Source organism: Artibeus jamaicensis, unplaced genomic scaffold (genome assembly GCF_021234435.1).
Source record: "Artibeus jamaicensis isolate MK-2021 breed Jamaican fruit bat unplaced genomic scaffold, CSHL_Jam_final contig_332, whole genome shotgun sequence".
In the NCBI taxonomy this organism is placed as follows: Eukaryota; Metazoa; Chordata; class Mammalia; order Chiroptera; family Phyllostomidae; genus Artibeus; species Artibeus jamaicensis.
This window is the reverse complement of record NW_026521788.1, coordinates 5,463,872-5,752,229: the sequence shown is the minus strand read 5'-3', so window position 1 is coordinate 5,752,229 and position 288,358 is coordinate 5,463,872. Positions and strand designations below refer to the sequence as shown.

Here is a 288,358-nt window from a genome sequence, read left to right as displayed (position 1 = left end):
AGAATCTTCACTTCGAGGTTTTTCTGTTCAACTTCATGTTTACATTGAGAAGCATTGGGGTCAATGTTTTCACCCAGTGATGCTGATGACGTTGCTGGTACAAGGCCAGCTGCCACATTTAGACACTGAGTGGCTTTCAGTAGCTTCAGCAATTTGTGCTTCATTGCTACACTTTTGCCTCTCAGAATCTTCATTTCAAGGTTTTGCTCTTCAAGTTTTTGTTTGTATTCAGAAGCTTTGTGGTTGATATTTTCAGCCAGGGAAGTTGAAGCAGGTGTAGCTGGTACCAGGCCAGCTTCCACATTTAGACATTGATTGGCTTTCTGTAAGTTGAGCAACTTATGCTTCATTGCTATATTTCTACCTCTCAGAATCTTCACTTCAAGATTTTTCTGTTCTAGTTCACGTTCATGTTCCTGTTCAGAAGCACTGGGATCGATGTTTTCACCCAGTGATGTTGATGAAGTTGCTGGTAGGAGGCCAGCTGCCACATTTAGACATTCAGTAGCTTTCTGTAGCTTGAGCAACTTGTGCTTCATTGCTACATTTCTTTCCCTCAGAATCTTCATTTCGAGGTTTTGTTGTTCGAGCTGATGTTCATATTCAGAAGCATTGTGGTTGACTTTATCACCCAGGGAAATTGAAGCAGGCATGGGTGATTCGAGGCTACTTGTCACCTTTATAGACACTGTAGCTTTCTGTAGCTTGAGAAACTTACGGTTCATTGCTTTGTGTCTTTCTCTCAGAATCATCATTTCAAGGTTTTTCTGTTCAAGTTCATGTTTATATTCAGAAGCCTTGGGGTCAATATTTTCACCCACTGATGTTAAAGACGTTGCTGGAATGAAGCTTGCTGCTGCATTTACTGATTGAGTATCTTCCTGCAGGTGTTGTACTTTTTGCTGTTCAAGTATCTCTTTTCCTATGAACAGTTTGATGTCTAAGTCCCCTTTTATTAGTAGATCATGGTAAGCTGCAGTTTCCTGCTTATTTTCAAGATCTAGATCACTATAACAAGTCATAAATCTTTCAACCTTTGGTGTCATAGATTGGTTAGTAGTCTCCACCTCCTTCCTTCTTAATTCATTTGACTCCTCTGTTTCATATTCCATCAACCACACATCTTTAGTGCACCTAGAGATGTGTCTAGTGAAGGACACCACACTATGGCTCATCTGCCCCAGGCAAGAGCCTAAGCTAGAGCTAAGGCCACCAAACCAGGAGGCCATCACTGAGGGTTTTAGGACTGACCTGGTCTGCTCTGCTGAAAGCATCCAATGCCATTGAACAATTCTGCCAATTGTCCCAGAGGCAACTGTGCCTCTCTAACATAGCTAAGAATTAAATCACAGTGACCTGTTGCTAGGCAACTCCGGATTGCTGGGCATTCCATGTGGTGGCAGTTGGGAAGAGGAGACTTGCCTTGGGCCTGAGAACAGGCCCTTCTCCAGTGATATTTCCCCCGTGGGCCTCCTCTGTTTCCTGAGGAGGAAATACATTGCCTGATATTGATGTCACACAGCTCATGTTGTCTTGCAGCTTGTGATTTCCATGCCACCACTTTTTTCACATTTGAGGTAGAATTGACACAGTGACACTCATCCATCTTAAGGGCACAGTTGGGATCATTTGGCAAATGTCATGCCTGTGCATCAGCACCTAGGCTGGTAATCTTTCAGTTGCCATTCATAATGCCCACTATTCCAGAGCTGTCATTAGAGCTGTTTCAGTGTCACCCCACATGATGGCCTTGTGAGCCTGGCTTTGATCACTGATGTAGGAATTGACAAAGAAAATATTTGCTATGTTTGTATGTGATACCAGTTTGGAAGATGTTTGTATGTGATACTGGTTAGAACTGGGGAAAAAGTTAAATGAATATCTTAAAAAATAAACAGAATACACAGTGATAAGTGTGTTAAGTTAGAAGTACATTTAGATTTTTAACTAATGAAATCTAAGGTCAAAATAGTGTTATTTCTGAGAAGAGTACTCAAGAAAATACTTTATACAATGACAAAGAACTATTATAAATCACAGTGGAAAATTGTCTACTGTATTATAGTTATAATAAAGGTTAATATTATAAAATTGCAAATGTTTTCACTTAGATAGCTGATACATAGCATTAAGACTTTCTTTTCTCATTGGAAGTTTTGTGATGTTGTTTAAGACCCCAGCATCTAGAGTCATACTTTCTATATTTAATCAGGGTCCTGTACAAATTACTATTTCCTGATCTATAAAAGGAGTAAAAGATAGAACCTGGTTTACACAGTGTTCTGCAGATGAAGTTATAATAAAGTGCTTAGCTCAGGAATTCATTTATAAGAAGTGTTCAAATACTATTATTATTAATTTTTAAATTAGAGTTCTGTATTATGGGTATCCCAATATTTATTATCCTTAAACTGGAAGTCTTTAAAGTTAAAAATTCTGAGCTATCACTTAAGTAGCTTTTGAGATCTTTATCTTTTTGACAGCAGAGTTTTCAAGTGACATTACTAACCTGGCTATAACTATCATTAGGGAAAACTGAATAACTGTAAATGGAAGTTTTGTAACAGTATTATCTTTATTCTAACTTAAAACAGTTCATGCTATCTTTCTCTATTTTAGCCCTTAATTATACAGTCAGTAGGAGGCAGAACACAGAGCATGGAGATAACAAAGACAGGCACTGAAGGCAAAATTAAAGGTAAGATTTTGAATAAAATGTTCATAGTAGGAATGAAATATGCTCAAATATGTTGTTATAATTGTTAAAGACACCTGTCAACAACGTACAACTTAATAGGGTGTTACATGCTGCTACACAGAAGCACCATGAAGGTAAGGATCTTAGTATGCTTGTTCTCTGATGTTACCCGCCCCCACCCCACCCCCTCACTGGTTAGAACTGTGCCTGGAGCATAGTAAGCACTTAGCAGCTATTTGAATGATTAATGAAATTGTTACTTAATTCAATATACAGTATTGGCCAAAATTATTAACTTCATTTTAATAGCTCCTAGTGTACATTTCTTTGCATGAGATAGACAAGTATTTGTTGAATCAATTTACTTAAGCTACATTATTTGCTACATTATTGTAGCTACGGAAGATTAAAGGATGTTATTTGCCTACAAACTCCTAACAAAGATGAACTTAATTTTAAAGAGGAAGAAATAATCCATTTGATAAGTAAGGTATTTCTCAGTTTTTCACTGAATCATGTAATTTATTCATAGAAAGATTTCTTAATATTCTAACATTTTCCCTAGAATGTAAGCTCTATAAGAACTAAGACTTTGTCTAGTTTGTTTCTGTGCCCTGAGAACCTGGCATGTAGTGGGTGCTCAGAAAGTTCTTTTTGTTTTCTGTTTTGAGAAAATGTTGATTGCCTATCTTTGTTATGACTGAGACATTGGGAATTATTTTTACCATCATGCAGTGTTTTTTCTCTAACCCTAACCCTTTGCCAGGTTTCTGGCCTCACTTCTTCCACCTCATTCCTTTTTTCCCACCTAATGTTTTTTATATTGTTTGTAATAAAAGAACAAAGAAAAAATAAACAATTTCAATGTCCCTCAACATGTAAATGGTTATGAAACTTCATACTATAAATCATGGTGCTGCAATTTAAAAGAATGAGGTAGTTTTACAACTCAAAATGAATTAAGGCAAAAGAAAAAGAAAACCCTGTAGTGTTGGGATATGGGTAGAATCCTATAATTACTGTTTGCAATAGAGCAAAATTATTAATATTTAGTTTCTGGTATAATCTCATAAAATAGTTTTTCAAATTTCTTCCCACTCTTTTAAATTAATGATCAGATGAATCAATGTATGTAATTTTTAATATGCACATAGTTTGCAGAATTTCTCATAGGGGATGGCACTTGGAAGGAATTGAAAAAGATCCTGTTAATTTCTAAAACAAATAAATACTGTGATTAATTTTTAGTATATAATGTGTTGAGAAAAATGTTACTTAAGACACAGTTTGTAAATTTCTATTCTCTCTGCATCCTCCTCTCCCATTTCCTTTCCTTTTCCCTTGTTCTCTCGAAACTTTTCGTCCTTGTAAATTAAATTTCAAAATCCATTTATTTAAAATGAATTAAACCCAGTTTATAACTACTGCTAGAAGCAGTATGTGAGGAATATTTTCTGTTAGGATGACCTCATGATTTGTTTAGGGTTTTTTTTTCTTGTAAAAATAAGGAAATACAATAGTTTCCTAGTTTGTAATATTTTTCCTTATTTAAAGATAATAACTATTGTCTTAATTATTCTGCACTGTGCATTTCAGGAGACTAGAAAAGCTGGGTGGTGGGAGGGTAAGACACAGTCTTTGCCTTCTTATAGAATTTAATATATCTACATCACTCCCACAGTGAATAAAGTGAGGCTGAGTCATGCATCAGTGATCTTTTGCTTTTCCACAACTTGATCCCTTCTATCCTCATGGAGAAATAGATCTCATTTAGTTTTTAAAAAATGGAGAGACAAAGAGAGTTAGAGAGCAGACACACAGAGCAAGACAGTCTACCATATGTGATTAAAGCCAATGCAGAAATTGCTAACCTTTCCAGTCTTTTGTTTAGTTAGGTAAATCACTAGAGGTAACTCTGTGGAGGCTTACACTGTCTGAGGACCTTCCTTTGCTAAATCTCATTCACTACTGATTCAGCATTCAGTGTGATTTATGTTTCTATACTTTCCTTTTCTTTTTCTTTTTTAATATATTTTATTAATTATGCTATTACACTTGTCCCATTTTTCCCCATTTGACCCCTTCTACCTGGTGCCCTTCATTCCTCCAGCAATACACACCCCTTGGTTCATGTCCATGGGTCATGCATAGAAGTGCTTTGGCTTCTCCATCTCCTATAGCTCTCTTAATATCCTCCTCTCTATTTTGTACCTACCAATTTGTACTTCTTATTCCCTGCACCTTTTCCCCCATTCTCCCTCTTCCCCATCCAAACTGATGACCCTCCACATGATCTCCATATCTATGATTCTGTTCCTCTTCTGCTTGTTTGCCTGGTTTGTTTTTTAGATTCAGTTGCGGATAGTTGTGAATTTATTGCCATTTTAATGTTTTAGTTTTGATCTTCTTCTTTTTCTTAAATAAGTCTCTTTAACATTTCATATAATAATGACTTGCTGATAATGAACCCCTTTAGCTTTACCTTGTTTGGGAATCATTTTATCTGTCCTTCCATTCTAAATAGCTAAATTACCAACCAAAAAGTAATTTTGGTTGTAGGTCCCTGCTTTTCATCACTTTGAATACATCTTGCCAGTTCCTTCCTGCCTGAAAATTTTCTTTTGAGAAATCAGCTGACAGTCTTATGGGAACTCTCTTGTAGGTAACAAACTTCTTTTCTCTTGCTGCTTTTAAGATTCTTTATCTTTAACCTTTGGCATTTTAATTATGATGTGTCTGGGTGTGGTCCCCTTTGTGTCCATCTTTGAAATTCTCTGTGCTTTGTAGACTTGCATGTCTGTTTCCTTCATCGAATTAGGGAAGTTTTCTTTCACTATTTTTTCAAATAAGTTTTCAACTTCCTGCTCTTTCACTTTTTCTTCTGTCACCCCTATGGTTAGAATGTTGGTATGTTTGAAGTTGTCCCAGAGGCTGTTTGGCCTATCCTTGTTTTTTTGGATCCTATTTTCTTCTTGCTGTTCAGATTAATGTTTTTTTCTTCCTTACATTCCAAATCATTGATTTGATTCTTGGCTTCATCCACTCCATTGTTGATTCCCTATAAATTTTTCTTTATTTTACTTAATGGAAACTTCATTTCTAATTGGGTCTTTTTTATAGTACCTATTGAGTTCCCTGAGCATCCTAATTAATATCCAGAGTTTTGAACTGTGCATCTGATAGATTGCTTATCTCCATTTTGTTTAGTTCTTTTTCTGGAGTTTTGTTCTATTCTTTGAGCCATATTTCTAATCTCTTCATTTTGGCAGCCTCCCTATGTTTGTTTCTGTGTATTAGGCAGAGCTGCTTTGACTCCCTGTCTTAGTAGCATGGTATCTTGTTCAAAAGCACACTGGTAGGTTGGATGCAGTGGAGCCTTAGGTAATCACCAGGGCAGGGTAACCTGTGTGAACCAAGTTGGTAGAATCTCTGATATAGTTTCAACCCTTTGTGGCTCTGAGTGGGTAAGGCTCCAAAAGGGGACAAAGCCACTGCGTGACCTCTGGAGTTTTTTCTGGGAGGAAGCTGTCCCTGGCACTCACCCTGATGCCGGGTGCTTCCATTTTTTCCCATATGCCACTGGTGCCCTTCCAACTGCTGCTCCAGTGCTGGAGCCCAGAGAGGGTCTTTGTAAGTTCTAAGTCTGTTGCAGACCCTTTAAGGGGAGAGTCCTGAGAATTCTGTGGTTTCTCCTGCTGCCCATATCCCTACCGGTTTCATAGCCGAAAGTTATGGAGACTTATCTTCCTAGGACTAAAAGCCTTGGCTGTGTGGTCTGGTGTAGGCCTGGGATTCCTGACTCCCAAGGTATGTTACCAATTTGTATCCACCACACATGGGTGTGGGACTGTCCATTCCACATCTCTGTGCCCTCTCTGCCTGTCCATGCATTTCTGCCTCTCCTCTCCTCCTACCCATCTCGATGAATGTGACTTCTTTAATTCTTTGGTTGTTGGGCTTCCATATAGCTCAATTTTCTGATGATTCTGGGTGATAGTTGTTTTGTAGTCCAATTGTAATTTTTGCTGTGGTTGTACAAGGAGGTGAGCCATGTTTACCTAGGCCTCCACCCTGACCCTTATTTTTCTTAGTAAATACATTGTCTTTTGCCTTTTGTTATATGTTTTTATAGCATTAATTATCAGTTACTTTTAATTTGGAAAACCCAAATTCACATACTGATAATTAATAATTATTAATTATCACAATCTATTTTAACTATATTTAACATGTAAGTATTCAATTGTTTTCACCATTGTTATTTTAGCAACACAGATTAAATTGTACATTGTACTGTCAACTCAGGAAATGATTATTTATGTTCTTGTTATTAATATTAAAATGTGGCATGTTATAACTTATTAAGTGACCTAAATATTTTGTGAACTTAAAATATGATATCAGCAAACTGAATATCATGTTTTCTTTCTTACCTGGATTCATACCTGGATCCTTAGGAAGGGGGGTGGTTTTTTTGTTTTTTAAAGTACTTCAGTATATTTTTATTCTACTCTGTCTCAATATATACACACACACAAAATGTTATTCAATTTGCTGATTTCATATTTTTAAGTTCTAAAATGGTGAAATCAGTTCAGTTTCTAGAAATAAACTATCTTTATTAGCAAAAACTCCCCAAATATATGTGCTACATAAAATTTTTAGAAATATGCAAAAATTGATATTCATATGCATTAATACCTGTCAACATTTTTTAAAGTACAAGCTATACAAAATAGATTTCTATGTCACTTAGAGTTAAGAAAATCAACCAATTTTACATCTCCTGAGAAAACTTAAAATATTGATCTGACAAATTATTCTACCTTTTCATATAAATGCATTTGTTACTCTCTCAAAAAAAAAATACTGATTACTTATGTACTCTATCTTGAGAAAGTGTGTAGGGATTAAACAAACTAGAATTTATTTTTTAAACAGTTGACTTAAACAAACCTAGAAGAGTTTTCCAGAGTGGTTTTAAAATCTACCTCTTTATCTATTGCTATGAGTTCCAGCCTCTGATTTCAATTTTTACAAATGCAGTACAATTATTTCAAAGGTTTGCTGTTTTTTAGAATAATGGAAGTCTTTCCCTCTTCCATGGTTTCAGCTTTGTATTTGCTGACCTAATCCCAGAGCAAGAAAAGCGTAAGTTAAAGGTACTTTTTATAGAAGATAATGTTGAAGGTTTTTTAGACACTGTTAAATGTGGCTTTTAGGGATTCCTGGTTAAGATGGCAGCATAGGCATACATGGCTTGCCTCTTCACACAACCACATCAAAATTATGACTAAAATACAGAACAACCATCACCCAGAATTGTCAGCAGTTGAGTTGAATGGAGGTCTGACAACTATGGAATTAAAGAAACCACATCCATGTAGACTGGTAGGAGGAATGCAGATGTGGAATGGGCTGGTTCCTCACCCACATGTGGTGGATAAAAATTCAGGAGGGATATGTTGAGAGCAAGGAATCCCAGCCCCACACCAGGCCCACAGTCCAGGATTCCAGGATTTTGCAACATCTGGCTGCAAAAACCAGTGAGGATTGAGGGAGTGGCAGAAATTTCTGGAGCCCCAACTAGTTCCTGTTAAAGAAGCCACATAAAGACTAAACTACTTAGACTCAACCTCTTAAGCTCCAGCACCAGGGTAGCAGCTTGAAAGATACCAGTGGCACACAGGGAGAAACTTCAGTGTCTGGCATCAAGGTGAGCTAAGGCCATTGTCCCTTTTCTAAACCTACTACCCACGGAGCTAGCAAGCTGGTGACATATGTGAGACTCCATCAACCTGGTTAATCGTGTTTGACCTAGCTTGGAGATCCCCAGACACTGCCCTACCCAAATTACAGACCCATCCAAGCTGCTTTTCCATATGAATGGCTGGACTTGGCTCATGCTTCACAACTTCCTAAATCCTATCAAACAAGCTGCACCCAGTCTCAGTAAGCCCCAGGCAGGCACTAGCAGCAGCCAGCCTAAATTCACAGTGTAGCTTCTTTGCCTGGGAATCCCCAAGCCCAGCAAAGGTAGAAGACATCTCGAATTGCTGTACAGCTCCGGCAGGGTGGCCCCAGGCAAAACATAGGTGGGGACTGACCTTGGCCTGCACCATCTGAGAAACCCCAGGGGTCTGCGCAACCAGTGGACAGCCACAGACCACACTGGAGAGCCACCACCCTGCCGCTGTATAGCTGATCCTCCACAGAGGGAGGAGGTTGGTTGTAAGTGGTCACAGCCAATCCTTGTAGCTGACTGGCCTGGTGAAATCCCTCCCGTTGACCTGCTAAGGCAATCAAGGATCAACTAGAAGAGGAGGGTATACTCAGCCCACAGCAAGGTTGTGCCCCAAGTACCCAGCTTGGGTGACAGGTGAGGCTGTGCCTCTGGATTCTGCAGGACACCTACTATATTAGGCCACACTATCAAGACACGGAGTCAAAGCAGCTCCACCTAATACATAGAAACAAACGCAGGGAGGCTGCCAAAATGAGGAGACAAAGAAACATGGTGCAAATGAAAGCACAGATCAAGACTCCAGAAAAAGAGCTACACAAAAATGAATATAAGCAATCTATCAGACTCACAGTTCAAAACATTCCTCATAAAATTGCTTGAGGAACTTAGTAAGGACCTCAACAGCATAAAAAACATCCAGTCAGAAATAAAGGATACACTCATTGAAATAAAGACTATTTACAGGGAAATAACAGCAGAGTGGATGAAGCTGAGAAACAAATCAAAGATTTGGAACATAATAAGGAAGCAAAAAACAACCAATCAGAACAAGAAGAAGAAACAAGAACCCAAGGAAATGAGGATAGCATAAACAGCCTCTGGGACAACTTCAGAAGGTCCAATATTCACATGGTAAGCATGCCAAAAGAAGAAGAGAAAGAGCAAGAAATTGGAAATCTACAGAAGAGAACATTTTTTTTTTCAGAAATTTTTTAAAAATAGCTTCTTCTTTTAAGAATAGCTCTGCTTTGTGACAGCATGGGTGGAACTGGAGAGCATTATACTAAGTGAAATAAGCCAAGCAGTGAAAGACAAACACCATATGTTCACATTTAAGTGGAACCTAATCAACAAAACAAACAAGCACGCAAAATATAACCAGAGACATTGAAATTAAGAACAATCTGACATTAACTAGAGAGGAGGTGGAAGCAGATAATGGGGGAAAAAGGGAGAAGGGTTTTCAGGGACAACTATAAAGGACACATGGATGAAACCAAGGGGTGGTGGAAGCAGGGAAGAGAGGTGGGAATGGCTGGGGTAGGGGAGGAAGTGGGAGTGGGGGAGAATGCAGACAACTGTACTTGAAAAGCAATAAAATAGTTGGGTTTTTTAAATATTTTATTTATTTATTTATATATTTTTAGAGAGAGGGGACAGGAAGAAGAAAGAGTGGGAGAGAAACATCAATGTGCGGTTACCTCTCATGTGTCCCCCACCAAGGACCTGGCCCACAACCCAGGCATGTGCCCCGACTGGGAACCGAACTGGTAGCCCCTTGCTTCATGGGCCCGTGTTCAACCCACTGAGCTACACCAGCCAGGGTGAAAAGCAATAAAATAGTTTTAAAAAAAGAAAAGAAAAGAATATATTCTCTTTTTTAAGAAAAAAAGAACATTTAAGTTTTATAAATGTTTGGCTTTCAAATACCCAACACAAATTGGATTTTATAGGCAATAAGCAATTGCCTATTGCTCTCCTAAATGCCTGTCTAAACTACAGCCTTGATATTCTGAATAAGCAGTCTACAATCCTGAAAAAAGGAAATGGTCTAATCCAACATCTCTTTCTACCTTCTTTGTTTTCTCTCAGACTTTCATTTTCTTACTGATAACAATTACCCTTAAGATTAAGGGTGATTATATTCACAGGAATATAAAAATAACTCCTAACGTTTCCACTCTCTTTTGGCACATGCACATTTATACCACCCCTACATGACCTTAAATATATGATTTAACATCAAACAGCCTGTTTGCTCATCTATAAAAGGGGATAATGGTAACCACCTAAAGAGGTGCAACGGCTTTTTATAATCAAGTATGTAAAGGTTTTAGCATAATCCTTTCTATTTGGCAAATGCATCATAAATGGTAGTATTATCTACATTATTATCTTTATCAATGTCCCCTCATTAATTTCTGATTTTAATAATTTGAGTATACTCTCTTTTTTCTTTAGTTAATCCAGCTAAAGATTTGTCAATTGAGTGATCCTTTCAAATAACCAATTTTGGGTTTCACAGATTCTATTTTATTCTATTTTCTATTTCATTTTTTCTGTTCACATCCTTATTATTTCCTTCCTCTTTATGGCTTCAAACTCCATTGAATACAGTATATTAATTGGGTAGGAATTAATTTTTCCTCAAATGACTAAAATCTAAGGATAAATAAGTACTTTGGAGTCATGAGGCAAAGAGCTGCCTATTTGTTAGATTTACTGTTTAAGTCCCTATGAGCAGCTCTCATATAATTCACAGTAGAATATTACTACATCTTGATGAAGTTGTTTAGAAAGGCAAGAGGTCATGGGGGAGAATTACTCTATACTAAATGGGAAGGCCATCTTCTATTTTGTGAGACTTCTGACAGACTGAAAGACTGTGATACCATGGGTCCTGTGGGTATTTACAAGAAAAGGTGAAATCAAGCCACTCATTTCTAGATCATTATGTCATCATGAGAACTTGGTCTGTTTCTGAATAAAACAAAAACAAGCGTGACAAGAACCATCTCTTATCCCATGAATGCTGATTTTCCCCCTTGAGAAAAGAACATGGACCTAAATGACACCATTATTATAAAGTGGGTTCCACAACTCTCCCCAAAGATGTGACTCATACGTTACTAAGACTGACTTTCTAAAGGTCTGCTCAGAAGAGTTGCCTTCTCTCTGATTTTCATTTGCAGCTCTTGCTTATTTTCACACTTGCAGCTCTTGCTTGTTTTCACACTTCACCTTACCTGATCCAGATAATTTCTATCACCAAATATCTCATTCTACCCACCTACCCAGTGCTTCCTATGCTTCATAAATCATGGTTATTCTGAGTTAGAGACCCAAGATCATGTCTAAGGAGATGGAATTTTCTGTTATTCTCAACAGATAACTTCAGCAAAAATCAGAAAAGCGTAAGAAAACATCCTACAAGTTAAGTGAGGTTAATGAGTACTTACCTAAGTTAGGAGGCTTTCTGCAGAAAATAAGAAAACACTGGCTTAAACAATAAAAACATGTATTACCTTTGATGAAAGGAAGCCCACAGTAGGTATACTCCAGGTTCAATTGATCAGCTCAGTAGTATCATCAAGGAGTCACATTTTCCACTTTGCCATTTTATTGTGTTGGCTTTGTTTTTAAGCTGTCTCCTCCCTGGTTGCAAGATGGTTGCAGCAGGTCTTGCCATTACATTTGGACATGCTCATGTCCAAGGCAGTTGTCTCTTCCTTCTGTGTATCTTCCTATCAGATTTTAAGAATAGAGCTTTTTAAGATAATATTTAAAATTATAGGCATCTCTGTGCTGTCAATCTGTTTCATCTTTCCAAATGATCAAAGAGTATCTATTAAAAATAAAATGCCCATGCAAAATAATTTATTTTCATGAAATTCATGGAATAGTTGCTGAGTAGAGAAGGAATTTTTAGAATTGGGATGGGGAGAGGGGTGCACAGACTAATGGAAGGTGAGAAGCTAGTGGGCCTAAGTCCAGTAAGATCACAAGTTTAGAGCTAAGAGTAAAAGTTTTGAGCTAGGACTTCTTGGCCTCCTCATTTTTTTACCTCCTTACTTCTAAGAGATTTGTATTCTATAAATTTCCTTTGCTAATACTAAATCTCATAGCCTCATTTAATTAATCACTACTGCACAACCTTCACAATATCCGTTTCAAGCATTTCATTCACCGAATACCATCTCCTTCCCTTCTAGTATATTTTACTGTGCAACTGTAGTATTCCTTTGACTCAGTAAGATCTCCAATTCACTGACCCTACAAGGTGTTGGCTCTTCGCCATCCCATCATTTGTGTCTTTCTTAGAACAAAAAACTTCCCAACTGCCCAGTAAACTGACCCTCATATCTCAATAGCCAGAACTGAGTCATGTGCTCTTTTAAAATCATAACTGGTGAGAAAAATATAGTTACCCAGATTAGTTTAAAATAATCAAGATTGTTTCCTGAGGTAGGGATACAGAGATCTTCCTGAGATGTGAATGCATGCACCTAGATTCCAAAGAAAAGGAAGAATAAATGTTGGGTGGTTAACCAATAGTAACTGTTATAGTATTATGTGTAAAATTTATCCTTTTAATCCCAGATACAAGTGAGTTTTTGAACTCACTGTTCATTTGTCAAGAATAGAGTAGGTATCAGGAGAAGAAACACAAATATAGCGATGTTTCTGTCAATCACATTCTAGAACTGGTTCTACTAAATTCTTCTTGGATGACTTTAAGTAAGGTATCTAACCTCTGTCTCAATTTCCACATCCACGTGATGTTAATATTGTTTTGTTGTGGGGTAGATGAAAGGATAATTAACACACTTTTTTGCATTTAACATAAATGCAAAGTAATTGCATTTCCACATTTTCGCTACCCACACTGCCTGTTTGTTTTATTTTCATGTACTCACTTATTCATACCAGTTTGCAAAAAGTATTTGTTCAGGGTCTCCTTAATGTAAGATATTGGATGAACATTTTGGAATAAAAAAAGTTTTAATCATGTCCCTGCATCTAAAGTATTAATCAATGAATGACTTTGCAGTAACTAGTTTATCTCTTGGAGTACAGAATGAGATGAGGCAGTGAAAGATGTAATATGAGAAAGATAAAGGCGGGGACTTCTTCTGGTCCAGACGGAGGTGTAGGTGAACATACCTCACCTCTGTGCACAACTCTAGCAAAAACACAACTAGACTACAAAACAAATGAAACCTAGAACTGTCAGAATATTGAGCTGTGTGGAATTTCGACAATCAGGAATTTAAAGAAGCCACATTCATCCACACAGGTAGGAGGGGCAGAGAGGCGCAGAGATGGGAACAGGCAGTCCTACACCCACACCTGGTGGATAAAGATTGACAGGGATACCTCAGTTGTGAGGGATCCCAGCCCTACAGCAGACCACCCAGCCCAGGGTTCCAGAGCCAGGAAGATGAGTCCCCAGAAACTCTGGCCGTAAAAACCAATAGGGTCTGAAACGTTCTTTGTTTGGGGGCAGCAAAAGAAACTTCAGGATTCTCAACAGACTCCTCTTAAAGGGCCCACAACAGACTTGGGTCTCACACAGACCCACCCGCTCTGGGATTCAGCACCAGGGTAGCAGGTAGAACGGCACCAGTGGCATACAGGGAGAAATTGAAGTGTGAGTGCTAGGAGACGGTTACTTCCTGGGAAAACCTCCAGAGGCCAGGCAGTGGCACTGTCCCTTCTCCTAGCCACCACTACACAAAGGAACAGAGCAATGACACGGGTTGTCCCACCCTGGCAATTACCTAAGGCTCTGCCCCATCCAATTTACAAGTGTACTTTTCTACAATAAGCCATGCTACTGAGACAGGAAGTCAAAGCAGCTCTACCTAATACACAGAAACAAACACAGGGAGCCTACCAAAATGAGAAGACAAAGACTCATGGCCCAAATGAAAGAACAGAACAAAACTCCAGGAAAAGAACTAAATGAAATGGAGATAAGCAACCTATCAGATGCACAGTTCAAAACACTGGTTATTAGGATGCTCAAGGAACTCATTGGGTACTTCAACAGCATAAAAAAGACCCAGGCAGAAATGAAGGTTGCATTAAGTGAAATAAAAAAAACAAACCTACAGGAAACCATGAGTGGAGGGGAGGAAGCTGAGAATTAAATCAATGATTTGGAACCCAAAGAAGGAAAAAGCATTCAATCAAAACAGCAGAAAGAAAAAAAAATTTTTTAAATGAGGATACCTCTGGGAATCTTCAAATGTACCAACATCCAAATCATAGGAGTGCCAGAAGGAGAAGAGAAAGAGCAAGAAACTGAAACCTAATTTGAAAAAATAATGAAAGAAAACTTACCTAATTTGGTGAAGGAAATAGACATACAAGTCTATGAAGCACAGAGTCCCAAACAAGATGAACATAAAGAGGACCACACCAAGATACATCATAAATAAAATGCCAGAGGTTAAAGATAAAGAGAATCTTAAAAGCAGGGAGAGAAAAGCAGAGAGTTACCTACAAAACAGTTCCCTTAAGACTATCAGCTGATTCTCAAAAGAAACTGTGCAGGCTAGAAGGGACTGGCAAGACATACTCAAAGTGATGAAAAGCAAGGACCTACAACCTAGATTACTCTATCCAGCAAAGCTATAATTTAAAATAAAAGAAGGGCAGATAAAGTGTTTTCCAGACAAGATAAAACTAAAGGAGTTCATCGTCACCAAGTCAGTCTTATGTGAAATGTTAAATGGAATTATATAAGAAAAAATATCAGTACTATAAATATGAAAATGGCAATAAATTCACAAATATCAGTAATTGAATCCAAATAAACTAAGTAAACAACTAGAACAGGAACAGAATCACAGATATGGAGATCATTTGGAGTGTTATCATCTGGGAGGGGGAAGGGGAAGAATGGGAGGAAAGGTGCAGGGATTAAGTAGCACACATTGGTAGGTACAGAATGGATGGGGAATGTTAAAAGAACAGTATAGGAAATTAAGTAGCCAAAGAACTTATATGCATGACCTATGGACATGAACTAAGGGAGAGAACTGCTAGAGGGAATGGGGGTACCAGCTGTAGGGGGGCAAAGGGGAAAAATTGGAGGAACTATAATAGCATAATCAATAAAATATATTTAATAAAAAAGGATAAAGGGGGTAATGAGGGGTGTTGTTTGTGGAACCATAATGCTTCCTTCAATTGGAACGTGAATGGTCCTGTTTACAAAAGGGCCTGTAGCCAAGTGTATACGTTTGCAGGTGTGTACATTGCTTTTCTAGGTTAGGTATTGTTGGGTATTAATATTTACTGATACGTAATAGTAAATGTTAAATAGACAAACCAACAATATTGGTTTATACTATAATATTATAGTTAACAGCCCTGACCAGTGTCGCTCAGTTGGTTGGTCATTGTCCTGCAAGGAGAGGTTGCCAGTTCGGTTCCTGGTCACAGCACATGCCTGTGTTGCAGGTTTGATCCCCAGCGAGGGCACTTATGAGAGACAACAAATTGATGTTTCTCTTTCACATCGATGTTTCCCTCCCTCTCTTTCTCCCTGCCTTTCCCTCTCTCTAAAAATACATTTAAAAAATTATTTTTAAATAGTGAACAAAACTGAAAGAAAATTGGTTCACGCACACACTAGTGAAACAATGTGAAACTGACGTTAATGGACTAAGGGAAAAAACAGATTTTCTGATGAAGAACTAATAAAGAAAGAATTTTTGTTCTGAAAGTTCTTCATTCTTTCGAATGATAAGGAAACATTAATGACTTTAAACTCAGCTGACCAATTCTGGTAAATTTCCAATAGCTCAAAGAGATTTTTCAATTTTGGAATACTCACATTTCTGGAAAAAAAAGGTGTTTAAACACAATTGGTTTTTCCTATGCTTCTTCTGAAAAAATACAGGGGAGAAGAATTTTCACCAGGATTTGGAACCCATTATTTACCTTTGTGATAGAACAACAACATATTTGAATAAAGGGGACTTTTGGAGGAAATTATTTCTAAGCAACAATGCTGGTTTGTGTAGGAAAATCTTTATAGAACAGGGTTAGAAGGTGAATAGTTACACTTTATCCCTATTAAATGGGAATAGCAAAGCATAAAAAAAATATTGGTAATTTAAACTTACCATAATTTTGTATCTGGTCTGTCAAGCAGTTCTGTCGATTTGGAACCAACATTTGACAGGAAGAGTTCCCAACATCAAGACACTAGGATGTGTCGGACCACTAGAAGAGAAGTTTTGTTACTACAAAATAACTCCCTTAGCAGGGTATAATGGAGAAGGTAGAACAGCAGGTCACCCCATCCCTGTTGTCTGTTCAGTGAAGTCCTATTCATAAACTAAAACACAACTTAAACTCAGCTTAGGTTGGATATGCTGGGAAACAATGTAGTAGTGAGCTGTCAGTGCCAGTGTGGTTCCTTTTGAGCAATGCTATCTCGTGTAGTCCGTGGAGCTGGTGATCTATGCAGCCTCCACTTTTAAGCAAGGTTGAAGGGACTGCTGCTGAAATATGAATCACTCCGGCCCTGTCCATGCACACAGGCAACTCTTCTGTTGGTTTCTTCTACTGCGATAATAAAAAGTACTAAATCAATAACCAGCAAAGGAAAGATGAAACATCAGGGCAGTAGGATACTAGAGTTAAAACCGTCTTGGCACAAACTTAGTTGCTTACTGTAGTTGTGAGATAATAGATATCTATGAAAAACTGGCTGTTTGTCAGTTTTCTTGATTAAACAAGAAGTGATAATAAGAAATACTCTAATGCTGCTTAAAAGTAACTAATATTTATTTGGGGCCAGGAACCATACAGTGTTTAAATAAAATGTCTAATTTAATCCTCTCAATAGTCCCATGACATCGGTAGTAATCCCCACCCTACAGAAGAAAATGAATTGAAGCAAGAGAGTTTAACTTGCTGAAGATCTCACAGACAGTAAATGATGGGCATGGAATTTAGACACTAGAAAGTCTAACTTCAGAAACCAAATTCTTAATATTTTCTGTGTTTACACAGACAGTCTACCCACTTCCCCACAGAATTTAGCTTTTTCCTTTGTTGTTTCTTCATCAGAAAACCATCTTTTTAAATAACCTCTTAAAAAGTATAGTAGATTGTTATAACTTAAAATACTATATACGACATCATGCAATCTTAAAACAGAATGCCTACTTTAGAAGTCCTATGAATAAGTTGGCAAAAATAATCTACCTTATTTTTTTATGTAGTAAATTGAATAAAAAAGAAATTCTACTTAAGACAAATTAAAATAATGTAGAACCAGTTCAACTTTTTTTCTTTTCCACCCTGATAGACACAACAGAATCAAGTGCTCCAAATCTCAGATCCTTAGAGTTGACCATCCAACTTTTATCTTGTTTCCTATTCTCTCAAATCCTTTCCCATTACTTTCCCATTTTTCTCCATTGAAAATCTAAGCCATTCCCAAATTCTGTAAGATTTAGCTCTCATTCCCTTCATTCTCCCACCTTTTCAGATAATTTGTGCATGTGTCACTGTGGAAATAAGCTACAAGGCTTGAAATCTATGAATTCTCCCCTGATAGACTAACAAATTTACCCACATATGGATCCCTTTCCAGTCTCCTCTCAGGAGATAAGGTCTCCAACCCTTCTGGTTCAAATAAAATTCTCTCAATGCTCTTGGTTCCACCCTGGCAACTCTTCAAGGAATCTGAATTATTAATTTTCCAGGATATCTTTTGTGCAGTTGTAGTTTTGCCAAATACATTGCTACCATGCTCACAAGTTCTTACGAAGTAAGGCAATCCACCCATAGTCTTTGGAAAGGAGCAGCTGTGTTTTATACCATGTAAATTCCTATGTATTAACTGATGGAACTTGTTGCAAAGGGCAGCCAATTTAAAGGCTGGACAAAAAGTTAAGACGTGTCCATGACATGAAAAGATGAGCAGGGCTGGTCACCTTCTTAAAACTTTTCAAAAGTGCCCACGGTTTTAAGAATGAGACCCACCTTCAAGTGAGATGAAAATTTTTATTTAAAAAGTTTGCAATGGTCTTTTATGCATGTCTTACCTGTGAACATTATTGACTTTAATGTGAAAGTAAGTTTATACTGTATAGTTTCTAGAGAGCTAAGCATGGTAATTATTGAAATGTTGAACATTATTAGTAACAAAAATATCACTCACAGCAGCCTATTATATGGGTTGTAAATACATCAACATGTAAATATAAAATACTAACCTGTGATGTGGATTCTAATATTCCTAATTTTCAGATAAAGAAACTAAAACTATAAGGACTTGGTAACTTTCTAAAGTCACTCAGTTAATGTGTGGCTGAGCCTGAAGTCTGGATCCAAAGCTTATGTACTCTTTGTCCTCTTTATACTATATCTGGCTTTTTCCAAGCAAAAAATATCAATGCATTGCTTAATTTTATTTTATCATTTCATTTAATCATTTTGAAGTCATCTGGGCTTAACTTCGAAATCATTGGAGTTGGTTTGCATTAGCATACGAACAGCATAAAATTAACAGTTGAGTGATTAAAGGAAGAATAAAGTCAAGCTAGGAGCAAATTTAGTGTATAAGAATGCATATCATATGATTTGTAAGTAGTTAGGGTCTGTAAAGATTACTTTGCTAAAGAGGAATGATGTCTTTAGGAAGACTTGGTAGCTCCAAGACTTGGTAGCTTCTTCACTGGTTAACATTTAGAGGTACAACTCTCCAGATGAGAGAAGCACTTACAGAGAAAACCAGTGAAGATGGAGGTAACTTACCAAGAGCAATTTAATAGTGTCTTTAATAGCACCTAATTTAATAGGAAAGGAACAGTTACAAAAACATAATCCAAATGTCCTTAAATGTCACTCTATGCCTTCTTTAATACTTACATTGTTTTTCCAAATGGCCTTTAACTTGGGTTCAAGTGGAGAAACCAAGATACTGCTCAGAATTATGATTTGGGGGGAGTGTCAAAGATTGAGCAGTAACTTATGAAAAACCTAGCTCCTCATTTGAGTATGTTATTATATAGGCGTAGAGTTTGGACTTGGAGTGGTGATAAATAGAATGTTTGCTTCACGTAGCACATGAACTCATATTTAATAACGAAGTAAATCTGTTGGGCCATGACCTAATGCGTCCAAGCTGTCAGGATTACTATGTCTTACTCTCTAAGCCTTTCAGTAACAACTAACACAATACTTGTGAGGTGCAGTCTCACTGAAGCCAGCTTTGCTAGTCTGGGTCGAGAGACTGCCAAAGGCTTAGGAATTAAATTTCCTGGAGAACTGTGCCTCTTTCCAGGTTCTTCTCTGCCTTGCGTAGTTTATTTTCAAACACAAACGGACGAAACACCTTGGACTTCAGAAAGCGTGCTGGGGCAGGGACCAGGGATCTGCGTTTTCCACCACCTCGGGTGGATTTGATCCAGATGGTCCAGAGACTGTATTTTGGAAAACAAAGTAAAACGGGTAAAGGTGGTGATACAAGAGTTAACTGTTAAAAGGTGTCCCGTTTTGGTGGCGTTGGAGGGTAAGACTTAGTCCAGGCTTATTCACACCTTACAAAATTTAAAAAGCGGAGGAGTCGCCACGAAGTCCCTGAAGCGCCTACCAGGAGGAAACTCGCCCACGCTCCGGGCCAGCCCGCGCTGGCTCTACCTAAACCACAGGTCTCTAAGGCTTCTCCGGGTTTTCTGCCGGCTCCATCTGAAACTCAGGTTTACGCGGCTCCTTGGGGCTTCCACTCAGCACCCACAGCCGCCGCCAGCCGCAGCGCCCTCCTCCCCGCGAATCCCGGGGCCGGGGCCGGAAGCGACCTCCGCGCCCGCCCCCTGCCTGCCGGAGCCGGAAATCGGCGAGTCCAGCCCGAACGACGCCTCCGGGGGCTGAGCGACACCATGCCCTGCGGCGCCGGCAGTTTCGCCAGTGTTTCCTCCGCACCTGCAGCGGTCCTGGCTGTGGCCCTGCTTTCGTCGTTCTCGCGAAGCTCCCTGTTGGAGCCGAAGGACCCCGTCGTCTTGGCGCTCAGCCCCTACTTTGGCACCAAAACTCGCTACGAGGATGTCAACCCTGGGCTGCTACCGGACCCCGAAGCGCCGCGGCGGGCCCCGGAGCTGCTGGAGGAGACCTGCACTCCGGTGCAGCTGATCGCCCTCATCCGCCACGGCACCCGCTACCCAACGGCCAAACAGATCCGCAAGCTCCAGCAGCTACATGGGCTGCTGCAGGCCCGCGGGCGCGGGGAGGAGCGGGCCGACGCCGCCGGCGCTCGAAATCTCGGCGCCGCGCTGGCCAGCTGGCCGCTGTGGTACTCGGACTGGATGGACGGGCAGCTGGTGGAGAAGGGGCGGGAGGACATGCGACGGCTGGCGCTGCGCCTGGCCTCCCTTTTCCCTGTCCTTTTCAGTCGCGAGAACTGCGGCCGCCTGCAGCTGGTCACCAGCTCTAAACACCGCTGCGTGGAGAGTGCCGCCGCCTTCCTGAAGGGGCTGTGGCAGCACTATCACCCCGGGGTGCCGCCACCCGACGTCGCAGGTGACCACCAGGCCAGAACCCTGCCTCCGTCTTCTTCCCACCCCCACCCAAATCCACCCCCTCCCATCCTGGACTTCCTCTCACCACCCTCTGTCCCCAGCCCCGGTCTCTCTAACCCCCAGCCCCTGGTAGGGTCTGGGCTTTCTCCTCATACGTACACTTGTTTGCGTATTCCTCGGGTATGAATTTAGCACCTTAAACGTGCATGACATTGTAGTAGACGTTGGGGCATTCAATAGGAAAAGAGACACCCAAGGGCCGTTTTGGATCATCTATGCCCAAATTGACTTGCCCCCTCTAAGCAACAAACCCTTGCTTTCCTCCCTCCCTGGCTGCCAGTTCTACAGTGGGGCACACTTTAAATAGTCTAGGACTTTCTTCCTCAAGCTTTGCGTCTGATGCTGTTTGGATTTTTTTTTTTCGCTTCTCAATTTTCTGATGTTTGTTCTAGACCTACCTCCTGTTCTAGGAAGCTACTCTCAAATTTTCTTTATTTCTCTGCTTTTTTCTCTGTTTTGTTCTAATGTATGCGTATACTGCATGAGTGGCCTTCATTGTAGTTGTTGTCCATGGTAACATGCAGCACTTTACTAATTTACTCCATTAATTATTCTTTTGCAGAATTTGAGACATCGCCTAGTGGGGCCCTTTAATTTAAAGGTGGGGCAGCTGAACCCACGAATATGCCTTGTAAACTAGAGTAAGGCCCAGAGTCTCAGGTCTTCTGTTTCCTGGGAACAATGTCTTTTTTTCCCCCTTAGGAAATGTTCAATAGACAGTTAAGACTAATAACAAACACTTAATACCTGCTATGTGCCAGGCATGCTTAACATTTATTTAACTAAATCCTTACAGCAGCTCTCTGATTGTATTTTCCCCTATGTAATAGATGAGATGGTGGAGAAACAAACTAAATTTATATAGCTAGGTATATGGATCTAGGAAATCTGATTAGTCTCAACATTACATTATATAGTTTCTGTTTGTCTGTAACTTAAGGATAAGAATTAAAAAAACAACATTTTTGTGCCATAGAGATGATCAAGTGTTAATACTTTCTTGATCGGTTTAAAGATCAGAGTTGAAATGAGACATCATTTAGTTTCAAAGCCTAAGTGAAAAATGAAGTAGACTGGTTTATCATTTCTCCAATAACATCCTTTCTTAAGCAGGTCAGCCATCTCCAAGGGTTCTTCCATGGATTGTGTGTCATGTTATTAATGTGTGGGTAATTCAGTTGGCTGGCTTGTGCTTTTTAGTTACAGCTAGGCTTTTTCTGTTAATATGAGTGAAAATTCTCCACAAATCTGTTAGTATAGCACAGTATATACAGAGTGAGGCAAAAATGGTTTACAGTTGTTTGTATGAAAAATAATACATAAATAAAAAATATAAGAATAAACTGTTTTGCATATTCACAACTATAAACCTCTTTTGTCCAACCCTGTGTAGTGTATAACAAAAAAGGGCCACTGGACCTTCTAAGGTGGCATTGTAGGTACTGGCACTGGCCTCCAACTATGAAGCCAGGGATCAGAATAGTTCAAAATAACCCACTCCTCACCATTTTCATTCTCAGATTAAACCTCTTTGTTTAGCTACTTCATTATTTATTATCAGTAGATAGTTGTTTTCACTCTTGTGTATATCTGGGATTTTGAGGGAGGACACAAAATTAGATTTTGTATTCTTACAGAAGCAGAACAATGCTTTTGTTTCTGTTTAAGAAGCAGCAGTAATTAGATCGTAGCAAGGATGAAATATCCAGATCCACTTGGAAAATTGTATTTTGAGGCCACAAAAAAATGACAGAGCACTTACTTTCCTAATTAAGATACTACTTCCTTAACAACTGTAGTGCAGTCTGCAATTAAAGTGGTGAAACGGATGCAGACATATATATTTCCCTACACACACATCTAAAGCAAAACAATATAACTAGATTAAATTTTCTCATTTTATATATAGAAATAGTATAGTTGGTGTTCTTTTCGTAGGTTATTGGAGAAATGATAGTTGAAATCTGTATGTTTTGAATATGATTGTAAAAAAAACCTTAAAAGACACCTCAGTAGTTCAAGCTTGAATGTGAATGGTCTTCCAATACATATCTGTTGCCAAAGTGGGGAAAATAATATAACTTATTAAATTCTTTGTGGGCTTCAGTTAGAAAACAAACCAAATCAGAAGCACAGAGCACAATGAAAAACAAAAGTATTTTTGTATTTTGTGCTGTTGTCAGTAGTTTTTGTCCCAAGCAGGTTGTTTTGTAAAGTAAACAGGGTTGAGAAAGTTAATTGAGAAAATAAAATACTCTATTTAGACTTTAACTTAGAAGGAAAAACAGATCCTGTCTTTTGAGTTATCTCTTGTATTTGGAAATTTTCCTAAGTGTTAGTTTGTTTTTCAAGTTTTCTGTGCCTAACATAAACAGTACTTACATAACACAGTTTGTAGTTTTTATAACTTTTATGTCTAATAATTTTTTGCTTTCTTTGAGAAAACATTCATATCAGTTACCTTAATTTTATTGCATAGTATTGCTGTAATACATTTTTATCTTGGATACTTTGTTTCATTAGTTTTTTCTGGTATATACTCTCATGAATTAATATTACAGATGAGGAATAGTTTCGCCCTATGTCTTTCTTGAATAATGTATGCTTGAATAATAGGTTTTTAGTGTTTTTTTTAGCACTTGAAACAAAATTTTTAATAATTTGAACTCGTCGCTTATGTCATATATATGTATATGTTTTCCCTTACCAGACATGGAATGTGGACCTCCAAAAATTAATGATAAACTAATGAGATTCTTTGATCATTGTGAGAAGTTCGTAACTGAAGTAGAAAGGAATGACACAGCTCTTTATCATGTAGAAGCCTTCAAAACTGGACCAGAAATGCGGAACATTTTAAAAAAAGTTGCAGCAACTTTGCAGGTGCCAGTCAGCAATTTAAATGCAGGTAATGTGCTCATTATCTTTCATTTGAATTCTGAAATAGCTTAAATAATTTTTGAATTCTGAAAATGAAGAAATATGGAAGCATAAAGTTATTCCTTTTAAAGGCCCACAGTTGATTTTACACTAAGAAAATAATATGGTCTAGGTCAAGAAAATTGTACACCTCATGCTTACTGTTTTTTAGATTCAAATTCTTTGATTTGTAAATTAATGTACAGGATTCTTCTTATATTATGGAATTATTTTGAGGACAGAGGTATGTAAAGCTTCAATTCTGAGCATTATTTATAAAACAAAAATTATCTTTTCTGTGTTACCTCCTCAAAGTGACACACATGGAAGGTCAGATAAATTTAGCTTTTGAAGCAGTTCAGAAGTCCATGTTAATGTTTTGAAAGAGATAAGTTTTGGAATGTGAAAGGCAAAGTAGTGTGGAGGTTTTTGTTTTCTTTTTTGAAGCTTTAAACCTAGAGATGCTGAGAAAATGAGCGGTTGTGTCTGTCATAAGGTATTGCAGTGGAGATGGACTGGTTCCAGTTTATCATGCAACCTAGGATACTTTTGAGGGTGAAAGGGACATTATTAATAATTATGCTGAGAAAGCAGGACATATGGTCACCTAGAAATGGGAAGTTAAAAAATAGTAAAGTTATTTTCTAGAAATTTATAATGCATTGAGCAAGTATTCACAAATGTGCATACAAAGATTGTGGACTTCATTATATTGTGAATAAATTTCCAAAAGACTAGAGGTAGGAGATGTTGTGGGGGAGGAGGTAGAAACGTAGACTGGAATCTGTCATTCATAGAGCCTGAATGCTTTAAAGGATTAAAAAAGTGAATATACCTAGACTAGATCAGCATTTAAAATTGAATTTTTTCTTTCCCCAAACTGGTTATATACTGGGGTCACCTGGTAAGCTTTAAAAATTATTTATTTTATTAGGAAACAACTCAAGTCTATAAATAATAATAAAAGCTAATATAATGAACATTGGTATGCGCACAATTTAGTTGTATCAGATTTTAACATTATGCTTCAGTTAGTTGTTTTGAATATATCGAGGTCTTTTGGTCCCTCTGCAGGATCTCATTCATCTCCTTTTCTCCCCAGAGGTAGCCATTGTCATGAATTGAGCATTTAAATCATTCTATGCAAGTTTTTGTATTTATGCTTATGTTTCTGTATATAAATGGGATATTGTTTTGCAGATTTTTAAATATTAAGAATGGTATCAATGATACCAGTCTAAGATTTGGTTTGAATTCAACTTTGTGTTTTTGATATAATATGTATAATTCTAGTACTATAGTATAAATTTATGTACAGAATTTGATAACTATTCCAATATCTAGTCATTATTCTTTTAATGGGCATTTAGACTGTTGAAGGTTTTTTTTAAAAACTATTTTCAGTCTCTAAATGAATAAGGATTTTCAGTGTTTTAATGATGAGATAATTGAGAGCAACTTCTTTTTGGAGGTAATATAACTCTAGTGGTTAAAATGATGGGTTCTGAAATTGGACTGTTTGTATTTAATTTTTGACTGTGTAATACTATTGACTGACTCTGATCTTTGGCTAATTCCTTAGTATCTCTTTGCCAAAGTTTCTTTCTTTGTAAAATGGATATAAGAATTATAAATGCCTTAAGCATTATTGCAAGGGTTATATTTTTAAATATATTTTATTGATTATGTTATTATAGTTGTCCATTTTTTCCCCCTTTTCCCCCCTCCACCCAGGTCCCCCCATTCCCCCCAGCAATACCACCCCTTTAGTTTATATCCATGGGTAAATGAATATAAGTTCTTTGGCTACTCCATTTCCTAGACCGTTCTTAACTTGTCCCTGTCTATTTTGTACCTATCATTTATGCTTCCTATTCCCTGTGCCCTTTTCTTCTTTCTCCCCCTTCCCTGTCCCTCTGATAACCCTCCAAGTGACCTCTGTATCTGTGATTCTCTTTCTGTTATGCTTGTTTGCTTAGTTTGTTTTTTAGATTCATTTGTTGATAGTTGTGAATTTGTAGCCATTTTAATGATCATAGTTTTGATCTCCTTTTTCTAAAGTGAGTCTCTTTAATATTCCATATAATAATGGCTTGGTGATGATGAACTCCATTAGCTTTACCTTGTCTGGGAAATACTTTATCTGCCCTTCAATTCTAAATGATAGCTTTGCTGGATAGAGTAATCAAGGTTGTTAGTTTTTGCTTTTAATCGCTTTGGACAGTCTTGCCAATCTGTTCTTACCTGCAAATTTTTTTTGAGAATCAGCTGACGGTCTTATGGGAACTGCTTTGTAGGTAACTTTTCTCTTGCTACTTTTAAGATTCTCTCTTTATCTTTAACCTTTGACATTTTAATTATAATGTGTCTTGGTATGGTCCATTTTTTGTGTCCATCTTGTTTGGGACTCTGCTTTCTAGATTTGTATGTCTATATCTTTCACCAAGTTAGGGAAATTTTCTTTCATTATTTTTCAAATAAGTCTTCATTTCTTGCTCTTTCTCTTTTCCTTTTTGGCATTCCTATGATTCGGATACTGATACATTTAAAGATGTCCCAGAGCCTCCTTAGCCTAATCTCATTTTTTTTTTAAGTTCTTTTTTCTTCTTCCTGTTCTGATTGAATGTTTTTTTCTCCCTTATGTACCAAATTATTGATTTGATTCTTGGCTTCATTCACCCTACTGTTGGTCCCCTGTTAATTTTTCTTTATTTCACTTAATTCAGCCTTCATTTCTGCCTGGGTCTATTTTATGCTGTTGAAGTACCCAATGAGTTCCTTGAGCATCCTAATAACCAGTGTTTTGAACTGTGCATCTGATAGGTTGCTTATCTCTATTTTGTTTAGTTCTTTTTCTGGAGTTATGTTCTGTTCTTTCTGTTTCTGGAGTTTTGTTCTGTTCTTTCTTTCATTTGGGCCATGATTCTTTGTCTTCTCATTTTGGTAGGCTCCCTGTGTTTGTTTCTGTGTATCAGGTAGAGCTGCTTTGGCTTCCTGTCTCGGTAGCATGGCCTGTTGTAGAAGAGTGTGGCTATAAGTTGGATGGGGTGGAGCATTAGGTAATTGCCGGGGTAGGGCAACCCGTGCCACTGCTGTGTGGCTCTTTGTGGCGGAGGGCTCAGAGAGGGGACAGTGCAACCTCTGGAGTTTTATCTGGGAGGTAGCTGTCTCCTGGCATTCGTCCTGATGCCAATAACTTCAGTTTTTCCCTGCATGCCACTGGTGCCCTTTCAGCTGCTGCCCCAGTGCTAGAGCCCAGAGGGAATGCGTCTGGGTAAGTCTCAAGTCTGTTGCGGGCCTTTTAAGAGGAGACTACTGAAAATCCCATAGTTTCTTGTGCCACCCCAGCGGCCAGTGGTTTTTATAGCCAGAAGTTATGGCGACTTATCATCTTGGGACTGGGACCCTGGGCTGGGTGGTCTGGTATGGGGCTGGGATCCCTCACTCCCAAGGTATCCCTCTGATTTTTAGTCACCACTCTTGGCTATAGGACCACTCATTCTCTATCTCCACATCTTTTGCCCCTTCTACCCATCTGGATGAATGTGGCTTCTTTAGTTCCTTGCTTGTCAGACTTTCATACAGCTCAATTCTCTGATAATTCTGGGTGCTACTTGTTTTGTAGTCTAGTTGTAATTTTTTCTCTGCAAGGAAGTGAGCCATGTTTACCTACAATGCCATCTTAACTGGAAGTTGAGATTAATATTTGCAAGGCATTACCATAGTACCTGGCACACAGTAACAGCTCAAAAATATTTTAGCTATTTAAAAACCTGTTTTTTTTGTTACATAGAGAGGTAATGCTGTATTTTCTGTAAACTTATCAATGTATGTCTCATTCTTTTAAATTCTATGTTATTTCATAGGTATATTTAATTTCAAGGTCAGTGCTAATTAAAAACTTAAATATTAAATACTTAACCCCTTATCAAATTTTAATGGTGGGAGGGATGAGTCCAGGTTCTTTTTATAGGAAGTCATTTTCCTACTGAAGTTTTCTTACGTTCTGAATCTTTCAGATGACACTACAGTGAACATTCTTAATAGTCTGCTTTCTGCACTTAAGAGTTTATAGGTTAAATAACTGTAGGTGGAATTATTGGGTTAAGCAACATGAATATTTTACATCTTGACATAAACTTCTAAGTTGTTCTTTGAAAGTGTAGAAAAATGTGTATCAGTCATAAGAATGTTCATTTTCCCTTATTTTATTCAATAGTAGATATTAGTCATTTTGACTTTTACCAATTTGATTAATAAAAATGCTCTCTAGCTTTAATTTGCATTTCTTTGATTACTTGTGAAGATGAACATCTTTTCATGATTATTAGCAATTTTCATTCCTTTTGAAAAATGTCTCTTTATACTTGTCCATTTTCTATTGGATTATTTTTATGGTTTTCTTATTGATCATAGGCATCCTTTATGTGTTATGGATATATTAATTACAATATTTATCCTTTAATTTTGCTTGATGAAGGATAAATCCTTTGCCTATTGTATTTTGCTAACATTTCTCCTAATTTGTTGCTTATCTTTTTTTTTAAAATTCAAGTAACCACAGATGGGAAATGAGAGGAGGGCCCAGAGTTGTGACAAATAATGGTTACCTCCTCCCCTGCAGAACAGGGGGAAAATGTGGCCCCACAGTCTCAGTGGTCACCAAAGCCCCCCTGATCATTCTGCTGTTGCATCGTAGCGGCAAGGCCCCACTCTCCCGGGGGCCGGGGTCCTCGGCTCCCAGCCTTCTTTGCCCCTGCCCCTTCCCGAGAGCATCTTGGAGGGGAGTGTGGGCAGCACAGGAGGCAGTTGGGATGAACGTTTGGCCCTGGTCGCAGCATCAGTGATAGATGTCTAAGAATGAAATGGTGAACAAAAAACAACACAACTGTCCAGAGGTAGTTTGTGAACATTGGAAAAATGGAACCAGAATCTTGTGGGGTAAAGAGTTGTAAGGTGGGTGGCGGTGGGGGGCAAGGTTAGTTTTTTCTTAGTAGTACCTCATGTGAGGGAAGGGGAATTTTGAGGCCTGAAATGGAAGCAGGCTCATACCCCTCTGCTTTCCTCCTCTGCCCCAAGGAGGGCTATCCAACCTAGTGCAGGGACTAGGCAGGCAGGGAAGAAAGTAAAGTGGGTGTGAGCCACTCCTGTTGAGACACAGGTTGGTCAGGGCATCTTGAGTCAGAGCTTGGGTCCCTTAAAGTTCAGGGGAGCCCTCTCAGGACCCCTAAAAGGAAGCCAGAGGTAAAAGTGGGAAAGAAAGTTCCCACCAGCAAACCAGGAGCACAGTCAGCAATGTCCCCACCACCAAGAGAGGGAATGCAGCAGCAGGTACAGGGTACAGTTAAAGTAACCTTTGACCAAGGAAGGCAAGTGAATGCACCTGGGTGGGTGAAATGGGTTGCTGGGAACCCATACCAAAGGAAAATTATTCCCCGTTTGGGCCACTGGGGCCCTGCAATGGCTGGTGTGCTCTATAGTGTGGTGGTGCTGGCAGGTACAGGGCAGGGGTCAGGGGATTGGGTGGGGATGGTGATGGTAACTGTGGGCCTGGTGGGCAGGGGCAGTGGGATCAAAAATGTCCTATCCCAGAAGGAAACTGCTCCTCTGTATAGTCACTGCAGGACTCCTGCAAGATGCCCTCTTATTCCTTCTCCAGTTTTTTGGGTCTGCCCTTTTATTTCCTCCCTGGAGTCTTGGTTTTCCAGGTGTTGGCAGTGCCCTTGTTTTTGCTCCCCTTTGGTCAGCCCCACAGTTTCTTAGGTTTTTACACTTTGCTGGGCTCCTTCAGAGGTTGCTTGGGAGGCCTGCTCTGGCATCTCTTCTCCGTGCGATACTTTTCCTGCTTGGAGGTCCCGGGTTGGCTTGACTTGTACTTTGACTCACTCATCTTCTCTCTAAGGAGCAGATGGAGGAGTGATGGCTGGGGTGGGCAAGGTTGGCTGGCCTGAGATACGCACTCAGATTGCTGGGAGCTGTGAATCTGCCTGGTTCTACCACAGCTGGTAGGTAGAGCTGCACCAGTGTGAGCGATAGCCCAAGAGCCCGGAGTCCCAGTTGGAGAAGCACAAGCCCTGCTCAGGGGCGTTGTAAAAAAGCAGTGGCTTATCTTTTATTTCTGTTTTTGGTGCATTTGATCGTACAGAAGTTTACATCTTTTATATAGCCATGTTTGTCTTTTCATTATGGCTTCTAAGTGTTGTATTTTGCCTAGGAATTATCTCTTACCCCAAGATTATTGTATTTTCCTATGTCTTCCTTTACTCATTTTATGTTTTAATGTTTAAATCTCTAATTTGTATGAAATATTTTTGAGGTTCAAAAACTGACCAGGTGTCAGAACAGTCGTAATAGATGCATCAGAGCCATAACCCATCATAAAAGATTATTTGTCTAAACTCCCTCTTGGCAGGTGGGAAAATTGAGACCCAGAAAACCTAGAATGACTTGTCTGAGGTAATTAGTGCCAGATTCAGGTCTCATAGCCTCGGTCATCAAGAGTTTGGGATGAATTTTTTTCCAGTCAGCTTTCCTCCAATTAAACAATATACCATGTGCACTGACTTTCATAGTTTCGTAACTAGAATTTTGAGTGTGAGAAGCCATGACCTTTCATCATCAAATATACATGGTACTTAAAAGCTTCTATATTATATTGAATATTAGGGTTATAAACCTTTTCATTTATATAAGCAACTTTTTAATGGCTTTTATGTATATTCCCAATGAAATATTCTCTTTGTACTACATACTGCATGAGGGAATTTCTGTAAACTCAAAACTAGTGCAAAAAACATGTAAGAGCAATTTTTTTTGCCCCATTTTTCTTAGAAAGGAAAGGCAGTGAAGTTAAAGAAAAAGTAAAGCACTGGTGTCAAACCCTTGCAGTTGACTTCTTTTTTCTCTGTGTAGCATTAAATATCACCACTTGTCCTTGACTGAAGAGCAGTATGTTTACTCGGTGCTAACAGAGGTTATCTTTGTAGCCTAAGTATTCATTCCCTTTATTTATTTATTTTTTTAAAGATTTTATTTATTTATCTTTAGAGGGGAAGGGAAGGAGAGAGAGAAACTTTGGCCTGAGAGGCATGGTTTCTTTACACTTCTCTTCAGAATCCTTGTATATCTACCTACAAGTAATGTAATCAGCTGTTGAGTGAGGTAAAAGTCCCAGGTAATTTAGTCTGAAATCCACTGACTGATTGGGCAGCCAAGGTTGAAAAATAGATGTTGTCATCAACCTCTCTCCTTCTTCAGTGTGTGATTTTTTTTGTTTGATTCATTCATTGACCCTTTGTTTCACCTTCCTTCTGACCCCTCACTTACACTGACCCTTCTTCCCTTTCTAACTTTTACACCCTTCTATGCTTTTATAACCTCTGTACTAAAAAAAAAAATTTTTGTTTCTGTGAAACAGAAAAAAAAATTACTGTTTCACAGAGAAAACTTGTTAGTATTGTTGGGCTGAAATTTATATCTCATCATGGTTTCTCCAGAAGGTACTATTTCCTCCCCTTTGGAATGTACAGAATAAGTCTTCATTCTTTGATAGCCAGGAAGAAACTGACTAATAGTCTCCTTTCCAAACTGAATTTATTCACTTTCTTCAGCTGTACTGTACATGGCATTTTACAGCTTTTTAGCCTTTGGAAATATGTGGAAATAATAACCCACCAATTTTCCCTTTTTTTCCCCCCCCAGATTTAATTCAGGTAGCTTTTTTCACCTGTTCATTTGACCTGGCAATTAAAGGTGTTAAATCTCCTTGGTGTGATGTTTTTGACACAGATGATGCAAGGGTAAGTATTAATTTTGCAGTTTCTTTGCTTTTTTTGCAAAATTTTTTAATGCTGTTGCTTGAACTAGCTTCTCAAAAAATAAGCAGAATAGGGAACATTAACTGTCTTTCACTAACTCATATTTTTTTTCACCTAAAGAGAGACTGCTTTTTCATGCAGGGCTCACCTACTTCTAATTAGTTTGGGTTCATAAAATTTTGGAAAAATTTCTTCCATTATGATTTGCTTTCTAGGTCTACTCAGTTAAAAAGCTATTTAACCCAACATCAGACTTTACTACTGGAAAGCATTATACAGCTAATACAATTTAAATTCTCTTTTTTAAAGGATGTGAGGTCTCAGAGAGCATGAATGTTTTTTCAAATACCTATTTCTTTCATAACAGTTTTCATAATAAATTGAGTTCTGTTCCACCCTGATATGCTGGTGATTCATCTACACTTTGCGTATTTCATATTTTTTCCTTCATTCATATGCCTTCTTTGTAGACTTTTAGACTCTAGAAAGAGAAGTAGCTTTGAGACTCTAGACAGGCCTCTGGTAGCTTTGAGAGAGGCAAATTCTGGTCAGTCTGGGGTGTTTGAAGCTAGAGAGGTGAGCTAGGAGAGGGCTAATTTTAAGTATTAAAGATTGCAGCATTGGATAGAATTCTGGTAGGTGAAAGTAGGACATGATTTCTATGTATGGATCATTCAGGAATATGGACTTTTGAAACTTTAGCCACTCCTTGCCTGTATATGTATATGAAACCTTCAGTATGCCATAATAAATAAGTAAACTTCAAAATTTAACTTAAAGTTAAGTGGCTCTGTCCATGTGGTACCTTACTTGTGAAGACTTGACAGCTTCTGTGTCTGATTTTTTTACTTACGATAGATTGGGGTTTTAATTTTTTAAAATATTTTTGTAAGTTTTCAATTACAGTTGACATACAATATTACATTAGTTTCAGTTGTACAACCTCATGATTAGATACTTCTGTAATTTACAAAGTGATCACCTTGATAAATCTAGTCCCCATCTGGCACCATACATAGTTACTACAATATTATTGACTGTATTCCCTATGCTATACTTTACACCCTCATGACTGCCGTGTAGCTACCAATTTGTGCTTCTTAATCCCTTTTATCAGCCAGTCCAGCAGGGGGAGGGCTCAGCAAAGAAATATGGCTTCTGCCAGTACTTCTATCTGGGAGAGAGCAGTCCCTCCAGCCCTCACCCTGAAGCCAGACAAGTCACGTCCTCCTGTGTGTCCCTGGTACCTTTGTAGCTGTTGTTTTATTGCTGGAACTTAGAATTAGTCTGAGTAAGTCTGTGGGCCAGTCTTTAAGAGGAACACGTGAACTTCAGTGTCCTCTGTCTCTCTCAGGCACAATCTCTGCTGGTTTTCACAGCCAGGGCTTATGGTGACCTTCCTTCCTGGCACTGGAACACTGGACTGGGGAGCCTGCTGTGGGCCTGGGACTGCTTGTTCCTCAGGGGAACCTCCATAGCCAAGATACCTTTATGATTTTCAACTGTAACATGTGGGTATGGTGTGTGTATGGGACAGGCTGGTTCCAAGTCTCCACCCCTCTTACCAGTCTCCCTGGGGCTGCTTCTGTGTATTTTTAGTTGTAGGACTTCTATTCATCTAGACTTCAGGCAGTTGTTCTCAGTGACGGTTGTTCTATAGCTTCATTGTCATTTTGATGGGGTCATGGGAAGATACAAGTACCACATTTACTTGCTTCTTCATCTTGACCAGAAACTGGGGTTTAAACATTTTTGACAAGAATACTATAGCCCTGGCCAGGTAGCTCAGTTAGTTACAGCATTGTCTCACTATACCAAGGTTGAGGGTTCAATTCTCAGGGCACATACAAGTATCAACCACTGAATGCATACTAAGTGGAACAACAAATCAGTGCTTCTCTCTCCCTCTGTCTTTCCCTCTGTCTCTTTCTCTGTCTCTCTCTGTGTCTCCCTCTTCCTCTCTCCCTCTCTTCCCCCTCCCTCTCTTCCCCCTCCTCTTTCCCTCCCTTTCTCCTTCTCTTCCTCTCCCCCTTCCTCTGTCTCAAATCAGTAGATTAAAAAAGAATAAAGAATACTATATGAGTGATATATCTTTCTCAGTGCATCACATCAGAAGGAATGATGTCAGTTTGTCACATCATTCATGATAATGTTTGGTTATTTGATTAAAGTGATGACTGCTAGATTTCCACATTGTGGAGGTACCTTTTTTCCTCCGTAAATAAAGAACTGTGTGATTGATCATAACTTGAAATTTTGAAATACACGTATATTAAATTAATTGAATACAAGTTTCCTTTTTCTTCTATGTAAACAGCAAATAAGTTAGATTCTTCATTTAAAAATATAAGGTTCTCTGATTTACATATTTCTGAAGGATTTACAGATGAAATAAAATGATATCTGGGATTTGTTTTCAAAATAATCCAGTGATGGTGGTAGGTGTATAACTGAAACAGGATTGGTCAAATGACAATTATTGTTGAAATTGGATGGTGAGTACACCAGTGGTTCATTATACTACCCTCTATTTTTATATGTTTGAAACTCTTTATCAAAATTTTTTTAAGTAAAAGTGAACAGACATGAAATTCTGAGAATTGTGGAGATTATTAGCTATCCAAGACCTTGTGAAATGCTGGATTGTGTATGCCTTCATTCAGCAGATATTGCTTTAGTGCTTGCTCTGTGCTGGGTACTTGGTTGAACTAAAGATACTACCATAAGCTAGGCATTATCTTCACAGAATGCCACAAGGAGCAAAAGACTCAAATGAACCATTGCAAGACAATGGGATGGCTATAATAGAAATGTACATGGAATAGTAATATACAAAGGAGGCAGCTGATTTAATGATAGGTAAATACAAAAGAAATGATTCATGAACTAGTTACTTTTCTGTATGATACTTTTCTTGCAACTTTGTATGTATCTTTTACTGTAATGAGTATACCTAGATTTTCTGGGATAAGTTTTGATATTTAATATTCCCTAATAAAAGCCATTCATGTCATGTAGGTCTTCAGAAGTATTTATAGAGTTTGGTAAATTTATCTCTCATGTTTTAAAAAAATATTTTCCCTGTTTCTGAGATTATTTACTCATTATTACTTGTACATTTGTGCTTTCACAGTTTCTTTATTAGTTTGGTTTATTACATTACTAATTAGTTTTTTCAAAAAACAATTTGATTTTAAACTTTATGTAATACATAATTTATATTTACAATATACACAGTATGTATTTTTCTGTGTCTAGTTTTTGTTCAGTGTATGTTTTTAAGCTTTATCTAGGATGCTGCTGCATGTAACTTCACAGTCATCTGCTTAATAGTGGGAATGTATTTCTGAGAAATGTGTCATTAGGTGATTATGGTGTTGTGTAAACATCATTGAGTGCACTCACACAAACGTAGATGCTATAACCAACTACACCCCTAGGCTGTTTGCTATAAACTGTTGCTTGTAGGCCACAAGTCTATATAGCCTCTTCTTGCACTTTCAAACAACACCAGATTAAATCAAAACATAAGAAAAACGGTGCAGAGACCTTTAAACACGAGATGTATGAGGTTACTGGCAGCATAACACAGCATACTGTTTCATAGCAAACTTTTTATAAGCACGCTTTAAAATAATAAAACATATATTAAATATACAGACCAGTAGAATAGTCATTTATTATTATTGTCAGGTATTATGTGCTATACATAATTGAATGTGCTATACATTATGTGACTAGTAGTACAGTAAGTTTGTTTACACTAGCATCACCTTAAACACATGAGTAATGCATTGCACTGTGATGTTACAATGACTACAATGTCACTAGGCAATAGAAATTTTTCATTATAACCTTAAGGGGCCACTGATGCATATGTAGTATGTCGTTAAACATTATGCAGTGCATAACTGCAATTCACTTTCATTGCTGTGTAGTATTCTATTGTATGAATTATCAGTTTTTAAACCCATTATCTTGTTTGTAGACATGTAGGTTTTCAGTTTAGGGCTGTTTTGTTCCATTTTCTGGTTATTTATGTGAGGAGGGCATGACTGGTATCAATTATTTCATTACAACACATCCTTTTAATATACTGCTAAATTTTATTTGGTTATGATTGATTTCAGATTTATTAAATCGTGTTTATAGTGTGGTTGGTTTATGGCAGTGGCTATCATTTGTGAGTGATACTACTGACCCGGACCTATTTTTTCTCTCTTTGCAGGTTAGAAATGTAACAGGGAGTTTTTGTTTATTACAATGACTAGGAATCACTGTCAGCATTTTGTGGTTGAGAGTGTGGGATGCCAGCTGTCTTGCAATGCAGTGATCTGAATTTTCTCATCACTTTTTCTTTGTGCTTTCTTTGTCCAGTTTTGGTAATAAGCTTCTATTAGCCTCCTAAAATGAATTAAGTTCCCCATCTTTTTCTGTGTTCTGGAATAATTTAAGTATTAGTAATTAACTTCTTTGAAGGTTTGGTAGAACTCATGGTTAAAACCAACTATGCTTAGAATCTTTCAGGTAGACCTTTGACTCTATTTTGTGTAGTCAGTTTGGGTAACTTACATTTTTCTACAGAAACCACCCATTTCATTTATATACATTTTCAAGTCTTTTTGATACATAAAGTTTTAACAGTGTGTAGATGTGTTTTTTAAAAATCTCCAGTTATAGTTACCTTTTTATTTCTGATACCATTTTTATTTCTTCAATAGATTTGATAGAACTTTGTTTTTATTTTAATTTTTTTTAAAGAAATCTTTAAAAAAAAAGATTTTATTTATTTTTAAAGGGGAAGGAGAGAGGGGAAGGGAAGGAGAAAAGGAGAGAAACAACAATGTGTGATTGCTTGTCATGCACCCCCTGCTGGGAACTGACCTGCAACCCAAACATGTGCCCTGACTGGGACTCAAACCTCAACACTTTGGTCTGCAGGCCAATGCTCAATCCACTGAGTTACACCAGCCAGGGCAAATTTCTTTCTTTCTTTCTTTCTTTTTTTTTTTTTTTTAAACTTTTAAAAAATGCTTACTTTGGACTTTTGTGCCAACTTCTTGATTTAATTGCCTCTCTAAGTGTTCTTAAACTTACGGCTTACATTTAGTTTTTCTAGGGGCTCTTTTGGGAAGAACGGCTCATAACTACTGCATAGGCTTCTCATTACTTCTGTTGGGTTGTAGGTTTTAGTTATCTAGTTTTGGTGTTTGTCTGATCAAGTGATATTTGAGTAAAAAGTTTAACATTTACATAAAGGCTGCATTAATCACCCACTCCATTTCAAGACCACTCTACAGAGATTCATCAGTGTTTTCAGTCTATGTGGTGTCTGTGTGTCAATACTTATAGATCTACAATATAATTTTTAATAACTGAATGGTTTTCCATAGTATGTATATACTGTAGTTTATTTAACCACATGCCTATTAATGACATTTAAGTATTTTCAGTAATATTTTTCTTTTACTCCTGTAAGCAGTGCTGCTGTAAGACATTCTTGTACATTCTCTTGTGTTCCTCTGTGAAAATCTTACTTTATTAGAAATGGAATTAAATGGGCCTTAGAGGTGTGTGTTTCTATGGGTTTTGCCCATTTGCCCTTTAGAATATCTACACAAATGTACATTCTTTTCACCAGCGTCAATTTTCCATGTCCTTGGTGTACTTTTATTTTTTATATTTTTGCCAAACTGATACATAAAGCAAAGCAACCAATTTTCTATCTGATATCTACCTTCCTAATGTAATTTTAGAAGAAAGGGGAGGTGAGCGCATGTCTTTTAATAACCCATTGTTCTGAACTGTCATGGATGCTGGGTTCTTGGTGTGTGTCTGTTTAATTTTTAATCCTCACCCAAGGACATACGTATTAATTTTAGAGAGAGGGAAGGGGAGAGAGAGAGGGAGAGAAACATTCATCGATCAGTTGGTTGCCTCTTGTATGCACCCAAAATGGGGACTGACCCTATGACCTAGGCATGTGCTTTGACTGGGAATTGAAGTCTTTTGATTTACGGGAAAACACTCCAGCCGAGCCACACCAGCCAGGGTGGATGCTGGGTTTTTGGCAGTGAGTACTGACTTGCTTTGCGCATGCCATCCTCTACATTCGCACAATTGAAATTTGTGTATCAACATACATGTCTGTATATCGTGGATCTTTGGGTCCAGTTACTAAATACTTGAAATGGCAAATGTAAATTAGGAAATATATAACATCAATAAAGGTGTAATAGTAATGATTTTTGAAATTTTTAATTTTAGGTATTAGAATATTTAAATGATCTGAAACAATATTGGAAAAGAGGATACGGATATACTATTAATAGTCGATCCAGCTGTACCTTGTTTCAGAATATTTTTCAGCACTTGGATAAAGCAGTTGAACAGAAAAAAAGGTAAAAACTTAAAGAATTTTTTATGTATCTTCTGTCCAGTTAAGCTCCTGAAAAATGTTTTATAATAGGTGATTTTTAAAAATAGATTGTGCTTGTGTATTTAAAAATATTTTGATAATAATAACTATACTTAGAAAAATTTAGATGACATGTAAATAATAAAGCATATAAACCCTCCATTTAACCCAAGGACTAGAACAGTATTCATAATTTGCATTTTTATTTATTCCTGTCCCCTGTAACTACTTTTCTGATTTAGTGTCTATCATCTCTTTGCCTCTTTAAAAAGTAGTTTTTCATACGCATGTATGTGTGCTCAAACGATAAGGCCTCTGGGACTCATTCCCCCCCAATATTACATTTATAATGTTCATCATGTTGTTGCATATACTACAGTTCATTCATTTGTACTGTAGTATAGTATTCAGTAATGTGCAATATACAGTAAATAAATACCATAGTTTATAACATCTTCTTTTGTCAGTGGGCATTTGGGTAGTTTCTGCCTTTTGCTGTTACAGATTGTGTTATTGTACGTGGCTCCTAGTATGAATTGCAAAATATTTTTATTTTAAATAAGAGTTTCTCACTGGAAAGCCTTTTTTAACATTTATACCTTTCAGGGTTTTTTAAAACTTTCAATAAATTGAACCTTTTATAGAATCTAAATCCCATTTGACAAATATGCTTCCATGAAAGCTTATATATTTACATTTGGAGACAAAAGTCATGCTATATTGAATCAGAAAGACTGAAGATGGTATATTTGATTGTGTTTGCAGTATTAATTTTATATACATATACATATGTATATGTGTGTATGTATATAGAAAGAGGAAATTTTCTTGTGTCATTATGACTAATTTACAGAATTTTCTTGGGTTCAATGGGAAGTTGGAAAGAAAACTCAATTACTTAGTTTTCTCTTATGCCCTTTGTGGGGGAAAATAGTCAGGGTAACTTTTGTTTCTGAGATAGGCATTAACTTCTTTGCTTCTTAGTTTATGAATGGTTTTAAACTCTTAGGCTTTATGAGATAACAGATCTTTACCATCTGTTGTTCATTGTTCATTTCATTTTTGAATGAGATGTGGCAAACTTAGAATTGTGCCAGAAAGGCTCTCAATTAACTTTTGCAAGGTCTGCAATTACAATTTGATACCAGACTTAAAGCTTAAGTAAGAAGTTTGTTACTGGTGTTTTGAAATGAATGTATTTCTCTACACTGAAAACTAGAAAACATCACAGAGAGAAATTAAAGATGACCCAAATAAATGCAGAAATATACAGTCATTATGGATTGGACAACTCAGATTGATTATATATTGACTGAGTGAAATCTCTATCACCATCCAGTAGGTCTCTGTAGAGATTAGAAGCTTATTCTAAAATTGATACAGAAATGCAAAGGACCTAGAAGAGCTAAAGCAATTTTGAAAAGGAACTTACAAATACCTGACTTCAAAACATATTATAAAACTGTAGCTATAGACAAATTGATCCATGGACTAGAATAAAGTCAAGAAATAAACTCATATGTCAATTGTTGACAAAGATGTCAAGGTAAATGCATTGGTGAAAAGGATAGTCTTTTCAACAAAGGGCGCTGAAACAATTGGATATTCATATGTTAGAAAATGACCTGTAGGTCCTTACTTCACACAATATACAAAAATGGATCATAGATTTAAATGTAAAGTGTAAAATTGGAAAACTTCTAGAAGAAAATGTAGGACCAATGACCTAAATATGAGCTACAATTATGAAGCTCTTAAAAGAAAATATGAGTAAATCTTTATGATCTTGGATTAGGCCAAGATTTCTTAGGTACGACACCAAAAGCATTGTCTATGGAAAAAAATTGATAAAGTAGAGTTCATCAAAATGTACAATCTTTGTGCTTCAAAAGGTACTATTTGAAAAGTGAGAAGACAAGCAATAGACTTGGAGAAAATACTTGTAAGGCATACATGTATATGATTAAGGATTTTAATCCACAGTATACAGACAAGTTACATTTCACTAGTAGACACTGCATTTGAAAAAAAGGGCAAAACATTTGAACAGACAGTTCACTGTTCAAAGTGATGGTTGTGAAGATGTATGGTTGTAAAGATGTATGGTTGTGAAACGAGCACTTGAAAAGATATGCTCAGCACCATTAGCTATTAAAACCACAGTGAAATACCACTAATATATCTTCTGAACTGGCTGTAAAATAGTAGAAGAAATATATATTGATCTCTGCCTCAGATTCCTGACATAGGCCTCCTGAAACCTTCGTTTCTTGGGTGATAAGAGTATTTTTCATTCTAATAATGCAACTGTGCATTAATAATTCCTGGATGGCCCCGGGTTGAGGGATGGTTGCAGGAAGGAACAAGTCATGATCAGAAATTTGGAATTTTTAGCCTCACCCTCACCCTTATTCTCTTGAGAAGGGAGGAGGGCTGGGAATGGAGTTTATGAGCAATCATGACTATATAATGAAGCCACGATAAAAATTCAAAAAGTGTCCAGTGCTGAAAGACTCTGGTTTGCTGACAGACTGGGATGCCTGGAGGGGCTGGAAGTTCTGTGCCCTTCCCACATGCCTTGCCCTGTGTGTATCTCACATCTGGATGTTTATCTCTACCCTTTATCATATTTCATAATAAATTGCAAAATGTAAATAAGTGTTTTCTTGAGTTCTGTGAGCTGCTCTAGCAAATTAATTGATCCCGAGAATGGGGCTGTGGAACTGCTGATTGGTAGCCAAATTGGACAGAAGTTGTAGGTAACTTGGGGACCTACTTCTTGCAATTGGCACTTGATGTAGGGGGAGTCTCAGAGGACTGAGCCCTTAACCTGTGGGATTTGACTCTATCTCCAGCATCAGAACTGAGTTAAGTTGTAGGTGGTATCATAGAGAATTGCTTGGTGTGGGGAAAAAAATCTAGAAATGTCGTGAGTGTGGTAATGTGAAAGGAGAAGCAAGAAGGAAAGACTGGGTGTTTTTATATAGACTATCTAAAATTTTTAAAAAGGATTGCCCTAAGTGTTTATGAGATTTGGGGAAACTGGAAGTCTTATATATCTATACAGACTTCTCTGGGAATGTTTACAGCAGTATTACTCGTGATAGCTTAAAACTGTAAACAGTTCAAATATCCATCAACTGATAAATGTGTATACACATTATGATAGTCTGTGTAATGGAATACTACCCAGCAGTAAAAAAGAATTAACTGCTGTTAGGTGCAACAAAATGAATGACTTCAAAAACATTATTCTAACTGGTTGACATAAGATTATGTATTGGATGATTCTGTTTATTTGAAATATCTAGAAAAGGCAGGACTTTACATATGAAACTGGAGCCTGAATCTGGACATGGGAGTAGAAATTGACTGAAAAAGGGTCCAAGGACATTTTTTAGGGTGATAAAAGCAGAATCCCAAACTGGATTGTGAAGATTCCAGGCACAGCTGTTAGATTTTCTAAATAATATTAATCTAACAACAATTAAAACAGTTGAATTTTATGGTCATTAAAAACTTTGAAAACAGCATGAGTATTTAATAAAAGGAAAAGGGGGAAGAAAAGAATGAAATAATGGTATGATAAAAGTAGACATAATTTTTAAGGAATTTACTAATTCAAAAAAATAGAATATTAGAGTTTTGTACAAGATGACCCCATAATGCTTATGACATGTGATTATTAAAAATGTTTTCTTAAAAAAAATAGGGCTCTTGTAGTCCCATAGAGCCATTACTTAAAAAAAAATAGAGCACTTTTTTAGAGCACTTCTAGGTTCACAGCAAAATTGAGTGGAAGGTAAAGAGATACCAATATACTCCCTTACCCCACATATATACATCCTTCCACACTCTCAAAATCCCATACCAAAGTTAATTTTTAAAAGCAGTTTTATTGAGAAATAGTTCACCCCTTTAAAGTGTATAATTCAATGGTTTTTAGTATATTCACAGAATTGTGCAAACATCATCACTATTTAATTTTAGAAATTTTCATTACATGAAAAAGAAACCCCATGCCCATTAGTCCCTTTCCATTTATCCTAAGCTCTGTCAGCACTAGGCAGTGACTAGTCTGTGTTGTTTCTCTATGAATTTGCCTTTTCTGGACATTTCATATAAATGCATTCATATAATGTGTGGTTCTTTGTGACTGTCTTCTTTGCCCCAGCATAAGGTTTTCAAGGTTCCTCCATCTAGTAGCATATATCAGTATTTCATTTTTTATGGCTGAATAATGTTCCATTATATAAATATACCATATTTTGTTTATCCATTCATTATTTGATGGACATTAGGGTTATATCTACTTTTTGGCTGTTGTGAGTAATGCTACTGCGAATATCTGTTTACAGACTTTTTTGTGGACATGTTTTCAGTTTGCTTAGGTATATGCTTAAGAATGGAATTTCTAGGGAGTCATTAATTTTGACTGTGAGGAATTGTTAAAGAATATTAAACAGGCAGGCAGTCCCTGATGTGTACTGGTTCCTGGATGTGATCTTAAGATGAAACATACCAAGTTGAGGTTAGCCTGTTTATGGTAATGTAGTAAGTAGATTACCTGCTGGAAGGAGTTACTTGTTTCTATGTTAAAATTAAATTTCAGTTTTTAGTTTATTTTCTTACAATTTGCTTATCTCACCCACAAGTGAAGTAGAAGGGAAAATGCAACAGATTGAGTACTTCATTGTGTTAGGTAGTAACTGATTCTGTTTTTTATATACTTAGAAGTTAATAATAGACTAAATTTCATGCATGGCTTATGGAATCATATGCAATGTAATGTAGTTGGCAGATGCTTGGATTTGGGTTCAGTCCTAGTTCTTTATTGATGCTGCAGATTCCTCACTTCTAAAAAGGGGACTGTTTCATCTGCCTCACAGGTCACGATAATGAAGACAGTTTTAGTCTGCTAAAAGCATTTAGTATAAAGTGATATACAAATATGGTATTGTTCTTGTATTGAGTTGGCCAAAAAGTTCATTTCTTTTTCCCATACAATGGCTCTAGTTGTGCTTAGTTGTTTTTAACTCTACACAAAACAAAATTTGTTAGATTGTATCGTGACAGCTGTCATTTCAGCATGCATTTTTTTAAAATTATCAAAATTGGTGAATTTTTGTGCAGCCATTTTAATATTGAAGACGGAAGAAGATATGCAACATTTTTAGTGTATTATGCTTTATTATTTCAAGAAAGGTGAAAATGCAACTGAAATGATTTGTTCAGTACATGGAGAAGGTGCTTTGACTGACCAAACGCATCAAAAGTGGTTTGCAAAGTTTCTTGTTACTGTTGACATTTTGGCCAAATAATTCTTTGCTGTGGGGCTGTCTTATGCATTGGAAGATGTTTAGCAGCACCCTGACCTCTACCCACTAGAAGCCCATAGAGGGAAATAATGGACATACCTAAAATATCCAAATTAATAAAGTTATTAGTAAAAATGAAAAATGTGTCTTTTATTTTATGGAAAAAAAAACATATGGACTTTTTGGTCAACTCAGTATATGAGTTCTTTGGCTAAAACATGTTCTTAATGTCTCGAAACATTCATACACCTCCCCCCATAATTATTCAACTTATAGAAACAAGTACTGTGAATTGAAACAAGTAATTTGTAGGACATACTCTCTTCAAATTTTCATGGTCTATGGCTCCTTTATTAAACTAATTGCCTTTTCATTGGCAAGATGGAGAAAATATTCCTTTTAAAGACTATTCATTCATTCATTGTGAATTAAAAATAAGATTCCTTCAATATTTTAAAAACCTACTATTATACATGTCAGGCAATGTTTTTAAGAGCTGGATACAGTGATGAGTAAGAAAAGGTCATTGCACTTGTGACTCCTACAATCTAGAGAAAATAGAAGTACGTCTAAAATCTGTGGGTCATGGTTTAACTGTTTATGTAAGATTGTGAAACAATATAAAAAGTTGAAGGACAGAGTTTGACCTTGTAAGACAGGAAATCATTTTGGGCATATCCTCCTTTCCTGAGGGAGGAGAGTTAGCACAGATTCTGAAGAAACTGGCAGGTGCTTTTCTGGGACTGCTTATCTCTGTACTAAAAGGCTGATTAGGGTTTTTTAAAAAATGTATTTAGTTGACTCAAAATTAAATCTTATTAAATAGGTAAAGGGAAGAAAGTAGAGACTTCTACCAGATTTCTCTCCAAAAAACAGATTGAAGCCAATTTTATGAGCAGTGCCAAAATTAAGAGTTCTTCTGAAGAAAACCAACATATGCTTGGCAAGGAGAGAATACTAGGGTTTTAAAAAAATTAATAGACCTTGTTTTCTAGAGTAGTCGGTTCAGAACAAAATTGGGCGGAAGTTACAGAGTTCCAGATACCACTCCCTCTTCCACGTGCACAGCCCTCCCACATCAATATCACACCCCAGTGTGATAGAACAACATTTTAATATTTTATCTTTGTATTTTATCAGATCTATTCATCAAAATGTTAACTTTTTTGTCACCACTCTTAAAATCTTTTTTTAAATTTGGATTTAGAGTTATAAGTATGTTTATACGTGTGTATATATCAACATTTTGTTATTAATGTTGTTTAAGGAAATATTTTTCACTTAATTCTAGAGTTGCTAGGCTACTTTTTGCCTTCTTCATCTCTCCACTCTACGTCGAGATTATACAAATACACAGGTTGTTATCTTTTTTTAAAAAAAATTATTTATTTTTAGAGAGGAAACAGGAGAGGGAGAGAAACGTCAATGTGTGGTTGCCTCTGGAGTGCCCCCTACTGAAGACCTAGCCCACAACCCAGGCATGTGCCCTGTCTGGGAATCGAACCTGTGACCCTTTGGTTTACAAGCCAGCACTCAGTCCACTGAGCCACACCAGCCAGGGTTGTTACCTTTTTATATCAACATTAAATTGGAGATTATCTTCAGTATTTCTGAATACTTCTCAACATAATTTTAAAGGCATAATTTGCTTCACAGGAAAATTGAAGATCACAAGTAATGTTAATTTACAAGTATCAACATTTTGGTTAAATATAACTAGCCCTCCAGATTCGGGGTCCTTCTCTCTTACTAGCCTCTTGACTTTTATTTTCCTTCTTAAACCATCCTTACAGTGGTGGCATTAAGATTAAAACAAGTACACTTGTATTTAACCAGCTATTGCTACTTAATTAAGCAGCTGCGATTAGAAAAACAGAATTTAACAGAGAAATAAGATTTATCTGGATTTTACTCCACTTTCTCTTCCTCATTATCTCTGTTAATATATGTTTATCCTGCTTTTTCAAAGTAAAGTTTATATTCTGGAATATAATTGCTTGCCTCATGAGATCTTCTGTTTTGTGGGGATACTCTCAGACACCAAAAATTAATTGCTATAGATATTTGTTATTGTCACGAAATTATTCATTATCCTTTTCTACCTTTTCATTGGCTGTCAAATCTGGTATTTTCAGATTCCACTGAATAAGGGTATGGCTTTTTAAGGTTATGTAGTTCCATATTTTAACATAAGATGGCAGCATTGAAATAAATGCATAAAATAGCAATATTTTGGTTAATTAGCCCATTGTAATGGGGGAGCTTTGTCTCTTAAAGTTCCTAGAAATGTATGCAGATTCTAAGTCCTCAGAATCTATTCTTGCTCGTTTTTTTGTTTTCTGAAGTCAATGTTCCACAGAGTTTTAACTGGTACCAGGAGTCTCTTTCAGTGCTAGTTATTGATAGATAACTGGCAAAATGAGATAAAAGTTAATATAACTAGCATTTGTACTCCTAATTCAGATTCAGATGTCCAGCTGCCTGTGGAAAGATACTTTTTGACTCTCAGTAGACTGTAGGTCTTTGACTGACACCTGGAAATTTGTTTATGTCACTGCTGTCCCTCTCAGTGCCTAAGAACAAACGTGGGGTGCAGGTGGTGCTCAATATGTACTGAAGGAATATCCACCATCCTTATTTTCTGTAGTCCTTATTTTAGTCAATACCCTCATCATCCTTCCAGGCATCCAAGCCACAAACCTGTGCATCATTTTTGTTGTCTCCTTCATCTTATACATCTACTTATCATATTGTGGTTCTTTGTTCAGTTTCCAGTTTTATGTCAATTTCTTCCACTTTTCTTCACCCACCACTGCTACCACCTCAATTCACATTAGCTAGTATTTCTCTTTCCTAGATTAGCTCCTGCCTAAGTGCTTTCCTGATCCCAGTGTTAACTCCCATTCCACTCCAAGACAACGTATGCAGGCAATAAAGGGTGTACAGAAGGTGAATACATTTAATATATTGTCTCAGAGAACACATGTCTAGTTCGGAGGATGTTTGTGAAACAGCACTAAAACAAAAAAGTGCTGAAGGACAATTAATTTGGACTGTGGAGTTTGGTAAAGGCTTTATGGGAGGGAGACGTCTTCGAGATTGGTTAGTGAAGACTTCTTTAAGTAACCTCAGCATATCAGCCCTTAATACTTGTTTTGATTTTTTTGAAAATAGCTTTATTGAAATATAATTGATGTAAACAGGACATATTTAAAGTATACAATTTAATGAGTTTTTATATATGTACCCATGCTATTGTCACCACAATTAAAATAATGAGATATCCATCAAATGCAAAAATCTCTTCGTGAGGCTTTGTAATCTACTTCTCACCTCTCACTCCAACCCTGGGAAACCACTGATCTGCTTTCTGGTACTATAAATTAATCTATGTTTACTAGAATTGTAGATATTGGAACAATATAATGTGTACAGCTTGTTGGTTTGCCTTCTTTCAATCAGCTTGATTGTTATGAGATTGATTCATGTTGTGGGTATCAATAATTCATTCCTTTTTAAGGCCAAGCAGTATTTGTTCTGTGGATACACCACGATTTGTTTCTGCACTACCCTTATGATGGACATTTGGGTTGTTTCCAATTTAAGGCTATTACAGGTAAAACTGCTCTGAACATGTGTCACCTTTATATGGACGTATGCATATCATTTCTCTTAAGTAATACCTGGAGAGATGGATTCACTGAATCATAAGTAGGTGTGTGTTTAACTTTTTAAGAAACTGCCAAACTCTTCCCATCAGTGTATGAGAGTACTAGTTATTCTCCATCCTAGCCAACTCTTGGTACAGTAGGTCTTTTTAAATTTTAGCCATTATAGGGATGTTTAGTAGTACCTCGTTTGGTTTTAGTTTGCTTTTTCCCTAAAAATAGTGATATTGAGCATCTTTTCATGCATTTATTTACCACCTGTATGTTTACTTTGATGTTTCCGTTCAAATCTTTTGCCATTTTTTTAATTGGGTTGTTTATCATTTTTCTTGTGGTAAGAGTCATATTTATATTTTCTAGGCACAAGTCCTTTGTAAGATTTATGCTCTACAAATATATTCTCCTAGTTTGGTGATTTGCTCTTTTGTTTTTGGAATGTCTTTTGTGGACCGATTTTGCCCCACTATTGAGGCGATTTTTCCTGAGCATCTATTTGGCATACAGCTTATTTTGAGGTTTTCTTAAGTTTGTCTTGTGGGAACACAAACTATTCCTGGCCCCGTGTTAGCTTTGGGAAATTTTTCAGCTGTTTCTTTTTAATGTTTTTTTTCCCTGGGTAGGGCTAGTTTTCTCATATGCATGTGCTGATCATGACTAGCTGAAAACTTGAGGGAAGTCCCTGGAGATCTATCTTCTCTAGTACTCTATCCCGAGAATTCCAGCTAAATGAATCCTCAGTCCCATCTCATCTACTCATGGAAAATTGCCACGCTCTGTTTGGGCTCCCTTCCCTGTGCTGCAACCTGGAAACTGTAGGCAGCAGTCTGGGACACTTGTTGGGGTTCACCTCATTTGCCTTCCCTTGCTGTTACTCTGACTATTGTTAAATGTGTGAAAATTGCTGTTTCGTATATTTTGTCTGGCATTACAGTAAGTAGTTCAAGACAGGAAGGTAAATCTGGCCTCAGTTATTCCATCTTAAATGGAAGCAGAAGTTATTTCTATGTATGTTTGCTTGAGAAAAAAACTTTATGCTTGAGTCACTCTAGTTCTCCATTTGTGCCAAGCTGTCAAACATGCTTTTCCAGATGCCTCATTGAAGCTGATATTTCAATCAGATGTATAAGATTAATTTTTTTTTCCTGGTAATTTTTTTCCCAGGGCATCTCAGATCTTTGGCAGTTTGTGTTACTTATTTGTATACTTACATAAGTATGGGGATTATATGGATCTTGTTTAAAAACATACTTTGTGTAACATTAGTTGAGTGTGAACACAGGAATTAAGAGCTTAGAAAGGTGAGTACATTTAAGGGAAAAACATGCAATTATTGGTTGTTTTCTGGTTGAGCTTTATGAAGTACTTTTTGGTGGTGTTTTACCTACTTTGAACATACACATAGTCATCAACCCTTATATAACAACATAATTTTAGACTTCAAATTAAATTTCATTTTCAATTAAAGATTTAGCAAAATGTCTTTACCAACTTATATAAGTAAAAGAGGACTGTAATTTGGAGAACTGCATTCTTATCTTGCTGGATGCAGTTAAGCAATTAACTTGTCTTACTTTTTTAAAAAAATGAAATGAAAGGGTTTGCCCTGATCCTTGTGGCACAGATGGTTGGGTGTCATTTTGCAAAGCAAAAGGTCGTTGGTTTGATTCCCAGTCAGGGCACATGCCTGGGTTGAGGGCTTACAAGAGGCAACCAGTCAATGTTACTTTTACACATTGATGTTTTTCTCCCACTCTTTTTCCCTCCATTCTCCTTTCTCCGATAGATAGATAGATAGATAGATAGATAGATAGATAGATAGATAGATAGATAGATAGAATCTTTTTTATTATTTTATTTATTTATCTTTAGAGGGGAAGGGAAGGAGAGAGGGATAGAAGTATCAATGTATGGTTGCCTCTTGTGTGTCCCCTGCTGGGAACTGGCCTGCAACCCAGGCATGTGCCCTGACTGGGAATTGAACTGTGGTTGCTTGGTTCCCAGGCCTGCGCTCAATCCACTGAGCTACACCAGCCAGGGCTGATAGACAGAATCTTAAAAAAATAAAATAAAATAGGAGGGTTTGACCAGATCTCAGCCTTAAAACATTGATTCCAACTGTGTATTTCTGTATATACATTCATATAGATTATTCATTTGTTTTCTTATATTTGTATTAATACTTTAAATTTTCTAGGTTGTTTGTTTTTTTAAAGCTGAACTATGCCTTTTTAAAAGTCGTTTTGTCACTTCTCAGACAGTGTGACATACCAAGTTATTATCAGGCGTCTCTATCGGAGTGAGAGAGCAGGGTTCAAAGTGTCCCACTCCTTGCCTTTGTATTTCTTGTTCTTTGGGAGATTATTCTGCTAAGAGTTTTACAAAAAGAATGATCATTGCAAGTGCGGGATATCAGTTAATTTGAGAAATGTAACCAGTTGAAGTCCATATTTATTGATGGATCAGAATATGGAGTCAGAATACAGAAGAAACAGGAAGATTGAAGAAAAATAGGAAAGTTCAAAGCAGATTGAACTTTCAAAGTAGAGCATCTGATTTATTCTTAATTTGATGTTAACTATGTAAATATAAAATATAAATTTCATTCATCTTTTTAGACATTTTCTATATAGGACTGATTAGGATAAAATTACTAGAATTCTCTGAAATACATGTGATGCAGGAGGTATCAGCCAATGTGGGACATAATTGTAGGGTTACTTATGCCTTAGGATGTCAGATTGTAATCTAATACAGAGCACGGGGATTCTTGGGATGTAGAGAGTCTGAATTCCCAAAACTGTATTCAAGTGTTTATGGGTATGTATTTCTCTTGGATGAAGTCCCATTCCTTTAGTCATATTTTCAAATGGCTTTATGTCCCCCAACATTAAAAACTACAGTTGCTGTAGGTATTGAATATGCCTCATTATTGATTGTCTTGGCAGCTCCTCCCTTAAAATATATTTACATCTTCCTGCCAACAGACCGCATTCCTTTGTTAAAAATAAAAAACTTGGTCCTTTCTGTATGGCATCCTGAACCTCACAACTCTGTTTATTTAATGGTCATGACAGAGCCACAGGGGACCATAGACAGGAGGGAATATAGCAATCTTATCCTCTCAACAATCTTCTGATGAAAGTATGTGCAGTGGCCTTATGTTGGGAATCAAATAAAGTAACTTTTTACATTCTTTGCCCTTGTTCTCCCTTGACATTGTGTTTTCTTTCATTCTTACCCCAAATCCCTTCCTGCTCCCTCATTCAGACATATACATATTCTTACCCATTAGCTATTACCAATATTTTGGGTTTAATCATAGAACAGCTTTGCTTTGAAGAAGCTTGCGAATGAAACCTAGAAAAGTACTCATGCCATCCTTGAGACTTGAGTATAGTATTCAAGGACAAGCAGGGGGTTAGGTTCTTTCAAATAGAAATTGGGCTTACACCGACTATTGGAAATCAGTGCCTGGCAGGTGTATAACAACTTCAAAGATTTACTCTCTGTTGTGAAATGGAACCAACTCAACAGAAATTACTGATTTACTTTACAGAAACCTGGCACATACCTTTAATGACCTTTGATGAAAATTGGACTATCAATAAATACTCTTACATTTTTGCTTCAACATCTTTAGAGTTAACAAAGACAAACAAAAAATCCTCAGCCTTTTAGCCCCCACTAATTGAAGGTATCAAAGTCCACAGTTTTGGCGTCTGGGTATAATTTAGAATAGAAATGGGTTTTTTTTTTCCATTTAACTTCCATGCTGCTTAACTTTGTAAAGGAAAATTGAAATGTGAGTAAGTCGTGTAAAAAGGGAAAACAGGTGTAGACATAAGCAGCTGTTTAAGAGGAATTATTATTAACTCTTTGGAATAAAAATATGCTCTTTTTGGTCACATATATTCCCATGGCAGTAGTTTTTTGTTTCTAGCAAAATTGAGCAGAACATACAGAGAGATCCCATAATTTCCTTTCCACCCCCTCTTACTGTTGACATTCTACACCACAGTGGTACATTTGTTATAATTGATCATCCTAACCCTATATGAAAGCATCATTATCACCAGTCCATAGTTGTATTAGGGCTCACTTTTGGTGTTGTAGATTCTCTGGGTTTGGACAAATGTATAATGACACATATCCACCTTTGTAGTATTGTGTAGAATAGTTTCACTGCCCTAAAAATCCTCTATTCTTTGTCTGTTCAGCCTTTCCTCCCCCCTAAACCCTGGCAACCACTGATCTTTCTACTGTCTTCATAGTGTTGCCATTTCAGGATGTCATATAGTTGGAATCATACTGTAGCCTTTTCAGATTGGCATTTTTCACATAGTAACATGCATTGAAGTTTCCTCCATATTATTTTGTGGCCTGATAGCTCATTTCTTTTTAGCACTGAATAATATTTTGTTGTCTGAATATACCACCATTTATTTACCCATTTACCTACTAAAGGACATCTTCATTGCTTCTAGGTTTTGACAGTTATGGGAAAAAAACTTCTATAAACATCCATGTTGAGGTTTTTGTGTAGACATAAGTTTTTAATTCCTTTGCATAAATATCAAGGAGTACAATTGCTGATCATGTGGTAAGAGTATGTCTAGTTTTATAAGAAACCATCATACTGACTTTCACAGTGGCTGTGAAAGTCACTTGGTGTCTGGGTATAATTTAGATGCAATCTAAATTGGCTGATGCAATCATTTTGCATTCACACCACCAGTGAAATCCTGTTGTTAGCATTCCAGAGTTTGCTATGTGGTGCTGTTTGCAATTCCCTAAAGACATCGGATGTAGACACCTTTTCATATAGTTATTTGCTGTCTGTATATCTTCCTTGGTGAGCTTTCCAGGTCTTTTACTTATTATTTAATTGGGTTGTTTCTTGTTGTTGAGTCTTAAGAGTATTTTTAAACATATTTTAAATAATAGTCTTTTGACAGTTGTGTCTTTTGCAAAAGTTTCTCACATTTTGTGACTTGTCTTCTCATTCTCTTGACACTGATGAAGATCAGCTTAACAATTACTTATTTTATTGATCATGCCTTTGGTATTGTACTGAAAGTCATTGCTATACCCAAGGCTATCTAGGTTTTCTTCTTTGTTACCTTCTAGGAGTTTCATTGCATTGAGTTTTACATTTAGGACTATGATCCTTTCTGAGTTAATTTTTGTGAAAAGTCTAAGATTTATGTCTAAATTCTTTTTCTTTTTTTTGGGGGGGGGCGTGTCTAGTGTTCCAGCATCATTTGTTAAATGCTCTTTGCTCTGTTGCTCCTATATTGTCATTGCCCTTGTCATAATTACAAGTTAGATGTTTCACTCCTACTTTCTTAAGGAGCCTTAAAGAAGATTGCTTTATTATATTTATTCTAGTTGTAAATACTCGAACCACTAAGGATTACTAAGTTGAATTTCAGCTTGTAAAATAGAATAGTGAAGAAAAACAATTATCTTTGAGACAAGTGATTTATAGTCAGAGCTGTTAGTTAATGGAAATACTTTTGAGTTAATGCAAAAATACTTAATATTCTTTTAGATCTTGTAATTTATTTAAAAGAATGCTAAATTCTGCTTCTTACACTTAAAACCCAACCTAGACATTCATCGAATTCTGAGTTTTCGTGTGTGCGAAATGCAAAAATTAAGAAGAAGGAAGTTTTTCTTCATTGTATAAAAAGTTGATTTTTAGGGTGGTTCCTAGCTTTAATGTTACTCTCTCATGGCCAGAGGACTTAAACTGCAAACCAGTATTTTTTACTACTTGTTTTTCTTCAACTTGTATCATTATTAAATTCTATTATATTTACATTGTCGCAGTGGTATTGGCTTTGACTTACATATACTCAGTGTATAAATGGATCATGCAAGTAATAATGACTCATCCTATGTTGGACAATGTGGAATGACATATGTCCTGTGTAAGAGGTCTATATCTTCTCTGGAAGACAACCCTTATTCTTGTTACGGTGATTATTGCCTTATGGGAATATATGTTGCCAGTTTTCTCAAGAGAAGCCAAAATCTGGAGTTTTAAGAATCTGAAGTCTCCCAATATTTAAATACTGACAAATAATATAAAATTGAAAAATGTTTATGCAGGTCAAATCAAATAGAGCTACGGTCTGAATGGTACTGCTTTGTAACGTCAGACGGAAGGAGATGCTTCTCCGAAGTTAATAGAGGTTTTAGGTACTTTAGATCACCTGACTAATTTGTACCAGTTAAGGAGAGAGGCTTATAGTCACCTGTTGTTCAGAAAGTTGTAAACTGCTTCTAAGTATAGGTATTATGATCTGTGACATGAATACATTTTTTTCTTGATTTCTCATTTAAGGTCTCAGCCAGTTACCTCTCCAGTCATCCTTCAGTTTGGTCATGCAGAGACCCTTCTTCCACTGCTTTCTCTCATGGGCTACTTCAAAGACAAGGAACCCCTAACAGCTTACAATTACAAAGAACAAATGCATCGGAAGTTCCGAAGTGGTCACATTGTACCCTATGCCTCAAACCTGATATTTGTGCTTTACCATTGTAAAAATGCCAAGACTCCTAAAGAAGAATTCCAAGTGCAGATGTTATTGAATGAAAAGGTGTTACCATTGGTTCACTCTCAAGAAACTGTTTCTTTGTATGATGATCTGAAGAACCACTATAAGGACATCCTTCAGAGTTGTCATACCAGTGAAGAATGTGAATTACCAAAGGTGAACAATACATCTGATGAGCTATGAGGACTGGAGAACATTTTTAATTCATCAAGACTGTATAGGGAGTGATTACATGCTTGGAATAAGTGGGCAGTGCCTGGTTACCGAAAGCTTTTACATTACTTGGGTATTTCTGTGTTTTCATAGAAAAACATTGAGTTTCTTTTTGAGTCTGGACATGCAAGTGTAAGAAACGATTCTTCACTGGAGCATTCTTCTTAAGGGGAAAAATCTATTCAGAGAAGTAGTTGGTACTGCAAATGTTTACAGAAATTAAATACTTCCTATTTATATAAGAAATCTCACACTGAGAATATATTTTCAAAATAATGTTTCAAAGTGCTGGAGTAACAAAAATATATCAGTTGGATGATCCACAACTTGATTGAACTGAGTCTAGGAACTTGACCAGTTGTTTTGCAATTCTCTCTTTTTTCCTCAAGTAGCACATTTCCAGTATTTTCTTTCCTAATCAGAAGTATTGTGATACATTGGATGTGCCATTTTGGAAGAAAGCTAACATCTCACTGTTTGAGAATTTGAAACAATATTAAGAAAGTGATTTAAAAGGACGTTTTCACTGAAGGAAGAAAAAACGTATAATAAGTAGTTTTGTTAATAGTGTTTATAAAGTATTTCAACAGCTTTTCAGTAATTCCTTTTAACCTTCTACTAAGTTCTGCAAGGCCATTCTTTAATTATTATCATACCTGTTTTACATATATAACAATGGAAGGACAAAGAGGACCATTAGCAATGTCAGATGGATGGAATCAAAGTTTCTTCAGCCCCTTGCTTAACAACTTTCAACATTCTGTTACTTTGCTACTATTTTTCTATTTTGCAATTGTGTGAAATATTTTTTGGTTGCTGAATTTCTTTTTAATTCTATTGTTTTTTTTTAAATAAAGATTTTATTCTGGCTGGCTTAGTTTCACAAATATGAATTCATTTCAAAAAAGTTCTACCTTGACTGCTGTGGCTCAGTGGACTTGACGTGGTCCTGCAAACTGAAAGGCCACCTGTTGCATTGCCGGTCAAAGCACGTGTTTGGGTTGCTGCCTGGTCCTAGGTTGGGGTGTGCAAGAGGCAGAGGAGTAATGCTTCTCTTGCTCTCTTTCTCCCTCCCCACCCCTTTCTCCAAAAATAAATAATTAAAATCTTTTTAAAAATAGTACTGAGTTCTATCAAATACCATGGAAATGATTGCTATAATAATAAACAGAATTCTTGGTCTTTTCTACTCCTTGTGTTGGTAAATAACCAGTAATTAATGATAAAGGGTTGGAATTTTAAGCAGCTTTGACTAATTTAGGCAATATAATGCAATTTTCTTCCAATGGAAATATTCTCAAATTTTAACTTCTTAGAAAATGGAAATCTAATTTATTAAAAATCTAGAAAGTATTACAACTGTGTATTGAAATAAAGGAAGATGCATAGATCATTGATCTTCAAATAAATAATGTTCATAAAGTAAATGATTAACTGGTAAGTCCTGTTGATTCAAGAATATACTGTTGATTGTTCCTGCATAAAAGTCTGATGGTTGCTTTTTCAAAGAAACTTATAAACAGGCAGACAAGAAGAAGATACTATAATGAACATTCATGCCCATTGTCCTGTTTTATCAAAATTAACATAATATTTGGTTTAGATCCCAATTAGAACATTTGAGGAGTTTTGTATGCTTCCCTGATGCTATTGCCCTCACTCTCTGCCTAGAGGTAATGAACAGCGTAACATTCAGTAGTCACCATTCCATTGCTAGCTTGACTTAAAACTTGTAGTAGTATTGTGGGAATTTTAAAATACTCTGTAAAAGGACATACCCTGCATATCATTCTTGAATGAGTGATTTATTTGAGATGCTGTATTTGTTTTCCAGGATCTCTTGATTCTGATCATTTGTCACAAAAATGCTATCAATTCATCAATGCCTGTTGAGTACTTTTTATGTACAAGCACTAGATTCAGTCTTTGTGCCTATAACGTTGGATGAACCTAGTTCTTTTAAGAGGGTTCTCTTAAAAGAAAACCTTGAAACAAATTTGCTCGATGTCTGATTCATTAAATAATTTTGATTCATATACTTTTTATAGAATGAAAGTTTTATAGGAGTTATTTAATTACATTGTTAAATAGAACCATATCCTTATAGTCATTGATAAATAAAATATTTCAGGATGCAAGATGTGGTTCATTTTTGCTAATGTTGTGATATATTCTGGTGCTATTCTCATTTTGGAAATGCCTGAAACAAAATAAAGTCACAATGGAAATTAAAGGTCTTATTTAGAATAGGATATGTAAAAAGTTGAATATCAAAAAATAATCTTTGGCTAAATAGTTCATTCACAATAGGTGACCAAATTGCCCAATTAAGCCAAAGTTTAAGCACTGTTTGATCTAACACTGTAGTCAATGAATAAATAGCCTGTGGACATTAGCTATTTTTCTGGCTAATCTCTACCTTGATGTGTGCATTGTATTGTACTTACTGGTTTTATAGTTATTTTGAAGTCTCTGCTTTCCAACATATATTCACTTGTTACTGTTTTTGTATGTAATCTTGATGTTAGTTTTAACACTGACAGCAAAACTCAACTTTTATGATATCTTTACTTAAATGCTTTTCTTTTGTAAACAGAACTGATGCAGGCCCTTACATTTTTAGAAGTTATAAACAGCTATACCAAAATATATAAATATAAATTTTTGGGCTATATTTCTCTAAGATGGTTTTTCATGTGGTTCATTAATTATCCTTGGAATTTTGACTGTGTTCTGCCAAATGTAAGCTGAAAATAAATATTTGCATTGCCATATAATTTGCCTCTGCCTAGCTCTTGAAACACTTCACAGATCGCTTCTCTCCTAATCCTTCTCTCTTAAGCATTTTCCTTAAGCAGCTCAACTCACTTTTAAGCACCTTCACATTACTCTATTCAGCTATTTTTAATTGGTGTGTTTGCGTATTTTTGAGAAAATTTCACAGCAAGAAAACAGATGTATTCTTCTAGTTAAAGGATTTGTAGTTTGAGCTTCAGGCCTGGCAATTAGGAGGAGGTTAACTTGAAAACTTTGTTTCACTATCATTGCTGAAGTAATACATGTTAAGATAGGATTCTTTATTTTTTCTAAAACTGATGCATAATTTAGTATCTCCCTTGTACTATTCCCAGATTTTAAACCACTGTTTAGATTTAAGCAGTTCATGTTCACAGTTTTGTTATAGTGGAAGAACTATTTGTTCATTGAAATGGTAGCCTTCCAAATTGAATAGTATTCCTAGTGTAATGAGAAAAGTTTTGTTAAAATACTTTACATTATTTCTGAAATAGCTAATATTAAAAATGAAGTTGAGATGACAATGTAGAGATTCCTGTCTGCTTCTTTCATTAGAAGTCATTCTACCATCTTTGATTCTCACTGTCTTTTGACCAAACATTAACAATTTGGGTGCTTTTTGAAACCTTTTCAACAAATATTCTCACTCTAGAGGGAAAGGTCCAGTTTTGATGTAAACATAAAAGTACACTGGTAAAGTATATCTTCGGATACATGTAGGTGAGAAAGTATATGTAATAAGAAACATTCTTACCTGGAGATAGAAAAACACTAATTTTGCTCCAGCTGTAGTTGCTCTTCCTTTGGGAGACCATTAGGGTCTTAACAATTTTTTTTTCTTTTTCTTTGCTTTCCTGAGAAAGTGAGAAGACTAGTCTTGATGAGACAAAGTAGTCCTAGTCCTTTTTTCCTTCTATCTGCAGTGTTGCTCCCTTAAACTTTGTCAGCTTGGCAGTAGGGAGATTAGGATGGGAGCCTGGTTTTCTAATTTGACTCCTACCATTTTGTGGTCCCCTTAAGGAGTGCTATCCGTGCTGGGAAAAATATAATTGAGTTTCACAGCTTTTGCTATTCTAGTACTAAATGACTGAAAGTCTGAGGAAAGATACAGAAATTTAAGAGGCAGAAGACTGAAGAAATGAGACAGGAGCAATTCCCTACCTTTTCCTTGCTAAGAGATAAAATACGAAAATCCCAGATGTAGACAGGGAATCAAAAATAGCTGGGGCTTTACATGCACTTTAGTTGCAAGCTGCTATATATATACTATGTTTTCTCCCAAACATACATACATACCTTTTCACTTACAGGAAGCACCTTATGGCTTCTCTTTGGCATATCTAAATTGTCAGCATTGCTACCATTGTACTTAGGGGTCATTATTCAATAAAACAAGTTACTTGAACACAAGCACTGTGATAATGGCACTAAGTTGATCTGATAACTAAGGTGGGTATTGACTGATTAGCAGGTAGGGAACACATACGATATGGATACAGTGGACGAAAGGATGGTTTGCATCCAGGTGAGACAGTAGGGTGGCATGAGATCTCACCAGGATACTCAGAATGGTACCCAATTTAATACTTTATAAATTTTTTTATTTCTGAAAAATTTAATAGTTTTAAACTTCGGTCAATGGGGGTGACTAAAGCCATAAAAAGTGAAACTGGAAAAGGGGGCCTAATGTACTTGCTTTTCAAGTCTAGCTGCTACCAGCCTAGTTCTTCGAAGAGTAGAAGCCGGACTGGAAGATTCCTCCAACCCATAGGCCCCTGGGCACTGCAAAGAACTGCTTTCTTTGACAAGCCTAAAAACTGGTTACCAAGTATTTTATAAGCACTATTGTAGATGTGGGTACATGTATTTGTTAGCATTTACTCAACACAGATGTGTGAAGTCTACTGTTGAGAGAAAGATCATCTCGTTACAGAGCCATAATGTAACAAGTACATTACAGTTTTTAATACTCAGCCATGTACCTGATGTTAACTAGGTTATCTGTAAGATACTCCTGTATGTAATAATAGTTGCCACTGGGTAAGGGAAATATCTTCAACCTGTCAAATACTACAGAGGCTGCTTTACCTGTTATTTCACTTAACTTTTCTTCATTATTAGACTATGAAGTTGATAATATGAAACCCATTTTGCTGATGAGGAAACTGAGTTCGAGAATGAAAATGCATTTCTTGTACTGTAAGCTCTATTCAGATTTGTTAGGTCAGTGATAAAAGTGGAATTTGGACCTGGGTCATTTGGGCACTTTGGTGTGCAGATTGAGTAATGCACACCGTAAACTACTTACATCTCTTGATTCTGCTCACCACTGCAATTAAAATGCTTTTAATGTTGCTGCCACCCTTTGTCCTCTTTAGCCATTGACTGTAATTGCTGAGGCCAAGACATTGCACACTCAGCAGGAAATACAAGGGAAACCAAAGTAAATCATGGTCTCATGTATGACATCTTCCAAGACAAATCAGTTCCTTCTGTCTCCCCAGGCTCAGCTGACTACACCGTGCACCTGTTGCTTTCGGAGTTAACCAGGAGAGTAGGGCAGGTTGACTGACTGTTGTATTATAAGCCATCTCTTAGAATCATATTTGTAATTCAAAGCAAAGCACAATTTAGACCTTATTGGAGATTCTAGATTGTTTGAGTTTCAGAATTATGGGAAATATATTGTATAATTATTTTCCCTTCCAGTGCGTCATTCAGTGAAGCAGCTACTATGTCAGCCCTCATACCCTCACTCGCTTAACTCACCCGTTGAGTCCACACAGCCAGGTCCACTGAGCACACAGCAAGCAGCGGCTTCGCCATGTATCAGTGATGCAGAATTCTAAGGGATGAACAAGGCGAGATTTGCTGCATGTTGCCTAGGGTGTGCCACATCGGTGACCTCTGGCCCGTTCTGTCATGTAAAGTGAGTGTGCCACTTTGACCCTCATTGCAAGAGCAATGTGAATAACGGCAAGCACCACATGAACACCCAATAGTTTGGCTCTTTTTTGTTTTAGGTGGGTTTGTTTTGAAGTAAAATTGGTATGTAACATTATATTAGTTTTAGGTATACAACATCGTATTTCAATCTTGGTATACACTATAAAATTATCATAATAAATCGGATTACTATCTGTAACTGTATAATTGACCCCCTTTCCCATTTTGCCCACCCCCATGTTCTTGCCCTCTGGTAACCACCAATATATTTCTGTATCTAAGAATTTCTTTTTAGATTCCACAATAAGTGGAATCACATGGTATTTATCTTCCTGTGTCTGAGTTATTTCATTTAGTGTATTACCCTCAAGTCCATGTATGTTGTTGCAAGTGGCAACATTTTCTTTTTACTGCTAAGTAGTATTTCACTGTATATACAAAGGGGGGGTGCCAAGAATGGAATTATCTTTTAGAGGGTGGGCCCCTTGTGTACAGTCCTCTTGTAGTACTAGATGAGAGTTCTAGGAACCAACTGGCATTGTTAGGAGAGGCTGAGTTTGGCTTCAGTAGATTTTTTTTAAGACTCTTTCAACCAATTTGCCTATTTCATGATGAGTTATTTACAAACACACCTGCCCATGTCACACTGTGTTCAGAAGTTTTTGACCAAAAAAAATATTGTGGCTATTGTATACAATAGCCACAATATATTTTGGCTATTGTAACTAATGCAGCAATGAATACAGAGTACCACATCTTAACTGTTCATTTGTCTATGATGCACACTTAGGTTACTTATTTCAGCTGTTGTAACTAATGCAGCAATGAACACAAGGGTGCATGTATCTTTTCCAATTAATGTTTGCATTTTCTTCAGGTAAATACCCAGAAGCAGAATAGCTGGCTCGTTGGTGGTTGTATTTTTAACTTTTTGAGGAACCTCCATACTGTTTTCCATGCTGGCTGCACCAATTTGTATTCCCACCAGCAGTGGGAGTTGCCTTTTCACCGCGTCCTCACCAGCATTTGTTTCTTCTTATCCTTTTGATAATAGCCATTTAATAGATGTACAGTGATGTGTCACTGTGGTTTTTATTTGCATTTCTCTGGCCATTAGTGATGTTGAACACCTTTTTCTGTGCCTCTTGGCCATCTGTGTGTCTTCTTTGGAAAAATGACTATTTAGATCCTCTTCCTATTATAAAATCAGATTATTTTTCTACTATTAGGTTGTTCGAGTTTTTATATATTTTGCATAACCCCTTATCAGATATGATTTTCAAATATTTTCTGCCATTCTGTAGGTTGCCTTTTCATTGGGTTGATGGTTTCCTTTGCTGTGCAGAGCTTTTCAGTTTGATGTAGTCCAAGGTGTTTATTTTTGCCTTAGTTACCTTTGCTTTTGGAGTCAGATTCAAAAATTCAGAGCCAAGACCAATGTCAAGGAGCTTACCACCTATGTTTTTTCCAGGAGTTTTATGGTTTCAGGCTTTACATTTGGATCTTTAATCCATTTTGAGTTAATTTTTGTGTGTGATGTAAGATAGAAGTCTAGTTTCATACTCTTGCACATGGCTGTTCTGTCCTCCCAGCAACATTTATTGAAGAGACATCCTTTCCCCATTGTATAACCTTGGCTCCTTTGTTATAAAATAATCAACCATATATCTGTGTGTTTACTATGTATCTGTTTTGTAACAGAACCACCATATTGCTTTGATTGCTATAACTTCGTAGTGTATTTTGGAATCTGAGAACATGATAACTCCAACTTTGTTCTTTCTCAAGATGGCTTTTGCTATTTGAGGTCTTTTGTGGCTTCATACAAATTTTGGGGTTCTTCATTCTAGTTCTGAGAAAGATGCCATTGAAATTTTTATGGGGATATCATTTGATCTGTAGATTGCTTTAAGTAGTGTGGACATTTTAACAATAATTATTGTTTCAATCCATGAACACAAAATATTTTCCCATTTATTTTTGTCATTTTCAATTTCATCCATCAATGTCTTATAGTTTTCAATCTATAAGTCTTTTATCCCATTGGTTAAATTTATTCTAGGTTTTATTTTTATTGATGCAACTGAAAATGAGATTGTTTTCTTGATATATTTTTCTGATAGTTTGTTATTAGTGTGTAGAAACACAACAGATTTCTACATGTTGATTTTGTATCATGGAACTTTACAGATTTTGTTAGTCCTAACAGTGCTTTGGTAGGGTCTTTAGGGTTTTCTACATGTATTATTAAGTAATCTGCAAATAGTGAGTGTTTTATTTCTTCTTTTCTGACTTAAATGACTTCTATTTCTTTTTCTTGTCTGGTTGCTATGGCTAGGACTTCAACTACTATGCTGAATAGAAGTGGTGAAAGTGAGCATCCGTGTCTTATTCCTGACCTTAGAAGAAATACTTTCAGCTTTTTACCATTGAGTGTGATAACAGCGGTGGGTTTGTCGTAGACAGCCTTTATTGTGTCGAGATGCATTCCTTCTGTATGCACTTTAAGAGTTTTTATCATAAATGGATGTTGAATTCTGTCAAATGCTTTTCTGCATCCATCGAGATAATCATCTAATTTTTATCCTTCATTTTGTTCATGTGGTATATCATGTTGATTGATTTGTGAATGTTGAATCATTCTTGCATCCCTGGAATAAGTCCCACTTGATCATGGTGTATAATCCTTTTAATGTGTTGTTGAATTCAGTTTGCTAATACATTATTATGGATTTTTGCATCTATGTTTATCATGGTATTGACCTATAATTTTTCTGTGATGTCCTTTTCCAGTTTTGGTATCAAGGTAATGGCCTCACAAAATGAGATTGGAAGTATTTCCTCCCTCCTTTTCAGTTTTTTGTTTGTTTGTTTTTTTGCTTTTTTGAAAGAGAGTAGGATACACATTAAATCTTCTTTGAATGTCTGGTAGAATTCACCAGTGAAAATATCTCTTTCATGGAATGTGTAGCCTCTTTTGGAGACCCTTCATGCCCTTTCTTTATTTTTATCATTATATTTTATTTCTATTTGAACAGAAGTGATATGTGAAAGTGTGGGCTTACTGAGTTGTCTTGACCATAATTACAACTATATATTTTTAATATTGGTAGCTACTTCTAAATCTGAGGATAATTATTGAACTACTCTGAACCTCAGTTTATGCAAATATAAGACAACACTGTTGGCCTAAGTTCCTTAAAGTTTATTGCAATTCTAAATTGCATAGTTTATGTAACCTACAGCCTATTTTTTTTGTCCATGTTCCCTCAGTTAATTTGTGCTGTAGGGGACTTGGAACACATGTTTTATGTTTTCTCACTCAAGAGCTGTTTCTGGGTACCTCATAGCTATCATTGTAAACACAGCAAAGAATCAAGAAATCAAATCCATTGTATTAGTATGCCATATTTACCAATCCAGTCTTCTTACTAGAATGTTGGAGTTTTCTCCAGTTTTTCTTCCAGGCAGAGCTGGCTCTTATACCACTTTCAGGGCATTCTAAACAAAGATTAGATGAGGTTTCAAAAGCAGAACCTCTCTGACACACAAGTTAATTCTTAAGCAAAGAGCAAAGGGTGGCAACTGAGGAAGAAGCATTTCAGCATGATTACCACAATCTCAGAAAACTGGGAGGAATAGTCAGTGTAAGCAATATGCCTGATGCAAACAGGAAGAAATGACCATTGTGGGATGGTTCTTAGATCATGAAAACAATCACCACATCATCAAGGAAGTACAACCTGCCCCCCACCCCACCCCCCAAAAAAACCCTGTTGCTTTTTTTTAAACCAGAAAATAGTGTTATAATTCAGAGATCTATCGACAGACCAGATTTCCTTGTCCCCTAGTTTGTACTGAGGCCAGGCAACATTACAAAAGAAAAGAATGAGGCATTTTTAATTTTGCCTCTCGCCCTTAAAGGTGGCCTAATTGCTAAGGAGACACCTGGAGAGATCTCAGGGAATGCCTTTTTGGTGCTACCTATTCATCTTTTTCACCTGGTCAGTACAGCTGGTGACCAGTTATGGGACCTCCAGTACCAGGATGTGTGGCTTGGGACGGACTGTCAATTCAGCTATTGTTTAGAGTTCTCTATATCTTCGTCCAGATTAAATGTATGTCCTCAAGAATTGGGTTGCCACCCAAATGTTGGTGAAGGACTGACAAATCTATCCACCCATTTTCAAATGTTTCTTTCCATGGCTTTTTAAGATGACACCTCCCATCTTGGCTTTGATGAGGTATGTTTTGATGAAGAATTTACTCCACTGCTGACAGTCAGGTTTCCCCTACACTAGTCAATATAAAGAATAGGACAGATGAATTTGAGAGTAAAGAAGAGAAGATAACCCCAAGCTCCATCTGGGTTGCCATAGTGTTACTGGATGGGGACCAAGGTTGAAGCAGGTCTGCCCGGGGCAAGCTGTAGTATATGGGTTCTTGACATCATGCAGGAAGATTTCACAACGCTAGTCCAGCTGACTTTAAGAATACATTTATTAAAACTGGGACACTGAAACAAGGAAGGGCTTAAGTTAGAAGAAGGAACAGGAGAGAGCCTGGGTGGCGCTGCTTTGGCTCTCTAAAAATGTTACAGGACCCTGGCTGGTGTAGCTCAGTGGATTGAGCGCAGGTCTGCGAACCAGAGGATCGCGGTTCAATTCCCAGTCAGGGCACATGCCTGGGTTGCAGGCCAGTTCCCTGCAGGCCAGTTCCCAGCAGGGGACGCACTAGAGGCAACCATACATTGATGTTTCTCTCCCCCTCTCCTTCCCCTCTAAAGATAAATAAATAAATAAATATTTTTTAAAAAAAATGTTACAGGAAAGAAATGAGCCAGGGCAGGACTGCTATTGGCTCACTGAAAAGTTACAGAAAAGGTGCTTTGGAGATGGTTTGGGGGGGTTGCAGCCCTCTGTTGCCCTGGTTGCAAGTCCCACTGGGGTCCCCAGAGTTCTAAAACAAATGATGTGCCTGACAGAAGGGCGCAGGCTGCAAGGAGGGCGCATCCCTGTTGCTTTTCATTTGCTAACTAAACCAACCAAAGAGATGGTTTTTATAAGCCACAAAACCTGGAACTTTCAGAAAACTAATAATAACCTTTCAGCCAATTAAAGAAATCCAAGCCACCGTTCTGACATGCTAACATCTTAGACTAGATTAAGACACCAATCTGTGGACCATGGGAAGGCTGTACTGTGTTTGACAACTGATAACAAACAAACCTGGGATCTATTGTGACATCCGCAAATAATTAGCCTATGGCTTGAGGAGGGTGACTTACCTTCCTTGCATCTCAGATTTTTATTTTCATCTGGAAACTGAGGGGAGTTCCATAGAGAGTATGTTTTTGATAGAACAAGCAAGAAAACACTTGTATCATGAAGTCTGAAGTGGGTTTTTTTGTTTGTTTTCATTTTTTTCCTCTTTGAATTATATCCTTTGTTTTTAAATACAAAGGGTCCTAGTTGATTGAATTAATTCAATCTCAAAGCCCCAAAGTAAAAATATAAGCAGGTTAATATAAATTAATTTTTCAAGATCACGGGGATAGGTTAGTGGGAATTTAAAGTAACAGCTCAAAAAATCAAGCCCTACCATGATTTACAAGAGCCTATGCTGAGCTCTCTCTTCACTGTACCTCCAGTTTCTTTCTGGGACCTGTGTTGGCATAACCGATGGTCTGCATTGGCCTGGACAGGAAGCATCTGATGGAGCATCTATTGTCTCTAGCAGCTGACCTCACCTCAGCGTATGACACTGGAATAGATTGTTATTGGACTCAGACAGACCCTATGCTAAAATCTTCTACTTTTCATATAAGGTAGGAAAACATTTCCCAAAGCAAACAAATACAGGCTATCTACCTGCACCTCTTCAGTCTTCTGCAAGCCAGTTTTTCCCCAATCCAGATCAAATGTTAATTTTCTATTTTGGGCCAGTAACAGACCAGTGACAGAAATACGAGGTTCATAATGACTTAGAACTGAGAGAGAGGGACTGAGGCGTTTGTTCCTTGAGTTAAAATCTAAAGAGGCTTTGTGAGAACAGTCCCCACCTGGGTCAGCAGGACCTCTGCTTTCTGACTCCAGTCCTGCTGTAAGTGAAACGAGGGAAAACAGCCAAATCCATCTCCTGTCTTGACACCTTCTGTTATTTGCTAGCTGTGGAAGAGAAAATCACCCATCTGCTCGCCCTCTTCCCTTCTGTCACACCCTGCCCTCACAATGGGTGAGAATAAAGGGCAAAGCCATGAACATGAAGCGAAAGAATTAAGCTCTGAGAGAGTAGAGGGCTGGTTTGAGGAGCCCAGGTCAAGGGCTTGCACCCTCTTCATGGTTGTGACTCATTGACTTCTAAGCTGATGTGAGTGGGGTTTTTGTATCTGGAACAAGGTCTGGGCACATAATAGGGGCTCAACAAAATATGTTGAATGTTGAATGAATTGAATGAGTTACAGTTCTGAGCCAGGTACGGTGGTTGCTTTGGACTCTCTTCTGCCTTTTCCTCTCCCTCTGATGGGCCAGCAATATCAGGGCTCACACGCACCTCCTGAGAAAGGCTGGAGTGAACACTAGGTGAGGAACACACGTTTTCTTGTATACATTGCTTCTTTGCTGACTTATTAGTTCTTTCTTGTCTCCCTCTTTTGTGTGGTTATGATGGTCAGATCTAGAGCAACCTGAGTATAGGCTTTGGAAGGAAAGGGCTGTAGGAGCTCCTTTGCTCCTAGGCCCTAGGCTTGCCTCTAGCCATGTAGAAGGGACCTTCCACAAAGGCCAGCCTAACTGCTACAGTTAGGGTGGGGGGCAGGGAGCAATGTCTCACAATAAGCATTTGCTTGGCCTTGTCTTCATAAGAACTCAAGATGGAAAGGGGGCCAAGAGGACAGTAGGGGAAAAGACACATTTGAAATCCTGAGTCCCTGCCATCTCTCCCTCTCTATGTAAATCTCTGCTCCTTCTTAATAGGACATACATCATTCTATCTGGAGAAAGCTATGATCAGAAGCTGAAACATTGTCCATCTGAGTGCCAACTTACTGTTCCGTTGATTTCAGACATGCGGACAGGCAAGAAAGAAAAAGTGAGAGCAACTGACAGATTGTGGGCATGCTGTGCTAGGCCCTGGACTCAATCCACCTATAGTCTCACTGATCCTTGCAGTAACCCATGAGGTGATATTATTATTATTTCCATTTTACTGATGAGGAAAATCAGGTTCAGAGAGAAGTCCCTTGTCCGGGGTCAGGAAGGGGTAGGTCTAGGAGACAAATTCCAGCAATCTGGGAGCTAGTGTTCTCACCTCTGCGATGCATCTCCCCTCCCCTCACCCCACTCCCTTGCAAACTGAGGAAGAGTCAACAGTGTGCTTACCACTGCCCTGCCCAGCTGACGCACAGGAAGAGTTTGCTTCTCTAAAGGGGAAGGAAGTTCCTCTGCATCCCAGGCCTCCACCCACACTGCGTAGTTGGAGTTTGGGACTCCACCATTCGACAGACTTCCGTTTGACTTAAAGCTTTACGCAGTTCTCTCAGTGACACGTCAGATTGCATCAGTCATTTTCTCAGCATGACAGAATGAATTAGTCGTTTTCCTGAGGGGATTGTTATATCTCTGTGCTTCCACCAGAGAAGAGTTACCATTTGAATCTAATAACTATTTGTTTTCATAGAAATTATTTAAATCCGAGCTTGTCCATCATTCCTAGAACATTTATTGACTAATATAAATGATGTATGTAGAATTTACTTTTTTTTTTACATTTACATGTTATTTTGGAAAGGGCATTGACCCATAATCATTCTTACCTGGGATATTTCAAGAAAATTGCTGAAGAACCTGGGTATGATAGGACAACTCAGAACCAGAGGGAATGGATGTGTTTCTGTGCTCAGTGAAGCAGTGCTTTGTTGACACTGAAAATGAGTTTCAGTTCGGGATGACAAGCAAGTCAGCCAAGGGACAAGAAGACTATATTTATTTTCAATAATCTAATGGGACACCCTTGGAAATCACTAGGTCTGTCCAACGAAAGAGGAAAAACGTGGAGAAACCCTGTATTGATCAGAATTATCATTTACTTTTAGATGAGGAAAAAGTCTCTGGAATACATTCAGGGAAATCCTTTAAGGAATAACATTCTTATATACCAAGCACATGTATCTTTAGCATATAAAACTATGTCTTTTTTTATACAAAACTGGCATTTTTAAATGACTGGTTCGAACTTGGCTGAACTAGGAAAGTGAGGCTGAAATTTTCTCCACTCCTTCTTCTTCCCCTGCAGCTATTTATGAATATTAACTAGAGATGATTCATTCTAGATGCTCCATTTAAGATAATTGTGCAATAACACAAGTTACTACTATGTCAAAGGTCACAGAAAAACAAAAATCATAAAACATAACAATTGATAGAGTTGTTCCCGAGTTAAATTATAAAGGGTTATGGTTTTCTTTTCATCTCTAGGTAGAGGTTAGTTTCTAGTATCCCTTCTTTGATGACATTTTTCAGAGATTCAGGAGATCCATTGTCTCCTAGATAGTAACCCCATACATGTTTTAGCAGAATTCAAGTGAATATGATGCCCAGAATTTGAGCTTCAACCTTCAAGCATCTACTAAGCATTTACTAAGGCTCCGCTCTGATGCTGTTACAGAACAGAGATCCAAGGGGGGGCAATATTTGGCCCACCCAGGGATGCCAAAAACTGTTACAGAAAACAGGGGCCCCTCCCAAGGACGGTATTCTAATACCTACTGGGCTCCTCTGTCCACTGCCAGAGGAAAGACATCTCTCAATGCCAGAGATTTGTGAAAAGGAAAGGAAAGGCTTGTTTAAAGCTATACAGACTTAAAGTCGTGACCCAATGTCCCCATTAAAATATCAAAGTCCTTTAGGATAGCCACAGACGCCCACAGCGCTTCCTTCCCCCCCGCCCTAATTTACGGTACCGTACCTCAGGAAAAGAAGCACATATTCGTGTTTCAGTTCACTGGCACCATCAGCTGTGTCACCATCCAGGCAGGATCTCTAATTACTCCAAAGTGGCACCTTCTCATGGTCTACTGGCAAAGAGTTCTTTCACCCTTCTTCCAGGCAAAGTCTCTCCTGCTTCCCAAGCCATGCGGCCAAAGGGAGCACCCCAAAGCCACATGGGCCTCTTCTACCAGAGCTGCAGGGGTCTGCACTCTGCCCAAAACTGCATGGCTCTTTCTTCAATGGCTGCCGCGTCTACGTTTAAATCCCTGCACCAGTCCTCCTTTGCAGCCCCATTTCCAACTCCTCCCACGATGGGTTACACCTGCCAGGACTTCCGTATCCTCCCAGCTTTACTGGGCTGCCATAGTGAGTCTGGGCAAGTGTGGCCCCATGGCATGGAGCCAATCAAGTCCAAGCTCTCACGCAGGCGCTGTAACTCAGGGGACCAGCCCCCAGTTACATCCTGGGTAGAAGTCACTCCCTTCTCCCTGACTCAAAGCATGGCCACAGCTATTTAACATATCTATGAAACCAGTTAAAGGTTATAGACATGTTACATGACCATTCCAGAGGTTAGCTGCGAAACCGTTGCTACGCAAAACAGCTCTCAATGGCCCTGCCCCATTTGTCCCTTCCCCCAACTGACACCTGGGGGGTGGGTGGGTGAGGACATCTTATATATCTTTCTAGTATTTCCCAGACACGTTGAGTTCTGGACCCCATTCCAAATCCTTTTTTGGGGCCCCCCCTCCTGGCTGCGCCCTGTTAGAATGCCAGGCACTGAAAAAAACGACATAATCCCTGTCTCAGGAAACTCGTGCTTCTGAGGAAGACAGACCCTGAAGACCATTGCAATACACTGTGCAAGTGCTGAAAGAAGGCAGAGGATGGTCATCTCTCCCTGGGATGGTCAGAGAAGCGTCCTCAACAGGGTAAACTCCGAGCTGAGCCGTGGAGGCCGGGTAGCACCCACGTGGTGCGAAGGGGCAGATGGCTCCAGCTTGCAGCTTGGTGTAGAGCTGCGTTCAGGGAACTTCAAGAACATACCCATTCATCTCACAATTATAAGATGTCAATATTCTTGATATAGCCCTGAACATAACAATTGTGGCAGTTACTGGTTTTCTTTTCTTTTTATTTTTTAAATTCTGGACGTAAACCTGATGCTCAGCTGAAGATGAGAGCTTCCGTGAGGGTTGTCACTGTAAAGGAAACTATATGGATCCATGTTAAAATCAGGTGGATAAATTCAATTCCCAGTCAGGGCAAATACAAGAATCACCACCCAGTGGATGCACAAATAAGTAGAACAACAAAGTGGTGTTTCTCTCTCTCCGTCCTTCCTCTTCTTTTCTCTCTCTAAAACCGATATTTTTTAAGTTCCAGAATTAAAATCTCAGGGATAAAATTTTCTCCATGCCATTTTTCAAATAAAGCTTTGCAGAAATTTATCTACCCTAAGAAACACATTGGCCATAACCTTTACCTCCGTGTAAACTTGTTTCATACTTAATCATTCCCTTCCTGTTCTCAGTTATCAGCTAACTCATTCCGTGCCCTTAGTAGACACTCAATAAATATTTATTGAGCAAGTACATTTTTCTTCAGTCTTGTCTGCACAGAATCATCTCCTCAGCTTAAAACAGTTTGCTTCAAAAAGTGAGATAAATACCAGCATAAGCAACAGATATATTTGAATTAAAATGTATTTTCTATGATCCTTAAACATATGAAGAGATGCTAACCCTCATTCAAAATAAGAGACATGGAAATTATAACTATACAGCTATCACTTCTCAGCTATCAGATGGCAAAAATGCAACAGTTGAACAATGTATTTCATTGGCAAGTCTACAGGAGGACAGCCACTCATATAGCTCTACTGTAATGCAAAACACAGCAGAGAGAACATGGCCAACACCGCCGGCATTCACACAGCATAGCCACTGCACCAGCCGTCCCACCCCAGGGTCTCTGTCCCAAAGCTACACTGACAAAATATAATGACATACACTCAGGATTTTTCACTGCAGCATTACTTTTAATAGCAAAAGAGAATAAGTAACACAAGTGTATATCAGTACAGGATTGGTTGAATAAACTATGGTGCCTACATGTGACGGTCTATGCAGCCCTAAAATAAAAAGGAAGCCATCTATGTACTGGTATGGAATAATCTCTAGGGTATTATTTTTTTAAGTAAAAAAAAATTACAGTGCAGTACAGTTTTTATAGTATAATAATTTTGATGTAAAAAGGGGAGAGAAATATGAGTATCTGTAAGCATTTTATGTTTTTTTAAATATTGGAAGGAGAAATAAAAATTAATAAAAAATAATTATCTACAAGGAAGGGAAACTAGACATCTATACATGTACCTCACTTAAAATTTTTATTTCCGCCCTGGCTGGTGTGGCTCAGTGAATAAGCACTGGCCTGCAAACCAAAAAGTCACTGGTTTGATTCCCAGTCAGGGCACATGCCTGGGTTATGAGCCAGGTCCCCAGTAAGGGACACATGAGAGGCAACCACACATTGATGTTTCCCTCCCTCTCTTTCTCCCTCCCTTCTCCTCTGTCTAAAAATAAGTAAATAAATAAAGTCGTTTTTAAAAAAAAATAAAAATTTTATCTGTGACTAGGAAAATGTTTTAATTATAAAACAAAATTAAGTAAAAAAGAAAAATATATGATCCCTAAAATTCAAAAATAAATGTAAACAAAAAAACCTATTGAGTATCAAGCTGCTGATGTAGTTACACTGAGAAGAGTTATTTCTCATTAATTTAAAACACAATATTTTAGGAAATAGTCTAAGGGCAACAAGAATTTTACAGGAAGTTAAATTATATTTAGTAGTCTTACTTTTAGTGGTATATTAGTTTTTAAATTTTGATACTATGTTTATTTAGTTATATCATTTATTATCTTATTAGGTATTGAATTTTTTAGCCTGTGAGCTGTATATATAAAATATAAAATTAAAGATATTAAGTAAAATCTGTGCAATCTTAAATTTGAATTAAATTATTAATATGAACTTGTGATTTACTTTTCCCTCTGTTAAAAAAAAAACAACACATATCTAATAGGTTTGTTCACTGAGGCCTAAGAACAACAACCCTGAGAAACACATTGGCCATGATCTTTGCCTCCACATAAGTTTGTTTCATACCTGATAGTGTTCTCCAAATACCTTCTCCATGAGAAGGAACCAGGGCACCTTGGAGAAATGACTGCTTCCTGCTCTGGGGCAGGAATTTACAGGATGATCCTGGTGTAGCTTTTGTGCGCAAAGCAAGAAAGTGCTCAAGGACCAATGGGATCAGGTCACAAGGACTGGACCCCACCTTCAGGCACTTCTATCTGTCCAGAGAGATGAGACCATTTGATCATCAAAAAGAATAATTTCAACTGATCAAAACACCTTGAATACAGAAAAACCTGAGTTCTCAATGATACTATTTTTTAAATCCAAAAAACAGCAAACCATTAACCATTAAAAAGGCAGCTACCTCACTAACACTATACTTGGAAAAGTGGCCATTGAAAGGAAAAGTTTAAACTCTTGCCTGTACAAACTGCAGTCACTTGCAGAGTTGCCACACAAGCCTGGAGCTGCCTGTTTTGTGAATTCTTTTACATGTAAAAGAAATCCTTTGTGTTTAATTTACTTTATTGGGGTTTGTGTTAGGTACAACCAAACTTAATTGTAGCAGATACAACATGTATAAATGAAATCACATTTTCTTGACTAATGAATGAAATGGCTTTCTTCCTAAATAGCTTTGCTGACTCCTTCAATCTTTGCTCACTGTACAGTTTATTCTGTCAGTCCCTTCTCTGAAATAATAATGATAAATCAGGGATGCACAATGTCAGCGTAGAAGAGGAACAAGACACACTCTTGGGTCACAACCATAAAACAAATACAATATCCATGGCAGCCTTTTTATGCTGAAGGTGTGCAGAGGAGAAATGAAAAATATTTTAAGGATGATGCAGAAGAGAAGGGGAATATGGTAGCGGGAATTTTGTGAAATAGTGACAATTGTGCAGAAGTAGATGAAAGACCCCAGTCTCGTAGCCATGCTTGGAAAGCACCCAAGAGACCAACTTCAGATTCCACTAATATTTAATCATGTGTCCTGGGTCAAACCTTGGGGTAGAGGGTTTCCCATACCTTATTTGATTCAATCACCATTGATTAAATATCAGGTTTTCATTTTAGCTAGGTGTTTCCCCTTTCTTTATCAAACTTTTATCAATTATCAATATGTGTCGACAGTTTACTTTTTTTTTTATCACCACTCTTCTCTGGAAGTGCTAATAAAAAGTTAAGGTAGTCTGAAGCAAATCCAGAGAAGCCTGCCTGTGGTAGGCAGAATAATGGAACTCCAAAGATAGCTATATTCTCACCCTGAAACCTCTTAGTTTATGTGGCAAAGGGGAACTAAAGTAGCAGATAGAATTAAGGTTGCTAATCAACTGACTTTAAGAGAGGTAGATTAGCCTCTCCAGGTGGGCCCAGTATAATCTCAAATCCTTAAATGTGGAAGAGTGATTCAATGAGGTAAATACTCAGCCGGATGCTGTTAGCTTTGAAGCTGGAATGGGACCTGTGTTCCGAGGGATGTGGGTGGCCTCTAGGAGCTGGCAAGAGCGGGGGAAAACAGGCTTTTTCCCCTCCACCCCCCAGAAGGGAGCGCAGCCCTGGCGACGGCTTGACCCACTTCAGACCTCTGGCCTCCAGAACTGTAAGATAATAAATGTGAGTTGTTTTAAGCCACCAAGTTTGAGCTAAAATATTATAGCAACAATTGCAACACATCTGTTTATGGCCACAAACTGAAAAAAGTCACTCCACAGATGATCCTGCCGAGTGGGTGCCTCAAATATGTGTTGACAGTGGAGTTCAGAGCAGTCAGCCTGATGCCTGCCGGTTGTCACTGAACCTGAAATGTTTTGAAGGTGGAATGAGTGGTTCACTGGCCGACAACAGCGTCGGCAGGGGGCCATTCTCCGCACAGACTCGCCACGGGACCCGGCAGTTCCACTCCTGGGTGTACACCTGAGAGGATTGGAAACATATGTCTCCATAAATGTTTGTAGCATTATTCATAATAGCCAACAGGTGGCAACAGCCCAAATATCTATCAACGGATGAATGGACAAACAAAATGTGATAAATTCATACAATGGACTGTTATTCAGCCTTAAAAGAAATGAAGTACTTAAACGTGCTACGATGTTTACTAATCTTGAAATCATTATACTAAGTGAAATAGGATGGTCGCAAAAAAATCACATATTGTGTGATTCCACTTATATGAAATATTTAGCAGACACACCCTTAGAGAAAAATTCAGAAAGATTAATGGTTGCCAGAGTCTTGGAAGGAAAGGAGAAAGGAGAGGGAATATTAATGGGTATAGGTTTCCTTTGGGGTAGAAAATATTCTAATGTTGCGTGGTGGTAATGGTTTCATAACTATATGAATATACTCAAAATTTGAATTGTACACTGTAAGGGGGTGAATTATATCTCAATAAAGCTGTTATTAAAGGTAATTAAGCATATTTGCAATAATTTTGCTCTTGTTTTAAGATGTCAGTATTTCATTTAACTATCCTACTTAATAGAAAACTAATAATTAGCAAGAATCGGCAAATTAGTATAATAACCAGCAGCAACAACATTCGCCTCATGGTGGAGAATGTGGCAGATGAAAGTCTGAGAGTGTAAAAAGGAACTTTACAAAACAAAACAAAGCAACTTTCGAAGTGGGGGTGGGCGGGGGGTGTTGTCAGACTGTCAGTCTCTGCCTGGCCTGGCCTGGCTCGGGGAGGAGGCTCTGCGCGGACTTCACGGCCAAGGACACTGGGGTGCTACCACGGTGAGGAAGGGCCAGGATTCGTCTGTTCTCTGGCCATGCGCTTTGGTGCACCTTAGGGTGCATCTGCCCAGAAATGGCCCTTTTTCTAATCGGCACTAAGGTGACACATAGCCTAGTGATAGCCCTTATCATAAACTAAATCATCATAATAAAGCAAGAAGTAAGTGGTGACAAATAGCAGAGAAATATTGTCACTAAGGGGTGGGGCCATTAAGTCTTCCTGAAAAAAAAATCTAAGACTGGAATTGAGCCTTGAAGAAAGGGTTCAATCTGGACACATAAGTAGGAACAGGGGCAATGAGGAGTACATTGGAGGTACTGAGAGGTCAGGATGCTGGAATGTATGGGGGTATATGTAGGGGAAAGCAGGTGACCCAGTTCTTCCATTTAGCAAGTGTTCATCCTGAGCAATTATTGGGGGCCAGGCCCTGAGCTAAGAAAGCCCTGGGACTAAAATGTCACCATGATACAGACTGCAGCCAAAGGGGCCAAAAATCTAACAGAAGAAAGAAACTAGTGCTCACACCACAGTGAGATAAATGCTGATGCGGAATGTTTAAAAGCCTCTAGGCTCTCTCTAAAAAGAGAAAGAGGCACCATTTTTCACTCTCCAGATGGTTAAGAGGTAATCCTGGCTGGTGAGCACAGCAGGAAAAAAAAATGTGACTGGAAGTATTTTCCTATATAAATAAAACAGATTTGGGAATTCTGTGCTGGGGAAACTTTGGGCATTAGACCTGGAAAACTCTCTGAAGCTGATTTATTTTATGGCTACTTGTCTCCAAGCTACTGTCTCAAATCAATCTGAATATGAAAACACTATACATGGCATATCTTGTATTTTATTTTTGCTTTAATTTTGTATCCTTGAAGTAAAATATCAGGGAATTTCTCCTCATTATTTCAATGAAAGACTAGAGAGGGCAACTGATTTCACAGTTACTTGGTACAGAGCAGCTGAACAGGACTCAAATTCACCCTCGGAGACTCTCTAGTTATTAGAGATGAGGAGGGATTAATGGAACTTTCATACGATTTAACTGTGGAGATGTGTGGAGAAGTGGTTGCTCAGACACCAACATAACTGAAGTATTAAGTACATTGCCAACCTGGATCACGCTACATATTTTTCAGGAATGGTAGCTTTATAACATTGGGTAATAATTTAACGGCTCCAGGAAACAAATCAACCCGATAACTATGGGATCCGGTTCAAAATCATGAATCCCGCCCACACTAGATGATCAAATGAAGTATATTTGAGGTCAAAGTTTAATCTCTAAACCAACTTCATCCAACTCTAGGTTTTATCTTGCATCTCAAATGCAGCTTGAAATGCCACCTTCATATTATTATAAGGGAGTTAATATCACAGGGTAATGTAAACAAACAAACAAACAAAAAGGCTCTCCGATAAAGCTGACAAGTTCAGTGTTGGAATGTAACTTTACAGGGTGATCTGAGCATAAATTCCTCACTGGGCAGGTCATATCACAGTGGGCAGTCATATCCCAGGCCTACACAAAGTTTATCTTGGCTTTAAACAAGCTCTATCGATGTTCTTGTGCATCTAGGTTAACACACCTCTTTTTCAGACCTTTCAGAGGGGCTGCCACATAATCTTAACTCTCCTGTAATCCAGGCATAGAGACTTCCCTGCCTTGCTTTATCCCACCTTCCTGTAGACTTCCTTAGTTTCAAATGTGTGAAAAGCATTCCCAGAGCATGGGAGGTCTTGCTTGCTTCCTGGCAAGTCAGTTTCGCTCAAATAAACTCTCATGACAATTCTCTACATGTTTAGATGCTTCTGATGACAATAGAGGCCTTCCTAGGTGGCATTCTCAACTAGTTTGTAGAATTCTGGAAGCTCTAGTGTTACCTGGTTCTCACCTTATGGGAAATGAGAGAGGCTGAAATAAAAGGACCTGAAATTGCCAGAACCATGTAGTAATTACAAGAAGGGAAGACCTCAGCGCACTGAAGCAGGAGGATTTGCCCTAACCCTGCCTTACCCCATCAGCCCCACTAAAACCAGAGTGTTTGCCCTGGACCCCTGACACCCCCACGGCCTAGACAAAGCCATGGGCATTTTCAGGCCACAGGGGGGATGCCCCTTGAGTGACTGGCTTTAATGGGGTGGCGGGGTGGGGGTTGAATGTGTTTCTGGACCCAATGGGACTGAAACAATCTGAGAGGCAGTTCTCGGTAGGCTACCAGCCCCAGGGCATGCTTCAGACAGCAGACTGAAACAAACCCCCAGTCTTCCTGGGAAAAAAAGGCCTATTTAGTTGTCAGAGAACATCAGCCTAGGGGCAGGTTTCAGGTTTACCTTACATCTTGGGGCTACAGAGGAGTTTTCAGGGAACGTAAGTAGGGGGGACACCATCTCTGCACCCTCCCTTGGCCTCACTACAGCTTGTTGGCTCCTCCCAGAAAGAATCGTAAACACTCATCTGGAGCCCCGATTTGTCAAACCTTCACCAAGGGGACATTGCCACATTGCCAGGTTAGGAGGCCAGCACAGGTCATCACTGTGGTTCCACAGGGGTATATATGCAGGGTGTGGCCCAAATGTTGCTCCTTTTTTATCACAGAAACTTTTAGTACAAATTCATAAGCACATAATTCTGTAACACAGCAGTATCACACTCAAGCACACCATATGCCATTTTAGGCGAAGTGTTTAAATTACAACTATAAACTCTTACACCCATGTTATTACCTACCAACTGCACTCAAGTGGGCCTTTCTTCTGCTGGACCCTGTATTTGCATAACTGAAAAGCAGCCGCCCGCAGGTCTGACTTCCAATCAGCCTGAAACTAGGTGTTGACTGAGAGTTCACTCTTTGGAACACCGACAGGACTTGGCACAACCTGGACAACTGGGACTCTCAGGATTAGCAGCAGTCACAAAGGTTCCAGTAACAACAAAGGACTAAGGCAAGGATGAACGATAAGGCCACTCCTTCAAGAGTGGGAGAGGTAGCTGTTTGGCCTAATGTAAAAAAGTAAACACAGACAAAAAAAAAAAACAAAAAACTGTACTTGAAAAATAACTAAATTTAAAAAAATTAAAAAAATAAAATAAAAATTTAAAAAAAAAAGTAAACACAGAGAGATGAGCAAAATGAGGACATAGAGGAAAGGAAAGAATAAGATAAAATCCTAGGTAAAGCACTTTAATGAAATAGAGATGAGTAATTTACCTGACAGAGAGTTCAATGTAATGGTCACCACCACACTCACCAAGCCCATGAAAAGAATGGAGGAGCACCGTGGGTCTCCCTGGCACCCTCTTAGCTCTCTTACAGCGTTTATTCCATCTGACCTGCAAGTCTGCAGCTGGCCTGCCTGCAGGACAGTTCCCTCAACCTTCCCTTCCCTTTTGGTTATCTCACTCACCTTGGCAGGTTGGAACTTCAGTCCTCCTTTAAAGCACCCGTGTGTATATTCATACCCTGGTGCCCCTGCATGTTCTGGTCATTATTTTCAGGGGGACAAGGGTTTTAGGGAAGAGTCTGTTTGCTGGCTTTTTTTTTCTGTTAACATGTTCCCAGATGTGTTTAGGTTCACCTGGCCTGTTAGGCAGCCCCTCAGATGGCACCAGCTCCCTCAATCACTCACTCTTCAGTAACGAAGAGGCTTGTTGGAGTGCACCCTGGGTAACTCCTGGTTTCCAGGCCTTTGAGTAATTAGCTCCCCTTAAGTGTGCACCTAGACCTAGTGACATGCCTCTCAAAAGAAGATGGCAGAAATAATGAGATGTCCCTTCTGAGATTATGTTATAAAAAGACTGTGTTCTCAGTGTCTCTCCTCCCCTCTTCACTTCTTTTTTCTCCTCCTCTCTCTTTCTCTCTCTCTCTCTCTTTCTCATATTTCTCACTCTGGGGAAAGCCAGATGCTGTATTTTGTGCAGCCCTGTGGAGAGGCCCTCAGGACAAGAACTGGTATCTCCAGCCAGCAGCCAATAAGAACCTGAGGCTTGCCATCAAGCACACGAGTGAGCTTAGAAATAGCACTTCCCCCAGTCTAGCATTGAGATAACTGCAGCTACAGCAGACGCCTGTGAGAGAACCTAAGCCAAAAGCATGTGGATTCCTGACACACAGAAGTTATGAGAAAATAAAATGTCTTTAAATTACTAAGGTTTGGAATCAAGTGTTATGCAGAATAGATAACTAACACACCTAGCAAAAAGGTGAATGGATCCTTAAGAAGTCCTGGCAAGGTCAAAGAGGTTGTCGGGTACTGAGGGTTCTGCAAGAACCACATTCTTCTATAGATATAAATCGAAAGTTCACAGATGTTAAACAGCTTGTGAAACCAAAGCTCACAGATGTTAAGCCACTAGACTTCTCACATTGATACATTGTGTGACTCTAGTAGGAAACAGTGTCAAAAAAACTCAAATTGCATGAATTTCTATTGGAAGCAATAGATTTATTCTGTGATTTGTTTTTTCCAATAAGTATCTGGTGGCCCAGACACCGCGAGGTGGAAAATGAATAGCATCTCTGTGCAGTGCTAGGGAACGCTAAAGTTGGGATGTTGAAAAGTCAGGGGAGTGATGCAAGGCAGTGAATGGTTGTTTTTTGTTGTCATTATTCATAACCTGGAAGTTTTCAAAAATTGATTTTAACACATTATGTAAATATGTGAGCATTTAATGCAGCATGGAAATGAAAAGAAGTGATGTAAAAATGTGGGTGATGAATAGAAAAGCTGAATTGGTTGCATGTGATAAAAACCTATCAAATCTAACTTTAGCCAAAAGGGTGATTTATTGCCTCAGAAGACAAGAAGTCCAGAAGTGCATCTAGCCTCAGGCAAGGCTGAATAGGGACTCCGATGACACCACTGCGGCTAAGTCTTTTCTTCTTTTGGCTTTTCTCCCTTTTCTTCTTATCTCATCCTGCCTTGTATTGTATCAACTATATTTTCTCTCTTTCCACATTTTCCTTCTCTACTGTTTTATGAAGATGTGTATAAGTGGTTAATTTTGAATACCTAAACACGTAATTATATTGAGACTTTCTTGAAAGTTTAAATTTAGTTAGTCTCTATGCTTTCCCAATAAAAAGGTAAGACACTTAGCTTACTACTTTAACTCCTCTCTGCCCTCTTCCTTCCAACTCCCAGGTAATTACTCTCTGAAATTCTGGTTCCAGCTTGTTTTTAAACACATAATTTTTAAAATTGTTTATTTTGATTTATTACTATATTTTAAAATGTTTTATTGATTAAGGTATTACAGTTGTCACAATTTCCCCCCTTTGCCCCCATTCCCTCCAGCATCCCCTCCCTTAGTTCATTTCCATGGGTCATGCTTATAAGTTCTTTGCTTTCCATTTCCTATACTGTTCTTAACATCCCCATGTCTATTTGTACCTACCAATTTGTGCTTCTTAATCCCTGAACATTTTCCCTCATTCTCCCTCTTCCCCCTCCCTCTGATAACCTTCCAAATGATCTCCATATCTATGATTCTGTTCCTGTTCTGGTTGTTTGCTTAGTTTGTTTTTAGATTCAGTTGTTGATAATTGTATATTTGTTGCCATTTTAATGTTCATAGTTTTGATCTTTTTTTTTCTTATATAGTTCTCTTTAATACTTCATATAATAATGGTTTGATGATGAACTCCTTTAGCTTTACCTGGTCTGGCAAGTACTTTATCTGCCCTTCATTTCTAAATGATAGCTTTGCTGGATAGAGTAATCTAAGTTGCAGGACCTTGCTTTTTATCACTTTGAATACTTCTCTTCCAGTCCCTTCTTGCCTGCAAAGTTTCTTTGAGAAATCACCTGACAGTCTTATGGGAACTCTTTTGTAGGTAACTCTCAACTTTTTTCTTGCTGCTTTTAAGATTCTCTCTTCATCTTTAACCTTTGACATTTTAATTATGATGTGTCTTGGTGTGGTCCCTTTTGTGTCCATCTTGTTTGGGACTCTCTGTGCTCCCTAGACTTGCATATCTGTTTCCTTCACCAAATTAGGTAAGTTTTCTTTCATAATTTTTTTCAAATAAGTTTTCAATTTCTTGCTCTCCCTCTTTTCCTTCTGGCATCTCTATGATTCAGATGTTGGTACATTTGGAGATGTCCCAAATGCTCTGTATTCTATTCCCATTTTTTGAATTCTTCTTGCTGTCCTGATTGAATGCTTTTTTTCTTCCTTATGTTTTAAATCATTGGTTTGAATCTCAGTGTCATTCCCTCCACTGATGGTTCTCTGTGAAATTTTCTTTATTTCACTTAATGCAACCTCCATTTCTGCCTGGGATTTTTTTATGCTGTTTGCAGTACCCAGTGAGTTCCTTGAGAATCCTAATAACTAGTGTTTTGAACTGTGTATCTGATAAGTTGCTTATCTCCATTTCACTTAGTTCTTTTCCTGGAGTTTTGTTCTGTTCTTTTATTTGGGCCGTATTTCTTTATCTCCTCAATTTGGCAACTGCCCTGTGTTTGTTTCTGTGTATTAGGTAGAGCTGCTTTGACTCCCTGTCTTAGTAGTGTGGCCTATTATAGAAAAGGCACCCATCTGAATGAATGTGGCTTCTTTAAATCCTTGGTTTTTAGACTTCCATACCGCTTAGTTTTCTGACCAATCTGGGTATTATCTGTTTGATAGTTGTAATTTTTGCTATAGTTGTGCACAGAGGCAAAGTGTGTTTACCTACACTTCTGTCTAGGCCAAAAGGCTTTACTACTGCATTTTTAATGATTTATTTGCCCGTTGTGATTTTTTGTACCCTTTCTTTGGATTCACTTCTTTTTTCTACTAGAGTACATGTTAGTGTGGTTCTTTCAGAGTATCTGGATAGTAAACTTGCAAAATATTTGTATGTCTGAAGATATCTTTATTTTACCTATATACTTGGATGATAATTTGGCTAGATATAGAATTCTGAGTCCAAAACTACTTTCCTTTATTTGTTTATTTATTTATCAAAATTACTTTCCTTTAGCACATTGACTCAGAATGTAATCTGCTCATAACCTCATTATCATGCCTTGTAGATATTATGTTTTTCCCCCCCTCTGGGGAAATATAATTGGCAATCTGCTCATAATTTCATTATCATGCTTTGTAGATATTATCTTTTTTCCCTCTGATAGCTTTTAGAATATTCATTTCTTCTCTGATGTTCTGCAATTTTACATGATCTATCTAAGAGTGTGTTCTCAATTTATTCTGCTATAGACAATGGAACTTCCCATTTGAAGACTCATTTTTCCTTTTCAGTTTTGGGACATTCTTGCTTGTACCACTTCAATATCACTTCTCCACTATTCCTTCGATCCTCTGCTCCTGACACTGTAGTAAAAATATATTGAAGGGTCCGGTTAAGCCCTCCTTAAACTTTACCTTAATATTTCCATTCTATTTATCTCTATAAGCTGCATTCTGATACATAAACTTTGTTGAGTATTCCAAGTGACTTGTTCACTCTTTAGCAGTAAAAAAAGTTGCTACAAATCTCATCAATTAGATTCTTTAAAAATTTAACAACTGTGTTTTTAATTTTAACATTTCTAGTAGATTCTAGTTTTAAACTTTATCTTGTTTTGTGGCTTTTATTCCTACCTAAATTTATTTCTTTGAGAATTCTGAAAATATTGTCATTGGGGAGCTCACCTGTCACCCCAGTATTCACAGGTGCTAAACAATAAAATTTTGTTTATAAATGGATTAAATTGAAATAAATGTCCCAAGAACTAGAAGATTGTAAGGGAAGAAGAATCAAGAATACACTCCTCCTCTCTTTCTATTTTCTATCTTCTGAAAGGATAACCCAAGACAATGAAATAGGGAGGTTTCTAAACATTTGACCCACTTAGAAGTAGTTACAAGAAATTTTATTTCTCCAGAGAAGAACTAGGTAGTTATTTTCCTTTTTCTCCCTATCAAACCTTGACACAAAGCTCAAAGACAAATAAAACAAGGACTGCTTGTTATGATAAAATAGATGGAATATTATGACAAGTCAATCCAAGAGAACAAACATACAAAATCTCAAGAGCCAGGACTCTTGGCATCCACAAATTTATGGTCTGAAGCTTAAACAGCTGCACAAAACCAGTTACAAGAAGTGAGAGTAAACTGTGTCTTTAACACTTGAAATCTGAGACTGATAATCAGGTAAAGTTGTAATTTGGATTTGGAAGAGATTTCGCTTTTTCCCCCTTAATAATTCTACTTTGAAACCTAAGCCCTACTGGGAGGCTAAGGACTTTGAGTTTCTTAAGGCTACTTTGAGAAGCCTCTAGTTTTGCTTATTGTTGCTCAGTATGGAACAGAAAACATGAACCAACTGGTTTTGATTAGGAGTAGTGCGCATCTAGCCCGGCTGACATGGAAGCTTCCTATTACAGGGCAACATCACAAAAGTAAAACGAACTGTTGCTTTGATCATTTCATCGCTGCTCATTATATTTCCCTTTTGTTTCCTATTCTCCCAAATGGTATTTTACTCTATAAAGTTTGTTTTCCTTATTGTTTGATTTGTTCCTTCTGTCAGAGATAGGACATTTTGGAATAATCATTGACAAATTAGAATTTTGTCTGACAAATTGGAAATACCATGGAGCAAGATGGAAAACCACGGAACTGTTTATTTTCCTATGAGTGTCTTAGATTATATGCTGTTTGACTCTAAAAAAAGAGTAATGCATTTTCCTAACAATAAATTGTCAGTGTTAAATGACAGCTTTAAATAGTTTTGGTTTTCCTATGTGCCTGTCAGAAGAATGGTTCTGTCAATACATCATAACATAAAAAAAATTCATTAGGAATCTCGGAGCTTGCTTTACATCATAACCAGAGCCACCAGAGTCAAAATGTGTTTGTTCACTGGAAAATCTGTTTTACACGTGGATTTTCACTGTATTTTAGGGAAACCTTTTGTGCCAAGTGAATCAGCAAAAACATCTTACAGATTCTGTTGGAACCAAAAGTTAAAGTTACTAATGGTATTTCAGAATTACATTTTGTTAGAGAAATTTTGTGCAGTAGATATGATGGATATGTATTTTAAAATCTTATGCTTTTTATCTATTTAAGGGAACCACTGTGCTATACAAACCCCTGGCCTTATGCACCAGGTTAAAATACAGGTTTTCAAAATTTTATTTTGAAGTCTGAGAAACTTAAACATACCTGTTACCCAAATCCCTCCTTTCAGTCTGTGAAATGAATTGCTTCATTGAAACACAGTTGCTTGTAACGAGTTCCCTTTGCTGTACATTGGCTCTAAATGGTTAGCCTGTTTCAGAATTTTCCAAAAGCGACCATAGAACTGACTCAAGCTTTCTGAGAACACTGGGTTCGGGTGTTTTGTGGTTTGGCTCACAAACATGAGGTTACTCCAGTTTTGACTAGAACAACAGGTTTGCCCTGGCAGATTTAAATACTCAATTCAAACATTCAGACATATGCCAAGCACCGTGCTAGAAGAAAAAGGGGGACAGAGCTTGTGAGAGTAGTCCCTGCTCAGAGTCTATGATAGCTTGTCATAACACCTCGCTTAAAAAAAAGTGTCCTTTTGATTGTGGCAATGTGATGGACCAGGCTAATGCCAGTAAAAAGCAAATGTTCTGGTACAAAATAAAATTGCAATTACCATTTAGACAGTATAGGCATATGAAGCTTCACCTTAAATACAGGTGAAGGGGCCACATTTTTTAAACAAATAAATAACCTGTGGGATTACCATCAGAATCTCAACAAGCAGACATGTATGAGCATTGTGGGAGGCATTCATTAAGCACATAACAATAATTTGTTGAAAACTAGCCCAGTGCCTTATGCTTTACAGCACAGGTGGCAAACACAAAGCCTGCAGGCTAAATCTGGCCCTTCACCTTGTTTTATCTGGCCTGGCACCTTGTTTCTACTTAACTGTTAAGGAGAAGTTACATTTATACAGTCCTAAAATTATATTCAACCCTTTGAAGGCAACCATGAGGCTGATGTGGCCCCTGGTAAAAATGAGTTTGACACCCCTGCTTTATGGGCTATGTCAATTAACTATGGCTGGAAAACAAGTATCCAAAAACTCAGTGGGTTAAAACAATGGCCATTAATTATTGTTCTCAAGTCTGTTAATCATCTGAATGGTTCTTCTGGTTGTGGCTGGACTCACTCCTGTATTTGTTGTCAGCTGTGCTACCTTTGTAGGCAGCTCTTCTGAGTTTTGGCTGGGCTCCCTCACAGGACTGGGGATCAGCAGCGTCCTGGCCTAGGATGGTACTGGCTGGACTGAATTCAGCTCTGCTCCCTGTGGTCCACCTCCCTGCTCCCTGCTCCCAGCAGGTTAGCCTGGGCCTGTTCGCATGGAAGTTACAGGATTCCAGGAGATACAGGAGAAGCAGGCAGACCCCTTGAGGCCTAGGCTTCGAAAAGATGCATCAGTGCTTTTATCACTTTCTGTTGTCCAGAGCAAATCACAAAGCCAGCCCATAGTAAAGGGAATCGGTGGGGGAATAAACTTCAACTCTTGTTGTGAGGAGCCACAATGTAAAGTTACATTACAAAGGGCATGGATAGGTGGAAGAAAGGATAATCCAGACCAGTTTTGCAATCAGGCTACTACACAGGCCCTCAGTTAGTGGGAGAAAATACATGAAGTAAAGGATTTTGTTTATAAGCAGCTGAATAATGATGTGTGTTTTAGGGGTGTCCATTTCCTCTCAGCTTTAGGTTTGAAGTATGGGTTCATTGATTCATGCAGTAGAAATGGTGGCTTGCAGGCTGTCTGTGTGTATGCACATATGAAAGTTCTGTCCAGGAAGCACCCAGACATGTACTATGAAAAATAGAGACACGTACTGAAGAAGATACAACATACAAGAATCATTGTACATGGGACAATGATGTCTCAGTCCCCTTCAAAGTAAGCACATTGGGACCTTGCACAATCCTCCCAGTTGCCATCAGCTGCCCCATCATATTTTCCTGAATCTCACTGATGGTCTGAAATCTTTTCCCTTTCAAAGATGATTTTAGTTTGGGAGAAAGCCAGACATCACAGGGCACCCAGTCTGAGCTGTAGGGGTTTGGGGCACTGAGTCACCTGGATGATTCGATGTTTTCCAAAAACTCCTACACAAGACGTGATGCAAGAGTGGACGTGTTGTCACGATGCAGCGGCCAAGCACCAGTCGCCCGTAGCTGTGGCCTTCCAAATCACCCGAATAATTTCCTTGGAGGAATGTTCCAGCTCAATGCAAAATTTGATACAGATTTTTTGCTCTACTCACTCGGTCATTTTGAATGCCACAGCCACACAGCACACATGCTCACTCAATGGCATCTACCGCCCCCACTGACTAGTACAGTGAAGTCGTCACTGTTCACACATGTGCATTCCAGTCCACTCCCCTTGGCTGCCAGGTTACACCAATATCGGGTGAACTGTCCTCGCTGTAATAACAATGGCTGGACTTTTCCCGGACAGGCTACATATGTTTGCTTTAGTGCTCTTCTCGTGCTGTCTTGAAATTCTTAATAACTTCTTTAAAACAGAGAATCCTATCTTTTTATTTCTCACTAGGTCCTGAAAATTATCTAGCTGGGGTAGGCAGTTTCATATAGACCTTTTTTTTTTTTTTTAAGGCTCAATTCACTTTATTTTTCTTGTATAAAATTATGTGGTGGCCACAGCTGGAGCCTGGGTCCTCTGCACAGAAACTTTGGGGTGGGTCTTCACAAGATGGTCCATGAACCTCTGACAGAGAGACTTGGTGTGCACGGTCTCTTTCTGGAGGTGGGGGTGAGATAACTGTAGGTCTCAGGGATGGCATTGAAGGTGGCCTTGGTGAGGTTGCTAGGTTGGCGGGGCAGCCGCTGGCCTAGGTGTAGCAGTCATTGATACCAACTATTATCAGCAGCTTCTTGGGCATGGGGGCAGGGATGAGGCTTACCAGCACAGAATTACAGTGCCCAGTCACCCTGCAAGGGACACTGTGGGGTTTGCTGATCTTGTTCTCCCAGTACCCTCGCCACACGGGGACAAGAGTGAGCTTGGCTAGCACGATGGCCCCATGGCTGGCAGCAGCTACTTCATTTGAGCACTTAACACCCAGACCAGCATGTCACTTGTAGTCCCCAATGGTGACAAATGTCTTAAGCCATGTCCTCTGGCCAGTGCTTGTCTACTTTTACACGGGCATAATCTTCAAAACCTCATCCTTCGGGGAAGCCACCAGGAAAAAGTCAGTGATTTCAGATTCCCTGATGGGCTGGGAGAAAGATAGACCTCCTCCAGGGCCTTGATCTCCATGTCCTTTACCAGACAGCCCAGCTTGGTGACAGGTATTCACTCCTTGTCCTGGGCCTTGCCTCCGTGAGCTCCACGACCCTGGCTGCAACTTGGGCCAGGGATACCACTGCCAAATCCTCCACGGAAGCTGCCACAGCTTCCTATTCCAGGGCCCCAGGCCGCCGAAGCATCTAGGCCCTCTCATAGCGCTGGACTCATCCACCATTTGGCATTTCCCCAGGAGAGTTTGTATGGACCTTGACTCAGTTCTTCCTGAGAGCCTCTTGCTTCAAGTATAGAATCTTGCTTTCTCCCCTGGGCTGCTCCAAAACTGCAGGTAATGATCGTGGGTTCAGTTAGCTGGCGGACTTGGATAGCTTAAAAGTGTAGGGGGTTACTACCCCCAGTCTTTAACGAGTGCAGGGTGGAACCTGGTCTCTGACCTTTGGAGAAATGCTCCTGCATCTTGTCCTTTGAGGGGCATTCTGCATGCTTCTCAGAAGGTCCTGGTGGAATCAACTCCACTGTTCACAGCAATGACCTTTCAATGGGATATTTTTCCTTCTCTGCCCTACTTCCCAAGACCCTCATGACTAATCCCTGGGAAGATCTGCACACCAGTTTTGTCTCAGGCTCTGTCCTCAGGAGAAGCCAAACTCAGATATCATGCAAATAAAATCAGGGTTTCCTACCAAGAGGAAGAGTGTATGACTATTTGTTGGGTTAGCAATACCAACAGTGTCAGCCAGAGTACTTGTGGGATCATTAAGAGGGGCCACCCCAGATCCTGTACCCCTGACTCAAAGAAAGAAATCTAATAGTCGCTGAGTACCTGTTTTTAGATCTTTTCTCTTATTGTTGTGAGGCTTGCACAAAGCCTCACAACAGCCATGTGCAATCCTTATTATCTCCATTTTGCAGAAGAGAACACTGAGGATCAGACTAGTCGAGAGACTCCCCCAAGGCCAGCAAGTGGAAGACCGGGAAATCAGTCAGTGTAATCCAGTTGTCACCCAACTGTAAGAACGGACGTTTGATCGATAGGCTCCCTAGCTGGCACTCTGGGGAGGCGGCTGCACCCTCGGAGCTTTGTGACCACTTGTAAAATATAAAGCACTTCCTGAAGAACAGCCAGTGGGCGGGTATGCCAGCCAAGGGGTTGGCTGTTCTCTTAGTTTTTGCTTCTTTTATAGAAGTGTTCACAGCAGGGTTTCAGGAACAGGGGGTTGTGGCCAGCACATTGCTCATGTGTTTTCATTAAACCAATAGCAACCTGGCAACTGTATAATCCTGGCCTGGCTAGACAGAGCATTCAATGTTGCTTTGTCACTTTTAAGGGAGTCTCCTGCCCCTTCACAAACTCAGTGCTGAGAAGAAGTGTTTGTAGTGTATTCTGGATAATGAGGTCAGGCAAGCATTTGAAGAGACAGACGACAGACTACAGAAACACTACTGTCTTTTTCCAGGGCAAGCTGGGAAAAGAAATTGGATGCTGGAGCAGACAACGTCTGCGGTACCGGCTACATTGGGAAAGTGTGCCAGTGCCGGGCTAGCAGACAAGGACGTGACTGAAGGAAGAACTGTAATGTTCCTGTTTTCCAAGGATGTATTTTTAGTACAGTGTGTATAGAGTGGGACCCTCTTCTGTGAAGCAACACGGAATGAAAATTTGCTTAGCACCAAATTGCTACCGCATCATAAAGACTTTAAGTTAGTTAAAATTAATAATTATGTATATAACTTCAGAGAATTTGCCAGTAGAGACCCTCAGATCTGAGGTAATCATATATACAAATTACCTCAGTATTCTTAATATAAACTAAAATTTCCTATGTCAGTACCTCTTGCTGATTTTCTTATATCAATTTTCCTGGTTGTTGTTTTTTTCCTAACTGTCCTCTCGCAAGATACCAAAGCAACATTCTCTAACTTATGTTGATTGTGTCCCATCGATGAAAACTCTTGTGCATTAATCCCCAGTGTACATATAGGAGGTCTGTCTGGAAAAAGCCCAACCATCGTTAATATAATGAGAATGGTTTGCACAACATTGATGTAGCCTGGCAGCCAAGGAGCATGGACTGAAATGCACGTGTGTGAACAACGATGACTTCACTGTACTGGTCATTGGGGGTGGTAGTTGCCATTCAGTGAGCTTGTGTACTGTGTGGCTGTGGCATTCAAAATGACTGATCAAGTAGAGCAATGAATCTGCATCAAATTTTGTGTTAAGCTTGAACATTCCTCCACAGAAATTATTCAGATAATTCAGAAGTCCACGGCTATGGGTGACTGATGATTGGCATCTTCATCACAACAATGTGCCCATTGATGCATTACATCTGGTGCAGAGTTTTTTGGCAAAACATCAAATCACCCAGGTGACCCAGCCCCACTACAGCCCAGATTTGGCTCCCTGTGACTTTTGGCTTTTCTCAAAACTAAAATCACCTTTGAAAGGGAGCAGATTTCAGGGCATTGATAAGATTCAGGAAACTCTCATGGGGCAGCTGACAGCATTTTCAGAAAAGGATTTTGCAGTGTTTTGAACAGTGGAAGAGATGCTGGGAGAACTGTGTGAGGTCCCAAGGTGCCTACTTTGAAGGGAACTGAGGCATCATTGTCCTATGTAAATGTTTCTTGTTTCTTGTACCTTCTTCAATAAATATCTCTATTTTTCCTATTATGTACCTGGATGCATTCTAGACAGACCTGTTGTATTTATGCAGCTAGAAAAAAAATATAGACTAATTTAAACTTAGTTTCCATTCTACGTAAGGGGACCTTAAGTTCTATTATGTTTGTTAGAATATATTTGTCATATACTGTAATCACTTCTTCTATATTAAAGGGTAATTATTTTTTAGTTTTTCAGATATTTAGAAGGTACTGATCAAATACTCCATGCCTAACTACATATTCAGTTTGAAACACTATTGCTAACACATTTGATTCTTAAATATACATAAAAGCAATGGCACAGAGTTTCACTCTCACACAGCGCTGCCTAAAGAGAGTTAGGTGCATGTGCCGCCACGTGGGTAGAAAAACTCCCAGGGAGAACTTCTGTCGTGTAAGCATCTGACATTGAGCTTTTTTATTATAATATGTATCTGACATTAAGCTTTTCATTGCCAGGGCATTCATTTCGAAGATATCCATCTTGAATAATCATGTTGCCAGTGTTACGACACAGTTACTAGTAAAACAGCTAGGTAAGGCACCAGGTCACCCCACTGAGGCATGAAGCTCCCCTTTTAGAAAGTTCTGGGTAATTTGAATAACTGATGCTTGAGTGACTCTGCTTCTCCAGTTTCACGCCCTAATTCCCACTCTTATGCTTTAAATTTGCCAATAAAAAGCTCATCCATGATAACTTAGGCACCCCACACTCAAACCCTAATAAATGCAGAGGCCTGAGGGTACACTTCCTCTCCTCCTCTCTCTCTACCACAACCTTACTGTGCGGTCCTTGGGCTTGCTGTGCCTCACACACGTTCCCGTACTTATGAGTAGTAAGTCTTGGTCTTCAAGTTTCCCTGACGGTTTTGTGCTGGGCCAGTCCAGGTATAACATTGGCCCTGGTGGAGGGAGGGGTATTGCCTGTGGGGTTCAGTAAGAGTCAGTCTCTCCTGGGTGAATGCCTCAGGCATTCCTGAGCAGAAGGACATCACTATCTGGCTGAGACAAACGCAACTTCAATGACTTTGGACTTTCCCAGGTGCCCGGAGGAAGCAAATATACATGTTATGTTTTCCTAGAGGATATGACCTTGGGTCAGGCCTTAGGCAACTCTCACAGAAAACATAACACATTCGGGCTCATAATAATAAAAAATAAATCAAGGGACATTCTAGAAAATAAGATACCGTGAGTGAGAGACGACAGAAGCAACCAGTGATACAAGCAGCCTCATAAAAATTTCAGGTACTGGAATCATTGGGTAAAATGTTTAATATGCCGACAGAAAAAAGAGAGACAGTGAAAGAGCAAGAAGATATAAAAATGACCAGGCAGTTTTGAAAAAGAATCAAAGGGAATTTCTAAAACCAAAAATTGTAAAAACTGAAAATTAAAAAAAAAAAGTGGGTAGCCTTATTTGGTAGCCAAATGAAAACATGCCTTTTCTTCAGAGTTTGCTTATAGCAAGGGAGTCAGTCACCGTTGCTTGAGTTTGACAGAGATGCAGAGGCAGGCAGGAATGGGTAAGCTTTGTAGTGACAGAAAGGAAAGGACTCAGGTATCCTTCTGATGAGAGGCTATTTGCTGGCGCAGGGAACCTGGAGGTAGGCTAACTAGAAGTGGTCGTTTCACATGGCTGGTTTGGGGAGGCTGCTCTGGAAGGGTAGCTTGGTCTGCATGTGGTGGGCAAGGCCTGCGTTCAGAATCAGGAACACCAAGTTCTCCTTCAGCTCTGCGGCCATCTGCCCCCGGACAAGTGACTTAACCTGTAGTTGGGGAAACAAGGGCCTGGGTGTGCTGCGCCCAGCGTGGGCTGGCACAGAGAAAGCAACTGATAAATGGAGCCATCTCTGTTATCGTGGTTCCTATGCAGTACACACAGGGTGAGCAAAAGGAGGTCTACAGTGGTAACGCAAATAAATAATGCAATAGTTAATAAATAATAATACCAGAATAAACTCTGTCTTTCACCTACTCACAACTGTAAACCTACTTCTGCCCACCCTGGTATATGCTCCAAATGGATAGGGCAGAAAAATTGAATGAGAAAAACTTTAATTAATCCAAAATAAGCAAGAAAATAGAAGGCAAACATGAAAAAAAAAGCAAGGCAAATAGCCTATAACATGTGAAAATAATATGAGGGAAAACATAAATCAGTAATCACAAAAGTCAGTGGCATGAGCTTTTTAGTTAAACTCTTGGACTCATAGCGTACAAGAAATGAGAAAACAACATAGGCTGTTTTCAAAGACATAACAAAACCATCAGAACAGAGAAAAGTAGAAAGTAAAAGAACAGATGAAGAACAAGCAGACAAATATGATGAGAAAGCAAGTGTAGCTTTGTAAATGGCAGTCAAAATGGGATAAAATTTTTAAACATTCCTTAGCATCTTCTGTCATCATTTTATAATAAAAGATTTATTTGCCAAATAAAGGCTGCTTCAGTCTTCATAATGTTAATAATTTAGCCACTTGGTTAAGATGATTTCATTTTATATTGTCTGTATGTTCACTCTGTCTCAGATCTACTTATCTTTCTGGTGTATCTCTTCAGCTGTGACAGATACTAGAAACCAAGTGTGGGGAGGCGCAGGACAATGGAGTAGAACTGAGAGTCAAAACACAACAAAAACAATCCAAACCTTTTCGGCCAGGTGATTTTTGCAAGGATGCCGTGACAATTCAACGGGGGCAGGAATAGTATTTTCCGCAAAGGTGGCGGGACAACTGGCTATGCACATTCAAAGAAAGAAGTTGACTCCTACCGCATACCATACACGAAATTAAATAGAAATGGATGAAAGGCCTCCAGGAAAGAGCTAGAACTATAAAATATAAAGCTTCTTGACCATGGGTTAGGCAACAGTTTTTTAGAAATGACACCAAGAGTGTTGCACAAGCAACCCAAGCAAGAGCTTTGGAATCAGATCCAACCTTGAATCGTGTGCCGTGGTTGGATTTACAATCTCAGACATGTTGCCTTCTCTCTTCAACTCAGTTCTATCATCTGTAAAATGAGGATAATGACTTCCTGACAGCGTATTATAAGAATTAATTGAAGTAATGTTTTCAAACTTGGTGTATGTAGTACCTGCATAGCAGTCACTCAGTTATAATCATCATCATCATCTCTTGTAGATTTTATGTTTTTTCCCCTCTGATAGGTTTTAGAATGTTCATTTTTTCTCTGATGCTTTGCAGTTTTACATAATCTATCCAAGCGTGCATTTTCAATTTCTCCTGCTATAGGCTTAATGGAACTTTCCATTTGAAGACTTGTTTTTCCCCCTTCAGTGTTGGGACATTCTTGCTTGTACCACTTCAGTACCACGTCTCCACTATTCCTTCTATCCCCTGCTCCTGATGCTCTAGTAAAAATATACTGAAGTTTTAACGACTCTAATTTGTAGGTAACTGATTACAGGACACCATAATTCTTACCTCTATTTGGACATTCATTTCAATGATCTATAGGCAAGAATCCTTCTAGAATATGTAGGGCAAATACTTTTTGGGTAAACTGTTGCACACTTTAAGTGGGTGAACTATATCGTACGTGAATTACATCTTCATAAAACCATTAAAATTCTTTTTAGCCACCCATATCTGTTCTGGTGGTCGTGGGTCCTGTCCAGGGTGATCCCATGAAAGAACCCACATTGAAACAATTTGGGGCATCCTTCTAGAACTAGAGCCAGGCCACACAGACCCCTGGGAGGATCCCAGAGGTATCAGTTCCAGACCTCCTTTGGGACATCTGGTTGTCATCGAAGGCATGAGGCAGAATGTCAGAGAACGTTACACAGAGGAGACAGAACTAGAGCCAAGTGGGTCCCAGTCCAGTTTCTAGACCAAAAAAGATAGAAAATTTCAAGGAAGGTGATTCAAAATATGAGGGCCTGAAGGTCAGGGCCAAGGTAGAGGCCTTCTTTTGCCCCAGCCTAAGAGCAAGTACCACTACCAAGAAAACGTTTCCTCTAAAAACACTTACCTTTACTGTTCTTCGAGCACATTCCTCCCCCTTGCATCTCTGCGCTATACCGTCCTCATCGTCTCTAACCTTTTGAGCTGTTAATCAACACACAGCTTTCAGACTCTCAGTTGTATGCTCTCGGGTTTTTCACATCTGCAAATCCACTTTCCAGATTCTTTTACACGTTAAGCAGATCAAATTTTTCTAGAAGGTAGTCTTCCTTGCCTACATTATTTCTATTTCTAGGATGTTTTTTACATCTGTGTTGTAAAAAAAGCAGTCATGCCTCCTTTTTAATTATCAGCCCAGGGCAAATGTTATTTTCTTGACAAGCAGTTTTGTTGCCTTCCAAACTTTTTTCACAACCCCCAAAGCTCCGTGCATCAGTGTCTGGGCAAATATTTTTTCTGCCAGACAAAAATTTCCTTTTAAGCCCAAGTGGATTTTGTGATCCTTTTGCACTAACTCAGACTGCCTCCCCCCACTTCTCTCTCTCTCCAATTCTTTGAGCAAGGAGGTTGAGTAAATCCATTTCCGACCTGCCACACTCACCTTCTCCGACACCCATGCTGGATTCATATTTCTCCTCTCTCCCCATTTCCATGCCTTTGATCATGCTCTTGCCTGTACCTGGAATTTCCTCTTCATCACTCCCTTTCCCCTCGTGTCACCTGGAAGAAAGAGGGGCATCCGTTTAATCACAAGGCGGAGTTAAAATACCACCTGCCTTTTGAAAGTGTGATTGTAACCATTTGCCTTTCCGAAGCCACTCAGAAAAAAATTACAAGTTACTCTCGGACCCTTTTGTCTTCTATAACCCCAAGCAGTATCCATTTTTTTTCACCCATGCTCTGAGTGTTCCAGCTTCAATCAGTGCCGGTGGCTCAGGCTGGCAGGTCAAAGTGGATGGAACACAGCTTTTATAACCAGTCACCAGTTGAACTTGGTGGCAGGTTATTATTAAAAAGTCAGAGGTTGTACGTGGAAGGATGTAGGGGAAAATGGAGGGAAAATAGTACCTTTTTTAAAGAAATGTGTTTCGAAAATTCCTGCAGGTGGAATTGGCAGGGCTACCTACTGATGTTCAGGGGACTTCTCCCACCAAAATAGGGTGAAACATTTCTTCAATCCTACATTCATCTTTTCTTCTTCTAATTTTGAAAGAAAGTAAAAGTTTGGTGGACCTCTGAAAGTATCGTGGGGCTTGAGGAATTGTGCCTACCTAGTAGGTAGTCAGCCCTGAGCCTATATCTTATAATGTGACGTAAAGAGGTAATTTGGAAGAGAGGTGAGGAGGAGCAATTCTGGAAACAGCCTGTCTGGCTGTGAGTCCTGGCCCCGCCCTTCTCTAGCTGTGTGACCTCAGGGAGGCACATGATGTCTTCGTGACTCAGTCTCCTCCTCTAAAAGGTAGGGACAATGCTATCATAGAGTTACTGGGTTGTGGTTAAAGTTAAACAAGCTAATATGTGCTGAAACCAATGCCTGATAGCATAGTTCTGTATGTGTTAGCTATTATCTTTATCCAATATTTTTAATAATAGGTACATAATTAATATATTGACTAAAATTATGGATATTCTTATGACAAAATGTTATTTTTAGCAGCATCAGACCACCTTAAAAGAAGGATTTAAAATCTGGACACGATTATTCCACTTTTGAGAAAGAGTCAACAAAAACCAAACCTCTGGAGAGATGAAGCAAACTTGTGATAATACATGAAAGCATCTTGGTCAAGATGAAGTCCTATTGTCAACATCACCAACCGTTTCCAGCCGAAGCGTGCCGCCTGGCCCAGCCTTCCACACGATGAAAAGAACCCTTTCTGTGACACTCACTGCTCCTGGGACACTTGGAGGAACATGGAGCTAGTCTTCCATCAGGCCTCTCGTTCCACCGTTAACCAGATCAAGTCTGAGAACACTCCGTGTTTGCTAAAATATCCCCCTGCCGTCCCCCTCCTCCCCCCCCCTCCCGCAACTTCTATCCATTGATCCTGCTTCTGCTTCTTTGAAGCTACTTAGAACAAGGTCCTTTCTCTTTCAGACAAGCTCCCAAGTACCTTTAGATGGAGGTCAAATATTCTATTGTCTTCTGTAACCCAAGCCAGTATCCGTTTTTCCCATCCATGCTCTATGGGGCTATTTTTTACAAACTCTTTGCCAGCCTGATCTTTCTCCTCAGGGCACAATCAGTGCCACTCTCAATGCTCAGCTCCCCAGTGTGAACTTGGCTCCCCTGCTCTGCTCTGTCCGGGCAGGGAACCTGCGGCTGGAACCTTCTTTATTCTGGGTGCCTTTCTCTATGAATAGAAATAGAGATTTAAATTGCTTATGAAATGTTTTGATGGATGCACTGTATTGCTGGTTTACATTAAATTAGTTATGAGCTAAACCTTCTAGGTTCTTTGTATATAAAAAATTATCAAGACAGGCTTTCTCCACCCTTTACAATCTGTTTTATAAACCAGATTGTAGGACTTAATCTTATTATTCTTTGAGCTCACTGTCTTAGCCTGGGAAATCTTTATTTTCTTTCAGTAATTATACAAGTTCTTCCACCCAGCCTTTTACCACCTAAAGCAGATAAGTAAGTCACTTAAATGTATCTTGCCTAGGTCAAGGTCAGACTACCCATATAAGGGGCTGCCTCTGGGTTGATATATTCTTTGATATAGTTACCCAGCCACTTTCAGTGTTCTAATCACCATCCTTTGACTCAAATGTCTTGATCTTAGCTAGGATGAGATCAGGAATTGTAACAGGCCGACTCACATCAACAAGCAGTTTGTCTAGACCAGTAATTTGCAAATCAGGGTCCCCTTCAGAATCACCTCCCTTAAAATACAGATTCTGAGGCCCCACTCTAGAAACTCTGAGTCAGTAGGTTCTAAGTGAGTGCTGAGAGTCAGTAATTTTTAAAAGAACCCCACGTCACTCTGCTATGGCTGGGACCTGGGAACCAGGTGCTCTGTGTTGCGGTCTGTACTCCTTCCTCAGCAGCAGGAGCACCCAGGAGCTGCTTGGAAGGGCAGAATCTCCTCTCCTTCCTTAGACCATTGAATCCAGCATCTACACGTGCACAAGATCATCAGGTGGTCTGCAGGCATATTAAAGTTTGGGAGTGCTATCGAAGCCATTCCCACAATAGCTCTTCAATTACTCAAGGGAAAGTTGAAGGAAAGAGAGGGATGGGGAAAAGGGAAAGGAAAAGGGAAAGGCTTGTCTTCTGAATTTATTTGAAATTTGGACTGGGGTAAATTATTTTACCTCTCTCTACCTCAATTCCTGTGTCTATCCAATGAGTATGGTTATCATGCCCACCTCACAAGGGTGTGTAAGGATTAAATGAGTTAATACATGTGAAACACTGAGAATGGTCCTACACACAACAAACTCTCAGTACATCTGTTTTGGATTGAATTGGGTCCCCCAAACAGCTATGTTGAAACCCTGATCCTTGGTACCTGTGAACATGACCTTGTTTATAAACATGGTCTTTGCAGATGCAAACCAGTTAAGATGAGGTCTTTAGGGTGGGCCCTAACCCCATATGACTGATGTCCTTATAAGAGCAGAAAAATGCCATATGAAGACACATGTGAAGACAATGGGCAATATCAGGTATCAGGAGAGGCAGAGACTGCAGTTACATAGCTGTAAGCTGAGGAGCACCAAGGATGGATGGTCACCACCAAAACCTAGGAAGAGACAACCAAGGACTCCCCTGCAGGTTTCAGAGGGAACACGGCTACCTCGACACCTTGATTTCAGACTTTTAACCTCCAGCACTGTGAGGATAAATGTATGTTGTTTTAAGCCACCAGTTTGTGGGACTTTGTTACAACAGCCTTAGGAAACTAATACAGTACAGGCATACCTTACAGATATTGTGGGTTTGGTGCTAGACCACCAGAGGAAAGCGAGTATCCCAATAAAGTAATTATAATCATTTTTCTGATAGAGACTTGCCTTGTCATCTGTAAAAAAAAAAAATGCAACATCTGTGAAGTGCAGTCAAGTGAAGAGCGATAAAATAAGGGGTGCCTGTGTATTAGGTATAATTATTATGGTTGGTACTGTTATTTCTACCACATGCTAGTACTGGACTGAGCACCAGGGAGAGTGGTGAACTAGACCTTGTCTCTGCCCTCAGGAAGATTATAGCCTGAACCCAGCTGTGCCTGGAAGGCACTGATGAATGGCATCATAACAGTGGGGAACTGTAACCCACCCCACCGTTCTTTTGACATTGTTTCTATAAATGTTGACTCTGACTAATATGGTGCTAGTAGATAAACTGCATGTTTGTATGAGAATCCTAGGAACCAACTTCAAAGGACACAGATTCTCACCTCCAGTCATCACAGCTCTGGGAGATTTGCTGACCTTCAACCATAAAACCAGGATGATGTAAAACCAGGATGAGACTTCCGCCAAGATGGAGGCATAGGTGGATGTGCCGTGCCTTCTCACACAACCAAGTTTAGAGACAACTGAATATTCGCAACAGAAAACACAGCCAGAACACGGAAAATTGAACTTTTCGGAAGTCCATTAACAACAAATTCTTCAGCCTGACTGGTAAGGGGCGAAACCAGCGGCTGGTGAAGTGGGGTTGCACAGGAAAACTCGGTCAGACGGACTCAGGCGCGCAGAATCCAGGCGCAGGGTTGGACCTAGTGAGCGACCGAGCGAGCGACCAGGCGAGCGACCGTGCGGAAGCGGGGCTGCGTGTTCACTGTGGTCGCGCATTTGTGCGCCGGTGGACAGTCCAGGGAGTGGGCGATTGGACCGGGACCCAGCGGGTCCCACGGCTAGCGGCAGGGAGAGTACTACCATTTCCCTGCTCTGACCCCACCTCCACATACAGCGTCATAACCCAGCGACTCTGAGTGGCCCAGCCCAGGTGAACCACCTAAGGCGCTGCTCCTCACCCGGATGTGAGAAACAGCAGAGGGGGCCGCCATTTCCCCGCTCTGACCACGCCCCCACATACAGCGTCACAACCCAGCGACCTGGGAGTCCAAGACACCGCTTCTCACACTTAAAGGGCCAGAACAGACCAAAAATGGCGCAAGAAGATCTCAAAGCCCCAGAGCCTATAGATCTAAGCGATGAAGAAATAGCAAAACTCTCAGACGCACAGTTTAAAACACTGGTGATCAGGATCCTCATAGAACTGGTTGATTATAGCCACAAATTAGACAAATATATGAAGGCGAAACTAATTGAAATGAATGGAATTGCACAGGACACCAATAGCAATGAAAAGGAAACTGGGACTCAAATCAATGGAGTGGACCAGAAGAAAGCAAATAATGGCCAAACAGAGAAGAGTCAAGAAGCAAGAATTCAAAGAAATGAGGAGAGTCTTAGGAACCTCCAGGACATCTTTAAATGCTCCAACATCCGAATTATAGGGGTACCAGAAGGGGGAAAGACACAGCCACCAGTGGAAAACTTATTTGAACAAATAATAAAGGAGAATTTCCCCAATCTGGAAAAGGAAATAGACTTCTAGGAAATCCAGGAAGTTCAGAGAATCCCAAAGAAGTTGGACCCAAGAAGGAACACACCAAGGCACATCATAATTACATGAGCCAAAATTAAAATGAAGGAGAGAATCCTAGAAGCAGCAAGAGCTAAGGGGACAGTCACCTACAAAGGAGTCCCCATCAGATTGTCAGCGGATTTCTCAAAAGAGACCTTCTGGGCAAGAAGGGGCTGGAAAGAGGTATTCCAAGTCATGAAATCCAAAGACCTACAACCAAGATTGCTCTATCCAGCAAAACTTTCGTTTAGAATGGAAGGACAGATAAAGTGCTTCTCAGATAAGATCAAATTCAAGGAGTTCATCATCACTAAGCCCTTATTATATGAAATGTTAAAGGGACTTATCTAAGAAAAAGAAGTTAAAGAAACATGAACAGTGAAAGGACAACAAACTCACAGTTATTAACAACCACACCTAAAATGAAAGCAAACTAAAAGGACAGTTAGATCAGGAGTGGATACATAGAAATGAAGATCTCAAGGAGGGTTAGCAACAGGGGAGTGGGAGGAGGAGAAGGGGGGAGAAGGTACAGAAAAATAAGTAGCATAGACAGTAGATAGAAAATAGATGGGGGGGCAAGAATAGCATGGGAAATATAGAATCTAAAGGACTTGAGACACATGGTCATAAACTAAAGGGGGGGTAATGGTGGGGTGGGGGGTAGGGTGGAGGGGAATGAAAGGGGGAATAGAACAACTGTAACAGCATAATCAATAAAAAAATTTAAAAAAAATAGACAAGACAGCCCTGGCTGGTGTAGCTCAGTGGATTGAGCGCGGGCCTGCAAACCAGACAATTGCAGTTCGATTCCCAGTCAGGGCACATGCTTGGGTTGAAAAAAAGAAAAAAACCAGGATGACACATACCAGGCCAGCTTTGAGGTCCTTACTAGAAATGACCCTGCCAGCCTGTACATGGAGAACTTTCCACCCTCCTCTCCTTGCTGCCCCCTCTCTCCTTCCTTATAAAAATCTCAGCCTACCTGAGTCATTAAGATGGTTTTTGAGGCATGAGCCTGCCATCTTCTCAGGTTGCCAGCCCCTGAAGTGAAAACACTTTTGTTTTCACCAGCACCTGTCTCATGAATTTAGCTTTTGTGGAGGGAGGCAGTGGAGCCTGCAGGGCTGTTTTCCCACGTTTCAGCGTGAGTCCCCTTAGGAGGCCATTCAGAGAAGGACCACATGGGAGAGCAGGTGGGAAGGCACTAAGCAGTCTTGAGGACTCAGAAAGACTTCCCAGGAGAGACCTGATTCTGCTGAGGGCCTGGTAAGGTCAGGTAGGTAGCAAGGCCCATTCGTGTTCCAGGCAGAGAGACAGTGTTTGAAGACCCCTGAGGTGAAATAGGTGACCAGTAACGTCTCAGAAATCGCATCTGCCGTTTCTTTTAGCCTTGGTCTGGGGTTTGTCTGAAGATAAGAAAATGAGTATCTTTAACCAGCCAGTGGCCTCTGTTTTTCTGCCCACCCGGAGTATCATTCCCCTCTTTACAGTGAGTACCCTTCATGTGTCATTTGAAGACTTGTTGAAAAGAGAACTGCAAATGGTGCTTGGGCGATTTTGTCACCACCCCCCACCCTTTGCCCTCCTTGTTCCCTCTCTTGTTCCAGCGTTGTGCTGACAGGGTCCTTCTGTCCCCGGTAGTGTTTCCACGCATTCTGGGTTATAGCCTTCTTGACACATTTCACAGAAGGCTATGTCGGTCTGGGATTTGTCCTTAACTAAGCAACACATCTTGCTTCTTCTAGATTTCTGTTGTTTGTGTTCTTTCAAATATGTCTCTTCATTCAGAAAGCTACCTATGTAGCTACATATTTCTTCGTTTAGAGCTGTCAAGAAAGTTGTCTTTATTCTCATTGAATTCATTTGCAGTTTTATTTTCTAAATTTTCATTTTTAGAACACAATACCCCTCTTAAACATGTTATCCTCCTTAGGGGCTTCTAGCCAAGGATTTGCATATATCTTTTCTAGGAACTTCTAAAGTTTGTTTTCCTAAAGTTGAAGATCTATTTGTTCATCCACTCAATTAATATTTATTGAGCATCTACTGTGTAACAGACACATAGATCACTGAACAAAACAATGATTCACACCCTGTAGGGCTTACAGTCTGCTGAAGATTTGTGTCTGATTGGCTCATGCATTGTTTTCTTTTTTTTAAGATTATGAACCCTACAATGACAAGAGTCAATGTCAGAATCCTGACAGCCAAAAAATGCAATAATGAAGTGGTATCATTGAGGAGAATCTGATGAAGGGACTATCTATAAAGTTGTGGGCAGGGTTAAGATAATCCAGGGTTGGCAATGACAAGATGCTTGACCATTTGTGTCAAAAGGTCAAGGACAGAACTGTAGCTGAAGGTCAGTGCCAGCCAGCAGGAAGGATGGTGGCCAGTACCAACTCACAGCCTGGCAGTCAGGGAGTGAAGGCAATAACTACCTGTAATGGTCGATTTTATCCATCAACTTGTCTAGGCCATAGTATCCAATTTTTGGTTCAACAGCAGTCTCAGTGTTGCTGTGAAGTTATTTTTTTAGATATCATGAACAATAAGTCAGTAAACGTCAAGTGAAGAAGGTTACCCTCCATAATGTGGGCAGGCCTTACCCAATCAGTTGAAGGCCTTAATAGGAAAAAAGACTGAGGGCTCCTGAGGAGGAAGGAATTCTGCCTTGGGACTGCCTTTGGACTCAAGATCGCAACAAATCTCCCTTGGTCTCCAGCCCGCTGCCTGTCCTGCAGATTTTGAATTTGTCAGTTCCACAGTTAAATATGGCTATTCCTTAAAATTTCTCTCTTTCTCATACATATGTATATACATGTACATATGTAGAACTATATGCATACATAATTAGATACATGCATTCATATATGTGTGTATAACTACATAAATGCACTCTCCCATCGGTTCTGTCTCTCTGGAGAACCCTGAATAATACAGTACCTAACTGCTCCTCTTGTCCTTTGGGTTCCTGCCAGAGTCTGCCAAGTGCAAGCAAGCTGCGGGGAAGGAAGCCCGTGGATGCTGTCTGCCGAGGTCAGCCTCCTGGGCACAGAGCAAGGAGTAAGTGGATCTGCAAGGTCAATTCAAAACTATCCAATAGCAATGGTTACTTTCCCCTACAGAGGCATTTTAAAGTACAAGTCTGGCTGTGCTGCTAATGGCACAAGACCTTGCACTGGCTCCCCATCACGACTGGAGCAGAGCTGAAGCTTCTGGCCTGCACCAAGAGCTGCATCTTTTGTAACCTCAGTCCTTCCTTTCCCACCAGCCTCACCCCGCCTCTCCCCTGCCACCCACTTTATGTTTCCATGGTAATCCCCTGAAGCACTTGTAATTCCCTACACCGAGCAGGTTTTTTCATGCTGCTGTGCCTCTGTACATACCTCTCCATCTGCCTGGGCTGCCCTTTGTCCCCATCCACTTTTGAAGTCCTGCTTATCCTCCCAAATCCAGCTCACACGTCACATGCCTTATGAAGTCTGTGAAGTCTATTCTATCTGCTCAGCCCCGGCATCCCTGCAACCTTCTTTTCTGTTTTCTCCATGTGATATGCAGAATTCCCTGATTACACAGAATTTATTTTACAGGTGTGTCTTTTCCACAGCACTGTCAGCGCTGTGAGGACAGTGAACGGGTGTGGTCCTTCTCTGTATCCCAGTGTCCAGCTCGGAGTCTGACCAGCAGGAGGTGGCAAGCACAGTGACCCATGAAGGAGGTTCTTGGGCTTCTCATTGAGATGCAGACGGACACTCCTTAGACGGTTTTAAATGACAGCTCTCATTTTTTAAAAAAACCCATACGTCCTAAATATTCCTGTAATCCTGCACATTAAACATGGTGAGTCAGGCTAGGAAATATAGTGGAGTGTTTTTGTTTTTGTTTTTGTTCTTTTGTAGAGGAGATTTATTTATTGGCAAGTATTGGATGTTGACTTCATACCAAGTACCCACGGTGTGTAAAGAAACACTGAGAGACATGCTTCAGCTGCCTCTGGCAGAGTGAAGTGGATAAAAAGCAATTTAACCGTTGGACAAGGCTCTCTTGGTTCATCTCGTCCTGAGGTTTCAGCACCAAGTCAAGCTGTTCTAAAGCTCCTTTCAAAGTTGTTTTGCCAACTGTACACTAGAGACTCATGTCATGGAGTTTGGGTAAGGAAAGGATTGCACTGGACACACAGATTTCTGTGTGTGTTGATGGAATGTGAGAGGAAACCATAAATGTGTGTACGTAGTCCAGTTTTTTTTAGGACAACCCTTATTCATGTTTCCCTGAAATAAACTATAATTTTCCATTTCAAATCAGTTTCCAGAATTTCTCTAAACATGGTGTGGAATTCTGCACCATCAATAAATGCTGAAAGGCTGTATTTCAAACTGAAGTTGACTGCAGATGCCATCCCACCCCCCAAGAGCCTCTTTTTGATTGCCAAGGAAGGCTGGGTTCAAGGACAGAGTGGCTAATGCAGTGGTCCCCCCCTTTTTCACAGACCTCCCCCCCCAGTGGATGCCTGAAATCTGGAATAGCACCGAACCCATCAATACTATGGTTTTTCCTGCACATACACACCTTTGTTAATGTTCACCTCATGAATTACACAGTAAGAGATTAACAACAACTATTAACAAAAAAGATCAGATGATACATTGTGTATGTGATGAGATGAATGAGATAAATGAGACATTATTAACAAAAATAAAAATCACTTGAACACAAGCACTGCCACACCATGATAGTCGATATAATGACGGAGACCTCAGCTAGGCGATGGTCAGGCAGGTAGCGTGCGCAGCATGGATACTCTGGGCAAAGGGATGGATGACTCACATCCCGAGCAAGATGCAGCAGGATGGTTCGAGATTTCATCACACTCCTCCAAACAGAGTGTAATTTAAAACATATGAATGTTTATTTCTGGAATTTTCCATTCAATATCCTTTGCACTGCCGCTGACCATGGGTAATGGAAACTGCAGAAAGTGAGATTACAAATAAGGGAGGACTTCTGTATAGTAACATAATGAAAGATGCTGACTCAATTAAATGCAGTCCAGCTAGATTAGTAAACTGTAAGTTTAATGCATGAAAAATGCTATCACACAAATATTTAATTGGTGATGCATGTGTGCAAGGCCCAGAGGGGTTGGTGAGAGGAAGCTCAGTGGGACATGTCTGTGCTTCATGAATTTGTGTGTCATCCTTGCACAGAGGCCATGCTCATCTTCTCTGTAACGTTCCGGTGTTAGTGTGTGTGCTGCTGAAGTGAACACGAGATGTGTTTCTGCCTTCAAGGAGCCCACAGGGGCATCTGACACCTCATGGTCAACTATAACCTAAACCAGAGAGATTCGCTGGGATAAGCTCGGAAAGCTCTGTGGAGGGAGTGGCAGTTGAGCCTTAAGAAGCGGTGTCAACTGGTAGAGATGGGGAAGAATGTCATTCTTGAAAATGGGAACAATGTGGGTGAAGGCATGCAATGACTGATGAGGGGGTTCCCTCGGTGAAGGGTAGCCAGGTCTACAGCATTAGGTGCATTGGAACCGGTGAATTAGGGAGAGAGCTTTTGAAATATGGCTTAGGAGTCATATCTTAAGGTATGTGAATACCTGCATGAAGAATTGTAGTCAGGAAGCAGTAGGGAGCCATGAAAAAGTTTGGGCAAGAACATGGCACCATCTGATTAGTGTTTCGACGAGTGAGCATTATGGAGGACTCTTATGTCATTCTTTGACCTTTCTTCTACGAGCAGGGACACTCCAAAGCAAAATTATCTTCTGGAGGGTGGGCTCCTTATAGTACAGGCTTTCCTCACTCAGTGAGTGTTCCAGAAACCCATCTGTGTCTAGATGGTATTGTTGTCAGAGGCTGAGTTTGGCTTAAGTGAATTCTCTTTGAAGACCTTTGACCATTTCATGATGGGTGATGTATAAGCACATCTGTCCACACCGCTGAGTATTCAGCAGTTTTTGGCCAAAAATAACATGATCCTCATGCCCTACCCTCCCTATTCACCTGAGCAACTTTTTTTTGTTTGTTTCCTTGGATGAAAAAAGTCCTCAAAGGGAAATGTTTTTGCTGATGTAGAAGAGATGATACAAAAAATGGTAGAAGCACTAAAAGGCATCAAAATCAACAAGTTCAAAAACAGTTTGGAGTAGTGGAAAAAATGTCTCAATATGTGTATTGCATCAAATGGAGAGTACTTTGAAGATGACTAAAGTTTAAACATATAGGAATAAGCAGAAATTTTTATAAATAAATTTCATTTGGGGGGTCTCTTTTATAAATTTGGCCTTTCTTATATTTTCTAATTTTTCTATAATTAATATGTCTAATCTTTGGTTATAAGGAAAAAATTTAAAAATGCTTTCACACTAGAGGGGTAGAACACAGTCCAGAAGCATTCTTAGTCACTTGGCATCTCTTGGATAAGTCTAGGCTTCAGCCTCTATTTGAATGAGAGGATTCGTTCAGATAAACTAAACTTCCTTACAGCTCTAAGATGTCTTAGCACATTATCTGAGCCTTTCTTATTCCCACCACACCAGGAACACACCTCTGTCTCATGATAAGGTCACTAATGCTCAGTTCTGCGCCTGCCTCTCCCCAAAGGACTGCAGTGCCTTAGAGGAAAGAATAATCTTTTATCTGATTTGTCAGGAGCATCCTGGTTTCAAGTGACAAATATATTACTCAAACCGACTTAAGCTAAAAAAGAAAAAGAAATCATTATTAGTTCCTAGCACTTCAAGAGTCCGAGGGTGGGTCTGTTTCCAATTAGCAGGACCTAGCATTCAGGCAACGGGCACCCGGACTCCGCCCCTCTCCACTCGGCTTGGTTTCCGTTTCCGCGGGCCTCCTTGTCAGATCACCGAGGGTCTCCCGTTCTCACAGCTTCGGCCTCCTTGGAGGGCGTTGCTCACCTTCTCGATGTTTCCACGGAAGTCCCAGATGGCTTTCCTTTTCATCCCTTGTGCCACACTGTGACCAGGAACTTAGAATACTCCAAGTATGCCTCCGGTACCTGTGCTCAGTGGTGGCCCTGGGTGACATCAGTGTCACGCCTGGGTGACAGTGCACAAGTCTGAACTCTCCTGGAGGAACCGAATGAACCTAGAGTACAGAGCGAGCGCTTTCCCGAAGGAGAATCGGGATGTTGCCGGCAACGGGGGAAATGGAGCGGGGGCAGGGAAACGCTCCGGCTGCGCCTCCCTTTGCACCTCTGCACCTTGCACTGTGCCTGCCAACACCTGAGCAGGGCTCACTAAAGCCGGTACAGTGAATGAGGGTCTTCCCACAGTAAACTTTTCTCCCCCACAGTAAAACTTAAATCTCACCCAAGTCTGATCGCCCAGGTATAAACCCGACTCCTGTTTTCTCTGTCTATAAATTTGGGATCCCACAGTTTTTCAAATACTTGGCTTAACCCTAGCTACTCATAGAAATCTGACACTGTTTTGTGAAGTTATTTTCCTCTTTGGCCTTTATTACACATTCATTTTCTTAGAGTCAAGTGGAAATTTCTATTGGATTATTATAAAATGAGCATGGCCGCTGTAACTCTAAGTTCCAATCTAGGCACTGTCAGGAACTGATGTATACTTTGTCTTTGAAAGACTGTTGAAAAAAACGTTCCTTTCACTAGTATGTGGGAAATAGTCCAGCTCAAAATATGGACTACTCTACCTAAGGACTGCAAAACTCTGGCCAGAAAAGAAGAGCAAAGGAGGAGAGGGAGGGGAGGGGAGGGGAGGGGAGGGGAGGGGGGGAGGGAGGGGAGGGGAGGGGGGGGAGGGGGGGGAGGGGGGGGGGGGGGGGGGGGGGAGGGAGGGGAGGGGAGGGAGGGAGGGGAGGGGAGGGGAGGGGAGGGGAGGGGAGGGGAGGGCAGACAAGTAGCAAGGAATTCTATTACCACTTTGCTTTAATACAGGTAAGATACTTGTGAGGGGTTTTTGTTTCTTTGTTTTTTAGTTTCCTAGTGATTGGGATTTCATATTCTTTTTAAGTTTACAAGCATGTGTAAAAAAATTCAAACTACAAAGGGACATGGAGTGAAAAGCAAGTGTTCCTTCTATTCCTAATCCCCCTTCACAGAGGCAACCACTGCTGATACGCAACACAAATACAAGCCTGTCTATATGTACTTATCTCCATGGCTCCTTTTCCCCCCTTTTACAAATGGTAGGATTCCTGTTCTTGTTCTGCTCCTTGTTTGTTTCTTTTTCACTTAATATGCCTCAGGAGTTTCATAGGAGAACCAATGCCTCCTCTGTTCATTTTATTGGCTGCATGGTATTATAATATAGGTATATACCATAATTTTCTTAGCCACTCTGTTACCGATGGGCGTTTACGTTTTATAGTTTTTTGCTGTTGCACCAGTAAGGGATTTCTGCTTCAGATGACACAAAGTTTTTACCTTTTATTAAGAAGCATCACTGGGAAACAACCTAAAGAGTAAATAAAAATAAAAATAACAAAAAACAATCCAAAGTCATGGCATTGCCAAGGTGCCCCTTTGCAAAGTTCTGAGTGCCTTATATTTTCCCAGCAAATGGTACCTCTGTCCTCACGCTCTACTCCTACCTACTTCTGTTGAATGGTAAGGGGAGGGGTATAATGTTCTTGCCTTAAGTCATTACCAGCCTTAATTTCTGGAACCCTGCTGTTCCCCAGAGCAGACCCTGGCCCTTTACATCCAACCAGATCGAACTATAGTGCTCACTCAGCCATGCCGCTGACCTCTGGCATGCTGATTGTGATTAGTGTATGAAATGAGAGGCCTGGTGAGCAGACCTGGGCAGAGTTCCAGAACAGTGGCTGTGAGTCACCAAAATGGAATCACTTCCAGAGTTCTGGACCAGGCTCCAAACTCTCAACACACTGTCATTCTCTTGGGAGGGGATACTTGGGAGCTGCCTCCTCAAATACAAAAAGATTTGGGGGGCTTTGATGTCTTCACAGTGGAGTCACATCATGCACACATTTACTTTGCAAGAATTCTAACATGTGTCTTTAAGAAAAGAGAATTCGAAGGATGGCCCACTAGTCTACCCAGACTGAGCATGCGCCCAGAAGTGCCTGAAGGCACAGTAGAGCCCCGAACCAGCAGCCCACGCTGGCCGAAAACTTTGGGAAAACTACGAGTGACTGTAAGGGTTTGATCCAAAAAGTGAAACCATTATTTCTGGTGGCGTGTATAAGAGAGGTAATAGAAGAAAGTGAACAATTCATTAAGAATAATTAATGAAGAATTAAAGAACCCAATAAAATTATTTTCAAAGCAAATCACAATGAACCATGTACTGGAACTGTACTTGGTTTTGTATTTGAAGGGTTTTCAAGGTTACTGTTGACTAGATATGAACTGCACCCTTAATGTGGTTGAATTTAAACCATGTTGGATATGACTCCCCCGTATCTCATTTGAACTTCTCAGAGGCTCACAGAGGTAAAAGAGCATGCCAAAATTCACAAGCCAATCAATCAGTGTCAAGGCCAGAGTTCAAAACTATGTGGCCAGCAAGGCCTAAAGATGTCGGCTCTGCTCTTTTGTGTGTCCGCATTTAAAATTCCATTGCCTACATAACTGGAGGACTGAGAATGGCTCTGGGCTGACTAACCTACCGGACTTACCCAGAACTAAAGGGTTTCCCTGGACTTCCACTTTTAAAATTAGGACTGTCTCAGGCAGATTGTGGTGGTCTATTGCACTATTTGGGATTTGAAAGGCTCTGAGTCACATGACATGACCATCCTATTTCACTGGTCTATTTGAAATGCTTCCTCTGATATTCTCCAACTGGATCTTGTTTTGAGCAATAGGCTCAAGAATATTTCCTTCTGACCTTCTCCCAGGCACCTTCACTTGTAGGTGAACTTTCAGCTGGGGGCACATCTCCAGGCACCTGGGCTGCTCCTTGCAGATTCCTCTTCAAGCCACCATGGCCACCATGTAGGTAATCTGACGCCCTGTGCCTGCCCTTTGTCACCTGGACGTTACAGCCAGCAAGGAGTGATGCCTCCTACCTTGAGTATGGCACCCAAGCCTGAGATTGTTTCTGAATCATAGGAGGGCGTGACCCAGGAAGTCCACTTTGGGGGTTTGAGGTAGGATTGGACCTGAGCCCAGCCTTGGGGCTGTTTTTCCTTGATGCCCCTCCCAGACTTTTAGCACATCCACCACCCACAGGCTGCCTCAGGAGTGGCTTCCCGCAGCTTCCTTCAGGATCTCCACCCACCTTCTGAGCCTGGTTGTCCCTGCCTCAGAATTGAACTGAGTGTCACTCTGTGATGACGTCTGAGCAGTCTGGTCTGGGTCGGGGAGAGAACAGCCTTGCATTGGGGGAGATACATCCCTGTATCTTCTCAACCCCTCACCAGGGACTGGGGATTTAGGATGCGATGCAATAAAACCCCACAGATGCAAAGAGAGTGTGTGGGAGCATTTTGAATGAGCGGATTGGTTTCCTATGGCTCCCTCCAAACCCAGCCAAGGTCAGCTTCTGGAGCAAGAACCAGCGTGGTGTCTGTGCCTGACTTGTAGCATTTTGGTCCAGAAGGAAAGGAGACACTATTCTCAGACCCGTAGGGTTGCTGGGACCCTTCTGGAAGAGGCAGATGGTTCAGAAAACTGCCCTTGCCCCAAGAAGGGGCCGTAGGTAGCTCAGAACATCAGCAGTAAGACCTTCAGGTGACTTAGGGAAGGACTTGAAACTGAGTGGCTCATGGAGAAAACAAAATTGACTTAGGAAGGGATTACATAGGAATAATGTTTGGACTTGATTTCCCCACCTTCTAATCAAGAATGACAGCTTGGATCTTCTCATAGGCCCGGCATCTTCAAAGGTTGGCAGGTGTCCTCTGGCAATACATGGCCCCCATGGCCTCGTGGCTCCCACCGGCTTCCTGCATTTGGTCTGCTGATCACGTTGTCATAACATGTATGAGTAACCCGGTCCTGTCAACTAAAGAGGAGCTATCTGGTATCTAACTTTTTTAACATTGAGTTTTGTGTTTTTCGTGATGGTTTTTTTTTACATTATTTACATTTTGAGAGGTAGCGTCTTGTTCCAAATGCTCTTTTGTGTTTCTGGCAGTGTTGTTGATTGGGTCAGAATGTTTGAGCTGAGGTTTGGTGAATTTTCGATTTTTTTAGAAGGTCTTTCTTTGTGCTATTTTCAAAACCTGGGGTTTGGCCCTCTAAGTTCTTTTGGCATTCAGATGTTTAAAAGCTATTTATCTTGGCTTATACATGTTTTCTTTCTCTTTTTTATAAAGATGAAGATATTATTTTTGGTTTGCAGTCTGAATGTAGAGAAAATGAACTGACCCCCAAGCTTTTGTCTGCCTCCACCTTTTTTCTGAATCCCATCATTCCCTTTCTGAGCAGTAGAAGGCACCTGAGGCGGAGTAACTACCCTCCACCTCACACTTTGCAGCCATGAAACTCAACAGCCTTATGGTATGTTAGCATAATCCTGGGGCTCCCAAAAACAAGGGTGTAAGAACAGGACATGGCTGCCTGGGTGAGGCCTGGAAGGGGATGAAGGGCAAGATTTGCCTCCCAGTTCCTCTACTACTATCTGACCAGTCACAGCTTCTCCTGTCCTGCCCTTGTTCTGAGTCTAGAGCTAAGAAACTGGTTTCCCAGCCAAAGCAAAGGGTTGTCTGGAAATACCACTGAGACCACTAGATGAAGGCCTCTGGCCCTTACTCCTGTTCATGAACCACTGGTCTCATCCTCCCAGTCTGAGCTCCTTCCGTGAGCCCCACGGTGGGGGTTCTGGGTGGGGCTGGGAAGCCAGCAGCTCCAGGAGCATGGACTGAAGTTCTCCATCTCTCCTTATCTTGCTCAGGGGTTGCTGGTCTGTGGCAGGTGCCACAAGTTGCCCTTGTGGCTCTTCTCAGGGGCACTCCCTAAATTCTTATCACAGGCAGGTGGTAGGAATTCCTACTTCACTTGTTTTTCTTGCCTGTGCTCTAGGTGGTACTCAGGGCCATGGACTACAGACCTCTGCCCTAGAGACTTGCCCCTCTTCGCAGTCTGCCAGGGCCTGCCCTGGGGAGGTGGACCAAAAACCCAGGACTTTGCTCAGTAGCCAGTCCCACCCCCACAACTCTCTTTACCAGTTCAAGTTGGGAGGAAAAAATCTTCAGCACTCCCCAGCATTTGAGCTACTCGTGCATTATAAGGGTCAAAGTGTTTAAACAACTCTTAGGGCCCTGGCCTTAGACTAGTGGCTCCAAGTCCAGGGATTTTACCTCCTTCTGGCAGAAATATGTGGAAGAAGAATCCACTCTGAGCACAGGAATCAAAGGGAAAATATTCAAATAAGTGCTCCAAAATATACCAGCCATCTGCAGGAGGTAGTGACATGGCCCCAGTCTTCCTCTGAGATGTGCCACTTATGAAGACTGCCTCTGAAGGCTGCTGAGATCCTTCAGAGGCTGAAGAGGGGATCTTCCAGAGGAGCCCCTTTCCCTTACTCAGAGCCATTTTGTGAAGAGGTAGGAACCAACAACCTTTGAGGGATGGCCCGGTGCCGCTCAGCACACCCAAGCACCAGGTTAGAGCATGATGATCAAAAAATGTAAATTAAGTACAGATTCAATTTGGGGGGGGGCAGGAAAAACTATCACCCCACCATATGTGTGTGACCTCCCCATTTCCCGCTGCAATTTCTATTTTTTAAATAGGAATTTTCAGCCCCCTGTGCTTGTCTAATGCCTCCTCAGAACAGTATGAGACCCTGTTACTGTTTTAAAATGCATGTGTGTTAAGATGAATCTCCAACCCAAGGAAGATAAAACTCAAAAATCTTCGTGTACAATGAATAAGTAAATAAATAAATACAATCAATATTTTGATAATGCAAGTAATCACTGGCTGACCTTTCCATGATTTGCTAGAGGTTGTGTATGGTAAGAAGGTGAGCACAGTCAGAGATAGAGTGTCTTATTGCAATACCATACCTTTCCCCATGAAAGGGGAAATGGAAGCAGATAAGAAATGTGATGGATAAGAAATTCTCCAAAGGAGTTACACAAATGGCCAACAAGCACATAAAAAGTTGTTCGACATCACCAGCCATCAGGGAAATGCAAAGCAAAACCATAGTGAGATACCACTTCATACCCACTAGGATGACTGTAAGTAAAAAACCTGGATAATAACAAGTGTTGAGAAGGATGTGGACAAATTGGAACCTTCATACACTGCTGGTGGGAATGTAAAACAAGACAGCCACTTCAGAAAATAGTCAGGCAATCCTTAAATTGTTAAACATAGAGTTAGCATAGGAACCAGCACTTCTACTTCTAGTATACACCCAAGAAGAGAAGTGGAAACTTGTCTATCTAAAAACTCACACATGAATGTTCTGAGCAACACTATTTGCATCATCCAGAAGGTGGAGACAACCCAAATGTCCACCAAAACTGGATAAAGAAAATGTGATATACCCATGTCTGTGAAGTATGTCATTGGTATTTCATAGGTACTTAATAGGTATTGCATTGAATCTGTAAATTGCTTTGTGTAGTATGAACATTTTGATGATGTTAATTCTTACAATCCATGAACATGGTATATGTTTCCATTTGTTTGTGTCAAAATATACAAAGAACTTACACGACTCCACTCTAAGAAGACAAGCAGCCCAATTAAAAAGTGGTCAAACGACTTGAATAGACATTTCTCCAAGTAGAACATACAGAAGATTCAGGGACACATGAAAAGATGCTCAATATTGCTAGCTATCAGAGAGATGCAAATTAAAACCACAATGAGATACCACTTTACACCAGTCAGAACAGCCATCATAAACAAAGCAACAAACAACAAGTGTTGGAAAGTTTGTGGAGAAGAGGGGACCCTAATCCATTATTGGTGGGATTGCAGACTGGTACAACGACTGTGGAAAACAGTATGGAATTTTCTAAAAAAACTAAAAATGAACCTGCCTTTTGATCCAGCAATTCCACTGCTGGGATTATATTCTAAGAACCCTAAAACACCAATCCAAAAGAACCTATGCACCCCAATGTTCATAGCAGCACAATTTATAATAACCAAGAGTTGGAAGCAACTTAGGTGCCCATCAGTAAATGAATGGATCAAAAAATTATGGTACATACACACAGTTGAATTCTATGCAGAAGAAAGAAAGAAGGAGCTCCTACCCTTTGCAACGGTATGGATGAAACTGGAAAGTATTATGCTGAGTGAAATAAGCCAGGTGTTGAAAGACAAATACCATATGATCTCACCTTTAACAGGAAGTTAAACAACAAAACAAACAAACAAGCAAAATAAAAACAAAGACACTGAAATAGAGAACAGGGGGATGGTGTCCGGAGGGAAGAGGGGAGGGAATTTCAGGGGAAAAAAGGGAAGGATTTATAGGAACTAGTATAAAGGACACACGGACAACAACTAAGGAGGGTGGAAATGGGAGCACTGGGGGGGGGGGGGGCTGGGATGGGAGTAAAAAATAGAAAACTGTACTTGAACAGTAATTAAATAAATTTTAAAAAATAAAGAAAATAAAGGCTAATGAAAGGGAAAAAATGTGATATATCCATACAATAGAATATCATCGTCCATAAAAAGAAATAAAGTACACATGCATGGTACAACTTGGATAAACCTTGAAATATTATGCTAATTGAAAGAAGCCAGGCACAAAAGACCCATATGATAATAGTCCATTCATATAAAATATCCAGAATAGGCAAGTCTGTAGAGACAGGAAGTAGATTAGTAGTTGCTAGGGGCTGAAGGATGAGGGTATTTGGGAGTGATGGCCAAGGAGTGTGGGCTTTTGGGAGGGGCAATGAAAATATTCTAAATTTGATTTTGGTGCAGGATATACAGCACAACTTTGTAAATACAGTAAAACCCATTGAACTGTATATGTTGAATGGGTAAATTTTATGATACATGAATTATACTTCAATAAGGACTTTTATTTTTAAAAAGATATAAAGAAAGGAAAGATGGTGCTAAGCCTTGTTTCTGCCTCACAGCACTGTCAAAACCACGTTGCAGGACTTCCGCCAAGATGGAGGTATAGGTGGATGTGCCGTGCCTTCTCACACAACCAAGTTTAGGGACAACTAAATATTAGCATCAGAAAACACAACCAGAACACGGAAAATTGAACTTTTCGGAAGTCCGTTAACAACAAATTCTTCAACCCTACCGGTAAGGGGCGAAACCGGCGTCTCGTGAGGGGTTGCACAGGAGGAATGGGTCGGACCCGGGCACGGAATCCAGACATGCGAATCCAGACGCACGGGTTCCAAACGCAGGATTGGACCTAGTTAGCGACCGAGCAACCCACCGGGTGAGTGACTGCAGAGGAGACAGTGGGGAGACGGTGCTGCGTGTTGACTGTGGTTGCCTATTTGCGGGCAAGCGGACAGGCGAGGGAGTGGGCGGTTGGACCGGGCCCCCGGCGTCCCCGTGGCAAGCGGCAGTAGAGGGCGCCGCCATTTCCCTGCTCTGACCACGCCTCCACATACAGCGTCACAACCCAGCGACCTGGGAGTCCAAGGCGCCGCTTCTCACATTTAAAGGGCCAGAACAGACCAAAAATGTCGCAGGAAGACCTCAAAGCCCCAGAGATAAATCTAAGCGACGAAGAAATAGCAAAACTCTCAGACACACAGTTTAAAACACTGGTCATCAGGATCCTCACAGATCTGGTTGATTATAGCCACAAATTAGAGAAACATATGAAGGCTAAACTAATGGAAATGAATGGAATTCCACAGGAAACCCATAGCGATGAAAAGGAAACTGGGACTCAAATCAATGGAGTGCACCAGAAGAAAGCAAATAATGGCCAAACAGAAAAGAGTCAAGAAGCAAGAATTCAAAGAAATGAGGAGAGTCTTAGGAACCTCCAGGACATCTTTAAACGCTCCAACATCCGAATTATAGGGGTACCAGAAGGGGGGAAAGACACAGCCACCAGTGGAAAACTTATTTGAACAAATAATAAAAGAAAATTTCCCCAATCTGGCAAAGGAAATAGACTTCCAAGAAATCCAAGAAGCTCAGAGAGTACCAAAAAAGTTGGACTCAAGAAGAAACACACCAAGGCATATCATAATTACATTAGCCAAAATTAAAATGAAGGACAGAATCCTAGAAGCAGCAAGAGCTAAGGGGACAATCACCTACAAAGGAGTCCCCATCAGACTGTCAGCAGATTTCTCAAAAGAGACCTTACAGGCAAGAAGGGGCTGGAAAGAAATATTCCAAGTCATGAAATCTAAAGACCTACAACCAAGATTGCTCTATCCAGCAAAACTTTCATTTAGAATGGAAGGACAGATAAAGTGCTTCTCAGATAAGACCAAATTCAAGGAGTTCATCATCACCAAGCCCTTATTATATGAAATGTTAAAGGGACTTATCTACGAAAAAGAAGTTAAAGAAACATGAACAGTGAAAGAACAACAAGCTCACAGTTATTAACAACCACACCTAAAACAAAAGCAAACTAAAAGAACAGCTAGATCAGGAGTGGAAACATAGAAATGAAGATCTCAAGGAGGGTTAGCAACAGGGGAGTGGGAGGAGGAGATGGGGGGAGAAGGTACAGAAAATAAGTAGCATAGACAGTAGATAGAAAATAGATGGGGAGGGGCAAGAATAGCATGGGAAATATAGAACCTAAAGGACTTGAGACACATGGACATAAACTAAAGGGGGGTAATGGTGGGGATGGGGGGGCAGGGTGGAGGGGAATGAAGGGGGGAATAGAACAACTGTAACAGCATAATCAATTTAAAAAAAAAACTCAAAAAAAACCCAAAAAACCACGTTGCAAACCTCCTGGCTCCATGAGGTTGCATCAGACTGGGACTCAGCAAATCCTCATCTCACCTGCCCCTCCCTCCACGTCAGCTAGGGAAGTTACCAAGGTTTGATGTTCTTTTTACCGTGGAGCAAAAGTAAGTGACAGGGTCACTTCTCTTAGCCCAGGCAATGGCAAGCCTAAAAAGGACTTGGGTTGCTGAGGCTTTATCATTTTTCAGAATTTGGGCTGCATATAAGAATCTATTTAAAGAACTCGGTTCCATTCAATAAGTAGGAGAGTTTATTTATCATTTTAAAATAATGCTTATTCTGTTTCCTGTGCCCTAGAAGCTAGCAAGGAAAGAAGTCTGGTCAGTAAAATGCTCTGATGCCTGTTCGTTGTTGTTGTCATTTGTTTATTTTTAATAGAATTCAACCTCCTTCCTTTGGACTCAACTGACAGGAAATTTCAGGCAGGACTCAAGATCTACCTGCAAAAACACTATGTCCAACAAAGGGTTTGCTAAGCAACTTGACATTATGAATACATCTTCACGGACTCATTAAACCTACTTAAGAGAAAAAGTTGATTTTAAAGTTCATCAGGCACACAAGTATGAGCAAAGCTAGTAAATACCACTGCCCTTTCATGGCAGGGTCTTGTCTGGACACATAGTTCATAGCTGGAAGTTAGTTCTTGTTGGAAGTATTGGGAAAAATATAAAACAATTAGATGAAAAGGATTAAAATTTTGAACACTGATATAGTCTCTAAAACCACTTAAGCTCCTCTTTTTACTTATTTAGAAAGACTTTTCTATTAAAAACTCCAGGTTAGTGAACATTGTTCTGTTTACTGCGTTTTTCTAAACAAATATTGCATCCATAGGCACGAAAGGGGTTGCGTGCATAGCTTTTAGAAGCATGAGCTGCAGAACGGACTCGCTGGGTTTGAATCCTGGCTTTGCCATTTACTTAGGTCTTAAACTGTTTAATGCCTCATTTCCTCCTCTCTGCAATGAGTGTGCAGTAGTAACTGCTTTATAAGTTATTGTGAAGATTAAGTTGATATATGTAAGGCAGTTAAAATAGTGTCAAGTGTGACGTGCATTAGCTTTATTGTCATGACTTAGCCAACTAGGCATTGGGTCTAAAACAACAAATGAATTTTAACTACTCAACCTCGCTTTGTTGCACTACTGGAAATTTGTATTTGTAAAAGAACCTAATTGTTAAGCTATGGATGGATTAAGCTTAGTGCTTTCTCAGCCGAATTCTAACACGAAGGAAGTTGTCCATGGCCATGTGGATTGAGGAATGGAATAGGTAGTCAGGACTGAGTTTGAGAAGAGTTTTTAAGGCAGGGAAATGTTTACAGAATCCCACAGATGATTTCCCCCCCAAACTTACCTAAAAAAAGCACCTAGTATTAGCTTTGAGAGATCCTCATCTCTCCACCATTTTTGAGGAAGTTTGTGTCGTGTGTGAATCTACTATGTATGCATAAGTCAAAATTGCCAGGCACATAACGTGACAAATGAATTAAAATAATTGCTTCCTGTTAGAATAGCTTGTTAAGGTTTTACATATTGTATAATTTCACAACTCCTGTTAGACCCAAGTGCTCTTTTTATGATGCAAGTACAAACAGGTTCAACTTATTAGGATTTTACTTTCAGTGTTCCTGAAACATTCCCAACTTGGCTGACTCATTTTAATAGAAACAAAAATTTCACACACCAGCATGAACAGAGAAGTGAGTAGTGAGTCTAGAAGGAAAGCATTTAGAAATTGATTTAGCCAAGAGTCCCAGGATGGTACTTTGTTAAAGCCCTCTCTGCACTTCATAAAGCAGTCATATTTCAGGATGGAAGGAATGTTGTCAGTCTCACAGCTCCTACAAGTGCTCACTCTGCTGCTTATTCCGTAAGGTTCGCTCACACTGAGTGTGGGATGATGCAGTTCTTCATGCTGTAAGTTTGAAATACTCCCATTAAAAAAAAAAGAGGTTAATTACCTGGTTGAGAGCAACTGTTATCTAAAAAATTAGAAATTTGTTGTGCAAATACGGCAGCGCTATTCTACATCTGTATCTGCAATAAATTACTATAATTGTCTGAGAAAAATAAATAAAAATATGGAGCCCTGGCTGGTGTAGCTCAGTGGATTGAGTGTGGGCCTGTGAACCACATGATCGTGGTACGATTCCCAGTCAGGGCACATGCCTGGGTTGCAGGCCAGTTCCCAGCAGGGGACTCATGAGAGGCAACCACACATTGATATGTCTCTCCTTCTCTCCTTCCCTTCCTCTCTAAAGATAAATAAATAAAATATTTTTTAAAATATGGAAATATATTTGGTTCATAATAACCCTGGCTGGGTTCCATCAAAACTCTGTTTATGCATACCAAAATTTGACTTTCATATTTCATATAGCATATGAGATATGCTATTATTCTTCTTTTGAATATTTTTAACCATTTGAAAATGCAAAAACCATTCTTGGCCCTAGCCAGTGTAGCTCAGTTGGTTGGAGCATTGTCCTATAAACAGAAGGGTTGAGGGTTCAATTCCTGGTCAGGGCATGCACCTGGGTTGGGGGTTTGGTCCCCTGTCAGGGCACATTCGATAGACAATCGATGTTTCTCTCTCGCAGTGATGTTTCTCTCCCTCTCTCTCTCCCTCCCTTCCTCTCTCTCTCTCAAATCAATAAGCATGTCCTTGGGTGAAGATAAAAAATAAAATAAACAAGCCATTCCCAGATTGGGCTAAGCCATATTTCATTGACCTTTGGTCTAGATTTAAGATAGTAAACATTAATAATGAAGATTAAACTTTGAAATGAGTCATGCCTGTAGTTGCTACATTGTGAATAGCACTGAGAGAAACAGAGAGGGAAAATATTCTGCTCAGCAAAGGAGCTGCTCATGTTATTGATAAACAAGTGAAGTTACGGCACATGTGGTGCTGAAGCTACAAGGGATTTACTTTACATGTCTAATTTGAATAATTTCACATGTCAGATCTAACAATAATAAATTTATTGGGGAAAAATGAACAGATTAGGATGTGATCCCAGTTGGCTATGAATCTAAGAATTTGGCAAAAATCAAGCAAACATTCTGTGAGAGTCAATTGCCTCCATGGAATTTACTAGAGAAAGTATGGGTATTTGATATTGCTTATAAATTGTGACCTTCTGCTTGAAGGCATAGGCCTCAGTTTACCCCCATTCATTCCCATGTCTGTACAGGACACGGTAGGAAGCTAAAGGCAAAAATAATTGGTGAAAACTCCCGCTAGTGAGGAAAGTACTGAAGTTTTAGTGGTGCTGAAAGTATGGGCAGAGAGGTTCTGGGACGCTCAGTCCATGGACCAGCACCAGCTGTTAGAGAGATAAACTATTGCACAAACTTCTTCACATCTTCAAGCAGAATTTGGTGAGTTCCAGAGTCAAAGGCTTATTTCCCATGCTGCCCCAACCTAGAGCCTAAGGAAAACCTGAACCAAGCCAAGTCTCCTGGTGCAGTGCCACAGAAACGACAATGACATTGGGCAGACAGCTTCCCAAGGTGCTTGTTGTGTTGTTTTTTTAAAATTTAATTTAATTTATTTTTTATTGATTATGCCATTACAGTTGTTCTATTCTCCCCCTTCATTCCCCTTCACCCTACCCACCCCCGTCCCCACCATTCCCCACCCCCGTTAGTTTATGACCATGTGTCTCAAGTTCTTTAGATTCTATATTTCCCATACCAATCTTGCCCTCCCCCTGTCTATTTTCTACCTACTGTCTATGCTACTTATTCTCTGTACCTTCTCCCCCCTTCTCCTTCTCCCACTCCCCTGTTGCTAACCCTCCATGTGATCTTCATTTCTTTGGTTCTGCTCCTGATCTAGCTGTCCTCTTAGTTTGCTTTTGTTTTAGGTGTGGTTGTTAATAACTGTGAGTTTGCTGTCCTTTCACTGTTCATGTTTTTTTAACTTCTTTTTCTTAGATAAGTCCCTTTAACATTTTATATAATAAGGGCTTGGTGATGATGAACTCCTTGAATTTGGTCTTATCTGAGAAGCACTTTATCTGTCCTTCCATTCTAAATGAAAGTTTTGCTAGATAGAGTAATCTTTGCAGGGCTGATGTGAAAGGACGTCTTCCTGGCAAACCAGAGTTTCTGATCTGAGGAGCGTCCTCTCTAATCGAATGGGAAAGTTCTTGGATTCCTTTGAGGGGCAAACTGGTAGGACTTTGTGTCCCAGCAGCTCTACTGGCCCAGCGCCAAGGGCCCTTTGCTCCCTGCTCCCACAAATCCAACATAACCCTGACTCAGCTTTTCCAGGTCTCTCTGCTTCTACAGCGCCTGTGTGTCTCCTCTCTTCCTCAAAGCTCTGCTTACTCCTGGATGCCATTGCCTCATGACAGCTGATAAATAGCTTTTCTGGATTTGTCATTTTTCAGCTTCAGCTGCCAATACTGAGTTCCTCTCTGCCTCGTGTTTAAATTGCTGCCTTCTCCAGATGTGGAGCAGTTGCCTGGCCCTCTTCACAGCAATCTGTACTGAGCTGGGGAAAAGACCTGGTTCTGGATGCGCAGGCACAGCAGCCCTGAAGCTTCCATGTTCTTTGCCGCTGCCCTCAGGTGTGGGCGGACAAAGCTCAGGGTGGTCCTTAGGCTCTCTCACTGCTCACAGCACAATGAATTCTGACTTGTAATATCTTCTTGTCAAAAAATGGACACATGCTTCTTAATCATCCCCTTCCCTCTTCTTTTGTCTCTTTCTATCTCTTCTTTTCCTCTTAGACTCCAACTAAAATAAAATAGGGCACTTCCCAAGACTGTGATAGCATGGAATATTGCTAGTGACACAGTTTATTATTTTTTTTAATTTTGAAATAAACATACAGTTACAAGAAAATTACAGAAGAAGTACAGGTAGTTCCTGTATACTTCTCACCCGCCCTTAGGTTACTATCTTATATAACTATGGTATGCCTATCAAAACTAAGAAACCATTGACTTCATTAGGATTCCATTAGTTTTTAGACCAATATCTTTTTTGTGTCACATGCTCCAATCAAGGATCCCACAATTCATTTAGTTGCTATGGCTGTATTAGTGTTCTGTGCTACATACAAATAACTGCACACTTCGAGGCTCAAAACAACACATGTTCATTGTCTCACTGGAGTCTCGTTGGAGTCATGAAGCTGGGTCCTCTGCTTCGGGTCTCACAGGCTGCAATGAAGGTGGCCCCTGGGTCCCCATCAGCAGGTTCAACTGGCAAAGGATCCTCTTCTAAGCTCCCTCAGGTTGTTAGCAGAATTAATTGATCTCTTTGAGGTTGTAGTATTCATGACATATTACATCTTCAAAGCCAAAAAAGGAGAGAGAGTCTATTGTAAGACAGAGACTACATTCGTATGTCATCACATGGACACAGTCAGAATCACAGACCTCCCACCACTTTGACCACATGTCATTGGTTAGAACCAAGTCACAAGCCCACACTCCAGCGGAGGGGATGACACAAAGGCGTGCTTATTGGAAGGAGGAGCCATGAGGGCCACCTTAAAGTCTGTCTGCAGCACCTCCTTAGTCGCCTTCAGTCTATGACAGTTCCTCCGATGGTCCTTGTCTTTCATGACTTTGACTCTTTCAAAAAGTACTGATCAGTTATTTTGTAGAATATTCTCAATTGAGTATGTCGGATGTTTCCTCATTTTTAGAATAAGGTATGCATTTGGGGTGGGAATTGGAATAAAGAACAACCAACTTAGAAAATCCTTCAAAATGCATAAACGGTCCTCCAGACTTATTGCAGCTCACCTACTACTTCATCTTTACTTAATCCTCTTTTCTGCAAACCTCAGCATTCACATTAAGAAAAAAGTGTGGTTTCTAAGTTGAAGGGATTTTTAAAATACTTACACATTTTATAAAAATATTTTATTGTTTTAAAAATGCATATACATCAAATTTCTGGTGTTTTATTGATAAAATAGATTTTCTTTTGAGGGGTGATGAGAGAAGGCCTAGCCTGTAAACCCTGACACAATATATAACACTGTGTTTGTTCAAAACTATTCAAAGTTCTAAACACCTGGATAATAAATAAAACACAGCACAAAATATATTAGTAGATTGGAAACCTTCTAAGGTGAGTCTTTGAGTGGGAAAACAAACCTGAGGATTATTCCTGAAAGCACCACAGCAGATGCTGTGCCTTTGACTGTGAAAATAAAGAACTCCTTAGGTGAAGTGATACGTCGAGCCCACTCCTCCACTGTTGATCTCACTTTGGTGGCGCAGTGGGGGAACCAATCCTTGACTTCCCATTAGGCCGCACCCCTGACCTTTACAAACCAGAGTTGGAGCTTGAAACTAAAAGGGGACATTGAACATACATCCCTCAGACTGGAGTTAACTAAAGGTCAGGCCTACATTAACTTTAGAGTTATGACTATAGATTAAATGCACATGATATCCCTGTTTGCTAGATCTTTTTGGGGGGGAAGACATGACAACTAAAAATCAGAATTTCATTAGCAATTAATATTGACTCTGTTGTGCTGAATGAACAAATTTTGGCTATTATGAAGAACCAAGAGCTCTATGTTCAGTGTTCTTTGTAGATGAAGGAAATGTGTTTCTTTTGAAGGCTAAAACAAAACAAAAACAAAATAATCTGATGTATTGACATTATTTTGCAGAATAGAACAACTCTATAGAAGCCACCATTAGCAATCCGTTAACAACCTAATTAAATAATTGGATGCAAATTATCATGATGACAGGTGGAGTGTGAGTAAAATAAACAGATGTCATTTGTCATAAAATAATGTAAAAAATAAAATAAGCAAAATTGAAGCACCGTTGGAAGAAGCAGAGACATTTCACATGGAAAATTATTAAAACCATATATTAAGGGAAGCATAGCTCTACAATAAACTGCTGTTTAATATAAACTAAGTAAATTATACAGGCTGCAACAACTGGTAACCCTGAAGCGAGCTGAAAGTTATTTTCATGATAAACTGGAAATTTCACCCAGTTTTAATATTTTGGAGCATCTTTAAATTTAAGGGAATTCAAGTTAGTTCTGTTTTATACCTTTAAAGGTGTGAAATAAGCCTAGCGGTTATAACAAAAATTTCCATCACTCTTGAAGTCCTGAACTATAATAAATGTAAAAGTAATTCTAAATTATCATGCTCAATTCAACTGAGTTCAGTAGATCTATTGAGCATTGCTTGGTACCATGTGGGAGTTTCACACATATTCCTTCTTGCAATTTTCCCAGTGGTCCGAAAGAGTGATTATTCAATAAGTCATGCCCATTTTGGTCCCAACAGAGGCTATCTTCATCAAAATAAGGAGTTATATTTGTGGGAAGGCTGTTGGAATAACTCACAGAAGCACAAGACAAGCCTTAAGAAGCAGGGTAGTTCTGGGAAATTTGACACAGAGACTAAGAATTTGGCAACACTAGGTCTCCTCCCCAACTCTTTGTCACTCTCTAAATCTTCTCCACATGGGAAAAGTGGCCGCTGGCATCTCTGGGTTTATAGACAGCGTTGGCACCTCCTTACTGAGAAGGGAAAGGTCCTGGGGCTGCTCTGGGGCTGTGCTTAGCCCAGGTCCCCTGCCTACCCTTAAGGTACAGAAGAAGGAAACTGCTAGCCAAATAAAGAGATATGAGCCTATGTCTTCTGACCCCAAGTCCAGGATTCTTTTGGTGTGTCCTATACACAGCTCTTTCATGGAGTTGGCCTACCATTGTATCATAGCCCAGAGAGCTGGTAAAAGGCTATTTCAAGTAAAATCCCCGTGCAAGCTGACAGTCTTGGAGGCAACTTGGCCCCCCTCAGAAGGACCACTCATCCAGCCTCTGATTCCACAGCCTGTCCAGGTCACTGTCCATATAGTGTCACTGAATTGCATCTGGGGTTAAGGAGAAGAGATGTGACTTTATTACCTTAAATAAATACCTAAGTTTTTAAAACTAAATACATTAATCCACAACATTCTTCTAAAACAAGAATGACAGAAGGGAGGAAGGGTAGGAAATTGGATTTATACTTTCATAGGAGTTACTTTACTGCTGAAAGTGTCATAAAGATAACATGTTAGAGAGGAAGCTTAATAGTTATATCCATTATTCTCCAATTAATGTATAATTTATTTCGTAACAATTTAATAGAAAACTTACATGATTTTAGGGGGCAAGGCAGGGAGCTTAATAAAATAATTCAGTAATTAGTCTGGAAGAGCAAATGGGCATGAAAGTTCCAAGTTATAATCTGTAATTAAACTGCTTCTCATAGGAGGTCATTGGTGGGGAGTCACAAGGATTTATTATGATTTATTTACTAATAATTACTAGGGGAGACCCCGGCCAGCTAAGATTGTGCATATAAAGGAAGCATCACAAACCAATAGAAAAATGAATAATTTATTCAGTAAATAATGTTAGAAAAAATGGTGTGTACAATGATATTTTTAAAGTATTGACTGTCTTTCATACCTAATATTTTCTCCTCCTGGCACTCTACTATTCAAGCAAGACCATTCTGGGCATGGGATACAAAGCAGAAAACATAACTAGAGTCTTCTGGATTTAAATCCTAAAGCCCATATAAAAAAAAGAAAGAACTCTGAATAAACGAAACACTGGAGAAGAAAAGTACCAAGGCCTAATTAAAAACCCTCCACCAGAGTTAGAGGTAAGTGGTCTCACAGAAGAATTTCAAGGGTGGGATTCAGGAATGTGTGTTTTAATCAGCCCCCCTGGGGAATTTGTGCGCAGAGAAATGGGAGAATCCGTGGCTAGAACAGGCTCCCCGCCTGGCTGCAAAGTAGAATCACTCCCAGCTTGAGAGGCAGGGAGGGAAGCCCAGGCAGCTGAATTTTCTTTTCAAGCTTCCAATTGTGATTTTAATGATTAGTCAGAGCTGGGAACTTCTGATATAATCTATTTCCTTGCCCATTAACCATGTAAAACATTTTATTCATAATGTGGGCAATTTTTAAATTTATTTACTTATTTATTTTTAGAGAGAGAGGAAGGGAAGGAGAAAGAGAGGGAGAGAAACATCAATGTGTGGTTGCTTCTTCTGAGCCCCGCACTGGGGACCTGGCCAGCAACCCAGGCACATCCTCTGACTGGGACTGGGAACCAAATGGGCAAACCTTTGTTTTGAATACTCATGTTCAATCTACTGAGCTACACCAGCCAGGGCATGATTTTTAAGAATATGATCCAGAGGTGGTTGCTTCGCCAATACACCTAGTTTCCTTATTTCCTATAAAAAATTAAAAGGTTGGGTGAGTTTGAAGGTCTGTATCTAAGGCAATGATTGGCAGAACCTGGTCCCTGGACCAGCAGCCTCAGCATCACCTGGGAACTTGTTAGAAATGTGAATTCGGCATCCTGCCCTCTGCATGAGGAATTCTGGGTGTGGAGGAGGGTTAGCAATCTGTGTTTAACAGGTCGTCTGGATGATCCCTCCCTTTTGAGAACCAATGAATCTCTTCAACAGAGACTTTAAAAACTACTGATACCTGGAACACATCCCCAGATTTTGATTTAATTAGCCAGGTGTGTGGTTCATAAGTTGTTAATATCATGTACAGCAAAGTCTGAGACCTCTGAGAACCTCCCCGTCCAGAGCAGAATTGTCTTTCTTAACTAAAAGTGAAGAAGAGAAAAACAAGTGTGGAGGGTTCTAAATGGAGAAAAGATGGTGTTCTAAAAATAAGTGGGCTTCAAGGTTCAAATGTAAGTTTGTTTTAGCAGTGTAGATAAAAATTTTGGCCAATATTATGATTTTCATTATAATGGGACTATTTTCTCACTTATCTTTAGGACACTAAGATTACCCCTACAATTGTCATTGTATTTCTAGTATTTGATGGTTGAAAAAGTAATATAAGATTAGAAAATTAATTTGATTGATATTTTAAATGAGTATACATTTTATTCTTAACTGATGGATCTAAATACATTTGAAAAATAGTAATATGTATGTAGAAATATTACTTTTCCAAAAAATGCTTACTTTCCATGGAAAGTCTCTTACAATACTTTCAGGATGTCTCAGGCCCATTAAGGATTTTATACTTTTTACCTAAAAGAGATGGAGAGAAAGAGAGAGCAAGATTACACTGATTCTTTTTAGTGCTTATCATTTTGTGATATGACTGCCCAAATTTATAAAATGCTTTCAGAAGGTTCGGGACCCACTAATAAATTAAATTATGCCCAACATAGTATATTTAACTTTTTTTTTGCTAATTTACCATCCATTTATGGTACTATGGTATTCTCTAATAATTATAATAATAATTTATGATGTCACCAGATATCTCAGTTATGCCGAAAAGAAAGCACTGATATTTCAACCTCATATAAATTATTCTTAGATGGAATATTTCTGTCCTGCATTAAAGACAAATTTCCCCACTTATAACTCTGAAAATATGTTTTGTGTTCTTTTCCCAACTTTAGGCCAGATATCACAATGTCCACTTCTTTCTTTTTTTCTTTCTTCCTTTTCTCCTTCCTTCTTTACTTCCTATAAAATGTCTCCAAATCTACCTTAGTTTAGTTCAATATTTTTCTAATAATTTAAAGCCTCTAGGTGACTTGGATTAAGTTATCTTCCACTTTACTAGACAACTGTTAAAAGAACCTGTTGAAGGCTGAAAATTCCGTCAATTAATTGACTGAAGTAAATAATTTGCCTGACACTAAACAAACGTAACTTTTTTTCACTAAGGTTTGTTGAATTTTGGAGTGAATTTCCCTAAATATCCTAATTGTTTCTACTTTGAAAAATGTGTATGTATACTAATAATTGCACTTCTTTTTAAACTAATACAAAGAGTAGACCAAAACCTTGGGCTGGCTTCCACCCAAGAAGAGGGAAGCGAGCATCACTTTTGCCTGGGAGTGCGGGCTCGTCCTCTGGCTGCCTGAGCTCTGCGGCAGCCTCATGGTGATCAGGCCCGTGTTGCTGTGCAGTCTGGCGGTCAGCAGCTTTTCTCTGCTCTGCTTGAGTCTCTCAAGACAGGCTGGGGCAATTCTGGAAGGTGGCACAGGGAATGGCATGGTAGGAAGTAAATGCTTCATATAGCCAAGAACAACAGCCCAGACAGCCTGAGCCATCAGTGTGGTGACAGGTCACCCTCTTATCTTTTATCATTGAAACTCAGGTCCAGTTATCACCACCCATTGGAATCTCTTCATAGTCCAGCAGCCATTGCCTTTGTGAGTATGTGCTTTCCCTATTACTTCAAGTATCTCTTTACTCAGGCACTTACCACATTCCTTTGGCATTGTTTGTGCACATATTTACCTGTCTCACCAGACATAGACCCCTTGGACATGGGAAGTGTCCTGTAATGACTAATGAACAAATGGAAGGTCAGTCACATGGCTGATGCACTCTGATGAGCATGAGGAAAAGAACATATACAATCACATAGCTTCCTGATTGTAGACAGCACATCCTGTATTACAACCTCTCCCACTTCTGTTCTATCTCCTAAACTCAGCGATACGGATACTTATAATTTTCTGAACATACCAGCTTATTTCATGCGGCTCTCTGCCTTTAAATTTTCGAATTCACATATACCCCACTTAAGGGAGGGGAGGGCCGGCAAAATCTATCCTTTCAAGTCTCAGTTCATGTATCATCCTCTTCCCCAAGAAAGGCTGACATCCTGTTACAGAACAGAAGTCCAAGGGGGGGCCAATATTTGGCCCACCCAGGGATGCCAAAAACTGTTATTGAACAGAGGGGGCCGAGGATGGTATACTAATACTGAAAGGACCCCCCCAGGTTCGTTATGTCTGCCGCCCTATAGGAAAGACATCTGTCAATGCCAGAGGTCTGTGAAAAGGAAAGGGAATATTTATTTAATGCTGTACAGGCTTAAAGTAGTGACCCAACGTCCTCATCAAAATATCAAAATGACGCCCACAGTGCTTTCTTCTCCCCCTGACCCTAATTCAGGGTACTGGAACTCAGGAAAAGAAGCACACGTCCCTGTTTCAGGCCGCTGGATAAACCAAGTTGTGTCACCGTCCAGGCAGGATCTCTAATTAATCCAAAGCCATGTGGCACCTTCTCATGGCCTACTGGTAGGAGGTCTTTGTACCCATTTTCCAGGTAAAGTCTCTCCTGCTTCTGAGGCCACATGGCCAAAAGGAGCACCCCAGAGCTGCATGGTCCTCTTCTACCAAAGCTGCAGGGGTCTGCACTCTGGCCAAACCATGTGGATCTCTCTTCTCCTCCAAACCTTCGGGGGTGGGGGTCACCACTCTGCCAAAGCTGAGTGGCAGTTCTCTGCTAAAGCCACGTGGTGATTCTCTCTACCCCCAGCTTTGGGGATCTCCACTCTGCCAGATGTGAGGCTCTTTCTCTTCTTACATGGCTGCGGGGGTCCCCACTCTGGCAAAGCTGCATGGCTCTCCCCAGTGGCTGCCGAGTCTCAGTTTAAATCCCCGCGCCAATCTTCCTCTGCAGCCCCATTTCCAACTCCTCCCACAATCGGCTATACTTGCCAGCACTCCCACATCCTTCCAGCTTTACTGGGCTGCCATAGTGAATCTGGGCAGGTGTGGCCCCATGTCGTGGAGCCAATCATCTCCAAGCTCTCATGCAGGCACTGTAACTCGGGGGACCTGCCCCAAGTTACATCTGGGGTGGAAGTCACTTCCATCCCCTGGCTCAGAGGGTGGCCATAGATATTTAACATATCTATGCAGCCAGTTAAAATTATAGACATTTTAAATGACCATGCCAGAGGTTAGCTGCAAAGCCTTTGCTTACAAAACAGCTCTCAATGTGCCCTGCTCCATTTGTCCCTTCCCCAACTCACACCTGTAGGGGGGAAGGAGTGAGGACATCTTAATATTTCCTGGGCATCTTGAGTTCTGGACCCCTCTCCAAATCCCTTTTGGGGGCTGCCCACCTGGCTGCACCCTGTTACAATCCCTCTCCATTCTCCCTCCTTCCAAAGTTCTAGTGATTACACTGATTGACTAAATATACCTCCACCATGCTCCCACAATATCTTTTCTTTTAACTGACCAGTTTAACATATGTTCTCTATTTCTTCTAGAAAATATAATGACTGATGCCACAGCACACTGAATGTTCTTTGACATTAGGACACACTGGAATGCCCACATACTTCTGCAACCTTCACTCCCCGAACTGGATGGTTACCCAGACTCATTGTGTTTGTTCCCAAACCTGCCTATGCCAATTGTACCTGTTAGTGGTATTAAGTCATTCAGTAGATGTGACTTAAGTAAACAGCATATGAGTGGGGGACGGAAATAAGAGTTGTGTTGTCTATGGAAACAGATGGATCTTTTGGAACTATTAGCTCCTAAAAACTGTGCTGTTGAATAAGGTATAGGCAAGAGAATGAACGAAGATGGGGCAGGGGTGTGTAAAAATCTTGAATCTCCTCTTAGATTATTTAAGTGCTCTTAATCTTTAACTCCACTTTATAAAATCCCAAACTGGAAATCACTGAAGATGCCTTACCAGGGTGGTTTTTGGAACTCCCACCAGCATATCTATATTACAATAGAAGCCCTTGGCCCTACATCAAAGATAAGTGATGTGCATGTGTTTTAAGCCAAAATAAAATGGCATTTTTCCCTGTCCAAGTCATGTACTGTATTAAAGTAATTGGGGCGAGGGTAGGGGAGGAATCTGTCTCCGTTACTAGATCATGAGTTTCTCAAAAACAGGAACCACATCTTGCTGATGTTAGAAGTCCTGTGCCCAGAAAGAGTGTTTGGATCCTAGCGGACTTTCTTTAAGGGGTCCTTGACCCAAGGGAACCAAATAACTAATTTTCGTACAGGGGGTTTCAACCATTCAGTCTCTATGCATCATAGCCACTAGAGGGTAATGTAGCTTTCATTTCTTTGAAATGGTCATCCAGGGGCAGTGCCTCCAAGCGAGGTCCCCTAAAATGGGATGACCTCCCCCAACCCAAATGGGTGGGAGAACTGGTGGCATAAACATCTCACCAACACTCTCGTTCTTTGTATATTAATTTCCCTTGTTTATTTGAGTGAGGTGACTGATTCCATCTTTTCTAAACAGTAAAAGGACCACATTATAATCACTACCTCATTAAGTTAATTATTAAAGCCCAGTCAGTTTCTGGAAATAAGAAAATAAAAATTAAAAAAAAAGAAAACCTCATGCAAATGTTGTGAGTCGTCTCAAGGATTATGAGTTGGTACAATTAGTGTAGCCCACAGTGTTTTACAGGGGGTCTTGGAGAGAACACTAGTGCAGAAAACATGGAGAGTGTGTCCATGTGAAAGGACAATTGATCCTCAGCCCTCCCTCCTTTCCCCCGAATGAGTCTTCCCCCACTTCTGTTGGGCTGGAATGGTAAACTCCAAAAATCAAGCTGCTAGCTGCTCATATCTTTTCAGAAGGAAAAAGAATTTGAAACATTCCCTTTAAGAGAAAAACCCTGGGTGAGTAAAAAAGAATGATTGTTTTACTTTTCAGCGAGTTGCCATGCTGCATTACAACTAAACTGATGATGTGTGCCGTTAAAGGATCTTAAACAACCCGCAGCTTGGGTCCCAGGGACCACAGGCCTTCTATTTCACAAGCCTTTGGAAGGAGTAAGAATATCTGTTCCAAAGTACTATTTGAGAATTAATCAGATCTAAAACAAGATAAACAGTCTAATTTACAAGTACGATGGGGTCTTGAAACAGTTGACCTGGCGGCTGAGTGATGCCAGGCACGGAGCATTTGAGGGGTCAGTCGGCCTGGGCCGGAGTCTCAGCTTTGCTCAACTAGTGATGAGGTTCGATTACCTCCTTCTCTCAGCGTCCATGTTCCACCGTCCGCCTAGAACGTACAGGGAAGCAGCCCTAGGGATTTGCCTCTGACTTCCCTCTGTTTTAAGAACACGAGGTTTTTTTTAAAGCAATATGAAAAACATACAATTGCACCAATTGCTCTTTCTCCATCTGCACTTTTCTCTTAGGCAGGATCTGGCAGGGTCCAAGATATGGTTGAAACTGATACAAAAGTTTCTTATTTCCAATGAAATTAGAATGGGATATTACTGTTTAAACCACATAGATTCAAAATGTACTAGTTGGTGTGCAGTACAGAAACTCAAACCCAGTATTTGCCCTCTAGCTGCTCATCGTTGAAAAGAGCAGTGGCAGCTTATTCAAAATGAGTAAGAAAAATAAATATACCGACATTTCAACACTGTAAAAACATGTAGGTTCCCTTTTAAGATTTGCCTCCTGATTTATTTTTCTTTCCCATCTTTCCATGGAGAAGGGCAGTCAATGAATACTCAGATCTCCATGCGTCTGTCTATCTCTAGAGCTGGCAGTCGTCCAGAAACACAATTAGGGAGAAAAGAAAAGTTCCATCCCTCACCCCTTCAGAGTACAACCGCTCAGCCCTTTCACAGAAGACCGGAGTTGGAACGAGTAGTGTGGCTCTTGTGCACCTTCACGGTGCTTTTCCTCCCACCGCCTTATTGCTCTGCTGCGTTGTGGCTTTGTGCAAAGAATGAAGCTACCGAGGGGTGTGAGACTGTTAATTGCCCTCAGGGTGCCCAACACTAATCCCGGTTTCTCTTCTCCAAACTAATCACAGCTTGTCCCTGACCTCTGGGTTTTTAAAGAGAGTTGTCTCAGGCTGTGCTCTGAACCCTGGGTCAAGCCTTAAGACTTCTCGCCTTGGGCCTCCTTTTACTTTCCCACAGATCACATTCTATTGCCCATTGCCGACCACAGAGAAATACTGCAGGACTACTTTGGGGGATGGGCAGAAACAAGTCTTTGGGCTACCACTGGCCACCTTCTGGGCCTGACCTTGCTTACTTGGCTTCACGAAAAGGAGCAGTGCCTCAGCTGGCCCACCTTAAACACAGGAAAACACTGTGAGCTCCAAAGGAGTGAATACATATAACCCTTAGCACCGTGCCTGGCCCACACATAATACAAGGGCAAGCAACGAGACTTAATGATTTTATCATCATCCTCTGTGATGACGCTGCCATATGAAACCTGGACTATCCAGGCCAGCAGCTTGGCTTCGACTCCCCTCACTTGGAATGTCGCCCTGAGAAAGTCTGAGAGCCTCAACTGCTTCATTTGTAAAATGAGAATGTAGGACTCGGTGCCTGGAGCGTTGGCACATGAAACTTAAAGCAAAGCTCAGGAGAGTGCAGCGTGAAGATCAGTGAAGGTTGACCGTCGCCGTTAGTACTGCAAATGAAGGCAAGCCGGCATCGGTGCCCGCTGGGGACCATGCCAACAAGTCTGGGGTTTCGAGCCTCCTCGTCCTCAACCGAATAACCTCTCGGGTCCCAGAGTCCGGAGTCTTCCTTGAAGAGGCGCAGGGGGTGCAGTGGGAGGTGGGGGATGCTCTGGGAATAGCTGGAAGTCTGCAAGGGGAGGCAGAATTTGACCCCGGGCTGCGCGCGACGCCTGCGGGTGTGCCCTGCGGGCTTGCGGGGTCCTGCCTCCGACCCCAGTGGGCCCGGCCGCTCCCACCCACGACAGCCGGGCCGGACCCCGCCCAGGCGGCGGCAGGGTCCCCCGGACTGGGCGCCGCCTGCGGAGCCGACTGGGCGGAGAGGAGCGCTGCGGGAGGAGGAGTAGGAGGAGGGGGCTGGTCAAGGGAAGTGCGACGTGTCTGCGGAGCCCTTTTATACCTCCTTCCCGGGAGTCCGGCAGCCGCCGCCGCCACCGTGCGCCCCAGCGTCTCGACTCCGCGAGCTGATCCGCGTTCCAGCGCGCAGGGCGCCGCCGCCAGCATGTCGGGCGTCAAGAAGCAGAGGACGGTAGGCTTCCAGTCGCCTGCCTTCCTCCTCCCCGCTACCCGGGTGGTTGCGCCGAACGTCCCGGGGCACTGGGACTCCCCCGGTCTCGGGCGGAGGCGAGCAGCCCCGGCTCCGAGGCTCGGGCGCCCGGAGGAGGAGGAGGGCGAGCCGGGGAGGCGAGGCTCCGCCTCCGCCTCGCGCTTTTAGGAACCTGCCCTCCTTGCGGTGGTCATTCCGGGCTAGACCTCCAGAGCTCTCGGAGTGGTTACCAAGTAAAAGAAAGGACCACAAAGAGGAAATTTCCTTTCTTCCCCGAGAGCTTTTTCCAGACCCGCCTTTTCTTCTGTTCGATACCCGAGTGGGTGGCGGGCTCAGCTGACTCTGGTTCTGCCAGGTCTGGTCTCCGGGTACACGTCAGCGACAGTTATTGGAATTGTGTCTGTTGAACCTCCTCATAGTGGACTTTAATGACAGACTTTCATAGAGGAAACTGCAATTATCAGGACTTACTGGAGGAAATTGCTTTTCTACCCTGGCAGGATTTAACCCTTAGCTCAATTCCCTCTAACCCCCTTGGCATCTGGTGGCCCCTCAGCTTCAGTCTTAGGAGACTCCTCGCTGAAGAGTAAGATGAGGGGATTGTTTTGAGGAGGTTCGGTTTTATGCAGATTTAATCTAAGACACCCCCTTTATGGGAAATAGTGGGCTTTTCAAAGACAAAAGTTCCTTATCCACTTAGCAATAGAGGCTTTCTAAATTTCACATCCTTAAATATGCCAGCAGTGATCAGAGAGTCTTAGCAGTTGGAAGGAGCCTGTAGCCGGCATCTGAACCACAGAGGCGGTCTGCAAGCCTTGTTACCGCCCAACCAGCAGACCTGACTGCTCAGCGCTCACCTTTACTGCGCTGCAAGTCTCAGGTGTTCATAGTGTTTAATCAATGCACGAACCTCTCTTAAATAGTTAAACTTGGGCTTGGCGCATAGTAGGTGATCAGTACATGTTTATTAGTATACGTAGTAGTAATGTGGTAATGCAATATATTAGTAATGTAAACATTATTATTATTCTATAATGCTTATTGAAATATCTCTAAGGTGTATTTGTGGTGGGCCAGGGGAGAGATGAAAAAGTAAGAACTGGAGAAGGAACGTGAAGAGGCAATGCAGGGGCTAGAAGTGTGGGCTTCAGCAGCAAGGGGGAGGGCGTGGGGGCTCTGGTTTCTGGGGATCACACGGGACCAGCAAAGGAGGGGGGGAGGAGCTAGCATCAGTTTGCAAAGGGAGATTGGTCAGGATTTACCTGCCTTTTATAGGAATGATTTTAAAGTGGGGAGACTCTCAGGATTGTAATATATGGTCAAGTGAAAATCACTTGCACTTTATGTCTATTTAATTTGATTAATTTCTGTAAAACTCTAAAGCGTATCTTCTAAATAACAAGCTACTATGGCATTTAGTGGATTTTTATGTCAGTGGAGTTTTAATGCTTCCTCACTGCTTGCGTCAGGAATTCCTTCCTCAGCCTAGTTAAAGAACAAATATAAATGCCCCATGTACATGGACCGGAGGGTGGGAATAGACTGTGGGAGCAGGGCTTGGGGTGGAGGCAGGGGAGAACAATGGGGGGAAATTGGGACAACTGTAATAGAACAACAATTTTTAAAAATTTAAAAGAAATGAATTCCTTCCCAGTTTGGGGGGGTGGCAGGGGCTTTTTACAAGCATCAGTATTAAAAGGGCCGCTGGCCTTTCCCCTTAGTGCCCCTAGTTAGCAAGAACTGGGAAGAGGACAGTTTGCAAAAGGGCTTTAAGAGCTGATCATGCAACCTGCACAGTCAGTTCTCCCAGAGTGAGAAATTTGAGGGCCAGGGTCTTTGGGTTTTGGGTTTACACATTTTAAACCTTCTAGTTTTTTTTTGGGGGGGGTGTTTGGAAATATGTTTGTTATAGGATTAAATTAACACATTCTTTGTAGGATCAAATTAACACCTGATATAGCTAACAGGACTTCTGAACTTTTGTTTAGCCCTCACAGTTATAATCCAGGCATCAGCACAAGTTCCCAGAAGGGCCAGAGAGATACTAGTGGATAGAGCAAGCCAGCCGTAAATGTGTATGAAATCCCTGAAGCCTCAAATGTTCATTCAAAATGCATTTTAAAACCTTGCAGGACAAAACAAAAGCTATCCACCTGCGGGGCCTCTCAGCTATCTGAGGAGTGTATCTCGCTGAGCTAGGAAACTACCCCAGGAGGGAGGACAGTGCACTGGTTTCTTCCTGCGTGGCCAAGAGAGGACACACCACAGCCACTGCAGCAGCTTCAAGTATTCGTTGAGTCCCTACTGCATGCCAGGGGCTATACTAGGGCAAATACATCTTTCCCAGGATTTTTCGCCACAATGATGAATCCTTTCAATCCAGACCTTTGTAAGAAGAGTAAGTACGGTAGTTTGGGTTTAAATAAGAGAAAGTAGGATGATTGTCTCAAAAGCCTGAGAAACAGTAAATGAAATGTTCTTTTATAAGGGAAGGTGGTACATTCCTTCTGTGCTAGGCATCTTTATCGTGCACACCCAGGACACCTCGGTGTCACATCCTTCCCTTGAGTTACCTCCAACACTAGCCACACCCCACGCCCCTGACACACACACAAAGACACCTAGGAGAAGGGAGGCATTGCCTCCAGGGGACTGGAAAGAAAGGCAAAACCCTGGTCCTTTCTTCTTGCATAACTTCCTGGATTAGCATTTTTTAAGGCTGATGGTTATATTATGTCCTGAAGACAAGAAATCTAAAATGTCATCTAAGGTATTAAAGTCTTTTCCAAAGGATCAAACCGCCAATGGTTGAGGAGAGAAGGGGTATTGAAAGCGTTAAACTCTTTGTAAATGTAAGAGATTGTCTACCTGTTTGAAGATGCTGCCTAAAGCAAGACATGAATTTCATGATGAGTAACTGTTTCAAGAAAGAAGAAACAAGTACTTCCAGAGGCCAGCTCCCTGCCACACTGCATATCATTTCATCCACAGCAACCCCCACCCGGAACACTGAGCCTGTCTCTGAGGGAGGAGAAGGGACAAAAGCAGGGCAGGATTTGAGTCCAGGTCTGTCCAACTTCAAGCACAAAGTCAGGATAACAATGACTTACCCCTTACAGCTGTGAGGAGTAAAAACTGTTTTGCACAGTTCCAGGCCCAGAGTAAGGAGCTATTATTAGCATTAGTGCACCGGACTGCTGTGGTTCGGCAAACACGGAGAAGAAAAACCAAGTCTATACTGTGCTGCAGGCTCAGTGACAACCACCATAATATTTACAAAACGTACAATAACAGCAAACAAATGCAGACGTGGATAGTTTGACTACTTGAATCCTTACTCTGAACAGTTACAGGATAAAGGTCGATCATTAGTGTCAGTGCACCAGAGTAACCCAAATTTCAGCAAGAGTTTGCCAAACACCTTGGCCAAGAAAGGTGATTTATATGTCTAAGTAAATTTTGAACTGAACTCTTTCCACCCTTCCTGAGGCTTCAGGTGTTTCCATATCTACCTTAAAATTAATGCCCAATTCATGCAGTTCTTCTAAGATCATCTGTTTGGACGTGTACAGTTAAAGATAAATGTACTTAACTCTGGGTTTTATGTCTCTGATGCAGTTCTCTTTGCCTTTCATCACTTTTCTGTTAATGCACGTGGCTCTGTGGTTTGCTTAGGGGATTTTAGGCTTAAACGTGGAACCTTTAGAGTCTGGGAAAGGAATCAATGATGTCAGCCTCAGTCCTTGGAGATTATTGTTTATTTCAAAACCTGTCACTAAATAGTAATGGACACTCATCGGTCCTTGTGTTTGAAAGTCTTAGGAAAACACAGAAACTAAAGGTAAATAAACATAAATATAATGGCAGTTCAACTAACCTTTCATCCCCGGGTGAAATCCCACATGACAGCTGACATGGCACATGTGCCCACAACCTGGCATAGAGCCTGGGTCAGGGTAGGTGCTCAATAAATATTTGTTGCATAAATAGCTGCAGAATTCATTAGCAAACGAATTTGCTTTAAGGATCCAGAATTTTCTTTGATTCCTCTCCCTCCCCTCTTATCTGTCTATTCTTGTGGGCTTGCTTATTTTTGCCTGGGTCTTTGTCATCACCCCTGAAAGATTACTTTCAGGGATTCTTTGAAGCTTAGGTTGAATGGCCTTCCCCCCACTAAAGATTTGCTTTTGTTTCTGCCTGGTGCCTGACGGCATTACCAGTCTAGGACCACTTTAACCTAAATGTACCACTTGAAGTTTTTTTAGACCACCCAGGTGATATAAATTTGAGTTGCAACTTTGCACACAAGGGCCAGCCTGTGAGTACAACATCTCAGGGGCCCCACCTCCCTATGATACTTTCAATGCCAAGGCAACTGTCCTTGCAGCCTCTCAGAGAGGGAGGTGGGATCATTCTGGCTCACTCTTGTTTTTTTGGGTGTGACTCTTCAGAGACTCAGCTTAGTGTAAGGAAAAGCCTTTTTATTCACCCCACTTGAGTGGGTTCTGGGCCCTGATTTGTTTCCCCTCCCTGGTAAAGCCGTTAAAAATTAGTTCAGATCTGCCGCTATCAGGATAAAAGTGACTCCCTGTTTGTTTACCTCTTAGGCTCCCGCTTTCCTGCAGATTTTGGTCTGGCGGTTTCTTATATACTGTCTTGTCAGCTTTTTGACTTTTGAATGAGATGATACTATATTATAACTAGCCATTTTTTTCTTTGTTTTCGTGGAAGGATGGGTGTGTATAACCTAGACCGTCACTGCTGGAAACAAAAATTTCTGCCTCCTCTCGATTCCTATGTACCATTCATATTTCGTATCACACCTATATCATTCTTATTAAGGGAGTACTTTAAGAACAAGTAAAATTAAATCACACATATTTAATTATGTAATTTAATCCTGCCCCACACCCAAAGTCGCTGAGGCCTGGAGTGGGGGATGCTCACCTTGTCCCGGTGGCCTCTGCCTGTGCAGGTACCCTCAGAGATGTTCCCTGTCCTGTCTGGTCCTTAGTGTTGGTCCAGGAAGAGCGCAATCCTGTCTGAAAGTCCCCTCCAGTTTCAGCACCTCTTCTTGCTTCTTCCATGCTTTCCTTGGAGTTCCCAAGGTCACTGTGCTGCTCCAGTAGGACACTTGGGAGGAACCCAGTGAGGCTTGACACTTCCTCCACACTCCCAGCATACTGCTGACTTCTGAAACCGTGCTGGGACTTTTAGGGGCTGTGGGGGCTGTGAGGGATCTACCGCCTCCTCTCCTGTGGGTTCTGTTTGAGGTCAAAAACACACCCGGTGCCCCTGCTTTCAGAGTCTCCGAAGCCCTCACTCCCTCTCGCCCCAAGCCCAGCAGCAGATGCGGGAGCAGTGCCCTTCTCAGATTCATACCTGCATCTAAGCTCCCTTTGCTTCTCTTCTGATAAAGATTAAATAAAGCTTTTCATGAAGGTTAATTGGTTGATCATAAAACATGCTATTTGTTAAAAATTCTTTCAAACTTCTGCCTTTTTGATCACCAAGGATTTTTTTTTTAATTTAGAATAAGTTGGTGCACAAGTTGGACATTTTTTTCTCTCTGCAAAAGAGCCACTATATTAAAACTTGAAATATAAGTTGCCTGCGATAGCACATGGTGTGTAAAACGACTTCCATCAGTTGGCTGGTGTGACTTCCTTTAAAATCTTGTCAGCAACTCGTTCTGCATTTGAGATTTACTCCTCCAGTTGATTTTGCTACAACTGGCACCATGGAAGCATGCTGTAACATACACACTACAATCTCAATCTTTTGAGCACCAAATATTAAATTTTTGGCAATAAAACTGCAGATGGCCTATGCCTATTATAAAGCTTTTCTAAGGCATTTGCATATCAAAGCCTGCATCATTAAAGATTATTTCTATGCTAGGTTAATATTTACTTTAATTATCTAGTTAATGTTTGCTTTATATGTTTTGTTATAAAAAGTTTTTTATCTGTTAAGCTTCTACATCCGCTCTAGTATTACTACACTGATATTACTACAATTCCCCTTTTCCTTTTAGTTTATGCCCCATGTGTGCTTTACAAATCATTTGCAGACTCTATAGCAAGTTAAACTGCCTCAGTGAAGTCTGAAATATATCCCCATTACCTCATTCATCTACACCTTTCCCCAGTCACTGTTATGGGTGATTCATGCCTTCTTAACTTCTAGAAAAATCAGCAACTAGCAAGACATTGATGATGATTTTTATTTGCATATTTTTTCTTCTGCTAAAATCCTGAATTAACCTTTTGGTCCCCTGCTGGCGGTCCCATTGTGTATTACTTTGTTTTCCTAAAGTCTCTAATATCCTTTCCCTTTTTAGTTCTTGTCACGTCTCACTTCTGTGTTTGTTCACTTCACCTACTCATGTCTATTTACTGAATGACCCAACCAGGAACTCTGCTTGCCATAATCAGCTATAGCTACTGAAGCCTTATAATTTTTAATTATAGTTTTTTAGTTCTTTCAAACTCTGCCTTTAAGTCTATTTTAAACAAAGCATTTACCTTTTCTAATTGTAACACCACACCCAAAACCTTGATATTCTTTAAATCTTCTGCCCAGTCAGTCTTACCCTTGCCCTTGGGCCCAGCAATAAAATTTCCAACTGACTTTTTATTCATTTTTAATCCACTAAGTTTTAAATTTTAAATTACTTACTTGGTATTCAGGCTGTTCCCGCTTTAAAAATGTATTTTTAGCATTTAATATGTGAAAGGGAAATTAAGAGCTCATCTTCAACCTCTTTGTATTACAGTTGATACCCAGCATTTAAGAGCTTTGCTAAAGCTCACAGCCACCTTTGTGGCCACGAGTTGGTGATACAACCACTGAGCTAGAACTCCCATTGGCTAACTGCTCTCTCAGCACTTTCCTCTTTATCACACTTTCCTCTTTATCACATGCCCTCGGAAAGAGGCCCTGTCCGTTTTACTACATCTGCTACGTCTTTGTTTCCTTTTTCTTTTTTTTTTTAACTGGGAAATATTTCTAATACAAAAAAAAAAACCCTTCCCTAAAACACCCACTTCCAGGTTGGTTGTCAGTGAGTCACGATTACACCCCGACTAAGATTTAGCATTTGTTTTGACATTCTGGAGATAGAACATACAGGTCAAAGAACAGTGTTTAAAAAATGTAACTTTACCCTCTTGAAATATTGTGTGATTGGCTAGCCTGTTCCTCTTTAGAAAATTCAAACCCTGTCCTCAGCCTCACTCATTCTTCCTTAAGCCTTCTGGAACTGTTTAATCCTTTTATCCATAAAAAAAAATGCCAGTGATTACAGAATGTGCAGTACAGATAGCACAGATGAAACTGTATTAGGTGAATGTTAGACCAAGTTCAGTTACACACTAAAGCCTCTCAGTCCTGCCTTGACTGATGTGGCTCAGTGGGTTGGGTGTTGTCAGGCAAACCCAAAGGTGGCCAGTTCCATTCCTCCTCAGGGCACGTGCCTGGGTTGTGGGCTGGGTCCCGGGTTGGGAACAACTGATTGCTGTTACTTTCCCGTTTCGGTGTTTCTCTTTTTCTCCCTTCTGTCCTCTCTTTCTAAAAGGTAATACATAAAATTAAAAAAATTTTATTTAAATGCATCATTTAAAAATAAAAGTAAAATAAGAAAATAAATAAATAAAGCCTCTCAATCTTTGTTGTAGGTCTCAGAATTCTCAGTTTTATCTCTAAATCTATCCATTTCCATTGTTTCCTAAGTTCATGAAGTACCATAAAGTCAATGACAGTAACCGTATGATCTTGCCAGGTAAATCTGCCGAAATCGCTGAGTCCCAATAGACAGTCTTTTTCTAAATTATATGTGTAATTACTGTTCTTGGCCCATCAGGTCACTAATACAATGTTTTGAGTAGTTATTAAAAATTTTTTAAATGTGCATTCTTTCATTGTGTTTAAGTTAGCCATATGAGCAAGAAGAGAACTAATAAAACCCATACATTCATATTGCAGCTATGGAGACTTCCGGCCAAGATGGAGGCATAGGTAGACACACTGTGCCTCCTTGTCCAACCAAAATTAAAGACAACAAAAAATTAGAAACAAAATCAACCAGAACTGACAGAAAATTGAACTGTACAGAAGTCCAACAAGCATTCATTCAGACCAATAAGAGGGATGGAGTCGATGGCCAGCAGAGAGGGGTTGAGGCAGGAAAAACGGTGGCTGGTGGACCCTAGTGTACAGGCAGCAGTTGGCAGACCCCAGGCGCTGGGTGGCAACAAGCAGACCCAGTGAGGCACGCAAGGCTGCTGGCTGACCTCAGACACACATTCGAGTACAGATAAACCAGGTGAGAACAGGCAGCGAGACAGACTGTGCAACCTAGGGCCCCAGAGCCAGGAAATAAAACCTAAAAGCACTGATTGAAAACACTTGTGGGAGTCGTGGGGGGGTATGGGGCTTGAGATGCCGGGAGAGACTCTCAACCTCACAGGACAGTTTATTTGAGAGACCCACGGGGTCCTAGAATGTACACAAGCCCACCCACCCAAAACCAGCACCAGAATGGGAAGTGGCAGAAGGGACTGAAATCCAAGAGAACAGAGCAAGCGCCATTGTTTCCTCTCTGACCCCACCCCCATATACAGCATCACAACCCAGCAACTGGGTTGCTCTGCCCTGGTGAACACCTAAGGCTCTGCCCCTCACTATGTAACAGGCTCGACCAGACAGAAAAATAAATAAATGAATAAATAAATAGCTCGAACAGAAGAATAGATCAAAGCTCCAGAGCCAATACATCTAAGTGACCAAGAGATAGCCAACCTATCAGATGCACAGTTCAAAACAATGGTGATCAGGATGCTCACAGAACTGGTTGATTTTGGTCACAAATTAGATGAAAAAATGAAGGCTACACTAAGTGAAATGAAGGAAAATACACAGGGAACCAATAGTGATGGAAAGAAAACTGGGACTCAAATCAATGGAGTGGACCAGAAGGAAGAAAGAAAGGAACAACCAAACAGAAAAGAATAAAGAAACAAGAATTCAAAAAAAAAAAAAATGAGAAGCTCAGGAACCTCTAGGACATCTTTAAACATTCCAACATCTGAATTATAGGGGTACCACTAGGGGGAGAGGAACAGTAACAAGTGGAAAACTTATCTGAACAAATAATAAAGGAGAACTTTCTCAATCTGGCAAAGGAAATAGACTTCCAGAAAGTCCAGGAAGCTCAGAGTGTCCCCAAGAAGTTGGACCCAAAGAGGAACAAACCAAGCACATCATCATTACATTAGCCAAGATTAAAACAAAGGAATCTAGAAGCAGCAAGAGATAAGGGGACAGTCACCTACAAAGGAATTCCCATCAGACTGTCAGTGGATTTCTCAAAAGAGACCTCACAGGCAAGAAGAGGCTGGAAAGAAGTATTCCAAGTCATGAAAGGCAAGGACCTATATCCAAGATTGCTCTATCCAGCAAAGCTTGCATTTAGAATGGAAGGGCAGATAAAGCACTTCTCAGATATGGTCAAGTTCAAGGAGTTCATCATCACCAAGCCCTTATTATATGAAATGTTAAAGGGACTTATCTAAGAAAAAAAGATAAAAAATATGAACAGTAAAAACCCAGCAAACTCACAGATATTAACCATGCCTAAAACAAAAGCAAACTAAGCAAATAACTAGAACAGGAATAGAACCACAGAAATGGAGATCACATGGAGGGTTAGCAACAGGGGAATGGGAGGAGGAGAGAGGGGGGAAAGGTATAGAGAATAAGTAGCATAGACGGTCGGTAGAAAATAGATAGGGAGAGGGCAAGAATAGTATGGGAAATGTAGAAGCTAAAGAACTTGTGACATATGCACATGAATTAAAGGGGGGGAATGTGGGTGGGAGGGGGTGTGGAGGGGAATGAAGGGGGGAAATAGGACAACTGTAATAGCACAATCAATAAAATATATTTAAAATATTGCAACAATGGAATTTGCATATTTCTACAAGTTTTGGTTTTTTAGAGTATGTTGTGTTAGAAAATTCCTACTCTGTTGTGACTGGTTCATCACCAGCACTGAGTGCTTATGCTGTGGTAGGTACTGTTCCAGGGATTCCCGTGCATTCTCTCATTTAGTCCTCACTCTCTCATGAAGCAAGTTTATGAGCTGGGAAGGAAACTTGTTTAACTGAAATGTCTTTAGAGAGTTACTCACAGGAGAAGCTAAAATCTTATCAGCTCCTCTGTAGTTAATAAGTTATTTATTTCATAGAGGGAGTGAGATTTAATGCCAAGTAGCAAACAGCTGGATTAGGTAACTAGTAAAGTATTACTGCTTCATTTGTAAAATATTTTGGCAGCTGCCTACTGCTAATATATCTCAAGATAATAATAATGAATTCTATTTAGAGACATTCCCCAGCACTTTTAAAAAAAGTAAATGGCATACACTGGGAAATACATATTACCCTCCACATCGCACACATTTCATTCCTTATGGTGACATAAAGTATGTAATTGGAAAATAAATATTTTTTTGTTCTCAGACTCTTTTAAAAAGTATGGGTAATAGTTTTTATTGCTTAGTCTTACAACCATGTCAGTGATTGCAATAATTTGTTTCTACCAAAGCTGCTAATACTAGAGCCAAGTGTAACTGTGATTTGTAGCTGATAAAAGGAAACTGGGCCACCCATGTATGTTTCATATAATAAAAATTTGACCCAGTTGGAAGACAAAGCTAAAGGATGTCGGCCACCGAATAATGCTTCTCTTTCATTAGCGGCCAATGAGGAGTGCCTAGAAAGGGTGAGATTGTAAGAGGCACCTTCTGTGCAGTTTGGAAGAAACATCGTGGTAAATCGCCTGCTTCTGCCATCGTAGGTCAGTCTGCCTAGTCAGCCACCCTAGGCCACAGCCTCAGTGTTAGGCACCTTGAAGGCCTGAATTCCCGTTCTGAGGAGACCACAGTGTAAGAGGCAGGAGTACGGGCTGGGTGTAAATGTAAGGCATGAGATCAAAGTCCTTTACTGGAGAGGGGGTTACATGATTTAAATGAAGAGAGGACTGGTGGCAACATAGAAATCAAATCACAGATTCCATGTGCACAGGTGTCTTCACAGTGCAAGATCCCTTGGACACAAAATCATGTCAGCCATAGTTATTGAATGGAAAAATCTGGGTCATCTGAAATACCTGGTTTCTTCTATTCTCTTCTTAGTGTTGAGGCTGTTATTTAATAAACCTTTTAAACGTCACACTGTGATATTCTTGCCGACATTATAAGTCTGCGTTGGCACTCAGGAAGGTACCTTGTTGATCCAGCTGGGTTCCCTAAACAGGGGAAAGGAACAAGCATTTATTCAGGGACTTCCCATACAGTGTCTAATCTCATCCTCATAATAACCTATGAGGTAGTTGATGTTCTTATCCCCATTTTATATTTTGGGGCTGTAAGGCTTATGAGGATTAAATAACTTGCCTCAGGATGTATAACCATTAGTGGCAGATTTGGAAGTGACTACCTCGTAAGTATGAATGCCATGTTTTCAATCCTTCTTTTTCTTCTGTTAATGTAAGGGCGTATAGACTGATACGAAGACTGCCAGAATGAATGAAGATTATTCTGATCATTGAAATATACATTTAAATTTTTTGTGGATGCAGATTAATGCAGTGAAGAATCTAAAAAAATGATGTGGTTGGTTTGCAAGTTATTTTCTTCAGGGACATTTTGGAATGTTGTATAATCTTTAGAAGATGTGGGTTTTAGCAAATGCTGTTAAAAGGCAGTAAATGTTAGTTCGGATGAGGCTCTGTGGCCAGTTTTAGGAACAGTAGTGTTTAGAAGAGAACCCAATGGTTCACCTTAGTAATACAAAGCTTCAGTGTTCTTGTGGGTGAATGCATACACTCAAGAATAAGTGTCCTTAGAAATAACTGCAGTGACTTACATGTAACTCTAGACCTTGCCTTGTTCATTATGCAAGCACTGCACAGTCGAGCATTCATGAGTTACAAGTTTCCAAAGCCCCACAAGCTCCAGGCCTGTTCTCTCTGGATGTACTTACCAGAGGTTTCATTGGCATTTCCACAGCTCGGCACAGAATTTTAATCTTTCTGGGTTTGAGAAGCCGGTGTCATATATAGCTTTATTTGTGGAACCAATTGCAATAGTGTAAGAAAATACACAGAGGTAATGAAATGCAGCCTCCACTGGACCACTTACAGGGCTAGCATTCAGAAGGGTGCCTAAGACCTGTGTTGATGCTAGAATTCTGAGGTTTGGAGCATCTTCTGAAGGTAGTTACACATTTCTAGGAAACTCAGTTTGATATGTATGTGTTCCTTTGAGGGTAATTGCCACCTCCCTGAATTATAGCACAGTTCCCCTGGGTGTGCACAATTAGTTTTTTTCATCATGCATATCTACAAACTCTTTTTAATGATCCTAGCAGCTCCCCAATATGGTGGGTAGTTATAAGTATCACAAATCATAGATGAGCACAGTAAAGTAAAGAGATGAGGTAAATTTTCTAGGGCCTTTTTGTAAACTAACATAAGAGCAGAGGCAACCCAAGTTTGCTGATTTCAGTGGCTTAGTGTTGTGTTTTGTCTTGGAACAGACAAACTCAGGGACATCTAAATGATATTTCGAATGAAGAGTTTCTTATCAGGATTATAGCACATTAACTGTGAGCTGCAAAACACAACATGGCTTCATTGACATTGGGAGATCTAGTTCTGCAAATGCTGTAACACATGAATTAAGTGATTCAGCTAATTACATATATTTTTATATCCTTCCAAAAACAAACTCTTGGGCTTTGAAATAGAAAGGGCTCTACATTCAATTTTTTCTCTTCTTTTTTGGTGAGTGTACATTTATTTTAATGAGGAAACTGGGAACTAAACCATTTATTTGCCGCTCATTCATCCTGATCACCTCCTTATTTCCACGGAACAAAAAAACTCTGAAGCCGTGTCTGCCTTCATGATCTCATCCCACTTGTCCTTGTGTATAGTTGCATATGAAATGTAGAAATAGTAATTGCCCTAAAAAGTTGGTATAGAGAGAACTTGAGGCAAGAGAACGACACCAGAGTCAAGGAGATGTCTGAGTGGAACTTGATCTTGTAGACCAGCACTTGAATTGTGTGTGGGGAGCCCCCTGCCAGTTTCGGTATGGCCTGTAGGCTAAATACAGGTTTTACATTTTTTAAATAGTTGGGCTTAAAAAAAAACAAAGGAAGAATTCTATTTCGTGACTTGTGAAAAGTATGCAAAATTCAAATTTCAGTAACTATACATAAAATATATTGGAACACAGCAGTGTCCCTTCATTTCCACACGTCTGTGGCTACTTTCACAGCTGAGTGTCTGTGATAGACCTGATGGCCTAGAAAGCTGAAAATATTCACTACCTGGCCCTTTATGAAAACTTTGCCACCTCCTGCTGTTGACAGTGGGGGCCCAGCTGTCATTTCTGAGTTACTTGGGTGACTGTCCTGTTCCCATGTTACTTGCACTTGAATTCAGAGAGCGGAGTATCTAGTTTTACCTCATGAGCCCCCATTGAATTCTGTTTGGTGTATGGCCATTGTTTTGTTTGTAAAATGCATTTTTAAAAAGTTCTATGGAACTCAATTGTTATACCTCCTGTAATGATATTACTGAGGTTATTTTTTACTGATTACAAAACATGATATTCTCTTTATAAAGATCCATGGTAGTCCTGGCTAGTGTGGCTCAGTAGATTGAGCTCCGGCCTGCAAACCAAAGGGTCGCAGGTTTGATTCCCAGTCAGGGAATATGCCTGGGTTGCAGGCCAAGTCCCTGGTGGGGGATGCATGAGGGGCAACCACACACTGACATTTCTCTCCATCTCTTTCTCCCTCCTTTTCCCTCTCTCTAAAAATAAATAAATAAAATCTTTAAAAAAAATCCATGGGAGAAATTTCTATCCGGGCTTTGAGCCAGAGGGTTATCTTTCTGAGTTTTGTTTTTGTTTTTATTTGCTTAGTATAATAGTTTCTAAACTGCGAATTCTTAGACTACCCAGGTTTTCTCCTCCAAGATGTCTGCCAGAATGCTCAAAAGCAAATTTTGTAGCTTACTTTCCATTTATCACGCCAGCTTCATGCTCAATGCCATTTCACTTTATGTCCCTGTATTGTTTTTTATTTTTCTCTACTTCAAATTCATGAACTTTTGCTATAGTGTATGACTCTTGTAAGTCACTGTACATTTTTCAGGAATGATGCAGAAATTAAGAAACATTAAATTGTTTTGTGACTGTCCAAGGGCCTGTGTCCACAGGGCCTTACAGAAACCAGTCCACGAAAAGCCCGCTGAGTGCCTTCCTGGAGGCTTATAAACAAATGCTTTCATGATGGATAAAGACACAGGTCAGAGGTTCTTCATCCAGAGTCCCAAGAACTCAGTAGGGTTCTGAACATGGGAGAGGAAAATATTTTTATAACTTATAACAGAAATGTATCACTTTCTTTCATGACGAACCTAGACAACAAACCACAGTAGCGTTAGCAATAGTTGTGACTATGTCACCAATAGAAATCACAGATGTTTTTATAACACTTTGTTGTTGACATCACATTTGTCTGTGCTCTTTATTACTACAAAATGATCGCAGTTGTTATAACGGTCTACCGAAGTTGCTAGACCCTGTTATTTGATATATTGATAAAGAAGCATATTTATTACTGTGCTAGAATTTTTTAAAAGTATTTTGATAACTGTAATTTGGTGGTTTTTCTTTACAGTCCCTTGTGCTTTATTTTATGCATTAAAATTTTTTTCTGAGAAGGGGTCCCAGGCTCCCAAAGAGGTTTTTGACTCAAAAAGGATAAGAAGCCTCTGTGCATGGGCACATCTACACACACACGCACACAGTGGTACACGCAGAGGCACACCCACACACGCACACACAGTGTTTGCATGCACTTGCAGAGGATTCACACACTCCCCCAACCCACACAAGGCCCGTGTCTAACATCTGCAGTTTAAGAACTCACGCCCCATTGGCTAAAATTCAGGACAGCAGGCCACACGAGGGAGGGTTTTTGTTTTGTTTTATTTTATTTTTTAAATCCCTATTCAAATCAGTCACTTATAGGAATTGACCTACAATTCCTTCTCAAGTTGTACTATTGGTTCTGGCTGTCATGAATTAGTCTTTATGTCTTTCTTCCATAAATAAGGAGTGTCTATATCCTCATAAAGTAATTCTCTTGGCTTTTGCCATAGTCACTCTTGATATTTTTAGGTGAGAAAGACCCCAGCTTTTACACTCTTTGATTTATAGTTTGTGTTAGAGATTCACATCTTTGAAATTTTCAGAGCTTGATATGTATATATTTCATAAATTTGGAATTGGATAACAAGTAAAAATGGCACCAGAGATTAATGACATAATACCTTTCATGTTACTCTGTTCCATGTGTGTTTTTATTGTTGTTTTTATTAATCAAGCGTATTCCATATTCTCATGTAGGGAAGCCAAGGTTCATTTGAGAGTATCATTCACTGTTAATATCTAGGTGTTGTGAGTCTCTAGTTAGGATTTGCTGTACATTTGTGTGGGTTTTACACTCTTGTATTCCACACACCACATAAGTTCTGAATGCTTCCCTTAATTTACTGAGGTCTTAGTGGGACCCTAGAGATTATCAAGCCTAGTTTTTCTTAGCATTGCTAAGTTTCACAGAATGTCGATGCCTACACCCCATTCCCAGAGAATCTGATTGAATTGGTATGTGTTGTGTTCTTTAAACGCTGTCTAGAAGTGCCTAGGATCAGCGTGGCTTGAGAACCATGGCCTAGCCTAATTCCTCCCTGAACAAAATGTGTGCACCGTGATGTGCCCAGGGTCTTCCAGCTAGCTAGTGACAGACGGGGTTTCTCTACTTCAGGATGCTATTTGCTCTTTTCAGGTCCTTCCCCCAACATGTTAGGCCATTTTCCAGTTAATGCAGACTTCAGTAATTACTACATTCCTCGTGAAATATTTAAAATTAAATATTCCAGCTGGAATGTTTTAAAGCTTGCCATTTTTGTCCGGTTTTACCATTACCTAATGAACAGACAGCTTTCTGGAAAAGTCTGGAGATCATTCTTTCTTAGTCAGCTGTTCTTGGCTGTGGTGACTATTTATTCCTGGAAACTTGCCCCATTCCCAATCGCAATCAAGAGAGTAGCCCAGTTTTTTAAAGCAGCTTATCATTCTTGATAATGTAAGTCTCCCCATATCACTACTGAACCTGATATGTTCCAATGGGAGTAAATCTAAAGGGATTCCCTTGTCCGGTTGATGGAGTTGCATGTTAAGAACTTACATTGGAGGAGCCCTGCAAAAATGGGCCTTTCTTTTCCTTGTAAGTTGTGTGTGTAGTTCTAGCATTTCTGAGGGAAATATGTAAGTACCTCACAAGCAGAAATGCTGTCCATTTATATATTTCATACCTATCATCTAAAATTACTTACAATGAATCAAATTGAGTAATTATATCTTTTCTACCCAAGCTAGTAGATTTCTGATTATATATAATAGATTATCTGATTATAGGTTTTGATTAACTTTATCTCATTAGGCTATAAAAATAATACGTTGTCTTATATTCACAGAGATTGTTCACTAGTAATGCAGTAAAAGCAAAAGACAGACATTTAGTGATGATATTTAGGCTTGAAAAGATTAGATGACTTAAGCCAATGACAATTCTTGAATTAACAGCATGTTTTCTGATATACCGTTGGTTTCTTTAGGACAGCAACTTTCTTTTTCCTTCTGTCTTATTTTAAAGTGAATTTGGTTATAGCTATTTTGAAAACTATGTGACTATATACGTTAAAGTTAAAATAAATGAAAATTTGTTTTTTTTCCTGTAATTCTCCTACCAACTATCAGGATGGGAAATAAATTTCCCCTACAGAAGGTCAGGATAAGTAGGGACCAAAAAATGTCAGAGAGAAAATGGCTTGGCGTCTAGTAACCAGCGTAGGTAAGAAAAAAGAATCCCTGCCAAGCCCTCTCACCAACCCTCTGCAGAACCAGACAGAGAACCGTCAAGTGAATTGCCTTCCCGAAGAAGCAACGTGGGCCTCTTCTGGACCACCTTCATCTTCCTGGGCAATTGAATTTTAAAATTTTGTGTAGCAAAATGCCTTTATCAAGTTACTACTGAAAAGCTATCCACTATTTCCATAGGATAACAATGCTAACTATATAAGGTTCATATTATGTGCTCATATGTGGACTGTACTTTGAGCCACTCTATGTCTAAAGCCATATCTAGGTGTGTACCTGCCAAAGGATGGACACTAAAAAATTATGTGATTACAGGGTAAAGAAAATCATCTTTTAAAACAAGCTATGCTCAGCCTTATGAATAAAGATAACCATGGTTTTTTATTCTCACCCAAGGACATGCTTATTGACTTTAGAGAGAGAGGAAGGGAGGGAGAGAGAGAAACATTGATGCAAGAGAGAAACGTGGTTCAGCTGCCTCTCATACACTCATACGCATCCCAGCCTAGGGGATGAACCCACCATCTAGGTATATGCCCCAACTGGGAATCAAACTGAGACCTTTTGGTTTATGGGATGATGCTGCAACCAACCGAGCCATTCCGGCCAGGGCAAAGATAAACATCTTAGTGTACATTTTAATAATTTATTTTGAAAAAAAGAGATTTGATGGAGCAAATAGTTAAGCTGTAAAACAAACAAAGAAACAAACTATAAAACTATAAGAAGAAAATAAGGATCACTTACAATCTCAGAATTGGGAAGATCTTTTGAAGTATCTCACAAACTCAGATACCACAAAAAATACAGTTGAATATAAAAACACGTCTTAAATTACATGTCAAAATATCACTTTTTAAAAAATTAAAACAAAGTCAAAAGACACACAACCACCACCACCCGGGGGACATTTTGTAACTTACAGAAGACACAGGGCTGCCTTCCAAATTACACAGAGCTCCCGAAACTCAGTGTCCAAAAAATCAGCAATCTGATAAGAAATAAAATGTGGGGAAGGAATATGGAATTCACAAAAAAGGAAATACAAATGGCTCTTCAACATAAGAAAAATGCTCAACCTCGTTCATTTTAAGAAATTCGGTGTATGAGATGTAACCTTTCACCTCTCCGGTTGGCACAGGTGAAAACTCAGACCAGCCTGCTGGGCTCAGTGTGGAGATCACACACTCTCATACGTTGCCATGCATTGCCAGTGGAGATGGGCTTTAGTACAATCTCCATAGAGATTTTTTAAAATATCAAAATTAAAATGAATATATTCGAATTCTGAAACTTTTTTCTGTGCAAATCTTGCAAATGGTAAGATGATGTATGTATAAGGATACTCTTGGCAGTATTTTGTTACGAAAAAGGATAAACAACCTACATATCAATCAATAGGATTCTTTAAGTACATATTCTGTACCATTTTGTCATTCTCATGTTTCCATTATAAGGACTAATTTGCAACTGTTAAAAAAGCATGAGGTAGTTCCTAAATATACCAACATGGAAAGAACTCCAAGAATTTTGTTAATAAAAAAAAGACAAAGTGCAAAAAATTAAAATTAAAAAGACAAAGTGCAAAACAGTATCTATAACTGTTTAGTATCTATAACTGTTTTCTCCCCTGGTAACTTTGGGGAGAAAAAAGAAAAAAAATACATATATTTATTAATGCATAGACTACCTCTGGAAGTATACATGGTAAACTCAGAAAACTATGTGGCTGGGTAGGAGATTTGGTTTTATCTGTCTGTCTATCTAACAATTATAGATAGATAACTCTATCATCTCTCCATCAATTACATAGTCAAGAGCTGTGAAGGGTCTGTGATTTCATTCCACCTGCAATCTAATAAATTAGCTTGCTGTAGTTTCATGGATGCTGGCAGAAAATACAAAGCTCCTGAGTCGGAGGCAAGGGACTGTACTACTCACAGCGCAGCAAGCAGTAAGAACATAGCGTGGGTGTGTTGTTTCTCTGGTGCCCAACCTCGCCTGGGGGTGACATGGGTGTGTTTAGATTACAATCACAAGCAGTAAGTGACATTATAGGAAAGAACTCTAAGCTGAGGGAACCTGAAACGTTTAAAAAAGATTTTATGTACGTATTTTTAGAGGAGGGAGAGGGAAGTAGAAAGAGAGGGAGAGAAACATCCACGTGAGAGAAAAATATCGACCAGTTTGCCTCTGGTATCTGCCTGACTGGGGACCAAACCTGCAACCCAGGCATGTGCCCTGACCAGGAATCAGACCAGCAATCTTTCACTCCGCCAGGCGACACCCAGTCAACTGAGCCACACCAGTCAGGGTGGGCACCTGAATCTTTTATAAAGGGCAGTAGGAGGGCTGACCCTATGCTCTGGAAGGCCACTTTATCTCTTTCATCCAATGCTATTCACAATACAAAAATCCTTGAAAGTTAGTCTGCAATGAATGACAGTTAGTACCCACCTCACAAGATGTGCAGAACACAAAGGGCTCATGAAAAACGTTTCATTTCTTTATCCATAAATACACATACATATTTTGAAGGCTAACAGTAACTCCTGGTACTTCGAAGCTTTCAGCTAAGTTGTTTGGAGCATGAATTCATTAGTCATTGGATGATTGGGCCTTGGTCTGCAGTCACCCAACTCCACCTAAATCAAAGGTCATTGTGGCAAGTCCTTATCCTTAACATCCTGGGCATAAGATGCCTATCCTCAAGGGCATCTTATTGGTCACAAGGAGCCCGGTGAGACTGAGAACATGGCTGAGTCGGCACAACTCATTCTCCTCTACCGCACCTGACAGCAGCAGTTGCCACCTTGGGCACTGGTAGTGCTCCCAGGTTCGGGAATGAGACCCATATTTCCCTTAGCACTGATGTGAGCCTTACTTTGTTTGGCTTCGCTTAGGTCAGTTTTACACCGAAATCAATTTTTGGCCTACATTTGGCAAGTGTGACTTGAAAATGGACTGGGGTGGGCTTGGCACAGGGATTTCTCGGCTTTGGCACAGGGGCGACACAGTTCCTTAGGAACAGGCCTTCATTCATCACTGGAACACACTGGATTTCTGTCCTACACTTCAGGGTAGGTCTGTGGAGGGATGAATGAGCATCTTGTGAGAAAGGTGCTGGGCCGCTCCTGAATCACCTTGAATGTCCTCTTTTTGCAATAGCAGCAATGGTCCATGTTTTTAAACTTTTTATTGAAGTATAATGTATACACCTAAAATTATATAAATCTTAAATGTGCTGCCTAATGAATTTTCATAAAGTGGACGCACTTGTGGAACCACTACCTCACTTAAGAAACAGAATAGTCCCTGAACCCCAGAAGCCCCTTCCAGTCACTAAGACTGTCTCCTAACGTAACCGTGCGATTAGCTTCGCCTGGGTTGGAACTTCATGTAAATGGTATTGTACACTATACACCCTTCTTTTGCTCCAAGTCATATTAACAAGAGCCACCCGTGCTGTCCATAGTGATTGTGTTTGGTTATGACTTGTTCATTCTCAATGCTGCACAGCAGTGATTGTCAAGCAGGGGTTATTTTGCCCCTCAGGGGACATTTGGTAATGTCTAGAGACATTTTCTGGTTGTCACAAGGAGGTGGGGGGGAGTTGCTGCTAACCATTCTCACAATGCACAGGACAGCCCCACAGCAAGGCCCAATATGTCAATCCTGCCGAGGTCCAGAAACCCTGCTATGTAGTGGCAGTCCATTGTGTGAATGGACCATGATTGATTTACTCACCCATTTCTTAAAGCCTCAACTTCAGCATTCATTAGCATTACCCAACTCAGCCCTAGCTTTGAAATTCTTGAAGCCATGCTTACCACAGTCTTACCGAAATAAAGAAACTACCAACCGGGGGTGTTTTCACATGTAAGATAAATGGCAGAATTAAAATGAATCATGTATAGTTTTGGTCAGAGACAAAAATCATGTATTTTAGAACTGCTACAAGAATTTGAAGAGATTCTGAATGAGAGAATGAAATGGGCTAATTCAAGTTTTTCATCAAAGAATAAAAACATGAAGGACCGTACTTAAAACACAGCTTTATTGAAGTATACTTTGCGTATTGTAAAATTTACCCAATTTAAGTGTGCCGTTTAAAGATTCCTACTAAATTTAGAACTGTGCAACTATCACCAAAATTTAACTTTAGAACATTTCCATTGCACCTAAAAGATTCCTTGTACATTCACTCCTGTTCCTACCTGAGTCCCAGAAAACTGGCAGTTTATTTCTGTCTCTAAATGTTTTCCTTTTGTGGCTGTTTTCTACAAATGGAATCACAAAATTCCATGTGATCCTTTGTGCCTGGCTTCTTTCTGTTAGCATAATGCTTTCACAGTTCAGCCATGTTGCAAGAGGTTTCATTACCTCATTTCTTTTGATAGCTGAATACTATTCCATTGTATGGGTATTTCACAGTTTGTTCATCCATTCACAAGCTGATAGACGTCTGAGTTGTTTCCAGTTTGGGGCTGTTATGGAAATGGATATGGAGGATTTTGAAGCATGACTGGGTAAAGGGCTAACTCAAGCAGGCTTTTGAAGAAGGGATATGATCCTGGATCGTTGAGCTGTATCATTTTCAAGGACAATTTGAGTGATTAAAAAAAGAGTAGGAAAGGGAAAGACTAGAGAATGACATAAGGAACATGAGACTTCCAGGGAAATGAGATGTCTGATATTCACCCACCCAGACCCTCGAGTTTTTGAAGGCATTTGATAACCATGAAAGCTACAGGGCAGTAAAGGTCTGCCTTAAAGGGAAGGATAATAGGTAATTTTTTGGTTGCACTAAGAGAAGTCATTAAACGTGCCACATGTTAGTAATTTATGATAAAATAACTAATAAGTCAAAAGGACAGGTCGCTGCAAGAACAGACACATGTGGGCCAATATACCCATCGCTGAAGGATGGGGTCTTGTTTCTCACAGGACTGTGGAGATCAAGTACAACAGTGGCGTGAAAGTGCAACCTCTTTAAGTCATAAGGCATCTGTACAGATGGAAGGGCTCGCTGTTACTGAACAAAGTCAGGTCCTGGGGCCTTTCCTGTGGAAAGTGGACGCTGAGAGCCAAAGGAGTTACCTAGTGGCAGAATTGCCTCCACAGGAGGTGAATTTGGGTCAAACACCAGTGGAATGGGCTGCTCCAAAAGTAGTGAGCCCCAGACCCAACTTTCGCCACCTTTATAGTGAGGGTGTTCTAACAGTGGGAACCTATTCTTTAGCCTCGTGGGGTCATAGGGCTTCATGGGATTAAAGTTTCTCATTGTATTAGCACAGAATAACGACATTGTAGTTGTGGGTCTGAGGCACTGGAGGGGAATGGAGAGGGTCAAAACACTTTATACTGACTACTTTCTCCTTTGCTCCTCTTTTCCTTCCAAGGGAAAATTTTATATAACTAAACAAAAATCTTAACATAGTAACTAAATCTCTCTCTTTTTTGCAATAGAATAACAAAGTAAAGAACTTTTCACATTGCAAAATGATATCATTTTCAAGGATTTGTTTACATAGTATTACATATATGACATTCTCAATAGGTCAAAATGAAGTCAAACTACTTGAAAAATTAAGATAAAGCAAATCTTCTGTTATAATAAGTTTTTTTCATTTTCCTGGAAAGGAAACTTATCTAATACCAGAAGATCAAGACCACATTGTTGGCAACCCTCTTAGAGTTTCCCAAGCTTATTTAGCCATTGACCCTGCTTTTTTTTTTTCCCCACAGAAAACCATATTATATCAAGGGACAGTCTGAGGACAGTTTTTGAAATGTTGATACAGCCAAATTTCATCGTGTATGGTTAGCTCCTTATGCCCACTATAGGCTGACCTCTCAGATGAATCAGGCTGGTTAGTTTAGAAGAGAAGTTGAGTGGCACTTCCTCCCCATTCAGTGGACTATCGATCGGATCTCTGCAGGGCCTCCGGTGCAGTGGGTCGCCCCTGCTGTTAGACAGCACAACGAACATGGCATCTGGCACAATTCAACAGCCAACAGTACTGCACCCGAATGCATTCTATGTCATAAAGTTCTACCTTCAACATTCGAATTGCTTGATTTAGTTCAATGAATTTTTTTTTGCCTTTAGCGTGTCTGTATTCAGGCTTTATCTGGCACTCTGGCTGCCATAAAAAATGAAGTTCATGTAAGTAACAGAGAAAAAATTAAAGTGCAATATTGGAAAATGTAAATGACATCCATGTTTTTAAATCTTATTTTTATTGTGCCAATTCAAAGAAATTCAAGTTTATATTTCTATACAAGTTCAACAAATGCCCTATACAAGAAAGAAAGAAAAAGAAAGGAAGGAAGGAAGGAAGAGAGGGAGGGGGGAAGGAAGGAAAGAAGGAAGGGGAAAGAAAGAAAAGAAAGGAAAAAGAGAAAAAAAAAGAAACAAAATGAAGGGAGGAGAAAGGGAGGAGAGGAGTGGGGAGAGGAAACCTGACCCAGTTTCCATTCTGATAGTCACGTCCATAAGTGATCTCTGCGCAAGGTGTGCCAGGTTAGCTCTACCTGTAGGTCTTCAGGTAGAGCAAAGCAGGACCCTCCACCTCCCTCCCCCAGTCTTGCTGGCACAAGCCAACAAAGGAACAGCTGTCAGGTAGATGCAGAGGATCCAGCTGGCATAGCCTTGAGGCTTGTCTTTCCACTTGAACCAAGAAGACTCTGTATTTTATTTTATTTTTGGCTGATTTAATAACTAAACTCAAACAAGGCACTTTTACAGTGTAGTGTACGCTCTGACAGGGTCATAAAACAGCCTTAACTCAATGGGATTTGTTCTCCGTTCTTGAGTTGGAGCTTTAAGATTGAGTCCTTAAGATGGAAAGCACATGTGTGATAGTCACACAAAATATTTGTGTTTGAGAAAAGTTATGAAATTTAAAAGATGTTAGAAAAAAATCACTATCAACAGACAGGGGATGATAAAGAATAGTCCCACCATCAGTGTCAAGCCATCTGCACCCAATGGAGCTATTACTGACACTGTAGATACCAGAAGGTATGCAGGACACTAATGTGGGGTGGTGGCCATGCTCCCTGTTCAGGGAGCTGGGTACCATCAGGAAGAGGAGCACAGAGGAAAATGTGGTCGGGTGGAAAGGTTCAGAGGCGGAAGCGACTGTGCTGAGAGTAAAGGTAAGACATGTGGAAGCCTCTCTTCTCCATCCCGGGAATGGGGATGGAAGGGAAGGAGGGTTTTAAGCCCTGAGAGGCAGTTGTGCTTTCCCCGTAGATTCTGGGGGCAGTGGGGAGTGTTTCAAATTGCATAGCTTCTCACATGGGAACTAGGCTCTGAACCATGTTGGAGCAACAATGGATGCCCTTGTGGGTGGCTGAGGGGAGGTGCCTGCGTTCACCCTGCTTCTGTCACCTGACAGGAACAGAGCTCTCTGGTGTAAATTCGAGTTGGCGTGCCAGGTTATTTTGTGACCAGCCTGCATAATCGTGTTCAGAAATATTTGGTCTTTGGGTGGATTCATGAAGGTTTAAACACATGGTCTGAGAACCAGCCTCACTACTACCTATTTTAAACTTCTTCCATTTAATCAGAGGAAATGTCTTGCATGTACTATGTAGTATTTAAAAAGATAGGCCTGTCAGGTGGTTCAGGTGGTCAAAAAATTGTCCTATAAACCAAAAGGTTGCAGGTTCCATTTTCAGTCAGGGCACATACCTGCATTGCAGGTTTGTCCCCTATCAGGGAGCATAGGAGGGGCAACTGACTGATATTTCTCTCTTAGATCAATGTTTTTCTCTCTCTCTCTCTCCTCTTTCCAAAGTCAACAAACAGATGAGGATAAAAAAAAATGTGCCTTGGCTGGTGTGGCACAGTGGATTGAGTGCCAGCCTCCAAATGGAACGGAAAAGTCACTTGTTCAACAGCCAGTCAGTGCACATGCCTGGGTTGTGGGCCAGGTCCCCAGCTGCAGCATGTGAAAGGCAACCTATCAATCTGTCTGTCTCACATTGATGTTTCTCTCCCTGTTCCTCCATCCCTTTGGATGGATGGATGGAAGGAAGGAAGGAAGGAAGGAAGGAAGGAAGGAAGGAAGGAAGGAAGGAAGGAAGGAAGGAAGGAAGGAAGGAAGGAAGGAAGGAAGGAAAGGAGGGAGGAGGGAAGGAAAGAATATGCCACCTGCATAACCATTTTGAATCTATTTATGGTCACTTTGTGTCAGTTCATGTTAACAACAAAATACAGCAAAATACAGTTGCACGGTAACATTTCTGCATGATCAGTGAAGACATCAGTCTAATTATGTTTTAAAAGAGCTACAGAGAATAAGTAGCATAAATGGTAGGTAGAAAATAGACAGGGGGAGGTTAAGAAAGGTATAGGACATGAAGAAGCCAAAGAACTTATATATATGACCCATGGACATGGACTAAAGGGGGGAATGTGGATGGGAGAGGGTGTGCAGGGCAGAGGGAGTAAAGGTGGGGAGAGGGACAACTGGAATAGCGTAATCAATAAAGTATTTTTTAAAAGACCCCAAACGAATCCTAGCCTTTCCCAGCAGAACCTAGGATTTTTACTCGACTAGATGAATAATTGTTGCAGGAATCTCCTTGTGCTTATGGGAAAGTCGTTATGGGCATATGATTAAATGTAGACCATATTGTCATCCCAGTTGAAGTTCAAAGGTAAGCCGTGTTTGTCATGCTCTCCTGCCAGCCTTCAGAAGCTTAGTCTAAGTCCTCAGGAAGCGGCTCACATGTGCTCGTGACCGGTGCAGTTCATGGTGTGAGATGTCAGACGTTTGCCCTGCCTTTGAACACTATAGATTTTCTGCTGGCCCGTGTTTGAGTTTTCAATAAAAGAGGTCATACAGCATGTTCTCCTTTCATGTCTGGCCTCTTTCTGTCACCGAAAGCAGGTCCGGCTGCCTGCCAGTAAAAAGACAACACTTGAGAGGAAGGTGGTTTATTTTCAGGTGCTGGCCACCTGGAAGATGCGGGGGTGGACTCACGTCCCAAACCCATCTCACTGGGAAGAGGGGGACTCACGTCTCAAAGCCCATCCCCACATCTCATTGGATAAGAGGTTTTTATGAGGAAGAGAGGAACCGAACAAAGAGATCAAAGGAGGGGGTTGGAAAGTTCTCTGTGTGCAGATGAGCACAGTCCATTCTGATAAGGACAGAGATGGTCCAATGTGCGTCATTCTGGTCATTCTGATTTAGTCACCCTGGTTCCAAGTCGTCCTGAGTGCACGTCATCCTGGATCCACAGCTGGAGGTCAGCAAATCTCCCAGAGTTGGGATGGCTGACAGTTACAGTCTGTATCTTTTGAAGTTAGTTCCTAGGACTCTTATACAAACATGCTGTTCATCTACAAGCTATGTATTAGTCAGAGTCCCCACTTTCAGAAAGAATGTCAAAAGAATGGTGAGGTGGGTTACAATCCCCTGTTACAACTTTCCAATGTTGTACTAATTTGTTCACTCATTGTCATGTAGTATTCCTTTGTGTAAAGACACCATGATTTATTTACCAGGCTGCCACTGAGTGGCAGTTGGGTATCTTTGAATATTTGTAACAACCCCATGAGGTAGGTGGTATTATTTTGTCCATTTGGGGGGTGGGTAAAAAGCAGCTTTAAAATTGATTTACCTCAAGTCACGCAGGTCATTGTGGTCTAGCCAGGTTTTGAGCCCAGGCAACCTGCTAAAGGGCACATGGTCTCCACCTTACTCTATGATGCCTCAGTGCCTGACTGGGCTCTTGAGTGAGGCGGGTCTTTGATCTATTTCTGTCTTTCTTCTATTTCTTTAAAGGATTCAATAGCTGAGGCTGCAGGAGCTGGACCAGCAGACAAGCATCACTCTCACCAGGCTATGTATGGATTCATCCCTCCCCAGAGATTTGTTTCTAGGTCAAGTTTACTGTGCTTGGAGTGCGGGCTCTGCCAGGTGGTCCCATTAGCTCACCTGACTTGTCTAAATCCTGTGTAGGCTTAAGTGCTGCCCCCACTCCATTTCAGAAACATGTTTAACAGCTAAATTGACTCTTGAGGAGAGAATTTAACACGTTATTTTGTTAGTGTATCTTTGGCTTTAACTGGCTAGGTGCTACTTTTGTCACACAGAATGTGAGGAAAGCTGAAGACTATTTTGAGTTATTTTATTTTATTTTTGTTTTTCCTATACTAGAAATTCTTTTTTCCTATATTTGAGCCTCAATGGGCTGTCTATAAGAAATGAAATATCCATTTACTTTCTGTTTTTTAGAAAATATTCACGAATTCATTTTTCTGTCATTTGCTTCCTGAGAGCCATTCAAGTAGAGGCTACTGATTAACAGGAAAAAGAAAAATCAGTGTTCTAGCCTTGAGTCAGCAACCCAATACCAGGAAGTTGATAGGAGGCCGGTGCTGGGCCTTTCCCTGAATGGAAGTGGAGGGCCGTTGGTAGGGCCACCCGCCCACTCCCAAACTCCATTATCAGTGACAGGAGGCCTTCTGCTCCTGCCTGCTTCCCTGACCTTCTTAGGACAGTGCAGAATTGGTGGGGTCTTGGCTGTGATGCCGAGGGGGTCAGTACTGAGGAAGCCTGTACATCTCCTCTCAGAAGCCAGGGAGTTCCTCCCCAGTAGGGCTCATCCTACACTGTGTTTCCTGCTCTGGAAAATAAGTAATTTTAAGAGTCTTCCAATCTGAGTGGAAGATTTCTTTCCTTTTCTTTTTAAATGACAGAGTTGGTTGTGTACATATGGGCAGAGAGGTCAAAAATTGTTTTCTAAAAGCATTTTAGAAAAATTAAATGTGCAGACTGTCCCCTTCATCCTTTTTATTCCAGACACTCCTTTCCACTGTGGAATCTGTGAGACTTGCCAGCCAGGAGAGTGGCAGTTTTCCAACAAAAAGGCTCTTTTGCTCATTGGTTGATGGGGGGAGGGTGCAGCCAGCTATTTAGGAATGTCTGAGTTCAGTCTTCTTTGATTCGGAAACTGCTTTGTCTCCCCCCGCCCCAGTGTCTTTATATGGCCCCCATGCCATGCCCCTCGGCACCACCCACACCCTGATTCTGTGTCCCACCCCAGACACCCCTTAGCCAGTGAACCAGCTCCCCCTAATTTCAAGGTAATGTGTGAAAGCAGCATGTGCTTAATGCAGGGTAGTTGGTCTTGCTGGAAGAATTAATGGAACCTTTGCGAAGTGATTATGTCTGAACATTCAGAACTTGTAAAACTTTCATCTTTTGAGAGGAGTCCTACTATTCTCCTCTAATGTAGTCGTTTTTAGCAGCTCATAGACCAAGACTTGCAAGCCATTTTTTCCCCCTCTGATTGAGACCAGAGAAGAAAGGCATTTCTTTGGAAAGAATTTCTAAAAAGAGAATTTTATTAATGGAGTATAAGAAACAATGAGTTGCAGCGATAAACACCAGGGTTCAAATGGCTTATGTATGTATACAGTGCAAGGCTGCACCTTATTTTCTGAGAAATAAACACCTAGTAGGGTGCCAGATAAAATAAGATATCCAGTTAAGTTTGAATTTTAGATGTAACAACCAATAAGTAACTATAAGTATACCCTAAATAGTACATGGTTATACTACTATATTGTTTGTTGGTTGAACCTGGCAGCTTGAACAAGCTTTTCATTAGGGCTTCAGATCATTTAAATCAGTTACTCTTTTCCGAGTGCCTTCTGCATGACGAGAAGGCCTGGACCTGGCGCTGGGAGCCCCAGAGCTGGTCTGTGTGTGTCTCCTTCCCCGTGGTACCCAGAGTTCCTAGCACAGTATTTGGCAATGAATATATTTTTAAAAACTTAATAAAAAAATAAAAGAGGTATGGAAAATAATGAATTTGTGATACTTATAACCTAGGTGGGAAGATAAACTCACATATATAAAGAGATAATGTGACTAATGCTCTTATTTTGGACGTTAATTGGTTAATTTACTTACTGGACTAACCCACTTAAGTAAAGGATCCAAATTCTGAATACGTGAAAGCTTCTTCCCACTTAACAAAGTGATTATTGAACAGGAAATGGAACATTAGTCTTATCCGAATTTTTTAAAAGTTCCCTTATTTAGTTTTATCGTAATTTGATGTCATCTTCTTAACTCTCTGATTTAAAATGGATCCTAGTGGCCAGCTGTGTGACCTTGGACAAAACACTTCACATCTTTGAACCTCAGTTTTGCCATCTGTGAAATGGACGTGATGAGACATGCTATGCCTGGCTGAGCTTTGTGAGACCCAAGCATAGCTTTAGTTTCTGTGACAAGTAAGGAACCGACCACTACAGCTACCTTTGCACAGGCTTTAGTCAGTAGACACAAATGTGTGCTCTGTACATGGGCAGAGGGCCTAAGCTGTTTGCTCTGTGTGGAGCTAGAAATTGCCAGGCATGAGCAGCTGCATGATAAAAAAAAATGCCCCTGAGTTTTGAGGAAAATCATGAGATTTCTTTCTATATTACACATTGCGTGGCAGGGGAAAGCTGAGCAAAGGGAAGCACTGAGGATGTCAATAACTTTATTATCTTCACTTAATTATTGTTATTATAATTCTTTTATTAGTAATCAAATATTTTAATGAGCACTAATAACCACCTTTTTTTACTCTAGCTAACATTTAGTGATGGCTGTAGTGATGGTGCTGTTTTATGTGCATTTTTTAATGTAATCCCCCTTAGAGTTCAGTGAGGCAGCAACTCTTATAAAGATCATTTCACAGTTGAAGGAGCTAAGAGGTTAAATGCTTTGCTCAAGGGCATGCCACAGCTGGAATAACCAGGATGTGCAACCAGTCACTCTCACCCTGTTGCTCACACCTTTTCCTTTGCTCTTCCTCACAGAGGAAGAAGCTTCTCAGGGTCCACTCTTGCTGATTGCATGGGAGACTGTGTCTCCTAATCTCATTTTTATTTCCTGAGTTCTCCTAACTGAATAATCAAAATATTTTGCATAAAAGGAGGTCTTTGGACTGGGCAGGAATGTCCACACTAAAGTTCTAAGATTCTGTTTACTCCAGAGCGTGATGGCTTTTAGTGACCTTTCTTATTTTGGGAATCTGCTTCATGGAGTCCGAGCTCCGTAGCAGATAAGTTTTTAATTTAGTTGTACTTGAACAAAGAGTAAACAATGTTTGTCAGCATTTTGATATAAACTTTTCAGAATGGTGATTTCAGACTATTTCAAGCTGCAGGACTCTCTTGGTTCACAATAACACACATTTTAGTTGGTTGTCTTTGGATTCTTTAAGCCACATTTGTGGAGGAAAAAGCAATGGAATAATTTATGTAAGGATGTGTGCAGAGAGTATATGACTCATTTAACTGATGCAAGCAGTGTATTACATGTGTCCAGTTTAATATATGTGATGACTTGAACTTCAGTGCTAACTGAAATGCATTGGGTCACATTTTTCTTATTTTTTCTTATGATTACCTTTCCTGGGGAGATAGATCCAATAAAATATTGCTATGAGCAATGTCTGAAATTTTGAATATAAAAGTAACCTGATTACAGAGTGTTTTGGAAAGTTCATCTGATTGTCAGTTGGGGGAGGAAGTGAAAGAACTGGAGATCACTAACAGTTCTGAGCTAAGGGAGAGATAACACTTGGTGGATGCTTTACAACCTACAGCAAGCTCAGGATGGGGGAGTCATGGGGGGCTGTGCTCAGGAATAAGGTCCAAAAAGCCAGGCCAGGCCGAGCAGGATATTTACCCACAGCATCAATGGGCAGTCAGCCAAGAGGAGCCTTCCAAATCATGGTCAGTCTAAGTGATAAGACGTGACTCAGTGAAAAATGAACCGGGACGACTCAAAACAAGCTCTGTTGGAGAGCATGGCACAGATGAGGCACCTGGTTCTGGACCAAGACTGAGACCACTGGAGGCCTGCTCTCCATGTAGTGTGGACATAGGCCTGAATATGCAAGTGGAAATCATAGGAATCAAAACAGTGTCCAGGTCAGGGTGTTAACAATGGGAACTGGAGGAAAGATCTTTATGTAAGAGCCACTATGAGGCAAAACAAGACTTGTGGATCAATGATACATAATCAGAGAGGAATGAGGTCAGTGGGTTCCATAAGCTCTCACAGCCATTTTAAGAGCAAATCATGTTCTAAGAGTTGATTTGGAAATTAGTTATTGGGCCTTGGGAAAGTTTGTTAGAAACTTTTTTTCATAAGGGAACGTTTATAAAATATCAGTCTAATACAATCCCAGTGTAACCATGAAATCTAGATTAGCCCTGTCCTCACTGTCTTTCCGCCCGCTTCTCAGTGTGAGTGCCAGCTCTTCCTGCCCACATCAGCACAGGAGGCGTCTGGGTCCAGGGCTGAGATGGAGGAGCACTGGTGGGCGGGTACACACCCCTCTCCTGAAGATCCTGAGAAGTAACTCCACACACGCACACCCTCAACTTTTCCAGCCATGTAATTTTCCATCCTGGGTGCGCTGCAGGGCAGTATGCAATTTTAGGATTATTTGATTCAAAAGTATTTCCTTCTTTACCCTTCAATAAACTTCATCCGGTAGCTTCTCTTCTACTTTCCTGTTTTTGAAACACAAAACAGCCCTGTTGAGGGTTTTTTCCCCTAAAGAGTTTTCAGATCTCAATGTTTGGTCCTCCTCCTTTTTCCCTCTGAACTGAAATTTAAGAACCTCTCTCTGACTCCCGGGTGATGCAGTCCGGCTGGGCTCGACACGGACCCCTGGGCAGCAGGCTGCTCAGGAGCAGCAGTGTGCCTACGCTTTGGATGCTTTGGGAGAGGCTGGAGTCTGGGTGTGTCGCCAACAGGGTGGTGGAGACTAGAGCCAGAGGAAGGGCCTGGTGGGCTTTCGAGTGAGTTCACCCAGAGGCTGCAGTCCAAGAAAAACCTGGCAGCTCCCGGGGTACATAAACAGAAGCAAGACCGAAAGCACAGAGCTATTTCCATCGTCCCCGCTTTTATCTGTGGCTTTTACATGGCGCGGTCTCCACTACCGTAGTCTGAAAATGTTAAATGAAAAATTCTAGAAATAAATAACTGATGCATTTTAAAATTGCACATGAGGCATGCGCGCTCTCTAAATGTGCCCGGGTTTCCCAACAATTGTCATGTTTTTAAGATGCTTCAAAAAAAAAAAGCAAATACTATAAATATTTTAATAAGCAAAGCCATGTGGAATTTTTTAAGGCTGCCTTAACTATGCCCTCCCCTTGTACTTTTTGTTATCATTTTTTTTTCACAGCGTTCAAATTCTTGTCCATGCGACATCAGTCTGTGGTTTACTTCCTGTTGGTGACTTCCAAAAGTTAGTTAATTGGGTGTATTTTCCCCTTAAATTATTTTTTTACTTATAGTTTTAGCCTGTTCATTAAATCTTTCTCTGGTAGGAATTGGTGGGAAAATGATCAGTTTTGGTCTTAAAGAAATTTTACACCCATCCTAAAACTGTTTTCATGAACTCACACTTTTAATTTATAAATTCCAGATTTGGGTCATTTCTGTATTGTCCGATAACTGTTTTTGACAAATGATTTCATCTGTTCTTTTCAGAAATTTGTCAACTCATTTGTCTCGGTTTTCACAACTGGTATTTTGTCATTGGCCATGTGATATGGTTCCTTCCTTTTTAACCCAAGAGTAGTTTAACACAGCGTGTGTCCTCATGAAGCTGGTGGTTTTCAGGAAGGCGTGGTTGGCATGACAAGAAGTATATACAACTTATAATGAAAAATGTATTCGTGATGTTCGATTTAGCTCTCTCAAATAATCTATAATCTCCCTTTATGTAGAATACCTTAGAACCTTATTTTCCTCAGCGGAAACTCTTTTTTAAAAGTTTTCACTTCAGTGACACTTCTTCAGTTAAAACTTCCATTATCTACAAATAACCACAGGATTGGAGTTGAACCTCAAATGTCCAGTGGGTAGTGATTGCATCAAAGTTGAGTCAGATGCCCTTTTTCTGCTGTTCGACTGTTTACGTATTTTACTAAGATTGATGGGATATGATTCTCTAAGAGGTTCGTCCCTATGAGGCGCCTCCAGCCGACTCAGGTTCCAGCTTCCTAAACAGAATGTATGTATCGTAGAGCGAACAGAGGTGCTCATCTGTGGTGTCTGCTTCCAGAAGCCACCAAAGCTTCTCCATGGGCATTTCTTCTCTGCATGAAATGACTAAGCACCAAAAACCACACCCACTGTGATCAAGTGGCCTGTACTTGAAGGTCGTCTGCCAGAGTTTATTGTCCTTCTTCATGTATTATAGAGGGACTAGCTGTCTCAAAGGTTTATTTCAAGATACAGAGTTACTGGTTTTTACTTGGTTGGTGTCATCTGGTTGTTGTTCTCCTGGTGCTATTGTGCCTCACGACTCACTTTTGTTCACATGTCTGTCACCCTTTGAGCCTCAGACCGCTCGGCTCCTCGTTTTCTGGTTGAGAAATTCTTCATATTTAAAAATATATTTATTTTCAAGTTTAATATAGAAAAATCCGAATATAGAGACAGAAGAAAAGTAATTACCTAGAATTACCTAACCCTCAAGATAATTACTATTAACATTCTGTTCGTTATTTTTCAGCTTTTTTTCTTTTTGGCCTTATACATGCAAATACACATATTTGTACATAAAAAATACATATACTGAAAAATGGAATTAACTTTAATTTACTCTGTAACCTATTTTTCATTTTCTCATCATGATATATTCATTATATATTTTTACATCAATAAATATAGGCATACATATTCACAATATGGATGTGCCATAATCTATGTAATCGATGGACATTTGGATTGTTTCTAATCTCACTATTTTGAATAATGCTACCATGAACATTTTTGGTTAATGATTCCTTTTTCTGTATTATAATGCTGAGGCTCTTTGAGAATTGGCAAGACTGGCAGGGAAAAATCATAGTGAGGTATTGCCTGTTCTCAACAAAACTTGAATAATTTTATTTTCATGGGAGATTGAGTTTAAAAATAAACTAACATTATAAAAGAGCTTTTTATCTTCAGAATTTTAAAACATACTGCAGAATATTAACTATCAGAACCGTATATAAGAATTCTAGCCCTGACTGGTGTGGCTCAGTGGGTTGAGCACGGTCCCTCAAATCAAAGGGTCACGGCTGGGTTTCCATGGGCCGGCCAGGTCCCCAGCTGCAGGCCTGCAAGAGGCAACCAGTCAATGTTTCTCTCACATATCGATGTTTCCATCCTTCTCGTTCTCTCTCCTTTCCCTTCTCTCTAAAAAAAAAAATGAATAAATAAATAAAATCTAAAAAAATAATTCTAGAAGAAGATCCAAACTATTAAAAAATTTTAAATAAAGAAATGACCTAAAAAAAAACAGAAACATTTCAAACAAATGACCTTACTCTACGCCTGCAAGAACTCGAGGAACAACAACAAAAACAGCCCAAAGCAAGTAGAAGGAAGGAAATAACTAAGATCAGAGCAGAACTAAATGACATAGAGACTAAAAGTACAATTCTAAAGATCAATAAATCCAGGAGTTGGTTCTTTGAAAAAATAAACAAAATAGACAAGCCTTTAAGTAGGCTCATCAAGAAAAGAAGGGAATGGACACAAATAAACACAATCAGAAATGAAAGAGGACAGTTGGAAGCAACCTAGGTGCCCATCAGTAAATGAATGGATCAAAAAATTGTGGTACATATACACAATGGAATTCTATGCAGCAGAGAGAAAGAAGGAGCTACTACCTTTTGCAACAACATGGATGGAACTGGAAAGCATTATGCTGAGTGAAATAGGCCAGGCATTGAAGGACAAATACCATATGATCTCACCTTTGACAGGAAGCTAAAGAATAAAACAAACAAACAAACAGAATAAAAACAAAGACGCTGAAATAGAGAACAAGTGGGCAGCGACCAGAGGGGAGAGGGAAGGGAACTTAAGGGGAAAAAGGGGGAGGGATTTTGAGGAACAAGTATGAAAGACACAGAGATGAGGACTGGCGGGGGGGGGGGGGGGGGGGGGAATGGGAGGGAGGGGGGAGACCGGGCGGGATGGTGGGGTGGGATGGGAGAAGTAGATAAAAAAAAATGTACTTGAAAAGTAACTAAATAAAATTTAATATTAAAAAAAAAGAAATGAATTATAATATAACATTTTTAAGTCACTGGATATAATGATGGAAAATAAATAAAGTTGATCCATATAACCCCATGACTCATTATAAAAAGGTCAGATGTATCGCAAAGTTAATAAAGTTTAATCATACCAAAACAGAAAGTTTGGGGACCATATTTGGACCAGCTATATTGAATGATCAAATGGGGAGACATCAAAGACAAGAGTAATATTTTATTTATTCTTAAAATAACCTTTAATATGATATATATATTATGTGATATATAATAAGGTACATATAAAAAAAAAAGCAAGTGAACAAATACAATGAATTAAAATTTTGCTATACAAAATACAGAAAAAGAACCAAAAAATATTTTTAAACAGTAGATGAGGTAAAAAGAAAACAAAAAAGGAAAAAAGTGGCTGAAGTCATTGTCCAGACTACATTTAATTAATATCAAAAGAAACAAATACAAATTCATAAGTAATTTATTACATGGAAAAATGCATATTCTTACTAGTAAGTACAAAGTAATCTAGGGGGAAAACAGTAGAATTACAAATACCACAATTTAGTTAGAATATTTAAAAACAGGTATATTATGGTAGCCTGGTAAATTGGCTTTGTCCTTTGGAAAATGAGCTGGTGATACATAGTGAGATCTGTTAAATAGTTTATAACTTTTAATACTTAATTATTTCACTTTAGGTTACACACCCCCAAGGAAATACTCTGAAAGGAAAGTAAAATAAATAAAGATTGATAACTGTAAAAGATTTGAAGCTACTCATGTTAATGAAAATGGAGAATGGTTTTTTGTTTACATTTTCACATAGTATCAAAAGCCTTAATGATCTCATTTAGTCCGCAAGAGGAAGCTGACACAGAGGTCACACAGCAGGGACTGGAAACTAGGAGTCGTGCCTAGGCAGGAGTCAGACCTGCACTTAAGAGCCAGGAAGCCTGGCTGCACATCCTCCATCTTCCAGGTGTGGGACTTCAGCCAGCAGTATTTGATCTGTAAACGGGTCACCATGCCCAGCCTCCTCAGCTCCCAGCTTTTGAGCAATAAGCAAGATAATGCATTTGAAGGTGGAGCTTCTACTAGGAGCCCGAGAGAGCAATGATTGAAGTTGCTTCTTTCTGAAAATGAATCTGTAAATGAATTTTCAACCTGCACACTGAAGACATGGAGGTTTGGAATACTTTTAATCAGCAGCAGTCAGGGCCAAGTTCAAAGGAGACAGAGTGTTCCTGCATAGGAGCCATGAGACTATAAACTCAAGTCAGCTTACTCGATTTTTATTGATGAAATGATGCACGTGTTAAAAAAAATGTTTGAGCATTGGGAAAGCCATAACCTAACATGTGGCTTCCAGCATCCACGTTTCTCCAGCATCCTCCCTTTCATAATACTACTCCCTGTGATGTGTGCTTACATCTGGCTCCAAGGATGCCCTATCTGAAGTTTTTTCCCCATCAAGGCTGAGGGTGTCTGCCCTGGCCTAGTCTACCCCATCCCGAGATCCAGAAGTTCCCTCCCCCTTCTGCATCAATGGGGGAAGAGCAGACCCAGCAGAGGGACACACTGCAATCCTGGGCTGTGTGCAGAGGTCCCAACTCTAATAGCTCTTGAGCAAAGGCCATCCTCAAACGGAAAACTAAGGGTTATAACTGAGAAAGCTAGAGAGCAGGAAGTTTGGGGTAGAATGAGGAGGCTTCAAACTTGTCCATCTCAGATGGGCACACATAGTGGCTGGGCTTTGGGCCAAAGATATGACCATTGGAGCAGCAACAATGACTGTGTGTGTGTGAGTCTTCACCCCAAACCAACTGCTGTCCTATCCACTGTCTGATTTGATTGGGAGCCCCACCTCCGCAGATGTGCCTTAGAGTGGACCCAAATTCCTAGAACACTTCAAAGTCTGGGTGGCTTAGAGCTCAAACTACCAGGATTTCTCTAGAGCAGATTAAATGCCACCCGGGCCTCATCAGCTCCAACCACTTATTGTGTGTTACATTTTCTTTGATACTTCATACAGAAGATCATTTTATTTCATCCTTACAGCAGCCCTGTGAGGGAACTATTCTTAGCCCACTTGACATAAGAAATGTCCAAACCTATAAAAAAAAATGATGAGTTTATTTGTGCTAAACTGAAAATAACTGCCAGGAAGAAAAATCTCAACAGAATGAGAAAATGATGTGGAGCATTGGCAGTTTTGCAGCTTATTTTATATATTGAAATCAAAGGAGGGGACTAAAGGGGTTGCATGGAATTCATTGGTGATAGATTAGGGAGGCAGAAGAAAGCAAAGCAGGGAAATCTCTGAGATTGGATAAAGAGTAAAATGGAGAGACAAATACTTCTTTTGCACTGGTGGGTATAAGATAGTTAACAGTGAACATTTATAGCACAGACAGGTGGCATTCAGGAAACGAGATAACAATGAGAGGTTGCTTTGATGCACTGGGTGTATCCTGAGCAGTCTGAAAAAAAATGAATTACTCTGACATTCCAAAGATATGGCTTACTTAAGGTAAGGATTGACCTTTCTTGAGCTCCTGCCCTTTGAGACAGCATGGATGGAACTGGAGGGAATTATGCTAAGTGAAATAAGCCAGGTGGTAAAAGAAAAATACCATATGATCTCACCTTTAACAGGAATCTAATCATCAAAATAAACAAACAAGCAAAATATAACCAAAGACACTGAAATAGAGAACAGGCTGACAGTGTCCAGAGGGGACATGGGAGGGAATTTCAGGGGAAGGGTTTACAGGAACAAGTATGAAGGACACATGGACAATAACAAGGTGGGGTGAAAATGGGAGAAGAGATGGGGAGGGCTGGGGCGGGTGAGCTGGGATGAGGGAAAAGGCAGAAAACTATACTTGAACAGTAATTAAAATTTTGTAAAAAATTAAAAATTAAAAAAATATCTTTAAAAATTTTTATTTTTTAAAAGATTTTATTTATTTTTTGGTGAGGTGAAGTGAGGGAGAAAGAGAGGGAGAGAAATATCAGTGTGTGGTTGCCTCTTGTGCACCCTTCACTGGGCACCTGGCCCACAATCCAGGCATGTGCCCTGACTGGGAATCAAATCAGCAATCCTTTGTTTCACAGGCCTGCACTCAACCACTGAGTCAAACCAGCCAGGGCTAAACATTTTTTTTATTGTGCTTTTTCATATATCTCCCTTATACCCTCCTTCCCCCAACAATTACCACACTGTTGTCAGTGTCCATGACTCCTTCTTCCTTTTTGCTTCATCTCTCCACCCCCTAACTCCCACCCCTAAAGAGCTGTCATCCTGCTCTCTATCTATGAGTCTGTCTCTATTTTGCTTGTTAGTTTAGTTGTTTCATTAGATTCCACAAATGAATGAAATCATATGGTAGTTTTCTTCCTCTGACTGGCTTATTTTACCTAACATAGTGTTCTTCAGGTTTGCCCATGTTGTTTTTGCAAAGGGTAAATTTATCTTTTTTATGGCCAAGTAGTATTCCACTGTGCCAATGTCCCATAGTTGTTTTATCTACTCATCTACTGATGGATGCTTGGGCTACTTCCACATCTTGGCAATCATAAAAAATGCTGCAAATAACATAAAATTATTGCTTATTTTCTTAGTTTTTGAACAGCAAAGGAAATGAACAAAATAAAAAGACAACCCACTGAATGGGGAGCATATTCACCAATACATCTGATAAAGGGATAATATGCAAAATTTATAAAGAACTTATGAAACTCAACACCAAAAACAAACAATCCAATTAAAAATAGGCAAAAGACCTGAATAGACACTTCTCCAAACAGGACATACAGATGGCTGATAGACATATGAAAAGATGCTCAACATCACTATTCATGTAAGAAATGCAAATTAAAACCACAATGTGATATCGGAACTATCAACAACTGAATCTAAAAAAACAAAAGCAAAAACAAACTAAGCAAACAACCAGAACAGGAACAGAATCATAGATATGGAGATCATTTGCAGGGTTATCAGCTGTGAGGGGGGAAGGGGAGAATGGGGGAAAAGGTATAAGGATTTAGAAGCATAATTGGTTAGGTACAAAACAGACGGGGTTGTTAAGAACAGTATGGGCAATGGAGAAACCAAAGAACTTATATGCACGACCCATGGACATGAACTAAAGGGGGATCGTAGGAGGGAAAGGGGGAACCCAATGAAGGGGGACAAAGGGAGAAAATTGGGACAACAATAATAGCATAATCGATAAAATATACTTTAAATAAATAAACAAACAAACAACCAGTGCCGGTGAGGATGTGGAGAAAGGGGAACCGTTGTGCACTGTTGGTGGGAATGCAGATGGTGCAGCCACTATGGAAAGCAGTAGGGAGATACCTCAAAAAATTAAAAATGGATCTGCCTTTTGACCCAGCAATTCTACTTCCTGGAATTTATCCAAAGAAACCCTAATTCAGAAGACTGACCTTTGTCAAGGATGATACATGCCTAGAATGTGACCACCTGCCATGTCTCACTCTTAGGTGGGAATTTTTAAGTTCAGATCATCCTATGTGGTTACTGTAAGTCTCTGAGTTTGTAAGACCACTATGCAGGCCTCCCCTGAGCTGTCTGGGTTAGTATGTGGCCCCTTTCTCATCCACAGCCCCATTTCACAGAGCAGGAAACAGACGTTCTGCAGTTTAATGATTTGCCCAGGGTCCCAGAGCAAGTAGGCCGCAAAGCAGTTTTAAACTCAGGTCTGCTTGACTGCAAGACCCATGCTCATCCTGCTCCTGCACGTGCTGAAAGGAGTTTCTCTGAGCCAGCAAACTGGAAAAAGGTAGGGATTTGCAAAACTGTCCTTAGGGACCTGGAGTGGGAGTATAGCACCAACTTCGTGGTTTATGGGCCACTTCCTGCCAAGTGACAGTTTTAGACCAGGTGCCCGGAAATGTCTGTGTGCTCTGTTTCAGCACACAGGGAGGCAAAGATTTTTTCTTTAACATGTGTTGTGTTTTTCCTAGAGAGCATCCCTTTTCCACTTTCCTTTCAAAGCTTAGGAGACTGTATGCTCTTTCAAAGGGAGTTGAGGGCTCAGCAAGGAGAAGTTTTCAGCTACCTGGTCCCTTGGCAGTTCAAATATCATTCAGAACATCTGCTTCTATTTTATTGACTACTTTCGAAGTAAGTCAAGGGTAAATTTGACATAGGAAGCAAAATATCTCCCTAAACCAAAAATCCCAGTACCTGGCCATCTGAAAAAATTCCTTGAGTTGTTTACACATTGCAGGAGTGACAGAAAATCTATACAAACTCCCATAATTAAGATTCAGCTAATAAGACCCAAAAGTTCAGAGATTAACTACTAAGTTAAAACTACTTTTTAAAAATATTTATGTATGTATGTATGTATGTATGTATGTATTTATTTATTTATTTATTTATTCGAGAGAGGGTAAGAGAGGGAGGGAACCATCAGTCATTTGCCTTTGTACACGTCCCTGACCGGGGACCAAACCCCTAGCCTAGGCACAGGCCCTGACCCAAAATTGAACTGGTGACCTCTCGCTTCTGTGGGCTGATGCCCAACCCACTGAGCCATATAGGTCAGGGCCACTGTTAAATACCTTTAGAGTAATTCCTTCTGGTCGTTTCTGAACTGTTTTGAAAACCAAGCACTTGTTGGGGAGGTGATTAACAAGATCATAACAAAGTTTCTGCAGAAGACTAACAAAGCCTGGAATTTATTCTAGATCTCTCCCTCTAGGGAGAAGAAACACCCAAAGGAGAGGAAAATTAAGCTCTGGAACACATCCATGTGCACAGGCGGGCAGTGGCCCCTTAAGCAAATACGCTGTGACTGGGACCACAGCCCTTCTCCATAAAAGCAACAATAGCAACCAGTATAGTTCCACCATCTGACTCTTAATCTGTTTTCTGGTTTGCTTACTTTCTTAAGCGGCTCTTTTCTTTTGGGAATGTGGTAAAATTTACACAGAAGGAAATGTCCCTCTGAAGGGTACCTCCGGTGAGTTCCAGCAGGAGCGCCAACACTGTGTCCTTTGAAGCCCAACATCGTCACCCCAAAGCAACTGCTGTTCTGACTTAGTAAATTAGTTTTCCATATTCGGGGACTTCACATACATGGAATCATATGTAGGTTTTTTTGTGTAAGACTTCTTTGATTCAGCAAAATGTTTTTATTTATTAGCCATGTTGCATGTATCAGTAGTCCATTTCTTTATATTGCTGAGTACATTCCATTATATAAGGATTCGACAGTTTTGGGTTTTGTAAGGTGCTTTTGGTGTAGGTTTTATTTGTTTGTTTTGTTATCTATTTTCTTATTGATGGACATTTGGTTATTTTCAGTTTTTGTCCAAATACAGTTGCTAAGAATATTTTTGTACAAGTCTTTTTGTGGACATGTTTTCACTTCTCTTGAGTAAATATCTATGAATGCAATTGCCGAGTCATAGGGCTGGTAAATGTTTAGTTTTATAAGAAACTGCTAGGTTTTTTTCCGAGATGGTTGGACCATTTTACATCTCCACTGCCAACATGTGAGAACATTTAATGGCATTGGATGTTACCCGTCACATCTTGTTTGGTCTTGATTTGCATTTCTCTGGTGACTGAGAACACTGAGCGCTTCTTCATGTGCTTACCGACCCTTTGGGTGTCTTCCTTTGTCAAGTGATTGTTGAAACCTTTTGCCCATTTTTAAAGATTGAATTGTCTTTTTACTATTGAGTTGCAGGTGTTCCTTTTACTTATACGTCTTCATATAGTGTACAGATATATGTATGAGATCCTCCACCCCCTCTGAGGAGTCGGGCTCCAGTTATTTCATCTTTTTGGCTGTATTTGCCCTGAAAATGATGCCAGGGATTCTGCTTTATTTAGTGGTACTATATTCCCAGTGCCTATGATGCCCCCCCCTCCCCAGCACATACTAGTAGATGTTAAACAATGGGAATGCTTTTCAGAAAGAAAGGGTTTATTGAGCATCTGCTAGCCAGAAAAAGGACCAGGTCCTGGGACATGCATTCTAAAGCACCAGTAGCAGGGCTGGATGGAGAGTATGAACATGTCCTTGGTCCAGGAGTGGATGGGCTCTTTTGTACAGTGGGTTTGAGGAAGAAAGATGTAAGTTGTTTTGAAAGAATTTACACTGGCTGTGGGATGGCCGGTCAAGGTGAAGTAGGGGCAGTCCTAGGATACGTGCATGGTCCCTAAGGAAGGAATAGTTCCTACTGCTGACGGGCTGTGGCAACAGTCTGGAAAGTTCATACATAAGCAGGATGTGGTGGCATCTAGTGGTTGGCTTTTTTTTTTTTTTTTTTTTTTTTTTTTTTTAAGAAAGCAGCCCAGAAGTTGATTCAAAATTTCAACACATATTCAGGAATGTGAGCAGTCTTTTGTTGATTTTGGCCTGTGGCTCTTACCTGATTAACTCCCATCCTCTGGCCTGCTGTGATTTAATTTAGGACGTCTCAGAATTATTTTCTTGTTAGAGATCATTTACATAAACATCCCCTGAAGCAGTGAATGAATGAGCTGATGAGCTAACTCTTGCACCTGATAGCCAGATCCCAAGTTTTGAGTCTAGTGGCAGTGAATAACAAGGAAATAGAGAAAAGAAAGAAATGCTTCCCTTGAGCTATAAAGTACACTTGACACAAAAGACTGAGATACCTTCAGGGGATTTGTTCATCAGGGGAAATACCGCTAGGATATGTCAAGAAATAGCCTCTTTTGGCCCATTTATGAACCCGTAAGTGAAAGACAGTGACTATATCCCACCTCTTCCTAGTCTTGGGATCTCACCCAGCTTGCCTGACGGATGATCAGAGAGCATCTAGCTTTGGAAGGTTTTCAAGGATCCAACTGATGCCAGCTTTCAATGTCTTCCTATTGGCTCCCTCTGACGGCTGCCCATTCCTGGACTGCCTGGCTCCTTTGCAGGGCACAAGGTGCTCTGTGCCTCACCAGCAGGTCTGCCCCCACTCGTGTGCACTGACTTTCTCAGTACCTAGGGCCAATAGGGGGCTTCCTCCCCTGTGGTCTGCAAGTGATTTTCCTAGTCCTGATCTAGCTGGCTCCAGCCTTTCCTGTTGGCGGTGTACACTCAATAATCATTGTAGGCATTCACATTTGTAGAGAACTTTGCCATTGACAGAGCATGTTCACACCCTTTATTCACATAGCCTCCAAATAATCCTACTTGTATCCCCCTTTGTCCGTTTGCTTGTTTATTTTTCCCGAATGAGGTGGCGTGAAGAGGTGATTTCATTTGCTCCAGAATGTAAAAGTTGCCATTACGTAGCCCAGAGTTTCCTAAGACTCTCTGGGGCTTGTTCAAAGAATATTGGTGCTTTCTTATCTCTGATGGGTGAATGTGTGCAGCATTTAAAGGGCTCCGTAGATTTTTGTAGTTCAGCGGCTTGGATTACTTCTGTCATACAAAATTCAGTTACCACACCAGAAACATATGTGGGTAGCTCCCAACCTTTTCTTCCTTTTTTTCAAAACATATTTTATTGATTGCCATTACAGTTGTCCCATTTTCCCCCCTTCATTCCCCTCCACCCTGCATACCCCCCATACTCCCCCCTTTAGTCCATGTTCATGTGTCATAAGTTCTTTAGCTTCTACATTTCCCATACTGTTTTTGCCCTCCCCCTATCTATTTTCTACCTACCGTCTATTCTACTTATTCTCTGTACCTTCTCCCCCCTTCTCCTCCTCCCACCCTTCCATTGCTAACCTTCCATGTGATCTCCATTTCTGTGGTTCTATTCCTGTTCTAGTTGTTTGCTTAGTTTGCTTTTGTTTTAGGTGTGGGTCTTAATAACTGTGAGCTTGCTTACTTTTCACTGTTCATATTTTTTATATTCTTTTTCTTAGATAAGTCCCTTTAACATTTCATATAATAAGGGCTTGGTGATGATGAACTCCTTGAATTTGACCTTATCTGGGAAGCACTTTATCTGCCCTTCCATTCTAAATGAAAGCTTTGCTGGATAGAGCAATCTTGGTTGTAGGTCTTTGGATTCCATGACTTGGAATACTTCTTTCCAGCCCCTTCTTGCCTGTAAGGTCTCTTTTGAGAAATCAGCTGACAGTCTGATGGGAACTCCTTTGTAGGTGACTGTCCCCTTATCTCTTGCTGCTTCTAGAATTTTCTTCTTCATTTTAATCTTGGCTAATGTAATGATGATGTGCTTGGTGTGTTCCTCTTTGGGTCCACCTTCTTTGAGACTCTATGAGCTTCCTGACTTTCTGGAAGTCTATTTCCTTTTCCAGATTGGGGAAGTTCTCCTTTATTATTTGTTCAGATAAGTTTTCCACTTGTTGCTGTTCCTCTTCCCCTTCTGGTACTCCTATAATTCAGATGTTGGAACATTTGAAGATGTCCTGGAGGTTCTTAAGCCTCTCCTCATTTTTTTGAATTCTTGTTTCTTCCTTCTTTTCTGTTTGGTTGTTTCTTTCTTCCTTCTAGTCCACTCCATTAATTTGAGTCCCAGTTTTCTTCCTATCACTATTGGTTCCTTGTGCATTTTCCTTCATTTCATTTGGTGTAGCCTTTATTTTTTCATCTAATTTGTGACCAAAATCAACCAGTTCTATGAGGATCCTGATCACCAGTGTTTTGAACTGTGTATCCAATAGGTTGGCTATCTCTTGGTGGCTTAAAAGTATTGGCTCTGGGGCTTTGATTTGTTCTTTTGTTTGAGCCATAAATTTTTGGTCCGGTCACACCTGTTACATGTAAGGGGCAGAGCCTTAGGTGTTCACCAGGGTGGGTCAGTCTAGTCACTGGGTTGTGACACTGTATGTGGGGGTGGGGTCAGGGAGGGAGCAATGGTGCTTGCTCTGCTCTCTCTTGGATTTCGGTCCCCTTTGCCACTTTCCACAAGCAAATTTGGCTTTTCTGGTGCTGGTTCCTGGGTGGGTGGGCTTGCGTACATTCTAGAACCCTGTGGGTCTCTCCAACGAACTCTCCTGTGAGCCTGGGAGTCTATCCCAGCACCTCAACCCTTGCAAGTTTTTTTGGTCAGTGCTTTTAGGCTTTATTTTGGTCGCTGGGGCCCTGGGTTGCTCGGTCTGTCTCACTGCCAGTTTTTTGCCTGGTTTATCTGCGTGTGAATGTGTGTCCGTGGTCATCCAACCGCCTTGCACACCTCACTGGGTTTGCTCCTGTCCTCCCTACCCAGGGCGCTAACCACCACCTTTTCCTGCCATGACCCCTCTCCACTGGCTGCCAACTCCACCCCTCTTACCAGTCTGGATGAATGGTTCGTTGCTGTTGGACTTCAGTACAGTTCAATTTTCTGTCTGTTCTGGTTGTGCTTTTCTTTCTGAATCTTTGTCGTTCTTAAATTTGGTTGTGCAAGGAGGTACAGTGTTCTCCATCTCTATGCCTCCATCTTGGCTGGAAGTCCCGACCTTTTTCTTTAACTACCTTTATGGGTTCTCTGTACCCCACCCTCATTGGATCACACATCACCCCCAAAAATTTCACCAAAAGCTGCACATTTTAAAATGTCATGGAACCAGAGCTTTTACAGTGTATCAATAACAGTCTCATTCATATTATGCTTTCAAAGAGTCATGATGGGTATTCTAGTAGAATTAATGTTACTCTATATGCCAATTATACGTATTATGTTTATGATCTTATTAACTACTGTACTCAATCTTGTGTTTTTTGCAGGAGATCCAGCAGAAATCCACCAATGTCATCTACCAGGCTCACCATGTGAGCAGGAATAAGAGAGGGCAGGTCGTTGGAACAAGGGGTGGATTCCGAGGGTGTACCGTGTGGCTGACAGGTATGCCATTTTGAGAGATTTTTTTTTAAATCAAAAATTGATGTGTGGCCCTGGCTGGTATGGCTCAGTGGGTGGAGTGCCAGCCTGCCAAGCAAAGTGTAGCTGGTTTGATTCCCAGTCAGGGCACAAGCCTGGGTTGCAGGCCAGGTCCCCAGTAGGGGGTACGTGAGAGGCAACCACACATTGATGTTTCTCTCTCTCTCTCCCTCCTTTCCCCCCTCTCTCTAAAAATAAAGAAATAAAATCTTTTAAAAAATTGATGTGTGACACAAAATTTTAAGGGAAAATGGATGTAACATTATTATGTGTTTAACATTAGAAGGAGGCTGAAAGCTGTCCAGGTGTTACTCCTAATTTGACCCTGGGTGAGAACTAGGACTTTGATCAAGTCACAAAATGTCTCTAGTTCTCAGTTTTCTCCTCTTTGTCAGGAGATGAGACAAGCTGATGATGACACTCCCTTCTGGCCTAAGACATTCCACAATATTCAAGCTCATGCCTTAGCATGGTTACCGGAAGTTTTGCACGGGGCTTTCCTCACTTGACATCAAACATTTGGCATTAAGCATAAAGTTTTGGGTGTTTAGAGATACTCTTTTTATTGTTTTCTGATATTTCAGCATTCTGGGAAACTCTTGTACTTAGTGTTAAAAAGTCATACTCTCTGTAGGAAGGAAAACAAGTGATTTCTATTTATCTGAGGATTGCCCCTTGGGTGTAGAAATAACTCACTCCCACTGAGGTAACCAAATGAATCTCCATTTTCCTGTGTTTTTATAGCCACAGAATATCAAAGCTGAGGGTCAGTGACAGGACTGGAACCAGTCCTGGGCTGTGACCTTATTGTTTGAGTACAATGCAGAAGTAGTTGATTCCTGGGAAAATTCTGAGATAGCCTGGATTCAAAAGAAAAACTTAGATTCATTTTATAGTCATCATATTTCAAATAGAGATGACCCCAGATGCAAAGATATGTTTATACAGGTTATGAAATCAGCTCATGCATTACTGTCTATGCACAAATGCTGAAGTATTCTTAACTGAGGATAATTCTAACAAATACACCAGCCAGGGGCCTGCCTTGCCGCTTATCTTAATCTCCTCTGTGTTTCTCATTTTTGTCTAAATCAGCTTCATTCTTCTTTTTCAAGTTTTTTTTTTCCCTAGTGACTTTGGTACTTGCTTATGGTTTCATTTATCCCTGGTCCATCAACTTTTTTTCCAGCTTCCAGGTGGAGGATAGTCAGTGGACAAGGGGCCTGCCCTATTCCAAAAGGCAGCATTCACCTATCAGGATTCCTGAAGTGTTTTCCCCAGCTCCCTCTCATAGACATAATGGGCAGCAGTAGACGAAACGCAGCTGTGTTTCAGATGTTTCTCTCTTGTTCTGTGCTTGTCTCCATGAAGTGTTTGCCTTTGCGTATTTGCCTACTTTCGTACTGGGACATCCACACAGTGCCCACTTTTTCTAATGTGAAACATTCTTGAAAAAGGAAAAAGAACTGGTGGAAGAGGGGGAAAATTTTCAAGAGTATACCTCCTTTGGCTTTTCTTACTTTAAAAAAAATAATCTTTTCCTACTTTATTTTTTACTCTAAAATTGCAGAGATAAGATATTGACTAGGCCATCCAGAAGAAACTAAATACTTCTAATCCAGACACCTGGCTGTGGGCCCCAGCTTCACCTACACTAACTGTGTGCCTTTGGCCAAGCCAATGAACCTCTCTCTGAGGAAGAAACACAGTGCCTTTCTCGTAGAGGCGTAGGTAGAACTGAGTGAAATCAGAGTAAATACGCACTTGGCACAGTGCCTAGTCTGTGGGTCTGTGGTCAATCTCTTGACAAATGTAATTAGTATTACACCAGTTTTAAAAAAAAAATATGGCGACAATATAGCTTTATACAGTTACTGTTATGTAGTTCTTAGTTTCCTGTGTGCTGAAACAAAAGCAAAGGAAATTTCTATTATTTCTGTCAAATGACAGATGGGAGGGCTGATGGGAGAGAATATCCAAGAGATTCAGGAGTCACATTTCCTCTACCTCACAACCAGACAGAACTGCTAACAGACACTGAGTTACATAATTAATAGACAAAGTTACGTAACAGACTTTGTTTTCAACAATGATTTATAGAGACGGCCAACACATTCTTCATGTAAACACTTCTTCTTATGACCCTGTGTTAGGGCCAGGGGCACGACTTTCAAACCTGAAACATGGAAAATATTTGTTTGCCTTTCGTATGTCACCTTTCTTCCCAAGTCTCCTGTTCTCTCTGTCCTCGTCCCTGCTTTTCTTGTATTTTTTCTTTTTTCCCTTTTCACCTGCTGTCTTCACTGTAGAAACCTCTCAACCTTCTTTTCTTTACCCCTAACTTTTCCTCTTCTATATGCGGGTACTGTCGGACAGTGGCTTGGCCCACTGGAATATTCTTCAGGTTCTGAGATCTTTAGGACGACTGAATTTCTAGAGTGCTACTCCTCCAGGCGTGTTTAGATTTTGAGCTCTTAAATAATTTTGGAAGGTAGTATTTCTTTCCTTTTCTCCTTATATTCTCCTTCATAGAGAAATTATAAAGTGTGTTCCTAACTATTGTGCTTCAAAACCACAGTAAAAGGTACTTGGTAATTCTGCTCCGTGCAGAGATTCGAACACCTAGGAGTGCATGGCAGTTCTGCATACGCCCACAGCCCAGCTCAGGACACCTCTCTGCCTTTATGTTTTGAGAGTCATTTTGGAAAAAGTTCAAAAACAAAGGACAGTATCTGGGCTCTGTTGTAGATGGCTGTGACGTGGGCCACCCAGCCTGGCTGTCCCCTCCACTCAAGCTGATTGTTGTCACAGAGGATATGGGAACACTCTTACCAGACCTTCTGTGTTGTCATTGTTTTTAATTTCAAGAGAACCACAATTTGGATTTCTGTGTGCAACTTTCTAATGTCTCAAACACTCTGCAGGCAAAATGACACATAGCAGGGACCAAATGCAGCCCCACAAGGTTCCCCATTTATGAACCTCCCTCGATTTGAAAGGCTATATAGTCCTAATCAGGCACAAATAGTTATTTCAAGATTTGAAAGAAATGCAAGTACTTGACTTGTAGTAAACCATGGTTTTTCTAGATTTTAAGGTTTTTGATTTGAGATCAATCAAATGATTGTAAAAAGGTGTAACTACACTTCAGTTGGGTAAAAAACTAGGATCAGGCCACAGATAGGATCAGGTTCCAATTTGTCATCTTAAACAGTCAGGGACAATGCCTGTTTTGTCCTGCCTGTCCTGAACAGGTCTCTCCGGTGCTGGGAAGACCACAATCAGCTTTGCTCTGGAAGAGTACCTGGTCTCCCACTCCATCCCTTGCTACTCCGTGGACGGGGACAACGTCCGTCATGGCCTTAACAGAAATCTTGGATTCTCTCCCGGAGACAGAGAAGAAAACATCCGCCGGATTGCTGAGGTGGCCAAGCTGTTCGCGGACGCTGGTCTGGTCTGCATTACCAGCTTCATTTCTCCTTTCACGAAGGTAAACTGACTCGGTGCTGCACTCGGTTCTCACACATACCCTGCCTGCGTTCTCAGACTGCCAGGGACAGGGCTGGGGAGGGTGCAGAGGAACTTTCTATTTCCCTCACCATTTCTCCCTCCCCTCACTTGCTCCCTCATTTCCTCTATTTAATATTAGTTATATAAAGAGAGTTCTTTCATTTCCAGATGCCAGGGCACCAGATGACATAACCCCTTCCACGTTCGCAATTGTGAGGTACACTTGGCCAGAGCTGAAAGGAAGAACATGTTAAACAAGAAAAACTCTAAAGCTCTATAATTTCTTTTCTCCAAGAACTCAGAACGCTGGGCTCGCTTAAAGGAAACAGCAGTTCACTCCCAAAACCCCAGGTTCTGTGTTTCTAATACAGAAATCACCAAGATCAAGTGTCACTCTGCTTGTTTTATAACAGGGAATTTCTGGGAGCTTCAAATAAGATACCCACCCGTACTTTGAACATGTCTTTTGAATGAAATGCTCCCAGGTTGCCAGCCCTGAACTTTGGCAGAAATCCCCTGCCATGGTTTCCTCTGGAAGTCCTTGAGAGAGCTGTGTTTACTGGGACGAAGTTTCTGGGCTTTCTCTGAAGGGAACGTTTCCTGCCGCCTCTGCAGGGCACAGACCCCCCACTGTTATCTGCGGGGGGCTGTGGGATGTCAGAGGACACAGTGTTTTCTGATGAAGAATTTCATTGTGGAACCTCTTCTTATGTTCTTTATTTTTATTTTAATTTTACTTATTGAGTCTTAGAGAGTGAGAGGAAGGGAGAGAGAGAGAAACATCAATTCGTTGTTCCACTCATTTATCCATTCGTTGGGTGATTCCTGTATGTGCCCTGACCAGGGATCAAACCCCCAACCTGGGCATATAGGGAGGAGGATCTAATCAACTGAGCAACCCGCCAGGGTCGCTTCTTACGTTCTTAAGCATAACTTTTTTTTCCAGGATCGTGAGAATGCCCGCAAAATCCATGAATCAGCCGGGCTGCGGTTCTTTGAAATATTTGTAGACGCGCCTCTAAACGTTTGCGAAAGCAGGGACGTAAAAGGCCTGTACAAACGAGCCCGCGCAGGGGAGATCAAAGGTAGGAGAGAACTCGGCAGCACCGTTGCCACTTACGTCGGCCCCCAGTCCTTCCTGTCTGTCCCCAGAAACCTGCTCGGAGTTTCAAAAGCTGTTTTCCAAAATTGCACAGAGCGTACACAGCGTTTTATCCCACCATAATACCTTCCGTATGTCCATGGGCTTAATAAAATGTGGGCTCATATCTTTCAAGAATAAGCAATAAAGTTCAAGGAACTAATATGGGTGAGTGTATGTGAGCATGTGAGTAGGAGGGGTGTGTCTGAGTCTTCCCATATTCTTGTCTTCTTTTTTGGTTCTAATCAGCCCCAGGGACTGATTAGACTTTGCTAGCCAGATCTTGTGGATAATTCGGGCCTTTCTCTATTGAAAACACAGCTGTATATTTTCTCGTGTACGGCTAGATAGAGGTCAGGGATGGCTGGTTGAGCTTTTCTGTTATAATCCGAATTCTCAGTTTAACACATTATTCCAACATCTGTTTTGCCTTATTGATTTAAAAAGATGCTTCTGTCGGAGCAGATGCGATTTTCACCCATCTCTGCCTTGCAGGGTTTACAGGCATCGATTCTGATTATGAGAAACCTGAAATGCCCGAGCTTGTGCTTAAAACCAACTTGTCCTCGGTGAGCGACTGTGTCCAGCAGGTGGTGGAACTTCTGCAAGAGCAGGTAGGTGCACTGGTCATCTTTTCATTTTCTCTTTAATTTAATAAGATTATGGAAAAAAACCATATATTTGCTGAAGCATTCTTTCTTAAGTTTTCATTCAAATTGTTACCAATTCTGCCTCATTGCAGAACATTGTACCCCATACTATAATCAATGGCATCCATGAGCTCTTTGTGCCGGAAAACAAACTGGACCAAGTCCGAGCCGAGGCTGAAACTCTCCCTTCACTGTCAATCACCAAGGTAATAGGGTGTAGACTGGCTAAGGGGTATTGTGCTTAATATTAGTCATTAGAATCCATTTATAATTGCTCTTGATACTATGGGCAGTATGAATAAGGGAAATGCAATGTTCATAAAGAAAAATGCTTCATTTTGTCTATTTTAAAACCTCTTCTCTAATCCAATCTGTCACCAAGAGTTGCCACAGGGCAGGTGGTCACTGCTGGGTACAGAGGCAGACTGGGAAGGTAGTGTCTGTATTTCCATAGGACAGTTTTACAGGACTGCTTTTATACCATCGGGTATGCCGAGCAGGAGGCAAGAGATGTTGGCAGCGGCTGGCAGACTGCTTGTCCTGAATATAAGAGCCTCTTGGGCCATCGAGAAAGAATTTGGAGAAAACAACAAGCAACCTTGAACTAAAGTGACATGAATGCCTCAATCTTTTTCCACTCTGCAAATCCTATTCTCCCGTCATCAGGGAGTGTCCAGTCTGATGAGAGAGGGAGACAACTTTACTCTGAGGGAGCTGCATTTATTTTACTGCCTGGGAAATACAGACCCAACGCCAGTGGACTGCTCTGAGTACGCCTTGGCCTTGTATGTTAGTTGGTCCATACAAGTTGACCATGTTTTCATGGATATCTTTATTATCTATTAGAGCCTTGGACATTTTTATAAGACACAGAATGAATTGAGAACCTGCCTCCGCTCATGAAGCCCCTGTACTCTAATAAGTCATGACAAATTTATATACAGAATCCCTGACTCTATAAAATAAAATCTGAGTGTTCCAATGTTCCGGGCAGATTAGAAACATAATTATAATTACACTATGAAATCATAGTTCCATGAACAAAATAGGCTTTAAGGTTAAAAAAAAAACCCTTCAAATAATCTAATAAATATTTTTTAGTCCTAAGGATGATAGAAAAGGTTTCAGAGCAGTGACCCAGGAGCTGGGTTTTAAAGGATGAATAGGAGTTTTCAGGTGGGAAGGAGGATAGGCCTGAAACCATGTGTGTGTTTAGACTACCGACTGGCTGGCATTGCTGGTGAATAGGCTCCCAAGTGGGGAATGGGAAGAGGTGGAAGTCCCTACCTAAGCCCCCTGGCCCAGAGCTTGAAGGGCTTTCAGTATCATGCTAAGAATTTTGGAATTTTATGTTAGAGTCCATGGTTTCCCCAATCTAGTCAGCTAAAGACAGAGGGGGGCGGAACCCCAAAACCAGATTTATCATCTAGAGTGCAGGCCCTTTTAGTACAGGCTTCCCCTGATAGGTGAGTGTTACAAGAACCCATCTGGATCAGTGTAACAGCAGGCATTGTTGTGAGAGGCTGTGAGAGGCTTCACTGAATATTCTTGAAAATTCTTTCAAAGCGTGTGCCCATTTCACGATGGGCAGTTTACAAGCACACCTGCCTACACGGCAACACTGAGTGTTCAGCAGTCTTTGACCAAATACAACATGACACCCTCCCTATTCACCCCATCTGGCCCCGAGGACCATTTTTTGTTTGTCTGTTCCCTGGATGAAAAAACTCCTTAATGGGAAACATTTTGCTGAGGTGGAAGAGGTGAAACAAAAAATGACAGAAGCACTTAAAAGGCATCAAAATCAATGAGTTCAAAAACTGTTTTTGAGCAGTGGAATAATGTCTTGATAGGTGTATTGCATCAGGTGGAGAAGATTTTGAAGGTGACTGAAGTTTAACCGTGTAAGAATAAATACATAATTTTTAAATAATAAATTTCATATTTTGGGGGGACCCCTGTCATAGTACATTTGGTGAGAAAATGTAGCCAACCCAGAATTTTTGTGGGGGAAAAAAAGAATGAACAGTGAATGTTCAATACAATTGCACACCATAAGGATAGATGTTGCCTAAAAGCGTTCGAATAAATCATCTCAATTTGAAATATTTTCACCACTGCCCCATAGGAAAGTTCTGGACTCCAGTTTATCTGGCCCCCACATATGGGAACACTAAAAACATGAAAGGTTCTGCCTTCACGCTCCCGTGGACTGAGTAAGAAAGGGCTGCCCCGGAGCCAGACGGCTGACTGACGGAGCTCAGAGAAATGTTCACCTGCTTTTCCTGTTTTGCAGCTGGATCTTCAGTGGGTCCAAGTTTTGAGTGAAGGCTGGGCCACTCCCCTCAAAGGTTTTATGCGAGAAAAGGAGTACTTGCAGGTTACGCACTTCAGCACCCTGCTAGACGGTATGGGTTTTTCTTTGTTTCTTTGTCTTTACTGTTATTTTGTTGTTGTTGTTGTTGTTGTTGTTGTTATTGTTATTTGGCCGATTCAGTGAAGTTTCCCAAGTCGCGACAGTTTCTGTTTCCTTCGCTCCATCGGCGTGTTCATGACGACCGCCGAAGGACTGCTACCGTGGTGTCGGGGGAAGGGGACTTGCTTCGGACTCAGACGTCCTAGTGACCCTGACCTACTTCTGCCACACACTCTTCTGGCTTTGGAAAAGTCACTTCACTTGTTAGAACTTTAGTTCTTTTATTTAGTTATTATTTAGTTATTACCTTGTGTAAGTAAAGATTGATTCACCCAATGGATTTCTAGACACTGTACAATTCTAACCATTGATTTTGCTCATTTCCTCGCTTTTCTGTCAACTTTCCATCTCCAAATGGTTCAGAGCTTGTTCAAGAACACATTACCCAGCCTTGGAATAACTTTCCTTTCTTGCTACTCTTTATTATTAAAGAGGAAAATCTTTCTCAGCATCTTCATAGGAGCAAGAAAATGCCAATCTTTGGTTTGTAAATCTTATTGTGAAAACATTTAGATTGCTTATGGTATGTCTGATTCTATTACATATAAGCTTCCATTTGAACGAATTTACTGGTTATCCTCAAACAATTATCAATCATTTAAAACCAAGGAACTGAAGGTTTTCCTTGCACACAAAGCCAAGAGATGGTTAGGCCTATTTCACTTGCACCAGCCCTTTGTTGGCTCTGGATGCCTAGAAGGCAGCTGCAGACAGTCAGAAGCATTGTTGCCAGATGCGAGGACCCTCTGGACCCAATGCGGTTGACTCCACATATGTTGCTGACCTGCAAGGCACCACTCACCTTCCAGGTTGCTCTGTAAGCCATCATTACAGCAGCTGCTTTTCTTGATGGATGCTACAGTGTCAACATTCATGCCCATACATGCAACACAGGGTCCAGCAGAAGTAAAGCCTGCTTGAATGTGGTTGTTAGGGTAATAATATGGGTGTCATAATTTATAGTTTCAATTCGAACATTTCGCCTAAGATGTCATATGGTGTGCTTGAGTGTGATATTATTATGTTATAGAATTACATGCTTATGATTTTGTAATAAAAGGTTTTATAATAAAATGGGTGTTATTTGTGCCAGACCCTGTATACTAGAATGTCTTCATCCATTAAACTCTAACAAGGGAGCATTAAGGCAGCTTTCTGGGCACCAACTGAATTGGCTTTTAGAGTACTGATGTGGTCAAGGTCAGAAACATGTGTTATTCAGAAAGCTTCCTGACCCTTCTATGATCATTTCCTTCCTCAAACTGCCTGAGCTTATTGAATGGAACTTGTCTGTTACAAGATGGTGGAGAGCGGCCGATGTGTGTGAGAGTCACCCTGAATTTGTAATGCTGAGCAGGGCTCAAAGCTTTTAGGGACGAAAAAAAAAATCAAATCAGCCCTGGCTGGTGTAGCTCAGTGGATTGAGCGCAGGCCTGCGAACCAAACAATCGTGGTTTGATTCCCAGTCGGGGCACATGCCTAGGTTGCAGGCCAGTTCCCAGCAGGCAATGCGTGAGAGGCAACCATACACTGATATTCTCTCCCTCTCTCCTTCCCTTCCCCTCTAAAGATAGATAAATAAAATCTTTAAAAAAATCAAATCAGATGTTCCTGGGAAAGGATGTTCACATTCTGGGCCTGTGTCTCTGCCTGGGGAATGGGGCCTCAAGCCGGAATTAGGGCTCAAGAAAAGGCTCTGGTCAAATGGGCCCTCTCCCCTGATGCCCTTTATCAGCTGTTCCATTAATAGCTGTGGCTGATAATGTCCCCAAACCTGAGACCTTCACCTCTCAGATTAAATCACATTCCCAAAACACTTGATTTTTCTTATAGCTTACCTTAATAATTATAATGCATATCTGCACAACACTTCACTGTTCGAAAAGCATTTTCTCAGGTATTTCATTTGATCCTCATAGAAGCCCTAGAAGACAGGCAACTGTTTTATCCCACTTTACAGATGAGGAAACTGACCTCAGGTTAAGCACTTTGCTGAAAAGTTCATGCCACTAGTAGGTGAGGGGCTCAAGACCAGAGACCAGAGTCTCCTGACTGCTGGCCCAGGGCTCTTTCCACATCCGGCTGCCCTCCAGATAGCCTTTCCAATAGCAGTTAGTAGGTAGGGATGTTTGTACAACAGACATTTATAGGCAGACCTTTACCTCAATGTCTTACTTGCAACATATGCTGAACACAAGCTGCATCACTCAGCCGCCAGCCTCGAGCATGGCTGACCATGAGGTTGACCATGAGCATACAAATCAGAGCTCTGGCCAAAAGAAACATGAGCTGCCTTGAAAGTGAGAACCGAATTACAGACACAGGCCTATAACCTTTGACTAGTATTTGTTCTTTAAAGAAAAATACCATGGAGGTGGGTGTGGTTGCAGAGGTCAGTGTTAATAGAAACGAGGGGTTCTTAACTTGGAGTCTAGGACCTCAGCATGTGGGGACAACAAAATCCTACAGTAGGCAAATCGTTTGTGTTTTAAAGGGATAAGGGGGCATTTTTTTGGTCATCCTAGATTTTGATGGATTCTATAGGAGTTTATGGTTCAAAAAGATGAAGAACAGCTAATGCACATAATCCATCTAGACAATTGAAGCAAAATCTCTTGCCCTCCCTCTCACACCATTCAATTTCATTTTATGGTGTTCTTCAATTCGTAAAATGTGTTGCTCTGCTTTTTCTCATTTGGTTCTTAACTACCATGAGGTAGTCGAAGCACTTATTACTGCTCTCCCTTCCCGCGTAACCCTGGTATTTATCACGCCTCTCCCCCAAGCCCGCCTGTCTGAGGATACAAATGAGGTTACTTTCCCATTAGCACTGAATCCACTAGTTCCCAACCCCTCCCTGCTCACATAGAAATCCCAGTTCTTTCCAAATCCTACCCCCAAGGGTTTGTGGGAATTCTCAAGAGGTATTCCCTGTGCTCCAGAGTTAGGCCCACAGTCATATGCCACTTACCACGTGGGTCTCAGTGTCTCTTTGCCCCCACAGAGGTGCAGATCTTGCCCATTCTCTCCAGTCACTACTGCGATTGTACCCAGAGGGCTGTGGCAGTTCACATACTTTTTTCTCAAGTGGGAAGGACTCTCTTGCTCGGTTGCTTGAGCCCCACAGTGTTAGAGAATTGAGGGAAACAACTCTTGCAATCTGCACTCTCGCCTTTTTATATATGGCAGTAGGGCTATGTGGGGGATGGGGTAAGACCAGATGTCATGCTATTTTCATCATCTTTACCCACTTCCAACTGATAGGGCCTATTTCTGGGGCTTTGTGCAAGACCCCTTTCAGCCCTTTGGGAATTCTCCGCCGGCTCCACCATCGACGGCTGCCCCCAGAGTCCGCTGGACATGCCTGTGTGACCCCAGGTGTAGTCAGGATTTAAAATTCCCCACACCCTTCAGAAGCCTCCTCAACTCCTAGGGAAATCAGTTAATAAAAGCAGAGACCAGAGATAATATACCATTTGTGCTCTTGATTGGTGGCCCATGGGAGGGTCATATCATAGCAGTTTTGTGAGACTTAATCATTTAACATTAAGTCTTCCGAGGCTCTGAGTTTTCAGTGCAAGGCTTGAGGACTTTCTGTCTATACTGATAGCATTTATTCCACACTTAATGTGGTCTGACTGTGGCTTGTGACATTGAACATCACATTTGATCTGTGCAACACCACTGTGAAGATGTGCATATGAGGAAAGAAAGGTTAAACAACTCGTGTGAAGTCTCTATTCCAACACAGGTTACCCTGGCCCCAGCCTTTGTGCTTATTCTACTGAGCACATTTTCACGTCTTCCAAACAGCTAGGATTCTAAGATGTTTTAGAGAAGTTCGATTCTGAATCTTCTCCCAAAGCCTGGTTTGCAACTGTTTGTAATACTTACGCCATCACAGATGTGCAAGAGACAATTTCATTCCAAAGTTGGAGGAGCCATTGACATATGTTAAAATTATTTTTAAAACATATAATAATCTGAAATAATGTTTTTGGATTGTATTGAATAATGTTCAGTACAAATCTGCTTTCACCAGGTTTTTGCTCTCGTATATTCTGTTTTCTAAAATAAGAGTAGCAAAGAGCTCCAAATGTTTGTTGTATGTATGAACTTTTATAATAGGAATCTGTTCCTTGACATTGCTTTCAGATTATTTTGTTAGAGAGCTGAAAACATGTTTCTTAATTGTGTCTGCATTTTTCTAGACATGGTCCTTTCTGGTATGTCCTTTAACTTTCCAAGTACCCCTTGGAAAGGGGTACTTTAATTATTATAAGTAGATATTTTATATTAATTAGAAATGGTTGAGAACCTAACTAAAAAAAATCCAAATGAACTAGTCAGAGTTGCTAAGAGTTCACCATCCAACCAGTTATAATAGAATAATACTGCATTCTTCAGTTGACTAGAGTCCAAATAACAGGAAATTTCTGGATCAGATGCAGCTGTTGTTTATAATGTTGTATTTGGCTGACAAAAGTAAACTTGTTTCTAAATTGTTGCACATTTTGTTCCTGAGATTTTAAAAAGTGTATGATGTTCTCCACTACTTACTTCTACTGAGTGTTGGTCTTTGGGTAGTTTCACAAATCTGGAAATTTCTTCCATAGCATTTATTAAACACTTTTAATTGCAGTAGGACAAATCAATTTTAGATGTAGTTTAAAGTGGATGCACCTGGGTGGGGTGTGAGTCATGTACTTGTTTGTGATGTGTGATTATGCATGAATTTAACGTAGAGCTGTGATGACTGACAGTTACAGAACTGGGAATAAACACGTACTTGCTGTGACCGTGAACTTCTGCGTTGTCCCAGGATGAAATGCTTAAATTCTGAAGATATCATTTATCTTTGGTATTGATTTCCCCATTATTGGTCTTTTCTTTAAAAAGCCAAGATAAGTAATAAAAAGTACTTTAGTTCCTTTCCTAGAAATAGCCCGGAAAAGCTTAGTAAATGGATCTAAGAGGTTAAAACAAAAGGCTTGAAAATTGTTTAAAGCAAAAGCAAAATTATTCACTTGAACATGAAGTTATATGTTGGACTACCCATGGCTAAAAAACTATAATACTCTTTTCTAAAATGAGATATATTGCAATAAAACACCCTAGGCAGTTCCCATCTGAGGGACAAGGTGGGAAAAGGCCAAAAACCCGAGTCAGTGTGTAAAGCTATGGAAAATGTTTCAGCAGAGAGTTAAGTTGTTGGATATGTTTTGTATCCGAAAAGTAAAAAAGATAATAATAATAATAAGGATACCACAGTAAATCTGTGTAGACCTGTGCGGAGTTGTAGCTCCAGGTGGCGATATTACTCTGTAGAACTTCTCTTGCCCTGACCCTCTCGTCAGGAAGTGCCGGCTCCCCGGCTTGGATTTCCATCCAAGGCCAGGACAAAGGTGGGTCACGGGCTGCTCTGGGCAGGAACCCGGTGGGACTGAAGGAAGTGGCTCCAACAAGCAAGCGGAGTATGCCTTGGATCTCAGCCCAGAATAACGGAGGGAAGACACCACCACGAGTGTGCTGCAGGCAGAGCTAGGCTTCCTCTCGCATCCTGCCCTTCTTCTGCTTTGCATCTTGCTTAACTTTATTTTGGTCAAGTCGCTCTTTACAAGCAGTGTGGTTAGTAATCCACCATGAACAGAAAATATGGTTTCTTACTAGATCATCAGTAGCCTTGAAGATGTTGTTAACCTCTCTCTTCTTTTTTCTCAAGGAGACTACACAGTTGGTCTAATTACCTTTCAACATAAACCTGAAACAAGGCTTTACAGTATGCTTCCTCCCAGCAACCCAGGGAAATACATATTATTTATTATAGCAGTTTTCAAATGAGGAAATTGAGCAGAGAAAGTGAAGGACACAGGTAGCAAAGGGAGAACACCTGCCTGAGTTTAGTGTTCTCTGTGCAGGACTTGGCCTGCTCAATTGCCCATGAACTTTGAAACAAAGGAGTTATTTGAATGACTAAACCCATTGCTTTCTGTGCACAATGTCTTCTTCTTGGCTTATAAGGGCTCCCAGAGCAGGTTCCAGGGTTCTATGATAGGGTTTCTTTATTTCTGGCAGTTGCTGTCTCTAGCCTGTGACATTCTTTGTGTCGTAGGAACTTCTAAAGAGAATTTAAAAGGTGTAAGTGAGAAGCCTGGAGACTTTGGCTTTATAGCTACCAGAGAGGGTGTTTTGCTCCCAGAACAGAACTCAGGTCTCAGATCTTTCATTGTATTGGAGGCATTCCAAATGTTGGATATTGAAAATACTTCATTAATTTGTGGTACATTCCTCAAATCCAGAAGTAACTGCCTTTGTTCCTCTGGAGTTCAATATTTTCTCTATTCATCTTCCTTTCATTTCCTTCTGAGTCTTAAACTTGGGAACTCCTCAGAAACCTCCCTAATGTTCTTGAGTGCCTCCATTTTCTTACCTGTAAGTACACCTGAGGCACTTGTTAGACGGTTAGGGTGTCGTTACAGGAGGGGAAGACAGTTGTGTGATTTTTTTACATTAATTATCCAGCTCCATTAAAAAACTAGATGTTCCCAGGGTGCCAAACTGCATCCTTTTAAGCCCCAAACTGAAAAACAACTACACCATTTACTCACTTTATCTGGAAACAGCTTGAAAAGTGTTCTTCTAAAAAAAACAAATAACTTGCTATTCACTTATTTAAAAAAAAAAAAAAGGAAACTTTAAAGGCTGGCCCCGCCCTCGTTCGTTATTCATTACTCCCGTCACCCAGCTGAGCTCTCACGTCACTGCCGGGGCCTTGAGGCCTGGGAAGCCGGTGGGGCTGTTGGCCTCGCGCTGAAGGAGCCCTCGCGAGTCTGTACTTTGAGTTGCCATATTCACATGTTAGGGTGTTTTTTTTGTTTTTTTTGTTTTTGTTTTTTTCAGAGAAATAGGACAGAGAGAGAGGAAGGGAGGGTTGAAAGAACAGAGAGAGAAAAAGAGATTTCTTTCTTGCCTTCTTTCTTTTAAGGAATCAATTCAGGCAATTGCAGAGGCTTAACAAGTCCAGAATCTTCAGAGCAGGCTGACAGGCAATAGACCCAGGGAAGAGTCACAGTTCAAGTCCAAAGTCAGTCTGTGTAACCAAAGGGTACACCTGAAACTTACATAATTTTATTAACCAGTGTCACCCCAGTAAAGTCAATAAAAAAAGAAAAGAGGCAGTCTGCTGCCAGACTTCCCTCTGCTTCCTGGGAAGGCAGACACGTTCCATGAAAGCCTCCAGCTGCGTGGATGAAGCCCACTACGTCAGGATCATATGCTGTTCTCAGAGTCTACTGACCTAACTGTTAATCTCCTCTAAAAATACCTTCAGAGAAATGTTTGAAATCCAGAATAATGTTTGACCAAACACCTGGGTGCTGTGACACATAATTTTATGTTGACCCATAAAATTAATGATCACACTTTCTGTCTGATCTAGTTTTCCAGTCTTTTCCTCTATGGTCAAGCTATCATTTGATATTTCTTGTCCCCGAAAATGAATTTTCTGAACACCACATTCCACACCTTCCGGTTTGCTGTGTGGTGTGCTAAGAAGCCAGAACATCCCATTTCTTCAGATACCTTTTAAAGTAAGAGACTCAGCATACAGGTGAAAGGTGCTCCCTCTCCAGAGAAAGTGCCTGAGCCAGAGCCACTAAGTGTTACATCAGCTTCACTCCGCCCTGTTTTCCTGATGGACGCTGGATGCTTCTCGGCTGTGGCTGTGGCTGAGCTAGCAAGACTCGGGATTCCCAGCTACGTCTTTTCAAAAACATTTCAAGGTGATACTGTGCCTGCACCACAGTAAACAAACAACATCAAGAGGGCTGCTCATTTGGGGTTCTGTTGGTTACATTGTCTGGGTTTTTGTCTTTTTCAATTCAATTTGTTAGTAGTGCAATTAGAGACTTGCAGATCATAAGAGACTTGACAACGGTGTCACAAGGTTCATTTCCAAGAAGGACTGGAGGGCTTGGGATCGCTTTGGTTTGACAACCTTTACTTTGTTTAATTGGGATCTTAAAGACTTTAAGCTTCCTAGTGCAATGAAGCCAGGACCAAGCTTTAAGAAGGGAGTTCAGCCCTGGCTGGTGTAGCTCAGTTGATTGAGCATGGGCCTGTGAAGCAAAGGGTCACCGGTTTGATTCCCAGTCAGGGCACAAGCCTGGGTTGCAGGCCAGGTCCCCAGTAGGGGGTACACGAGACGCAACAACACATTGATGTTTCTCTCCCACTCTTTCTCCTTCCCTTCCCCTCTCTCTAAAAATAAATAAATAAAATATTTTACAAAACAAAACAAGAAGGGAGCCCAGAAGGGAGCTGCCCCTGGCTGGCCACCTGAATTACGGAGGCAACCTCCATGATTTGAAACTCAGCCCGTTTTTCACAAACACCCCACCCCCTGCTCTAAAACGCCCTTCGAGCGCTTCTCATCACAGACGCTCAGGAAACCGGTGCAGGCTACCCAAATGTGCTGCACGTCGGTCTCAGTGCCTGCTGCAGGGACTGTCTGGAAGGGACGCTGTGCACATCAGAGTCACCCGTACAGGACAGCACACTCTGTATCTCATATTCACCCACCGTGTGGCTCTTTCTACAGATGGAGTGATCAACCTGAGCATTCCCATCGTGCTGCCGGTCTCTGTGGACGATAAGACGCGGCTGGAAGGATGCAGCAAGGTTGTCCTCACGCACAGCGGACGGAAGGTGGCTGTCTTGCGAGACCCTGAATTCTATGAACATAGGAAAGAGGAGCGGTGCTCCCGTGTGTGGGGGACCACGTGCGCCAAACATCCCCACATCAAAGTAAGTTGCCAAACCTTTGGAAAGGTTTCCTTGATCTCTTCCAAGTTGGGACAAAAATAGTTCTTTTCAAGTCCTTCATTGAAGGACTTAGAAAAAGTGGGGTTAAATGGAAGAATACAGGGAGGTTTGCAGGCTTTGCTTGGAGATCTTTTTAGAAAGGAGCAAAGAAATGTCTTTATCTTGAGGATGGTCTAAATGATCTCTTGTGTCCTTGGACCCAGTGATGTCTGGGTTTCTGAGCTAAATGGGAAACAACTGTGCCAGGTGGATAATTTAATTTAGCATCATGAGTAACTATAGCTACGCACAAAACCACAGCCAGACCTTGCAGTCCTGTCCATCTTGAAAATTTACAAGGGAAGTCAGTTTCTTCATTCAGAAGGGGTCCAGCCAACCATCAGAAAGAGACTCAGAGTTCATGTTCTGTGGCCGGGGCAGGGGTCAATGACATCCTTTCAGGGGACAAAAATCATTGCAGATATTGGCAGAGTTTCCAGAGGGAAGAAAACCACACTTTCATCAGTGGATATTTTTTAGATTGAAAAATATATTCATCTGATTAGGATCATTTCAAGTCCCTTCTGCCTAAATGCAAAATAGACTAAAACTCCTCAGATTCCTTTACAGTTTCTAATTGTTTTGGGTGGTCGGATGGGAATAGAGAGTATTATGGAATTGCTGGAGGTGATTTATTTCCCGTAAAGAAAAATATGGGAGATTGATTTCCAAAACTCATTTCTCATCTGAGATTAAAGCATTGAGGTTGAAATTTAAAGAGACTGCTAATTTGACTTGTCAAAGTCCCTAGCTGGAGTAACTAATTTTCAGAAAGTTCACAGGAGGAGGCCAGTCTGGGGTCCAGAAGACCCTTAAAAGCGCATCTTCTCTCTGGAGCTGTTTCTTCATTTATAAAAGCTGGGGTCCAGACTCAAAATAACTCCAAGATCTCTTTCAGCTCTGAGACCCTGTAAAATGGATGTTTAAATAAACCTGTCTGAATCTGTTGGACAAACTTATGTCTTATTTTTTTCCCAGTTGTGAAATGTGGCAAGATAGGAAGGGCCTTTTCTAGGCTGCTGGAGGCAGCCCCCTGATGCCAGAGGTCAGTTGGCCGCAAAGCAGCTTATTGGACTCAACTCTCCACCCTGCAGATAAGCATCTTTAATCTTAATGCACATCCAGCTCAAAGCCATCTGAACAGTTTCTCTCCCAGAGGCAGGCAGGCTGTCCTGGAAATGGCTGGACATGGAGTGCTGTTGGAGGAACTGTGTTCTGGGCCTTAGTCTGTTCCTGCTTCATTCCTTTCCCAATAGTGATCACATAGGTTTGTGATTTCATCTTCGCTCAGTCACCCAAGAAATGGTTGTCTGTCATCTTGCCTGCCAACGTAGTTCCAACTCGTTGGGCCTGACATCCACCAACCAAACAGAACCTAAGGGAGCTTGTAAACAAGTATTTCTCTTTATCTTATCTTGCCATGTGTGCGAGTGGCAAGTTGGGGCTCTCCCTTGGCAGTTGAGGCTCAGACTTTCTTAGAAGCCAGGGAGAGCAGTGATGTGACTGTGACCTTGACAATATAGTCAGTGACTCTCTGCCAGAAGGTTATTAGAGGGACTCTGGAAACATTCCCAGTGAGCCACCTGGCGGTGAGAAATGGGCCATGGGTGACCCGAGGGAGAAAGCCACGCCCCCTGTACACACCACACTTGGATGCTCACAGTGTGTTTACCAGACTCGCAACACTCGGGCTTTATGGGGAAGGAAACTCCGCATTTTTTTAGTACCTTGAAATTCACATAATACTTAAATACCTCTCTTTTTTTTTTTTTTTTTTTTTTTTTTTTTTAAATTTATTTATTTTTTTGAATTGATTATGCTGTTACAGTTGTTCTATTCCCCCCTCCATTTCCCTCCACCCTGCCCCCCCAACCCCACCATTACCCCCCTTTAGTTTATGACCATGTGTCTCAAGTCCTATAGGTTCTATATTTCCCAAACTATTCTCGCCCCCCCCATCTGTTTTCTATCTACTGTCTATGCTACCTGTTTTCTGTACCTTCTCCCCCCATCTCCTCCTCCCACTCCCCTGTTGCTAACCCTCCTTGAGATCTTCATTTCTATGTTTCCACTCCTGTTCTAGCTGTCCTTTTAGTTTGCTTTCGTTTTAGGTGTGGTTGTTAATAACTGTGGGTTTGTTGTCCTTTCACTGTTCATGTTTCTTTAACTTCTTTTTCTTAGATAAGTCCCTTTAACATTTCATATAATAAGGGCTTGGTGATGATGAACTCCTTGAATTTGGTCTTATCTGAGAAGCACCTTATCTGTCCTTCCGTTCTAAATGAAAGTTTTGCTGGGTAGAGCAATCTTGGTTGTAGGTTTTTAGATTTCATGACTTGGAATATTTCTTTCCAGCCCCTTCTTGCCTGTAAGGTCTCTTTTGAGAAATCTGCTGACAGCCTGATGGGGACTCCTTTGTAGGTGATTGTCCCCTTAGCTCTTGCTGCTTCCAGGATTCTTTCCTTCATTTTAATTTTGGCTAATGTAATTATAATATGCCTTGGTGTGTTTCTTCTTGAGTCCAACTTTTTTGGTACTCTCTGGGCTTCTTGGATTTCTTGGAATTCTATTTCCTTTGCCAGATTGGGGAAATTTTCTTTTATTATTTGTTCAAATAGTTTTTCCACTGGTGGTTGTGTCTTTCCCCCTTCTGGTACCCCTATAATTCGGATATTGGAGCGTTTAAAGATGTCCTGGAGGTTCCTAAGACTCTCCTCATTTCTTTGAATTCTTGCTCCTTGACTCTTTTCTGCTTGTCCATTATTTGCTTTCTTCTGGACCATTGCATTGATTTGAGTCCCAGTTTCCTTTTCATCTCTATGGGATTCCTGTGGAATTCCATTCATTTCCCCTTAATTTAGCCTCCATATGTTTCTCTAATTTGTGGCTGTAATCCACCAAATCTGTGAGAAAGGTGATGACCAGTGTTTTAAACTGTGCGTCTGAGAGTTTTGCTATTTCTTCGTCATTTAGATTTATCTCTGGGGCTTTGAGTTCTGCCTGCGACATTTTTGGTCTGTTCTGGCCCTTTAAGTGGGACAAGCGGCGCCTTGGAGTCCCAGGTCGCTGGGTTGTGACGCTATATGTGGGGGCGTGGTCAGAGCGGGAAATGGCCGCCGCCACCGCCACCGCCGCAGCTGCCGCCGCAGCCGCCGCCGCTGCCGCCGCCGGGCCGGTCCAACCGCTCACTCCCCCACTCGCGCGCAACCACGCAACCACAGGCAACTCGTCGCCACCGCCTCCCCACTGCGTCGCTCCCTCGGTGGGCTGCCCGGCGGCTCACCAGGTCCAATCCTGGGTCTGGAACCCGCGTGACTGGATTCGCGCGCCGATTCCGCGCCGGTCCGACCGAGCCCTCCTTTGTAAGTCCTCACCGGACACTGGTTTCGCCCCTTACTGGTCAGGCTGAATAATTTGTTGTTAGCGGACTTCCGAAAAGTTCAGTTTTCCGTGTTCTGGTTGTGTTTTGTGATGCTAATATTTAGTTGTCCCTAAACTTGGTTGTGTGAGGAGGCAGGCACATCCAGCTAAACCCCCATCTTGGCGGAAGTCCCAATACTTCTCTTTTTTAAAAACCCCAAAACTTCCCAAAGTAATTTCCATGTGGCGCTGGGAGTGATTTTGCATGGAAAAATGGTCAGAGTCATTAGGGAAAGGATCGCCCCTGTTGCATTGCTCCTCACTAATGTCACCTTAACCCTCCATTCAAGTCCCTCTCTCTCGTCTCTAATATGGAACCATGTGACATGATTGCATATGAAAGCATGAGGAGGAGCAGGTGAAACTTATTAAACTAATGTTGGAGGAGCCCTGTTGCCCTTCATCCATGGCTCTCAAGGCTTTCCCAAACAGTAATTATATCTCACAATGCTCTTGTGAAGTAGCTAAGAATCGTCACTCCTATTTTACTGATGTAGAAACCAAGCGAGCAGGGTGTGACTTCCCTTGAGCTCTGCAGTGAAGACCGTAGGTCGCTCCCATCGTGAGAGCCACCCAGGGAGCTTTAACAATTACCCAGGACGGGATCCCATCCTCCCAGTTTAATTGCCCTGGGGTCAGTTCTGGGTGTCGGAGGTGAGAGTTCCCTGTGATTCTACTGCACTGCGCAGACCGAGAACCAGTGCATTAGACGTTACCCAGAGTGCTCTCCTGTATGGCTCCCCCTGGACATGTCCTGCAAGTGCCTCACACTCCACAGGGGCAGCCTCGCCCCCGACCTGATTCCTTTTTGGTGTCCCCCAGCTCAGTGAGCGGCTCCCCCACCCCAGCACTGGCCATGTCCCAAACCTGAAGGTCATTGTTACTTCTGTCTGCTCCCTTGTTCAGTTAGCCACCAGTCCTGATGTTTCTGCCTCTTGCACTGCTTGAATCTGTCCGCTTCTCTTCTGTTCCAGCTTGTGCCAGGACGTTTCGTTTCTTCCCTGTCTCTTGCCTTTCTCTTCTCTGATCCTTTCTCCATCCTTTTACTAGAGGGAACTCTTGAAGCTTTATCTGGGAATTCTTTGTGAAGTTATGACTCCATACTACCTCTTACCACCGCGTCTCAACATATTCTCTCTTTCCCACTCATCATCCTCTGATTTTGCACATGCTAGTCCCTCAACCCAGAACACTGTTCCTTCACCCCTGCCTCCTCACCTTATTTGTCACTCCTTTCCCATTTAAGAAGTTAGTCTTACTCCCATGACCTGTGAACCTGAGTGTGTGCCCCTTCTTTGTCCTCCCAGGCTACTCTGCCTTTGTCCTGTCCACACCTGTCCCACAGCATTTTTACCCATTTACCCTTCTGTCAGCCCACACAAACTGCCAAACCATGAGATCAAGGACCACATCTTGATCTGTCGTGATCGCCATCCAATCCCCAGCGGCAGGGCCATGGCGGAGCACGTAGTAAGTGCTGCATGGATGGAGCAGGAATGGAAGATGCCTCTGAAGGTAACGCTGAAACTTCAGCGTGGGGACCACTGATGAGGGGCAGTGAGTGCAGTGTGAAGAGAGCGTTGTTTGGAGGAGTCAGCTATTTGCACTGGAATTCTGCCACCTCCCCTCTGTAAAGCTGCCTTCTCATCTGAAAATGAGGGCATTCGGTCCACAAGTTCCTTAAAGCTCTGAACCCCATCACTATGAGAGAGATCACAGAAATGAATATTCTCCACTTATAGAATGGTAGTTTTTCTTCTCCACTCTGTTCTCTGAACACTTTCATCACGACCTTCTTTCCTGTAGTCACGGTTTCTCCCTTCCTTTTGCTTTTTTCTTTTCTCCCCTTCTCATTTGACCTCCGCGCCTTCTGTCCTCAGCTGCTGCCCTCCTGACTGGCGTGTTTCCTCTTCCTCTCCAGGTTGTCTCTAGTCTTCCTCTCCGTGACCTTTGTGAGCCAATTCACCTCTTCTCCGCCTTGCTCCCAGTGTTTGAAGCCATCCTCTCCTCCTTCTTGCACTCCTGCTGTCTGTGATTCTGAGCCCAGTTCCCCTGTTGCTCATTTCACTGTGTGTATGTACAGTTCTGCAAACTCTGTAGCTGTGTGTGGTCTCTTGCTATCTTTGGCAGGAGATGGGAATTTCTAGGAAATTAGGCAAAGTCACAGTTTTGGGGACTGTTTGATCACCTTGGTGAGAGAAATGCCCTTTATCCCTCTCTAACCTAGTAAAACCAAAAACATAGTTTTGGCATTACTCTTCAGACAGGCACATTTTAGGCTAGGTAGGAAATCGGTTCAATGTTCCCTTGCAGCTAGAACCGGTGTAGGGCGGACCCCTGGTGTCTAGAATGAGTTACTACACTCCCAGGCATTTGGGATCTAGGGATTTGGGATCTTAAATACTTCAAAAGTTTATCTATAGTCTAACTTAAGCAATGAGGAAAAAGTAAATGTATGCGTATAGGTATTTGAAAATGTTCTTGTTACTTGATTTTTTTCTGAGCACAGAGTTTTGAAAGAGGACCATGAAAACATAACCAAATCCCTTGCACAATCACCCTCTGTCCACCCAGGGCTTAGCCACAGCACTACTGACCTACTGCCGGCTGGGCTGGATAACTCCTCGTGGGAGGGGCTGTCCTGTGCAATGGCCTCTCCACACTAGATGCCAATAGCATATCCTCCCCACCCGTCATGACAGTCAAAATTGTCTTCAGATATTGTCAGATGTCACCAAGAGAGGCAGGTTCGCCCACTTGAGAACCACATTCCTGCAACCTTGTGGAATGCAAGTCACTGTGAACCCAGCACCTGGCCATGACAGGAAATGTGAACCAGAGCTATGCTCTCACCACCTTGGTGTCTTCTGACCAGCTGTTAGCCATCAGTCAACCCTCCTCCCACTCTTGCCTCCCTCTCCTCCGTGACATTTCAGATGGCCACACTGTCCCGGGGCAGGGCAAAGGGCAGTTGTGAAATCCAACCAGATGAAGGGTCGTAAGACCACTGTTTGACTGAGGAATAAGATTTCTATGTTTGTTCTGATGCTTGAGTACAGACACTTGCACTGAGTCATAGTCTTAAGTTTAAAGAAAAAAACTAGGGTTGTCATATTTTTCTTTCTTGTGAGTTCCTTGAGATACAATTGACATAATACACTGTGCAAGTTTAAGGTGTAGACGTAAAAACCACAGTTCAGTTCCACCGAGTGGGTGGTGATGCCCGAACTGTGTGCTGTCGGGCCCCAGGCTGTGCTTCCGCCCTGTGAGGGGAGGGCTGACCCTCTCCACCCACGCGGGGTTTCTTTTTCAAGACTTTGACCATTCCTCACACCTGTGTGTGGGTCCCACAGTAGAAATCCAAACAGAAGCCCAGATACTAACTACCTTTAAAAGTTACATATCTAATAAACAAATTTTTCTCTACCTTTCTACTTTGACAGCTATGCTTTGGTAACAATCTGGAAGGCCAAGTTCAAATGTAGGCATTTTGGTTCTGCACCAGAATATAGGAGTGTGCAGAGTGGGCTCTTGGTCTGAGGCGAACCTGTCCCTCCCTTTCTGCACTTGGCCTTGACCCATTTCTTGAAGGCCCTCTGGGTCTATTTCATTTCTGTTTTAATTTATAACATGGAAAATGAGAGATATAATCTGCACAAACAAAAGCTCTTTGATGGTTCTCAATAAATTTTAAGAGTATAAAGGGGTCGAGGGACCACAAAGTTTGATAACTACCAGGCTGGAAACGCGGAAGGGCTCCAGGCAGTATTTCAACAGTTACCCAGGACTGGTCCAGAAGGAGAAAAAGTTTCAGATGAATAGAAATCAAGGTTATTTACTAATTTTAATCATTGTTTTTCTAGATGGTGATGGAAAGTGGGGATTGGCTGGTCGGCGGAGACCTTCAGGTGCTGGAGAGAATCAGGTGGAATGATGGGCTGGACCAGTACCGCCTGACCCCTCTGGAGCTTAAACAGAAATTTAAGGAAATGAAAGCTGGTATGTACGCTGGTCTGCCGCCTTTGTTACGACTCCTTCCCACCCTCTGATTACAGAAGTAAGAATGTCAGGAACAGCATGTGTATAGTATTAAAAAGAGAGGGAACATCTTCTATCGATATGTCTGTTGATATGGAAACAGTTTATAAAGTTGAATTACATCCACACGCTGGAATACCATCCAGCAGTTAAATATACACACCAATACAGAAAGATACCCAAAGTATATTTAGCAAATGAAAAAGCCCCTTGAAGAACCTTGTGTATAACGTAATTTTGGAAAACAAAATAAAATAACTTTTTTTTTAATCGCAATGCTATTTCTGTGTCTAGAAGCAGGAATGTCTCCTGCAGCAGCTTGCCTCTGGGGGGTGGAGCTGGGCCAAGGGGAGGGGATTCTCACTTCCCGTACTTTAAAAAAGAGAGAGAAAAAGTAATGATGGACTTTGGGTTTTTATATTCTGTTTTGGACTTTTCTGTATTTCCCAAGCTGTCATAATGGCTATGTATTATTTCATAACCAGAAAGAAAAATTAAGGCTCTCAGGTATCCATTGCTAAGCAGAGTAGGTTTTTTTTAAAATTGATTTTAGAGAGAAGACAGGCAAGAGAGAGAAACCTCCATTTGTCGTTCTTGTCTGCGCCCTGACCTGGGATCAAATCGCAGCCACGGCATATTGGGGCAACGTCTAACCAACTGGGCCACCAGGCCAGGGCCATAAGTGAAGTAGTTTTGAAGATTTCCTTAAAGAGAAGGCGAAATTTATTTTATGTCACTAGATCGTCGAGACTTTGTGGAGGCCCCAGAAAATGCCCCCCATCATTATTCACCTCCTGGGGAAGGGAGACTGGAGCAGGAAACAAGTGGATGAAGGGGGTGGGCACCCGCCTGAGCCTTGGTTTGCGGCAAGCATCCTGGCAACCTCGTTTTGTTTCTGAATCAGGCTCTCCCTCGGGGCTCCCTCCCTCTGAGTCCAGTCTGACATTAGCAGGTACCTCCGGAGTGACACCCCTAAAGACCCAGGTGGGTTCTCCAGATGGTAATCAAAAACAACTGGATATAATGAATGCACTGAACGATGCATATAGCTGTGTCTCCTTTCTGTTCCTGAAGACAAGTGATGCTGCACTTCTTTGACCTTGGCTTCTATGTTTCCTGTGCCCAGATGTGGTGTTTGCCTTCCAGTTGCGCAATCCTGTGCACAACGGCCACGCTCTGTTGATGCAGGACACCCGCCGCCGGCTCCTGGAACGGGGCTACAAGAACCCGGTCCTCCTGCTCCACCCCCTGGGGGGCTGGACCAAGGACGACGATGTGCCCCTGGACTGGCGGATGAAGCAGCACGCCGCTGTGCTTGAGGAAGAGGTCCTGGATCCCAAGTCAACCATCGTTGCCATCTTCCCATCTCCCATGTTGTATGCCGGCCCCACAGAGGTGAGCAGTTCCCTGAGCTGGGCCACGGGCCTCAAAAAGCGCAGGCTCCAACCTTACGTACAGGAGCCAATACGTCTCTGGGCTCCTTCTTCATCACGAGCACATTCTGAAATCTTCTGGTCTCTTCTTTATCCAAGTTCATTATGTTTCCACTTAGTGCTTATAAAAGTGCTAGAAACATCAAATCAAGCCTGTTATACACTGCCTTTGAGAATATAGAAGGTGGCGTGTAAATGAGGTGAATAATGCAAGTTAACTGGTTTACAAGGCCAGTGGTGTCTAAGCTAATATTCCATGTCCAAACTTCTGGTTACTCTGATTCTCCATGCTCTGTGAGCTGCATTAGCAGCTCGTGGAGATTATGTCTTTAAAAGCTTAGTGTCTCCCTTTCAATCACGCAGTGAGCCTGTCAAACAGAGACCTTCTTTGTCCCACCAAACCACCAGTGAAGTGAATTTGAACAAGTTTGCGGGAAGTATGATGAATAGAAAGGGTCTCAACCCTTTGGAATGCCCCAAACTGAGTTTAACAAATTAATTCTCTTCCACCAGATCAAAGCCTTAGGCCTCCTGGTCTCCTCTCCATCCTCTGTATTTCCATCTGCGCTATAAAGAGGGCAGTTCATTTTGAAATTCCATTGCTGTGTTGAACTAGAGTCACCCTCTGCATATGAAAGGCAATTAGCTCATTCTTGGCAGTCAGATAAGAGATAGTGAAGTTTGTAATTTCCTTTAAACTGTGATTTATTCTGAATAGGGAAGTAAAATTCACAGTTCTGTAAAACAGTAAGATCTGAGTGTTCCTGGTCTGTAGGCCTGTTTGGGGAGATTAGGAAATATAACCTCAGGTTCTAAGAGTGGGTATTCTGACCTTTAAAGCTCCTGTCCTCCCCAGCAGCACCAAGCAGGTGAAGAAGAGACCGAGGGGCCTTTAGACACCTCACTGAGTTTCTTGCAATTATTAGTTGACCCAAATTGCTGAATTACCTTTAAAGCAGAAGTAAACGGGGACCCCCAGAACTGGCCAGTGATGACCAGCATGTCCCTTATGTGCGGTTTCCCAGGTCCAGTGGCACTGCAGGTCCCGGATGATTGCGGGCGTCAATTTCTACATTGTGGGCCGGGACCCTGCAGGAATGCCCCACCCTGAGACCAAGAAAGACCTGTATGAACCCACTCACGGGGGCAAGGTGCTGAGCATGGCCCCCGGCCTCACCTCTGTGGAAACCATTCCATTCCGAGTGGCTGCCTACAACAAAGCCAAAAAGGCCATGGACTTCTATGACCCGGAAAGGTAGGTGTTCAAAGGAAACTTCTGTGATCAACATCTGTGCCACTGGAACATGGAAGCAAAATTCTGGCCCTTTGGAAAACTCCAGGGTGTGTCTCCACATGCAGCTAACTGGAACGGGCGTGCCTCGAAAGCCAAGACCTGGTCTTACACATTTTGTGTTCCCTAAAATTATAGCACAGGCCCATGAATAGAGTAAATGGTCCGTAAATATTTCTTTTTTAACATACATTCCTTGAGCATCAGGACTGCATGCCTGGCACGTTAAGTAAAAGGAAGTCCACACAGAAACGCATTTTAATGAGTGTTACGGCGCGCTCACCATGCTCAGCGCCAAGTGAAGGCTGAGCAACCGGGGAGACTTCCCGTGAGCAGTGTGGACCCAGAGTAAATAGTGAGAGCACAGCTGCCGTTATTTCCGCGTCTTCTGCAAGTCCCCTTAGTGAGGATTTGGCAATTTCCATTTTAGAAGATGCAGCATTTTACAGACAGAAAAAATGTGGCCTCAGAACCCATAACCTAGTCCAAGGAAGACATTATTTACCTAAGCCGAGTTCTTTGTTCCCACCCTGTGACAGGAACAGTGACTTTGACTTCATCTCAGGAACCCGGATGAGGAAGCTGGCCCGGGAAGGGGAGAATCCCCCAGATGGCTTCATGGCCCCCAAAGCATGGAAAGTCCTGACAGATTACTACAGGTCCCTGGAGAAGAACAGCTAAACAGCCCGGAGTTTCTCTCTCAAGTGCTCTTTGGTTTCCTTTTCTATTTTTGTGATCAGATGCTTTGTATCCAATTGTTTCTCAATGCCCGATTTTAGAGTTTTATAATGAGGTAAGAATTGTGTCTAAACTTTAAAGCCAACTTCGATACATATAGAAAAAAGTCAAACTGAAGACCAAATCTTAGCAGATGAAAGCAATATCGTTATCACTTTAGAATGAAATTAATTGTATTCTCTACTGTATCTGAGCAGGTAGGTCCCACATTTCTTAAAACTCTGACCACGTGTCTTGTTTACTTCCCAAGAAGTAAAGCATATTTTCCAGCTTATGTTTTGCCAGCCTACACTCTCCCAATGTCACACACCAGTAATAAAATACATCAGAAGACCAGCAGCCTCCTCTATACAACTGACAAAATTTCTTACCTGGAAGAGGTGCGCTCATGTTAAGATTCTTCCTAATATTTCACCTCATGCTGTAACAGTCTTACTGCTTCATCACTTATACACTGAAGGATGACCTGACTGGAGAAAACAAATGTGTGAAAATGTGAATTTAATCTCAGAGATCTATGCAACCTACCTATGGCACTGAAGTTACATTATCTAATAAGAGAAGTCTTACAGCACTTCTGTGAATAATGTAACTTCGATTAAACAGTGCCTTTTCATTAAATAGCGTAGAGTGCTTTGATGAAAGATTTCCACCCAGGGCTCAGTCTGGCAATAGTGCGGAAAGTTAATATTCCTCCTCTTTGCTGTGGGCATTGTGTCCTGTGAAGAGGCTGTGCCTATAGACTGCAGTGGCATCAGCTATAACCGAAAACCGTTCATACCACCAGACTAGTGAGCTGCTAGAACTGCAAAAGACCTCAGAAAACATCAACTCCAACCCTTTCACCTGACAGGTGACCAGACTAAGGACGATGTACAAGCATGTGCTTTGTGAGCTGCTGGGCACTGCAACAAAACATAGAACTGGCATTACTGGGAAATGCTGGTGGCACTGAGCAGGCCACGTGACTCCAGTCTGGGACTCTGTCCACACCAAACAACGCAGGAGCCAGGTCTGACTCACCTCAACTGCCTATCGAAGCTCCTCGAACAGAGGGCACTTACACAGCAGCCTTCTTGGATGCCGAAAGGTCCAGGGTTTTAAAATCCAGCTGATTTTATTGCAGGTGGGGAAAAAATCTTTTCAAAGACTTGTGGCTGTTCTGAGACATCGAACCTCTGGTGGCCTTGCCTCCTGGGAGGCAGTCTTCTGTACTTCTGCACAATTCCTGGTGCTAAGGGAGACATGAAGAAGCAGTACCTTTTATACATAGGTCTCTCTGGAAGAGACTTAAACCGGGAAGAGAAAACTGTGATCTTTAAAATACTCTGTTTTTAAAAACTGCTAATCTTAGCTAATGAAAGTTCTTTTGAGCATAATATACAATGGCCACAGTAAAAGTGTAACTTGAATAATAAAGTGCCTATATTCATTTCATCAGAGGTACTCACAACTGCCTTTTAAAAAACAGCATATTTATTGAAAATGCAAAACAGGTAGTGCCTTAACCCATGTATTTTGTGATTTTTAAATATATTTAAAACTGTCCTCCTGCTCTAGTGCCACACCGCACAAATGACTAGTTGTATGTACAATTGATGCTTATTCTTAGTTTAATAAATTTCTCAGAATGAAAGCTGAGCCTCTTCTGCCTGTGAGTGTGGGTTGGCCACATGCCCACTGAGGGCCCTGTGACTCGTCACTGGAAACAGCCGCAGCTGTGTTCCAGACCGTAGTGCCGGGGCCGTCGGACCTTACCCACGTCCTTTCAAGAACTGCTCTGAGAGCGACGCAGCACCGCAGTGATATTTCCAGAGATGTCTGGGTTCCTCGGGGACCGCCCCCCAAATGTCTGGGTTCCTCGGGGACCTCCCCCCAAATGTCTGGGTTCCTCGGGGACCTCTCCAAATGTCTGGGTTCCTCGGGGACCTCTCCAAATGTCTGGGTTCCTCGGGGACCTCTCCAAATGTCTGGGTTCCTCGAGGACTTCCCCCCAAATGTCTGGGTTCCTCGAGGACTTCCCCCCAAATGTCTGGGTTCCTCGGGGACCTCTCCAAATGTCTGGGTTCCTCGGGGACCTCCCCCCAAATGTCTGGGTTCCTCGGGGACCTCTCCAAATGTCTGGCTTCCTCGGGGACCTCCCCCCAAATGTCTGGGTTCCTCGGGGACCTCCCCCCAAATGTCTGGGTTCCTCGGGGACCTCCCCCCAAATGTCTGGGTTCCTCGGGGACCTCCCCCCAAATGTCTGGCTTCCTCGGGGACCTCCCCCCAAATGTCTGGGTTCCTCGGGGACCTCCCCCCAAATGTCTGGCTTCCTCGGGGACCGCCCCCCAAATGTCTGGGTTCCTCGGGGACCTCCCCCCAAATGTCTGGGTTCCTCGGGGACCTCTCCAAATGTCTGGGTTCCTCGGGGACCTCCCCCCAAATGTCTGGGTTCCTCGGGGACCTCCCCCCAAATGTCTGGGTTCCTCGGGGACCTCCCCCCAAATGTCTGGGTTCCTCGGGGACCTCCCCCCAAATGTCTGGGTTCCTCGGGGACCTCCCCCCAAATGTCTGGGTTCCTCGGGGACCTCTCCCCAGGATTTCATTGCATGAAGATCTGAATTGAATTCTTTTTCTTTTTTTAAACTTGCTCCCTTTTGCTCAAAGTGCCCCCACGGAGTATTACCAGTGGGGTGGGAAGCAGGTTTTTTTTGTTTGTTTGTTTTGTTTTTTTCACAGTAATTCCCACATCTTCACTGACTCAGCAGTTGATGCTGGGTGCCACCCATACTTTCAGTGGCCTTCAGGAAGGCCTGCGTTTTGCTTTTCTTCCTTGAGTCCCCTCCTCCTTTCTGTCTTGAAGGCTTAATGAAAATGACTGCTGCCATCCTTACCCCAAGTACGACTGGTGTAACAGCCAACTCAAGCTACCACTTGTTGCCCCTCCCTACTTCTCCCCAGACCCTTACATGCTGGCTGCTAGTGACAATCAGAAAGACAGAGCAGGGCAGGGAATGTGTAAGTCCATGAAGATGTGAGTTGTGCTGAGGGGGATGCCAAACTGCACAGCGCAGTGTCAGAAGATCTGGAAGGCACATATATAAATATAAATCCTTCAGTCAGATACGGTGGACTTATAAAAACATCAACACTGTATCAGGACACAAGATTTCTTTCCAACCCATAGTCTCTGCAAAAAGAAACAATCTTGGCGACTTGAGAACAGCAAAGTTTGCTTTTTCCTCATCTCCCTCCTTTCTGTTATTATCTGACTCCAAGGTCAAGCACTGGTAGGTAATTGGGAAATTGGATGATCAGTAGATCAATCAACTCTTCCTATGTCTACAGCAGTGATTTCCAACTTTTCATCTCATGTACACGCACACTAATTACTAAAATGTTGCAGTACACCAAAAAATATATTTTCGACAATCTGACAAAAAATATAGGTATAATTTTGATTCATTCACACCAGATGGCTATTGTTTTGGCTGTTGTCATTTTTTCACTTGACAAGCTAAGGGGAAAGAGGTCAGTGCCCCTGACTAAACAGTCTGGTAATGCATGTTTTAAAAATTATTGCAGCAAAATAGAAGTAAATTTTTATTTTTTCTTCCCCCTAGCATTCATTTAATTCCTTGGTCCATATTAACTGTTATGTATTGGACCACTCATAATACACATTGACCAAATAAATAATGAAAGCGATAGACAAGCAATTCTCCCAAGAACTACCTAATTTTTTGGTTTATATTGTATTGAAATTACTACTGAAAATAAATGGGTCAATGGCTAGCGTTTGTACATTTTTAGTTTGACACAGAAAAACCAAGACGAAATAAAAATAATGCTTTTCCATGGGGCTAGCAAAGAATAATGGATGGAAGGAAGTCTTGAACTAAGAAACTAGCCTTCCACAGGTGAGCCTTGGCAGTTGTTCGATGGCTCAGGCTCACCTCCGTAACTGAGGTAGCCTTCCCTACTCGCACCCCACCCCGCCCCGCTGTAGCCTGCTACCCTTTCCACAGATCTCCTAATTGGGACCAACTGCAGGGAAAGCCAGTCTCAATTAGTAAGACATCTAAATTAGAAAATGCTTTTTTGAAAAAATAATAGTGTTACTACCTTCAAAAATATAAGCAACTGATGGGCACAGCTCTTTTAATGTCATAATATGTATTTGTAATCACTGGCATCAATACTACACACTTTATTCGGTGAACTTCTGAAATACAGTTGGTTTGTTTCAGAAGTTTCAACTTGCTCTGCACCTATTTTACTAAAACGACACATGAAAGTTCTTATAAACTGCAATATATTGTAAGAACTTATGGGTGAAGAAAGATCTTGATTTATACTTACGGCATAAATAGTTGTAAGGTAAAGTTCAGCACAGGTTGAAATAATGGTACTATTTTCATGTAAACAACTCCAATATCAACCTGATATTTTTAAACTAGTTAAAAGATTGGCCTCTATAAGTATATTCACCAAGAACCTACATTTATGGAAGGAATTCCATCAAGCACTACTAAGGTATATTATATCCCCCATCCTATCCTCAAATCACAAAAATAATTATGGAAGTACCAGAGTTTTGAATATTCAAAGTTAATAACCAAGGAAAACTTACAGCTCTAACAGCGCCAAGGAAATAAATGGGTTTAATAAACAGGAACATGGAATGTCTATGACTTATCTACCTAATGGCATGTTTCCTAATTTGCACCTATTAAACGAGTCCATTTACCATGGCTGACAACCATCAGTGACTAAGGAATCCATCCAGTTTGGAAGTCCTGACGATCAGGTCAGAACTGCCAAGAGCCCCACATCTGTCTACCAATATGGCCAGTGTGCTGTTTAGTGAAAAGCCCATCTATTTCAGCACTTCCATTATTGCACAGATAAAGAAATGGAGCCCAGAATCAAAGATTACTTGTGTAAGGGCATGATAACCTACAGCCTTACTTCTAGCTTCTAAAACCTTTTCATACGACTTTTAAAACAATCCCAGAAGGTACACATTATAATGCTTATTTACAGATAAGGGAACAGGTGTCCAACAGAAGAGGTTTTGCCTAAGGCCATGTCGCCATATATAATAAAAATTCCACAGCTGGGAGTGAAACCTAGAAAGCTGAAAATGAACTTTACATAACCTAATAAAAACCTGAACAATTTCTTCTGCTAGAATGTAGAAGGGTACAAAAAACTCAACCCATAGTAACATGAAAAATCGAGATAAAATAAATACTTTTTATGAGGCTAGCAAAGAACAGTGGATGCAAAGAATTTTTCGCCAACTTCCTTTCATGGAGAAATAAGCCCTTCAGAGGTGAGCAGAGAACCTTGGTCTTTGTTTATATCAGAGTGGACTCCTAAGCCTGGAGGTAGCCCTTGGAAGAACAGGCCTGACTAGATGGAGAGACTTTGCAGGGATGAGAATTCAGCCAACACTCAACAAGAGTGATCGAAACCTGGAAACATTCAAAAACAAACGGCCAGGCTAGACAATCCCCCTTCCCTGGATTTTGCAGAGAAAATGACAGAAGAGGGGCTGGAAGTGTTGTGCATTCTTATGGTGACTGGATGCCAGAAACCTGTCAGAACCGAACAAAGCACACAAACCTGCAACCCAATTTCTCCCAGCTCACACTGTGAAGATCAAAAGGCAGCTGCATGGGAGGATAAGGGCTGGATAAGCCCAGTCAACTCAACCTCATTAAAGCTACAGCCCAGAGCCAGCCTAAACAGAGTAAAAGGAAAGGGAACGGCCAGCTCTTCACTCCAACTGCTTATCAGAGGAAAGGAGTTACATTGCCTGGAAATAAAACAAAAACCAGTGTTATGCTTCAGTCTCTACTGTTCTTTTTGATACCCACTACCTGGAAACATATATATTACAAGTTAAAAACTGATCACCTAGCTAAAGAGTTGGGCACACCAAATAGCAAGCACTCCATCATTAAGAGCTTGTGGGATGGGGTCCAACTGTCCCTGAAGTTGTCCACACAAACTGTGTGCATTGCTCATTCTTCCAGCATGGGTACTTGAGTTACAATACTGTCCTTCATTTAGCATATGCTTATGGCTCCATGTGACCAGCTGGTCATTTGTCATTTTTTGTGTGTAGCCATCTTCCTCACAATATTCAAGTTTCCTCTGGATAAAAAGACTCCTGTTTTGCATTTAGTCTTGATGAGTCACTAAATCCAGATACTTGTTCTCAAACCCTTTAAGCAAAAGGAGCTCACAAGGGTCGTTCTCCCAAAGCTCCAGAACTGCCGGGGGTGATTTCGGACTGGTGTTTATACACTCACCTCCCAGATTTTCAATCTTGAATGGATAATTTAAAGATAAGCAGTTGGGAGTTCACTTAATCCAGTGCAGGAATAAAAGCAAGATTCTTACACAATTCCTGATTTAAAAACAAAACCAAAAACCTTTCTGGAACTTTTGGAGTTTCTAGCCTAAACCCAGTTCTTTAGCTTCCCTTTGATCTTATAAGCTCCAATATCCTTCAAAGAAATTCCCTATTGCTTAGGTCAGCTGGAGGTACCTGCTAGCAACAGAACCTCCCTGATGCTCTTTGTAACACTATAGCCCAGTAGATAATGCTCACCTCCCTCAGACATGTCTGTAAAGGACTCTATTATACTGGGTGACATAGTATCATCCTCTATTTAAGTACCTTGGTTATTCTTAGAATTTCAGGAAGCTAGAGGAAAACTCATATTTCAAAGCACAAAGCTTATATCTAAAAGTGTTCTCAAACAGATTTAGAACTATAAATATTAGACGATTACAAAAATATACTCCCTGTTCAGCATCTGAATAATGAGCACTTTATGAGCTGTTAAAATAGTTTAAATTTTACACCAGTGCTACCAAGAGTATTTTGGTTTCACTCTCATTGCTAAATGGTTTATGCTGGATCTCATTTGCATCTGGCATATACACTATGTATCTTCTCAATACAACTGCATGAACATGTTTTAGAATTTTCACCTGTACATGTAAGGAGAGCTTTAACTTTTGAGACATTAAGGAAACTCTACGTTTGATGGCTAAATCAACAAATTTAATAATGGCGGCACTCTAAGTATTTCTGTCAGCTCTGAATGGAATGATTCAATAGCTTTATTTGAGGCTCCTAGATGGTGCTAAAGGTTTTAGTCATGCAGGATATATGCTCAGTGTATGAGAATATTCAATATTCTGATACTGACTTTAAGAGAAACTAAAAAAAGAATTCTTAAATATACATTATCCAATTTATTTTCTTTATGCCAAAGGAAGTTAACATTTGTCAACAAACGACACAAATGCAATGAAACAAAACAAAACAAAAAAAACCCTTACCAATGAGGGATGCTGCCATACTTACAGGTACACTTAAGGCTTGAGACAGACTCACCTAACACCAAACCTAGGAGTACTTATAGCTGCTAAAGTTAGGCTATTATAGTCTATATAGAGTATTCAGATGATCTCAAATTAGCTCTTGAAAACATGATGAATGCTGGGTCGCTCTGCACGTGTATGTGTGGGGGGGATGGGGAGCAGGAAGGGGGTTGAATGAGATAGAAAGAAATCATAAAGGAGACACTGAATTGATTCAAATACTGAGGTACTAAACTGTTTTATAAAAAGGTCTGGCAAACTTTGAGACGCATCAGAAGTCTTTCAACAATGAGGCTTTTAGAGGACATTACCCGGGTGTTCCATTTCAGTCCTTAGTGTAGGCTTCAGGGTCCCAGAACTGACTTGAGCGTGGAGCACACTCAACATGTGAGCCTGGTCACCAGATATGGACGTCAGTATGGAAAAGTAATGATGTGATAGCTAACATCTGGGCAGTGTAACTGTGCCAGGCCCTGTGATCGGTGCTTTCTATGCCTCATTTCACTACACAGCCCGGTAGGATGGTGCCACTGTCACTACAGGTTTATAATGAGAAGCTGAGGCTCAAAGTTAGATAACCGGTCTAAGAACAGTTAATGGGGAGCCTGGATTTAAACTTAGTCCAACTCCAGATCTGGCTTTCCTCCCGATACCCGAAAGGAGAGAACCTAGATTCCAACCACATATGCCACGTGCATACCCTACATCAGAGTGATGGGTCATATAACACTAAATATTCTTTAAAAGTATCCATTAAAGTTTCCTCAATCCCACTTCTAGCTAGCTAAGGAAAACCAAAACACTAATTTGAAAAGATATTTGCATCCCTATCTGTATTCACTGCAGCATTAGTCACAGTGGCCAAGATATAGAAGCGACCTAAGTATCCACTGACTGATGGGTGGGGTAAACATGTGGTGAACGCAAGCATGCATGCGCGCACGCGCGCGCGCACACACACACACACACACACACAACGTGGAACGTTACTCAGCCATAAAAAAAGAATGGAAAAAGAATGAAATCTTGCCGTTTATGACAACATGGATGGGCTACGAGGCTAAACTGAAATAAGGCAAGGTAAAAACTCTACTATTTCACTTATATGCAGAATCTAAAAAGCAAAACGGAAGCAGATTCATACAGATAGAAAACAAAGTGATGATTGTGGGGTGGGGAGGGAGATGGAAGGGAATACGAGCACAAACTTCCAGTTATACAATAACTGAGTTAACAAGGACGTGATGTACGACTGGAGGGAAGACAGCCTGCGGTAGTAACTTGTACAGTGAAAGATGGTTACTAGATTTATCGTGGTGATTAACCGTAAGGTACATAAATACTGAATGACTATGTTGTACATCTGAAACTCATGTAATAATGCACCCAAAAATATTTGAGTAAAACTAAATACATAAATAAGAAGGTCTTTCCCCACGTTGATCACCTAGGGAAGATGCACGTTCTCACCCAGAAACTGTTAGCAAAATAATAATAATAATAATGTTTCCTCAATTACTTTAAGGCATTAAGTTACCTAAATGAACCATAATTGCTGGGATTAGTAGTGTAGTTCTCTAACTTCATTTGATGATTAAAACCATGATAAATTTAATAACTACTACTATCGAATATTCTGAATTTAAGAGAAACTAAAGAGAAGGGATATGGGAAGGAATACGCCACCTCTTATTTTTGATTAGTATGTCATCAGATTAAAACTAGTACTTACTGAAATTCATACTAAAACAAAAATAATGATTAAACACTAATATGTGTGTTATAAAGTGTGAAAGCTACACAGCACGATAGCAGGTTCCATAAACCAAAACCACGCCAGAACACTTTATATAACTGACAAAGACAAGGCCTACGTAGAGAAAAATCAATTAACAGGGACCTCTTTATTACACATTTATAAAATAATAGTATAATTTTTAAAGTGGAGACTATATTTTTTGGTACCTTGTGTTTTGCACTCAATTTATCAATCATCTTTCCAATTTTTTCAAAACTTGATTTTTGTTATCCAGAGTGTTCTCCCACGACTTCTACCCCACCCGCCACTCAAAGCACAACTGAAGAGCAGCAAACCATTCAATAGGGTTCTAGTGAGAGACTTACTACCAATGACATTAATCCAATAACTCACAAATAGAGATTGAGAGTTTTCAAAGAAATACAATAAAAACAAAAACATATAAAGCATCGTTTAATCTTTCTGATGATTCAGAACGTGCCTGAATACCACAGCGTGCTGTGTTCCTCAGGCTGTGTGTTGAAGAGGCTGTGGCGGAGTTCTGATGCGCACAGCATCGGTGACTACAGGCACGATATGGGGCCTTTTTCTGTGTGTGATTGCACTGACTGGGCACAATTTATAATAGGCTAAGAAAACTTAAAATTTCAATTACAAAATGAGTATTTTTAGCACATTTAATAAAAGCTACTTGTTTTAAATTACCATTTTATTTTTGATGACCAAATTATATTTGACCATAAATAAAGAACATATAACTTTAAAATAACATTAAAAAAAATCATGGTTACAACAGAACTATGTTACATTACATGAATAAAGGAAAAGTCACTTACATGTACTGTATGGCACTGAGGAATTTCAAAGCCATTCTTCTGAATGACTTTTAATCACCTTTATGTCTATCAATTTAAAAATGTCTCTACTCAGCGTGCTCGCGGACAGGTGAAATCAGTGTTGCTCATGCAACTGCCTGAAAACCATCCCATATTATTATCCTGACAACCAAAACAACGGACACACACCTAAATATTCGGATGTGGCAGACTCCGACTATTCAACAGCAGGGAAACACTTAATTAAAAAAAAAAAGCTGAAACAAGTGACAACTGAAAATGGCTGAATCACTGTACCTTTTAGATACAACATTCGATCTTATTTTTGCTATGTAGTATTTGGTACTTTTTGATTCAGTAGTTGGGGTAAAAAAAAGTTTCCATATTCAAACATATCTACAGAATGTCAATATAAAATGTGTGAATATATACATTTAATACACACACACACACACACACACACACTCTCTCTCTCTCTCTCTCTCTCTCTCATGTATCTAGAAAGCAGCACTTAACCACATCCCCATCTCTCACTAATGACTCAATAATATGAACTGTTACTTACGACCAGCTTAGATGCTATAAGGCTGCAATGTATGGCTAAAAAGGTCAAACACAAGCACCTACACTCAGGCTGGATTAAATTGTTCCTCCTCATGATTTCTGACAAGTGGTAATACCATTTATATAACAGCTATGTCTCAATAACTTAGAATTCAGAGTATAAAACCAGTGTTATTCCACTCCCTCGCTGTTCAAAGAATACTCCCGCTTTCATTCTGTTTCCACTAATGATTAACAGGGCACACCGACCGCTGACCTGTACAAATGACCTTTACTCTTAATCTAAACAAACATGTGTTAAAACATTCTGAAATGCCGCATCCTTTGATTTCTTCATCTTTTCAATTGCCCGATGCAGGTCCTGCTGTTGCACAGGCCGAATTTCATCTTCGTCGTGGCTAAAATGCAAACAAAACCACCAAACGTTCAAGTAACTTTAGAACACACCTCCCTAAAATATCTTACCATGATTAAAAACTAACATCTCTTTCCCATTTCAGACCCCAAAGACCGCCACAATTAAAAGCTTCATGTGGACTCTGTCAGGAGTTACCTATGCACACACAAGTCTTAGGTTTTTCTTTTTTTTAATTTATTTTTTTTATTGATTATGCCATTACAGTTGTTCTATTCCCCCCTTCATTTCCCCATCCTACCCCCCATCCCCACCATTACCCCCCTTTAGTTTATGACCATGTGTCTCAAGTTCTTTAGATTCTATATTTCCCACACTATTCTTGCCCCCCCCGTCAATTTTCTATCTACTGTCTACGCTACTTATTTTCTGTACCTTCTCCCCCCTTCTCTTCCTCCCACTCCCCTGTTGCTAACCCTCCTTGAGATCTTCATTTCTAAGTCTTAGGTTTTTAAAAAGCATGGACCGCGAAAAGGCAGGAAGCTGTGGTGGCTGCCGTAAACACGACAGCTGTGGTAAGGAAAACCGCCCACTTCCCACTAAGACCTCAAGGGCAGTGCAGAAGCATGTGGTGAAAATGTTACATAAAGGTGTGTCAGCCTGCCCAAGTGGAGCTATTAACTCCAATCAAGGAGTCAAAGGTTATTCCCATGAAAACTGGAATTAAAGAGTAGCTTTCCTACTTGTATATTTATATGTTTAGCTTTTGATGAACTGAAAATTCTTTACTATTAATAAAAACCAACTAATCTAAGTCCTCCCCCCATTCAATAATAATACTGAGAAAAACAAAACACAGTATATAATGTCTCCTTTGTAATTTATAGATACTAAGGAAAAAACATTTGGGGAAATAGTTATGATAATCCAAATCTATTGGCTAGATTTTTCACAAAGAAATAAAGGGCCCAGAAGTAAGGCCTGCTTGAGTGTGGTTGGTACAGTAATAACATGGGTGTAATAAGTTATCGTTCTAATCTGAACATTCCACCTAGAATGTCATGGTGTGCTCAAGTGTGATACTGTTATGTTACAGAATTACATACTTATGATTTTGTAATGAAAGATTTTGTAATAAAAAAGGGGCATTATTTGTGCTGGACTCTAAAATTTTCGGGGTTTTGATGACAGCAGAAAAACAGAACTCTCATTATTAACATAACTTTATTTAAGCATAAATAATTATACAGAAGTTGTTCTGCTGTTCTATTAATCTTATATACAAGAATAAAGACCTTCAGCAGATGGGCTGGCTACAAAGGTCAAAAGTATTCCTAACTTTAGCTCCAGAGTAGTTGGATCAATCTGGCAATAAATAAACAAATGAAGTTGCCCTCTGTTATGACAGGGCTCAAGGGAACACTAAAGAAAGGTCTGGAACTAGTGCATAACTTGCTGCGGTTAAAAGGGTAGTTTTCATGCAAACCTTTCTATACCAAGAGAAGCATTTTTTCTATGGCAATATACTGTAATTAAACACAAGAATGTAACAGGTAAATCCAAGTCACTTGGAGTGAAAGCCTCAGGAGGATGAAGAAGGGAGAATAAGAAACAAAAGGGCAAGAGATGGAGAACTCATTCAACACATGCTCCCAAAGTACACTAGCTTGCCAGAGTCATAGAAATTCTTCATTAAGAAGGTTGGTGCTTTGAACAGGGGTTTAGAACTGCAATGTTACACTGGCTCAGGATAAGCAGCCTTTTGGAAAACTTCCTTACACGACATGGTTCATCAGGGCTGAGTTATTCCAGTTCAGTAGTATCTTTGCTGGAATAAGGCTGGTACAAAATTGGTTTCTCAAGCTCATCATACTTTGAAACTGGTTTCAAGTGAAATTTGCTGCATTGACAAATGGTTTCTTAGTTTAGTAAATACATTAGGCAACCATACATTGACGTTTCTCTCCCTCTCTCCTTCCCTTCCCCTCTAAAGATAAATAAATAAAATCTTTAAATAAATAAATAAGTAATTAAAAAGAACAATAAAGTTGGGGAGATTGTTAGTTCAAACTTACCTTTTATTCCATAAGCAGAGTTGGTATTGTAAAGAAAAATAAAAGAAACTAACCTAAAAGCTCTAAAAGGATTTGATAAATATAGAGATCGACTCTATATACACACACCTTTCTTCTGATGTAGAATTGACATACTCCCTGACACAGAGGAGGGCAGCATCTCGACACATCTCTTTTAGGTCGCTTCCTGAAAACCCGTCAGTTTCCTGGGCAACTTCTAGCAGGTCCACATGCCTATCCACCTTAAACAAACATGTAAAAAAACACACTTAAAAAATAAACATAAAATACACCGCAAAGGATATATCCAAACACTCTTCTCAGAACAAAAGAATGGTAAGCACATTGGAATAGCATGGAAGAACAGTCATTAAAGAGTATTTTCAGTTTCTAGAAGTTTTTTTAACCATAAAAGCTTAAAATTTGAAATCTCATTTTTATTAATTGTTATTATGACCAAAGAGTGAAGTAATCTCAGTAAATATATATCATGGAGTGATAGTGAAGAAATATTCAAACAATGCTGGATTCATTTCAGTAACTATAGGAAGAACCCATGTTAACACTTTTCTGTAATATATGCAACACACCTGGCAAATGGCCTGCATCATTTAAGTCCTAAACTCATTACAAAAAACATATTCCATTGAAATACTCTAACATCCATTTTAACTGTAATGCTTTGGTATTCTACTACCTCAATATTAATTCAGCACTTACAGTCTTACTCTCTAACCTAAGCTTTATATAAATAGTCAAGGCAATTAAGTGACTGCACTAGGAACATAACAGACTTGGGATAATATAATCATACCAAACTTATATGTAGATGAAGAGAAAAAAGGCAAGAAAAGAAAGTACTTGTAATAATTACCATCTATTAAATTATTGTGTTATTCACTTTGTATGTATTATTCTCATTTAATCCTGTCAGTTAAGTATTCTCATTTTCATTTTCAGAAAACAGCGAGACCTGAAAAGGTTAAATAAATTATCCAAGGTCACACCATTGCCAGATCTAGGATTTGAACACAATGTATTAGAGGCCCAGCTCCATTCCCCCATATAACTAACCATTTGCCCTAACGTTTACTTTCCCCCACTGGTTTGAAATGGCACCTTTATTAGTTACTAAATTCCCATTTGTTTTTGTGGAAGGCCCACTGTCTCAGAAAGAAGAGCAACTTTACACAAGGATAGGGACTTGGAGGTGAGAGGGCACCGGCTCTATTGTCAACTCTGCAACTGTGACCCCACATGACAATATTCTGATTCCTAAAGTTGGGGATTCAATAAAGAGAAATCACAGCCTTCGATAAAAAAGAAAAGTGATCTCAGAAGGGAGGTGTGAGAGGCAAACGGTAGTGACAAGCAAAGAAAACAGTAAACATACAGATAAATCTAAATAAGCTATACTATATAAACAGTATTAAGAATAATTTGGGCCCTGGCTGGTATAGCTCAGTGGATTGAGCACGGACCTGCGAACCAGACAATTGCGGTTCGATTCCCAGTCAGGGCACATGCCTGGGTTGCAGGCCAGTTCCCTGCAGGCCGGTTCCCTGCAGGCCAGTTCCCAGCAGGGGACGCATGAAAGGCAACCATACATTGATGTTTCTCCTCCTTTCTCCTTCCCTTCCCCTCTAAAGATAAATAAATTAAAGTCTTAAAAAAAAAAGAAAAGAATAATTTGGGGTAGAGAAACCATGTAGAACTAAAATGCTAGACAGTAAGAAAATGTAATGAACAGGGGACATGTACATCAAGGCATTCTGAAGTCGTAAGATTATTGGAAAGAGGGCAGCTCTATTATCAGCCTGGACTTTAAGTATATATGTCAAAACAATTCAAGGGTACCACTAAGTTTCAAGGGTACCAATCAAAGAGAATGTGTAACTTCCAAACCAGTGGAGGAATAAAGAACATAAAAGCAACACTAAAGAACACAGGGTAGGGGTGCATTATGTGGAGAGAAAGCAAAACGAAGCATACTACATGGAAAGCACTAAAATAAGAAGGAATGAATCTAAATTGATGAGCAATCGCAAATGCAAACAGAGTAAACCAGGCTGTTGAAAGACAAGATCATACTGTATAAAAAACAAAATGCAGTTCTTTGAGGTTTGTAACAGCCACATCCTGTCAAAAGGTAAAAGAACAGACTTAGCCCTGGCTGGTGCAGCTCAGTGGATTGAGCACAGGCCTGCAAACCAAAGGCTCAACGTTCGATTCCCAGTCAGGGCACATGCCTGGGTTGCAGGCCATTTCCCAGCAGCGGACCCATGAGAGGCAACCATACATTGGTATTTCTCTCCCTCTCTCCTTCCCTTCCCCTCTAAAGATAACTAAATAAAATCTTAAAAAAAAACACAAAAAAAGAATAGGCTTAGTGTTACATTTGAAAGGAAAAAGGCCAAAATTGAAAGTAGAAAATCGAAAATGATATGCAAGGCAAGTATTAACAAAAAGAAAGCTAATGTAGTTCTGTGTCCATCAGCTCAACAGATTTTGTTTTTTACTCAAAGTGCATAATTTGGAAATCATTACGTAATGATAGAAAATAATTCATCAGCAAAATATAACAATTCTGCACTGGTAAACATCTAATAACATGGTTTCAAAACACACACGGCAAAATTAACATAATTCCATAGAGAAATGAACAAGTCCACAAAAGCATTGGGAGATTTTAAACTCTTGTTTCATATACTGACAGTAGACACTAAGTTCCTAGGGATGGTTATAGTTAGCACCTATAATCCAATAATGTACAAATAAAACTTGACAAACTGCTTACAGTAATTTTGTATAATTTTGATATTGTCCTTTGTTAGTTATAATGTTGCAAATGTTTTCCCAGTACCCTGTCCTTGCACATTTTTCTTTCTCTTTCAATTATAATTTATACTTTTTTGTATCTGAGGAATTCTTACAAGCATACATTTGAAATCAGACACATACAGTGATCTAATTTCCCTACTGTTTGTAATAATGAACAAGTAAACACAGTCCGCACCTGAATTAATGTAACTACCCACACCCCTCACTGGAACTAATGCACACCACCAACTTCAAGGTAGTGGACCACCAATGGTGGTGATTCGGGGGATGCAAAGCAAAATATGTTAAGATTACCGGTTAAATCTGGGTTTAGATATAAGGTTATTTGTGTATATGTTTCAAATCTTTCATAAATTTAAAAAGCTACTTAGAAAGACCTTCCAAATTATGCCCTGAGATGTTACAAATGAGCATTCCTCCCTACAGCAATCACTACTTCCACCCTGTGCTGTGAAGCCTCTTCTGGGGCCACACTATGTTCTAACCATTCGTAAATGTCTTGCACGACAGTGATAAAGTTACAAAGATGAACAAAACAAGGATGAAAAAAGAACAAAAAGGAGAAGACTCCAGTCACTGGGGAAGCAAGATTAACTAGCAGGTAGCATACTGTAATGATTACAAGAAAGGCTCCATCACTGCTTTGCTTTGTGAGCCTGAGCAACTCATATTCTAATGTAACTTATTTGGGTTTCACTTTCCTCAACTGTAAAATAGTACTAGTATGGACTCCTTCTATGAATTGAGCATTAAATAAAACAACGTACAGTTGACCCCTGAACAACATGGGGGCTTAAGGGGCAACAGTCTCCATGTAGTCAAAAATCCACACGTAACTTCTGACTCCCCACAAACTTCACTACTAATAGCCTACTGTTGACCAGAAGCCTTACCAATAACATGAACAGTTCAGTGACATATATTTTGTATGTTATCTGTATTACATACATAAGAATAATAAAGCCAGCCAGAGAAAAGAAAATGTTATTAAGAAAATCATAAGGAAGACAAAATACATTTATAGCATTATATGTAATTATTTTTTTAAATTCCGCACATAAGTGGACACACACTGTTCAATCTAGTGCTGCTCAAGGGTCACTATCTCGCCACAATGCTTGGCACAAGGCAAAGACTCTAAGAGAATCCCTTCACGTAACAGCTATTAGCCCTGGCCAGCTGCTCAGATGGTTGGAGCATCATCCTGTGCACCAAGAAGTTGCAGGTTCAATACCTGATCAGGGCACACAGGTAGGTTGGGGGTTCTGCTCCCAGTCGAAGGCACATGGGAAGCAAATGATCAATGTTTCTCTCTCAAACTGATGTGTCACTCTCTCTCTCTCAAATCAATAAGCATATCCTTGGGTGAGGGCTTTTTTTTTATTTTAAAAGATAACAGCTATTAGATAAACCACAAAGTAATGAGAATTGTTTTCTATAGGCAACTATGAAGGCAATTCCAAAATTAAAAAAGGTTTTGAATACTGGGAGCAATGCTGGAATAAGCTAACAAACTTCTAAAGTAGCTTGAAAGAACTGCACTCATGTGCAGTTATTTATATTACCTACCACTGGCTGCACACTTACATGGTCCTATAAGCATTTTACAAATAGCATTTAATTTACATTCTGGAAATTATTGTATCTTATTGTTGGCATCATCTTTAATTTCCAAGTGAGAACAAGGTTTTAAATCTGATTAAAAACCTAAAACACAAACTACTGAAGATTTTGATTACCGTCTTTTAAAATCTAAATTCCAACTTCAAAAATACTGTAATTAAATAAAAAACAAAACCCTCATATTTCTGTACAAAAATAAACATCTTATATGATAGGAAAACAGTCTGAAAAATGTCAAGGAGAATTTTAATCTGTAGATATGAAAACAGATGGCTTTGTAAAGAGATTATCTTTAATTAGTTCAAGTATACCATAGTTATTAAGTTACATGGCCAGCCAAGATTTTCATGATTTAAGTTTAAAGTTCCATTATTCTCAACTTTCTTGTTCATTTCTTTCTAAAATGATTTAATGGACATAAACTTGATATTTATAGGATGGGGAAAAAACGTAATTTTCTACTCACATTTTCATTTTTCAAGATGAGTTTTAGGATTGCTTCTCTTTGTTTTAGAGCCTAAAACCAAAATAATTTCCAGTTAGTTTTAAATAAATAAATAAATAAATAAATAAATAAATAAGGATCAACTAGGTTTCCTTATGTTTCTTTCCTTCCCTGCGAACTACCTGACAGAAACTCTTGACAGAGGTTATGGACACTAGTGACTACCATAATTATGTGTGGTTGTCCTATTCAACTGTATCTTCTTATTCTGACTCCCCAACACCTAGAACAATGTCTGGGAGCTAACATGCCCTTCGGTGTTTTTTTAGTGAGTAGACGAACACCCATGACCACCAACGACATTCCTCTACTGCTCTGCAAACCCAGTTCCTTCACTTAAGAAAACTTGAGAACATCAGTGCCATAAAATTTTTACCAGTAATTGGAGAGATGGCAACAGTGCCCCTTCAGCTCCTCCACTTTAACATATAACTTCCATGTTCACTAATTTACATGAGTGAGTTATTTAGGGTTGATGTACATTTGTTCATATGCCTGCCTATATGTGCTCCCCAATGATGCTTCATATTATGCCAGAGAATAAAAGCTGTAACTGAACATGTTACATACAGTAAGTATAAATGCTTTTAAGAATCATTATGGCTGAAGTCATCCCTATTCCCACAACCACTGAAAAAACAAAGCCAATTATAATGAATATCAAATCAAATGACCTGAAAAACAAAATCAAACTCCACTGTTTCTGTAACTTAACTGTGTAAGTATGAAGGTGAATTTGGTATATTAGGTGATCACCCAAAACTACTTATTTAAAAATTAACATTTAACTTGGAGAGGAGTTTTAAGGTAAGGTTAATCATACAGTTTGACACTGTATAGTTTTGCAATTAAAAAAAATACCATCTTCTCTAAAAACAAAATGAAAAGAGGGTTACAAAATCCCCATTTCTACATCAACAGTACTGATACATAACAAATTTGTTAAATCTTTTACAACTCATTTTGATAACTCGTAATACTAAACCTGAAACTTTAGTAAAGTGTACTTTCCAGGCTGTGTGTCCTGTGTTCTACACTACTTGTATTCTACTTTCTTTTCTACTGGACTACAGGCAGAGTCTATCAATGTACTCTTCGTCTTTAAACAACTGAGGTAAACTAATTTTCCGTGAAAATGTTTTGATGTCTAATTAACAAAATAAAATCAAAATTTTTGCGTGAAGCATAACAAGTTCATCTAAATCTGGCAGAAGTCTACGTGTTCAGTCCCATCATCTGTTTTCCTTGATGCCCTAACAGAACTACCCCAGAATCACAGCTAAACATGAGCTTCCACACCTTGCCTTTGCTCATTTTGGCAGAAAAGCTCTTCCTTGCCTCACTTCCTATTAATTTCCTACCATCCTTCAAAACCCAGCTGGACTGTGTAAATGTGATAAACTCCTCAGACAGAACTATTAGTTCTCATCATCTCAGGTTCTCACAGTTCTTTAAACATACCTTTGTAAAATATATTTTACGTTTCTTATTTACATGTATGACTACACTGCAACACAGTTTTTTGAGGACAGGCCCATCTCCCAGTCACCAGAACCTCACTGGTGACTGATTAATATGAATGCTCAATACGTGTTAGTCATAAAAAATAAATTGTATAGTCTCCTACATCAAGTTAAAAAATTTTCTCCTCACTGATTTTCCAGGTAAATTTTCTAATACAGTGGGGTTAAGCATGTGCGTACTCTCAGAGGAACCAGAGGTTGTAGCTATAGCAAATAGTGGACCGGAGCATTTTATAGAGGCTGCAACCATCGATTTTTAGGGAACAGGTTTGCTTCCATGAACTGATCTGATAAGCTGCAGAATATAAAGTAGGACAAAGAATTTTTACCCAGAGGTTGTAAATGAATTATAATATTTTTACTTCAAGATTTGAAGATATTTAATTCAAAATTTGAGAGGAACAATCCTAGAAGTCTGTCTACATAGCTATACATGTAACACTGATTGTATAGTGCATCTCTTCCATTACTAACCATGTTTTCTTTCTTTCTTCTATCTAAAGGCAGAGAAAATTCAAGTTCTGAGCATTCTGTGCAAAAATCAGAGTATTAATAAATTATAAGCATCTACTTGAGGGTAGTTCTTAACTAAGAAAGGAATGCTTGAAAGAAGACAGTATTAGTTCAGCATCACCCTCACATTCCCAGTAAGTTTAAGTGTAGTATCTTAGCTACTGGCTAATCATTAATTCTGTCAAAGGAAAAGCACTGACTGTAACTGTCAATAATTAATCAAACAGATCCCAACCGTTTATCCTGTCAGCCCCCAAAGCCCCTAATTTCATCCTATGCTAAACCAAAACTATAGACTTTTGTATGTATCTTCCATAGATAACCTGCTAACTTTCTATGTCAAAAGAAAGCCACTGAAGTGATCTGGGCAATCTTAACACAATTGTATACTCTGAGGAGAAGCAAATGATACTGAGCTTAGGGGAAAAAAAAGAAATAAGAAAAAGCAAGAAAGAACAAAGAAGCAATTGTGTGGATTCTTGCCCTATTCCTTCCCCGCCCATCATAAATAAGAACTATTAAAAAAAAATTATTCCCTTCTTGAAATCACAGGTAAAGACCTTAAATAAGTAAGTATTTCACTGTTCATAACATGCATCAAAACCACCTACAGGCTGGTTGATATGAAATCTTGTAGGCATTCTTCTCATGATAGCTGAGTCCAGATCCTGAGGACGATTAGTGGCTCCCATCACTATGACCTAAATAGATAAAGAAAACGATGTTAAGTCCAACAATAATATTTCTTTTAAGTTGTTATTAACAGGGCTTAGAAAATATAGAAAATTAAGTGGCGTTTAATCTTCTATAAGAAATCTGGTATTAATCCAATATGTATTACTCAAATACTTAAGATACAAATCAAAGTTAATCCTAAATAGGTCAGAGGATAGCAAAGCTTGTAAGATTTTTCTTTTTTAAACTATTGTAGTTTGCAAAATATGATTACTCAATGGCTATACACTGAATAACTGAAAGCCACTTACGTTATGGCTTAGGAATACACGGGAATATTTCAAGTCCCTTGACAATAATATTAAAGAGAGAATCATTTCCCCTAAGTCTGGTAATAGTAACAGGTATGTACTTTTTCCTCTACATTTCACATCATCATCTCACAGTATACATCATCACTACAGATGGGATCTTCTCAATGCTAATAAAACCTCAAGCAATCCAACTTCAAACAAGGGCAACAGAATAAAAGTAATAATCAAAATTCTGGGCAGAATTTTAAAAAAATGCTGGTGACCCTGCCAATCTCTGGGTCAATGTCACTTATTTATAAAGGATGTAGAGATAAAAAATCAATACAAACAAAGATAAAGATATATAAAACAAGTTTATTTCTAAAGGGCTTCAATATTATCATTACTGTTGATATTTCTATATAACCCAGTAATAGCACACATTAGCTATCCAAAATGAAACTTACTGGTATTCTAATAGAAAGTTTAATTTCTTTCATATTGTTTTATTTTAGCCTAAGAGGTCTTAGATTTCTGCAATAATCAGAAGCCTAACTCCAGAACATGTTGAAAGATCTATTAAATCTTATATTCTTCTTCTACACTTAATAATATTAAAGAGCCATATACTTTCAATTAACTGTAAGAGGCTGCCACCTAGGGGGGAAAAATATAATTACAAATACATATTTGAGAAATTTTAGTTCTACAACGCAATTTTGTGTTCGGGTTAAGTGTTCCTAAAAAAATCAAAATATTAATGCTCTTACTTGTTTTCTTTATTGACTATCTGCAACTCCATAAAATTAGTAAGGAAACTATCTACAAAATGTAAACCAAAAAAGTCTTAAAGTGATCAAATGAACTGAGTGAGATAAAGGATAAATGAAGTACAGTTTGAGGTGGAGTGTAAGAGAAGAGATACTCAAAGTGATAGGGTGGCACATTGAAGACTGACCATGTTAGGTAGTAGAGACTCACAAAAGGCACTGTATATGAGGCAGTACCTGACATAAACTGGAACCAGGCTATATTTTGAGAAACATTCTAAGTAAACAAACAGCCTAAAACAAAACAAAAAAACCTCAGGATGGAAGATGGAATGCTTAAAATTAAGACCAAGAAATCCAAATAAATTTAGCATAACATGGCCTAATGAATACACAGAAGATAATAACAGATATTCATTATGAAAAATCAAGAGTGAAACTACTTGCAGTTTCACTTGAAGCAATTTTTTAAAAGATTTTATTTACTTTTAGAGAGAAGGGAAGGGAGGCAGAGAGGGAGAGAAACATCAATGTGAGAGAGATATATCAATCAGTTTCCTTTCGCACGCCCCCAAATGGGGACCTGGCCCACAACCCAAGCACGTGCCCTGACTGGGAATCAAAACAGCCACTTTTCAGTTTGCAGGCCAGCGCTTAATTCACTGAACCACACCAGCCAGGGCAAGAAGCAAATTTTAAGGAGCGATTTGAAGGGGCAAAAAAAAAGTTACCTTTACATATATATTATCTTTATCTAGTGTAAATGAGCTAAAATTCAAAATAGGAAGCAACAGTAACTTTTCAGTATTTATGCAACAAATTTAATGTACCTTTTAGGTATTAGTTGAGACTTCTAAAAATCTTTACAATAAAATATCAGGATAAATATTTTATTATTTCACATTTAAAATATTTGGATCTAAATTTATGCCTTAAAACTTTATGTTGATGACTAAGTTAAAACGCTATTATCTTTTATGTCTCATGTCTGTCAAGATGAAGAATATGTTATTCACTAACTTAGACTTCCAGTAGCAGTGACAGGTTTAACTGAATCATTCAACTATTTTTGTTTCCTTTGTGGCCTTAGCAGACATACAAGAAAGCTTTCTGGGGTACCAGACTCCATCCACAGTAATAGAACAGACAATTTTAGAGAAAAACTAACTGGTTCATATCAAAAAAGAATATGTCTAAAACTGTTATTCAAATTAATAATGTCAATTCTAACCCCCTCAACACAAAAAGGGTAATAAAAATTGTTGCTGGAGTTTCATGAAAAAGTAACATCTTTATTTCCTCTCTTCAATAAAAACCTGCCATAATGAAAACAGTGCTATTAGTGTGATGAGGAACTACGTTCTGAAATTCAGTTTCAGGTTGTTTCCCCTTGGCTTTTAAAACTATAATCTGCCCAGATTTGTGTGGCTTAATGGGTTGAGTGTCATCCCACAGAGGGAAGGGTTACCAGTTTGATTCCAGGTCAGGGAACATGCGTGACTGGGCTGCAGGCCAGGTCGCTGGTTGGGGTCATACGAGAGGCAACTGATTGATGCTTCTCTCATCCATTAATGTTTCTCTCCCTCCTCTTCCTCCCTTTCCCTCTCTCTAAATATACATAAGATCTAAAAAATAAAAATAAAACTGTAAATAGGATAGGATATAATACTAATACTATAATTCTCTCTTACATGGCCTAAACTATTCAATTTTCTAAGTACTTTAAATTCTGTTGCTTAGGAGAATAATCATTTTAGGAAACCTATAAACTACTCCCAATGAAGGGACTTACTAGAACCAATTATTAATAAATAATTTCTATTAATGTTGCATAAATTTGTTATGCTTTCTTCTCTAATCATCCAACAAACACTAAAAGCAAATTCCCCTTAATGAAATTGTACTTCCATAAAGGTGATATAAAAGGAGGGCATGTGGCTAAATTTTCCTCCTGAAAATAATATGTTTACTGCTTTTGATTTATGGTAATATGGTAGATATGGAAGATTCTTTACCCCTCTGTCCACAAAACACACGTAAATAATAAAGTATTTTTATTTATTTATTTATTTATTTACTTACTTACTTACTTACTTACTTACTTATTTAGAGACAAAGGGGAAGAGACCTGGCTAGCAACCCAGGCATGTGCCCTGACTGGGAATTGAACCAGTGACCTTTCAGTTCATAAGCCAGCGCTCAATACACTGAGCCATACCAGCCAGGGAAAATAATAAAGTATTTTAAAAACTCATAAATTAATCAACAAATCTTCAAAAAACTAAAGGAATTAAGCTGAGGCCAGTAACGAAGCCTTAGGAGGGAAGCAAGGGTAGAAGCTGACCACATTATGAAAATGTGTAAACCTCAGAGAGTAGGGTGTGCACTGGCCTGATGAGAGGGCACCCTCCATAAAGTTGTACTCATGAAGTACAACAGCCTGAGAAAAGCGGCAAAACATTAGAAAACTCACTCGGCAGAGTCAAGCCTTGATTATTAGAAAGATATATAAAGACATACACCCACATGAAATCCCAGAGACTTCATGGTTCTTGGTCAGCTCACATGGATCTTGGGCCTAAATTTACCTAGTTGTGTTGGGGAAAAATATACAGCAAAAGACAAATACAAAAATCCTCTTACAGCTACCAATCTTCAACATAGTTCCAAAAATTCACACACAAAGTTCTACCAAATACGATTTTCTCCCCCATGAAATCACAAAACACTCTAGGACATAACCACCATAAACTCAAACAAATGACAGAAACAGATACATACAAAGTCATACTAGAATTATTGACTATTGCCCTGGGCTCAGTAGACTGAGTGCCAGACTGTGAACCAGAAGATCGCTGGCTCGATTCCCAGTTGGGGCACATGCCTGGGTTGTGGTTGGGGTCCCCAGTTGGCGGTATACAAGAGGCAACCACACATTGATGTTTCTCTCCCCTTCTTTCTCCCTCCCTTCCCTTCTCTCTAAACATAAATAAAGTATTTAAAAAAGAATTACTGAATACAGATTATAAAGTACTTTATAAAGTACTTTATTCCTTTAACATGTGTAAAGGAATAAAGGAGTAATAAAAAATCACATTCAAATATTTTTATAGTAAATATATACAAAGCATTGTTATAAGCACCTTACTTCTATTAATTCCTTAAAAGTGTACAATAATCCTGAGGTGAATATTATTTCCCCCTTTTTACAGATAGTAACACCTTCTATTGATAGAGGGATTATATGATTTGGCTAAAGTCACACAGCTAGTTGATGCCAGGGCTCTCTAGATTACTAATCCAATAGGAAATGTAAATTGATGGGCAGGAGCTCATGGAAAAAAAAAAAATTACAATCTTGAAAAAAAATTTAAGGAGGTTTTTAGAACTAAAAAAGTTAATGACTGAAATAATATACACAATGAAAGGGTTAAACAAAAGAGACCTAAATGAATTTAGAATGATCAAATTAGAAGAGGTAAAGAAATTACCTAGATTGTAATACAACAAAGGAAAGAAAACAGGAAAAAGAAGTTAAAACACATGGATTATAAATAAGGTGCCTCCAACTGGCCCTCCATAGGGAGAACATGCGGGGAATGGAAAAGAAACAATATTCGAAGCAGTAATATTTTAGAAGTAATACAAATGTGATTCTAAATATAGTTTTTATAAAATGGCAAAAACAGATTACAAAGTAGAAAATAAAATAAAGAAACAAAACACTATTGTTAACTTTTTCAAAACTTTTCCAGAAGATATAAATAGAAACAGACAAAACTGTTCTAGAACTTCCATTTTTGGCAATGTGGCAAAAAAAAAAAAAAACAACCATGCCAGATAGTCTTTTTTATTTTAATTTTCTTTTAAAATGAATCATTGAGCTGGCAAGAAAGTATGAAATATTGATGGGTGAAGAATTAAGTGAAAACGGGAACCCAAACAGCGGGTAACAACAGCTGGCTTTCTCTGCGGCGGAACACCAGGGTGCCATAACTTCGGTTTTCAAGTTCTGAAGCAAAGAGAGGCAGAGTCTAGGACAGAAGACTGTCTTAACACAAAATCAGAAATCCAGGCCCTGGCTGGTATAGCTCAGTGGATTGAGCGCAGGCCTGTGAACCAGACAATCGCGGTTCGATTCCCAGTCAGGGCACGTGCCTAGGTTGCAGACCAGTTCCCTGCAGGCCAGTTCCCTGCAGGCCAGTTCCCAGCAGGGGACGGACGAAAGGCAACCATACATTGATGTTTCTCTCCCTCTCTCCTTCCCTTTCCCTCTAAAGATAAATAAATAAAATATTTAAAAAAGAAAAAAATCTAAAGGAAGGCACATATAACAGGAAGTGAGAAAGTGTGTATGTTTCAGGTAATTAATGAAGATGGTAAAGTGAAAACAAGTAACTTAGGAACTGAGAACAGAAACTGTAAGGACTTATAGCCAGAGTCAAAACAAACATCCCAGAGCCACTGTCACTGCCTCTTTGGTATAATGGTCCTAAAAGTTCCAAGGAGAGTCATCCTGGGTTTTTCTCTTCTGCTACATTTAAGGCACTGAGGCAGTCTCTTCACATTTTATTAAACATGAAGCCCTCAAAACAGATGAAAATGTATATAAACCATGTTCTTTCAGATCAGTTTAATTATGAAGACTTATGTAAAAAAAGCCATTTCCTATTACCACCACCACCACCACCACCGCAGAACGAGTACAAGGCTCATTTCTCTCCAATACCTGGCAGCTGTGATCAGTGTCCAAACCATCCCAGAGACTCATAAACTGAGCTTTCATCATGGCTGTAGCTTCATGGTCAGAACTTGAACGGTTTCGTAGAAAGGAGTCTTAGAAGAAAAGAGTTTTTAATATTAAAAATTAATAAATTATTTACTTTATATAATTTGAAATCATTTAACCTAAAGCTGACAACTTCATGAACAATTAACAAGGAAAAGGGTTTGACTATGCTTTCTCACACATTATTCTGATATAACAATTTTGGCAAATTACTGGGCACATTTAAAAAACCTCAATTCACAATCTTCATTTCTTTCCTAAAAATACATTTATGCCAATATGTGTAATAGAAGTAAAGATTCTGGTACTGAGAAGTTAGAGAAGGACCAAGTAACACCTTGGAGGAAAATCCATGCGCTCTGGCCCTAACTTTTCGGATTATCTGAATTCTTTGTGCTCTTAATTATGGGGTCAGATTATTTTCCTCACACTTTCCCTGGTAATAAATAAAATGACACTAGAATATGTCAAAACACTATTAAGTGGAAAATTGTAGAACAAAAAAATGGTTTAAAACATAGAAGACAGCATGCATGTATATAATTTACACACGGTAAAAAAAAGCAAATTAATTTTGATTATTGCTCAGTGATAGACTTAGGAACTTTAATGTCCTGTTTTGGGTTATTTTGCCTTCAAAATTATCTACAATAAACACGAAATGCTTTTAGGAAGTATGGAAACATTTTCCTCCTACAATGAAAAAACTCAAAAGTGGTACATACTAAGAATCAAAGGATGGTAGAGATAAACACTAGATTTTCTAATACAATCCCTATTTCAAATGTTTTGACTTATATCCCTTGAAATTTCTGGCATTTCTAAGTAACTTTCACATTTCAGCCAATGAGAACTAGAACTTGAAGTGGAACCCAATACTTTGTAATGTTCTAGGTCCAAGCTTTAAAAAAAATAAAAAACACATTACCATGACATGATAGTCTTGCAATGCCAAACATATAACCTGGATGTTCTTACACAGTTCTAATTTTGTAAAATCTGTCCATTGTTGGACTATGTATCAAACCACCTCATCAAAAAAAAAATTTAATCATTTTAAAATTGCTTAATTTCTAAAGATAAATTGTTTAAGTTCAACTGCCTACTTAACCACCTTTGTGTGCTGCTTCCAAGAGACATACTTAAATATAAGGACTCGGAATGTTGAAAAAGACGGAGAGAGACATATGTAAACACTATTTTAAAAGTTGAATAAAGTATTTTTGTAGAAATGTAATGTATATCTAATGAATGCTGCTGGAACAACTGGACATCCACCCATATGCAAACAAAAAAGTTCTAGACATACACCTTCACTCAAAATGGACCACAGAGACCAATGTAAAACACAAAACTATAGAGTTTTAGACAAAATTATAAATAGAAAAAAAATTGGTGACCTAGGGTATGATGATGAGTTTTTACATATAACACCAAAAGCACAATCCATCGAAGACAAATTGGTTACGTTAGAGTCTATTAAAATTAAAAATGCTTCCCTGGGAAAGATATTGTTTAGAGAAAAAGCAAGGCAAGACAGGGGAAAACTATTTAACAAAAACACATGTTTGATAAAGGACTTGTAACCAAAACATACAAAAAACTCTTATAATTCGACAATAGAAAAAGCACCCCTCAGAAGACCTGATCTCACCAAAGGAGATACAGATGGCAAATAAGGGTATGAAAAGGTGTTCAACATACATCATTATGGAACTACAAATTAAAATAACAATACGACACCACTATGAACTTATTAGGATAGCTAAAATCCAAAAAACTGACAATAAAACCCAATAAAATCCTAAAGAGGATGCAGAGCAATAATACCTCTTATTTTTTTCTGGTGGAACTGCAAAATGGTATAGCCATACTGGAAGACAGCTTTGGCAGTTTGTTACAAAGCTAAATATAGTTTTACCACAAAATCCAGCAATTGTGCTAGGTTTATCCAACTGAGTTGAAAACTTTCGTCCACACAAAACCTGCATGTTGTTGTTATTAGTTTTACTCATAATCACCCCAAACGGAAGCAACCAAGATGTCCTTCAACAGGTGAATAGATAAATTGTGGTACAACCATATAATGGAATATTATTTAGCCATAAAATAAGCCACCAAGCTACGAAAACATATGGACGAACCTTAAGTGCATATTGCTAAGAGAAAGAGGCTGGTCAGAAAGACAGCATGATTTCAACTATGTAACATTCTGTAAAAGGGAAAACTATAGACAGTAAAAAGATCAGTGGCTACAAGAGTTTAGGAGGAAGTGAAGGAAGAATGAATAGGTGGAGCACAGAATTTTTAGGGTGGTGAAACTATTCTGGATGATACTATGTTGATAGACACATAACATAATGCATTTGTCAAAGCCCACAGAACAGTACAACACAAATAACAATACTTAATATAAACTATAGACTTTAGTCATTAATAATGAATCAGTACTAATTCATTAATGGCAAAAAGTATCTCACTAATGCAGAGTATTAATAGTAGGGCAAAAACTGTGGGGGTAGTATATTGGAACTCCCTAGACATTCTGCTCAATTTTTCTGTAAATTTAAACCTGTTCTAAAGATATAAAGTCTAATAATTGAAACAAGTTACAAAATATTACAAAATGTGATACTGCAAGAAAGCAAAGAAAAACTTCAGAGTTCAAGGGAAAAGGGAAGTGAAATAAGAGTCATACAATCTCAAAAAAAAATCATGCCATTGTCTATGTGTGTGTGCCTGTGTAGACAATAGATACGCATGCGTAGCACCACAAGGTTCTGCTTTGGAGTTAATACCCATGCTAAAGCCAAGGTGTACAGTCGCAGGAAGTACAGTCAAGAAAAAAGAATTCTGGCCCTGACTGCTGTGGCTCAGTTGGATGGGCATTGTCCCATAAAGCAAAAAGTCACGGGTGCGATTCCTGATCGAGGCACATGTGGGTTCAGCACCCCTGACAGGGTCCTCATGAGAGGCAACCGATCTCTATTTCTCTCTTGTATCGATGCTTCTCTCAATTTCTCTCTCCCACTCTACCTCTCTCTCTAAAAATTGGTAATTCTTTTAAAAGAAAAAAAAAGAAAAAGAAAAAGAAAAAAATTCTGCTCACCACTACAGAGAGTTAAAAAGACTTGGCTTGTCTTCCTGGATGAGGCCCTGGGGACATGCAGGGGTCTCTAACAAACTTGAAATCTAAGTCTGCACTGCCATTCAGTCTAGGAAAACCCAAATTCAGAAGTTATCATAGAAATTAGTCCTGAGTAATCAGACCCCAGAGGATCTATGCGGATGACAGAAAAACCATTCTGGGTCTCCTTAGGCAACACAGAATTCTCAAATAAAAACAGGCCATAAGCCATCTAATGTTAGAAATGACACAAGAAAACAAATTACTATAAAAAACAGCTAACAATATAAAGGAGAATTAGAATTTCTGACAAAAGTACAATCCAAAAAAACTATACAAAATAGTACAGTATGTTTAAAATTTTGAAGACAGCCCTGGTTGGTGTGGCTCAGTGGACTGGGTGCCGGCCTGTGAATCAAAGGGTCACATGCCTAGGTTGTGGGCCGGGTACCTCGTGGGGTGTGTGAGAGACAACCGCACGTTGAGGTTTCTCTCCCTCTCTTACTCCCTGTCTTCTCTCTCTAAAAATAAATAAATAAAATCATTAAAGTTTTGAAGACATAAAAAGGAATGAAATTCTAACAAAAGAGCAAGCTACAGTGCACAAAGATAAATTTGATACGAACCATATCTGAAATTTAGATATAATCAACAGTATGCAAACCGAATGGTTGTGATATTAAACACAACCAAGCAAAGATTTGCTTTTTACAACTCACTCAAAAATTGATTTTTAAGTTATTTTACATACCGACAAAAAATTAAAATGCTGCCAATTAAATTATGATGCAAAAGAAAAAACTCCCCCTATTAAATTTTACCATGCTATCCCAATTCCAGGGATATTAATTGTAGAAAACTGTATGTTTTAGAACTGATGAAATATGAAGAGAACTAGATGATAAAACTATGAAAATGACTCAAAATTAAGTACAGTTGAAGAATATAGTTTATATAAAACAAAAGCCTTGCAACATGCAAAGATATAGATAGTAGTTGAGAAGTTTCCAGAACTAACTGAAGTCACACGTTCTCAAATTAAAAACCACAGTAAATCTTAAAAGAGTAATGATAAATACAGACCTACATAAACCACAAAGAGCAGAACAAGAACAAAACCTAATAGCAATGAAGAGAAAAGACAGATTACTTACAAAGAAATACTAGACTATAAACAGAATTCTCAAAAGCAACCAGAAAGATTGGAAGATCATAAACTTACAGCTGCAAAATGCTACAAGAAAATAATTCTCTATCATTAAATAGTGATAGCAGAATTGACAGACTGTTTACAGAAAGACAGGATGCATGATCTTTGCTGAAGAACTTCAACAGACTTATGTAAGAAGAAAAATAAATCCACAGAAAAGGCAGGTGCAAGAAGCAATAGAGAGCAAAAACCTGGCAAAGATGGGTCTCTAAACAAGCAATGCCAATATAAAAATAATAATAAATATGGAGAGCATAAGAAAAAATGTTAGTTAACAACAACATGTAAGAGATGAACAGAGGTCAACAACATCAAGAGATGAGAACACTTGAATTCTAAGGCCCTTGTATTATTTGGGAGGAAGGTAGAAACGATTAGCCTAGACTTTTAAGACAAGTAGGTATGCTAAATATTTCACTAAAAGAAAATAAATATGTAACTTTTAAACCTGCAGCAGGGAAAGGGGAATGAAGAAAGCAAACCAGTCCACTAGATTGGTAAATAAAAAGCACATAGTAATGTAGTAAAAATAAATCTAAATATGTCAGCTATCAAAATGAAGACAAACTGATCATATCTCCCAGTTAAAGAGCCTTAGATTAAAAATTTAAAAAACCCAGCAACATGCTCTTTTGTGCAAAATGTACACCAAAACCCCAAAATAACTGGAATACACTGATGAGAAAAATACAAAACACACACAAGTAATCAAAGTACTATATTATCTAGATCTTTCTCTGTATTTCTATACAGCGTAGTGTATTTTAACAGTATAATTAAACTCAAAGCTATAACTTTAATTATTACAGGTTTTATTTTATACGTAACTTATTATACCAGGAACAGAACAAAAATATTGGTGATCTATAAAATACAAAAAAAGTCCAATAATAAAGTCATTAAATACATGAAAAGATGGACATCCAGCCAAGATGGAGGCATAGGTAGACACACAGTGCCTTCTCGCACGACCAAAATTAAGGACAACAAAAATTTAGAAACAAACAACACCCCCCCGGAACTGACAGAAAATCAAACCGTATGGAAGTCCAACAACCATTCATCCAGACCGGTAAGAGGGATAGAGCTGGCAGCTGGCAGAGAGGGGTCGTGGCAGGAAAAAGTGGTGGCTGGTTGGCGGACCCAGGCGCACAGGTGGCTGTTAGCAGACCCCAGGCATGGCGTGGCAATGAGCAAACCCAGTGAGGGTACAAGGTGGCTGACTGACTATGGTCATACATTCGCGTGCAAGTAAACTAGGTGGAAACAGGTAACGAGACAGACCAAGCAACCCTGGGCCCCAGTGACTGAAATAAAGCCTAAAAACCGACTGAAAACACGTGTGGGGGTTGAGGTGCCGGGAGAGACTCCCAGCTTCACAGGAGATTTCATTGGAGAGACACACAGGGTCCTAGAATGTACACAAGCCCACACACCTGGGAACCAGCACCAGAAGGGCCCAATTTGCTTGTGGAAAGTGGCAGAGGGAACCAAAATCCAAGAGAGAGCAGAGTAAGCACCATTATTCCCTCTCTGACCCTGCCCCCACATACAGTGTCACAACCCAGCCTGGGTGGGGGTGTTTTCCCCACCCTGTTGAACACCTAAGGCTCCGCCCCTCACTACATAACAGGCGTGACCAGGACCCTCCCCCCACCAAAAAAATGGCTCAAACGGAAGAAGAGATCAAAGCCCCAGAGCCAATACTTTTAAGCCACCAAGAGATAGCCAACCTATCAGATGCACAGTTCAAAGCACTGGTGATCAGGATGCTCACAGAATTGGTTGATTTTGGTCACAAATTAGATGAAAAAAATGAAGGCTACACTAAGTGAAATAAAGGAAAATGCACAGGGAACCAATAGTGATAGGAAGAAAACTGGGACTCAAATCAATGGAGTGGACTAGAAGGAAGAAAGAAACTACCAAACAGAAAAGAAGGAAGAAACAAGAATTCAAAAAATGAGGAGAGGCTTAGGAACCTCCAGGACATCTTTAAACATTCCAACATCTGAATTATAGGGGTACCAGAAGGGGAAGAGGAACAGCAACAAGTGGAAAACTTATCTGAACAAATAATAAAGGAGAACTTCCCCAATCTGGCAAAAGAAATAGACTTCCAGAAAGTCCAGGAAACTCATAGAGTCTCAAAGAAGGTGGACCCAAAGAGGAACACACCAAGCACATCATAATTGCATTAGCCAAGATTAAAGTGAAGGAGAGAATCCTAGAAGCAGCAAGAGATAAGGGGACAGTCACGTACAGAGGAGTTTCCATCAGACTGTCAGCTGATTTCTCAAAAGAGACCTTCCAGGCAAGAAGGGGCTGGAAAGAGGTATTCCAAGTCATGAAATCCAAAGACCTACAACCAATATTGCTTTATCCAGCAAAACTTTCATTTAGAATGGAAGGGCAGATAAAGTGCTTCCCAGATAAGGTCAAGTAAAGGAGTTCATCATCACCAAGCCCTTATCATATGAAATGTTAAAGGGACATCTTTTACCTAAGAAAAAGAAGTTAAAAAAATATGAACAGTGAAAGGACAGCAAACTCACAGTTATTAACAGCCACACCTAAACAAAAACAGAAACAAACTAAGCAGACAACTAGAACAAGAACAGAACCATAGAAATGGAGATCACATGAAGGGTTAGCAACAGGGAAGTGGGAGGAGGAGAGATGGGGAAAAGGTAACAGAGAATAAGTAGCATAGGCAGTAGGTAGAAAATAGATAGGGGGAGGGCAAGAGTAGTGTGGAAAATGTAGAAGATAAAGAACTTGTGACACATGAACATGAGCTAAGGGGGGGAATGTGGGTGGGAGGAGGTGTGCAGGGTGGAGGGGAGTGAAGGGGGGAAATTGGACAACTGTAATAGCATAATTAATTAAATATATTTTTAAAAAAGAAAAGATGGTCTATATTGTAAGTTGATACAGAAAAGAATGAAATTAGATTCCTACTTCAGGCTATGTATTTTTTTAAAGGAGAATATTTATGGGGACAGTGTAGGGATTTGGAAACCACACACAAGTATAAATTATAAAGGAAAAAAACTTATAAACGTAACAACATTCATTTTTTTAAATCCCCACTTGAGCACATTTTTCATTTCTTTTATTTATTTACTTTTTAAAGATTTCATTTTTATTTATTTTTAGAGAGAGGGGAAAGGAGGGAGAAAGAGAGGGAGAGAAACATGGATTGGCCATGTCTTGCAGGCACCCTAATGGGGACCTGGCCTGTAAGTGAACCAAGGTTGTTACCTTTTGGTTGTGTGGGGCAATCCCACATAAGTCAGGGCTTCTCATTGCTTTGACAGACGAGAGAGAGAGAGAGAGAGAGAGAGAGAGAGGGAGGTAGAGAGAGAAAAATACAAACTAGTTGCCTTCTCATACAGCACCCTGACCCAGGAACCCAACCCACAACCTGGTTATGTGCCCTGACTGGGAATCAAACCTGTAAGCTTTTAGTCCATTGGATGATGTTCCAACCAACTGAACCATACCAGCCAAGGCCTACTTTAAAATTTATATCTCTGTAAAAGAAGTTATCATAAAAGTGAAAAAATAAGGCAGTCAAGAAAATACTGGCAATTATAATGAATATCAACAAAGAATTTCCAAGAAAAATCATCCCCCCAAAAATGACAATTTACAGGCAAAGACACAAATAACCAATCAACATGTTAAAAAACACCCAAATTTAATAGTAAGCAGTAAAACCCAAATTAAAAAGATGCAATAATTCATGCTATTTAAATTGACAAATAATAATGTCTGAAAAAACAATTTTAGAAAGTATCTAGGGATACAAACTACAGAGTAATCTAAGTGAAAACAAGTACAACCACATGAACAGCTGGTAGTCCCACTGAGGCTAACGGTTCAACTCCCAGGTGTCTACCCTGGACACATATGTGCATGAGGAAACATGTAAATGGATGTTTTGTGCTTTCTGTTTGTAAGAGGGAAAAGAGAGAACAAACTATCAAGCAGGATAATGAACAGACTCATTCAGCACCACAGAAATGACACATAGCATATCAGGATGGTGGTTATCTCTTTTATTAATTTGGGCAAAAAAATTTTTAAACTCCACCCAGTCATCTAAATGTCACCCTTAAAAATGGTGTTTTAAAATATTCCCGTAGAAAACACAGCATACCTATTTCGTCTATAAAGATGATGGAAGGCTGCAGCTTGATGGCAAGGGAAAAAACCGCAGCAGCTAATTTCTGGGATTCTCCATACCACTTATCTGTCAGTGTTGAAGGCTGAAGGTTAATAAACCGACAGCCTGCTTCTTTGGCCGTAGCCTTGGCAATCAACGTTTTACCACAGCCTGGAGGCCCATAGAGAAGAACGCCTGGAAATTAACATGTTATTTTGTTATTCCCTTTAAAAGAACAAAAATTCGATTTAGTTATGTGATAATCAACATAACATTAATCTGCCCATATTAAACTTTTCCCCAATATTCACTTGTTTTCATTAAATCTTTTTTAATAGTAGAAAAAGAATGAGCCATATTCTACATTCAGTGTCTGTGATGACAAGTTTTGGGGATTACAGCACCTTATGCCTTCTGCCTTCATGAAAAGGTACTGTTCAGGATGTTAGAGGCAATCACCTTGACATCCAAACTCACAACACTCGACCAACAGTTGACAAATAAAAACATCTAACACCCTCTATCTTCACAAGCTAACAGAGCACTCTTGCACTAACAACAGCCCAGAGAAAATCAACTTCAAAACAGATTGTAGCGAGCACTGTTTTGCTACTGCTCAGAGAAAGTTTCATTCAAAAGGCCATGTGCCTTTTTCCAAACAGATAATAACATCTTCTTAAAGAAACAGAAATGACCAGTCACTCCTGTTTTAATTCCCAAGGAATAAAACTGTATTATTAATCTATAGTCTCCACTGACATCAGTTTGCTCTAAGTGCAATTTAAGATACTCACACAGGTTGGTGTCGAGCATTTTGGGAATCATCAACTGCTTTTCAAATAAAATGAGGTAGCATTTTTCCAAGCTAATAAAACAATAAAATTATGGCCTTGTCTACAGATCAGCTATTGACAGGCCTGATGCAAATTGTAACCTGCACACTTCTTTAAATATTTGCTTAATTCAGCTTTTTAGCTTTTCTCATCTAGTAGCACTTAAAGAATGATAATATATTTACAGCATGCTAGGGTAAGATGAAGAGGGTCTGAAGGTATCCAAATATTCCTATGTAATATAAATAAATATACAATATGATAGAAGGAAAATAAATATTATATAAAATCCCCCTTAAATTTTCATTTCTTAAAAACAAAAAATGATAAACTTGAGCTTGTTTCCATGAACCTAACAATTTTTTTTCAGATTAAGCACTTCAAAATGTTCAAACTTTTCCTCAGACACAAAGAATTTTCTAGTGCTCTTCATAAGAATTCTTTGTTTCAACTAAGTTTAATATTTTCAAGCAAACTTTTAAAAGTTTATTTTAAAATTTAAATCTATAACCTTTACCAATACATGTGTATATTTTCAAGCAGTCTTTGCTATTTTTAATTAAATTCATTTAGCTAAGTGCTAAAAATGTCATTCATTAAGGCAGTTATAATTTGAAGCATCTATTGATAACTCTTCTTTTGGATATCTCATTCGAACAACATAGATTAGCAGTCTAATGCCATTTAATTCAAAGCTGAAAACAGAATGACTGCAGAAGCTTGGAATTATCACATTTACCATTCTGATCACAATTTAATACAGAATGCAATTCTACTAGCAAACTTTTATTTACACATTACCTGAATCTCAGGGTTTTAGAACTAACTATTGATGCAACAACCCTCATATTTTGATTGTGCAGCTATACCATCACTTCATTAATTTATGCAGTACTCTTATATTTGTTTCACAGTATTCATTTATCACTTTGAATGTTTATTCCTAATAGTTTAGCTTTGGTACTTCTTAGCAGGATTAAGTGTTTCCAGTTATTTCTCTTCAGGCATTATAATCAGTGTTATTAATCAAGTAGTTATTTACTAATTCAGTATGCAGTGACAGCTTCTGAATTTCATAGTCTAGCTGAGATAGATAAAGTGCACGTGAGGAGCACCTTATCTCATCTGACATTATCTCATCTGACACCTTATCAGTGAGTCTAGCAGTATTATTATATGGAAAGTGGCACCCTTTCTATACCTTTTGTGGAAGTGGACTCCAGTGTTTATATTTATGAAGGGTGATAAATGAGTGGCTCTGCAAATGAATATGAGGCATTTAGCAGTAATTTCGCAACCTTTTAACTAGTTTTTTGAGTTTAGTCTGATTCTTTTAGAACCATTCCCAACAAAATAAAAATGTGTTTATTATTTTGTGCTGTAGAGACACTTAAAAATTCTAATCCATTTTTAAGATGGACGGTTTAAGTTAAGGGCTTTATTTCATAAGTACTGCATGCAAATGAACAATTTAGGATGAGAAAGAAAAGACATATTGGGACAAATGGATCCAAATTTGAGGTAATCCTTAATACCAATAAATATATTACCTTTCTTTTCTGGACTACTTTATTGACTTTCAAGTTTTAAATTAAAAATTTGTCCAAGTGATAGAAAAATAGCTTGTAAAAATTAAACTTACTTTAATATAAGGTATTTGAGAAGGGGGAAATTACTATAGACATTTATGATCTCAGAAAATCAATTTTTCAAAAAATTCTTTTAGGTTTTCTACATTTTTAAGAATGTATTAAAACATGAAATATGATGAGATTCACAAACATAAAAGTTATGTGGAAAAATAATAATTACTGAATTCAGAGTTTATAAAGAGAGCCATCAAGTATTCAAATGGAATTTTAACTGTTGTAAAATTTTAAATGTTTGGATAAGCGTTACATTTTTATGCAACCATTAATATATGCTCTTATAACTGATTACTGGTGTGACTGCTCCGCTCCAACTTTGCCTTTTTGTGATCTTATTATAATCTTGGTAAGAGATCATAATAAGATCTCCTCAAGATCATAATAAGATCACAAAAGGCAAAGTTGGAGCAGAGTGATCAATTTTACAGTTCAACTCTAAAATTATTATTTTGTAGTCTGTTACACAGTGATCATTTTCAGCATAGCTAGCAATGAACTGTCTAAAGATAACAAACTTGGAAATAAAGCAATGACTCTAAACTAACGTAGGTAACCTGTTTCTAGTCCAGAAACAGGTGTAGTACAAAGTGTGGTACCCAACTAATGTTATACTCTGCTTTAGTATACTAATGTTCTATTTATATTATAGGTCAAAACAATCAATGATTTTTCAAACTTTTGTCTGTCATTAAAAAAATTTATTTTCCAAAAATGCAATGCTGAAAAACTCAAATAGTAAAACTTTAGATTATATAATCCAGAGATACTTGTGTAAACTTTAAAAAATTTAAAATACACATAGGAACCATCTCTAATTTTGGATAATGCTTTCAAATAAGCAGCAGATTTACACAAAACTGCTGAAGTATCTTTTCATAATTTTGAAATTTTGCTGTGCTTGACTGGGGCTTTAAACCAAGTCCAACTGGTGAAATCACCCAATTACCTAGATTAAAACATTGCTGATAAGAAAAGGAGCTTTCTCTAACAACATATAAAAAGCACTTGTCTGGCCTAAATTTGCTAATATTGTGAAACTAAGTAAGTAATTACCTTAGCCTTTTAATCTAGGCTTAGATAAACCACTAGATATTTTTTCCAGGGGAAAAAAATCCCATAAACTAAATGCTTTTTGTTAGGGGGAATAAAAGCAGCTTTGTTGCTTCAGGAAATAAAAATACCTAATAAACAACTTTGTTGTTTTAGTTAATGAAAAGAACATTATATTTTTGGTGATAATTTGTCATCCTCTATTTACTGGAAACAAAAATTATTTACTTCATTAAAATGTATAGGTATCAGCTTCAATTACCACTGAAATATAAATGAATGCACTTTTTGATACAGCTGCAAAATAAGATGATAAGCAACCATAACTTACACAAAGTGCTATTTTGATACTTCTAAAAACTCTATTTTTTGAAAAATTCTCATTCCTAATAATTTGAGTTCAGTCTTGATTATCAACATAAATCAAACTTGTATAGTTTTGGCACCCAATAAAGAGAAACTTCAACTAGGTGAAAATAAATAAGCTACACAATAGCATTGGTATCTGAAAGCCATGGTTACATACCTCCATCTCACTGTCAAGTATCATTTAAGCTTCATTTAAGACACTTTTAACAAGGTTTAAACATGATTACTATTTGAGTGAACAAGAATCAAAATACTACATTTAGGGGTGAAGTTATAAGCTCTTTCAATTTTTGAGTTCTAAGGTTTTCAAAGTGATTACTAACTAGGAACAAGAAAAAAATTCCCTTAAAAATAAGGTGTATTTAATTTCTAGCTCATTTGTAGTTCAGTATTTACTGTTAAAATAAATCACTGCACTAAAAATAATTAAGTGGAAATCATTAGGAGAGGGGAAAAAATCACTAAAATTGTAAAATAACAAAAAGTCTTATGGCACCCTTGAAACCTCCATAATCTTATCAACCAATGTCACTCCAACCAACTTAAATTTTAAAAAAGTCTTATCTTGAAAACAAAACCAACAAAAAAATCCCATCTGGTGACTTTGAATATTTTTTTACCTTGACTTCCCCAATTTGCATTTACTTGGAAGTAATAGAAGAGTTTAAAAGAATGGGATTATTTTACAATGTAACTATAGGGGAAAAAATCTAAATTTGGGGAGCTGAAGCATGAGCAATTATATCACAACTATTATTATTTATAAAAGTTTACTGGATCTTGGCATTCTCTTGAAAATCTAACTTCAAAACCATCAATTGGATAATGACAGGAAGTTTTGATGTTTCCAAGATTTTTAATGCTGTAGCAAATATAAACTTTCACGTTACCTTTTGGAGGCTGCAGAAGCCTGGAATTTTCAAATAAATGCTTCTTTTTGATAGGTAAAATGACTGTGTCCTTCAGATCTGTAATGACATCATCTAAGCCAGCTATATCACTCCAAGTAACCTGGTAAAAGGGCAACATGAATTTTACAGGTGATGTACACTCGCTAAAGTTAAAAAATCCCCCTAAAATGGCAAAATTTAATATAATTAGATATAAATAATAAAAGATTAAGGTCATAACAATGTGAATAAAAACTTTTAATAGCAGTAACGAAATTAAACTACCATGACACGGAAAAAAAATTTAATAGTCAATTATCTAGTATTTAACAAAAAAAGCCCTGGCTGATGCAGCTCAGTGGATTGAGCGCAGGCCTCTGAACCCATACATTGATATTTCTTTCCCTCTCTCTTTCCCTTACCCTCTAAAGATTTTAAAAAAAAAAACAACTTAAAAAAAAAAAAGCACTAGGTCTGACATTCAAAACTCTTCAGGGACTTAAGCCGAATTCACTCCATCTAAGAGGAGGAAGTACGGTACCCTGCCAAGAAGACAGAAAACTGGCTCAATTAATTCAGCACTGGTGATCGGGAAGAGATCACCGGAAGTATGCCTAATTCCTAAATGAGGCTGTCAAACATAACAGAAATGGATTTTAGAAAAAAAGTCTATACCCACCAAACTGGATTTCTGAATCAAAAGTAAACTTGTCTTTATAAATAATAAATAGGGGATGAACACTTTCAAAATAGACCCAGCTTGTGTATTTTAAAGCTTTCTGATTCAACCTTATAAAAATTTTTTTTGAAAAATAACTGAAAAGACCTTAAAAAAAAAGTCAACGTAACTCTAATGTGGCTAAGCAATGGACTGAATGTGGAGCCAGGCAGAAGTAGTACTTACAACAAATTTACTTTCTTTACAACTTAAAAAAAAAGTGAAAAACTGCAGCCAAATCCAAAAACATTATCACCTACTTTCACTGTAGCTCTTACAAAAAACTAAATCTGTCAGTACATTTTATTCAAAAGTGAACATCAGTAAGGCCTCAAAAAGGTACCACTGTAAATGTATAAATCAAATTTAAATGGTGGATTAATTCTGAGGGTATTTATCTTTGTGCGTACAGATAATAACAGACATTGTAGATTTTTTTTCTACTTTTGGGAATATGATATTACTGTATTTCATTTATACTTCTTGTTACAAAATTTATTCCTCTTCTCATAAAATATTCAAATAGGATTTTAGAGTTTATAAATTACACTAGTCTGATCCTTGGAATAACCCCTTTCAAGTAGACACAGCAGATATTCTACTGGATTATACATGAGGGAACTAAGACTCAAAGAAGAAATAATTTGCCAAGGCCATGAATGGACAACCAGGATTTAGAATCTTGTGTTGCCTACCATGGCTCATTATGAAAATCTAGAATTAAACTCCAAATCAAATATTCATATGACTTACAGCAATACATTTTATATGTCACAAAGGTAAATATAGAAAAGCACAAGTTCAACTAAATGAATGTGCACAGAATTAAGTTAACATAACAGGACTGAGACTACCATCCTCAGAAAGCCCAGTTACAAGGCAAGCCCTTGGCTGGAGTGTGGGAACTTAGGTTTTAGAAGGGCTCTCATCTTCCCTGTAAGAACAGCTCACTGTGTGTGCCTCAACTGTGCAAACTACATAGTCTGGGCAGATACTTGTTTTCTGTCAGAATTTTGGTAGATGTTATATAAACAAAGTCTACATGACCAATACCAACAAAAGCCCTGGGAATAAAGTCTCTAATGAGCTTCCCTGGTGGAGAACATTTTACATTATTCTTAAAACTTGTTGCTGGAGGAATCAAGCGCATCCTGTGTGACTTCACTGGAAAAAGATTCTTGGAAGCTTGTGCCTGATTTCCTTCAGACTTTACCACTTTATCCCATGACCTTCCTTCCTTGCTGATTTTGCCTGGTATCCTTTTGCTGTAATGAATCATATCTGGGGTGGGGGACGTGGAAGTGGAAGACGGTATACAGGGATTAAATGGCAATGGAAAAAATACAATAAAAATAAACTATTAAAAATCAACCAACAATCAATCAATCATATCCATGAGTACCATTATCCTGAGTGCTGTGATTCCTAGAGAATAATCAAACCTGGTTATGGCCTGCAAGACCACTGGCACAAAATTCTAGAGAAAAAACCTTAAATGAGATTAAAGATACATACATGCATGTTAAGAGGGTCTACGAGATGAGCAGCAATGCTCATTTCATATTCTGAAAGCTTCACATTTTTCACACCAATTTGCTTCATTAATTTCTCCGCCTAGAAAGATAAAAACAACCTTCTTTAATTTGATATTGAGATATTGGCATTTCAAAATAGGCATCTATGAAACCTAAAAAGCAATGAACAAACATACAAGAATTTCCCCAGAATACCCTAGGCCTTTTGATTTCCTTCTTTCCCATTCTAAATCCTTAGGTAAAGAAAAATTTGAGGGTCTACTCCACAGAACAAGGGCAGTTTAAACCAGCTCCTGGGAAATGAGGAGAAATGAGAAAATAGGAACATGATTGAAGATATATACAGGGCCTCACATTGCTTCAATGAGATTCTAAGGTCCAAATTGATTTTTCTTTAACAATAGAAGAATCATACAAGCATAGATTAAATCTCAAGATATAAGACTACGGATTAAGGATATCAAGAAATGGACAAGTGTTCCTATCTATCTACTCTCAAGTTGTTCTGAGATGCTGTCACTTTCAGTTAAAGTCAATTCCTTCAGATATAATAAAAATGATTCTGAATGAGAAGTATACTTATATATATTTTTAAAGCTGAGCAAAACTAATCTGACACTTATGAGTTCTATCAATGCAGCAAAGCTTTCAATTAAAATAAGCATAATAATGATATTTACTGGGTATGTCAAATATTATGTCAAAATACTAAAAATAGATTAACTCACTGAATTCTCAGAATGAGCCTATGAGATAGGCACATATTTCCCATGATGGAAAAAGGAACCCAAGTTTAGCCCAGATTAAGTAATGCGTTAGTTTAAAAGCATTAAAGTGAGCCAATGACAGAGACAATAAGCAAACTCAGGCAATCCAATACTCAAGCCCATACTCTAACCACCCCACGTGTTACTTTGGTTTCCCCAGTTATATGAAGGAAGTTTATGACCGCGAGAGAGTCTTTAATGATCTATAAATAACATTCAAATTTCAAATAGGTGAGTATTTTTGGAAATGAAAGTGCCCTGCTAAATCATGTATTTACTTAAATTTTTGTTACCTTTTCCTAAAATACTTGTGATTATATAAGATCTTGCTGTTTGTCAGAGGAATATATTATTGCTCTAAAAGGAAATTAAAATCACACAGCATTACAGTTACGGACTGGTTAGAAGACTAGGATAAATGTATGGACCATATCCTAGTAATAACAACATTTTTTAAAAGTGCTATGACCCACATCATTATTCCTATCTAGCCATGCCCCTATAAAATTACTCAATGGATAAAGTTGCTTGACCCAGGTCCTTTTATCTCTTTCTTGTAAATATCTTCTCTTTCACTGCCTTTAAATCTTTTATGTGTCAGCTATGAAAAGTGTCCTATTTTAGTATCTGTAATAACATTAACTCTTCTTTTTCATTATGATTCTATAAATGTGAAGCCATCCCACATGTGTTCCTTTTTAGGTTCTCAAATGGGTGTAATTTTGCACCCAAGGGGACATTTGGCAAAGTCTTGAAACACTTTTGGTTGTGACAATTTGGGTGAGGGGAAGAGTGCTACTGGCATCTATCTAAGTCAACGGAGACAGGGATGCTGCTAAACATTCTAGAAGGCACGGGATCGCCTGCCCCCATCGCACCCTACCCAGTTATCTGGCCCCAAATGGCATTAGTGCCAAGTTGAAAAAACCTGCCTCCCTCCCCATTAGGTAGCTGGCCTCAAAAGTTTTCTCCAAGCCAAAGTTACCTCTTGCTTTTAATAGCAACAGCCCTTATCTGGGGTTTCCTTAAAAAAAAAAATGATCAACTATGCTTTTTACCCTACAGAAATAGAAATTGTCCTAGTCAAGTTTACTCAGTACCTTTTTCCCCATAACAGCAGTCCCATTTAACAATGTCTTCAGGTTGCATTAATAACATGGAGAAAAAAATTAACGTTTATTGAGCATCCACCATATGCCTGGTACTGGGCTGGGTATTTTATAATTAATCTGTTAAACCACCCTGAGAATAGCTATTATTATTCTCATTTCTCAGATGAGGAGCTTAAGGGCCAAAGAAATGAAAACTCCAAGCCTCTACAGCTAGAAACTGGCATTACCAGAGCTCAAACCCTAATTTGTCTAACTTCAAAGCTGACATTCAGCTGAAATGCTAATAATATTCCTCATCTGGGAGAACAGAACATGGTTTAAAAAATAAATGAAAAGCACCCCAAAACACCATACTACTACCAAAGTCTTTTCCAAGAATAAGTTATCCAATTGCCTGGCTTCAACACATTTAACTGAGCCTCTATTTCTAAAGTGTTTTAACTAGAAAAACAAAATTATGATCGGATTATTCTAAAAATGGCTTATGTTCATGTGCTGGTTTATCACCCATGGCTTAATGACAATTACATTTTCTAGTTACCAGCATTTTCTTAGTTTTTAAGTAGGCCTCCCCAAGTAGGTGATTTACAGAGGAAAAATGAACTGGCTTATGAGGGGAGTCGGAGGTAGGAGGGAAACTTACATTTTACTGCATACACACCTTTTAACTGTTTTGTAGTATTTTTTACCCTTCCATGCTATTTCTTTTTTCTCCACAGGAAGTATAACTAAAAAAATTAAGAAGTGGGAGGAAGCAGTGAACTAATATTTTTGCCTAAGCTGGGGAAAGAGGAAGTGGAGAAAAGGTACAAAATAAAACAAACACTCATTTCATTCATGTTCTACAAGATTACTAAAATTAGTTGTTCTTTTCGAAGAATAATTTTAGAAAGTTAGAGATGGCATTAATGGATGAAGAATAAAGGGAGAGAGATGAACTAATTAAATGTAGGTTAAAAACCTTTTTACTGAGGTTACAGCTACAGTACTCCAATGTCAGTGTAGACAGGTAATCACTGATACAAAGCTTTTAAAAATGCATATATAAGAATCAGCCAATAAATGTATAAATAAATGGAACAAACCGATGTTTCTCTCTCTTCCAATCTCTCTCTAAAATCAATCAATCTATCTATCTATCTATCTATATTATCAATAGTTTGACCTCAGACTTTAATTGACCTTCACGATTTAGGTTGGGGTAGAGGGGAAGCTGTACTTATGCTGACATGTGGATATACTCAAAATCATTTTTTAAAAAAACTATACTGGTAAGACTCCTAGAGAATTATGAATTGACTGATATGATACACCCCAAGTTTATTATTTTATAATTGAAACCAGGGAATAAACTCACCACTGTCCAAACTGGTTTTCAGACATACATACAGCAAGCAGTATTTATGAGACTACAGTTTTCATTGATTTAAGAGCTATGGGTAGAATGGCAAAGAGCTCATTTCTTTACATCCCAATTTCTCACACCAGCCTACAGCTTTTTTTTTTTTTTTAAGATTTTATTTATTCATTTTTAGAGAGGGGGAAGGGAGGGAGAAAAGGTGGGAGAGAAACATCAGTGTGTGGTTGCCTCTCGTGCAGCTCCTACTGGGGACCTGGCCTGCAACCCAGGCATGTGCCCTGGCTGGGAATCCAACTGGCAACCCTTTGATTCGCAGACTGGCACTCAATCCACTGCACCACACCAGCCAGGACAGCCTACAGCTTTTGAAAGAACAAGATTTATTCATCTTCTATTCTGGCACCAAGTATTTGTAGGCGCTTAATAAGGGTTTTTTGAATGCATCAGTCAAAAGTCACAAAAGAAATCTAAAAATCCATGAATAAAACATCTTGCCTTCAAATAGCAAGAGAAATTTGAAAGACTCCTTGAAGGCTTTGGTTTTTCAAAGAAAAATAAAAACCGAAACAAATGAATCATCCTAATGAGGAAAATATCACAAGAGGCAGTAGCTGAAAAATAAAATTACAACTTGTATTAACAATAACATTTTTTTTAGCAATTCCTTAATTGGACATTAGTATAATTTCTAAGACTGACAGCTTGTATTATGCACATTTTATATGTCATACAAAGCAAAATGTACTTACTAAAAATAAACTTAGTTTAAGTTGTTCAAAAGTTTTACCTAGATTCCTTTAGGTAACAAATAGCTGACAAAATAATCTAATGAAAGTGTTCACAACCCAATAATCTAGTATTTTCATTCTTCATAATTATCTCTTCCAAGTTGCTGATATACCAAAAAGGACTTGGGAAATGAAATTAAATATGACATAACATTTTAATGTTAATCTTACAGAACTTCTCATTAACTTATAATTCTACTATATCCTTAGTTTTATGGAAAAACACTTGCTAGCTACAAGAAAAATGATCCTCAAATACTTTAATCATACCTGTTTCTGAGCTTCTACTTTTTGCTTTCTGGTTGGATCAATTGCATCTACCATCCATTTGATTGTAAAGTATGTAACAGCACCAAATATTGTCAAACGGAAAATCAACCCAACAACTTCATTCCGACTCAATGGACGAGAAAAGGCTTCAGCATGTACCATCTTGACAGTACCCTTAAAAAACAAACAGAAATGTCACTGGTTAATATCTAGTCATTAAAATCGGGAAGCTGATAAGTACCTTAAATTAAGCAACAAAAACTACTAGTCAAATTCAATATCACCTACCTTAAAAAAGTATTTTTAGAAAAAATGGATTTTTAAATGTTAGGTAAACAAGCACATTTTAAGCTCCCCTTAGAAACTGAAGAAACAGATTAGAAACTGAATTTATTCGAGTTTTTAATGAACTTTCCTAAAAGCTCATATAATTTAAGTAGAGAATAATTCTATTTGAAAAAGATCTTCGAACCACTTTAAAATAACTATGTTAGAGCCTAGAAAAATACTGACTATAACACTAACCTAAGCGAAGAAAGGTAGCACAACAATGAAATACTTTTACTAATGTGAAGGTAAAAATTTCTTTTATTAAATATAATGTAAAGCAGATAATTTTAAGTGAAATTCAAATTGTGAACTATTTCCTCATACTTACTTTTAAAGGTGTTCAAAGCCTGCTTAAATTTAAACATTCATTTCCTTAACAGGTGACATCAATTTTTTTGAGCCATACTTGTTTCCAAAAACCCAGCTACATCTGTCCAGAATCTTCACACATTTCTGAACCACAAAAATATAGCACACATCCAATGGAGAAAGGACAAAGAAGGCAATGTGCCTACTTTTTACATTTATCTCTGAGCAGCTACATCAGTCACAGCTAGGCTTACAGCAGGCATGCATAACCCTATCAAAAGCAATGACTACCCAGAAGAATAAGCTTGATACATTGGGGACAATGTAACTATCGTATTTTGGGAAATGAGATCTCAGCTTCAAATAATGCTTTATACTCTCCTAGCACAGGCAAGTGCTCAGTGTTATGTGACAAGGAAAAAAAAACACAGTATATATTTTGCACTCACCTGAAAAGGAATAAATCAGAATTTTATACAAATGGCTCAGCAACAGGTAAAAACTAGGAACTGCGCGGGTTAATAACTATGGTTTTCCTAGCTCTGAATTTATTTCCCTTCTCACTACCACTATCCAATTAAAGATCCTCTTCATGCGCTTCCCGCTAAAATAGTGCCAACAAGTTTGAAATTCCTTTCAGACACCTCCCCTCCATTCAAGAATACAAACTCCTCCCCACCACCCCCCAAAAGACCCCAAATATTTCCTTTTATTTACAGGTACCCCAACCATTCAAGACTACTCTAATCCAGCCCGAAAGAGTGACTTAAGCACTTTAGTTCTCATCGCTTCTCAATAGGAATTCTCAATAGCTGATGTCACTAGGACCTGAAAATGCCCCCATGTATTTTCCCTCTAGCATATTTGCCTGGTATCCTGGACAGGCCATTTCTCCCCATTTATCTAGGGGTTAGTCAAATATAACCCAAACTTCAAAACTTAACATGCTCTATGAAGGCTTTCAGATCACATTAATCTTCTATATTATTCATTTGGCCTTATTTTTGAACTTACGTGATATTGATTCTACTGAACTAGAGTTTAAGTCCTTATAAACAGAATTTATATCTTACCCATTTTTATAATTGTCACATATAAAAAAGCTATTTAATAATTACTTGTTCAACAGATAAATTGCAACTGCAGAAAAACCTCACATTCAATTCCACCAAAACAATTGCTGCCAGACTTTCGAACAATTCCCAAAGACAAGTCAAGGGTTTCATTGACTTTACTTCTCCGTTACTAGAATCCATTCACTTTACAATAGAACATTATTTAATTTCTTAATGGAAAGATATACCATTTTGGAGTTTTAAATTTTTAAGTCATTTTTAATTTTTCAATTACAGTTGACTAATTTCAACTTAAATAAATAATTGAAAGCCTTCATTTTGGGGGAAGAAACATTGGCCTTAAGTGATTTAACTCATACGATAAAACACTTATCAAACTTGTATATGTATTGCCTACTATATACTGGATATACAATAATGGCTAAGATACAATTACTTTACTCAAGGAATGCACAATCTGGTTATTATATTAATTGTATTTTTTAATGGAGCTAAAGAGAAGCCATCTAATTAAAATCTCTCATCTAACAAATCAAAGTGTGCTTTCTTTCATCAGAAGAATTCCTAAAAATAGGTCAACAATATTCTACTTACAGGATGTGAAAAGTTGACTTCCCTAGTCTCTATCCCAAGTATAAATTTGAAAATGCAGTTGGAATACATGGTTTCATTATGTGGGGCCGTTATTCATTAATGAACATAAACCAATAGGGAAAAATAAGGGTTTTAACCTAACAATGTGTGAAAACTAGAGACAATCTGAATTTCAAAAAAAGGTTTTCATTTAAAGTTTGATTTGGTAGTGGCAAAACTGCCATCTACTGGATGTTCGAACGAACTACATGAACAACTTGGGTTGTTATCTGTACATCTGTCATCCAGATAGTAACAATTTTAATCCTGTAAAATATCAAGATACAAAACCTTGGTTAACTATGTATATCCAATAATTGAATTATTATATGTAATACAGTAGTCTAGACTTATGGCCACTTCTAAAATATGGCCACCTTTTAAAATGACCTAAAAATCCTGAAATGAAACTGAAACTTCTACTTGTAGGCTGTAACTGTATATACTTTATGGTACACTCATCTACCATTCATGACACTGATATGCCTCCAATGTAAGGTCATTACAGTAACAACACCATTACAGCAGAATATACGAAAAAAGCTGCATGCGCACACAGTAGGGAATGTATCTCAACCTTGTATAAACATTAGGATCAACAAAATGCACACATTTACGTACATAAACATAGATGGTGCTGTACACAACTACGAAATATCACAGAACACTGAAACCCAGTTATTTCTTAGGAAAACATGACACCAGGTAGTTTCATTTTTAAGAGTTCTCCATTTCAGGGTAGGAAACTTTGAAATCGAAATACTATGTCAATGAGCAACTCACTGAGAGGTTAAGAGCTGAGAGTATAGTGTTCACACTATAGTGTTTCTCTCCTGTATCACTGCAGTGTTTTACAAAGTTTTTCTCAACCTCAAAGTCCCAGTTCGCTGATATCAAGGTCCTATAAACACAGACTATGTCTAAAAGACATAGTTTAAAAGACTGCCAACCTTCACATAAAGGACATGCCGTAATTAACATCATCCTCTGCGAAAGTGTGCCCAGGCCTTAAAAACCACCTCTGCTTTTGCACTAGGTGGTAGCGGTGTCAGTGCAACAGTAAGACCCGGTTCATTCCGGCCGCCTTTGCCTAGGACCCCGGTTCTGTGGTCGCCCTGGACGACCCCAAGCTCAAGCAGTAACCCCGCTGCCTACAGAGATTCCCTGTAGGAAACAATATAATTCTTGAAAACATCGCTAACAGAGACCTAAGGGCCTAGGCCAGGCGGGAAGCCAAGGGGAGGCCTGGGACGCCCTTGGAGGTTAATCCGCTAAATACCAAGGGTTGGGGGAAGCTGGGGGCGGCACTGAGGTGGCACATGGGAGGAAGGAAAGGTAACCTTTCCCGCTGAGCTCCTCAGTTCAAAGCCGGTGCCTAAAGAATCTCAGCAGGACCCCGCGTCCCTCCCACGAGGCCCGGCGGGAACCCGCTACTCACCTCCGTGCTAATGCAGCGGCTGCAGGAGCCCTTAACTAGTACCACACAGGAAGGAAACACCGCCTGCGAGAGAACGCTTCCGGCCCGGGCTGCGGCCCGCCCCCTCGCACCGAGCATGCGCAACCCGTTTCGTGGGCAAGTAAAGGAAGGGTACGTTCCGTACTTCAGAACTGGTTCCGGAATTGGGCCGGAGCCAGGCTGGGCACCAACTGCTAGAGCTGCTATCTGCTGGGCTGAGGTTTTCCGCGAAGCTGGTGCCTCTGCCCGCAGCATTCGCCAAGGCTCTCAGTTTAGTTATTGAGTTTCAGGTACGGAATTGGGGAAGGCGCTTGTCGCACAAAGTCCCTGCCCTGCTCATGGGCAAGCAGCGCAACACTGACAAGTAGGGGAACCTTCTTGAGAGTGCAAAGAAGTGTTCTGTGTCCCCCGCAAAGAAGTTCTCTGAGTCCTGGTTCAGCCATGCTCCCGCTGTTCCTTCTTCTACCCCTCATGCAAACCGTCACGCTGCTGTTCTGTCCCTCGGCCAAAAGCTCTACCACGCATGGCCAACCCTCACCACCTGCCTTTCAGTATCGAGGGTGAGCTTACTTATCCTCCACCCCCGTATCGGCGCTGACAAACACCTGGGAGTAGCGCCTGAAAATCTCGTAGAGAAACGTTTGTGCAGCCCACCCAAGCAGGCCTGGTAGTCGGAACAAAATAAGGCATCTGGTGACAGGTTTTGCATTTCGGTGACTTCCCTTTTTCTTTACCCCTTCCCCTTTCTAGAATGAGAGACGTGACACAAGAAGTCCCAAGGGAGCAAATTTGAAAGCCAGCACCTCCTGAACACACTGCCAGGGGGCGAAACGACATTAGACACAGTCCGCAGATAAAAGAACCATCACTTCTTCAGATAGAGGCCGTGAAACATAAGTGATGAGAGTTCCTCCTCTATCCTCCTTCTAGAAAAGGCAGCTTTGGCCTCTCGGCTTTAGGCATCAACTTTGATGGCTAAAATTCGGCAACCTGATCGTTGGATACAGTGAGTGCTGCTGTGGCAAGCTTATGATACTGTTGTGAGAGTAATAGCTACAGTTTATTGAATGTTAGTATTAGGTGTTAGGCAATATGCTTCGCATCCATAATCTACATTCCTTTAAAAAAAACAATCCTCCAAAATAGCCTTTATTTTCTTCTTTTTTATAGATGGGCACATTTTAAAACTTAGGTAAACTTTCTTACATTTATACACCTAGTAAGGGGCAAAATTTCATCGCCACCTAGATCTAATTGAAACCCTACACTTTACATATTCTCTTTGAGATAGTAATTTAATACCAGTTAAATATTAAAATCTAGGTGAAAAAGGTAAGACCGTGAAATAACAAAATCATAAGGTTTTAAAGGGTAAAGATGGGATGAAAGGGATATGTGAATGTTTAAAAACTGATTGGAGTCACTGACAAGAATCAGAATGGGATTGTAAGTGGTTCATGTTTTACAAACAGGCCTTTTTGTCTATACGTGTTTCTATATTCATAATATAATATTTCAGACTGATTACTTAGAGATGAAGATACAACTTTGAGAAAAACAGGGTGGTTATGAGACGGGCACAATGTTTACAAAAAAACACAAGCCACCTGTAAGGCCATTTTAGAAATCTTGGAAGCTACTCTCTCCTGGGTCTCTGGGATTATCCTCAATCTGAGTCATTGCATGGGATGCTTGTGGCAATATGTCTTGACAGAGCTAAAGGCAGAAATCCCTGAAGGAAAAATACATTATGTTGTGTGGCCTGCTAGGGTAATCTAGTAAGGAAACTGAGCTGAGAAATTCAAGGTGGTAGTGGATTTTCATCATTCACTGAGTGAAACTAGGTCAACTAGGAACCTCACCTGCTTTGTTCTAAGGACCTCGGTGACCACACTTCCCAGTTTGTCTAATATTACAGGGGTTTCTGGAACATAGGACTTTCAATGCTAAAACAGAAAAGATCTCAGGCAAACCTACTAGAAACATCCTAAATGAGTTCTGGAATGAGGTGGAATTCCCAGTCCGGTTGCGTCTAGTCTCAATTCATCTGCTCAGTACTGGGGTGTGATTGCACAGGAAAGGCAATTGTTGGATAAAGTAATCAACACTGACCATAAAGAATCCAAATAAATGCTGCTGCTCATTCCTTTCCCAGTGGCTTGACTATAAACCAAACACCTATCTATACCTTTTGAACCAAATTTTCATTTAGCAAATCCTTAGGAAACCTCCAATGTCTGAACCCTAAAACATCAAATTACTGCCTTTCCATATACCATTCATATTCAATTCTAGCAATCACTAAATCAAGTAGGTTCTTTTAGAATAGAGCAGAGTGAACATATGCTTTTCATCCCAGGATAGCTTTATATAATCCCTGGCAGCACAAAACACCATATTTGGCTCACAGTAGGGGCTTAATAAATAATTCATTGTGTGTAATATTAATCAGGAAATTTTAACAATAGGTTTTTTGTAGACTTTTGGGCCTTCCCTCTGTGATTGTTAGAACCGAGATATTAAAAATAAGTATTATATTTTTAACCAATGCCACCTAAAAGAGTTTATGGTAGGTTTCCCTCTCCCCCCAGCCCGTAGAACTAAATTCTCCTTTGTGCTAGTTTACTCTATAGCCAATGTCATTTAACGCACTGGACCCTGAAGGGGAAAGGATTCCTTAAATTTAGGAGTTTTCAAATACCACTGTGGGTCTACACAGACTTGGACAACTTGGCAACATGCAGATTCTAAGTCTCCACCTAGAGTTTCCCATTTAACTGCTCTAGGTTTTTACCTCAGATGCATTTTGAATAAGCATCTGAGGTGATTTAGATAAAGACAGTTTTGGACCACACTTTGACAAATCCTACCCCAATCAGCAATCATTTCAGATGTATTTTTACTGGAATCTCTGTTGACTCAGGCCCCAAACCCTATCTGGTCAGTGGAACCATCAAGCCAGCTGGGTAGGATACATCTGGAAATGAAAGCAAGGAAGCCTCATGATGAGATTTGAAATAAAATCTACTTGGAAGGAAAAGCAAATCTGAAATTTTGGGACCCTATTCATTACTCATTAGAAATTATTCACTTGACAGTGATTTACAAAAAGCAGAACTTCAACAAATAGGTAAAATTCTATAGCGGTAATTATGCCAGTACAATATGTACTCGGTAACCTTGGTTCTTTTAAAAATATTTCATCAGAAAAGAATAATCTTAATTACTATTTCAACAAGTTAAATAGAATGGGAAGAAGAAAAAAGTAAAGCAAGAACATGAAGCTGTACCTGAAGCCACGAAAGCGCTGAGAAAGAGCAAGATTAAATGCTGGAAGCTCCCATTGAAATAATAAAATGAAATTAAGTCCAAAATAATGGAAAATTAAAATTTCAACAGAGTAAAAAGATTGGAAAGGTGAATTATAGTTCCATTCTATAAAAGCACAGAGTTAAAAGATACAATGGCAAAGTTTAAAGAACATATTGTTGTAAATCTACTTTTCAAGCTTTTGTCTTTAAACTTTACATGTAACTTAAAGTGAGTGCATGTAAAAATGAACATATATGTAACTTTCTTGTGTTATCAGCATAGTGCTAATTCAAATCTTACATTGCTGCATAATTTTTTCAAGCCCTACTGCCAACTGTATGTTTTTTACAGTATATGCTATCAATAAACATTTTCTAGAACTTAGATATTTATTTTAAGTCCACAATATTTAGTTTGTTTTGCTTAAATACAGTACTGAAAATATACTTTTCAAATGATACCATCTGTGGAAAGTCAGGACTGATCACAACAGGGAATTGCTTGGGAAGCCATCTAACCTTATTATAGTATAGCCTTATTAGCAAAAGTTTTAAGGAGTAGATGAAAGAATAATTGCTTCAAAAATAATTTTTAATAGGAAAGGAGATGGGAGGGAGTGGATAAGAATAACAAAGATAAAAATTCATCAGCCAAAATACAAGAAACACTACTGTAGTTGAAACATTAATTCTGAATTCCTGTAACAGCAGATTGATAGATGAAGCATAAAACAAGACCAGATGCTATGGTTTCCAGGATGCACTTGGCTTCCCATCCTTATAACCTGCAGCATTTTTGTTGTAAGTAGGTCACTTGCTTGCTCTCATTTACCTGATTCTAGAAAAATGCCCTTGAAAGTATTTGGAAAATAATGTGTGCTTGTGCTTCACATTTAAAAAATTAAGATGTACAAAACCTTTTCTCCCCATTTCTTAATTAGCCAGAATAACTTGTAACCTCGAAACATAAGTAAAACTGAAATGGGCAAGATGAATTTGAGATCTCTTATTTTCGAAGCCTACTAAAGTACTTGAAAAGCTGTGTCTATTCTGTTAGCCCCCACAATTTACTGTACTTAGCAATAGCATAGTACTCATCTCACAGAATTACAATTGGGGTTTAAGTTTCTCTATTCTGTTGGATGTGAACTGCTTGAGAAAGGAGGATGTGTAGGACATAGGAAGGGCTTAACAAATAATTAAATGATTTCCCCCCAGATCTGACATATCTAACAGGGTCTTTCAGAACTCATTCCTATATATCTAATGTGAATAGCGAGGGGGAAACACATGACTATCATAACATCAGAACTGCTGTTCATCATCATATAAAATTAAATTCATTTGAGCACGTGTTCTTGAAAATATTTACTATGTGCAACTCATGGAAATGATCCCAAAATCGGGGGAGTTCTGCTGAGCAAAAGAAATGATATACCCAATTCAAACAGTGAGCATGTAACTTCCAAAGGCACAGGGAAGGGCAAAACTTGCTGTTTTTAGACGTTTAAGAATGAAATATCTCCTAGAACTTCTCTCACCTTTAGAGAGGCCCAGCAGTAGTGCATTAACAAGCTAACGCTAAAATCACTCTCCCTACCTTTTCATTGTTAGTGTTTCTGGAACCAGAAAAACAAAAGGGTTAAAAAAAAAAAAAAGAAAGAGTGAAGGAATGAAAGAAAATAAAAAGCCTGTAACTTGAGTTACAGAAGTGCAGGAAACAAATCAAGAACACTGAGTTGGCAGTACTCAAAGTCCCATTGAACTTCACAATAGTATGTGTGATAGAGTTTCACAAACCTTCCCACTTTCTAGTCTGCTGCTTATTACTTTAAATAGCAGAACCATTCTGAGACCTTTCAATGCCAAATTAAGGCCCAGTGACAGAGGCATGCCCCACACTCATTTCTTTATGTCTTCTGAGTTCTCAAGTAAAGGAGGGGTAAAGGAAAGGGGACAAACAGGTTGACTGCCCGACGGTGTTTTCTTTCCCTTTGGTATTTTGCAAAAAGCTGAAGAGATGCTAATTACTCTTAAGGAGACAAAAGTGATGTTGGAATTCTCTCAGGATATTCTTGAACCTCTGGCTGGACAGCATTTCACCTTGCACATTTCAATCTGTCTATCATTCAATCCTACTTATGCTAGTGGCTTTCTATAGTTCATTACCATGTTGTTCTCACAGGTTAAAGGAGACTTCCCCTACCATTTCCTTGGGAATTTTAGAAGTGAAAGGGAAACAGTTTAAGTAAACAGTGTCTAAAGTCATGAAATACAGTGATTGTTTGGGGTTTTTTTTTTTTTGAGGGGGCTAGGGGAAGAGAGTGAATAAGCATATATCTTCAGTTGTGTGAATCATAAAGATTTCCAGCACATGGGCTCACACTCATAGGCCAACAACAGAAGACAATGAAAAATATTTGCAGGGGGCCAGCATCTCCTCCTCATTCCATAGGAGGGTAGAATGTAGGAGGAGAGTATCCATAGGATACTCTATGGTATACTCCATAGGATACTCCATAGGATACTCCATAGGATACTTAATGATTATCCTCAAATTCTGATTCTGTACCCAACATAGAAAAGGGTTGCCAAGTACAGAATGTCAGATAAGTGAAGAACAAACACAAAATCTCTCAAGATAGTTTGAAGCATGCAAGATTCAGATTATTGAGGACAGCATTTGATAAATTCTAGATTTCTACAGCACTAAATGAGAGGGCCCACTCTGTGACCTGTCACGTGTTAGGTAGTTTTTCTGGGTTTCCTCCTCTGAAACTGGCATAGTTCTACTAACTTCATAATACATGATTCTTTGGTTTGTTCCTTCTGACCTGAGCATGGGAGAACTGATTTGTTTTCCCCTTCTGCAATCCAACAAATGAATGCTAAATTTAAACTCTAGGTTTGGGAGTATACAGCATTAAAAAGTGAATATTTCTGAGAAGATAGATGTTACAGGTGGCAAACACAAGGCCCGTGGGCCGAATGAGGCCCTCCACCTAGTTTTATCCCGCCCGGCACCTCATTTCTACCTGGCGGCAGCGCTGAGCTCTCACTGAACTGTTAACAGTAGTTACCTTTATACAGTCCTAAAATTATACTCGGCACTTTGAGGCAACCTCGAGGCTGAGGTGGCCCCCTGTGAAAATGAGTTTGGCACCCCTGGTATACGTAGTAATTCCTTGTCAACTATCATTTTGCCAGTTATAGTTTCGTCACAATGTGGTTTCATTTTTATATGCCTAAAATTTAAAAGTTGTCATTTCAAAGAATTTAACTACAGTTGTCTCTACTCTCGTCTCCACTCCTACCCAGATCTTACGGTCAGATGGTAGAGAGAGGAGGTCTGCCACTCTCTGCCCGAGTACTGTAACAGTAGGAGATCAGGCCTAGAAAAACCATGCCCTTCTTTTATGGAAAGACCAGATGGCTACTAAGAACGTTGCCAAGGCTTGCAAAAATGATACAAATGAGAAAGCAAGTGCAAGAAAGCATTAAATATCAATACAGAAAGGGTTGCATCAAGAACTTTACAAAAAGAAGTGTGGTTAATATGAAATAAACCCTGTCTTCTACAGCAGATCATGGCTTTCAGAACATGATCTCATGAACAACTAAGGGAAATGATTCTTTCCTGCTTAATTGGCACTTTTTATGGTCGTACGCTCTTGTAAATTACCTAGTTTCTGTGAAACCTTGAACTTGCCAATGAAGGTTTTATCTAACATTGCACTTGTCTGGAATGTAATACTCACCATTCCCAGTTGGTGAGAAATTACTGTAACAAATTCTGAAGACACCCACATGGATTCTCATGAATCATGTTTTAATTGTGAGTTAGCCAAAGAACAATGGGGGGAGGTAAGGACATAGATTTATCTCTACTACTTCCATGTTCATTTGCTACTTTTATTAAGAGAGAAAAAAACCCATTTTGCCTCTCTTTTAAAATCTCACTCTCCAGAAAGTAAATTCAAGAGTAAGAAACTCCTTATCTGTTCTGCATAGTTCAATTTATTGTTAATTTCATTGTCCATTGACATCCTAGTTGGTCCGTTAGTTTGGAACTCATTTCTCAGAGAAGTAACAAACCAACATTATTAAAGGAGACACACATGCATTTTCCCCTTGATATAGATGGCTGCTCCAGTGTTATAGAAATGGTTAGGGGAGATCTAGATATGTTTATGAAGAGATAATTTCATAGTGCCACACTTTTTAGGGATTGAAAGGAATATTAAATGTCATGGAATCTTCAACCAGAGACAGTGTGCAATTGTAGAAAGAATATACGCACACTATGGAGTTAGAGAATGTAGATCAGATCTCAGCTTTGCCACTTAGTAGCTGTGGATTTTGGGGCAATCAATATATTTAACCTTTCTGAGCCTTAGTTTCCTCACCTATAAAGAGGGTGGTAGTGGCAACATTGTAGGATCGATAAGAGGATTGAAAATAATATATATATATATAAAACCTGGGACAAATATAATAAGCATTTAGTAAATGATCATGGTTGCTATGATCGTGATTGTCCCACTACCTAACCAGTCAGTAAGTGTATTTGAACATTCCTGTTCATTTGAACAAAGTCAATGACGACACTGAACTTACTGACTGCTCAGGTAGCCTGTCATATTTGGAGAGCTCTTCAGTGTTAGTTCTTCCTTTTCCTTTTCCTGAGCCTAAATCTTTCCTCTAGAACTGTTACCTACTGTTCTCATTCTTGACAATGGGGCTGCACAGATTAAGTCTGTATAACTCAGTTAACTATGTAACCCAGAATGAAACATGCACTTTAAGACTGGTGTGATCAGCGTGGATACCATAGGTTACCAACACAAGTTAGGGTCTAGCTGGCTTTCTTTTCCTGGCACCCACTCTTTTGATACCTATTAAATTTGCTAAATTAATTAAAGCCTGTTTATTTTTAGCTATACCTGAAGTCCTGCATGCTGTAATTTTCACAGTTTTCAGAGAGGAACTCAAGTGCAGAAACTTGCCATTATATCTTTATCATATTAATTAGCAAACTAGTGAAATTCCATTTGAGTCGTGCAAATATAATTTGATTATTTAATCAGTTACCATGTCACATGGCATACCTGTAAGGTAACATAACTGATGATGGACAAGGACTCACTGCAGTTTTATTTAACATTTGCATAGTGTTTAATATGTGCCACTCACTATTCTAAGTACTTTACATATATTAACTCATTCAATTCTCTCTGAAAATAAACTTATGTAGTAAGTACCATTATTATCCTCAGATAAGAAAACTGAGGCACAGAGAGACTAAGTGACTTGTTCAAAGTTTAATAGATAGTAAGTGGTAGGGCTAGGATTTGAACCAGGCTGTCTTGTTCCAGAGTCATTATGCCCTGTTCCCAAACTGATCAAAAGTTTTTAAAATTTTGTTACATGGACCATTGGGGATCCTTAAAAGTGAGAAAAGCATGATTAATTAGCGCTGTTGGTTACACAACCTCTAAACCTTATGAAATCACCATTGGAGAGTACCTCTGAGTTGCTATGGATTTGATGTATGAGAATACAAAATGTTGACTGGAAGCAATATGTAGCTCCATTTTAAGCAAGACTAGTCTTTTTTTTTTTAAGACTAGTCTTCTAATAATGTTTCATTTTATATTTCGACTATACAGTTGAGAAGGAATTGGAAAATGCCTCTGAAATTTGATTTTCTCATATATACTTATTCTGATAAAAATTGTTTTCAAATATTGAACCATATACATCATATTTTAGTTTTACTTTTAAATTAACATATGGTAAAATCATATGTGCATATGTGCATGTGTGAATTTCAATACAAAACATTCACATAACCACCACCACAATCAAAATGCATAACAGTTCCATTACCCTAAATAATTCCCTTGTGTTACTTCTTTGTAGTCACCTCCTCAACCCCCAACAACCATAAACCTGTTCTCCATCACCATAATTTTGTCCTTATTCGAATCTCATACAAATTAAGTCATACAGTATGTAAACTTCTCGGACTGGCTCCTTTTACTTCGTGTGAACTTGAGATTCATCCAAGATGTTATATATGTCAATAGTTCATTAATTTTGTTGCTAAATAGTATTCCATTGTACAAATATACCACAATTAGTCTATTCACAGACATTTAGGTTGTTTCCAGTTTTTGATAATTATGAACAGAGCTGCTATAAGCATTTGTGTGGGGGGTTTTGTGTTAATAGAAGTTTTTATTTCCTTAGAATAAATGCCCAGGGGGTGAGATTACCAGGTCATACTGTAAGAGCATTTTTAACTTTATGAGAAACTGCCCAACAATTTCCTACAATGGCTGTAACATTTTGCATTTCCATGAGAATATACAAGCATTCTATTTGTTCTGCATGCTCACCAGAACTTGATTATTTACAGGATTTTTTATTTTAGGTATTTTAATAGGTATTTTATTGTGGTTTTAATTGGCACTTCCCTAATAAATAATGATACTAATATCTTTTCAGGAGCTTATTTGCCATCCATTTATCTACTTTGGTGAAATGTCTGTTAAGTCTTTAGCTCATTTTAAAACTGGGTTGTTTACAGTATGGTCATTACCAGAGGGAAAGAGAGGGAAAGGGGCTGGAAGGAGATAGAAGAGTGGGAAGGTGGGAGAAATGGTGAGGGAAGGAGATGACTTAGGGAGGTGAACACACAATACGATAAGCAGATGCTGTATTATAGGATTTTACACTAGAAACCTATCATTTTATTAACCAGTATCACCCCTGTACGTTCAATAAAAAATAGAACAAAGAAACAACTTAGATGTTGAGTTTATAATAAGCTTTTCTGGCAGATGGCACTTCATATGTGTTGTTACAACTTGTTGCTGGAGGAATTAAGTTTGTCCCATGTGACTCCTCTGAGAGAGAACTCATGGACGCTTCTGGTTTGTTTCCTCTGGACTTCTTCCCTTGCACCTTTTCCCTTTGTTGATTTTGCTCTGCATCCTTTGCTGTAATAAATCACAGCCATGAGTGCAGCCTTGGCAAACCAAAACCAAAACTGGGTTGTTTGTTTTCATACTATTGACTTTTGAGAATTCTTTATATATTTTAGGTATGAGGCGTTTGCCAGTATGTGATTTGCAAATATATTCTTAGAGTCTATAACTTATTTTTTTATTCTCTTGCCAGTTTCTTTTGTATAGTTTTACATTATGATCAAGTCCAATTTATCAGTTTTTTTCTTTTATGGATCATGTCTTTGGTGTCATATGTAAGAACTTTTTGCCTAATCCCAGGTCATGAAGATTTTCTCTAAAGATTCCTTCTGAAAATTTTATACTTTCCTATCTTAGATTTAGATCTATGACTTATTTTGAATTAATTGTGGAAGGTGTGAAATTTAGGTTGAGGTTTGTTTTTAAGTATATAAATGCCCAATGTGTCTAACATCATTTGTTGAAAAGACTTCTTTGGACCTTTCTTTTAAAAAAAATTGTATCAAGTTAATTGGGGTGACATTTGTTAATTAAACTACATAGGTTTCAAGTGTACAATTCTATAATACATCATATGTATATTGCGTTTTGAGTTCACCACCCAAAGTCAAATCTCCTTTCATTACCATTTGTATTTGATTCCCTTTCCCCATTACCACCTCCCTCTAACCTTTCATTCTCTCTGGTAACCACCATGCAGTTGCAGCAATGAGTTTTTGTTTGTTTCTCTTGTTTGTTCATCTGTTGCTTTCCATTTTATATCCTATATATGAATGAAATCATATGGTTCTTGACTTTTTCCATCTGACTTATTTTGCTTAGCACGATATTCTCAAGATGCATCCATGTTGGACTGGGTGCAAGAAGACAAAGGGTTTAGTCAAAGAACATATATGCTTAACTCATAGACAAAGACAACAGTGTGGTGATGAACAAAAGGGAAGAGGGTTGGGGGTGGGAGATGGGTAGAGGTGGGCAAAGGGAAAGGGGGACATCTGTAATAGTGTCAAGAAAAAAGATCCATCCATGTTGCTGTAAATGGCAGCATTTCATCTTTTCTTAGGGCTGAATAGGATGCCATTGTATATATATACCATGGCTTCTTTATCCAATTACCTATCCAAGGACACTGGTTTTTTCCATGTCTTGACCACCATGAATAATGCTGCAATGAACACAAGGATATATATGAGCGTTTATATATCTCTACAAATAAATGTCTTCAAAATTTTCAGGTAGATACCCAGAAGAGGGTTTGCTGGGTCATATAGTAATTCTATTCTTAATCTTTTCAGGAACTTCTATACTATTTTCTATATTGATTGAACCAGTTTTCATTCCCATCAGCAATGAAAAGGGTTCCTTCTTCAGTACTTGTTATTACCTGTTTTGTTGATAATAGCCATTTTGACAGGTGTGTTGTAGCATGGCACCTCATTGTAGTTTCGATTTGTATTTCCTTGATAGCTAGTAAAGTTAACCATCTTTTCATTATATCTGTTGCACATTTGTTAAGTCTTATTGGAAGATGTGTTCAGTCTTTGGACCTTTCTTAAAAATCAATTGGCCTTATTTGTATGGCTCTGTCTGTGGCTGTCTGTTCAGTTCCACTGATCTACGGTGTCTATCCCTTCACCAAAACCACACTGTTTTGGTTAATCTAGCTTTTATAGTATGGCTTAAAAATCTACTTCTGGTCAAGATGGAGGCATAGTTAAATATGGCTCATGTCCTCACACAACCACAGCAAATATTACAACTAAACTATAAAACAAATATCGCCCAGAACCACCAGAAAATTGAGCTATATGGAGTCCCACAACCAAGGAATTAAAGAAGTCACATTCATTCAGATAGGTAAGAGAGGCAGAGAAGTAGAATGAGCTGGTCCTACATCAGTGTGTGGTGGATAAAATTTGGAAGGTTTATCTTGGGAATGAGGGATCCCAGCCCCACACAGACCACCTAGTCCAGGGTTCCAGTGCCAGGAAGATAAGCCCCCATATCTTCTAGCTATAAAAACCAGTGGGGGTGGGGGCAACAGAAGAAACTGCGGGATTCTTAGCCACCTTCTCTTAAAGGGCCCACAACAGACTCAGGAATTATTCAGTCTTACTCTCTCTGGGATCCAGCACTGGGGCAGTAGCTTGAAGGGCACCAGTGGCATACAGGGAGAAACTGAAGTATCTGGCTTCAGGGTGAGCACCAGGAGACAGCTTCCTTTGGAACAAAACTCTAGAAGCCTGCCTGGTGGCTGTTGTTCCTTTTCTGAGCCCTCTGCCACACAGAGGTACAAAGAGGCAACACCATATTTAATACTCCATCAACCTGGTTCACACAGAGTTGCCTTACCCTGGCAATTACCTAAGGCTCCACCCCATCCAATTTATGGGTGTGCTTTTCTACATTCGGACACACTACTAAGACAGGTAGTCAAAGCAGCTCTACCTAATACATAGAAACAAACATAGGGAGGCTGCCAAAATGAGGAGACAAAGAAATATGCCCCAAATGAAAGAACAGGACAAAACTGCAGAAAAATAAATAAATGAAATGGAGAAAAGCAACCTATCAGATGCAGAGTTCAAAACACTTTATTAGGATGCTCAAGGAACTCATTGGGTATTCCAACAGCATAAAAATGATCCAATCACATGAAGGATACCCTAATTGAAGTAAAGAACAATTTACAGGGAAACAACAATAGAGCAGATGAAGCTGAGAATCAAGTCAATGATTCAGGAAGCACAGGAAGTCCCCAAAAGATGGATACAAAGAGGAGCACATCAAGACATATCATAATTAAAATGTCAAAGGTTAAAGATAGAAAATGTTAAAAGCAGAAAGAGAAAAGCAGACAGTTACTTACAAAGGAGTTTCCATAAGACAATCAGCTGGTTTCTAAAACAAAGCTTTGCAGGCAAGAAGGGACTGGTAAAAAGTATTTAAAGCAATGAAAAGCAAGGACCTACAACCAAGATTAATTTATCCAGCAAAGCTATCATTTAGAATCAAAGGGCAGATAAAGCACTTCCCCAACAAGGTAAAGCTAAAGGAGTCATCATCACCAGGCCATTATTATATGAAATGTAAAAGGGAATTATTTAAGAAAAAGAAGATAAAACTATGAATAATAAAATGGCAATAAATCCACAACTATCAACAAGTGAATCTAAAAAAACAAACAGAGCAGAAACAGAATCATATATGTGGAGATCATTTTGATCTTTACCAGTTGAGAGGGGGAAGGGAGAGAATGGGGGGAAAGGTGCAGGGATTAAGAAGCACGAATTAGTAGGTATGGAATAGGCAGGGGGATGTTAAAAACAGTATAGGAAATGGAGTAGCCAAGGAACATATATGCATGACCCAGAGATATGAACTAAGGGGGATGGGGATTACCAGAGGGAATGTGGGGTGCTGGGTGGAGGTGGAGAAAGGAGGAAAAATTGGGACAACTGTAAAAAGCATAATCAATAAAATATATTAAAAAGATAAAAACCTGGTAGTGTGAATCCTCCAATTTTAATCTTATCTTTTAAATATTTTGGCTTTTCTAGTTCCTTCTAATTTCTATATTAATTTTAAAATTAGCTTGCTTATATCTACAAAAATTCTGCTGGGATATTTAAGGGAATTGAGTTAAATCTATATATCAGTTTGGAGAGATGAGTCTTTCCATTCCTGAACGCAATATGTTTCTCCATTTATTTGGGTCTTCTTTGATTTTTTCATTAGTGTTTTCTGCATATACATCTTGTGTATGTTTTGTTAAATATGTTCCTAAGAATTTTGGTATTTTTGGAGCTATTGTAAATGGTAATATTTTTAAAATATCAGTTTTGGTTGTTCATTGCTTGTATACAGATATAAAATTATTTTTGTGTTTTTACCTTATGACTTAACTCAGTTCAAGGTTGAGGTTCTTCCAGTCACTTCTTTTGGTTTGAAACATGTCATCTGCAAATATGGGTATCTTTATTTCTTCCTTTCCAATCTGTATAACTTTCATCTCATTCTTGGTTTATCATACTGGCTAGAAATTCTAGTACAATATCAAGAAACAGTAAAAGAGGTTATCCTTGCCTTGTTCCTAATCTGAAGGGGAAAGCTTTCAGTCATTCACTACTCAGTATGATACTAGATCTTGGCTTTTTGTTCATGACCTTTCTGAGGTTGAGGAAGTTCCCATCTAAGTTATCTGATAATTTTTTAAAGATTTTTATTTACTTATTCTTGGAAAGAGGGGAAGAGAAAGAGGCAAAAACAAATCCATGTGTGAGAGAAATTGAACAGTTGCCTCTCCCACACACCCTGAACAGGGATTGGCCTGCAACCCAGGCATGTGCCCTGACAGGGAATTGAACTAGAGACCTTTCGCTTTTGCTTCAGGGTCCAATGCTCAACCAAGATATACTGGTCAGGGATTTTTTTTTTAAGATTTTATTTTAGTTATTTGAGAATTAAAAAATTTTGAATGGATGTAGAATTTTTCAGATACTATTTCTGTATTAATTGATATGATTATGTTGTTTTTCTTCTTTGGTCTATTAGTATAGGGGATTATATTGACTAATTTTTCAAATATTGAAGCAGCCTTGCTTTTTCATGATAAGCCCCACTTGGTTATAGTGGATAATGTTTTTCAAATACATTTGGATTCAATTTGCTAAGATTTTGTTTGATTAAAAATTTTTTTTTACTTTTATTGATTGATTTTGGAGACAGAGGAAAGGAGAGAGAGAGAGAGAGAGATCTGTTTTCCACTGATTTATGCATTGACTGGTTCATTGTTATCTGTGCCCTAACCCATGATCGAACCCAAAACCTTGGCATATGGGGACGGTGCTGTGACCAACTAAACTACCCAGCCAGGATATTGATTTTTATATCAATGATTATGAGAAATATTAACCTATAGTTTCCTTTTCTTATACTGTCTTTTAATGGCTTTGGTATCAGGGCTTTATAAAAGTAAGTTGGTAAATGTTACCGTCTCTTTTATTTTCTGAAAGAGTTTGTGTAGGATTGGTATCATTTCATCTTTACCTTTATTTTTTAATATACATAATTTTATTACAAAATTTTTTTATAAAACAAAGTGCAACATTCTAAAAACCCCAAAATTTACTATTGATACTATTTCCTGTGAGTTTGCTGTGCTACCATACACAGGTCAAGAAATTAAAGAAACCATTAAATATTTAGAAACATTTAACATCCAAAGCCTTAAAATCTAACTGTATGTAGTAGCCCCTCAAAAAGCTACAAACTGCACTTTGGAAAAAGTATTTTCTCTACAAAGAATCTTACCAGCTATACAAAAATCTGTACAGTTTTTATATGGAAGCTAATATTGAGCAGCACTTGAATTCACATTCTTTGCAAAACAATTGCCTGAGACACACATACTCCATAAGCATCATTTATCCTTCATCTTCATCCTTGTCTTCCTCCTCATCTTCTGGTTCATTCTCCTTCATTGAGCCTGTTGGCCTGCCAGGTCTCTTCTTTCCCAATCCACTTTGCCTTTGGCACAGTATGCAGCAATATTTTTTTCATACTTCTCCTCTAGCTTAGCTGCTTTTGTTCACATGGTTGCTTATCTTTGGCTGACTATTCAGAGCACATTTCACTAAATTCTTTTGCAGAATTCCCAATGGATAAACCAGGGTGTTCACTTTTGATCTTTGGGCAATGTTCAGAGCAAAACAGAAAAATGGCTGATGGAGGTCTTTTAGGAGCACTGGGATCTTTTTTCTTTCCTTTCTTATCCCCTTTGGGAGGAACATAATTTTTCATCTCCCTGTCATAGCGAGCTTTGTCACTCTTTGCCATATCTTCGAACTTTGACTTTTCCTTTGCAGACATGGCCTTCCACCTCTCCAAATATTTCTTGGAGAGTTTGGGAAAGTTGATGGACAAGTCTGGGAGTTTCTCCTTGTGTTCTCCCAGCAGGTTTGCACAAAGAAGGCATATGAGGACATCTTACCCCTTGGCCTGTTGGGGTCTCCTTTAGCCATGGTGATAGATGGCATCTACCAAGACAATTCCCTTGCTGAGCTCCTGCATGAACGAGTTTATCGCTTACCCAATCCTCAGGCTGTTTTGTAGAATTCTCCAGCACCAAGGCAACTTCCATTTCATCTTTAAATGTTTACTACAGTGTAACTATATAGGCCTTTAAAAAATGTAAAAATTAAAACATTCTGTAACTAGAAGTTAATTAACTATGAATTCAATCTCTTATAGTTATAGGATTCTTCAGGGCATTCACTTTCTTTTTAATGAGCTTTGGTATTTTATTCTCAAGTAATTAGTTCATGTTACCTAGGTTATCATATTTATTCATGTAGAGTTGTTCATAGTGTTTAAGTAAATTCATATATGAAAGCAATAAAAAACATGCTAATAATTCTTGACCATCAAAAATGAAAAACAGCCCTGGTTGGTGTGGCTCAGGGGATTGAGTGCCGACCTGTGAACCAAAGGGTTGCTGGTTGATTCCCAGTCAGGGCATGTGCCTGGGTTGCATGCTAGGGGCACGCGAGAAACAACCACACATTGGTGTTTCTCTCCTTCTCTTTATACTTCTCCTCTCTCTAAAAATAAATAAATGAAATCATTTAAAAATGAAAAACAGATTCTCACAATTGGAGTGGAACTAGGCTAGAACTTGGCTATTGTCTCAAGAGGGCTGAAGACTCTGGAATAGACCAGTGAGCTTTGGTACCCAAGGCAATTTCACATTATGCATTATTGCTCTCCATCAAATGGACTTCTAATTCTCTTTTTCACCCAGTATTCTTTTTCATCTCATCCTTTCCTTTTCCTTTTTCCATTCTTCACATTTTTTTTACATCTATGAACTTGGATTAATCAATAGAGCAGGATTTACAGAAGTAGTTGACCTTTGAGGGGAATTCCTGCCCTTTATCCACCTCTGTCTCCCATCTTTTCCTGGTGGGCTTGCTCCATTCCTTTTTCCATTCCACCTTCTGTAATGTCCTCCTAAGAGCCATGCTTTACCTTTGCCACTGTAGACCAGAAGACATGGCTTAATGCTACTTGGCTCACTTAAGAATAATAAGGTTATTACTAATTCCAAAGTGAATAATTCCCCCCACACTAGAGTTCTATTAAAGCATCACATTGTTTCAGAGTTAATAAGGAAAATTTGTAAAATTAAAACTCAGTCGAGATTTGGCTACTTCCATCTCAGAGAAAATTAAAAGAGAAATATTACAAAATGATAATTCTATCCAAACTTGTTTGAAAAACAAAAGTTCATCTCAACTAAAATTAAGAGTTCACATTCTGGGAACTTTTGGTTATTTAAGCTGTTACTGAGGAAAAGCTACATTACTGTGTTTACTTTGTAATTAAAAGGGCCTCAGAGACCTTTTTCTCCCCCCTTCAGGGCACAGAATACTAACTAAGCCTGACATTTCATCTGTAAATGTTTTGTTTGGCAAACAAAAGATGGGAATTGTGATTAAAATCTTTCCAGATAATATCCTAGAACAAAGTATAGAAAGAAAAGGATTATATAACATGACATGTTAATGTAATGTAATATATGTGTGGTATTATCTAAGGATCACATTATATCCAGCCAGTAGGTTATCTTTGTATATTTAAGAATATATTTTAAAAAGCGTGTAGCCTTGTAGTCATTGAGTTTATAAATACTTGACTGTCTATCTGATATGTGAAAAAAACTGCTAGGCGTTGTGAGAAGAACAAAGGTTTTTTTATGTTGTTGTTTTACCTCCAAGACTTCAGTGGGAAGTGAGAGTGGCTTCACTGCATCGAAGAATGAGATATAGTTAGGAGTTGTTCTGGGCTTAAACTAGGCAGTCTAGGTGACGTTTTGGTCCCAAGTGTTACCCTACCTTCTGACAACTGTGAACGAGGCTGGTTCTCCGGAAGCCGACGGGTTTCCTATTTGTAGAGTTCAGCTGGGACTAGCATCCTTCTGTGTGTAAGTGGCATTATCCAGGAAGCTATCTGGTCCATGGGGAAGGTGACATCTCCTGAACCTGGCTCCCACAGAGAACTTTGAATAAGTGGAAAGAGAAGGTTGTGTGCATTCTTGCTCATGTCACAATGTTGGACATGTGACTTAAGAGAAGCATGTGGCAGGTCAGTGTGATTGGACTGATTCACTACCAAGCTTTGACTCTAGAGGGACTCAGAGGCTAATGCAGCTTATTTAACCTCATAAGCATTGGTATGAATGAGATTATACCCATAAAAGACATAATATTATTTGAAAAGTACTGTTTATTGGGGACATCTAGAAGGACTAGGAGAATACTTATCATCCTATCATCTCCTATCTTGTACTTGTTGACATTTCTTCAGCATTCACAGCACTTACTAAAAGCTTACCGTATGTCAAAAATATGCAAGGTGTCAGAGAAGGCAACGAGGAAAGTACAATGGAATAAGATTTAGTAACTGTACTCAGAAACTGCCAACAGCTAGCACTTATATACTGTTTACTATGTGCCAGGTTTGTTCTAAGTGATATAATCCTCACTTAATCCTCATAACAACTCCATGAGGTAGGTACTAATATTGTCCCCATTCTACAGATGGGGACAATAGGATACAGAAAGACGAAATAACTTGCTAAAGATTTCACAACTGGTAAGTGGCAGAGCAAAGTTTGAAAGCAGACAATCTGCTCCAGAAATGGTGTTTTTAGCCTTCATGCTAAATAGGCTCTCTAGGAATTTATTATCTGAATATACACAGTTAAGTACCTTTCTTTCAGGGTAAGCTAGTGGGGGAATAGTGTGTAGAGAAGCAAAAGTGACTCAGATGAAGTGTTTTGTAAAAACTACCTCAAGAAATGCTTTAGTCTGAGCTCCAAAGAGGAGAATGAAGTAACAGGAAAGTATTAAATGAAGCAAAAAGTTGGAAATATTTATCAACAGATAGCAATCCAGTTTCATTTGATGTCCAGGGTTATCACCTTGCATCTTCCTTTGATATATACATTATGAGGGACAACGAATAAAATCAATTTGATAACATTTCCTTTCTCTTTTTGGTAGAGGTACTTGTACGAGATGAGGTCAGTGAATTGAGGGCAATGTGGCCTTACGCTGGTAGAGGTACTTGTGTGCAAGCTACTTCACTAGGGAGCTTTGGACGTGTGTGGGCATGTCTGGTAAACAGATGGATGGATCTGCTGGGAGAGTACTTGCAGAATACTGGAAACCTTGGGGAGAAAATTCCTGAAGATAATTTTACCTGAAGGTAAAAACCTTGGGGAGAAAATTGCAGGAATGACAATGCTTCCAATGTTATAGGGGAGGGATGTTTTCTTTTCCCGTGGTAGAGAAGCCGTCTCAGGTCAAATTGTGAGAAATACATGAGATGTATTCCTGTAGTACATTTGGCAGTATGTATGTAATCAATAATTATTCATTATCATGTGAACCACAATGCTCACCCAGGCTGTCCTTATAAAAACATATTTGTAGAGACCAAGGAGAGAAAATATAAACATGTCAGGGGTCCTTATAAGATTTCAGATATGCCCTTTAATGACCCTATGCACTTCTGTTACCAACAAATGTTAGTGATAATAAGCATCACCAATTATCACTATTGCTCTTACTATCTCCCCATTTTATATTATCACTAATTTTAAATTGGGCTCAGTGAGAAAACAGATTTTAACTTTCAAAGTTTTCAAATATTCAGATTTCTCTAAACAGAAAGAGAAAAATGAAATTCATACATGTGGGCAACAACTTCTTGTCATTACTGAACATTATGGATTTTGCTCTCCTGTAGAAATAAACTCATGAACACTGATTTTATTATAGACTTAATTTCTTGCTAAGAGTTCACTTTCTGCTTATCTCAGCATTGGATATTTGCTAGATTACTATTTCCTCTATCCATTCTTCTTATAAAAGTAAATAAACACTTTACTTCCTCTTTCTAGACAAGTAGGAATTTCAAATAAATAAGGAAATCTTTTTCCTTCTTGTTGGACCTTGACCTTTTTAATCTCCTTCCACTCCCAGCTGGGGTAGTCATTAAAATGCCCCAGACAGCCTGGAGTGTTTGTGATCACAACTGTGTGTGATATGGTCGCATTACACACCCATTCAAAGTTCTCTGCTTCAGGGCCAAAGTTTGGGTGATGTCACACAGCCTATGGACTTCCTGCTTCCTGGACTGGTTTCCTTGTTGTGAGAGGGTAGGATATGAGAGAAAGAGGAACCCACTGTAATTTTGAGGATCAGATTTAACTAGGGTCTGGTAAATCTTGAGGTATTTCTGTGATAAATTGCTCTAATTTATTCCTTTCAAACTGGTTCATAATATTCCATCTTATGAAAATATTACATTTTTCTCTATATGGATGGACAATAAGTTCTTTGTAACTTTTCGCTGTTGCAAATAATGTTGCCATGAACATTTGTATGTATGTTTTTGTATGCACATGTATGAAAGTTCAACTAGAGTAGGGTATTTAAACATTTTGTTAGCAAATAATTTAGAAAAACATTTTCTTCTTATATATTCTATAATTAGAATTAAATGTTTTCAGCATAAATTTGAACAGTTATCAAGGAAATAATTTCCTTGCAATGTACACATGAACATTTAAGAGTAGAATTCTTAAATGTATCCAATAGACTATAAATAGCATAGGGATTTGAAACTCCCCATTATCCAGCAAAACATTGACAACATGAACGAGCTCTTGTCTTACAGTGGGAAATTAATTCTACATCACTCCTTTTTTTTTGGACCTGAATGTTCTTTCCATTTCTGCCACAGATTATCTAAATGTAATTAATACACGTTATGTGGGAATGTCTTTTGTCAGCCACTCTATCATATTTCTCTGCAACAAATTTTATTTAGAAATTTAAATTATGTAAAATTTCTTAGACCACATTACTTCTAACTCGATTTTTCTCAATTGAGTTGTCATTAATTATTCCTAGTTCATAACTGATCAATTAAATACTTTTAAATATTGACAAATATTTAACATGAAAAGAAATCAATGGAGCTTTTAAGAAATTGGTTTGTATATCATAAAGGAATTCACTTATTTCTTGGAGATAGGTCCAGCATCAGTTTATCTCTACTTTTTACTTTGCATTGTAAACCCTGAGAAATATTGTTTATATAAGTAAGTAGGTAACAATTGGAAGGAATTGTTTTAGTGATGTCACTTATTTATTTGAAAGCTTTCCAAATTATGTGCTATACATCACTTAGTGATCTAATTTTTAATGATGTATCGATGGACCATTTAAACAGATCTTCTTTCAGTTTACTAAAAAGCTAGCAATGTTAAAATTATTTTTAGTGATTTGTCAGTGGATCATTTGAATGAGCTTTCCTTCAATTTATTAGAAAACTAGTAATGTTAAACTTTTTTTAAAGGATATAGCATGGACCATTTGAATAGGTTTTCCTTCAATGTACAAGAAGACTAGTAATATCAAACATAATAACTTTCAAAAGAGTTTGTTACTCAGTAGCATCACTCTGCTTTTCAACACCAACATCATTATTTCAGACTGTGTCTTTAGCTCCTTGCAGGTTTTTACACTTTGGGGCAGTACATCGTTTTAGCATTCACATGGAGAGAGGTACACCTTTCACTTTTAAAGTGGGAGAAGGGGGAGATGCGGACTAGGAACTATGGGGGCCACTCAACTACACTGCTTCTCAGGTAAATCAGATTTAGGAGGGAGTAGGTATAAACGTGAAAAGCCTGGAAATGGTTTCCTTAACAGTCTCTGAGTGACTCAGTTCTCTAGTTTGAAGACGACTGCTCTGAGGCTTATACTCAAGTAGAAGAGCTGTTACTGTTGAGGCTCCTGAGCTGGTTGACTCTTTCAGTGAGCGGCATCACTGATCTCTCAAGGACTAGGGAGAAGTCCCTCTGAATCTTTGTCTGTGTGTCTCATTGCAGTTTTCTAACTTTGGGGAAAGACCATGGTCACTTTATTTAAATAACTGGTGACCAATGAGTAGTAACCCACCCGAGTTCTATGAGATGCTTAATTTCTTTCTATAATTTGCTTTGTGACAACCTCTGGGAATATATTTATTCGTGACTTTCTTTAATGGGCATCCTTAGTCTACATCAACTGAGATGGTACAAAGACAGCACTGTACTTGGGTTGTATTCCGTGACCTGAAGCAAGAATGCTTTTAAGGCTTCCTGTTAATTGTAAAGTAAACAGATGCCCAGTGGAGAAGGTTATTAGAAAAGTTTGTACAGTTTGAGAGAACTGGAAGTCAGGATTTCTGGACCTAGATTTTGATAGCAAACCAAAGCTAAGTAAGCTGCCAAAGTAAGTAAAATACTAAGGTAAGTTACCTGCAAATTTCTGGATGTAGCTGAAAAGGGCAGTACATTTCAAAAACAGTGTAATGGGACATTCTCAGGCAGGAGAATTCTACTCTAAAGACTGAGAGGGTTTAATGTGCTAAATTTAAACAAGGAAAAGTTAACTGGTGAGTAGGTCAAATGCTTCAGTATTATAAAATAAACAAGATTTGAAACATACACAATCCTATTTTACAGTTACATGTCATTTTAAAATCATTATAAAGACCTAATAATAGAATATAGTATCTGACAGCAAGTCCATAAGAACACATTAACAATAAGTCACATCTTACTTAAGGCTTTCCTCCTACTTGCTTCAAGAGGTGATATAGAAAAAGGTAGTCTTATGAGCTGTAATAGCTAATGAAGCCTGGGGTGCACTCTGGGAAGCAGCCAAGACAAAGGTGCTGTGCCCAGAGAAGAAATTTGAGATAAGACTGCTTATGGCTCAGAGTTGGGTAGATGAGGTGGGTTTCTCCTCTTGGAAAGTACACAGTATATACCCATTAGCTTCCTCCCAGTTCTCTGGCTTCATGAAATTTATGTTAAAAATTTTATATATTCCCAAATTAATTTTTAAGTGCCATGATCTTTGTTTACAGACATCCTTTTTCTCTAGGTTTTCCTGAAATGTAAAACTTGTATGTCTTGTAAGAAATGAGCCTGGCTGGTATGGCTCAGTGGATTGAGCACAGGCCTATGAACCAAAGGGTTGAAAGTTTGATTCCCAGTCAGGGCACACATCTGGGTTGCAGGCCAGGTCCCCAGTGGGGGGACAACCACACATTGATGATTCTCTCCTTCCCTTCCCCTCTCTATAAATAAATAAAAATCTAAAAAAAAAAAAAGAAAGAAAGACACTGAAGTATAATTAAGCAGCAAAAACCCAGAAAAGAGAACTCTTCGTCTGTTGTATTTAGAAAAGATAAAATTCTCTTCTGAACTAAGTCTGACGATGTTAGATTTTTCTGTGGTGTTCTTTCTGATGTTCCTAAAAGACAGAAAACCTAAATCACAATGACAGTGTCTTTTGAACCTATTTTATTAACTCTAAGACATTGTTAATAAGAAACATAAGTGGGCAGGGTCTAGAACTGCTTTATTGTATTATTAAGCGGAACCATAGAATTAAATATTGGCCCACCACTGAGCCACTAAGGATAGGTTTTTAAAAATTAAATATAAATTAAAGATACTACATTCATGTAGTTGAAAAATTAAAAAAGCATGAAAGATCATCACATGTGATGTGAATTGTGGCCCTTGAGGCTTCACAATTTGTGTGAAACACAAGTTACATACAATTTTGTAACTTGGCTCTCTTGTAAATGTCACCTTCTCACCTGGTTTCCTAGCTATAGTAGTTTCTTGTATATTAATAAAGAGATTCTTGAAACATAGAGGTGAGGAAGAGGAAGATGAGGACAGGAAGAAAGAGAATGGCAAGAAAAGACAGGGAAAATGTGGCTAGAAAGCTGGATGGAAGAAAAATGTCTTAGTGTGTTCCCTGGTTGCTATCACAAAATACCACATATCAGGTGGCAAATAAACAACTGAAAGTTATTTCTCACAGTTTTCGAGGGTGAAAATCTGAGATCAGGGTGCCTGTCCCACCAGTTTCTATGTCTAGTGAGGGCTGCCTGTGGTGTGGGGGAGGGGGAGACAAGCTTCACCAGACTCTTTCCTAGGGATGCTAATCGCATTCCGGAAGGCTCTTCCCTGATGACCTAATCACCTCCTAAAGGCCCCATCTCCTAATCCCATCACCCTGGGGGTTAAGTTTCAACATAAGAATTGGGGGAGGAGGGAAACACAAACATTCAGACCAGAGCAGAAGGGAAAGGCTGAGGTTTTGTACAAAGAATAGGCAACGCTCTCCCAGCTCTCCTTTGCAATTGTTTTTTGTTTGTATGCATGTATATTTGTATATGAATAGAAGAGGAAGAAATGGGAAAAGGAAAAAAGATTTTAATCTGGGAAAAAGTTGTTTTAGACCACTGGGCATTTTAAACCACGTGTATATATTACAGAAATAAACTTATTTGTATTGCTTTTTCTTCTCATATCACTTTTATCTTATTTTATCCAGGTATATTTTATTGTTTTGAGATTTAGGTTTAGAGGAAACTGTTCAGAGCCCACAGGCACAACTACACATAAAAGAAAGGGAATCAGGGATGCAGACCTCTATCCCTCTCAAACGAGAGACAGACCAACTTTTCTCCAGCACACATTGGCCTGTTGAATTCTAGAATTAACCTTTCTGCACTGACCTGCTCAGAATGCAAATAGACTAACTGATTTTGAACCCTGACGGAGATGCTGTATCTAGGCACTGCATCATTTCTATTGACTTCTACTGTTCAGCAGGTGGCAGTGTTCCTCTCTACCCCAGTGGCTTTGGCGTTTCCTCCTTTTCAAAAGAGTAATGGCCTCTTTTCTTTTATCCAGGACTGGCTGCCTCCCTGACATCCTCGCTTGGAAGATACTCTCCAAATGACTGTAGGAACTGAGGAAGAGAAGCAAATCCGCAACATGCAGCAATTCATGTTTCCATTTTTCATCTTTGAGGCCCTAATCCTCATGGTTGAGTTACAGGACACTTAAGGACAGTGTGTGCATCAGTAAATGTAGTGCCTGCTTGTGTCCATCTTTCCCTATTCTAAACCCTATTTATTTTGTCTACTTAGGCAGTCTTCTGGTTCCCTTCAATCGCCTCTATCCAAGTCTTGAAAATACTGTTAAAAGCCATTTCTAGTCATTTTTTTCTCTAATGAACTTGTTTAGGTACTGTAAAAGTAATGCTTTCTTCCCATCTTTATTCACCGAAGGAGTGTCAGGAAGTTTCCCAGGTTCTAATTCAGGATTCTTACTGGGTAGCTGCGTAGTCTGAGAACCCTTTACCCTTCAGTTTCTTCATCTGTAAAGTGGAATTGATGAACTCAGGGGTCTTTGAAGTTTCTTGGATCATAAAGTAATCTGCCACTGACTTGAATGGTGGTGGTACTGTGTGGTTCTATATGATTATTTCTGGAAGAAATTTTCTTTAAGCAACTAAAGTCATTAAACAGTACAAAGAGTGAAGAGTAGGCTAGTGGAGATGGTTGATTTAGGGAGAGAAGGTACTCAGGGTAAGGTACAACCTGCCTACTATGCAGCATCTGTATTAGCCATCATTTAGGCCAGATATTCTAATGTGTTTCTGTGGTGAAGCAGACACCAAACAGACCCTTAGTCTTAAATGCTCGAAGTTCCTTGGTGTGCTCATTTATTTTAAAATGGTATTAGAGTTGACTCTTGCCCTGGTTTCCTTAATATTATTTTGATCATTTTTATCATTAGTTAATTTTATCATTTGTTAATTTTTATCATTTGTTCTATTGGATGAAGTCAGTTTTTTACCTTAAGAAAATAAGAAATGATCATAAACTTTCAAACCGTATGAAAAGCAATACATAAAAGAGAAATTTCTCTTTTGAAGTGCCCCCTCCCCACTCTGAGGTAATCAGTGCTATCTTCTCTCCTGTTTATTCTTCCAGATATTTTCCATGTATTTGTGTAAACAAATACACATATGAGGTCTGTCCAGAAAGTATCCAGCCACATACTATGAAAAATAGAGACGTTTATTGAAGAAGATACAAGATACCAGAAACATTGTGCATAGGACTGTGATGCCTCAGTCCCCTTCAAAGTAGGCACCTTCTGATCCCACGGTTTTCCCAGATTGCCAGCAGCAGCTCCATCATATTTTCCTGAATCTCATCAATGGTCTGACATCTCTTCCCTTTCAGAGGTGATTTTAGTTTTGGGAAAACCCCAAAACTAAATCTGGGGCATCAAATCTGGGCACCAAATCTGGGCTGCACAGGGTCTGAGTCACCTGGGTGATTTGATGTTTTGCCAAATAACTGTACAAGATTCGATACATGAGCAGGTGCTTTGTCGTGATGAAGCTGCCAATCAACAGTTGCCCATCGCTGTGGCCTTCTGAATCATCTGAATAGTTTCTGTGAAGGAATAAATGTTCAAACTTAATGCAAAATTTGACGCAGATTTGTTGCTCTACTCAGTCAGTCGTTTTGAATGCGATGGCCACACAGTACACATGCTCACTCAACAGTGTCTACTGCCCCCACTGACTAGTAAAGTCATCATTATTCTTGCATGTGCATTCCAGTCCACTCTCTTTAGCTGCCAGATTACAGTGATGCCATGCAAACCATTCTTATTATATTAACAATGGATGGATATTTTTCCAGACAGAGCTCAGTATACATATTATCACTTTTAACTTTTTTTCTCAGTTTTGGAGATAGTGAGGAAGGGAGAGAGAGAGAGAGCAAGCACACATCAATTTGTTGTTCCACTTTTTTATGCATTCATTGGTTACTTCCCATATGTGCTGTGACCAGGGATAGAACCCACAACCTTGGCATATGGGGATGATGTGCTAACCATTTTGCTACCCAGCCAAGTCTCACTTTTGTTTTATTTCACTATTTTTATGAATCCTTTTGTGACATATACTAATCCTATAATATAATTATACATATAAAATAGTTGAGTAAGCAAATGAATAAATTACAGGATAAGGAACAAAATAAATAATAAACTGAAAACAGTTGCTAATCAAGTTGTCAGGTCAGCTGATAGTGATAGATCTTAAATTATAGAGAGTCCAGGCAGATTTGACCATAGAAAATCATGTTTGGATTAGTCATTGATGGGGCAGGGTTAGAGTCATTGTTGGAGGTGACCACCATGTAGTAGATGGCACCCAATAGATAACAGAAATTGATGTCTGAAAGTTGGGCGCTGTCATAACAAAAATGTAACACATGTGACAATGGCTTTGGGACTAGGCATTGGATGGAAAGGTGAGGAGAGAACTCTAACTTCTTTTCTTAAAAAAATTAACTTTAAAAAATTTATTTTGAAACAATTTCAGACTTACAGAAAAGATGCAAAAATGATCGAGCTGATGTATGTTCTTCACCCAGATGGCCTAATCTTTTTTTTTTTTTTAAGATTTTGTTTATTTATCTTTAGAGGGGAAGGGAAGGAGAGAGGAAGAAAAACATCAATGTACGGTTGCCTTTCGTGCATCCCCTGCTGGGAACTGGCCTGCAGGGAACCAGCCTGCAACCCAGGCATGTGCCCTGACTGGGAATCGAACCGTGATTGTCTGGTTCACAAGCCTGTGCTCAATCCACTGAGCTACACCAGCCAGGGCCAGATGGCCTAATCTTAATAAATTACATATCCATGGACTCATTATCAAGTGCAGGAAATTAACAGAAGTTACAAACCGTATATGAAATTCACCAGTTTTGCTAGTGTTATTCTTTTTCTGTTCCAGGGACCAAATGAGAGTCCACAGCATGTGGATTTAGTTGATATGTCCTCTTAGTCTGGGGAGGAGACTCTTAATGGAGACTGTAAGAAGTGGGGCGATTGCTATTGGGCCACTGGAGGAAGCGAGGCTGGAAGATGTGTTGTTATGTAGTGGCAAAATGGCTGGCAACACTTATGTGCAGTAAAACACAGAGGGTAGAAAATGTGCCTAATTCAAGATTAACTGCCAAATTTTCAGTTGGCTTCTTTTAATGATGTTAGATGGTATCACAAGAGAGATGTCATAAGAAAGGAACTATTTAGTTTTCCAAAAGATTGTAGAGGAAATATACAGGGCCTTTGAGGGCCCTGTCTTGTAGGGCCAGTCTCTTTAGCCAGCAAGAGCCTCAAAGTAAGAAATGGCCTCAGGGGCCAGCTTGTAAAATGTGGCCTCACCTTGAAGATCTAATCAGAATTCTATGTTAAGACCTCTAAAAAAGTTAAGATATTGCCTTATGGACCCTCTTATCTAGAACAAAGAGCTTCTAGGAATCTTCAGGGTCCAACAGGGCTCAAAGTGAGAGAATTAAAAATGTTGCTTTGGTGGGCAAGGAGTGGACTCCGATAAGTGATAGAAAACCCACAAAATTTTAAATAGAACTGTATTGAGAAGACCACCAGCAGCTTGGACTAAAGGAGGAGGAGATAGTTCAAACTAGGAAAATAAAAGCCTCTAGGCCCCCAAAGTTCTATGGGTAGGAAGGAGCCTGAGGGAGATATTCAACTGCAAAGGGCAGGCAGTTTCTTATGGAAAAGGAAGATTAACTCAGAGAGGATAGCTTGAACCCCAGAGCAGGAGTCAGGAACACTGGGTTAGGGAACTACTCTGAGGGAGAAGAAGCAGGATCTATTGGAGAACTAGATCCTCAGAGTCAGGATGACAATGTTCGGCTGTCTTTCAGACTGCTACAGACTAGTGACTGCTGTGTGCCTTCTATCACCCCTCTCCCTTGAACAGGAGCATCTATTGTACAGGAGTGTCTATCACAGGGATTCTATCCCTGTATGTTATGTATGTAACTTGTCTTTTTAGTGCACAGGTCTCAAGATGAAGAGGAGCAGCATCTGAAATGCCTCATCCACTTCTGGGCCTACTGTAAATGACCAGATTTTAGACCTTAGAGCCAATGCCATACAGAATGATCATTTGCGGGGAGAAAGGAAGTATATTTTGCATGTCTTTGTGGGTGTGTATGTCTGAATTTTTGTGGCCACAAGGCGGATAATGACGGAATGTTTCCAAATAAGACTGCTAATTATTCCTCCCATCACAGTCACTGCTTCCGTTAAGAAGGAGAGTCTTTCCTCTGGCTGGCCTTCTGACTTGCTTTGGCCAAAAGAATACAATGAATGTGATGTTATGGGACTTCTAAACTTCAGCTTCAAGAGACTTTGTAGTTTTTGTTTTTATTCTTCTTGGATCCAGTCATTGTGCAAAAGAAGCTTGGGCTGGACCTCAAAATGATGAGCAACTATAGGATGAGAGGGAAGGCTGTAGCCATTTGAGCTCCTCATGTCAAGCTGAGGTGCTAGACATGTGGGTGAAGCCATCTTGGGCATTCCAGCCCCATACAAACTCACAGCTGAATGCAACCACATGTCTGACCCCAGCTGACATCCTGGAGAAGAAGAATCACTCTCCTTCTCCAAACTGCTGAGATCTGAAAAAATAAATGATTTTTTTAAGCCATCAAGTTTATGATGGTTTGTTATATAGCAGTAAATAATTGAAAGTTATCAAACTTCAGGGTATTTTCTATTGCTTTCACTTTCCTCCAAGGAGACTAAATTCATAACAGCAGGACCATAGCCATATCATTACTCTATTTACAGAGCTTAGCACAGTACTGGCACATAACAGACACCCAAATATTTGTTGGTGGAATTATTAAATGAATGAATGAAGACCACAAACCAAGAAGACAGACAAAAAAAGATACTTTAAATTGAGTTTATCCCATGCATTTACTCTTTGAAAAAGGTATTCTTTGTTATCAGAAAAAAGTGATGTCTCAGAAACCAGCAGGAAGTTCTGAAGGAAAAGATAGGAGTGGGGAAAGGGTCAAACTTGACTCTTCTCAATGTGCCTCCTATACATAAACAAATGAGGGCTACCTTGTAAGGTGGCTGGTTAAATGCCCCAATACCTGCTGGTATATAAAACTTATTATATTTTCTATTATTGGAAGAGCTAAAAAGCAGAATGTGTGTTCCATAGAACTAGAGTTAGAATTAATATTAAGGGGACCAAATTAGAATATCCAACAGCCAATGTCAGACTAGAGATGAAAACAGTCAAAGCTGTCTTGCCATGTTGGGTCTTTTTTTTCATCATGCTGTAATCTAGATCACAATTTCTGAATACCACATGGGCGCAGTGAACGCCTGATCTACTCTTTGGTTCTCCCAGGAGTATCCAGACCAGTCTTTATTTCTTAGAGTGATAATTTCATACAGCATACCTCTCTATTGAGATGTGAAAGAAAAATAAGGGCCATCTGAAATAGCTCCAGGACAGATTTAGGACATGAAGTTCATAGACAATCACGAATCTTTTAGGACATGGTTACTTGTATAATCCATAGCAGAGCTTTCTGCTGAAATGCCTTGGGAAAATATATTTATTTAAAAGAACAGCAATATTTGTAATCAAGATAAATGAAATAAAGGGAAAGCCTTTGGACCATTGGAAGAATGGAATGGTTCAGATTCAAACCTATAACTATTGTATTTTTCTATCCTGCATTACATCGAAAACAGTGGTTGAACAATACAAATAGAGAAAATTGCTTTAAAATTAAAGCCATTGATTTATGTCTCTATTTGAAAAGTCAGTGTGTGAGAGGTGAGAAAGGCACTACAGCATGCAGTGTTCAATGAAAGACATGCTTGTAGCAGGACCTACAGGGATCAGATCAACCATTTATATCATCTACATCAAGTTGCTGGTCATTTCATTTATCAAGATATTTTCTTTGGATATTCTTTGGGTGTACTAACAATACAGTTTTAGAGTTAGTTGTTAGAAACTATAATTAAAGCTCATTTTTCATATTCTATATAGTCTCCCTGAAGCTTTATATAATTCTTTCTTTGTTATATACAAGCTTCTGTTTCTCCCTAGGGTGTTCTGAATCCCAACGGGTAAAGAACTGGTGTTTGGAAACCAATATGTATTGTGTTATCTGTACTGTCAAGCAAATATTTGCCATTGAATTTTTAAAATTATTTTAAAAAACTTTCGGGGGGGAATGAGAGGGGGGTGGGGAGACGGGGCAGGGGGGGCTGGGATGGGAGAAACAGACAAAAAACTGTACTTAAAAAATAACTAAATAAAATTTAACTTTCTATACATTAGATAGGGTCCGCTATTTAGGGGTTTCAGCTCTACCACCTAGGTAAGGAGATTTTTTGGGTAGAAGAAAAAAGCGAAGAAAAACAAAATTGAAAAAGGATACATCACTCTTTCCTTCAGGAATCTGCTTAACAGTGGAAAGAGGAGATTTTTATTCAGCAACTTCTAATAACTGCCTGATACTGCTGTCAGGCTGGCCAAATATCTGCCAACATTGGTGATCAGAAAAGTACAGGGACCTGATGTTTAGAGTAGCAGCAAAACTATTTCCCATTTTCTCCCTTTAGCTGATGGAAGTGCTTGTGGGCCAGTCTCATATTCCCACACTTCAGTGCTGGTGATGCATCCCCTCTCTGCTCCACAGTAACTCTGTGTCATGGGAATTGAAAAGAATCCTCTCTCCTCATGCCTAACTCCAGCAGGGCAGAAATGAACGAATACATGTTTTTCC

The 288,358-nt window shown here is 39.6% G+C and overlaps 3 protein-coding genes, 1 non-coding gene and 2 pseudogenes across 6 annotated transcripts; 2 read left to right on the top strand and 4 right to left on the bottom strand.

Moving 5' to 3' along the window:
- The first annotated feature begins 20,314 nt into the window (after nt 1–20,314).
- MINPP1 (multiple inositol-polyphosphate phosphatase 1) lies at nt 20,315–57,183 on the top strand. 3 transcript variants are annotated; one of them, XM_037156613.2, is made up of 5 exons: nt 20,315–20,990; nt 23,760–23,957; nt 31,670–31,767; nt 38,053–38,186; nt 53,539–57,181. In XM_037156613.2, exons 1-5 carry the CDS (start codon nt 20,354–20,356, stop codon nt 53,933–53,935), a joined length of 1,464 nt encoding a protein of 487 aa, XP_037012508.2. In that variant the 5' UTR covers nt 20,315–20,353; the 3' UTR covers nt 53,936–57,181. The 3 variants fall into 3 exon arrangements, with proteins under 3 accessions (XP_037012508.2, XP_037012511.2, XP_037012510.2); XM_037156615.2 differs by having other exon boundaries at nt 20,579–20,763; nt 53,539–57,183; XM_037156616.2 differs by lacking the exons at nt 31,670–31,767; nt 38,053–38,186 and having other exon boundaries at nt 53,539–53,642.
- Nucleotides 57,184–86,235: 29,052 nt separating this feature from the next.
- On the bottom strand, nt 86,236–87,076 carry LOC119057751 (40S ribosomal protein S2-like; annotated as a pseudogene).
- Nucleotides 87,077–104,234: 17,158 nt separating this feature from the next.
- Nucleotides 104,235–104,341, bottom strand: LOC119057795 (U6 spliceosomal RNA). Its single transcript, XR_005084145.2, has one exon. It is a non-coding gene; the product is annotated as a U6 spliceosomal RNA (small nuclear RNA).
- Nucleotides 104,342–132,666: 28,325 nt separating this feature from the next.
- On the top strand, nt 132,667–206,674 carry PAPSS2 (3'-phosphoadenosine 5'-phosphosulfate synthase 2). Its single transcript, XM_037156579.2, has 12 exons — nt 132,667–132,750; nt 178,589–178,706; nt 181,997–182,232; nt 183,199–183,337; nt 183,889–184,007; nt 184,136–184,249; nt 186,340–186,451; nt 195,119–195,324; nt 202,665–202,800; nt 203,966–204,234; nt 205,298–205,527; nt 206,103–206,674. Exons 1-12 carry the CDS (start codon nt 132,724–132,726, stop codon nt 206,242–206,244), a joined length of 1,848 nt encoding a protein of 615 aa, XP_037012474.2. The 5' UTR covers nt 132,667–132,723; the 3' UTR covers nt 206,245–206,674.
- A 6,864-nt stretch (nt 206,675–213,538) lies between these two features.
- ATAD1 (ATPase family AAA domain containing 1) lies at nt 213,539–256,547 on the bottom strand. The gene is made up of 10 exons (XM_053663910.1): nt 256,447–256,547; nt 252,661–252,834; nt 248,344–248,442; nt 246,111–246,231; nt 241,314–241,514; nt 232,752–232,858; nt 226,896–226,985; nt 224,210–224,260; nt 219,388–219,521; nt 213,539–217,247 (listed from the first exon to the last, which is right to left on the bottom strand). Exons 2-10 carry the CDS (start codon nt 252,820–252,822, stop codon nt 217,127–217,129), a joined length of 1,086 nt encoding a protein of 361 aa, XP_053519885.1. The 5' UTR covers nt 252,823–252,834; nt 256,447–256,547; the 3' UTR covers nt 213,539–217,126.
- Nucleotides 256,548–272,193: 15,646 nt separating this feature from the next.
- On the bottom strand, nt 272,194–272,790 carry LOC119057714 (high mobility group protein B2-like; annotated as a pseudogene).
- Between the last annotated feature and the right edge of the window lie 15,568 nt (nt 272,791–288,358).

Excerpts from the sequence above, each read along its gene's own strand:
- ATAD1 (XM_053663910.1), bottom strand. The coding sequence starts at position 252,822 with ATGGTACATGCTGAAGCCTTTTCTCGTCCATTGAGTCGGAATGAAGTT. Across the intron at positions 226,986-232,751 it reads ACACTGATCACAGCTGCCAG|GTCATAGTGATGGGAGCCAC; the intron begins GTATTGGAGAGA and ends TTATCTATTTAG. Across the intron at positions 217,248-219,387 it reads AATTCTACATCAGAAGAAAG|CCACGACGAAGATGAAATTC; the intron begins GTGTGTGTATAT and ends TTTGCATTTTAG.
- MINPP1 (XM_037156613.2), top strand. The coding sequence starts at position 20,354 with ATGCCCTGCGGCGCCGGCAGTTTCGCCAGTGTTTCCTCCGCACCTGCA. Across the intron at positions 20,991-23,759 it reads GCCGCCACCCGACGTCGCAG|ACATGGAATGTGGACCTCCA; the intron begins GTGACCACCAGG and ends TTCCCTTACCAG. Across the intron at positions 23,958-31,669 it reads AGTCAGCAATTTAAATGCAG|ATTTAATTCAGGTAGCTTTT; the intron begins GTAATGTGCTCA and ends TTCCCCCCCCAG.
- PAPSS2 (XM_037156579.2), top strand. The coding sequence starts at position 132,724 with ATGTCGGGCGTCAAGAAGCAGAGGACG. Across the intron at positions 184,250-186,339 it reads CTTCACTGTCAATCACCAAG|CTGGATCTTCAGTGGGTCCA; the intron begins GTAATAGGGTGT and ends CCTGTTTTGCAG. Across the intron at positions 204,235-205,297 it reads TGTATGCCGGCCCCACAGAG|GTCCAGTGGCACTGCAGGTC; the intron begins GTGAGCAGTTCC and ends GCGGTTTCCCAG.